Here is a 288,358-nt window from a genome sequence, read left to right on the forward strand (position 1 = left end):
CTGATTGCCAGGAGTGTAAGCTGATTCCTGTTCGTCTGCTAGCAGCTATTCATGAGGTTCCAGTTTGGAGTGCTATTTTGTATCCAGTTCGGGAGTTGGTGTTCTGCAGTAGCTGTGCCTGTCTCTCAGAAAGGTGCTTATCGCCTAAACAAATTTTAACCCCTTGTCTGCTGAAACGGTCCGTTACAGTTGTCTTGATGGGTTCAAGGCACCCAATCATAGTCTGACTTGGTAAGATAACGTCTCGCTTGGTGGTGTTCCAAACCGGGATGGATAGTTTGGAAAACTGTCCATTTTGGAGGGACACTAACGTCTCCCCGATATACACTCCTTCTGGCACATCATGAGTCTCATCAGGTGTAAACAAGAACATCTGATCTTGCAAGGCTGGTTTGGCGTGAGCCCTACATCTAAGATACGTCACAGTATTTACTGGAATTATTTGGCTCTTGGTACCAGTCTTTAGTGCAGTACCACCAGTTTCTCTCAGGCTGGCTTGTAGTTGACTCACCAGGACTTCTGCTTTGGGGGTTGGCAATTCCAAGGCAGTTCCTAGTAGGTCCACGAACCCTTCCCTTGACAGCTGAGAAGAGTTCTTCTATGACATTATATCTGATGATTGGCGTCTCTGCGATGATCAGATGCTGATTATCTATCCAGAAGATAGATCATCAGTTTAAACAAATTGCAGAACCCCTTTAATATCCCAATCTCCTCTCAACTTCGCGTAACCGCTCTTTTTCACTTATTTATCACTTTGCGTCTTTTTCACCCAGTTCCCCGTACGGGCCACCAATTTTGTTGCACATATGCTGAAAGTATGGTCAATAATTCCAATGTGCGAAGGGAGCGGGCTGGGTGAAACCGGAAGTGCTTTTATTGAAATATGTTCTGCAATGTTAAATGTAACACCCCAGAGTTGTGTTACTACACTCCTCTACCCCACTACTATCTCTTAAGCCTTTATACTGTCATCTGATATAATTTACATTATGTCCTCCACAAATGTGCATACAAAACCATGTTAAATGCAATTGTTCATGTAATTTGCCTGGTTACCAGTAGGTGGCAGCAACTCATTGGCAGGTACAAGTCACAGTTTAGTGTATCTGAGCTGGACTGGATTATTCCAGCTTAGCTCCCCCTGTGGATAGGTGGGCTGGTCCTACATCCTGCACCATGGGTGGAGAAGGAAGTTAGGGTCAGTGTAGCCTCCCCCCCTGCTAGGGGAAGGCGGTGTTATAGTGTCCAGGAGAACCCCTTCTTAGTGAGGATAGCAAGGACATAGTCCCGGCTGAGACATGTCCATATATATCCCACCTAGAGCACCTTCAGCTCTGCTGAATGAAGAAAGCAGAAACTACAGTCAAACTCCAGAGTTCCAGGAAGAAAGCATCCCCTGAGAAGCCATCTGTGAAATAAGTTCAGTGCCTAGGAGAAGCCTATTTCTCCTCAGCTAGTCTGTCCCCACACAGCAGAAGTTACATTTAAAGCAGAAGTACTCATTCCTGCCAATCCTTGCAAAAACCTGCTGGGACCAAGAGACCGAAGCTGTATGCTTTTTGGATGCAAGTTACCTCAAGTAAAGCAACGTTTCTCTATTACTCCTACTATCACTACTCTCAAATTTATTGCAAGTGAGCCAGGAGTCTGGCTGTACCCAGGTAGGAGACACCGTGACACAACTACCACAATACTACAGAGACATTACAGGCCATTACCCCACTCTGGCCTTCCTAACCTGGGACGTACATTATAACACCTTGGAAGGGCCCTGGGATAGTACCCTGCGCACGCTGCAATTGGCATCACAACAAATACAGAATATTATCCACCCGTACCTGGCCACTGCACAAGCATGACCTTCAGTCAGGTAGGCAGAAGAGCAACTGTGTATTCTGTCCATACAGATTAATACACATCTATCTACACTGCGTGCAGAATTATTAGGCAAATGAGTATTTTGACCACATCATCCTCTTTATGCATGTTGTCTTACTCCAAGCTGTATAGGCTCGAAAGCCTACTACCAATTAAGCATATTAGGTGATGTGCATCTCTGTAATCAGAAGGGGTGTGGTCTAATGACATCAACACCCTATATTAGGTGTGCATAATTATTAGGCATCCTTTCCTTTGGCAAAATGGGTCAAAAGAAGGACTTGACAGGCTCAGAAAAGTCAAAAATAGTGAGATATCTTGCAGAGGGATGCAGCACTCTTAAAATTGCAAAGCTTCTGAAGCGTGATCATCGAACAATCAAGCGTTTCATTCAAAATAGTCAACAGGGTCGCAAGAAGCGTGTGGAAAAACCAAGGCGGAAAATAACTGCCCATGAACTGAGAAAAGTCAAGCGTGCAGCTGCCAAGATGCCACTTGCCACCAGTTTGGCCATATTTCAGAGCTGCAACATCACTGGAGTGCCCAAAAGCACAAGGTGTGCAATACTCAGAGACATGGCCAAGGTAAGAAAGGCTGAAAGACGACCACCACTGAACAAGACACACAAGCTGAAACGTCAAGACTGGGCCAAGAAATATCTCAAGACTGATTTTTCTAAGGTTTTATGGACTGATGAAATGAGAGTGAGTCTTGATGGGCCAGATGGATGGGCCCGTGGCTGGATTGGTAAAGGGCAGAGAGCTCCAGTCCGACTCAGACGCCAGCAAGGTGGAGGTGGAGTACTGGTTTGGGCTGGTATCATCAAAGATGAGCTTGTGGGGCCTTTTCGGGTTGAGGATGGAGTCAAGCTCAACTCCCAGTCCTACTGCCAGTTTCTGGAAGACACCTTCTTCAAGCAGTGGTACAGGAAGAAGTCTGCATCCTTCAAGAAAAACATGATTTTCATGCAGGACAATGCTCCATCACACGCGTCCAAGTACTCCACAGCGTGGCTGGCAAGAAAGGGTATAAAAGAAGAAAATCTAATGACATGGCCTCCTTGTTCACCTGATCTGAACCCCATTGAGAACCTGTGGTCCATCATCAAATGTGAGATTTACAAGGAGGGAAAACAGTACACCTCTCTGAACAGTGTATGGGAGGCTGTGGTTGCTGCTGCACGCAATGCTGATGGTGAACAGATCAAAACACTGACAGAATCCATGGATGGCAGGCTTTTGAGTGTCCTTGCAAAGAAAGGTGGCTATATTGGTCACTGATTTGTTTTTGTTTTGTTTTTGAATGTCAAAAATGTATATTTGTGAATGTTGAGATGTTATATTGGTTTCACTGGTAAAAATAAATAATTGAAATGGGTATATATTTGTTTTTTGTTAAGTTGCCTAATAATTATGCACAGTAATAGTCACCTGCACACACAGATATCCCCCTAAAATAGCTAAAACTAAAAACAAACTAAAAACTACTTTCAAAAATATTCAGCTTTGATATTAATGAGTTTTTTGGGTTCATTGAGAACATGGTTGTTGTTCAATAATAAAATTAATCCTCAAAAATACAACTTGCCTAATAATTCTGCACTCCCTATATTTAATAATAACATTCTATTATTACTCAATCTGCATCACAGTAGGCAAATAGTGCAGTATAATATCATTTATTAACATAAGATCCTATAACAATCACATTCACCATAAACTGGCGACATGTGACACGTCAGTGTACTCCACTAACATTTGTGCAGTGTGTTATTTACTCACACAGCATCACCAGTAGCCTTTGCTAATTACAGAGATGTGGATTAAATCACTTTTGCCCTGTTTATTGCCCTAAATATGTGTTCTCTTACCTGCAATGACAAGCATGACCTTCAGTCAGGTAGGCAGAAGAGCAACAGCGTATTCTGTCCTCCCAGGAACAAAAGGTCTGTCTTTTAGTTTCCCCTTCCTTTAGCAGTGTTATATGAAACTGTGCTCGTCATTCAGGCTTTAAACACTCTGTTGCCATCTACTGGTGATTTAATAGAAATGCCATGAGTTTGACTTTTCTATTACCACAGCTATACTTCTGGATTGCTGAAGCTGGGAATGTAATATGTATTAGTTTATTTGTATGGGGTACCTGAATTTGACATACCTTACAAAAACAGCACCTTGAAAAGTAGAGGCTGCTGCTCAACACCAGGCTCCACCACCAGCAGGTGACACCACTTCATGGTCTAATAGAATTAAAGGGGTATTTCCCTCTGGGGCATTGATGGCATATCTCTAGGATATGCCACCAATGTCAGATTGGGATGGATTCTTGAGGAGGGACCTGCAAATGTTTCCAGAACGGGACCCCTAAAGTGAAGGAGAGCGTCCGTGCATGCGTGGCCACCCTCCGTTCACTGCTATGGGAGTTCTGAAGTGGTGGCTCGTCTATTTCCAGTAGTCTTATAGCGATGAATGGAGAGGTGGCCGCTCTTCAGACATTTTCTCTGCACATTCAGCTATTTTCAGAACTCCCATAGCAGTAAATGGAGAGCAAGCCGTGCATCCGTCACTACAGAGTCCCCATTTCTGGTTTCAAAGGGAGGACCGCACCTAGCAGTGATGGTGTCACTCGTATAAAGCAGGAGGGCGGGTGGAGCCTGTTGATAGAGCTGCCTCGCCTCTATACCAAGTACTGGAGCCTGGGTTGGTAATTCATGTTTTTTTTACTCCTAATTCCAGCTTCAAGAGTTCAAGAAATTGACCTAGAAACTCAATGGGAGAAGATAAGCGATGCAGAGCAATCATCATGTAACCTGTCCCCTGTACCCTAACAGGGAAATGGCTGAGCATGACACAGAAGCTAAACAGAGTTCTATTCAATGATGAGGAACTTTATTGGTTCCAGCTGAGGAACAGACGTGTGATGGTTACAGCTGAGGTACAGACGTGTGATGGTTACAGCTGAGGTACAGACCTGTGATGGTTACAGCTGAGGTACAGACGTGTGATGGTTACAGCTGAGGAACAGACGTGTGATGGTTACAGCTGAGGTACAGACGTGTGATGGTTACAGCTGAGGTACAGACGTGTGATGGTTACAGCTGAGGTACAGACGTGTGATGGTTACAGCTGAGGTACAGACGTGTGATGGTTACAGCTGAGGTACAGACGTGTGATGGTTACAGCTGAGGTACAGACGTGTGATGGTTACAGCTGAGGTACAGACGTGTGATGGTTACAGCTGAGGTACAGACGTGTGATGGTTACAGCTGAGGAACAGACGTGTGATGGTTACAGCTGAGGTACAGACGTGTGATGGTTACAGCTGAGGTACAGACGTGTGATGGTTACAGCTGAGGTACAGACCTGTGATGGTTACAGCTGAGGTACAGACGTTTGATGGTTACAACTGAGGTACAGAGGTGTGATGGTTACAGCTGAGGTACAGACGTGTGATGGTTACAGCTGAGGTACAGACGTGTGATGGTTACAGCTGAGGTACAGACGTGTGATGGTTACAGCTGAGGTACAGACGTGTGATGGTTACAGCTGAGGTACAGACGTGTGATGGTTACAGCTGAGGTACAGACTTGTGATGGTTACAGCTGAGGTACAGACGTGTGATGGTTACAGCTGAGGTACAGACGTGTGATGGTTACAGCTGAGGTACAGACCTGTGATGGTTACAGCTGAGGTACAGACATGTGATGGTTACAGCTGAGGTACAGACGTGTGATGGTTACAGCTGAGGTACAGACGTGTGATGGTTACAGCTGAGGTACAGACCTGTGATGGTTACAGCTGAGGTACAGACGTTTGATGGTTACAACTGAGGTACATAGGTGTGATGGTTACAGCTGAGGTACAGAGGTGTGATGGTTACAGCTGAGGTACAGACATGTGATGGTTACAGCTGAGGTACAGACGTGTGATGGTTACAGCTGAGGTACAGACGTGTGATGGTTACAGCTGAGGTACAGACGTGTGATGGTTACAGCTGAGGTACAGACGTGTGATGGTTACAGCTGAGGTACAGACGTGTGATGGTTACAGCTGAGGTACAGACGTGTGATGGTTACAGCTGAGGTACAGACGTGTGATGGTTACAGCTGAGGTACAGACCTGTGATGGTTACAGCTGAGGTACAGACATGTGATGGTTACAGCTGAGGTACAGACCTGTGATGGTTACAGCTGAGGTACAGACGTGTGATGGTTACAGCTGAGGTACAGATGTGTGATGGTTACAGCTGAGGTACAGATGTGTGATAGTTACAGCTCAGGTACAGATGTGTGATGGTTACTGCTGAGGTACAGACGTTTGATGGTTACAGCTGAGGTACAGATGTGTGATGGTTACAGCTGAGGTACAGACGTTTGATGGTTACAACTGAGGTACAGAGGTGTGATGGTTACAGCTGAGGTACAGACGTGTGATGGTTACAGCTGAGGTACAGACGTGTGATGGTTACAGCTGAGGTACAGACGTGTGATGGTTACAGCTGAGGTACAGACGTGTGATGGTTACAGCTGAGGTACAGACGTGTGATGGTTACAGCTGAGGTACAGATGTGTGATGGTTACAGCTGAGGTACAGACGTTTGATGGTTACAGCTGAGGTACAGACGTGTGATGGTTACAGCTGAGGTACAGATGTGTGATGATTACAGCTGAGGTACAGACATGTGATAGTTACAGCTAAAGTACAGACGTTTGGTTACAGCTGAGGTACAGATATGTGATGGTTACAGCTGAGGTACAGATGTGTGATGGTTACAGCTGAGGTACAGATGTGTGATGGTTACAGCTGAGGTACAGACGTTTGATGGTTACAGCTGAAGTACAGAGGTGTGATGGTTACAGCTGAGGTACAGACGTGTGATGGTTACAGCTGAGGTACAGATATGTGATGGTTACAGCTGTGAGGTACAGACGTGTGATGGTTACAGCTGAGGTACAGACGTGTGATGGTTACAGTTCAAGTACAGATCTACACTGAACAATAATATAAATGCAACACTTTCAGTTTTGCTCCCATTTTGCATGAGACTCAAAGATCTGAAATATTTTCTACAGACACAAAAGACCCATTACTCTCAGATATTGTTCACAAATCTGTCTGAATCTGTGTCAGTGAGCACTTCTCCTTTGCCGAGATAATCCATCCCACCTCACAGGTGTGGCATATCAAGGTGCTGATTAGACAGCATGAATATTGCACAGGTGTGCCTTAGACTGCCCACAATAAAAGGCCACTCTGAAATGTGCAGTTTGATCACACAGCACAATGACAGAGATGTTGCAACGTTTCAGGGAGCGTGCAATTGGCATGCTGACTGCAGGAATGTCTACCAGAGCAGTTGCCCGTGCAATGAATGTTTATTTCTCTACCATAAGCCGTCTCCAAAGGCGTTTCAGAGAATTTGGCAGTACATCCAACCGGCCTCACAATTGCAGACCACGTGTAACCGCACCAGCCCAGGACCTCCACATCCAGCATGTTCACTTCCATGATCGTCTGAGACCAGCCACCCGGACAGCTGCAGCCGGACAATCGGTTTGCATAACCAAAGAATTTCTGCACAGGTTGGGCGGAGGGGGGGGGGGGGGGAAGTAACTTCTTGAAAAGGATATGCTAAAATTAAACTGCTACAGATAAAATAAGTGGCTAACCACGATATAACTCTACTACAGGCCGGGCATGGGGAATGAGGGGCATTTTTGAGAAAAACTTATATGCTCCTCTAATTCCTGTCCCAAAGAAACGCTGCCGCTGAATTAGCACCAGCCGATGGTTGGTAGGATCACTTTTGGGCACCAAAAAGCCACCATAAAGAAGGATCGGGCAGGTTATCAAAACATGGACCCCCTATATGTGCCAGTACTAGGAGTGTAGGTGCACCAGTATTGTGTCAGGTAAGCCGGAACATCATTCACTAGTGCAGGCTTTCTACATAGGATAGTGCACCATCCATGTGCCAGTACTGGGAGTGTAGGTGCCCCACTGTGTTACTGGGGAGCCTGGAATGCCCCTCAATAGGTTAGTAATAGGCATAGATAGATATAGTAAATATGGTCCCTGATATAGTAACCTAATAAATGCCCAGTTCACTACTATACTAATTCTTATTCATTGCTCGATGCGTTCCTACATCGGGACCAGGCCTGTATTTCCTCAGGAGCAGTCAGAACATAAATCACTTTTTTTTTTTATTATTATATTTTTATTGATTTTCTCAATAAAGAACAGGGGGTAACAGGGTACCAAGGTACTGGCACGCAGGCCATATCATTATACAAAAAGATTCATTGCGAGTACAAATCAGATGCATGGCAATATCAGACAAACATAGTGAAAGAGAGTAGACGGGTGGGTAGATAAGTGAGCGAAGCATCCAGAGATGATGGTGCTGAGAGAATGGGGTAAAAAGCGCCAAGTAATCACATTACAGTTGGACCAGCTTTGTGTTAACATGCAAGATACTATCAGATGTGTAAGTGAGGTGAGGACCTTTGATCCATAAAAAGGTGTTGGTTAGTAAGGGACCGATGTGTAAGGAATTAACAGCGGAACAGGACTGGTCTGATGTCTTCCTTGGTCTAGCTCATAAAGCATTAGGGCTAAGGGTGTTTTTATTTTTGGGAGCTCTATAAGATGACCAGGGTAGCCATTTTTTGAGGAAAGCAATGTGTGTGCGGGTTTCCCAAGAGGACAGTTCCTCGAACCTATGGAGCTGGTCAACCTTTTGTAGCCATTGTTCCATAGGAGGGGTTTGGATTTGCATCCAGTATCTAGGAACCAGAAGGCGAGCGGCTATCAACATCTGTGAGAAGATGAAGGGTGGTTGTAGGTGGCCCTTTTCCTGACTGAAGGACAATAGAGCCATCTGAGGAGATGGGTGGAAAGAGGTGTGACAGATTTTGTTTGCTAGGGAAAATATCTCGGACCACCATTTGGTGATAAGGGGTCAAGTCCACCATATGTGGAGGAAAGTCCCTTTCCCCTGAAGGCACCTCCAGCATGTGTCCAAAGCAGTTTGAGAGAATAATGCGGTCTTATCTGGCGTATTATACCATCTAGTAAGAATTTTATATTCATTCTCTTGGATTCGGACACAGCGGGAGGCCCTGTGAGGAGATTCAAGGAGCTTGTGGAGAGATGTGAAGGGGATGGTAATGTTCAGGTCTAATTCCCATTGCTTTATGAAAGCTGACCTAGTCAGCATAGGTGGGGAGCGTAGTCTGCTATATATTTGTGAGATAAGTCTTCTAGGGGCTTTAGGAAGGGAGATTACTGACTCGAACCATACCAGAGGACGCTGGAGGTCACCCAAATGGACGTGCTGGCTTATGTAAGCTCTGAGGTATAGGACAGAAAAAAGATCACCTGGGCGAGGATCAAGTAAAGCTTTCATGGCTTCCAGATCTAGTATGTTACCAGTATAGTTTGTCAGCGATAATAGGGCTATTGTTGAGGAATTTAGCCCTTTCGAGGTAGCCGTTCTCAGAGCCAAAGGGGCCGTGTCTATTAAGTCTTTTATCGTTAGAAGTGGGGAGGGAAACGGGATGGAACAGTGAGATGTAGACAGACACTTCCAAGCCTCAAGGGTTGCTTTGACAATTGGGTAATGGGATAACGATTCAGAAAGAACGTTTTGGCGCCCTAGTAGAAGTGCTCTAACAGGTGTGTTTAATATGTCGAGTTCCATTTCTACTGTGGAAGATTGTAAAGAGGGGCATAGCCAGGCTACTGCTCGGGAGAGGAGTATAGCCTTGCCGTATAGTTCTGGGTTTGGAAGGCCTATTCCCCCAGTTTGTCTAGGTTTGATGAGGAGGGAGAATGCAAGTCTAGCTTTCTTCCCATTCCATATAAATTATCAATTTTTTTTTTGCATTGAAGCATAGTAATGCTTGGGTATAGGAATCGGAAGAACCTGTTATAGGTAAGTGAGACGGGGGAGGATTAGGGAAGAGAGTAGATTTTTGCGGCCAAACCAGGACAATGCAGGGTTGGATTGGGTGAGGTTATCTATAGTATTAAAGATTGAAGACTTTAGTGGGACATAGTTAAGGGAGAATTGGTCTTTTATTTTGGGGCTAATTTTAACACCCAGGTAGGTGATGGTGGGAGAGGACCAATTGAAGGGTGAGTTCGCCATTAGGCATCGTTTGGTGGTGGGGGAGATACCTGAGCATAGGACTACAGATTTATAAGCATTTATCTTGAAATCTGAAACCGTGCTATAAAGGTCGAGATGGGACTGAATGCAGGGAAGGGAAACTAACGGATTTACTGTCATCATTAGAACATCATCCGCAAATGCTGCAATTTTCTGTTCCTTACCTCCCAAATATAGACCCTCAATTCTCCTATCCGACCTTAAAATAGATAAGAGCGGTTCCAGTGCTAGAATGAATAAAAGTGGGGACAGCCCTGTCGCGTCCCATTATTTATAGCAAATGGAGAGGAAAGATTCCCATTGACCATGACCAGAGCAGTTGCTTGGTCATACATGGCAAAGGTAGCTTGTACAAAGGGATCAGGGAGGCCAAACTTAAGCAAGACATGTTTCAGGTATGTTCAGTTGAATCAAATGCTTTCTCAGCATCAGTGCTGAGAAGGAGCAAAAGGGAAGAGATGTGGTTAGCTTGACAGAGTGCATTAATCACTCTAGATGTGTTGTCTTTGCCCTCTCTATTGTGGATAAAGCCGACCTGATCCCTGTGAACAAGATGGGGGAGAACATTGGCCAACCTGTTGGCTAACATTTTGGCCAGGAGTTTGAGGTCTATATTCAGGAGGGATATGGGCCTATAATTGGAGCACTGCTTGGAGTCTTTCCCTTCTTTAGGGATGAGTGTAATATGGGCCGCTGTCATGTCTCTGGAGAGTGGGACACCTTTAAGCGCTAGGTTACAAACCTCAAGAAGATGGGGAGGAGGATTTCATGGAAGGTTTTATAATATGAGACCGGAAGGCCATCTGGCCCTGGGCTCTTCCCTTTCGGCATTTGACTTAGAGCTTTATTGTGTTCTGTTAATGTGAACAGAGTTTCTAATTTTAGCTTTTGGTCTGGAGATATGGAAGGAATATTGGATGAGTCTAGGAAAGTTGAGATAATGGAAGCCTGACTTTCTGGGGTAATGTTGGTAGGGAGGTTATAGAGGTTCTCATAGAAGGAGCGGAAATGGGCAGCAATCTGGGTGGAAGAAAAAAACGGTTTACCATCAGGTGAGGTAAGTTGATGGATATAGTTTGCGGCTCTCCTTCCTTTTATCCTACTCATAAGGAATTTGGTGGCTTTGTCGCCATGAGCGAAATATTTATGCTGGGAGTTCATGTAGTATTTAGCCGCTTTAGCTTGTAGGAGGATTTTGAGTTCTGCTCTATAATTTGATAATTCCTGAAGGTGGAGATCCGTGGGACTCTTTTTATGGTGGGATTCGAGCCTTTGAATGTTCTTGAGGGCCTCATCTATTGCTTTTTCCCTTAGCTTCTTCTGATAAGATCCAATATTGATAAATTGGCCCCTGACGAAGGGTTTGTGTGCATCCCATAAGGTGGTGGCAGGGAGGTCAGGGCACTCATTTAAGGAGAAGTATTCTTTAATGTGTCTGGAGATCAAATCAATCGTGGATTGGTGTCCCAGTAAGGATTCATTTAGTCTCCAGTTAAAACATGTGGGGATACTATTTGGAGCCATCACAGAGAGGAAGATTGGAGAATGGTTGGAGAGATGCATGGAACCTATTGAGGCCTCCTTACAGAGATGTAGGTGTTCTTTAGAAATCAGTAAGTATGATAGGTACCATGCATTGGGGAGTAGAATGTGTAATCAGATGTGCTGGGATGGTGGGATCGCCACACATCAATCAACTGTAGATTCCAGAGATTATCTCGAATGTTTTTAAGGGATCTATATGAGTGAAATGATTTTTGTGAAGATGTGTCTATTTGTGGGTTTAAGGCCACATTTAAATCTCCTCCCAGGACTACTATCCCTTCTTTGAAAGAGTCAATAAGTGGATAGATGTTTAAGAGCCAGCGGGATTGGTTAGAGTTGGGGGCATATAGATTTATGAAGGTGTACGTTTGTGGGCCTATGGTGCCCTTTACCAAGATATATGTCCCATCAGGGTCCTGTGTGTGGCTTACATATGTAAAGGGAATTTTCCTTTGAAATCCTATGCTAACTCCACCTGAGGCAGAGGAACCTCCCCCACAATGGTACCAATGAGAGTAGTGGGAAAATTGCATATTAGGGTAATGGTTAAATCTAAAGTGGGTCTCCTGGAGGAACACAACATCAGCTCCGGCCTTCCTAAGAAGCCTTTTACATTGTAGGAGGCTATATGTAGGTCAGCCATTGCGAGTTATGTTTGGTAGGGTACCTTGTGGCCAATGGTGTGTCCTCCAGGAGAGTACAGAGATGGGAAGGAGTATCGCCATCTGATTCCGGATGCAGGTCAGGGTGATGGGGATCTCACGATGTGTTGGTGAGGTTGACAAGTACCTTGGGGAAAGAGTTTGAAGGGTAACACATACATAACAGGTTAAAACAACATAACAGAGATAAGCGAGCACACAAGAGTACACTTTGGGAATGTGGGGGATAGGTGGTCAGATGACCAGGTATTAGACCGTATAGCACCCTAATGGGGGCCATAAAGTAGTGTGCAAGGATGGGCCCAGCAATATGCATTCTATAGAGTAGGGAAAGAGAAAACAGGTTAATACTCATAACATTTCAAGACCAGTGGTGACAGCGGATAGCTGTGGTGTAGCACTACCAGGAAGTGGTGGTCGGAACTAGTAGACTGGAGCTTAAGTCCTTTTAAGGTTCCTGGGAGAGGCTCCTGGGTGTAAGCTGATGGCCCCTTTTCTTGGATCGCAATGATTTTGGGGTTCGCTGGACCTCAAATGGTGACACTTTGGGGAGATCTGGCAGGTCTCCTAGGTCGTGGTACAGTTCCCAATTTTCTATCTGCATAGGAGGAATGTCCAGGTCTTCAAGGATAGGCCCGATGTCAGCATGGGGCGAGATGTTGATCCGCTTGCCTGCGACAGAAAAGGAAAGTCCAAACGGGTAGGACCAGCGGTATAGGACTTTGTTGGACCGAAGCCAATTGGTCAGAGGTTTTAGGGCTCTCCATTTCTTGAGAGTGGAGGGGGCTAGATCCTGGTATATCTCCAACCTGTTGTCTTCATAGGAGAGATCAGCATGATTACGTGCAGCATCCAGGATGGCCGCTTTGACTGGGAAGTTTAGGAACTTGCAGATGATATCGCGAGGTGGCTCAGTCGGCTTAGGTTTGGGGCGTAGAGCCCTATGTGCGCGTTCAATGGCGATTTCTTGAGGGTAATCGGGACCTAGCAGGGAGCCGCATATGGAGATGATGGTGGTGGTAATCTCTCCCGGCAACACTGATTCGGGGATCCCTCTAAATCGTAAGTTGTTGCGGTGCCCTCTGTTCTCCTGGTCTTCTAGGGCATTATGCAAATCATTGAGGTGCGCTGTGCAGCGACGGAGTGAGGCTGAGACCGCTGACTGGTGGTTCAGGGATGCGGCCTGGTGGGTTTCAAGTGTTTCCACCCGTTCCCCAATGTGTCTCACCTCTTGTCTAACAGCCGAAAGTTCAGTGAGAATGGGCTCCATAACTCTGCTAAGTGCCTGGTCCAGGTATCGTCTGGTGAGCGGCAGGTCAGAGCTAGGTTGGCGTTCTTCAGAATCGCTGTCACCCTCGGAATGCGCAGGGATGCGCTTCAAGGCTTTGGGCTGCTGGGCCGGCGCCATCTTTGGCTCTCGTGGCGTGATCGTAGCGGCCGCTTTTTTAAGGAATTTCTCCATATTGCCACTCGGAATCTGGTCCTTGGGTATCGCTGGATGTTCTCCGAGCTTGGAGTTCCTGATTTTGACCATCCTCACTCGCTGGGGCTAATTATAGCTGGTGCTAGGGACGGTCGTTTTAGCAGAGCAGGGAACTAAGCGTCTATCTCTGTCCGGCGCTAGCTCCGCCCCCCCCCCCCCTCCCTAAATCACTTTTAAGGTTTACAAAATAACAAAGTAGCAGAACGCTGCGTGCCTCTGATGGCGTGCGTGCAGCTAAAGCCTCCGGCACTGCGATGGCCGTAGCACAGCCGCCTTATGCCGCTCATTAAAGAGGACCTCTCACCACTCCTGTGACACCTGTTTTATTATCTTCATGCATTCCCCATGTAATTACCATTCTGGAGCATCTATCCTTATGGCTCTATGTTCTGCCGTTCCTTTATTACTTCTACTAGAAGTTATGAATGAATTGCTAGCAGTTTGCAGTAAGCGTACAGAGGGGGGGTAACAAGGTGGTGTAATCCATCTTACGTATCCCTCCAATGGAACAATGTGAATTGTCCAGCGGTCTCGCTACGCCCCTTCATCCTCCTCTGCTTGATTCTGACCGAATCCTACTGGGAATCAAGGACAAAGACACCGTGTCGGCACATAAATGATGAGTTTATAATGTAGCCGGTCGGGGGAGAGCGATGGTCCATTTTATGCTTGTGAAAATCTATTGTATTTTATCAAAACGTGCAGCACAAGGTGTCTTTGTCCTTCATCCCCCAGGGGAAATTTGGTCAGAACCAAAGACCTGAGCTTGTGTTGAACCCAGGGAGTTTGGAAGAGCAAAAGAGGAAGAAGTGGAGCAGTGCTTCTAGAGACCACCAGAAAGTTCCTTCCGCTGGATATACACTGCGTGCAGAATTATTAGGCAAATGAGTATTTTGACCACATCATCCTCTTTATGCATGTTGTCTTACTCCAAGCTTTATAGGCTCGAAAGCCTACTACCAATTAAGCATATTAGTTGACGTGCATCTCTGTAATGAGAAGGGGTGTGGTCTAATGACATCAACACCCTATATCAGGTGTGCATAATTATTAGGCAACTTCCTTTCCTTTGGCAAAATGGGTCAAAAGAAGGACTTGACAGGCTCAGAAAAGTCAAAAATAGTGAGATATCTTGCAGAGGGATGCAGCACTCTTAAAATTGCAAAGCTTCTGAAGCGTGATCATCAAACAATCAAGCGTTTAATTCAAAATAGTCAACAGGGTCGCAAGAAGCGTGTGGAAAAACCAAGGCGCAAAATAACTGCCCATGAACTGAGAAAAGTCAAGCGTGCAGCTGCCAAGATGCCGCTTGCCACCAGTTTGGCCATATTTCAGAGCTGCAACATCACTGGAGTGCCCAAAAGCACAAGGTGTGCAATACTCAGAGACATGGCCAAGGTAAGAAAGGCTGAAAGACGACCACCACTGAACAAGACACACAAGCTGAAACGTCAAGACTGGGCCAAGAAATATCTCAAGACTGATTTTTCTAAGGTTTTATGGACTGATGAAATGAGAGTGAGTCTTGATGGGCCAGATGGATGGGCCCGTGGCTGGATTGGTAAAGGGCAGAGAGCTCCAGTCCGACTCAGACGCCAGCAAGGTGGAGGTGGAGTACTGGTTTGGGCTGGTATCATCAAAGATGAGCTTGTGGGGCCTTTTCGGGTTGAGGATGGAGTCAAGCTCAACTCCCAGTCCTACTGCCAGTTTCTGGAAGACACCTTCTTCAAGCAGTGGTACAGGAAGAAGTCTGCATCCTTCAAGAAAAACATGATTTTCATGCAGGACAATGCTCCATCACACGCGTCCAAGTACTCCACAGTGTGGCTGGCAAAAAGGGTATAAAAGAAGAAAATCTAATGACATGGCCTCCTTGTTCACCTGATCTGAACCCCATTGAGAACCTGTGGTCCATCATCAAATGTGAGATTTACAAGGATGGAAAACAGTGCACCTCTCTGAACAGTGTCTGGGAGGCTGTGGTTGCTGCTGCACGCAATGTTGATGGTGAACAGATCAAAACACTGACAGAATCCATGGATGGCAGGCTTTTGAGTGTCCTTGCAAAGAAAGGTGGCTATATTGGTCACTGATTTGTTTTTGTTTTGTTTTTGAATGTCAGAAATGTATATTTGTGAATGTTGAGATGTTATATTGGTTTCACTGGTAAAAATAAATAATTGAAATGGGTATATATTAGTTTTTTGTTAAGTTGCCTAATAATTATGCACAGTAATAGTCACCTGCACACACAGATATCCCCCTAAAATAGCTAAAACTAAAAACAAACTAAAGACTACTTCCAAAAATATTCAGCTTTGATATTAATGAGTTTTTTGGGTTCATTGAGAACATGGTTGTTGTTCAATAATAAAATTTATCCTCAAAAATACAACTTGCCTAATAATTCTGCACTCCCTGTACAGAAGGATGACCACCTGCAGAAAGCACTAGAGTGTGTACTACCTGCGAGACTGCATAGAGTGAAGAGAACAGCCGGCTCTTCTGTCACACCACGTGGCTTCAGCCACAGACTCTGTCATATATATATATAGCTTATGTAATAGTGACACCTAGTGTCAGCAGTGAGCGCTGCAACGTTAACACAACATATAAAGTATATAGTAATACAGCAAAAATAAAGCAGGGTGAATACGGATGGTGCAATACACACAAAAAGTTGTGATGTGGGTGGTTACAGGGTGGGTGTAAAACACACTAAGGCATTAATAGCCAGACACTAAGGGAAGATTATACTTATGGTGTAAACACAAATAGTAGATTATATTTCTTTATATTAAAGAATACTTGTCAGCAGGATCAACCTTATTGAACCCAGCATACTGTCTGGTGGGCGTGATCCTGCTGACTAAAATGATATCTGTCTTGTGAAAATCAGCTGTGGTGTTCCAGTGAGAAAAAAAAACTTGTATTTTCTATGCAAATTAGGGTTAGCACAAGAAGGCTAAGGGGTGAAGGGGGCCTAGGCCCCGACCCTCTGTGCACTGAAGCCTCAGTTTTATAAAGAGCTAAAGTTTTTTTCTCAGGAACGTCGCAGCGGATTTTCTAATCAGAAGGATCAACCCTACCAGACAGCATGTGGGGGTTAATGCCGTTGATCCTGCTGACAGGTGCTCTTCAAAGTAGATGAGTAAATGTGTATTTCTTGTCATTTATTATACTTGGCTACAAGATATGTGTAAAGGAGCACTCTGCATAGCGCAGGGTCTGAGGTAGGTGCCATGACTTGAAGATCTTCGAATCCTCGGGTCATTCCTCCCCATCTCAGGCCCTGCACCAGGCCTACGGCATATACTATATATACCTCCTATTTTTTTTTTTTTTTTTTTATATTGACAATTTTTATTGGTTTTCTTTTAATACAATTACAATTACAATTATACATTAAAGTCGAAAGTCTGTCACGTATCTATGAAACATTTCAAGCAGAATAATATCATAGCTTAAGTATTAGGATTATCTTTCAAGCGTGATATCATGACAGTAAAATATTAATAGTACCAGTGATGATAATAATAATAATAATACGAACGAAACGAAGGGGAGGAAAAAGAGGGAAATAAAATAAAATAAAATAAAATATAAAGGGGACCAATCAGGTCCAGAAAAGACAGGAATTTCTGAAATACATATTACCTAAGTTATTTCATTAGGCACTTCGCAATTACTGTGAGAAAATATGTTTGTAAAAATATTATTGCTGAAAAACACCAACCCAGAAACCAGCAACCAGATCTCTCAGTTTCTCCTAAGTGAGATGCTAAATAGATCGAAATAAATCCTCCTTAATAAGGGCTATCCGATTTTAAGAAAATTTCCTATATTTCTTCCAGGGGGTCCAGATCTGCAGAAAAACATGTCTCGATCTTAACTCCCAATGTGAAATTTCTTCTAGTCTGTAAATTTGGTCAAGTCTATTTGTCCAATGTTCTAGACTAGGGGGATCAGGGGAGAGCCAATGTTTAGGTATCACTAATCTAGCAGCTGCCATCATAAATGAAAAAAGAGTTGACTTGTGAGAGTTTGATCTCCCAATTCCTAATGAGAGTAGTGAGACCTCAGGGTTACACGGGTAGGATGACTGACAGATCTGGTTACTGATTTTGAAAATATTCAACCACCATGGCTTAATCAGTTCACAAGACCACCATATATATGAATAAATGATCCTCTCTCCCTGAGGCATCTCCAACAAACATCTGAGGAGCTGGCACTGTAGAGGCAGGTCTTATCTGGAGTTTTATACCAGCACATCAAGATTTTATAGCTGTTTTCCTGTATTAGTATACATCTGGAAATCTTGTGTGGGGCAATCAGCACTTTCAGAATTTCAGAGGATGTCATTTCACGTTGGAGATCTTTTTCCCAGACGCCAATGATAGCAGGTTTAATTAAAGATGGAGGGGACTTAAGTTGGCTGTAAATTGTCGATATGGGTTTAGGGGGATATGATGAGCTGCCAATCATCTTATCAAACCAAGAAAGTTCTTGTGTGAGAGGGGATTGTTTAGCTATAAGGAGCGATTCCTTTCTAATAAAACTTAACAGAAAGGGGTTCTGAATCTTAATCTTAAGCAATTCATAAATGTCATGATCAGAAAGGATACCTCCATCTTGATTGAACAAGCTTGAAACTGTTAATCCCGAGTTTTTGAGTGACGAAGGGCAGCAGTCTTTCAGTTCTTTAGGGGCTAAGGCAATGACATCTTTTATAAGGATGAAGGGAGAGGGAAGTGTTAGGGCCCCCAAGCTGGTCGAAAACCATCCCCAGACCTTCAAGGTGTTACGTATCATAGAGTTCGGTATGGAGTTAGGAGCTGGAGAAGGTCTATCAACCAGAATCAGGGCCCTAGTAGAAGAAGGCAAAAGGGCATTCTCTAAGACTAAGCAAGATTTATGCGGAGGATTTCTAACCCAATCTACAACTCTTGAAAGCTGAATAGCCTTCATATACATTTCCGGGTCAGGGAGTCCAATGCCTCCTCTAGGTCTAGGTTTAGTAAGAGTTTCAAAAGAGATACGGGATTTTTTCCCTTGCCAGATATATTTGCGTATGTGTTTGTTAATAGAGGAGAAATAAGATTTAGGGATCTCAATGGGGAGTACTTGCATCAAATACGTAAGCCTGGGCAATACTAGTGACATAACAATATTCTTTCTCCCAAACCAGGATAAATAAGGAAAGTCTAAAGTTTCTAGTTGCGTGGTTAAAGAAGCTAAAAGGGGCTTATAATTGAGTTTAAATAAATCTGTAAGATGTGGGGACAATTTTACACCTAAATATGTCAGTTGTTGGGTATTCCAATTAAATGGGGAATCAGTTTGAAGAGTTGTGAGAGTAGTAGAGGAGAGGCCCATATGAATTATTTGGGATTTAGAGGCATTTACTTTAAAATTAGATAGGGAGCCAAACATATCAAGTTTGGACAGTATTACTGGTATGGAAACAAGCGGGTTGGTCGTGAGGATCAATAAATCATCCGCAAAAGCTGATAATTTAAATTCACATCCACCCACTTTCAAACCCATGATATCTGGATCCTGTCTAAGGGATTGCAGTAAGGTCTCCATCACAAGGACAAATATAAGTGGGGAAAGTGGGCAGCCTTGTATTGTCCCATTTTTTATTGGAAAGCTGGGTGATAAGGTATCATTGACCGACAGTGGGTATACATAGAGAAGACAGCGTTTATAAATGTTTCAGGTAACTGAAATTTCAACAGAGCAGAGGAAATAAAGGTCCAATCCACTCTGTCGAAAGCCTTCTCGGCATCCGTGCCAATCAATACCAGGGGGGACTTTCTATGGGAAACATAATATAGGGCATCTAGTACTTTTGTGGTATTATCCTTTCCCTCCCGGCCTTTGACAAAACCCACTTGATCAGGGTGGATCAGACATGGCAAGAGATTTTTTAATCTAGTGGCTAGCATTTTGGATAACAGTTTGAGGTCCACGTTTAATAAAGAGATAGGGCGATAATTAGAGCATGAAGTGGGGTCTTTGCCCTGTTTAGGGATGACTGTAATGGTCGCTCTAGTCATATCTGAGGGAAGTGGGTGTTTTTCCAAGGTGGGATTAAATATTGGGAGCAGAAACGGGATAAGAGTGTCTTTAAATGAAGAATAGTATGTTATAGGTAACCCATCTGGGCCCGGGCATTTGCCTTTAGGGGTTGACTTAATGGCAGTTGCAACCTCATCAAAGGTAAATGATCTGGAGATAGACAGACTCTGAGTAGTGGTGAGAGATGGGAGTTTTAAGGAGGACAGAAAAGAGTCAATGTTAGATCTCCTATCTTGTGTAGGATCTGGAAGCGAAGTAGGAGGGAGATTGTATAAGGTCTCGTAAATTTTTTTAAATTGCTCAGCTATTTCATGCGTTTTAAACAATTGGGTATTTTGAGGGGATTTAATGCTTTGAATAAAGCGGGAGGAACGTCTCTGCTTGATTCTTTGCATAGCAAATTTAGAAGCTTTATTGCCATGAGCAAAGAATTTATGTTGGGCTGATAGATAATACTTAGCTGATCTCTCGTTTAGAAAATTTTTCAATTCCGTTCTGAAGAAGGAAAGTTCAGCAAGCTGTAAGGAAAGTAAGGATTGTTTGTGGGCTTTTTCCAAAGTATGGATTTTAGATAATAAAGTGGACAGTTTTATCTCCGACTCTTTTTTAAGAAATGAGCAGAGACTAATTAATCTGCCTCTGATGTAGGCTTTGTGGGCATCCCAAAGTATCTGGGAGGAAATGTCTGGGGTGTTGTTGGTTTTGAAGTATTCCTCTAGGAAAGATTTTATTTGAGCTTTGTGTTTTTCGCTCCCCAGCAAAGATTCATTAAGTCTCCAGTTCACGTGTTTATTGGATCTGTTAAGTGGGCGTATATCGCAAAAAATAGGGGAGTGGTCTGACAGGGTTATATCACCTATCCGAGATAGTGAACATAAATGTAGATGTTCTTTAGAGATTAGGATATAATTTATCCTGCTATAGGATTTATTTGCTGGGGAATAAAAGGAATAGTCTAGTCCTTGAGGGTTATGACATCTCCATACATCAATGACACCTAGATTTTGGAGTTTAGAGTGTATAAAGTTGAGAGCTTTCAAGGAAACTGACGACTTCTTAGATGTGGTGTCTATTAGGGGGTTAAAAGCAAAATTAAAATCGCCTGCCAAAATTAGTATGCCCTCTCTATGTATCTCGATCAAGGATATTAACGTGGAAAGCCAATTAATCTGATCTTCATTAGGTGCATATATGTTCACAAAGGTATATAATGATCTACCCACTAAGCCTTTAAGAATGAGAAACCTACCATCCGGGTCTTGGATATGGGATTTGTATGTGAAGGGAAAAATTACTGTGGAAACCAACCCTGACACACATTGAGGCTCCTCCTATTTTTTTTTAACATTTTCCCAAATACCCCGGGTAATATGTCGGTGATGATTCCTCCTATTATTGAAGCGGGCTCGTTGTTCTCCTCTCGTAGTCGCTTGATCTCGTCCTCCAGCGATTCACATTTTCTTTTGAAGCGCCCGGCCAGCATCTCTTCTTGTTCCTGCAGAGACAGAACGGAAATGATGACGGATGTAGGTATAGGGAATAATAGGGGGCACCACTGGGGGGCACTACAGAGGGGAGCGCATTATAATTAAAGAGTGCACTGCGGGGGGGACATAAAACAGGGTGCACCACTAGGAGCACTACAGAGGGGAGCGCATTATAAATAAAGAGTGCACTGTGGGGGAACATAAAACAGGGGGCACTACAGAGGGAACAGCATTATAAATAAAGAGTGCACTGCTGGGGGACATAAAATGGGGTGCTCTACTGGGGGCACTACAGAGGGCAGAGCATTATAAATAAAGAGTGCACTGCGGGGGGGAATAAAACAGGGGCCTCTACTGAAGGCATTATAAATAAAAGGGCACTGCTGGGATAGCATTATCACTATTGATGGGACTTCTAGGAACACTTTATGGACCATCTGTATGGCACTGTTATTTCTGCAGTATAGTGGTGGCACTAGGGGCACAGCGGGCACACTATTGGAGGTAGCAGCAGTAAGTAGCACTGTTGGTGCACCAGGAGGAGAAGAATGATAGAAAAGTGAGGAATCTAACATGTCTGTGCGGTAAACACTACAGAGACGAGCTGTGGCTGGAATACTTTGTCATGGTGGTCTGATCCGAATGGAGAAGATGAGGGAAGAGAACGTCTACATCAGAAGAGACATCACTGGATGGAAGAGGGATGTAATGCATATGTAATGCCCAATACGAATAGGCCTTCAGCACTAGGGCTGGGGGTATGGGTTAGACAGAGAATTTGGCACCAGGTGGGGGCGCTATTTCAGTTTTCACCTCAGGCAGTAGAAGAGGTAGAATCGGCCCGGCCCACAACTTTCAACTGAGTCCTAAAGACACAGATACAGTGGTGGACAGAAAGGGAACCACTCCCGGGAATATCGATTCCTGGCTGGCTGTCCTCATTAGGGCCCCAACACATAACTTTGCCTGGGGCCCCAGAAATGCCTAGCCCGCCCCTGAGTAGGTGCCGTACTACACTGTTTTGTGCTTGTCAGTGGTGTACACAGAGCAGAGCGGGCCCCACACCTTAATGGGCCCCTCCATATCATATCAATTTTAGACACAGAAGACAGAAGAGCCCCACCCCGTGTCCATGACCCTTGGGTTAACCCCTCACCTCCTGGTTTGCTGACATTGCCCTTCCTGTGCCAGTAAAAGAAGGACCACCAGGGCCCGGCCCCTGTGGTGTACATAGAGAAGTAAGGGCCCCATATCAAGGCTCAAACCAGGCCCCCCACACAGGACTGAGGGGTTTCCGCCTAAACCATTTTCAATAATCCTTGGGCCATTTTTTCACTGCTTCAGTTGCTAAAATTTGTTCCTTTAGAGCAGGGATGCTCAACCTGCGGCCCTCCAGCTGTTGCAAAACTACAACTCCTAGTATGCCCGGACAGCCTACAGCTATCAGCCTACAGCAGGGCATGATGGGAGTTGTAGTTTTACAACAGCTGGAGGACCAAAGGTTGAGCATCCCTACTTTAGAAGGTAGAGTCCTGACCAAGTTTTCACCTCCAGTAGAAGAGGAGATAATCCCAACTAAGACTGGGCCCCATAGCAGTCGCATAGTCTGCAGCTACGGTAGTTACGCCCCTGCCCGGCCCCTCTCTCCAGGGGCCACATTATGGTTGGTTCACCTCGTGCTGTCCTATTACCTATGTTTATCATGGGTATAATCAGTGACAACTACTTTTCTGTGCTCGGAGCAGTTGTCACCCCCCCATCCCCCACTGACATAGGAACATCATAGAGTGTAGATTACACGGCCTGTAGTGGGCGGCAGAGAGCAGAAGAGTGAACTGCTCCTCATGGAATATGTGGAGGTCGGGCCGTCCCAGGAGGAGGACATGAGATCTGGTACCTTCAGTTTCTCTTTTATCATCCACTCATTCTGTTCCTTCATCTTCTCCCTTTCATCCAGCATTTTCTTCTCCAGCATTTCCATGTGAAGCTTGTAATTCTCCTGCTCCTTCTCTTGGTTCCTCTTCAGCTCCATGTTAGCTTTTTTCAGGATCTCCTTCTCTCTTGCTGCGGCTTCAGTCTGTGATCGCTGCTCTGGAGAAATAAATGGAGACGGCTGATGTTAGAATATTTGGATAAAAGATAACTCTAGACCTAAGTATATAATAAAGGATAACTCTAGACCTCGGGATATATAATAAAGAATAACTCTAGATCTCTGTATATAATAAAGGATAACTCTAGACCTCGGGATATATAATAAAGGATAACTCTAGATCTCGGAATATAATAAAGAATAACTCTAGACCTCTGTATATAATAAAGGATAACTCTAGATCTCTTTATATAATAAAGGATAACTCTAGATCTCAGTATATAATAAAGGATAACTCTAGACCTCGGTATATAATAAAGAATAACTCTAGACCTCTGTATATAATAACATCTCACTAGCGAACCTTTTGGAAGTGTTTCCCTTTGAGTTAGAGTCTGACTTTTTGACAACCTCTCAGGACAAGGGAATAGTCAAGCGGAATATTCATCCGTAGACAGCTGTTTCGGGGCGTTCGCTCCATCAGTGCAATGTTATCCAGGCTTGTTAAACAGTCAGACTTTGACTCACAGGGAGCCACTTCCACAAGATGGCGCTAGTGAGATGGTTCTCCTTCCCTGGGAGATACCTCTTTGCATATTATTTTCCCATGGAGCATTGCCTACAAGTCTCCATACACAGCTGGTCTCTTTAAGGAGAGCCAGGACCCTGCCTAAGCTGCGAGACCACGGGTGACACAAGGTCTTTGGCTTGGTTTAATTTCAGAGGTTACAGGGGTCATTATCTAGATGGCATCTTCAGCAAGGGTGGGAAAGGTGTTCCAGACATCCCCACTCTGCTGCGGGCGGCCTTTGTGTGCGACAGCATCCTCAGGACTCTGATAGTGAAGGACGATGGCTCGCGGGCCGCTCTGTGTCCCGGTTCTTTCTCCTGCCTCTCTGTAGGAGGCTGGGTTGGGACAAATGTGACAGCTCCTACCACTACAACTGGGATATCCCCTGGTATTACCAGGACCTTCTCAAGGGAACACCAGCTGGAGGCAAAGTACTTAATGGAGACTATTCCAGGGCTCCCTGCTGCCACCGCTGAGACTGTTTGGAAGAATGTGGCTTCTAGCAGTTTAGCCAACGGGCACAAAGACCTGGCATGGATGGCCATTGAGGGAGGACTGTCCCTGAGAACTTTTATGCATGCCTGTGGACTATGCAACACCAGGTACTGCCCCAGGTGCCCTTTCCAGGAAGAAACACCTTTGCACCTCTTTTGGCAGTGCCCGTTTGCGCAGGCCCTGTTGGACGCCCTGGAAAATGAACTCATAGACATTATTCCCAGGAGCAGCCTGATGCACACCGCCGTGCTTTACGGACTATTCCATGGGACCCATTCGGTTGAGGCTATCCAGGAGGCTTGGTGCCTTATGAACGGCCTGCCAGGAAACGCCTAGTGGGAGAGGATGTCCTGTGAGATTGTGAGCCAGCTTTCACAGTTACAATCAGTGCACTCTGGTATTTGAATATGGAAAACAGATGATGACTCATGCAGGCTGTTTTTGTGAGGAGAACCAGGAAGTGAAGGTGCTGACATCTTGAGAGGATTGTGTGTGAAGGAGGCCAAGGAGGCCATCCAGTTACATCCTGGCTGCAGGGAGTCTGAAAGTGATCGTAGTCACTCGAGGAGAGACTGATCGCTGCTTACTATTTGATCCTGCTTGTTGGAGAAAGGATTGCTTCCAGGAAGGCTGCTGTGAGCTGTGTAGTGAATCATCTACCTCGGCAAGGCCGCATTTGTGTAAAGGGACTTGTGGCCATCCCGGTCAAAGCCACCCTCTGATACCGAAGGGACTCAGGTCAGTGAACCCGTTTATGCTTTATGTTGCATCAGTGACTCCAGTACCAGAAACCAAGTTTAGGCCTGCAAGTAGTTAGATAGATAGGGTTCTATTTTTTGCTAGACTGCACCGAATTGTTCTGCGGCGCGGTAACGACTTGCAGGCTCTGCTGTGTCCGCCACTGGCTAGGTTTGTCCCCTTTTGCGGCACAGCACGACTTGTAGGCTCTGTTGTGTGCGCCACCGGTCTATGCCTGTCCAGCGGAGAGGGACACTGACTGTGGAAGAGAGTCTGGAATACAAAATATTCTGGGTGTCTTTATATTGTTGTGTTATTACTACGGTTAAAGTAAAGTTTCTGTTCTTGCATAAAAAGCTGGTGTCGGTGTCGCTTTTCTCGTCTGTGACTTCGCTGTATCCTGGGGAGCCCACCCCGGTACACGGCTTACAGTCCGTCCAGGACTGCGGCAGGCTGGTTCTCAGCCTGCTTAGGGACCACTCCATTATGGACGGTCTGGACATCAACGAAGAAGAGGATTAAACCCCCTCTTCTTCCCCCCCCCCCCCCACAGTGTGTCTGTCTTTTAATAAGACAGCCTGCGCTACGTCGCAGTATAATGTATGTTTTGTATTGACGACTGATTGCTAATAAAAGCTATTTTCAATCAAAGATGGCATCTTCTTAAATATGGACATTTCTACCAGACAGGCGGTTGATTGGTTCTCATAGGCGGAGAGATTCCCTGTGACATTGTATCATTACAGGTTCATGCGCAGGATTGTGGACCCTGTATCTCCGGTCCCCGCAGCCGCGCTGACATCTTACCAGCCAACTTCTTTTCTTTTTCTTTTAGACTTTTATCAGCCATCAAGATGGTGGATCCCAAAGTCTCCTTCTCTTTACGGAACTCTTGTAATATTTCCAGAGACTGCGGAGAAATCAGACAATGATACAGATACGTTACAGACAGAATGACTGATCTGCAGAACCCACCAGAAGCTACGGCCTGGAAACTTCTCTCTGACCTTCAGTAAGAATAGCAATGGAGCGGGGCACGGACACAACAAAATGCAGCTTGGCTTAGGGGAAAGTTGGTAGGCAAGAAAGGGTTAAGTGGTTTAAACTGCGAGGTGGATATGGTTTAGTGTCGTAGAGGGGGTGGAGCAGGTTATGGGTTTGGCGGGCAATATTTAACTGGTGTAAAGGGAGTGGCCCCTCACTTGCCAAGGGACCAATGTCAGACGTTGGTACAGTGTCCTCCCTGGATGAGTTGTTGGCATCGGTTAGGGCCGCGGTGGTGCAGCATGGCCCGAGAGTGGCTATAACAGACCTTGCAGACTGCCTTGAGGGGACCAGAGGAGTCTTCAGTGGCCCCCCTTGTGTGGACTGGGGCCAGGAGATCTAGGCCTTCTGAGCACCTGAGTCTTGAATTGACGCCCAGGGTTTGGCATTGTTTAAGAAGCCCCAGTGGGGACCTTTCGTTGCGGTAAGTGGTACCTCAGCGGGACACAGCCGCAGCGGAAGGAAACCTGTACCGCAATGGGAAACCATGGGAGAGATGAGGGGGAGCCCCCGTTCTGGTTCTCCTGGTTGGCGGAGTGGGTCCTAGCAGTTGGAGGGATTATCCCCATGTGAGTCTCTGAGCGGGGAGTGAGCTGCAGGCCACCTGCACAGCGGACGGGTCATCTGGAAGCAGCAGGAGCGGCTTCTCCTTCTACTGGAGGGGTCCTGGTCAGCTGTCCTGTGTCTGGACAAATGCAGCCGGTGCCTGCTGAGGAGGGCTGGTAGCCATTTGGGGATGGAGTGTTCGTAGCCCCACCCCCTTACTGGTGTGCGTGTCCGGGACTAGTCGGGTGCGGGCTGCTGCTGTCCCAGCCCCAGGAAGTCGAGGGAGGATGTGGGGCCTTCCACCTCTGCAGATTCTGTGGCCTACTGCGGCCAAAGAGAAGATGGTTGGCGGCCATCTTTAGGTGGGGCAGAGCTTGTAGCTGCTGCTTGCCCCGCTCCTCCAGTACCACGGTGCAGATCTCTGTGGTCTGGTCGGTTTAAGAAGGAGAATGGAGCCAGAACTCGTGGGGTGCCACGGACAGGTTGGAGGATGTGACTTCTGCTTGAGTCTGTCCTGCTACTGGTACACAGGGGCGGAATGGGAACTTAACGTGGCCCTGAAAAAAATACTAAAAGTGGCCCCGTTTTATTGTCGGGTCCAAATTGATGGAAGGCGGGGCCAGCAATACCATATTATGGTGCATTATACCACCCTAACAGAGCCAAATACCACAGACCATCACAAAATACTGCCACCAGCACAAAATATATCTGTCTTCATGTCATAGCAGAGAATCAGGCTTCACGTCACCCACCACTGGAACAGGCCACTGTCACACATTTAGGCCCCGGCACCCAGACAGAGGAGAGAGGTCGCGTAACAGAGAATCTGGCCTTATGTCAGCACAAAATCAGTCTTCATGTCATAGCAGAGAATCAGGATTCACGTCACCCACCACTGGAACAGGCCACTGTCACACATTTAGGCCCAGGCACCCAGGCAGAGGAGAGAGGTCCCGTAACAGAGAATCTGGCCTTATGTCAGCACAGAATCTGTCTTCATGTCATAGCAGAGAATCAGGCTTCACGTCACACACCACTGGAACAGGCCACTGTCACACATTTAGGCCCAGGCACCCAGGCAGAGGAGAGAGGTCCCGTAACAGAGAATCTGGCCTTATGTCAGCACAGAATCTGTCTTCATGTCATAGCAGAGAATCAGGCTTCACGTCACCCACCACTGGAACAGGCCACTCTCACACATTTAGGCCCAGGCACCCAGGCAGAGGAGAGAGGTCGCGTAACAGAGAATCTGGCCTTATGTTAGCACAGAATCTGTCTTCATGTCATAGCAGAGAATCAGGCTTCACGTCACCCACCACTGGAACAGGCCACTGTCACACATTTAGGCCCAGGCACCCAGGCAGAGGAGAGAGGTCCCGTAACAGAGAATCTGGCCTTATGTCAGCACAGAATCTGTCTTCATGTCATAGCAGAGAATCAGGCTTCACGTCACCCACCACTGGAACAGGCCACTGTCACACATTTAGGCCCCGGCACCCAGACAGAGGAGAGCGGTCCCGTAACAGAGAATCTGGCCTTATGTCAGCGCAGAATCTGTCTTCATGTCATAGCAGAGAATCAAGCTTCACGTCACCCACCACTGGAACAGGCCACTGTCACACATTTAGGCCCAGGCACCCAGGCAGAGGAGAGAGGTCCCGTAACAGAGAATCTGGCCTTATGTCAGCGCAGAATCAGTCTTCATGTCATAGCAGAGAATCAGGCTTCACGTCACCCACCACTGGAACAGGCCACTGTCACACATTTAGGCCCAGGCACCCAGGCAGAGGAGAGAGGTCCCGTAACAGAGAATCTGGCCTTATGTCAGCACAGAATCTGTCTTCATGTCATAGCAGAGAATCAGGCTTCACGTCACCCACCACTGAAACAGGCCACTGTCACACATTTAGGCCCAGGCACCCAGGCAGAGGAGAGAGGTCCCGTAACAGAGAATCTGGCCTTATGTCAGCGCAGAATCAGTCTTCATGTCATAGCAGAGAATCAGGCTTCACGTCACCCACCACTGGAACAGGCCACTGTCACACATTTAGGCCCAGGCACCCAGACAGAGGAGAGCGGTCCCGTAACAGAGAATCTGGCCTTATGTCAGCGCAGAATCTGTCTTCATGTCATAGCAGAGAATCAGGCTTCACGTCACCCACCACTGGAACAGGCCACTGTCACACATTTAGGCCCAGGCACCCAGGCAGAGGAGAGAGGTCCCGTAACAGAGAATCTGGCCTTATGTCAGCACAGAATCTGTCTTCGTGTCATAGCAGAGAATCAGGCTTCACGTCACCCACCACTGGAACAGGCCACTGTCACACATTTAGGCCCCGGCACCCAGACAGAGGAGAGCGGTCCTGTAACAGAGAATCTGGCCTTATGTCAGCACAGAATCTGTCTTCATGTCATAGCAGAGAATCAGGCTTCACGTCACCCACCACTGGAACAGGCCACTGTCACACATTTAGGCCCCGGCACCCAGACAGAGGAGAGCGGTCCTGTAACAGAGAATCTGGCCTTATGTCAGCACAGAATCAGTCTTCATGTCATAGCAGAGAATCAGGCATCACGTCACCCACCACTGGAACAGGCCACTGTCACACATTTAGGCCCAGGCACCCAGGCAGAGGAGAGAGGTCCCGTAACAGAGAATCTGGCCTGATGTCAGCACAGAATCTCTCTTCATGTCATAGCAGAGAATCAGGCTTCACGTCACCCACCACTGGAACAGGCCACTGTCACACATTTAGGCCCCGGCACCCAGACAGAGGAGAGCGGTCCCGTAACAGAGAATCTGGCCTTATGTCAGCGCAGAATCTGTCTTCATGTCATAGCAGAGAATCAAGCTTCACGTCACCCACCACTGGAACAGGCCACTGTCACACATTTAGGCCCAGGCACCCAGGCAGAGGAGAGAGGTCCCGTAACAGAGAATCTGGCCTTATGTCAGCGCTGAATCAGTCTTCATGTCATAGCAGAGAATCAGGCTTCACGTCACCCACCACTGGAACAGGCCACTGTCACACATTTAGGCCCCGGCACCCAGACAGAGGAGAGCGGTCCTGTAACAGAGAATCTGGCCTTATGTCAGCACAGAATCTGTCTTCATGTCATAGCAGAGAATCAGGCTTCACGTCACCCACCACTGGAACAGGCCACTGTCACACATTTAGGCCCCGGCACCCAGACAGAGGAGAGCGGTCCTGTAACAGAGAATCTGGCCTTATGTCAGCACAGAATCAGTCTTCATGTCATAGCAGAGAATCAGGCATCACGTCACCCACCACTGGAACAGGCCACTGTCACACATTTAGGCCCAGGCACCCAGGCAGAGGAGAGAGGTCCCGTAACAGAGAATCTGGCCTGATGTCAGCACAGAATCTCTCTTCATGTCATAGCAGAGAATCAGGCTTCACGTCACCCACCACTGGAACAGGCCACTGTCACACATTTAGGCCCCGGCACCCAGACAGAGGAGAGCGGTCCCGTAACAGAGAATCTGGCCTTATGTCAGCGCAGAATCTGTCTTCATGTCATAGCAGAGAATCAAGCTTCACGTCACCCACCACTGGAACAGGCCACTGTCACACATTTAGGCCCAGGCACCCAGGCAGAGGAGAGAGGTCCCGTAACAGAGAATCTGGCCTTATGTCAGCGCTGAATCAGTCTTCATGTCATAGCAGAGAATCAGGCTTCACGTCACCCACCACTGGAACAGGCCACTGTCACACATTTAGGCCCAGGCACCCAGACAGAGGAGAGCGGCAGTGCAGTTTCTAGGTAAAATTTCTCTCAGGGCGAGTGTCAAAAAAACTCCCCCCCCCCCCCCTCAAAACTGCTCGATGAAATAAGTGTCTCCCCATTGTAAAAAATTGAATGGACGGTCACAGTGACGCACCCAGTGACCCACTGTCCCACAGACTCAGGCTCTCACTCACAGCAGGCTTCTTTCTCAGCACTGCTCCGGGCGGGCGGTAACAGGCAGGCAGTGCGGGCGGCGGTGCTCACCGCACTTACTGTACGTCACGCGGCGCGTGACGTACAGTGAGTGAGCGCCGCCGCCCGCACTGCCTGCCTGTGGGGGAACATTATTTTTAATAAGGATCACTATGGACATTATTTAGAATGGAGGCTGCTGTGGGTGTCATTATAACTGTATAATGTCTGATAGGCCTAGTCCTGAGTTATATTACCCTGCCCTGTATAATAATGTACCCTGATACCCCTTAGTTATATTACTCCAGCCGGGTAATATAACTAAGGGGTATCAGAAATGGGTACATTATTATACAGGGCATAGGCAGGGTGATATAACTCAGCTCAGGACTAGGCCTGACATTATACAGTTATAATGAGTAATGACACCCACAGCAGCCTCCATTCTAAATAATGTCCATACTGATCCTTATTAAACTTAATGTCCCCCACAGTGACAGTGGCCCCCATTTTCATGTCTCCCACAGTGCTCCCCCCCCCATTGTAATTAATGTCCCCTCCATTGTAATTAATTCCCCCCCATTGTAATTAATGCCCCTCCATTGTAATTAATGCCCCCCCCCCCCCATTGTAATTAATGCCCCCCCAGACCATCACTCGCCTCACAGCAGGCATCAGCACTGCTCAGGGGCTCAGGGCGGGCGGTAACAGGCAGGCAGTGCGGCGCTCACTCACTCACTGTATGTCACACGCCTGCGCCGCCTAGTGGGAGGAGCAGGCGCGTGACGTCAGTAAGTGCCGCCCGCACTGTCTGAAGAGTGAGAGGACTCGGCACTCGGGCACAGGTCAGGCGAGATGTCAGAGGGAGGCAGGGCCGGTGCGAGGATTTTTGCCGCCCTAGGCAAGATAAAAATTGCCGCCCCCCCCCTTATCAGACATCACATATGTTCCACCCCTTTCTCAGCTTTTAAATTAAAATAACTGCTATGCTTCCCTTACGGTTAATCCAGCTTCTTGTAGCTGTCTTTTTGCGGAATGGAATTGCGGACTCATACATTTCTATGGGGCCGCAATTCCGATCCTGAAAAAAATAGAACATGTCCTATTCTTGTCCACAATAGCGGACAAGAATAGGCATATTCTCTTAGTGCCGGAAATGTGCGGTCCGCAAAATGCGGAACGCACATTGCCGCTGTCCGTGTTTTGTGGATCCGCAAAACACATACGGACGTGTGAATGGACCCTAAATGTGAGGTAAATTAGTTTCCAATGTAGTATTAATAACTAAACAATTACATAATAAACATATTGCATTGTCTACTTACCACCAGGACAATAAGATGATCTGGTCTCTGGCTGCAGTCTGGCTCTGGGGACTCCCTTGTCACTCTCTTCTCCCCCCCCCCTCCCTTGTCACTCTCATTCTACCCCCCCCCCCCTTGCCACTCATTTCCATTCCCCCCCCCCTTGTCACTCATTTCCATTCCCCCCCCCTTGTCACTCATTTCCATTCCCCCCCCCTTGTCACTCATTTCCATTCCCCCCCCTTGTCACTCATTTCCATCCCCCCCCTTGTCATTCATTTCCATTCCCCCCCCTTGTCACTCATTTCCATTCCCCCCCCCTTGTCACTCATTTCCATCCCCCCCCTTGTCATTCATTTCCATTCCCCCCCCTTGTCATTCATTTCCATTCCCCCCCATGTCACTCATTTCCATTCCCCCCCCCCTTGTCATTCATTTCCATCCGCCGCCCTTGTCATTCATTTCCATTCCCCCCCTTGTCACTCATTTCCATCCCCCCCCCGTCACTCATTTCCATTCCCCCCCCCCTTGTCACTCATTTCCATTCCCCCCCATGTCACTCATTTCCATTCCCCCCCCCCTTGTCATTCATTTCCATCCGCCGCCCTTGTCATTCATTTCCATTCCCCCCCTTGTCACTCATTTCCATCCCCCCCCCGTCACTCATTTCCATTCCCCCCCCCCTTGTCATTCATTTCCATTCCCCCCCCTTGTCACTCATTTCCATTCTCCCCCCCCCTTGTCACTCATTTCCATTCCCCCCCCTGTCACTAATTTCCATTCCCCCCCCCCCCCGTCACTAATTTCCATTCTCCCCCCCCCCTGTCACTAATTTCCATTCTCCCCCCCCTGTCACTAATTTCCATTCTCCCCCCCCCCGTCACTAATTTCCATTCTCCCCCCCTTGTCACTCATTTCCATCCCCCCCCCTTTGTCACTAATTTCCATTCTCCCCCCCCCTGTCACTAATTTCCATTCTCCCCCCCCTGTCACTCATTTCCATTCCCCCCCCCTTTGTCACTAATTTCCATTCTCCCCCCCCTGTCACTAATTTCCATTCTCCCCCCCCTGTCACTAATTTCCATTCTCCCCCCCCCCTGTCACTAATTTCCATTCTCCCCCCCCCGTCACTAATTTCCATTCTCCCCCCCCCGTCACTAATTTCCATTCTCCCCCCCCCCCCCGTCACTAATTTCCATTCTCCCTTCCCCGTCACTAATTTCCATTCTATTGTCACCTCTAATGTAGCGTGGCCGAGCTCTGTTCGGTCCGCGGTACAGGAGCTTTTGTTTCCTGTACCCGGCCGGACTGACAGGAAGTACACACTAAGTGAGCACTTCCTGTCAGTCCGGCCGGGTACAGGAAACAAATGCTCCTGTACCGCGGACCGAACAGAGCTTGGCCACGCTACATTAACATGAGCACAGAGCAGAGACAGCAGGCAGGAGATTCTTTAGAGGAGCGGCAAGCGCTCAGCCGCTCAGGAGGCCCCTGCCGGCGCCCCCCTTCTGACAGCGCCCCGGGCGGCCGCCCGTCCCGCCCGCCCCTAGAAACGGCCCTGGAGAGCGGTCCCGTAACAGAGAATCTGGCCTTATGTCAGCGCAGAATCTGTCTTCATGTCATAGCAAAGAATCAAGCTTCACGTCACCCACCACTGGAACAGGCCACTGTCACACATTTAGGCCCAGGCACCCAGGCAGAGGAGAGAGGTCGCGTAACAGAGAATCTGGCCTTATGTCAGCACAGAATCTGTCTTCGTGTCATAGCAGAGAATCAGGCTTCACGTCACCCACCACTGGAACAGGCCACTGTCACACATTTAGGCCCCGGCACCCAGACAGAGGAGAGCGGTCCCGTAACAGAGAATCTGGCCTTATGTCAGCACAGAATCTGTCTTCGTGTCATAGCAGAGAATCAGGCTTCACGTCACCCACCACTGGAACAGGCCACTGTCACACATTTAGGCCCAGGCACCCAGGCAGAGGAGAGAGGTCCCGTAACAGAGAATCTGGCCTGATGTCAGCACAGAATCTGTCTTCATGTCATAGCAGAGAATCAGGCTTCACGTCACCCACCACTGGAACAGGCCACTGTCACACATTTAGGCCCAGGCACCCAGGCAGAGGAGAGAGGTCCCGTAACAGAGAATCTGGCCTTATGTCAGCACAGAATCTGTCTTCATGTCATAGCAGAGAATCAGGCTTCACGTCACCCACCACTGGAACAGGCCACTGTCACACATTTAGGCCCAGGCACCCAGGCAGAGGAGAGAGGTCCCGTGGAGAGGTCCCGTAACAGAGAATCTGGCCTTATGTCAGCACAGAATCTGTCTTCATGTCATAGCAGAGAATCAGGCTTCACGTCACCCACCACTGGAACAGGCCACTGTCACACATTTAGGCCCAGGCACCCAGGCAGAGGAGAGAGGTCCCGTAACAGAGAATCTGGCCTTATCTCAGCACAGAATCTGTCTTCATGTCATAGCAGAGAATCAGGCTTCACGTCACCCACCACTGGAACAGGCCACTGTCACACATTTAGGCCCAGGCACCCAGGCAGAGGAGAGAGGTCCCGTAACAGAGAATCTGGTCTGATGTCAGCACAGAATCTGTCTTCATGTCATAGCAGAGAATCAGGCTTCACGTCACCCACCACTGGAACAGGCCACTGTCACACATTTAGGCCCTGGCACCCAGACAGAGGAGAGGTTCATTCAACTTTGGGTTGCCCCGCAATATAATGGTAAAATGAAATTAAAAATAGTATTGAATGAGGAAGTGCCCTGGAGTACAATAATATATTGTTAAGGGGAGGTAGTTAATATCTAATCTGCACAAGGGATGGACAGGTCCTGTGGGATCCATGCCTGGTACATTTTTATGAACGTCAGCTTGTCCACATTGGCTGTAGACAGGCGGCTGCGTTTGTCTGTAATGACGCCCCCTGCCGTGCTGAATACACGTTCAGACAAAACGCTGGCCGCCGGGCAGGCCAGAACCTCCAAGGCATAAAAGGCTAGCTCTGGCCACGTGGACAATTTGGAGACCCAGAAGTTGAATGGGGCCGAACCATCAGTCAGTACGTGGAGGGGTGTGCACAGGTACTGTTCCACAATGTTAGTGAAATGTTGCCTCCTGCTAACACGTTCCGTATCAGGTGGTGGTGCAGTTAGCTGTGGCGTGGTGACAAAACTTTTCCACATCTCTGCCATGCTAACCCTGCCCTCAGAGGAGCTGGCCGTGACACAGCTGCATTGGCGACCTCTTGCTCCTCCTCTGCCTTCGCCTTGGGCTTCCACTGGTTCCCCTGTGACATTTGGGAATGGTCTCAGTAGCGCGTCTACCAACGTGCGCTTGTACTCGCGCATCTTCCTATCACGCTGCAGTGTAGGAAGTAAGGTGGGCACATTGTCTTTGTACCGGGGATCCAGCAGGGTGGCAACCCAGTAGTCCGCACACGTTAAAATGTGGGCAACTCTGCTGTCGTTGCGCAGACACTGCAGCATATAGTCGCTCATGTGTGCCAGGCTGCCCAGAGGTAAGGACAAGTTGTCCTCTGTGGGAGGCGTATCGTCATCGTCCTGTGTTTCCCCCCAGCCACGCACCAGTGATGGGCCCTAGGTGCTTTGGGTGCCACCCCGCTGTGAACATGCTTCATCCTCATCCTCCTCCACCTCCTCCTCATCCTCGTCCTCCTCGTCCTCCAGTAGTGGGCCCTGTCTGGCCACATTTGTACCTGGCCTCTGCTGTTGCAAAAAACCTCCCTCTGAGTCACTTTGAAGAGACTGGCCTGAAAGTGCTAAAAATGACCCCTCTTCCTCCTCCTCCTCGGCCACCTCCTCTTCCATCATCGCCCTAAGTGTTTTCTCAAGGAGACATAGAAGTGGTATTGTAACGCTGATAAGGTGTCATCGCCACTGGCCATGTTGGTGGAGTACTCGAAACAACGCAACAGGGCACACAGGTCTCGCATGGAGGCCCAGTCATTGGTGGTGAAGTGTGTCTGATCCGCAGTGCGACTGACCCGTGCGTGCTGCAGCTGAAACTCCACTATGGCCTGCTGCTGCTCGCACAGTCTGTCCAGCATATGCAAGGTGGAGTTCCACCTGGTGGGCACGTCGCATATGAGGCGGTGAGCGGGAAGGCCAAAGTTACGCTGTAGCGCAGACAGGCGAGCAGCGGCAGGGTGTGAACGCCGGAAGCGCGAACAGACGGCCCGCACTTTATGCAGCAGCTCTGACATGTCGGGGTAGTTGCGAATGAACTTCTGCACCACCAAATTCAGCACATGCGCCAGGCAAGGGATGTGCGTCAAACCGGCTAGTCCCAGAGCTGCAACGAGATTTCGCCCATTATCGCACACCACCAGGCCGGGCTTGAGGCTCACCGGCAGCAACCACTCGTCGGTCTGTTGTTCTATACCCCGCCACAACTCCTGTGCGGTGTGGGGCCTGTCCCCCAAACATATGAGTTTCAGAATGGCCTGCTGACGTTTACCCCGTGCTGTGCTGAAGTTGGTGGTGAAGGTGTGTGGCTGACTGGATGAGCAGGTGGAAGAAGAGGAGGAGGAAGCTGAGTAGGAGGAGGAGGAGACAGGAGGCAAAGAATGTTGCCCTGCGATCCTTGGCGGCGGAAGGACGTGCGCCAAAGAGCTCTCCGCCTGGGGCCCAGCCGCCACTACATTTACCCAGTGTGCAGTTAGGGAGATATAGCGTCCCTGGCCGTGCTTACTGGTTCACGTATCTGTGGTTAGGTGGACCTTGCCACAGATGGCGTTGCGCAGTGCACACTTGATTTTTATCGGACACTTGTTTGTGCAGGGAAGGCACGGCTCTCTTGGAGAAGTAGTGGCGGCTGGGAACAACATACTGTGGGACAGCAAGCGACATGAGCTGTTTGAAGCTGTGTGTGTCCACCAGCCTAAATGACAGCATTTCATAGGGCAGTAGTTTAGAAATGCTGGCATTCAGGGCCAGGGATCGAGGGTGGCTAGGTGGGAATTTACGCTTTCTCTCAAATGTTTTTGAGATGGAGAGCTGAACGCTGCCGTGTGACATGGTTGAGATGCTTGGTGACGCAGGTGGTGGTGTTGGTGGTACATCCCATGTTTGCTGGGCGGCAGGTGCCAACGTTCCTCCAGAGGCAGAGGCCGAGGCGGCGGCAGCAGCAGCAGAAGAGGCCGAGGCGGCGGCAGCAGCAGAAGAGGCCGAGGCGGCAGCAGCAGAAGAGGCAGCAGGGGGAGCCTGAGTGACTTCCTTGTTTTTAAGGTGTTTACTCCACTGCAGTTCATGCTTTGCATGCAGGTGCCTGGTCATGCAGGTTGTGCTAAGGTTCAGAACGTTAATGCCTCGCTTCAGGCTCTGATGGCACAGCGTGCAAACCACTCGGGTCTTGTCGTCAGCACATTGTTTGAAGAAGTGCCATGCCAGGGAACTCCTTGAAGCTGCCTTTGGGGTGCTCGGTCCGAGATGGCGGCGGTCAGTAGCAGGCGGAGTCTCTTGGCGGCGGGTGTTCTGATTTTGCCCACTGCTCCCTCTTTTGCTACGCTGTTGGCTCGGTCTCACCACTGCCTCTTCCTCCGAACTCTGAAAGTCAGTGGCACGACCTTCATTCCATGTGGGGACTAGGACCTCATCGTCCCCTGCATCGTCTTCCACCCAGTCTTGATCCCTGACCTCCTGTTCAGTCTGCACACTGCAGAAAGACACAGCAGTTGGCACCTGTGTTTCGTCATCATCAGAGACGTGCTGAGGTGGTATTCCCATGTCCTCATCATCAGGAAAAATAAGTGGTTGTGCGTTAGTGCATTCTATCTCTTCCACCCCTGGGGAAGGGCTAGGTGGATGCCCTTGGGAAACCCTGGCAGCAGAGTCTTCAAACAGCATAAGAGACTGCTGCATAACTTGAGGCTCAGACAGTTTCCCTGATATGCATGGGGGTGATGTGACAGACTGATGGGCTTGGTTTTCATGCGGCATCTGTGCGCTTTCTGCAGAAGACTGGGTGGGAGATAATGTGAACGTGCTGGATCCACTGTCGGCCACCCAATTGACTAATGCCTGTACCTGCTCAGGCCTTACCATCCTTAGAACGGCATTGGGCCCCACCAAATATCGCTGTAAATTCTGCTGGCTACTGGGACCTGAGGTAGTTGGTTCACTAGGACGTGTGGCTGTGGCAGAACGGCCACGTCCTCTCCCAGCACCAGAGGGTCCACTAACACCACCACGACCATGTCCGCGTCCCTTATTAGATGTTTTCCTCAGTTCCCGTTCACCACAATTTTGAGAATGGCAAATTTGGGAATAGTTTTTCACCCCAGAACAAAAAAAGTGCTTTTACGGTCACTACAAATAACTTGACCAGCTAAAACTGTACAAATTTGGTTGAATAGAAATGTCAGGTCTATTTTTTAGGCGCTGGGTGACAGGCTCAACTTGCCCCTGATGTAGTATATGGCCAAAAAATAACCACACTATTGATGGTTAAATGCACTTGGGTGACACAGGCTCAGCCTGCACCAGATGTAGTATATGGCCAAAAAATAACCAGACTGTTGATGGTTAAATGCACTTGGGTGACACAGGCTCAGCCTGCACCAGATGTAGTATATGGCCAAAAAATAACCACACTATTGATGGTTAAATGCACTTGGGTGACACAGGCTCAGCCTGCACCAGATGTAGTATATGGCCAAAAAATAACCAGACTGTTGATGGTTAAATGCACTTCGGTGACACAGGCTCAGCCTGCAGCTGATGTAGTATATGGCCAAAAAATAACCAGACTGTTGATGGTTAAACGCACTTCGGTGACACAGGCTCAGCCTGCAGCTGATGTAGTATATGGCAAAAAAATAACCAGACTGTTGATGGTTAAATGCACTTCGGTGACAAAGGCTCAGCCTGCAGCTGATGTAGTATATGGCAAAAAAATAACCAGACTGTTGATGGTTAAATGCACTTCGGTGACACAGGCTCAGCCTGCAGCTGATGTAGGATATAGCAAAAAATAACCACACTATTGATGGTTAAATACACTTGGTGATAGCTCGTGCTGGCGCACCACAAGCCACAAAATGGCCGCCGATCACCACAGAAAAAAGTGATCTAAAAACGCTCTGGGCAGCCTCAAAAAAGTGAGCAAGTCGATATTAGCACTTCAATGATCCACAGCTGCAGATCGATCACAGAATGAAGTCTTTTGGAGGAGTTAATCACTGCCTAATCTCGCCCTAACGTCGCAGCAGCAACCTCTCCCTATGCTTGAATCAGCAGAGTGACGTGCGGCGCTACGTGACCCAAGCTTATATAGAGGCTGGGTCACATGCTGCACTGGCCAATCACAGCCATGCCAATAGTAGGCAAGGCTGTGATGGCCTCTTGGGGCAAGTAGTATGACGCTTGTTGATTGGCTGCTTTGCAGCCTTTCAAAAAGCGCCAAGAAAGCGCCGAACACCGAACCCGAACCCGGACTTTTACGAAAATGTTCGGGTTCGGGTCCGTGTCACGGACACCCCAAAATTCGGTGCGAACCCGAACTATACAGTTCGGGTTCGCTCATCCCTATCTATGACCAATCCGCCCCTGTTGGTACATCTGCCAGGATGTCGATGGACGGTCTTTGTTGCGGTCTGCGGCTGCTGGGAGTCTTCCCTAGGGATTCCCAGGTGACAGTGGATATGTATAAAAAAAAGGAGGAAAAACAGGGGATGTGGTTACCAAACACTACCAAAGTACACAAGATGTACAGCAGGTGGAAAGGAACCAGAGGCGCCAAAGATAATGGACAGAAGTATAGAGATGGTGGATAGTGAATGATGCTAGTAAAGAAGGCAGCCTGAGATAGTGTTAGCGATGCTATACACTTAATGGAGAGATGGAGAGATGGGTCAAGGATGGGCCGTGTGTGCCTGAAACGTCCACAAAGGGAGTCTCAAGACAGCCTTATCCCCACCCCAAAAAAGAAAACAATAAACAAAATTCGGCGCCACTCTTAGTAAACAATGATATTAATAATGTTAAAGGCCCACAGGTAAATAATAAATGTCACGTGCATATATTGGCGTATTGAACACACAATGCGCCGACAATGTTTAGGAAGATACCAAAGCACGCATGCTCACAATTATTGTTAGTAATATGGGCTTAGTTGCTAATTGAAAATCACAACTGGATTTATTGAAACATAGATCAAAAAATAGAAATTAAAAATTAGAAATTAAAAAAATCAAGATTGTGTACAATCCTGATGCACTCACTTCACAGGGGGGTGTGCCACCAGGATAAAGCTCAAGACACCTGGAGCAGAAACCCCCCAGCCAAGATCGCCTGTAGTATGTAGAAGATCTGACGTCAGCGCTCCAGTTGTACCAAGTTGGATATATACGGCACACGGAACAGCGATTCTTCGTCAATTTTTTATTTCAATAAATTGGCTCAACGCGTTTCGGGGAGAAGTAGTAGTCCCCTTCATCAGGAGCAGAATATATATCCCAGGTGAGACTAGGTTGGTCCAGGCAGGAGGTTTGAGGGCAGGGATTGCGGGCACCATTGTGGGTTTGTGGGTCTGAGGGTTTGATACAGGAGTTGTTTTCAGGGATGTTGGCCTCCTATCTCGTTATGGTCTGGTGCTGGGGGTTCTCCTGCAGCAGTTTGATCCCCTGCTCTTCCGTCAAGGGTTGTTGGGCAGACAGGGTTGCTCGTGGGGGGCCTGGTGGCTGTGGTGAAGGTTCCAGTGTCAGGAGGCTAGTAGTGGAGGGAAAGCCGCTACTTTGAAGCCTGAGGTTAGGGAAAAGATTTGGAAGAATGACTATGGAGATATTTTCGTTGCTTCCCCTGGAAAAGTTTAATTTGAATAGGGTATAGCCGGAAGACAGTGGGAAGGAAGAGGAGGAGAATCAATGGTATTGTTTGATTCCGTGCACTTTCTTGAATTGGCTCCAGGCGTTTGTGGTGGGGGAGAATTCTCCAGAGCACTGCTCCGCCCTCTTGCCATATGGATGCCATTGGGATCACAAAGACAGTCTATGGATGCATTTGATGATGGTGCCGAAGGGAGGGCCTCAGTCCTTTTGCGGGGCAGCCAGGGGCTTCTCAGCAGCAGGGTCGTCAGCTGGTGGGCAAAAAGTGTGCTGCTGGCAATACAACAAAGAGTACTGTAAGTTACTTTCCGATTGCCGGTACAAGCACAAGTGCTCTGGATGTTGTGGCAGTCACAGCCTGTCCTGTTGTCCTGAAGATAGACAAGGAGTTGTGGGTGGGCCTTAGAACAGGCCCTTTTCCAGAGCCTCCTTTGCCAGGTTTGCGGGTTTCTCTACTGGGTTTAGTGCGGAAAAAGGAACCGAACAAGTTTCGGCTCATTCATCACCTCTCGTATTCCGTGGGGAGTTCATTGAATCATGGTATTGATCAGGACTTATGTTTGGTTTCTTACATGTTGACGTGGTGGTTCAGCGAGCATGGCGTTTGCGCAGGGCGCTCTTTTGGCTAAGATGGATATTGAGATGGCATTTTGTTTGTTGCCGATTCATCTGGATAGTTTCCATTTGCTTGGCTTTCATTGGGACAGTCGGCTTTATGTTGTTGTTTGTCTATGGGCTGTGCAAATTCTAGCCGGGTCCCTGGTGTGCTCGGCATTGCTACACACCATGGAGCAAGTGGCTGCGGTTTTATGGGTGCCACTTGTTCCTTAAAAGACGGAGGGGCTGCTACATTGGTTATGTTTTTGGGGATTGTTACTGACACTGTTAACATGGAGTGTCAGTTGCCTGAGTATAAGGTTACCAATCTGCTTTCGGAGGTTGCTTTGCAACGGAGAGCTAAGAAAGTTCAGCTTTGGCGAGGGAAGTGTTAGGAAAGCTTAACTTTGCCTTTCGCATTCTGCCAATGGAACATGTCTTCTGCAGCTAGCTGGCCATGGTAACGTCAGAGGTGGCGTCTCTGTTCCATTTTTTAAGGCTGTTGGTGGATGTGGGGGCTAGAAATCTGGGAACTCTTTTTGTATAATGGTCGAATGGTCTGGATAGAGGTGGCGATTTCTAGCGCGGATTTTGAGCTTTATACAGATGCGTTAGGGGCTTGAGCTTACGGTGCTTTTTGTCAGGGGCAGTGGATGGCTGGCCCTTGGCCTGAGGAGTGGCGAACAGCGGGTTTCCTAACTTGGCCCTGTTGGAACGGTTTCCAATTGTTCTGGCGAGACTGGTTGAGGAACAAATGTATAAGTTTCTGTTGCAACAATTTAGGGGTAGTGCAGGACATTATTGGACAATCGTCTCTCCTCCGCTGCTGTGCTTGCTCCACCATTTGGTCCTTCGGGGTTTGGTGTTGAATGCTTGTTTTGTAGCTGTTCATGTGCCAGGTATGGACGATTCGGTGGCTGATTCCCTTTCTTGTGTTCAGTGGGGCCATTTTTGCCTGACTGGTGCCAGGAGCGGATGAACAGGGACGACGTTGTCCTTAGTGGCTCTGTAGCGTGGCCTTGGGATATCATGGGATTTGATAACACCATCTGTGAGTAGCAGTACGTGGTCGGCTTATGCTTCAGTGTGGTCTCAGTGCAAGCGGTTAGTGAGTTAGTTGGGGGTTGGGTTCTCTGAATGATATTCAGATGTTTTTAGTTATTTTTGTGGGGTCGTCATTTAACACCGGTGTGTCTTTGTTGGCTGTCTCCAAGAGGGTTTCTGCGGTTGGCATTTGGTTGAATTTACGGGGGTTGGCTTATGTGTCTAAATGTTTTTTACTGGTCCAGACATTGAAGGCATAACGGTGGAGGGACACCCCGTTTCCGTTTCGATGTTATGAGGTGGTATGAGGCTTGTCCGGCAGCTTTTCTCTAGCATTTTACAGAGCATTTAGGGTTTCGGAGTTGGTTGTTAGTAGTCATTCACAGGTTCGGGGTTTGCTTCAGGAAGGTGTGGTCGTTGGTCCAGAAGGTTTGCAGTGTTTAGCGCGGAGGTCGAAGACTGATCTGGAGGGTAAATGGATTAGACATCCTTTGGCTGTCACCGTGGTATGTCCGATTCGGTGTGTGGAAGAGTTTTTGTGCAGCATCGCCCAGTGGAGGCTGTGCCTTTGTTAGTACATCGGGATGGCACTGCTCTGTCTTGCTTTCAGTTTGTGGCAGTGTTTCCTAAGTCTTTGGCGGCAGCAGGTGTTCTGGCTGGGGAGTTTGCTTCTAATTCTTTCTAGTGGAGGCAGCTCGGTGGGGTTAGGGTGATGTGGCAATCATGCGCATTGGATGATGGGAGTCCACATGTTTTCATTCTTATATTCATCTTAATTTGCTGTGATGTTTGTTCGGGGTTGTTGCATTAGGGTGTTTTTAGGAGTAATAGGTGGGATCCTTTTTTGCATGATTTGTGATGCCAATATTTTAGTTTTTTTTCTGTTTTCAGGGTCCTCCTCATGTACTGGGGGTCCTTGTTAGCTGATGTTTGGTGGGAATAGCCGACAATTGGTTTTTGACAACAGTGTTTAACAGGTTCGTTGGATTGGCCTGCGTGGTTCCTTATGGGGTGGGTTGCTGCCTGAGTTTCGGATCTATGCCTCTTGGGATAGGCCCAGGGGCGGACTTGGAACATAGAGTGGCCCTGGAAAAAAAAAACTAAAAGTGGCCCCCTGTTGCTGGCAGAGCCAAATTGATGGAAGGTAGGGCAACAGAAGCAGACGGGGACCAGCAGTACCTTAGTGCAAAATACTGTCCCATCAGAAACATATACCACAGTGCAGCCCCATATATTTCCCCAAAAACTTCTGTGGTGGCCATCAATAGATGCCATTTTCTGTCTTCCTCCTCCAGTTCTAATTAAAATAAAGAGCAGGAGGCTTAAAGGGCTTCTGTCACCCCACTAAAGTATATATATTTTTTTGGGGTACTTATAATCCCTATACTGCGATATATCAATACATAATGTTAATAATCATTTTGGTTCAGTAGATAATGCAAAAAACGGACTTTATCATATGCAAATTACCTGTCTACTAGCAAGTAGGGCGGCTACTTGCTGGTAGCAGCCGCATCCTCCTCTCATAAAGACGCCCCCTCCTCATGTTGATTGACAGGGCCAGCGAACGCGCTCATTCTCTGCTGGCCCTGTCTGCATTCAAAATCTGGCGCCTGCGCCGTACCTGTCTTCAGTCGGCGCAGGCGCACTGAGGGGAGGACGCTCGCTCGGCCGCTCCTTCCTCAGTGCGCCTGGTGTAGATGTGACGTCATTGGCGCAGGCGCATTGAGGATGGAGCGGCCTCCCCTCAGTGCGCCTGCGCCGACTGAAGACAGGTACGGCGCGGGCGCCAGATTTTGAATGCAGACAGGGCCAGCAGAGAACGAGCGCGTTCTCTGGCCCTGTCAATCAACATGAGGAGGGGGCGTCTTTATGAGAGGAGGATGCGGCTGCTACCAGCAAGTAGCCGCCCTACTTGCTAGTAGACAGGTAATTTGCATATGATAAAGTCCGTTTTTTGCATTATCTACTGAACCAAAATGATTATTAACATTATGTATTGATATATCGCAGTATAGGGATTATAAGTACCCCCAAAAAAGAAATGACTTTAGTGGGGTGACAGAAGCCCTTTAAGAAGTTAGATGCAGGCCAAAGCAGTTGAATTCAGGAGGGCACCTGCGGTTGCTGGCCTGGTACATGAGTACCTGATTCTCACAGCTTTAATTACCGCTGAGAGTTCATTATGTACCCGGCCAGCAGCAGATAGGAGGGCTTGGGTGGCCCTCTGGGCATCGGCCCATCGGGAAATCTCCCTGTAAGGTCTATGGCCAATCCGCCCCTGGATAGGCCCCCTGATATCTTGTTGATCCACATAGGTGGGAATGATATAGAGGTCCTTCAATCAGGGGATGTCATAAGGGATGTTAAGTTGGACTTTTTGCACTTATGGGTGGACTTTCCGGCTTTGTTACTTATCTGGTCCGATGTGGTGGCTCGGGGGTCATGTCGGTTCTCCAGTTCTGTTGATTGTCTTAATAAGGTTCAGGCAAAGTTGAACAAGGGGATAGGGTGTTTTGTGTGGCGCCATGGGGGGGTTTGTGATACATCACAGGGAGCTGGAAGTGGCTCCAGCTCAATTCTTGTGGGTGGACGGCGAGCACCTTAATGATGTGGGTATGGATTTGTGGTCCTTGGAGCTTCAGGGAGGTTTAGAGATAGCCCTGAGGGTATGGCAGGACGAACATAGGTGAGGTGTCACCGATGTTCGTTTGTTGAAATGGGGGATCCCGGAAGGCAAAACTATTTGGAATAGGTGAGGATTAGGGACATGAGGTTTGATAAGTTGAAGGCTGGGGCTCTTGTTTGGACTGCACGGGTATGTATTTGATGATTTGGTGCCCTTGGGTCAGTAAGTGCGGCCAAGGGTAAGGTTTGGAATACAAGTGGAGGTTGCGAGTGGAGACTGCAATATTTGGTTGGAATCCCTTCTAGGATCCTTCCCCACTATTGTGGGTTATAACATTTGGAAGGTTTGGCGATGTTTGATTGGAATGTTACGGCTCTATCTCTATTATATATAAAAAGGAGTTTCTGTCTGTCTGTCTGTTCTTTATGCGCGACCAAACGACTGGACCGATCTTCACCAAATTTGGCTCACAGGTAAATGAGGTGTCCGAGAAGGTTTTAGACCGGGTCTCAGCTCTCTCGGACGTACCGTTCCTGAGATATTCTCAAAAAATGACCTGCATTAGCCAATAGAAGCCTGCAAGTCTTTCACTCATATCCCAACTGCCATTTACACGGTCACATGACCCTTATCAGCCAATAGAAGCTCGCAGGCCCTTAGTCTCCACATACACACAGTTTTATTCCAGGTTTCCATAACAACCCAGTAATTTTTCTACACTGCTGTAGGTCAGCTTTAGGCTAGGGATACACAACGACAATAAGTCGCATGACACATAGGACACAACTACACTGCTACATGCATCCATCCTGCCATAGCCGATCATTATAAAAACTAGTGTACGACATTGGTACGACAAAATGTCGTGCAACGCATGTCATCATGTAGCCCTACCCTTAAAGGAGAAGGGCGCTGTGGAGGTCACTGTTAAGGGGGCAGGAGCCACTATTAAACGGGCAGCTGCTGTGGAAGTCATTGTTAAGGGGGCAGGGGCCACTATTGAAGGGAAGGGCAATATGGTGGTCACTGTTAAAGGGCTTTCACTGTGGATGTTACTGTTAAGGGAACAGGCCGCAGTGGAGGTCAGTGTTAAAGGGGCAAGCACTGTGGAGGTCACTGTTAAGAAGGCAGGGGCCACTATTAAAGGGGCAGCTGCTGTGGAGGTCACTGTTAAGTCAGCAGGGTACTGTGAGGTCACTTTAAGGGATCTGGGTACTGTGGAGGTCACAGATAAGGGGACGATCCCTTATGGTGGTCAGTGTTAAGGGGCAGGGTGCTGTATAGGTCACTGTTAAGGTGGTGGGCCCCTGAGGAGGTCAATGTTAAGGGAGTGGGGTGCTGGGAAACTCACTATTAAAGGGGCAGGCTGCTGTGAAGGTCAAAGTTAAGGGGATGGGCTAATGTGGAGGTCCCATTTTAAGAAGGCGGGGCACTGTGGGGGGGTCAATGTTAAGGGGTGAGGGGCTGTGGAGTTCATTGTTAAGGGGGCGGGGTGCTGTAGAGGTCACTGTTATGGGGATACTGATGATATCTTTTAACGACACACACAAACATTAAATGAAATATACCTGTGCAAAGCCGCGTCCTTCTGCTAGTATAATATATATACAAGTTGTTGCCATTTAATATATTTCATAATGGTTTACTTTGTTAATAAACTTGGCTGCTACGGCCTTACACCAAAGAAAGAGTCTGTGTGTTTTGTATGGCTGGGGGGTGTAGGGCATCAGCCGGATGGAATCTTCCCCCTAATAAGTCATGCCCAGAGTGACAGAAGTGGGATATTGTCATGTAAATGCGCCCCCTATAGGACATATTAAAGATTACAAAGGTAGTTAGGAGCAGCTTACCTTTACCCCCTTGCCTTTGACCTTTAGATACTCCGTCTCCAGAGATCTCTTCTCCTCAGTGAACATCTTATATCCCCCGAGCACAGAGAACCTTCCTTCCTTGATTCCTTTCTCCAGCCCCGCGCTCAGCTCCTGCAGTATAGCTCTGCACCTCCTCTCAGACGCCTCTTCATTTCTCTGCAGATACTCTGCCTTTCTATTACCCAACGCTTCCTACAAGAGAATAACATTCAGAAATGCTTCCCATAGCAAATTCAGGTCATTCCTTGGAACATTCCAAGTCTTTTCTGTCATTTACCTTCACAGCCATTAGATCTATGGGGACGTTTTTATGCCATGGCATAGCTAAAGACCGACACCCCCCCCCCCCCCCCCCCAATAATTAATTCTAAATGTATCAAACTTGTTACAGATTTCACAAAAATTGTAATTCCAAACTAATCTGAAATTTTGACGATTTGACATGGGCAAATTGGGCAAATGCTGCCCCTCATTTGACATTTCAAGTTAAGAACACAAGTGTGGGAAACTGGGCAGGGGAGATGCAGACATAGGCGAGTTTATGGACAGCATAGGGATTGTGAAGTAGATTTAGTTAGGTGGATTAAATGAAACAATTGAAAGTCAGGTTTTATCATTAGGGACAGGATGGGTCAGTCCGTGTACAGTGTCTGTTACAGGAGCTGTCCATATACAGACTGTTCTCCACTGCACATGAGCTCTTACAGACAGTACTCTTGTTATGTGCAGAAGACAGACTTTTTCTTTCCAAAAACTTCTTGCAATAAGGATATTTTTCTTCCACCTCACTTACTATCAGCTTGGCCTGGTATTCTTGATCTGTATCATTGAAGGAGAGTTTCATAAAGACTTTCACCGCTTCAGAGTGACATTCCTTGTCCAGGTTCAGAAACTCCTCTTGTGTCTCAGTTGGAAATCTGCCGACATGGAGAGCCATCATCTCGTCATACTTAGATAAAGCGTCTTCTACGGCTCGAGAATTCTCAATCTTCGCCAAAGCAATAACTGCATTCTCCATAGAAGGAATAGAACCGCTGCGGATCGCCTCTACATAGGAGACTGCGACGTCCCCAAGACCTAATGATATAGAAGTGTGAGAATAAGACCATCTGCAGAAGATGATGGACAGAAAGTCACACAATAGAGCAAGGACCTACCTCTCCCGGTTATCGTGTACCCGCCTGATAGGGCTTTAACTGGACTCTCCTCATAAATGTACTCACAGAACTTCTTCGTCTGTTGTATAAAGGCAGGGTCCAGCTGAGAGTCCTGCACTTTATCCATGTTCTGGAGATCCAGCTTAGATGCTGGACGATCAAACACAAAACATTTGTGTGAATGGAAGTAATGGTGGATACATTCCCGGGGTAGGTTGTAATTCCGCACTGCGACACTCATTCCTGGAAATAGATTATAGAGATGGATACTTATCAGGGTTGCAGACACTTCATCATCAGGTTCCTTGGCAGGATTTGGTGAAACAAGTCAATGGCCAAGGGATCCTCATCACTATAATGACTCCTACCTACTGTAGGCCTCACAGATTCTGCTTGTCCTTGAGAAATCATATTTAGAGGACATTGCTCTACTCTTGGAACAAGGCTACATCACAGAAGAAGAGTATTATCTTCATTTTTAAAATGACCCCCCCCCCCCCCCATGGCTTACAGTTACTGTAAAAAAAGGCAATAAAAGACAAACAAAGGGCATTTAAAAAATACAAATCTGAGGGGACACCTGGAGCGTTTGAAGTTTACAAAAGGCTTAATAAAATCTGTAAAAGGGAGATAAAATTAGCAAAAATACAAAATGAACAGCAGGTGGCAAAAGAGAGCAAAACAAATCCCAAAAAATTCTTTAAATATATAAATGCTAAAAAACCAAGGTCTGAGCAGGTAGGTCCCCTAAATAATTGTAAAGGTTTGGGGGGGTAGTCACTGAAGATAAGGAAAAGGCAGAGTTACTAAATGTTTTTTTTTAGCTCTGTATATACAAAAGAGAAAGGAGCTGATATCTGTGGTGCTGAGGCTGTTAGTACATCCAGTGATATACTCAATTGGCTAACTGTAGATATAGTCCAAGATAAGTTAAATAAGGTAAATGTGAACAAGGCTCTGGGTCCAGATGGATTACACCCAAGAGTGCTTAAAGAGCTCAGTTCAGTCATTGTTGTGCCCTTGTTTATAATTTTTAAAGATTCTCTAGGTACTGGTACAGGGCCAAGTGATTGGCGCAAGGCAAATGTGGTGCCCATATTCAAAAAAGGATCTAGGTCCTCCACAGGTAATTATAGACCAGTTAGTTTAGCTTCTGTTGTGGGGAAAATGTATGAAGGACTCTTAAGGGACTTAATACAGGAGTATGTGACTGTAAATAATATCATAAGTGATAAACAACATGGGTTTACCAAGGACAGACGTTGTCAGACTAACCTGATGTGTTTTTATGAGGAGGTGAGTAAAAGCCTGGACAGAGGGGCGGCTGTGGATGTAGTGAGGTAAGTAGAAGCCTGGACAGAGGAGCGTCTGTGGATACAGTGAGGTGAGTAGAAGCCTGGACAGAGGAGCGTCTGTGGATGTAGTGAGGTAAGTAGAAGCCTGGACAGAGGGGCATCTGTGGATGTAGTGAGGTAAATAGTAGTCTGGACAGAGGGGCGGCTGTGGGTATAGTGAGGTGAGTAGAAGCCTGGACAGAGGGGCGGCTGTGGATGTAGTGAGGCAAGTAGTAGTCTGGACAGAGGGGCGGCTGTGGGTGTAGTGAGGCGAGTAGAAGCCTGGACAGAGGGGCGACTGTGAATGTAGTGAGGTAAGTAGTAGTGTGGACAGAGGGGCAGCTGTGGATGTAGTGACGTAAGTTGAAGCCTGGACAGAGGGGCGCCTGTGGATGTAGTGAGGTAAGTAGAAGCCTGGACAGAGGGGCGCCTGTGGATGTAGTGAGGTAAGTAGAAGCCTGGACAGAGGGGCGGCTGTGGATATAGTGAGGTAAGCAGAAACCTGGAGAGAGGGGGGCGGCTGTGGATGTAGTGAGGTAAGTAGAAACATGGACAGAGGGGCGCCTGTGGATGTAGTGAGGTAAGTAGAAGCCTGGACAGAGGGGCGCCTGTGGATGTAGTGAGGTAAGTAGAAGCCTGGACAGAGGGGCGGCTATGGATATAGTGAGGTAAGCAGAAACCTGGACAGAGCGGCAGCTTGGATGTAATGAGGTGAGAAGAAGCATGGACAGAGTGGCGGCTGTGGTTGTAGTGAGGTAAGTAGAAGCATGGACAGAGGGGCGGCTGTGGATGTAATGAAGCGAGTAGAAGCCTGGACAGAGGGGCGACTGTGGATGTAATGAGGTGAGTAGAAGCCTGGACAGAGGGGCGGCTGTGGATGTAATGAGGTGAGTAGTAGCCTGGACAGAGGGGCGGCTGTGGATGTAGTGAGGTAAGCAGAAGCCTGGACAGAGGGGCGCCTGTGGACGTAGTGAGATAAGTAGAAGCCTGGACAGAGGGGCGCCTGTGGATGTAGTGAGGTAAGTAGAAGCCTGGACAGAGGGGCGGCTGTGGATATAGTGAGGTAAGCAGAAATCTGGACAGAGCGGCGGCTTGGATGTAATGAGGTGAGAAGAAGCATGGACAGAGTGGCGGCTGTGGTTGTAGTGAGGTAAGCAGAAGCCTGGACAGAGCGGCGCCTGTGGACGTAGTGAGGTAAGTAGAAGCATGGACAGAGGGGTGGCTGTGGATGTAATGAGGTGAGTAGAAGCCTGGACAGAGGGGCGGCTGTGGATGTAATGAGGTGAGTAGTAGCCTGGACAGAGGGGCGGCTGTGGATGTAATGAGGTGAGTAGTAGCCTGAACAGAGGGGCGGCTTGGATGTAATGAGTTGAGAAGAAGCATGGACAGAGTGGCGGCTGTGGTTGTAGTGAGGTAAGTAGAAGCATGGACAGAGGGGCGGCTGTGGATGTAATGAGGTGAGTAGTAGCCTGGAAAGAGGGGCTGCTGTGGATGTAATGAGGTGAGTAGTAGCCTGGACAGAGGGGCGGCTGTGGATGTAGTGAGGTAAGTAGAAGCCTGGACAGAGGGGCTGCTGTGGATGTAATGAGTTCAGTAGAAGCATGGACAGAGGGGCGGCTGTGGATGTAATGAGGTGAGTAGATGCCTGGACAGAGGGGCGGCTGTGGATGTAATGAGGTGAGTAGTAGCCTGGACAGAGGGGCGGCTGTGGATGTAATGAGGTGAGTAGTAGCCTGAACAGAGGGGCGGCTGTGGATGTAGTGAGGTAAGCAGAAGCCTGGACAGAGGGGCGCCTGTGGACGTAGTGAGGTAAGTAGAAGCCTGGACAGAGGGGCGCCTGTGGATGTAGTGAGGTAAGTAGAAGCCTGGACAGAGGGGCGGCTGTGGATATAGTGAGGTAAGCAGAAACCTGGACAGAGCGGCGGCTTGGATGTAATGAGGTGAGAAGAAGCATGGACAGAGTGGCGGCTGTGGTTGTAGTGAGGTAAGTAGAAGCATGAACAGAGGGGCGGCTGTGGATGTAATGAGGTGAGTAGTAGCCTGGACAGAGGGGCGGCTGTGGATGTAGTGAGGTAAGTAGTAGCCTGGACAGAGGGGCGGCTGTAGATGTAGTGATGTAAGCAGAAGCATGGACAGAGGGGCGGCTGTGGATGTAGTGAGGTAAGCAGAAGCATGGACAGAGGGGCGGCTGTGGATGTAGTGAGGTAATCAGAAGCCTAGACAGAGGGGCGGCTGTGGTTGTAGTGAGGTAAGTAGAAGCATGGACAGAGGGGCGGCTGTGGATGTAATGAGGTGAGTAGTAGCCTGGAAAGAGGGGCGGCTGTGGATGTAATGAGGTGAGTAGTAGCCTGGACAGAGAGGCGGCTGTGGATGTAGTGAGGTAAGTAGAAGCCTGGACAGAGGGGCTGCTGTGGATGTAATGAGTTCAGTAGAAGCCTGGACAGAGGGGCGGCTGTGGATGTAATGAGGTGAGCAGTAGCCTGGACAGAGGGGCGGCTGTGGATGTAGTGAGGTAAGTAGTAGCCTGGACAGAGGGGCGGCTGTGGATGTAGTGATGTAAGCAGAAGCATGGACAGAGGGGCAGCTGTGGATGTAGTGAGGTAAGCAGAAGCCTGGACAGAGGAACGGCTGTGGATGTAATGAGGTAAGTAGTAGCCTGGACAGAAGGGTGGCTGTGGATGTAATGAGGTGAGTAGTAGCCTGGACAGAAGGGCTGCTGTGGATGTAATGAGTTCAGTAGAAGCCTGGACAGAGGAACGGCTGTGGATGTAATGAGGTAAGTAGTAGCCTGGACAGAGGGGCGGCTGTGGATGTAGTGAGGTAAATAGAAGCCTGGACAGAGGAACGGCTGTGGATGTAATGAGGTAAGTAGTAGCCTGGACAGAGGGGCGGCTGTGGATGTAGTGAGGTAAATAGAAGCCTGGACAGAGGAACGGCTGTGGAAGTAATGAGGTGAGTAGCATCCTGGACAGAGGGGCGGCTGTGGATGTAGTGAGGTAAATAGAAGCCTGAACAGAGGGGCGGCTGTGGATGTAGTGAGGTCAGTAGTAGCCTGGACAGAGGGGCAGCTGTGGATGTAATGAGTTCAGTAGAAGCCTGGACAGAGGGGCGACTGTGGATGTAGTGAGGTGAGTAGAAGCCTGGACAGAGGGGCGGCTGTGGATGTAGTGATATGAGTAGAAGCCTGGACAGAGGGGCGGCTGTGGATGTAGTGAGGTGAGTAGAAGCCTGGACAGAGGGGCGGCTGTGGATGTATTCAGGTGAGTAGAAGCCTGGACAGAGGGGCGGCTGTGGATGTAGTAAGGTGAGTAGAAGCCTGGACAGAGGGGCGGCTGTGGATGTAGTGTTTCTGGATTTTGCATAGGATTTTGATACTGTCCCTCATAGACGTTTAATAGGTTAAGTAAGGTCTATATGCTTGGAAAGTGTAGTTTGTAATTGGATTGAAAACTGGCTGAAGGACCGTGTCCAGAGAGTTGTGGTCAATGATTCCTATTCAGAATGGTCCTGGGTTATAAGTGGTGACCCCAAGGTTCAGTGCTGGGTCCTCCATTTCATTTATTTATTAATGATATCAAGGACGGGATTAGTAGTACCATTTCTATTTTTGCAGATGACACCGAGCTGTGTAGTACTGTGCAGTCTATGGAAGATATCCACAAACTACAAGCTGACGAACACTCTGAGTGATTGGGCATCAATTGGGCAAATGAGGTTCAATGTGGATAAATGTAAAGTTCTGCATCTTGGTAGTAATAATCTCCGTGCTTAATATGTCCTAGGTGATGTAACACTGGGAGAGTGACTTATAGAGAAGGATTTGGGTGTCCTTGTGGATGGTAGTTCGAATAACAGCATACAATGTCAATCAGCTTCTTCTAAGGCCACCAGGATATTGTCATGCATTAAAGGAGGCATGGACTCGCGGGGCAGGGATGTAATATTACCACTTTACAAAGCGTTGGTGCAGCCTCATCTGGAATATGTAGTTCAGTTCTGGGCACCAGTCCATAGAAAGGACGCCCTGGAGCTGGAGAAAGTACAGAGGAGAGCGACTAAACTGATAAGGGGCCTGGAGGGTCTTAGTTATGAAGAAAGATTAACAGAATAGAATTTATTTAGTCTTGAGAAGAGACGTCTAAGGGGGACATGATTAACCCCTTAAGGACCTAGGACGTACCGGTACACCCTATTTCCCGAGTCCTTAAGGACCCAGGACGTACCGGTACGTCCTGACTTAAAATCGGAATTCCGGCGCCGCAGGGGTTAATCGGAACGGGATTTCGGCTGAAATCATTCAGCCGGCATCCCGTAACAATGCAGGGGGGGGGTCATTTGACCCCCCCGTATCGGCGATAGCAGAAAACCGCAGGTCAATTCAGACCTGCGGTTTTCTGCGTTTCCGGTCCATTCGGGGGTCCTGTGACCCGATGAACCGGAAAAACACTGCGATCAGTGGCGTAATTATACACCACCTATCGCAGTCCGAGGATTTGAAGAGGCGGTGCTGGCTCTGGTGCTGAATGCCGCTGTCCAGGGTGCTGATTGGTGCAGGGGAGAGAGGCGCGAGATTCAAACTTCCTGCGCTCCTCTCTCCCCTCCTCTTCCTGTCCAGCACCCTGACCGTGCAGCATCGTCTAGCACCAGCTCCTGTGTCCCCCTAATCGTTATCCATCACCCTCCTGCACCCATCGCCACCCAGGTAGGTTAGGGTCAGTGAGGGAAAGGTACCGTTAGGCAGGGAAAGAAGGGAAAAGTAAGTTAGGAAAAAAAAAAAGAAAAAGTACTTTTATTCCAAACTTCCATCTATCCATCTAACCCTAACCCAGACCCCCCCCCCCCCCCCCCCCCCCCCCCCCCCCCCACCCCCCCCCCCCCCCCCCCCCCCTCACCACCACTTTTTTTTTTCTGCGCGCGCTGACTGGCCGGCACTTTTTAGCGTCCGTCCACTATTAGCGCATCGCCCGCCCCACCACCCCACCGACCGCTGATCAGCGTTGTACCGCTGATCAGCAAGTTTTAACTTTTTTTTTCCCTAACACTTGCCCATTTTTTTGCCTGGACTTTTTAGTACGCGAACACCCGTTGCCCACACACACACGCACATATAATAAAGTTTGCCACACACGCACACCTACACGCACACACACCCATGGCCCGCCGGATGTTCTCGGCCGAGGAGGCATACGCCCAGATTGCCTCCGACTCTGAGAGCCCCAGTGAGGATGAGGATGACCCCACATTCCTTTTATCATCCGCATCCTCCTCATCATCATCTGATGACGATGAGCCACCAAGGCGGCGGAGACGCCGCCAGGCGGAGCCAGGGGCCCCACATGCTAGGGATCCTGTGGCCCACCCTAGTACGAGCCGCCCTGGGGTTCGTACTGGTTTCCCGGCCCACCAAATAAGTCCACCGGAGCCCCCTGCCGATGAACTTAGCTGGTGTCCCCCAGTGGACTTTGAGCCTGAGATTCCGGATTTTGCTGGCAATCCTGGAATCCAGATTCCCACAGTGGGGTTTACTGAAATAGACTATTTTAGTTTTTTTTTCAGTAACCCACTGGTGAATTTGATGGTGGAGCAGACGAATCTGTACGCCCAACAGTTCGTCGCTCAAAACCCAGGCTCAGTTTTGGCTAGACCCGGTGGCTGGACGCCGGTCAGTGCAGCCGAAATGAGGACATTTTGGGGCCTCGTGCTGCATATGGGTCTAGTCCAAAAACCCAGTGTCAGGCAATACTGGAGTGGGGACGTCCTATACCAGACCCCACTGTACAGTATGGTCATGATACGTCACCGGTTTGAGGCCATCCGGAAATGTCTGCATTATTCCGATAATGCAGAATGTCCCCCCCGAAGTGATCCTGCCTATGACCGGCTGTATAAGATACGGCCGGTCATCGATCACTTTGGGGCCACATTTCAGCAGGCCTACGTACCTGGAAGAGAGGTCGCGGTTGATGAGTCTCTCGTTGCGTTCAAGGGGAGACTCAGTTTCCGCCAATATATTCCCACAAAGCGGGCGAGGTATGGCGTGAAGATATACAAAATTTGTGAGAGTGCCTCAGGGTACACTTACAAATTTCGTGTGTACGAGGGGCGAGATTCCCGTATTGAACCCCCAGAATGTCCCCCCACTCTGGGTGTTAGCGGGAAACTCGTGTGGGACCTTATGTACCCACTGCTGGATAATGGTTACCACTTGTACGTGGATAACTTTTATACCAGCATTCCCTTGTTCAGGTCCCTTGCCGCCAGATCCACGTTCGCTTGTGGGACCGTGCGGAAAAATCAACGCGGCCTCCCTGCCTACCCCCTCCAGGTACCTATCCCCAGGGGTGAGACCCGTGCACTTACCAGTGGAAACCTGTTGCTGGTCAGGTATAAGGACAAGAGGGATGTCCTTATGCTGTCCACAATCCACGGTAACAGCACCACCCCAGTCCCTGTGCGAGGTACCGCGGCAACGGTCCTCAAGCCCGATTGTATCGTCGACTACAATCGGTATATGGGAGGAGTTGATCTCTCTGATTAAGTCCTCACGCCATATAACGCCATGCGCAAAACCCGGGCATGGTACAAAAAAGTTGCTGTCTACTTGGTACAGGTTGCCATGTACAACTCTTTTGTACTATCCCGAAGCGCTGGCAGCACAGGGACATTCCTCCAGTTCTATGAGGCAGTCCTCAAGGACCTGATCTTTTCGGACCGGGAAAGAGCAGGCCGGAGTACCTCGGGAATTGGAGGCGCCCGGATCGTCCCTGGCCAACACTTTCCAGGTGTGGTCCCCCATACTGGAAAAAAGGGACGAACCCAAAAAAAGTGCAGTGTGTCACAAGAGGGGGATACGGAAGGACACCACTACTCAATGTGACACGTGCCCCGATCATCCGGGCCTCTGCGTTATCGATTGCTTCAGGGAGTATCACACTTCCATGGAGTACTAAATTTTTATAATCCCCAACAGTCCACTAGTGAACATAAAACACTATGGCTCTCAGACTTTGGAGACACGGAAACAATTTTTCTTTCCCCAAAAAATATTAGTTTTAGTGCAGGCATCCTCAAACTGCGGCCCTCCAGATGTTGTAAAACTATAACTCCCAGCATGCCCAGACAACCTACAGCCATCAGCAGGGCATGGTGGGAATTGTAGTTTTACAACATCTGGAGGGCCGCAGTTTTAGGATGCCTGCTTAGTGTCTCCAAAGACTGAGAGCCATACATATTGGGCATCGTCGCGTGCGTAAAAGTCGTCGCTATAAAAATAACTTTTGACCAAACGCCTCGGATGAACGGTGTTAAAAATATAAAATAAAAACTGTGCCAAAACACCCATTTTTGGGCAAAATTTCAATTTGAATCCATTTTGCCGGTAATAAAGCAAGGGTTAACAGCCAAACAAAACTAAATATTTATTGCCCCAATTCTGTAGTTTGCAGAAACACCCCATATGTGGTCGTAAATGGTTATATAGCCACACGGCAGGGCATAGAACGAAGGGAACTCCATATGGTTTCTGGAAGGCAGATTTTGATGGACAGTTTTATTTTTGACACCATGTCCCATTAGAAGCCCCCCCTGATGTAGCCTAGACTAGAAACTCCAAAAAAGTGACCCCATCTAAGAAACTACACCCCTCAAGGTATTCAAAAGTTACTTTACAAACTATGTTAACCCTTTAGGTGTTCCACAAAACCAAATAGTGAATGTAGAAACAATTTTAGAATTTAATTTTTTTGTTACATTGCCTCAAAAAAAGAGTAATATAGAGCAACCAAAAATCAAATTTACCCCAAAAATAGTCCCAAAACAACAACCACCTTATCCCGTAGTTTCCTAGATGGGGTCACTTTTATGGAGTTTCTACTCTAGGGGTGCATCAGGGGGCTCGAAAGGGTACATGGTGTAAATAAACCAGTCCAGCAAAATCTGTCTTCCAAAAACCATATGGTGTTCCCCTTCTTCTATGTCATGCCGTTTAGCCAAATAGTAGTTTACGACCACATATGGGGTGTTTTTGCAAACTACAGAATCAGGGCAACCCATTTTGAGTGTTGTTTGGCAGTTAACCCTTGTTTTACTCCTGGAAAAAATTGATTATATTGGAAAATTTTCCAAAAAATAGAAATTTCAAAATTGTTTCTCCATCTGCCATTAACTCTTGTGGAACACCTAAAGGGTTAACAAAGTTTGTAAACCCAGTTTTGAATACCTTGAGGGGTGTACTTTCTTAGATGGAGTCACTTTTTTGAAATTTCTATTCTGGGGTTGCAACAGGGGGCTTCAAATGGGACATGGTATAAACAAAACCAGTCCTGCCAAATCTGCCTTCCAAAACCCATATGGTGTTCCCCTCCTATGTGCTACCGTTCGGCCAAACAGTAGTTTACGACCACATATGGGGTGTTTTTGCAAACTACAGAATCAGGGCAACCCATTTTGAGTGTTTGGCAGTTAACCCTTGTTTTACTCCTGGAAAAAATTGATTATATTGGAAAATTTTCCAAAAAATAGAAATTTCTAAATTGTTTCTCCATCTGCCATTAACTCTTGTGGAACACCTAAAGGGTTAACAAAGTTTGTAAACCCAGTTTTGAATACCTTGAGGGGTGTACTTTCTTAGATGGAGTCACTTTTTTGAAATTTCTATTCTGGGGGTGCAACAGGGGGCTTCAAATGGGACATGGTATAAACAAAACCAGTCCTGCCAAATCTGCCTTCCAAAACCCATATGGTGTTCCCCTCCTTCTATGTGCTACCGTTCGGCCAAACAGTAGTTTACGACCACATATGGGGTGTTTTTGCAAACTACAGAATCAGGGCAACCCATTTTGAGTGTTGTTTGGCAGTTAACCCTTGTTTTACTCCTGGAAAAAATTGATTATATTGGAAAATTTTCCAAAAAATTGAAATTTCAAAATTGTTTCTCCATCTGCCATTAACTCTTGTGGAACACCTAAAGGGTTAACAAAGTTTGTAAACCCAGTTTTGAATACCTTGAGGGGTGTACTTTCTTAGATGGAGTCACTTTTTTGAAATTTCTATTCTAGGGGTGCAACAGGGGGCTTCAAATGGGACATGGTATAAACAAAACCAGTCCTGCCAAATCTGCCTTCCAAAACCCATATGGTGTTCCCCTCCTTCTATGTGCTACCGTTCGGCCAAACAGTAGTTTACGACCACATATGGGGTGTTTTTGCAAACTACAGAATCAGGGCAACCCATTTTGAGTGTTGTTTGGCAGTTAACCCTTGTTTTACTCCTGGAAAAAATTGATTATATTGGAAAATTTTCCAAAAAATAGAAATTTCTAAATTGTTTCTCCATCTGCCATTAACTCTTGTGGAACACCTAAAGGGTTAACAAAGTTTGTAAACCCAGTTTTGAATACCTTGAGGGGTGTACTTTCTTAGATGGAGTCACTTTTTTGAAATTTCTATTCTGGGGGTGCAACAGGGGGCTTCAAATGGGACATGGTATAAACAAAACCAGTCCTGCCAAATCTGCCTTCCAAAACCCATATGGTGTTCCCCTCCTTCTATGTGCTACCGTTCGGCCAAACAGTAGTTTACAACCACATATGGGGTGTTTTTGCAAACTACAGAATTAGGGCAACCCATTTTGAGTGTTGTTTGGCAGTTAACCCTTGTTTTACTCCTGGAAAAAATTGATTATATTGGAAAATTTTCCAAAAAATAGAAATTTCAAAATTGTTTCTCCATCTGCCATTAACTCTTGTGGAAGACCTAAAGGGTTAATAAAGTTTGAAAAAACAGTTTTGAATACCTTGAGGGGTCTAGTTTCTAGAATGGGAGGTTTCTATTATCTAAGCCTCACAATATGACTTCAAACCTGAACTGGTCCATAAAAAGTGGAATTTTGAAGATTTCTGAAAATTTCAAAATTTGCTTCTAAACTTCTAAGCCTTGTAACATCCCCAAAAAATAAAATATCATTCCCAAAATGCTGCAAACATGAAGTAGACATATGTAAAGTCATCACAATTTTTGGGGGTATTGCTATGTATTACAGAAGTAGAGAAACTGAAACTTTGAAATTTGCTAATTTTTCAAAATTTTTGGTTAAAATTGTATTTTTTTATGCAAAAAAATTTACTTTTTTGACCCAATTTTAGCAGTGACATGAAGTACAAGTACAAGTACAGGCAGGTCTGTGCACATAGATCAAATGAAGGTACAGCCGTTTCACGCTAGATGCGCTTCATCATGCCTTTCATGATGGCATGATGAAGCGCATCTAGCGTGAAACGGCTGTACCTTCATTTGATCTATGTGCACAGACCTGCCTGTACCCTATTTTATGGAAGCATAATAAACTGGACGTTTTATCTTGGAATTGGTGAGTGCCGCTGTCTCCTTTCATCTCTTGTATTTATTGATGATGTGACTGCTGACAAAAGCAGCAGGATGAATTCTGAAGTGTTTTGGGCAATATTATCTGCTCATATTCAGCCAAAATGCTTCAGAACTCATTGGACGGCGCTTCACAGTGCAGATGGACAATGACCCAAAGCATACTGCAAAAGCAACCAAAGAGTTTTTTAAGTGAAAGAAGTGGAATGTTATGCAATGGCCAAGTCAATCACCTGACCTGAATCCGATTGAGAATGCATTTCACTTGCTGAAGACAAAACTGAAGGGAAAATGCTCCAAGAACAAGCAGGAACTATAGACAGTTGCAGTAGAGGCCTGGCAGAGCATCACCAGTGATGAAACCCGGCGTCTGGTGATGTCTAATAGTTCCAGACTTCAGGCAGAAATTGCAAAGGATTTGCAACCAAGTATTAAAAAGTGAAAGTTTGATTTATGATTATTATTATGTCCCATTACTTTTGGTCCCTTAACAAGTGGGAGGCACATATGCAAACTGCTGTAATTCCTGCACCGTTCACCTGATTTGGATGTAAATGCCCTCAAATTAAAGCTGACAGTCTGCAGGTAAAGCACATCTTGTTTGTTTCATTTCAAATCCGTTATGGTGGTGTATAGAGCCAAAAATTTTAGAATTGTGTCGATGTCCCGATATTTATGGACCTGACTGTATGTTCGGCTCATTTGTAGTCAGGGCGAGCTGAGGATAGGAAGGGACAGAGAGTGTAGGGAGTCTGATCGCAATCAATTCAGTAGAAAAACGTTTCAAAGACCCAAAAGTCCTTTTAAGGACTATTGTGTGGGGTGGCAGGCTGGCAGTATTTTATAGCTACAGTACAATTTTTTTTTTTCCAGCATTTTCAATACTTTTTATATAGAGGGTGTCTGCAGTGACTAGAGACATCTGTCCAATACCTTCTGTGTGCCTTCATTTGCCAAGCATCTCACTTTATAAATAAGCATAGCATTAGCACTTGAATGTTTTTTGTGACTATAGCATTATTGTACTTTATCTGGTTTGCAGAGTGCTGTTGCATTGTCTTTTATCTCTATGCAGTGACTAGAGACATCTGTCCAATACCTTCTGTGTGTCAGGGACAGAAATTGTAGAAAGATAACTGAAAATTAATATATTTTTTCAATCATTTTCAATACTTTTTATATAGAGGGTGTCTGCAGTGACTACAGACATCTGTCCAATACCTTCTGTGTGTCAGGGCCAGAGATAGGAAAAATATAAGTGAAATCTATTTTCCTTTATCCATACTTTTACATACTTTTTCCATATACTGTGCTTGCTGTTAACTGTGACATCCGTGCCACATCTTGTGTGTCAAGCGTGCATATAACATTTAAAATGCGCAAGGCGAGCAGTAAGGGATGGGGAAGTGGCCGCCATGCACGCAGAGGCAGTGGCCCTGGGCGCGTTGAAACTGTGCCTGCTGCCAGAGCACAAGAAAAACAATCATCCACGATACCTAGCTTCATCTCCCAGTTTTCAGGGCGGTGCAGGACAACGCGCTCGAAGTCAGACCAGTGCGACCAGTGGTTGGTTGGATTGCAGCAGATAATGCTTCCAGTCGGTTAAGCACCACCCTGTCTTCCACCAAATCTAGTCTCCGTAGCCAAGAGTCTGGTCAACAGAATCCTCTCCCTGATCCTCCTTCCTCCCACCATGGAGAGTCTGGCCAATCAAGTGATCCCATACTCAGAAATTCCGAGGAGCTCTTTTCATTGCCATTACTTGATTTGGTCCTCTCGCCAAGAACGCTTGAAGAGGTACATGAGATCTTTTGTCCTGATTCCCAACCTCTTGAGCATCCACAGTCACAAGAACATGACGGTGGGGAATGGCAATTAGTGTTTAATTAGGTGGATGATGATGAGACATAGTTGCCAATGAGTCAACCGCAATTACTGTCTCAAGAGGTTGATGAAGAGGATGAGACACAGTTGTCAATCACTGAGGTTGTGGTTAGGTCAACAAATCAAGAGGATGATCAGAGTGAGGAAGTGAAAGAGGAGGTGGTGGACGATGAGGTCACTGACCCAACCTGGGAAAGTGGAAAGCAGAGCGAGGACAGCAGTACAGAGGGGGAGGGATCTGCAGCACCGCAACAGACTGGAAGAGGCAGTGGGGTGGCAAAAGGGAGAAGGTGGGCCACACCAAACAGGCCCGCAACTGTTCCACGGCGCACCCCCTTGCGTAAATCTCCCTTGCCAAGGGGTAGGTGTTCCGCAGTATGGAGTTTTTTTGAGGAAAGTGAGGACGACAAAAGAATAGTAGTTTGCAACCTGTGCCACACCAAAATGAGCCAGGGTGTGAACACTAGCAACCTCACCACCACCAGCATGATCCGCCACATGGCATCCAAGCACCATGATAAGTGGGACGAACTCCTGGGTCCACAATCAGTGTCTGCGGGTCACACCACTGCTTCCTCTTCCCCTATGGTACATGCTGGCCAATCTCCTGTCGAAGGCGCAGGTGAGGATGCCTCCTGCCCTGCACCTGGACCTTCGCAAGCACCATCAGTGACCACATCCACTTCTGTGTCCCAGCACAGTGTCCAAATGTCCTTACCCCAGGCATTTAAACGCAAGCACAAATACCCAGAACCCACCCACAGGCCATAGCACTAAATACGCACCTTTTAAAATAGCTGGCCCTGTAAATGTTGCCATTTAGGCTTGTGGACACTGAGGCCTTCCGCAGCCTGATGTCGGCGGCCATCCCGTGGTACTCTGTCCCCAGCCGTCCACTATTGTTCGAGGTGTGCCATGCCCGACTTACACCAACATGTGTCCCGAAACGTCACACGTGCCCTGACCAACGCAGTTACTGGGAAGGTCCACTTAACCATGGACACATGGACAAGTGCTTGTGGCCAGGCACGCTACATTTCCATGACTGCACACTAGGTGAACATTGTGGAGGCCGGGAGCGAGTCGTACCCTGGGATGGCACAGGTGCTACCGACGCAGAGGATTGCAGGCCCTAATTCCATCAGTGTTTCCGCCAGCACCTATGTTAGTGGCTCCAACCCCCACTTCTCCTCCACCACTTCCACCTCTGAATTATCCGTGTGCAGCACCAGTCAGCTATCAGCTTGTAGCTGGAAGCAGTGTAGCACTGCAGTGGAGAAGCGTCAACAGGCCGTGCTGAAGCTGATCTGCTTAGGGGACAAACAGCACACCGCCGCAGAGCTATTGCAGGGGATAAGAGACCAGAATGAGTCATAAGTCATCGACATCTTCAGCCGGTCTGTGAACGCTGCAGAAGTGCTGGAAATTGCCAGCTCACCGGCTGTTGTGCGACTTGAGCATGCGCTGGAACTCCACGATCCACATGTTGGCCAGGCTTTGTGAGCAGAAGAGGGCAGTAGTGGAATACCAGCTGCAACATGGTCGTCGCCTTTCCAATCAGCTTCCGCTCTTCACAAGCGAGGAGTGGGCATGTATGTCTGACCTCTGTGAGGTTTCAAGAAACTTTGAGGAATCAACACAGATGGTGAGCGGCGTTAATGCTATTTATTATCAGCGTAACCATCCCACTTCTGTATCTAATTAAACGCTCGCTGCTCACAATTAAGGACGACGCTTTGCATGTGGAAATGGGGGAAGACATTACACAGGGTGATAGCCAGACCACGCTCAGTTCGTCTTCTCAGCGTGAATTGGACGATGAAGAGGAGGAGGAGCAGGAGACGGTTGCCTCCGCTACAGAGGATAGTACCCATGGAAGATTAATTCCATCTGTTCATCGTGGGTGTGCAGAAAAGGAGGAAGAGGATGAGGAGATTGAGAGTGATCCTCCTGATGACGACAACAAAGTCTTGCCTGTTGGTACTCTGGCACAAATGGCTGACTTCATGTTAGGCTGCCTTTCCCGCGATCCGCGCGTTATATGCATTTTAGACAACATGGATTACTGGGTGTTCACCCTTCTCGACCCCCGCTACAAAGAGAACTTCTCATCTCTCATTCCTTGCGGTGGAGAGGACGAGCAAAATGGTGCAATACCAGAAGGTCCTTGTTGAAAAATTGCTCCAAAAATTTCCGTAATTCCTTGGCCAACCGAGGAGGGGAGACAAGGGGAACACACAGCAGTTCCTACAGAGGCAGGGCAACACTCTCCAAGGCCTGGGGCAGTTTTATGACACCCCGCCAGAAACCTCACCCTGATGCGCAGCCTAGTGTCACAAGGAGGGAAAAGTTTTGGAAGATGGTGAAGGAGTACGTAGCAGACCGTGTCTGCGTCCTCAGTGATCCTTAAGTGCCTTACAACTACTGGGTGTCCAAGCTGAACACGTGGCACGAACTGGCGCTCTACGCCTTGGAGGTGCTGGTCTGCCCTGCCGCCAGTGTTTTGTCTGAGCGGGTATTTAGTGCTGCTGGTGGCATTATAACAGATAAGCGTATCCGCCTGTCAACTAAAAATGCTGACGGGTTGACTCTTATAAAAATGAACAAGACCTGGATTTCCCCTGACTTCTTGACTCCACCAGAGGAAAGCGGATGAACAAAGGCACTTTACATGTGTTGTTTAATGTACTGAATACACTGTCTTCCCATACACCCCTTTCACCACAAAAAAGGTATATGGTTAAATCTTCCTTTTCTCATCCTTCTCCTCCTCTTCCATCATATCAACATGTTTATTCGTCACATATTATGCCCTCGCATGTAATGTGTCACAAGGAGGTCAGCTCACCTGCAGGCCCTCACATATAATGTTTTAGATAGTCAGCTCACCTGCAGGCCCTCGCATATAATGTTTTACAGGGTCAGCTCAACTGCAGGCCCTCACATATAATGTTTTACAGGGTCAGCTCACCTGCAGGCCCTCACATATAATGTTTTACAGGGTCAGCTCAACTGCAGGCCCTCGCATATAATGTTTTACAGGGTCAGCTCACCTGCAGGCCCTCGCATATAATGTTTTACAGGGTCAGCTCACCTGTAGTCCCTCGCATATAATGTTTGACAGGGTCAGCTCACCTGCAGGCCCTCGCATATAATGTTTTACAGGGTCAGCTCACCTGCAGGCCCTCGCATATAATGTTTTACAGGGTCAGCTCACCTGTAGGCCCTCGCATATAATGTTTTACAGGGTCAGCTCAACTGCAGGCCCTCGCATATAATGTTTTACAGGGTCAGCTCAACTGCAGGCCCTCGCATATAATGTTTTACAGGGTCAGCTCAACTGCAGGCCCTCGCATATAATGTTTTACAGGGTCAGCTCACCTTCTGATGACGACAGCGAAGTCTTGCCTGTTGGTACTCTTGCACACATAGCTGACTTCATGTTAGGCTGCCTTTCCCATGACTAATGCGTTATACGCATTGTAGACAACACGGATTACTGGTTGTTCACCCTTCTCGACCCACGCTACAAAGAGAACTTCTCATCTCTTATTCCTCTTTTGGAGAGGACAAGCAAAACGGTGCTATACCAGAAGGTCCTTGTTGAAAAATTGCTCCAAAATTGATAGGGCAGACATCCAAATGGATCGTCGCCGTCACAGGGACATGCGATCGCCTAAAAGTTATCTAGAGTCAACAAAGCGGCAGCAGGCCCTCACCTACAAGTCCAGTCTCAGTAGCCAAGAGTCTGGTCAACACAATCCTCATCATGATGGCACACCGGGTGAACGTTGTGCAGGCCGGGAGCAAGTTGGCTGCTGGCACCAAACTTGCCCTCCAATAGATCCTCGTTAATGGAAAGTGTACTTATTCCAATAATAGGGTGGCTTAGGAGTGCTGTATTGTTATTTATCGTCTCTACCTCCCCGACTCGGGAGTGGGTAATTGCCGCGCGCCTGCTGCCTTTCTTGGAATCTTCTGCTTTAATAACTTGACCCACCCTCTCTGGGTGGTTCACAATTAGGAAAAAAAAGGGGCAAGGCAACAACAGCCAATCAGATTTCAGCCATTGACCTCCCTTGGATGTGGAATCCCTTTCTCAGGCTCCCTCTCCGGCATCGAACCCTGATTGCCCGTTACCCGTGATCACCATGGTAGGCGCAGAAAAGAACATCGCAAGTTGATAGGGCAGACATCCGAATGGATCGTCGCTGTCACGGGGCCGTGCAATAGCCCAGAGGTTATCTAGAGTCACAAATGCGGCAGCAGGCCCTCGCCCCTAATGTTTTAGATGGTCAGATCATCAGGCCCTTACTCCAAATTCACAATTAAGGATGACGCTTTGCATGTGGAAATGGGGGAAGACATTACACAGGGTGATAGCCAGACCACGCTCAGTTCGTCTTCTCAGCCTGAATTGGACGATGAAGAGGAGGAGGAGCAGGAGACGGTTGCCTCCGCTACAGAGGATAGTACCCATGGAAGATTAATTCCATCTGTTCAGCGTGGGTGTGCAGAAGAGGAGGAAGAGGATGAGGAGATTGAGAATGATCCTCCTGATGACGACAACAAAGTCTTGCCTGTTGGTACTCTGGCACAAATGGCTGACTTCATGTTAGGCTGCCTTTCCCGCGATCCGCGCGTTATACGCATTTTAGACAACATGGATTACTGGGTGTTCACCCTTCTCGACCCCCGCTACAAAGAGAACTTCTCATCTCTCATTCCTTGCGGTGGAGAGGACGAGCAAAATGGTGCAATACCAGAAGATCCTTGTTGAAAAATTGCTCCAAAAATTTCCATCTGACAACGCTGGCGGCAGAGTCCGTACTTCCTTGGCCAACCAAGGAGGGGAGACAAGGGGAACACACAGCAGTTCCTACAGAGGCAGGGCAACACTCTCCAAGGCCTGGGGCAGTTTTATGACACCCCGCCAGAAACCTCACCCTGATGCGCAGCCTAGTGTCACAAGGAGGGAAAAGTTTTGGAAGATGGTGAAGGAGTACGTAGCAGACCGTGTCTGCGTCCTCAATGATCCTTAAGTGCCTTACAACTACTGGGTGTCCAAGCTGAACACGTGGCACGAACTGGCGCTCTACGCCTTGGAGGTGCTGGCCTGCCCTGCCGCCAGTGTTTTGTCTGAGTGGGTATTTAGTGCTGCTGGTGGCATTATAACAGATAAGCGTATCCGCCTGTCAACTAAAAATGCTGACGGGTTGACTCTTATAAAAATGAACAAGACCTGGATTGCCCCAGACTTCTTGACTCCACCAGAGGAAAGCGGATGAACAAAGGCACTTTACATGTGTTGTTTAATGTACTGAATACACTGTCTTCCCATACACCCCTTTCACCACAAAAAAGGTATATGGTTAAATCTTCCTTTTCTCATCCTTCTCCTCCTCTTCCATCATATCAACATGTTTATTCGTCACATATTATGCCCTCGCATGTATTTTTTTACTGGGTCAGCGCACCTGCAGGCCCTCACATATGTTTTACAGGGTCAGCTCAACTGCAGGCCCTCGCGTATAATGTTTTACAGGGTCAGCTCACCTGCAGGCCCTCGCATATAATGTTTTAGAGGGTCAGCTCACCAGCAGGCATTCGCGTATAATGTTTTACAGGGTCAGCTCAACTGCAGGCCCTCACCTACAATCTTTTAGAGGGTCAGCTAACCTGTAGGCCCTCGCATATAATGTTTTAGAGAGTCAGCTCACCTGCAGGCCCTCGCATATAATGTTTTACAGGGTCAGCTCAACTGCAGGCCATCACATATAATGTTTTACAGGGTCAGCTCACCTGCAGGCCCTCACATATAATGTTTTAGAGAGTCAGCTCACCTGCAGGCCCTCGCATATAATGTTTTACAGGGTCAGCTCAACTGCAGGCCCTCACATATAATGTTTTACAGGGTCAGCTCACCTGCAGGCCCCTTACATATAATGTTTTACAGGGTCAGCTCAACTGCAGGCCCTCGCATATAATGTTTTACAGGGTCAGCTCACCTGCAGGCCCTCGCATATAATGTTTTACAGGGTCAGCTCACCTGTAGGCCCTCGCATATAATGTTTTACAGGGTCAGCTCACCTGCAGGCCCTCGCATATAATGTTTTACAGGGTCAGCTCACCTGCAGGCCTCACATATAATGTTTTACAGGGTCAGCTCACATGCAGGCCCTCGCATATAATGTTTTACAGGGTCAGCTCAACTGCAGGCCCTTGCATATAATGTTTTACAGGGTCAGGTCACCTGCAGGCCCTCGCATATAATGTTTTACAGGGTCAGGTCACCTGCAGGCCCTCACCTAAAATCTTTTACAGGGTCAGCTCACCTTCTGATGACGACAGCGAAGTCTTGCCTGTTGGTACTCTGGCACACATAGCTGACTTCATGTTAGGCTGCCTTTCCCATGACTAATGCGTTATACGCATTTTAGACTACACGGATTACTGGTTGTTCACCCTTCTCGACCCCCGCTACAAAGAGAACTTCTCATCTCTTATTCCTCTTTTGGAGAGGACAAGCAAAACGGTGCTATACCAGAAGGTCCTTGTTGAAAAATTGCTCCAAAATTGATAGGGCAGACATCCAAATGGATCGTCGCCGTCAGGGGGACGTGCGATCGCCTAAAAGTTATCTAGAGTCAACAATGCGGCAGCATGCCTTCACCTACAAGTCCAGTCTCAGTAGCCAAGAGTCTGGTCAACACAATCCTCATCATGATGGCACACCGGGTGAACGTTGTGCAGGCCGGGAGCAAGTTGGTTGCTGGCACCAAACTTGCCCTCCAATAGATCCTCGTTAATGGAAAGTGTACTTATTCCAATAATAGGGTGGCTTAGGAGTGCTGTATTGTTATTTATCGTCTCTACCTCTCCGATTCGGGAGTGGGTAATTGCCACGCGCCTGCTGCCTTTCTTGGAATCTTCTGCTTTAATAACTTGACCCACCCTCTCTGGGTGGTTCACAATTAGGAAAAAAAAGGGGCAAGGCAACAACAGCCAATCAGATTTCAGCCGTGCCTCTTGCTTGTAATTTTTGGCAGCACTTGCACTTTATATACAAGTAAATATACAGGAAAGAATGTTTCCTAACAATTTTTCCTCTAAAATAGATTTTTTTTCCCCGGTTTTATGCGTATTATTGTGGCGTACAACTCGGACAACATGGTTCCCAGCAGCGACCTGGGAGTCCAAGATGCATCCAGACATCCTCTTCATGCTGTTCCTGAACCATTTCGGTGGTGTTTCCATCAATTTCTGACCTTTTCCTATGAACCAGGGAGGGGTAGAGGGAAAAGTGCCAGGGAGGCTAGTCCTGAGCTGGCACGCCCTAGTAAATATGCCTGTGTGGCTGATATTAGGGATTAAAGCCCAGGGCCAGCAACACTGCATCAGGTCGTTTCTCCTAGCAACCAGGAGGATGACTGCTGCAGGAAGGATGGGAAAAGGAGTGCAGCAAAGGTCAGACAGATGCTGGTGGTAGGGGACTCTATTATTAGGCAGACAGACTGGACCATCTGTTGCTGAGACCCTGAATGCCGAACAGTGTGTTGTCTGCCGGGTGCTAGGGTTCGGCATATTGCGGATCGGATTGACAGATTGCTGGGTGGGGCTGGGGAAGACCCGGCGGTCAAGGTACACATTGGCACCAATGACAAAGTCAGTGGGAGATGGAAGGTCCTTAAAAATGATTTTAGGGAGCTAGGTGAGAAGCTCAAGTCCAGGACCTCCAAGGTAGTATTTTCAGAAATACTACCAGTGCCACCAGCGTCACCAGAGAGACAACGGGAGCTTAAGGAGTTAAATAAGTGGCTCAGAAGCTGGTGCAGGAAGGAAGGGTTTGGGTTCATGGAGAACTGGGCCGACTTCGCGGTCGGTTACAGGCTCTACAGTACGGACGGGCAGCACCTCAATGGGGACGGTGCAACTGACCTGGGGGGAAAAATGGTTAGATGGCTGGAGGAGCTTTTAAACTATGATCTTGGGGGGGGGGTCATACTAATAAGGGGGTAGATAGTGTAGGTAGAGAGTGGGATATAGGAGGGGAAAGTGGGGATTTAGTTGGGGGGCGGGGTTAGTGAGGAAAGTAGGGAGAAGAGTGGGAATAACTATACATTTATAAAAAATAGAACTGCTGGTAACAAGAACCTGTTACATACAAAAATTAACCAAGATAACCAAAAAATCCCGGATAATCACTTTACAGGTAATAGTAATTTAAAATGTATTTTCACAAATGCCAGAAGTCTAGCTAGCAAAATGAGGGAGCCTGAGGCTGTGGTATAGAAGAACACATAGATGTCGTTGGTGTGGCTGAGGAGTGATCTGAAGACACATGTGAAAGAGGCAATTGTGGGTGAGGATGTGGAAACCTTATGGGTGGAAGTTCAAAGGGATATAAACACTGAAAAAATAATACTTGGTGTAATCTAAAGACCCCCTAACATCACAGAGGAGATAGAAATGCAACTGTATAACCAAATAGAGCGGCTGCACAGGCGGGTACAGTGGTCATAATGGGAGATTTTAACTTCCCACACATTGACTGGGAAAGTGTCGGACTGGGGTTCCTAGGGCCCACCAGTAACATTTATTTTGGGGGCCCACCATATGGATACATTCAAATATAATAAATACTCTAACAAGTTTTTTATATGAACATAGTCTGGTGGAGGTGCTGTACACTAAATATATGTATGTAGTGCAGTAAGTCTACTGTGTTATGTGCCACTTGTGCAGGGGGTGGGAGACTAGGGGCCCACCTTGCTCAGGGGCCCACCGGGGGATTCCCCTGTACCCCTGTGGGCCAGTCCGAGCCTGGACTGGGGTCATGGTTCCGCCTCAACTGCAAAGGGAAGAAGATTCCTCAACTTGCTGCAGGACCACTTTATGGGCCAGTCTGTAGAAGCCCCCACTAGGGACAATGCTCTGTTGGATCTGGTAATTTCTAATGATGCAGAACTTGTTGGAAATGTTACTGTTCGAGAAACACTAGGTAATAGTGACCACAATATAATTATATTCCCCCTAAACTATAAGAAGCAAACTCTGTCAGGCAGAGCAAAGACACTGAATTTCAAAAAGGCTAATTTCCCCGGGTTGAGGGCAGCATTTCAGGGCATAGACTGGGAGCAGCTGCTGTCACATAATAATACTGAGGATAAATGGGAGAGCTTCAAATCCACATTGAGTAATTACACAAAAAAGTATCCCTTTAGGTAACAAGTATAAACGGCTAAAATTAAACCCCCCCCTCATGGCTTACAGCTACCGTAAAAGGGTCAATAAAAGACAAAAAGAGGGCATTTAAAAAATACAAATCTGAGGGGTCAGCTGGAGCGTTTAAAGATTACAAATGGCTTAATAAATTCTGCAAAAAGGAGATAAAATTAGCAAAGATACAAAACGAACAGCAGGTAGCAAAAGAAAACAAAACAAATCCCAAAAAGTTTCTTCAATATATAAATGCTAAAAAACCTAGGTCTGAGCAGGTATGTCCCCTAAATAATGGTAAAGGGGGGGTAGTCACTGAAGATAAGGAAAAGGCAGAGTTCCTAAATAGGTTTTTTAGCTCTGTATAAACAAAAGAGAAAGGAGCTGATATCTGTGGTGCTGGGGCTGTTAGTACTTCCAGTGATATACTCAATTGGCTAACTGTAGATATGGTCCAAGATAAGTTAAATAAGGTAAATGTAAACAAGGCTCCAGGTCCAGAAGGATTACACCCAAGAGTGCTTAAAGAGCTCAGTTCAGTCATTGTTGTGCCCCTATTTATAATTTTTAAGGATTCTCTAGGTACTGGTACAGGGTCAAGTGATTGGTGCAAAGCAAACGTGGTGCCCATATTCAAAAAAGGATCTAGGTCCTCCGCAGGCAATTATAGACCAGTTAGTTTAACTTCTGTTGTGGGAAAAATGTTTGAAGGAATCTTAAGGGACTATATACAGGAGTATGTGACTGTAAATAATATCATAAGTGATAACCAGCATGGGTTTACCAAGGACAGAAGTTGTCAGACTAACCTGATTTGATTTTATGAGGAGGTGAGTAGTAGCCTGGACAGAGGGGCGGCTGTGGATGTAGTGAGGTAAGTAGTAGCCTAGACAGAGGGGCGGCTGTGGATGTAGTGAGGTCAGTAGTAGCCTGGACAGAGGGTTGGCTGTGGATGTAGTGAGGTAAGTAGAAGCCTGGACAGAGGGGCGGCTGTGGATGTAGTGAGGTGAGTAGTAGCCTGGACAGAGGGGCGGCTATGGATGTAGTGATGTGAGTAGAAGCCTGGACAGAGGGGCGGCTGTGGATGTAGTGAGGTCAGTAGAAGGCTGGACAGAGGGGCGGCTGTGGATGTAGTGAGGTGAGTAGAAGGCTGGACAGAGGGGCGGCTGTGGATGTAGTGATGTGAGTAGAAGCCTGGACAGAGGGGCGGCTGTGGATGTAGTGAGGTCAGTAGAAGGCTGGACAGAGGGGCGGCTGTGGATGTAGTGATGTGAGTAGAAGCCTGGACAGAGGGGCGGCTGTGGATGTAGTGAGGTCAGTAGTAGCCCGGACAGAGGGGCGGCTGTGGATGTAGTGATGTGAGTAGAAGCCTGGACAGAGGGGCGGCTGTGGATGTAGTGAGGTGAGTAGTAGCCTGGACAGAGGGGCGGCTGTGGATGTAGTGAGGTCAGTAGAAGGCTGGACAGAGGGGCGGCTGTGGATGTAGTGAGGTGAGTAGAAGCCTGGACAGAGGGGCGGCTGTAGATGTAGTGAGATAAGTAGTAGCCTAGACAGAGGGGCGTCTGTGGATATAGTGAGGTAAGTAGAAGCCTGGACAGAGGGGCGGCTGTGGATGTAGTGAGGTAAGTAGTAGCCTAGACAGAGGGGCGGCTGTGGATGTAGTGAGGTAAGTAGTAGTCTAGACAGAGGGGTAGCTGTGGGTGTAGTGAGGTGAGTAGTAGCCTGGACAGAGGGGCGGCTGTGGATGTAGGGAGGTAAGTAGAAGCCTGGACATAGGGTTGGCTGTGGATGTAGTGAGGTAAGTAGAAGCCTGGACAGAGGGGTGGCTATGGATGTAGTGAGGTGAGTAGTAGCCTGGACAGAGGGGTGGCTATGGATGTAGTGAGGTGAGTAGTAGCCTGGACAGAGGGGTGGCTATGGATGTAGTGATGTGAGTAGTACCCTGGACAGAGGCACGGATGTGTATGTAGTGATGTGAGTAGGAGCCTGGACAGAGGGGCGGCTGTGGATGTAGTGAGGTAAGTAGAAGCCTGGACAGAGGGGCGGCTGTGGATGTAGTGTTTCTGGATTTGTCAAAGGCTTTTGATCCTGTCCCTCATAGATGCTTAATAGGTAAAGTAAGGTCTATTGGCTTGGAAAGTATAGTCTGTAATTGGATTGAGAACTGGCTGAAGGACCGTGTCCAGAGAGTTGTGGTCATTGATTCCTATTCGGAATGGTCCCGGGTTATAAGTGGTGACCCCAAGGTTCAGTGCTGGGCCCTTTATTATTTACTATATTTATTAATAATATCGAGGACGGGATTAATAGCACCATTTCTATTTTTGCAGATGACACTAAGCTGTGTAGTACTGTGCAGTCTATGGAAGATGTCCATAAACTACAAGCTGACTGGGACACTCTGAGTGATTGGGCATCAACTTGGCAAATGAGGTTCAATGTGGACAAATGTAAAGTTCTGCATCTTGGTAGTAATAATATCCGTGCTTCATATGTCCTAGGTGATGTGACACTGGGAGAATCACTTATAGAGAAGGATTTGGGTGTCCTTGTGGATGGTAGATTAAATTATAGTATACAATGTCAATCAGCTGCTTCTAAGGCCACCAGGATATTGTCATGCATTAAACGAGGCAGGACTCGCGGGGCAGGGATGTAATATTACCACTTCACAAAGTGTTGGTGCGGCCTCATCTGGAATACGCAGTTCAGTTCTGGGCACCAGTCCATAGAAAGGATGCCCTGGAGCTGAAGAGAGTACAGAGAAGAGCGACTAAACTGATAAGAGGCATGGAGGGTCTTAGTAATGAAGAAAGATTAAAAGAATTGAATTTATTTAGTCTTTAGAAGAGACGTCTAAGGGGGACATGATTAACCTATACAAATATATAAATGGGTCATACAAAAAATACAGCAAAAAGCTGTTCCATGTAAAATGTGCTCAAAAGACAAGGGGGCGCTGCCTCCGACTGGAGAAGAAGAAGTTCAGTCTCCAGAAACGTCAAAGCTTCTTTACTGTAAGAACAGTGAATCTGTGGAATAGACTTCCTCAGGACGTCGTCACAGCAGGAGCGGTGGACAGTTTCAAAAAGGGTTTAGACAAATTCTTAAAAGTAAAAAATATAAATGCTTATGAAAACGTGTAGAAATCTGAGTCTCACTTCCTTCTGGGATTCGCGTCCCCACCTATCCCTTGGTTGAACTTGATGGACGTTTGTCTTTTTTCAGCCGTATTAACTATGTAACTATGAACCAGACACCCTCCCCTCTTCAGAGCAGGGGGTGCCTGGTTTAGTGCTCGGGTTCTCCCATTGACTTCCATTATACTCGGGTGCTCGGTAGAGCACCCGAGCTTCCCGATGTGTTCGGCCAGAGCACCCGAGCACTTTGGTGCCTGATCAACACTAATCACCAAATGATTCTACTCTCCAGAGGGGATGGTAAAGCATGGTGCACCCCAATGAGAAATAGGTCCAGAGAGTCAGGGTCTGCAGTGAACCAGTATGCTTCTTACTGGAGGAACTCAACTGCAAAATTATACAGACGAGGCACTGGGCTGGCTTTTCCACTCTCCTCCCGGACAGCAGAAGGTTCTGTGCTGAAGAAAGGCCTGAGCTAGCTGTCCCTCTCTCTCTTAGAAGATTTATACCCTGGCCAAAACATGGTGACCCAAGATCTGTGTCAAAGTATCCCTGTCTCAGTATCCACCTCTAGGTGTACAGTCTGTCAGAGTCTTTCCTATCACTGATACCTCTCTGCAGACCTCTAGGGGTTCTGAATGCTCTAGTTTGTAACTGATCTGAAACCTCCTGGTGGGAGGGATGAAGCTGGAGAATTACAGCCTAAACAGATACAATGTTGCAGTTCACGGCTGCCATGGACTTGTATGGTGCCTCAATACAAGTCAATGGGAATGTAGTTTCCAGACATAAACATGCTTCTAAGGCTACTTTCACACTCGCGTTTATTGCGGATCTGTCATTGATCTGCACAGACGGATCCGTTCAGATAATACAACCGTCTGCATCCGTTCAGAACGGATCCGTTTGTATTATCTTTAACATTGCCAAGACGGATCCGTCATGAACTCCATTGAAAGTCAATGGGGGACGGATCCGTTTTCTATTGTGCCAGATTGTGTCAGTGAAAACTGATCCGTCATGACACACAATGCAAGTCAATGGGGACGGATCCGTTTGGCTCAGTTTCATTAGACAGACACCAAAACGCTGCAAGCAGCGTTTTGGTGTCCGTCTCCAAAGCGGAATGGAGACGGATCAGAGCCAAACTGATGCATTCTGAACGGATCCTTTTCCATTCAGAATGCATTAGGGCAAAACTGATCTGTTTTGGACCGCTGAGCCCTGAACGGATCTCACAAACGGAAAGCCAAAACGCCAGTGTGAAAGTAGCCTTACAGAGTTAAAACAGGCAGTCAAAAGTTCAATGTTTCTGTTTTTTCCCTCCAAAAGTCATCTCTGCATAAATATGTATAGTAACTGTGGGAAATTACTAGCTTCTCAGTGTACAGACTGGAAATTTCCAAAGTCTCTCAGTATTAGGTTTCACACTAGCGTTATAATCTTCCGGCAGGCTGTTCCAGCAGAGCAGTAGCCCGCCCGACTTCATTGTATCAGCATAGCCGGATGCTGCCTTTCCCCGCCGGAGCCCATTGAGTATATTGGGACCCAGCAGGGATCTGGCCTGTTTGTGGCATTCAGCCGGAAAAATAAATACGCAAGCATCGCGTTTTTCATCCGGCTGAATGCCGCCACTAATGCCGGAAACAGGACAGATTTCATTATAGTCAATGGGGCCTGGCAGTGCTTTGCTCCTTTTTGGCTATGCTGGATACAATGGACTCCCATAGGCTGTTACTCTGCTGAATTAGCCTGCCAGAAGATTTTAACGTTAGTGTGAAACTAGCCTTAGCTGGCTGTGAATTAACCCTTTCCACACTGCAGTGTAAATACAGTGTAATACCAATGCAAATGAACAGGATATATAACAATAAACCAATAAACATAAAATGCAGTTCAACAATATAAAACAGTATAGTTATAGACAACAACATAAATCACACTTTAACCCTTAAAGGGGTTGTCCGCTTTTTTCTATTGATGACCTATCCTTTTTCTATTGAGGACTCCTTGCACTGGATCCGCGTCCACTCCGCCGATCAGCTGTTTGAATAGAATAGGAGGAAGCCGTCCCATAGAAGTGATTGGGACGGCTTCTTGTAATGACACCTTCTCACCATGGAGGTTGTGACAACAAGCAGGTAAACAATGAAGAGAAAGCTGAGTTAGCGTTAAGCGTGACCTTCTCTTCAAACAGCTGATCAGTGTGAGTGCTGGGAGTCAGACTCCTGCCGATCTGATATTGATGACCTATCCTAGGACATCAATATAAAAAAGCGGACAACCTCTTTAAGTGTAATAAAGTAGGGAGTTGATAGTTGTGGATGTCCCCAAGCATCCATATTAGAAAGTACCTATGCTCTAGGGCACTACAGTAAAGTATTCCAAAATGCAGTGCAACAGACGGCATTACTATTAGGGGAGTGTCTGTCAGCGCAGTGTCGACTGGTTCCAATAGCAATCCGCAGGATTTGGTTTCATCAGAATGAACATTTTCAGAGTAAGGTTTGTACCTTTCTTCAGCTTCAAGGAATCTTTCAGATACTCGTCCTCGGTGATGTCCTTCCCATCTATTTTCAGCTTAAGGTTGAAATCTCGAACACACCATACGAAGGACGGGAAAAATCTCTTGAACTCTGATGAATCATCTTCTAACTCTGCTTGCTCGGTGGATTTCACTTTTATTTTCTCAGTCAGTTCGGTGACATAACTAGGAGAAGGTAAGGAGTAATATGTGCAGTATCTATGGTTTCTCTAGGAGATCTACTCCCCAGACCCAAAGAGGATGTCCAATGAATGGGCACAAAGCTAAGTACTTTCCCCTCCCTCCATTCTTCCTTTCCTTTGTTTCTCAGTCTGCGTTCACACAGGGCGGCTGTCACATGAGGCCAAAACCGCATTAATAGAGGCCATTATTCAGCAGAGCTAAGCAGCTTACATGTAAATCACTTACAAAGCAGCAGCAGTCTATGTGTCAGCCTCTCTGTCTCCAGAAGACCGTCCCTTCTCTTCCTCCTCACCTCTAATACACTTCCATGTAATCTGTTCCTTCAGTGAGCAGGCAGCCCATCTTCACGGAAGATGCATTTGAGCAGTGAATGGAGGGTTAACGAATAAAAGGGGTCAGGAGAAACACATGCTAACAGGAGTGACAAAAGTCACTCCAACTTTTATTCGTAAAGGCTATGTACACCTTTGGGGGCAATTTTTTTTATTACTGCATTGTACTCATTTTGAGCTAAAAATATAGTTTTTTAAATTGGTCTTTATTAAAAATATGGAATCCTTTTTTTTGTACAGAGCTGAGATGCTCTACTTACACCCTTTGGATTTTCTCTCTTTTCCGTCAGACAAGGGGCTGATGGGCTCCTTATCTCTGCTCTCTGACATTATAAACACTCGTTATAGCTCAGCTCTTATCTTACTGATAAGAATGTGGCTTAGGCTACTTTCACACTTGCAGCAGAGTGATCCGGCAGGCAGTTCCATCGCCGGAACTGCCTGCTGGATCCGGCCAAAGGTATGCCAACTGATGGCGTTTGTAAGACTGATCAGGATCCTGATCAGTCTTAAAAATGCCTGCTCAGTCATAAAAATACATTGAAAAGCCGGATCCGTCTTTCCGGTGTCATCCGGCAAAACGTATCCAGCATTAATTTTTTTCACCGCATGCGCAGACCGGAAGGACGGATCCGGCATTCCGGTATTTTGAATGCCGGATCAGGCACATTCCTATGGGGAAAAAAATGCCGGCATTCAGGCAAGTCTTCAGTTTTTGTCGCCGGAAAAAAAAACGTAGCATGCTGCGGTTTTATCTTTTCCCTGATCAGTCAAAATGATTGAACTGAAGACATCCTGATGCATCCTGAACGGATTACTCTCCATTCAGAATGCATGGGAATATGCCTGATCAGTTATTTTCTGGCATTGAGCCCTTTTGACGGAACTCAGTGCTGGAAAAGAAAAACGCTAGTGTGAAAGTACCCTTAAATAAGTGTTTAGAGATAAGGGTTGTTAGATGGCACAAAGTGAAAGTGAAAGTATCAGTCACACAGCTAGAAAAACAGTTAACCCTTTGTGACCGAACAGCTCAATATTTTTAATAAAAGCCAATTGAAAAATGATTTTTAGCCAAAATGAGTAACATGCAATCATACAAAATAATGCCTCCGAAGGTGTACATAGCCTTTAAGTTAAAGGGGTTATTCGATTTCTGAAACATGCCTTCCATGTGCCGGGCCCCTCACAGGTAATATACTTACCCCGCTCCCGGCGCCGCTTCTCCCTACAAACAGTTGAAAGCATCCTGTGTTGGGTGGGAGGGGGAGCAGCCAATGGCAGGCAGGGATGGGGACGAGCCTCCCTAGCATCACCCGCGATGCTAGGGAGGCTCGTCCCCGCCTGCCATTGGCTGCTCCGCGATGCTAGGGAGGCTCGTCCCCGCCTGCCATTGGCTGCTCCGCGATGCTAGGGAGGGTCGTCCCCATCCCCGCCTGCCATTGGCTGCTCCGCGATGCTAGGGAGGCTCGTCCCCGTCCCCGCCTGCCATTGGCTGCTCTGCGATGCTAGGGAGGTTAGTCCCCATCCCCGCCTGCCATTGGCTGCTCCACGATGCTAGGGAGGTTCGTCCCCATCCCCGCCTGCCATTGGCTGCTCCGCGATGCTAGGGAGGTTCCTCCCCATCCCCGCCTGCCATTGGCTGCTCCATGATGCTAGGGAGCCTTGTCCCCGCCTGCCATTGGCTGCTCCGCGATGCTAGGGAGGTTCGTCCCCATCCCCGCCTGCCATTGGCTGCTCCACGATGCTAGGGAGGTTCGTCCCCATCCCCGCCTGCCATTGGCTGCTCCGCGATGCTAGGGAGGTTCCTCCCCATCCCCGCCTGCCATTGGCTGCTCCACGATGCTAGGGAGCCTTGTCCCCGCCTGCCATTGGCTGCTCCGCGATGCTAGGGAGGTTCGTCCCCATCCCCGCCTGCCATTGGCTGCTCCGCGATGCTAGGGAGGCTTATCCTCGTCCCTGCCTGCCTCTGGCTGCTCCGCGATGCTAGGGAGGCTCGTCTCAGTCCCTGCCTGCCTCTGGCTGCTCCCCCCGACACCGGATGTTTTCATCTGTGTGCAGGGAGAAGCAGCAGTGGCAGTGCGGGCTCCAGGAGCGGGGTAAGTATATTATCTGTGAGGGGCCCGACACATTGGGGGGGATGTTTCAGAAATCGGATAACACCTATAAAGGGGTATTTCCATCTTTAATCTGTATGGCATAGCTACAAGATATGCTATAAACGTCTGATAGTTGCAGGTCCCACTCTCACGGCCTATGGTGTGCGCTGTGACACTGTTGCCACACTTGCGGTTGCCTGCGGCAATGTGTTGCTGTGAGAGCATGCTGTGGCAGTGTCCCGGCCTTCTGGGTGATTGCCGTGACATGGTTGCCACGTATGCTGTTGCCAGTGGTTACGTGGTTTGGTATGCTTGTGTGTGCACTTCCCCTTTAAGTGGCTTCCTTCCCCTGTCTGGTGATGTAAGGGTTAACTACCTTGCTGGGTGTGGTCACTTGTGCTTCTTATACCTGTGGCTTTAGGTCAGGAGTCAGTTGTACTCCAGCCTTGGTGTGTGCTGGAGTTAAGCTCCTTGTCTGGTTGTTCCATCTGTCCAGTGAGAGCCACCCTTGTGGTCATCAATGTCATCCCGGTGTCTCCTTCCCTTCCTGTCCCTATTTGTATGGAGTGGGTTATGTTCAGGGTGTTGTATGTTTAGTTTGGTGTTTCATGTCTGGTGGTGTTTGGTGTATAGTATGTTTGGCTAAACATTCCCCTGACTTATGTTTATTGCAGCTATGGGTGTCCTGGGTCCCTGTGTGGTTTGTGCTGTGTCCTCTAATGTTGGTGTGGACAGCAGCACTAGTGCACGGGTTCAAGTCAGTGTGTCTGTGGCAGGTAAGTGTGTTATGGGTTTCGCTTACCTGCCATCTCCTTAAGCTGTATGTGTTCCCCTCTCCTTGCAGCCTGGCCTCAGATAGAGACTCCTTTTCCTCCATGACTGGGATGAAGAGGTCGTCTCTCCCCTGCTTCTAAGTGAGGGATTTCCAGGGCGACTCAGGATGCGTCAATTTTGACGTAAATTTGTTTTCCCTTAGTCCTAACAGCAGCACAAGTGGGGTATTTGCCCCTGTGAACCTGGTCAAGACAGGCAGAATTTTTGTTGAAATAAAATTCTGCATCATTAGTAATTAATTAGTTAATTAATTCCCCCCTCCTTATATAGGCTGTCCTCCATAGGGCTAGTTGCTTTTTTAACAAGTAATCATAACAGCATAGAGGGAGGGATATTTGTGTGCTGCTGTTAGGACTAAGGGAAAACAAATTTACGTCAAAATTGACGCTTCCCTTTTCGTCCTAACCAGCAGCACAAGTGGGGAAGTAGCAAGGAACCTCACACAAATTTTGGGAGGGCTAAAGGACTTTCTACTAAGTAGTTAAACTATCCCACAGGAGTTGGAGAGCTGACCTATGGACGAGCAGCATTTAACACAGACCGTCCAAAGGCTGTTCCCTTTGAACGCCTACTCTCTAGGCGGTAATGGGAAATAAAGGTGTTTTGCGTACTCCACGAGGCAGCAGCACAAATTTGCTCCAAATGGATTAGTTTCCTTTCCGCATATGATGTAGAAACTGCCCTTGTAGAATGGGCAGATAAGAAGGATGGCGGTGGTAAGTCTTGGGACGTAAATGCCAGCTTAATAGCCTCTTTAATCCATCTGCTCAAGGTAGGCTTGGAAACCTTGAGCCCTCTGTTGTTCCCCGAATAAGCGATCAGCAGATTTTCTGATCTCCTGAACTCTTCAGTTCTGTTCAAGTATATTCTGAGGACCCTTGGGATGTCCAAGGGAAGTAATCTCTCCTCCTCAGGAGTGTTAGAAGTAGGAGAAAACACCGGCAGTGTTATCGTCTGATTGGTATTCACAAACGAAGGAACCTTTGGTAAAAAGGTAGGCAGAAATCTTAACAGGACCTTATCCTGTAGAAAACTTAAATATGGTTCCGCTGCCCCCAAAGCCTGGAGCTCCCCAACCCTCTTGGCTTAGGTTATGGCCAACAGAAAGGTAACTTTGAGGGAAAGGTATTTTAAGTCTACCTGTTCCAAAGGCTCGAAGGGGGGGGGGAGCACAACCCCCTTAAGACCACTGGCAGCTCCCATTCAGGGATTGGTCTCTGGATGCTGGGCCTAAGCCTCTGAGCACCTTTAAGGAACCTCTTGATTAGGGGGTCCTGAGAAATTGGTTTACCAAGGCATGCTGACAAGGCAGCAACGTGAGCTCTCAGTGTAGATGGGCTTAGACCCTTGTCTAGACCATCCTGCAGGAATTGAAGGATATCAGAGAGAGGAGGATCTGAGGAAACTACCTCTCTATTCGTGCACCATTGCATAAATATTTTGAATATGCGGGAATATTTCTGATTCGTAGCATCCGCTCTGGAGTGAGAGATTGTTCTCAGGACCTCCACCGAAAGCCCTCTAGCTTCTAGAAGGGATCGGTCAGTCTCCAGGCTGTCAGACTGAGCCTCCTCAGATCTAGACAGGGACCTGTGTTCTGGTACACTAGGTTCTGTATTAGGGGAAGTCTCCAATAATTTCCCTGACTCATCTGCATGAGCTGAGTGAGCCAAGACCTCTTTGGCCAGAATGGAATGATGGCTATCACTGAGGTCTGGTCTGGTTTGATCTTCATCAATACCCTTGGTATCATGGAAATAGGAGGGAATACATAGGCCAGCCTGAACCTCCATGTTATGGACATAGCATCTATCGCCACCGGATTGTCCTCCTTGTACAAGGAGCAGAATTTGCTTACTTTGGCGTTCAAACGAGTTGCCATCAAATCGATCTCTGGAGTCCCCCAGCGTTGGACTATCCTGGAAAAGATGTTGTCGTTCAGGGACCACTCTCCCGGTACCGGAAGGCCCCGGCTTAGATGATCTGCTACTATATTGAGATCCCCTCTGATGTGGACTGCCACTAGATGAGATAGATTGCTCTCTGCCCAAGATAGAATTAATCCCACCTCCCTCAGGAGGGTCCGGGATCTCGTTCCTCCCTGTCTGTTTAGATAAGCAACAACAGTCGTGTTGTCGGTCCGTACTCTCACGGCTTGACCTTGGATGAGAGGTGAGAAGTGATTGAGGGCTAGCCTGACCGCCCTCAGCTCCCTCAGATTGGACGAGAGGAGTCTCTCCTGAGGATTCCAGGTATTCTGAACTGTATTGTGTCCCAGATGGGCTCCCCAGCCTAGAAGGGAGGCGTCCGTGGTCAGGATCACCCAAGTAGGTTGGGCTAAAGGCATTCCATCCACTAAGTTCTTCCACCACCTGAGGGAGGAACGGACTTCTACAGACAGGGAGTGATTCCGATCTAGGTCTCTGGGTGGGCGACTCCAAACCGCTAAGACTTCCTCTTGCAGTGGCCGAAGATGCCACAAGGCCCAAGGCACTGCCTCTGCAGACGCTGACATGTGGCCTAACATCCTCATGAGAACCCGATTAGACACCCGTCTGGGGGATAGGAGAAACTCTGCAACTTTTATTACTTTGTCTCTCCTCTGTGGAGACAGATATAGGGTCATTAGTTGTGAATCTATCACAAACCCCAGAAACCGCCTTGTGGTAGAGGGAACCAATTCTGATTTGTCCCAATTTACGAGCCATCCCAGGGTCTGCAGAGTGTGGAGAGCTTGTTGAAGCTGGACTTGTAAGATGTCTGCGGACGCGGCTTTTAAAAGCCAGTCGTCTAAATAAGGGACGACTTCTAAGCCCAGGAGCCTTAAGTGGGCGACCCCTGGAGCCACAACCTTTGTGAAGGTGTGTGGTGCAGAGGAGATGCCGAAGGGCAACACAGCAAACTGGTAGTGCTTCACTACCTCTTTTATAAAGACAGCAACTCTGAGATATTTCCTGTGGGCCGGATGGATAGGAACATGAAGGTAAGCATCCTTCAGATCTATCGTCACCATCACGTCTGCCGGGTTCAGGATGTTTAGGACTAAGCAAATGGTTTCCATCCAGAAACGCTTCTTTCTGATAAACCGATTTAGGTAACGCAGATCGATAATCATGCGCCAGTCTCCTGACGGCTTTGGAACAAGAAAAATGGGAGAATACACTCCCTGACCGAGCTCGCGAGGAGGAACCTCCTCTAAGGCCCTCTTGACTATGTACTGGAGTACAGAGTCCTCCAGGACCAACTGTCTGCTGGGTGTTAGACGTCCTGTAAGGACGAACCTCTCCTGAGGTTGGGAAATGAAATCGATCCTGTAACCGGTCATGATGACCTGCAGCACCCAAGGATCTGGAATTATTTGCTTCCAAAAATCTTTGAACAAAAATAAACGACCTCCTACTGGAGGATTCAGGCAGGGAGATTCGTGTGGAAGTGTGGGGGGTGGGGATGGGGAGGTAGTGGGCTGCCGAGAGTCATTGATCAGCCCTGCGGTTCCCGCGACCGCGACCTCTACCTCTCTTGTTACCTTCGGAACGTCTCTGGTTCCTCTCTCTTCCCTGGAATCTTCCACCACTGCCTCTTCCACGTCCTCGAAAGGATTGCTGAGGGAGTGATTTTTCCTTCTTGTCCGCTAGATTTTCCATGAGGCGGTCTAGTTCGGAGCCGAACAACCTGCCAGGCTCATAAGGGAGAGTGCACAGATTAAACTTAGATATATTGACCGATACCCAGGGCTTCAGCCATAAAGGCCGTCTGCTGGCAGCAGACAAAGCCATTGATTTAGCAGCTAGCCTTAGTTGCTGCTGAGACGCATCCGCCATAAAATCTATGCCCAATAGTAGAGTCTTAAATTGGTCCAGGATGTCATTGGATTGGATCTTGAACGTGCGGGCGTGAATGAAGTCAGACACTTCGGTACAGGCTATGGCCACAGAGGCAGAGGCGGACGCCGCAGAATAATTACGCCTAAGCGAACATTCTGCGCGTCTGTCCAGGGGATCCTTCAGATTACTCCCGTCATCGGAAGGCACCAAGGTTCTCCTGGAAAGCTTGGCTATTGCCATATCCACCTTAGGTGGTGGGACCCAATCCAGGGAGTCCCCGTCCTGTAGGGGAAACATAAGTTTGAACCTTTTGGTTAAGACCGCGCCTTTCTCTGGATGTTTCCATTCTGTCGCCATTAATTTTTTAAGCGACTCGTCCACTTTGAAGGCCCTTGGCCCCCTAGCGGTGGAGTGTGGAGCTTCCCCATGCTCAACATCCTGGTCCCTTGACCTGATGGAGCGCAGTAATCTCTGGGTTTTTTCGGCTGGAAAAGAAAAAACCGACTCCTCTTCCTCAGAGGAGGAATTCTCGCCAAGCGAGATCACGTCTTCGGAAGTTTGGAACAGGCCCAGGAGAGGCCTGCCTAGGTCTCTTATTGGAAACCGCCCCCTTGATCTCCGCGATGGAGGTGTCCATGAACTCCTTCATCCACGAGAACATTTCTACGACCGTAGGCTCAGGATTGGCCGGCCTAGGGCGACAGCCTGGACACCGATGGAACTGGTAGGCATCAGGTAACGGGGTGCCACAACCGGAACAAGTCAGGTGTTTTTGCTTGTGAGCAGCTTTTCCTAAGAAAAGAAATAAGCACTATTAAAATAGTTCCAACCAAAAAAAGGGGTCTACACCAGACGTCAATTTTACCGTGACGTCATGACCTTAAGAATTTGAGCACAACCTTGAGCCCTCTGATCAGAGTAGAGGTCAACTGCACACAGAAACTCTGACCTAGCAAGCAGCCTGGCCTTATATAGCAGGAAGGGGATGGAATATGGTAAGTTCCCACCTAAGACCTAGGTACTGCCCTCCTCCCCCCCCCCCCCCCCCCCCCCCCCCGCATATAAGAATAATACTGATTTTCAGGCTGTAACTTGCCGCGGCACTGAATTGAGCTTGCGGACCGGAAGTGCCCAGTGACGCACTTCCGGTTTCGCGTCCGACTCACCGGAGCTGACACGCGATCTCACAGGCCGGACGGAGCGAAGGTACAGAGGGAGGGGAGGGGACGGACAGAAGCGGAGAAAGGATAGGGGGAAGGGAGCTCCGCACGTATCTTGGTCACGTGCGCGCCCCTGTCTAACTTACCGGCTAACACATAGCCAGGATGCTCTCATACTTACGCCCGGCTGACAGGCAAGAGACAGCCGTCCTCTGCCTGGACCTATAAGAGAAGAATTATAGATATAAGAATTAATGCAGAAGTTAGCAATTTCTCCCCAAAACTACAGGGGGAGAGACTCTGGGTAGAGTCATGCCTGTCTGACCAAACCCACAGGACAGAAAAAAAGCAACTAGCCCTATGGAGGACAGCCTATATAAGGAGGGGGGAATTAATTAACTAATTAATTACTAATTATGCAGAATTTTATTTCAACAAAAATTCCGCCTGTCCTGACCAGCTTCACAGGGGCAAATACCCACTTGTGCTGCTGGTTAGGACGAAAGGGAAATTAGGTATCCAGGGTATGAGCCGTCCCACCATCGGGGTCCACTCATACGGTGAGGAGTCAGGGAGAGGATTAGGGATGTTGTAGGAGGTGACCTGCTCCCTTATTACTCCTTTTTGGCCAGGCTGATCCCGTTTACCCTTTGACACCGCACGGTGGCGGGTTTCCCCCACTCCACGCCTTGACACCCATCTGTGGGACTCACACCTGTCTCGAGAATTAGCCCAGGACTCCGTCCTGTACCCTTTTTTACACTCCTGGTGTGAAAGCACCTCATAGGGTTAATCACTTATATGGAGATCTATGACGTTGTATGGCGCCACAATGACACCGCAGTGTGCATGATGCCAAGAGCCAGTCTTCTAGTATTTCTCCAGCTTCCACTGGTAAGATGCTACAACCCCCATCATGCTCATGTAAAGGATACTGGAGCTGATCCATGGCCTGCTGATCGATTGTCCCTATGCTGTTAAATACCAGGGTGCTGCTGAGAAGAACGGCGAGGGCGAAAATCCAGGAATCATTCTCACTGTTCTCCTGAAATACAACAAGAGGCTTCTTTATCCAATCAAACCGGGTCAGAAAAGGAGAAGTGTTTACACGACAGAGCCGAACCCCAAAATGTGTGACCTCTGTGTGACCCCAATAAATGTGTGACCCCTAATGTGTGACCTCCAATAAACATGTGACCTCCAATAAACGTGTGACCTCTAATGTGTGACCACAATAAACGTCTAATCTGTAATAAATGTGTGACCTCTAATAAATGTGTGACCTCTAATAAATGTGTGACCTCTAATATGTGGCCTCTAATGTGTGACCTCTAATGCACATGTGCTCCAATCACACGGTATCAGTGTTAGAAGTGTGGCAGTGTGGTCAGTCTATGGATTCCTCTAGCTCTCCATTGTTGTATCTGGTTTAGGGTCAGAAGCACCAGTCGTCTGCAGCATCTGCTCATAGCGGCCGCTGTAGGGATGATTGCGCTCAGACAGATAGGATGCTGGGAGTTATCCCAGAGATCCAGTACAGATAATAACAGATTATGGATCTAGGCTGGCCAGATGTCTGGTTTTAGGCCAAACAGTCCAGCTTCCTGGCTCCCTGCCCTCCATCTGTAAGTCCTCCTTTTCTGTGGCTCTCACACTTAGTCATTAGAACCTGACTGAGCACGTGAGGAGCATCCAGCACTCAGCCCAATCACTGCAACAGAAGGCCTATGAAAGTGGCCACCCTAGATGGACCTCACACCACTAGCTCTATGCTGTATATACGGCAGCGATGACTCTGGCTTCAGGAATGTTCACACTGACCTTTCTCACATCACCCAGGCCTTCTGTGTCCAGCAGCACCAGAGTGTGCCCATGTTTCACAGGGTGAGGAACGCACCACATCCAGATACCTTTAGTCATGGACTGGACTGTAGAGCCCAAGGAGAAGCCTGAATGGACAAACACACAGAGGTAATAGGAAGGGGTTATACAAGAAGAGACCAAGGGCAGTGCCCATCAGCAACGTGGAGATGACCATGGTCAGCAAAGGAGGGTGGAGGCCAATAGTGGTAGACGCTTCCTCCAACGCTCCATTGTCTCCATGAGGAGATACGTGGCCCAGGACCTGGTCCTATCATTTCATGTCTTTCGACAGAATAGGAATCTCATTTCCGGGGGTCTCCAGCACACATTCCGCCTCTCACCATTTTTACTTCCCGCCAGTCTGTTCATCAGATAGGACTTCCCGGTCCGGTATTTCCCGACTATGGCCACAACAACCACCTTCTGAGGAAAGCGGGATAAGATTTCCAGGGCCTCCTGATTCACCCGAATGGTACCATCTTCGTGGTTCTCTATCAGACACACTGGACGCTCCATTATCGGAAAATCTATGAATGAAAGAAAAAGGAGTTACCTCCAGTATAGCAGAGCCGTGCCTCCGGTATACAGCAGAGCCATGCCTCCGGTATACAGCAGAGCCGTGACTCCGGTATACAGCAGAGCCGTGACTCCGGTATACAGCAGAGCCGTGCCTCCGGTATACAGCAGAGCCGTGCCTCCGATATACAGCAGAGCCGTGCCTCCGGTATACAGCAGAGCCGTGCCTCCGATATACAGCAGAGCCGTGCCTCCGGTATATAGCAGAGCCGTGCCTCCGGTGTATAGCAGAGCGATTAAGACATTGTTTTTGTCATGTATGGAACATCAGATTACCGGATCAAACACATGATTAATAACAGACTGGGGGCTACTATAAGGTAATGCTGGCGGTGTCATATGCGTTTTTAAGGTGACAGGTTCCCTTTAATGAGGCAGTAAAACAACTACATAGCATCCAGCAGCTGCTCTACTACAGCATCCAGCAGCAGCTCCAAGAGTTCCATGACCACCCCCATCCCACAGAGAAGAGACAGTCACAGTGCAGACTCACAGAGAAGAGACGGTCACAGTGCAGACTCATTCACAGAGAAGAGACGGGTGTGTGTCTGCTCTGTTGGAGTGGAGAGGGGGCTTGTCTGCTCTGATGGAGTGAAGAGGGGTGTGTCTACTCTGCTGGAGTGAAGATGGGGCGTGTCTGCTCTGCTGAAGTGAAGAGGGGGCGTGTCTGCTCTGATGGAGTGAAATGGGTGTGTGTCTGCTCTGCTGGAGTGAAGAGGGAGCGTGTCTGCTCTGCTGGAGCGAAGAGGGGGCGTGTCTGCTCTGCTGGAGTGAAGAGGGGCGTGTCTGCTCTACTAGAGTGAAGAGGGGGCGTGTCTGCTCTGCTGGAGAGAAGAGTGGGCGTGTCTGCTCTGTGGAGTGAAGAGGGGGCGTGTCTGCTCTGCTGGAGAGAAGAGGGGCGTGTCTGCTCTGCTGGAGAGAAGAGGGGGCGTGTCTGCTCTGCTGGAGTGAAGAGGGGGCGTGTCTGCTCTGCTGGAGAGAAGAGGGGCGTGTCTGCTCTGCTGGAGAGAAGAGGGGCGTGTCTGCTCTGATGGAGAGAAGAGGGGGCGTGTCTGCTCTGCTGGAGAGAAGAGGGGGCGTGTCTGCTCTGCTGGAGAGAAGAGGGGCGTGTCTGCTCTGCTGGAGCAAAGAGGGGGCGTGTCTGCTCTGCTGGAGTGAAGAGGGGCGTGTCTGCTCTACTAGAGTGAAGAGGGGGCGTGTCTGCTCTGCTGGAGAGAAGAGTGGGCGTGTCTGCTCTGTGGAGTGAAGAGGGGGCGTGTCTGCTCTGCTGGAGAGAAGAGGGGCGTGTCTGCTCTGCTGGAGAGAAGAGGGGGCGTGTCTGCTCTGCTGGAGTGAAGAGGGGGCGTGTCTGCTCTGCTGGAGAGAAGAGGGGCGTGTCTGCTCTGCTGGAGAGAAGAGGGGGCGTGTCTGCTCTGCTGGAGAGAAGAGGGGGCGTGTCTGCTCTGCTGGAGAGAAGAGGGGCGTGTCTGCTCTGCTGGAGCAAAGAGGGGGCGTGTCTGAAGCTTGGAAGGGAGGCAGCGGCAGCCGGAGTCTATATGCTGCTGAAAATGGCTTTTATGTGACTTCGGCCTCTTTCACACGGTGACGTCCAGGATTTGCTCCGGATGCGTCACATGTGCATTGTGAGAAACCCGTGCGAGTGCGCACGCAATTTCAGTCAGTTTTGTGCGTTGTTCAGTTTTTATCGCGCAGGTGCAATGCGTTTTGCACCCAGACACGGACGTCTTCACTGAAGTTCAGGTTTGGGTTCGGTGTTCTGTAGATTTTATTATTTTATAATCCACGTCAGCGCAGGTCCTGCTGAATGAAGATAGAAGATCCTGCGCTGACGTCGCCACGTGGTGAGCGCGATTACGTCATCAAGGGTCCTTTTGGAGGTCCTGAAAGAAGACGATGCCGGCTGCGCCATCAAGGGGGTGAGGTGAGTTAATTTTTTTTATATTTTAACCCCTCAATCCACATTTTACTAAGCGTTCTGTATTGAGAATGCTATTATGTTCCCTGTAACCCTGTTATAGACTTTAATGGGGTCGCTCATCCCGATCGTCTCCTAGCAACCATGCGTGAAAATCACACCGCATCCGCACTTGCTTGCGATTTTCACACATACCCATTAATTTCTATGGGGCCTGCGTTGCGTGAAAAATGCAGAATATAGAACATGATCCAATTTTCACGCAACGCACAAGTGATGCGTGAAAATCACCGCTCAGGTGCACAGCCCCATTGAAGTGAATGGGTCCGGATTCAGTGCGGGTGCATTGCATTCACTTCACGTATTGACCCACGCGGAATTCTCGCCCGTGTAAAAGGGGCCTTAGGGTACTTTCACACTAGCGTTTTTGTATTCCGGCACTGAGTTCCGTCCTAGGGGCTCAATACCGGAAAAAAACGGATCAGTTTTATCCTAATGCATTCTGAATGGAGAGCAGCACGCTGCAGTTTTCTCTCCGGCCACAAATCCTGAACACTTGCCGGATCCGGCATTAATTTCCATTGAAATGTATTAGTGCCGGATCCGGAATTAAAATTGCCAAATTGACGGATCCGTTCTTCCAGTCCGCTCATGCACAGACCTTTAAATCTGTGGGGAAAAAAAATACCGGATCCGTTTTTCTGGATGACACCGTAAAGACGGATCCGGTATTTCAATGCATTTGTCAGATGGATCCACATCCGGATCCGTTTGCATCTGGATTGTGACGGAACTGCCTGCTGGAATCCTCTGACGCAAGTGTGACAGTACCCTCAGTCTACTTTCACACTGGCATTTTTGGCTTTCCGTTTGCGAGATCCGTTCAGGGCTCTCAGACGCGGTCCAAGATGGACCAGTTTGCATCAGTTCCGTCTCCATTCCGCTCTGGAGGCCGCCTTCAGCGTTTTGGTGTCCGTCTGATGAAACTGAGCCAAACGGATCCGTCCTGGCGCACAATGTAAGTCAATGGGGACGGATCCGTTTTCTATGACACAATCTGGCACAATAGAAAACGGATCCGTCCTGGCTATGTTAAAGATAATACAAACGGATCATTCTGAAAGGATGCAAACAGATGTATTATCTGAACGGATCCATCCATGACGGATCCACATGAAACGCGAGTGTGACTGCCTGCGCTCCAGCAATGAGCGATTGCGTCTGTACTGATGGCAGCACTCATAGCAGCGCAGTGCGCCCCGGCACTTGCCCGGGTATGCCGGGTGCTGACCACATTATAAGGACGTCATGTCAGACTTCCTGCACAGTGAACACTGTAAAATCAAAACCCAAAAAACATTGTCAGAATTGTGGGGTTTTTTTTAATTTTCACTCCACAAAGATTTTTTTTTCCATTTTCCAGTACAAGAGACAGTAAATGAAATGGTGCCATAAAAATCTAACTTCTCCCCTCATGTGACTATATGAATGGAAAATTACAAATGCCAAACGTGATTGATCCCACAGAAATACCCGCGTGGCTGCATCGACGGAAAAATAAAAAAGTTATTTCTCTTTGAAGAAATTCCCTCAGTCCTAAAGGGTAAAGTAAGAAGCCCCAGCCCTCAAAGGGTTAAGCGGTGCCTCTGCTGCAGAGTTATGTCTCGTGGCTGAATGCGGTGACTTACGTGACTTTACACGACGCAAATTCTGAAGAGAAAATCCGTCCTCACCGTGCAGGTAGGTCGCCCGCTCCGTGCTCAGCTCTCTGGTCGTCACCCGCCGGCTCGCCCTTATTATATATTCTCAACTGAAAGTGAAAGTAAGACGACTTCATCTGCTTCTCTCCCTCCACATACCTCTGGTCGTGCACTAGACAATTAACCCCTCATAGGAGCTGCACAGGATTACAAAAACATGGCTGCTTTCTCCATAAACAGCGCCACATCTGTCCACAGGCTGTGTGCGGTATTGCAGCTCAGCCCCCCTCACTGGACAGGGGCTGCAGGGCTAAACACAAGCCATGGACGGGGGCGGCCCTGTTTTTGGAAGTCAGAAACCATGTTTTTCCCGTCCCCCACGACAGCACCACAGAGTGAGAGAGGATCGGCCCCCAGGGACAGGAAACCTGCAGAATAAAAAGCTGGAGCCTCTCTCCAACCTCAGTGGTTTCCTGTCCCTGGAGCGGGAGACCTGCAGGTTTCCTTTCAGGTACCGATAGCCTAAGAGATCCCAGAAACGTTCTGGAGGGCTATGTGGTAATACCTGCCAGGGTCTATCGCGCCATGGTTTTGGGCTGACAGGACCCTAGGAACCGGGGGGAAGGGTCCGGGCCAACGTTTAAAGCCCAGATCCATGGGTAAGAGGAAGCAGCCCAGAGGGGTATTGCATTCCACGGCATGCAGCACGGATCCATGGAGGGTCTGCCTCATGGGAACATGTATTCCAGTGCATTCCCCGACATGCGGCTCAGACGAGGAAGAAGGAGCCTACATCATGCAGCTCCCATGGCTGTGAAAGAAGGTACTCCTTATAATGACTCTACTTAAGTTACACAGCAAATATTTGGGTTGTCTGCCTCGTGACTTTGGGGCCTGTCTGCCTGCCTCATGGCTTTGGGGCCTGTCTGCCTCATGGCTTTGGGGCCTGTCTGCCTGCCTCATGGCTTTGGGGCCTGGTTGTCTGCCTCATGGCTTTGGGGCCTGGTTATCTGCCTCATGGCTTTGGGGCCTGGTTGTCTGCCTCGTGGCTTTGGGGCCTGGTTGTCTGCGTCATGGCTTTGGGGCTTGTCTGCCTGCCTTGAGGCTTTGGGGCCTGTCTGCCTGCCTCGTAGCTTTGGGGCCCGTCTGCCTGCCTCGTGGCTTCAGGCTTTCAGTTGGTTTTTCTGATTACTGATGCCTGTATGGCTAAAGGTCTTTCCATATATGCCTGTTTGATGGAAGATCTTGGTTGGCGCCTTTGAGGCTGAGTGGGATGAACGCCTGTTGTGTCTATACTTGTTTGGCTTGCACCTACAGCATCTGACTGGTCGGCTGAATACCTGTAGCTTTTATGCCGGGTCACCTAAACGCCTGTAGAGTCTATGCATGGTCGACTGAATGCTTGTGAGACTGTGCCTGGATAACTGGCTGCCTTTGAGCCGGTGCCTGTCTAGCTGGCTGCTTTTGATTCTGTGCCTGTCTGGCGGGCTGCCTTTGGACCTATGCCTGTCCGGCTGGTTGTTTTTAAGCCTTTACCTGTCTGTCTTGCTGACTGACTTTGAGCCTGTGCCTGTCTGGCTGGTTGACTGCCTTTTTTTGAGTCTTTGACTGTCTGGTGGCCTCATTTACCTAGGGAGCTGTTTGCTTCAGTTTTTATTCTTGCTGGGATGACGGCTCTTGCTGTCTGCTTCAGCGGACAGCTCCACATGGCCGACGGCTTCTACAGCTGTGTCGGCATGAGGGACGGCTACTAGCGGCCGTGTCTGCATGGCTGGTGTCTTCTGTTGCCATGTCTTAATAAGTGGACCACTCAGGCAGCAGTGAGTATCTGTGTCCAGCGGTGCCTGGGATGCCGCCAAGTCTTGGTGGCAGGTCTATCTTGGTGGCTATGCATGCAGGGTGAACCAGTTCTGTGCCTATGTTGGTTGTCAAATTGTAGTTTAATAAGTCTACAATAAGCATAGCACTCCAACAAAGCCCTATAATACTCCTGATGAGGAGTGAGAAAATGGGCTGGACCATATTGCTTGAATGGCCTACAGTATGTATGGAGTATTAACAGAGCCCTATATGGCTCCTGGTGGGGAGTAATAAGATCAACTGGAACATTTAGTCTGGATGGCCTACAGGAGGTATGGCGCACCAGCAAACTCTATAAATACTTGCCGTGGATCTAGAATTCCAAAACTGAAGGGTCCAGTGTGCTCTTTGGACCTCTGGTGGCAGACCAGTAAGCTCCCCCGGGGGATGGAGGCCACGGTAGTTTTCCATCATGGATACCAGATTGCGAGGAAGGAGTTTTGACATCTAAAGTTCTTCTGGTAGATGTAACACAAGGCATCCAGTGGATCTTGGATCAAAGCATCTGTCTCGCTATATATTCTGCACCAAAGGAATTGGTGTTCAGCAATCATCTTCAGTTGGTCATTCCTTGTCAAGATAAGTACTTCTCTAAGATGTTTTGTTAATATCTCTTATGATTATTTTGATAAACACTTGATGAGAAACCCATTTGAGATTTCTTTTATAAGATTATGCTAGATTTAAGTATAATGTCCGGTATTAAAAATTCCTAGAATGTTATTGATCCGACCCCTTTTTTCTCTAGGTTCGGACCTCTAGTTAGCGTTTAGATTCCCTATACTTCCATCTGGGTGTCCTTACCTTTCATTACTTTTCAAGCACATCTGATAAGCCCAGGAATCTAAAGGAACAAGTTGCCACTAACTGGACTTTTTGGAGATGCCTTACACGTTACCCACGGGTAACTAAGGATTGGAGAAGTCCTCCGCGCTTTTGTTTCCTTTTTTGGCATAAATAAGGGTAAGGCGGCCTCGAAGAGTTCACTAGCCAGATAGCTTAGGTCATTCTCTTCTGGAATCGCAGCTAAGACCGTCAGAGGGTCAGTATGGGAAGGCAGTATAAAATCTAGTATGGAGTATTCACAGAGTACCACCCTGATTAAAACGTAGCTTTTATTCAAAGCACTAAAATTACCCAACACAAAATATGCAAAACAAAAAAGGAATATTAAATCAAAAGAAAGGGTGTGTAAACTCAGCAGTCATTCGTATTCCACAATACGGGATAGGGCAGATTTCTAGGCAGGATGGTGATGGTCTGATGGGGGACCTTTCCCTGATTCTCACCGTATGCTATTGATCCCTGCCTATAGAACAGAATGGCCGCCCCGATGGGGGCGATCCTGTATTCAGGAACCTCCTACAAGTCCTCGGATGGCCCTGAAGACAGATATGCAAGGCACCTAAATAAGGTGCCCTAAGGTGGGTCTATTAGATACGAAAAATAATAAACGCTGAGAAAACAATAAAAGAAATGCTAAGTACATCAAAATAGATGCTGAGTACATCAGAGTAAAAAAGTCCTGAATACATTAAGTTGAGTCATTGCTCAATACATAACGAGAATATATAAATATATAAAGTACAGACCAAAAGTTTGGACACACCTTCTCATTCAAAGAGTTTTCTTTATTTTCATGACTATGAAGGCATCAAAACTATGAATTAACATTTCTGAAACCCCAGTCACAATTTTGAGGTAACCTTTGCTCAGGGGATATGGATTAATTAGCTGACTAGAGGTTGACACTTTGATCCTAGAATATTCAACCTTTTCACAAAATTCTAATTTTAAGCTTCATTACTGAAATAAATGGACTTTTGCACGATATTCTAAGTTTTACCTGCTCCACGGCTCCATCCCTTGCTCCTCTATTTCCCCTCTGCTCTGTTCTCTACTGCTGCAGTGTCAACACTTCTGTGGTCCTCACAACATTTGAAAAAATGTCTAAAGTAACACCAGGCTGTACATCCACAAACACTACAGACAATCATGGGCCTCAACAGTGACTGTCAATGTAAACCGACTCAGCAAAAGTTGGTATGCTCCCCCCACAATAATGTATATATCTATATGCAGTAATCTCCTGAGCTCCCTCTAGTGGTGGCTGTATATATCTGCATGTAGTAATCTCCTGAGCTCCCTCTAGTGGTGGCTGTATATATGTGTATGTAGTAATCTCCTGAGCTCCCTCTAGTGGTGGCTGTATATATCTGTATGTAGTAATCTCCTGAGCTCCCTCTAGTGGTGACTGTATATATCTGTATGCAGTAATCTCCTGAGCTCCTTCTAGTGGTGACTGTATATATCTGTATGTAGTAATCTCCTGAACTCCCTCTAGTGGAGGCTGTATATATCTGTATGTAGTAATCTCCTGAGCTCCCTCTAGTGGAGGCTGTATATATCTGTATGTAGTAATCTCCTGAGCTCCCTCTAGTGGTGACTGTATATATCTCTATGCAGTAATCTCCTGAGCTCCTTCTAGTGGTGACTGTATATATCTGTATGTAGTAATCTCCTGAACTCCCTCTAGTGGTAGCTATATATATCTGTATGTAGTAATCTCCTGAGCTCCCTCTAGTGGTGGCTGTATATATCTGTATGTAGTAATCTCCTGAGATCCCTCTAGTGGTGGCTGTATATATCTGTGTGCAGTGATCTCCTAAGCTCCCTCTAGTGGTGGCTGTATATATCTGTATGTAGTAATCTCCTGAGCTCCCTCTAGTGGTGGCTGCATATATCTGTATGTAGTAATCTCCTGAGCTCCATCTAGTGGTGGCTGTATATATCTGTATGTAGTAATCTCCTGAGCTCCCTCTAGTGGTGGCTGTATATATCTGTATGTAGTAATCTCCTGAGCTCCCTCTAGTGGTGGCTGTATATATCTGTATGTAGTAGTCTCCTGATCTCCCTCTAGTGGTGAATGTATATATCTGTATGTAGTAACCTCCTGAGCTCCCTCTAGCGGTGACTGTATATATCTGTATGTAGTAATCTCCTGAGCTCCATCTAGTGGTGGCTGTATATATCTGTATGTAGTAATCTCCTGAGCTCCCTCTAGTGGTGGCTGCATATATCTGTATGTAGTAATCTCCTGAGCTCCATCTAGTGGTGGCTGTATATATCTGTATGTAGTAATCTCCTGAGCTCCCTCTAGTGGTGACTGTATATATCTGTATGTAGTAACCTCCTGAGCTCCCTCTAGTGGTGGCTGTATATATCTGTATGTAGTAATCTCCTGAGCTCCCCCTAGTGGTGGCTGTATATATCTGTATGTAGTAATCTCCTGAGCTCCCTCTAGTGGTGGCTGTATATATCTGTATGTAGTAATCTCCTGAGCTCCCTCTAGTGGTGGCTGTATATATCTGTATGTAGTAATCTCCTGAGCTCCCTCCAGTGGTGGATGTATATATCTGTATGTAGTAATCTCCTGAGCTCCCTCTAGTGGTGACTGTATATATCTGTATGGAGTAATCTCCTGAGCTCCCTCTAGTGGTGGCTGTATATATCTGTATGTAGTAATCTCCTGAGCTCCCTCTAGTGGTGGCTGTATATATCTGTATGTAGTAATCTCCTGAGCTCCCTCTAGTGGTGGCTGTATATATCTGTATGTAGTAATCTCCTGAGCTCCCTCTAGTGGTGGCTGTATATATCTGTATGTAGTAATCTCCTGAGCTCCCGCTAGTGGAGGCTGTATATGTCTGTATGTAGTAATCTCCTGAGCTCCCTCTTGTGGTGGCTGTATATATCTGTATGTAGTAATCTTCTGAGCTCCCTCTAGTGGTGGCTGTATATATCTGTATGTAGTAATCTCCTGAGTTCCCTCTAGTGGTGGCTGTATATATCTGTATGTAGTAATCTCCTGAGCTCCCTCTAGAGGTGACTGTATAAATCTGTATGTAGTGATCTCCTGAGCTCCCTCTAGTGGTGGCTGTATATATCTGTATGTAGTAATCTCCTGAGCTCCCCCTAGTGGTGGCTGTATATATCTGTATGTAGTAATCTCCTGAGCTCCCTCTAGTGGTGTCTGTATATATCTGTATGCAGTAATCTCCTGAGCTCCCTCTAGTGGTGGTTTAATATGTGTAGTAAACTCCTGTGCTCCCATAGGGGTCGCTGAAGGCAATGCTTTAAGATTCAATTCTATGTCTGTGTGAAGTGACCCTAGGCCCCGCTAAGCCACATCCCTCCCACTCCGCAGCCGAAGAGAATTGAAAAAATGAAGGTAAAAATCAACTTCTGTCAGCTGCAGGGGTGGGAGGGAGGGTGACTTTCTCCTTGCAGCTCACGCTCAGACTGCACAGTGCTGCTGTCTGAGAGCGAGCTGTTCAAAAGGACATCCCTGTGTCCGTCCAGGTCCTGCGCAGGACAGAGGACAGACAGTCTGAAAACCGGACTGTCCGGCCTAAAACTGAACCTCTGGCCACCCTAGGGGCAGGCTTCTGTGGAGGTCCGTGTTAAGGGGCAGATCACACTGTTAAGGGGACGGGGTGTTGTGGAAATCACTATTAAGGAGACGGGGTACTGTGGAGGTCACTAATAAAGGGGCTGCAACTTTGGAGGTCACTGTTAAAGGGCGGGCGCTGTGGATGTTACTGTTAAGGGGGCAGGCCGCTGTGGAGGTCACTGTTAAAGGGGCGGGGTACTGTAGAGGTCACTGTTGTAGTGGATACTGTCGATATCTTTTAACGTCACACACAAACATTAAATAAAATAGATGAAATATCCCCGAGTGACGCCGCGTCCTTCTGCTAGTATTAGATATTCGGAAATAACCTCTTCTACTCTATGTAAATGACGGGAAAGGTCACTTTGCACATATAAAGGATGCTGCTGGTGTGGTGCACAGAAGCTGTATCTCTGCGATCACCGTCTCCTGACTGATGTGATTGACAGTGCTCTCCAGTCCTGAGTGTTTAACCCTTTGTCCTGTCTGTGTCAACATCACCATCTCCGGATGACTGGGAAATTGTGACAGCTCGGGCCCTAGGGTTGTCGAGGTATGACCTATGTATCGGAAAAACAAAAACATTCTTTACTTGCAGGGTCATTAAGGGGTTAATCAGCGCTGGATTTCGGATTCACAAACATGAGATCACTTCAGGTCTTGGGTTCCTGTGCAGATGACTCACAATGAAAGTGAAAGTAGTCAGGAGAGGCAGCGTTTCCAGGAAACTCCCTGGAATTTCCTATAAATATCTCAGACATGAAGCAGATGCCACGAGCCTCTCAGGCTACAGCCGGCCATTGTCCACAGGCGACTGACCACCGGGGTGTTAAAGGCAGTCTGTCTCAAGAACAGCATCACCCCTGACCTCAGATTTTTTTGTGGCATTGCAGCTCAACCCCATTCACTTAAAGGGGCTGCAATACCAATCACAACCCATGAACAGGGGAGGTGCTGTTTTTAGAAGTAAGCAGGCTTTTTATTCTAATCCTGGACAACCCCTTTAAGGCTCAGGTCGTGTCCACTCCGGCCGTATGACCTGAGCCTTCAAAGCAGCTGCAACATGAGCGGTAAAGGAAACCACAGCGACCAATAGTCCTAAATTACAACATATTGGGCAGAAATGGGAAATGAAATCAGACGTAAAGAGGTGAAGATCCTCCTCCTGCAGTAAGTGAGCATGTTATACATTACATGTGTTCTATATCGTTCAGGCCGTTTATAGGGAATGTTCCAAAAATGACACAGATTTATAAGTGACAATCCATATAAAAAATTCTTAAATATTCCTATTCTCACACTGGCCATTGAAATAGAGGGGTTGGGAGAATAAAAATAATCCTCGCCTCCTTACAAGTAAAAGGTGTGTATGTGCCTTTAAGAGACGTTTATTATACTGGGGTATACAATGTTACAAAAAAGTGTGTGTTGTATCCATGGCGACCAGTATAAGGGATGGCAGAGCGCTCCAAGCAACAGTAATGTCAGATCCGGGCAGGGTTGTACTGGGGATCCTGGGGCCACCAGAGGAAATTATTCTTGAGGCCCATCCCCCATATCATCAATAAAGCAGCACGGTGGCTCAGTGGGTAGCACTGGTGCTTGCAGCGCTGGGGTCCTGGGTTTGAACCCGACCAAGGACAACATCTGCATGGAGTTTGTATGTTCTCCCCATGTTTGCGGGGGTTTCCTCCGGGTTCTCCAGTTTCCTCCCACACTCCAAAGACATCCTGATAGGGAGCTTATATTGTGAGCCCCATTGGGGACAGCGTGATGCTAATGTCTGTAAAGCGCTGCGGAATATGTCAGCGCCATATAAGTGCATTAAATAAATAAAAATAAGAGAAATAGACCCTGGTGGCAGGTGATTGGCTCCTAAGGTAGCCAAATGTTTATATTTCTCCTGGATCTTTGGGGCCCATTACAGTTTCAGAGCCTGGGCCCGGCGGAGGGGCCTCGGGTGGGCCAATCCGACCCTGGATCCTGGTAGCATGGCTGGAATAGGTTTTCCTGGGAAGCAGCTGACAGGAGGAGTAGGTGAGGACCGAACTGACACCAAGACACTGCACCAAAGGTCACAGAATCTGAATGTGTGTCCTGACTCAGTATCCTGACAATAAGTGTTGTGCTCAATGGCTCCATGTAACAATCACAGTCTGTATGACCTGTGTACTTACTTCAGACTCTCATCAGACAGAGGTCACTCAGCTGCTCAGGTGTGTGTAGAATCCAGATGAATTTATTCCAAGCTAAAAAAGAAATGGATAACTTGACCGAAGTAGTTGTGTCACGGATGGTGTACAGGAAACAAGATGATACAAATAACAAATGATGACTCACTGGATCCACAACTAAGGAACATAAAGGGAGACCCCTGCAATCGACCTGCCGCTCTCCCTTAATGCTCAGCCTATGCGACCACTCTAAAGGTGAATGGGCGCATATCCACGTACCTCGGCTATCTTAACCTGAAGGCCCTACAATAGTGAGGGGACACGACCACCGGCTCCCTACACAGACACGGAGGGAGTCAGGGTCCCCTGGATCCAGACAACAGAAAATCATAAATACAAAACAGCACTTATCTGAAGACGACTGTGAACTGAGAACTGGGAGCTGAAGTCAGCATGCACACTCATTCCAGGAAGTAGTATCAGCCACACCCAACTACCTTATGGGGGAGAATATAAAGGGAGGTAATGAGTCTGACTGCATGACAGCTGAGATAGCCTAACGAGGTGAGGAACAGAAACCAAAACAAAGAAACTCAAGGGGGAGGATCTGAACGGCTCCTGTCAGAGCCTCTCAGCTGTCTGCTTGTGACAGTACCCCTCCCTCTAGGAGTGGACTCCGGACACTCAGGGCCCACCTTCTCAGGATGGGACCTATGGAAAGCCCTGATGAGGCGAGAGGCCTTAATGTCCGTCACTGGGACCCACATCCTCTCCTCAGGACCATAACCCTCCCAATGAACGAGGTACTGGAGGGAACCGCGGACAAGACGAGAATCCACAATCCTAGAGACCTGAAATTCAAGATTCCCATCAACCATAATCGGAGGAGGAGGCAAAGGAGAAGGTACAATAGGTTGAACATAAGGTTTCAATAAGGACTTATGGAAAACATTATGGATCTTCCAAGGCTGAGGAAGATCAAGACGGTAGGCAACAGGATTGATGACAGACAGGATCTTGTAAGGCCCAATAAACCTAGGACCCAACTTCCAGGAGGGAACCTTCAATTTGATATTCTTGGTAGACAGCCACACCAAATCACCAACATTCAGGTCCGGACCAGGCATACGTCTCTTATCCGCCACACGCTTATATCTCTCACTCATATTCTTTAGATTATCCTGAATATTTTGCCAAATAGATGACAAAGACGAGGAGAATCTGTCCTCATCAGGCAAACCAGAAGAGCCCTCTCCAGAGAAAGTCCCAAACTGCGGATGAAACCCATATGCACCAAAAAATGGTGACTTATCAGAGGACTCTTGACGACGGTTATTTAAAGCAAACTCAGCAAGGGACAAAAACGAACACCAATCCTCCTGATTCTCCGCCACAAAACAGCGCAGATATGTCTCCAGATTCTGATTGACACGCTCTGTCTGGCCATTCGACTGCGGATGGAAAGCAGAAGAGAATGACAAGCGAACCCCCAAGCGAGAACAGAAAGCCTTCCAGAATCTGGAAACAAACTGCGTGCCCCTATCAGAGACTATGTCAGAAGGAATCCCATGCAATTTGACAATGTGGTCAACAAATGCCTTCGCCAGCGTCTTAGCATTGGGCAAACCGGGAAAAGGGATAAAGTGCACCATTTTGCTAAAACGGTCCACCACCACCAGAATCACAGACTTCCCCGAGGAACGAGGCAAGTCCGTTATGAAGTCCATGGACAGATGTGTCCAAGGACGGGAAGGAATGGGCAAAGGAAGGAGAGGACCTGATGGCCGTGAGTGAGGGACCTTGGCACGAGCGCAAGTCTCGCAAGCTGCCACAAAACCCTCAACTGACTTACGAAGCGCAGGCCACCAGAATCTCCGAGCAATGAGATCCAGTGTGGCTCTTGTCCCCGGGTGCCCAGCAAGGACCGTATCATGGTGTTCTTTAAAAATCTTGTGTCTCAAAGCGAGAGGCACAAACAACCTCCCAGGAGGACAAAGATCAGGAGCTTCTGACTGGGCTGCCTGCACCTCTGCCTCCAAATCAGGAAAAAGAGCAGAGACCACCACACCTTCAGCTAAAATGGGACCCGGGTCTTCAAAATTCCCACCTCCCGGGAAACAACGTGACAGGGCATCTGCCTTCACATTCTTAACCCCAGGGCGGAACGTAACAACAAAATTAAACCTTGAAAAGAACAAAGACCATCTGGCCTGTCTCGGGTTCAGACGCTTGGCAGACTCCAAGTAGGCCAGATTTTTATGGTCAGTAAACACGGTAATAGGGTGTCTGGCTCCCTCTAGCCAATGGCGCCATTCCTCAAAAGCCAACTTGATGGCCAACAATTCCCTATCTCCCACATCATAATTTCTCTCTGCGGAGGAGAGCTTCTTTGAGAAAAAGGCACACGGTTGCCATTTGGCAGGAGAGGAACCCTGAGACAAGACCGCCCCCACCCCCACCTCAGAAGCATCAACCTCAACTATGAAGGGTAAGGAAACATCAGGTTGTACTAGGATGGGAGCGGAAGCAAAACTCTCCTTGATATCAGAAAAGGCCTTACGCGCCTCTACCGACCAGGAAGAAAAATCTACCCCCTTTCTGGTCATATCCGTGAGTGGTTTAACAACAGAGGAATAATTCAAAATAAATTTCCTGTAATAATTAGCAAAGCCCAAAAAACGCATCAGCGCCTTCTGATTCTCAGGAAGCTCCCACTCAAGCACAGCGCGGACCTTCTCGGGGTCCATGCGAAAACCAGAAGCGGAGACAAGAAACCCCAGAAATTGGATCTCTGGAACCGCAAACACACATTTTTCCAGTTTCGCGTATAATTTATTCTCCCGCAGGATGAGTAAGACCTGACGTAAATGTTCCTTATGAGTTTTGAAATCAGGAGAAAAAATCAAAATGTCATCCAAATACACTAATACAAATTTTCCCATTAAATGATAAAAAATGCTGTTGACGAAATGCTGAAAAACGGCTGGGGCATTCATCAAACCAAAAGGCATAACTAAATTCTCAAAATGGCCCTCAGGGGTATTGAAAGCCGTCTTCCATTCGTCTCCTTCTCTGACCCTAACCAGGTTGTATGCCCCTCTTAGGTCTAATTTGGAAAAGACTTTCGCCCCAACAACCTGGTTAAACAAATCTGGGATTAAAGGAAGCGGATACGGATCACGAATAGTGATACTGTTCAGCTCCCTGAAATCCAGACAAGGTCTTAAAGAACCATCTTTTTTCTTAACAAAGAAAAAACCAGCGGCAACAGGTGACTTTGAGGGTCGTATGTGTCCTTTTCTCAGACTCTCAGAGATATAAGCACGCATAGCGACCCTCTCAGGTTGGGAAAGATTGTATAAACGAGATGTAGGCAGCTTGGCACCTGGGATGAGATCAATAGGGCAATCATACTCCCTGTGCGGAGGCAAATCCTGAACTCCACTCTCAGAGAAAACATCCAAAAATTCAGAGAGGAAAGGTGGTACAGTTTTAGTAGAAACCTCAGAAATAGATGTCATGAGGCAATTCTCTCTGCAAAAGTCACTCCAACCATTTATTTGCCTCGCTGGCCAATCAATGGTGGGGTTATGTTTAGAGAGCCAGGGTAGCCCCAACACTAGAGGAGTAGGCAAACCGCTAAGGACGAAACATGACACATCCTCAACATGAGTATCATTCACAATTAAACGGATATTGTGAACTATGCCCTTTAATGATTTCTGAGAAAGTGGAGCTGAATCAATAGAAAAAACAGGAATATTTTTTCGCAAAGTGCAAACCTGGAAACCATGAGTTATTGCAAATTGGTTATCAATGAGGTTGACAGCTGCTCCACTATCCACAAAAATCTCACAAAAAATGCTCTTGCTCTCTAGCGCCACCCTAGCAGGCAGGACAAAACGGGAACTACAAGCAAAAGACAATTCTTCAATTTCCGCCTCAACCCTGCCAATAGTAACAGACGGAATATTCTTAAAAGATTTCCTCCTTTTTGTCTCTTTATTACTCCCAAAAAACTGCCTGAATCTCCTAGAGGGACAAACATTTGCCAGATGATTTATACCTCCACAACAAAAGCAAATACTCCCCTGCGGGCTGAATCCTCTATTGTCAGAGGCAATCAACCCCAGCTGCATGGGCTCCTGCTCAGAAGGGGCTGACAGCGACTGAGACCCCTGTGCACAGAATGACACCGGTGCACTGTCCCGGGACTGAGTATGACAGGAAGGAGAGATCTCTCCTCTCTCTCTAAGACGCCTGTCAATACGAACAGCCTGAGACATAGCAGAATTCAAGGAGGTAGGTCTTTCATGAAAGGCAAATGCATCTTTCAATCCCTCAGAAAGACCATAGCAAAATTGACTTCGGAGTGCAGCATCATTCCAACCCGTATCTGCTGCCCATCTCCGAAATTCTGAGCAGTATATCTCTGCGGATTGTTTACCCTGGCATAACAGACGTAGTCTAGACTCAGCCAGAGCAATACGATCCGGATCATCATATATCTGACCCAGGGCTAAAAAGAATTCATCCACTGAACGGAGGGGTTGTGCCCCCTCCGGCAGGGAAAAGGCCCAGGACTGAGCATTACCCCTGAGCAGCGATATAATGATCCCCACCCTCCGTTCTTCATCACCGGAAGAATGGGGAAGAAGGCGAAAATGGAGTTTGCAAGCCTCTCTAAAACGTACAAAATTCTCACTACCCCCGGAAAACGTATCCGGGAGCGAAATCTTAGGCTCAGCACAAACTCCATGAACGCAAGCTGAACCGGTCACTTGAAACTGAGAAAAAGTCTTACGGAGATCAGCTACCTCCAATGAAAGACCCTGGAAGCGTTCAGCCAAAAGTGAAACCGGATCCATGCTTGAGACGGTTTTGGTGGCTGATAATGTCACGGATGGTGTACAGGAAACAAGATGATACAAATAACAAATGATGACTCACTGGATCCACAACTAAGGAACATAAAGGGAGACCCCTGCAATCGACCTGCCGCTCTCCCTTAATGCTCAGCCTATGCGACCACTCTAAAGGTGAATGGGCGCATATCCACGTACCTCGGCTATCTTAACCTGAAGGCCCTACAATAGTGAGGGGACACGACCACCGGCTCCCTACACAGACACGGAGGGAGTCAGGGTCCCCTGGATCCAGACAACAGAAAATCATAAATACAAAACAGCACTTATCTGAAGACGACTGTGAACTGAGAACTGGGAGCTGGGAGCTGAAGTCAGCATGCACACTTATTCCAGGAAGTAGTATCAGCCACACCCAACTACCTTATGGGGGAGAATATAAAGGGAGGTAATGAGTCTGACTGCATGACAGCTGAGATAGCCTAACGAGGTGAGGAACAGAAACCAAAACAAAGAAACTCAAGGGGGAGGATCTGAACGGCTCCTGTCAGAGCCTCTCAGCTGTCTGCTTGTGACAAGTTGCCGGTCACAACAATAATATAGATATGGCACCCAAATATGTAGGAGAATATAACAGAATAATGGGATAACCTTAAAAATATCTTTAATTCATCAAATATTAAAATAATAGGCCCAATAATTTAATCAAGCAAGACTACCTAAATAGATAGTCGTCGGCCACCAACCAGCGTGATGTGGTGGAGAGTAAAAGCAGCCACAAGGTATGCTCGCTAGCTTACTCAGAGGGTGAGTAAAGAAACACAGGGATACAATTAGAGGGAGACAGATGCTGGGTCTCTACCCCTAAACCATCCCTTGATCTTCGCTCATAAACAAAACCCTCTGTCTGTCCCTTGGTGTCCCTTATAGGCAATATGGTGATGCCCAGCTTCGTCGGAATGTAAAGACCAATCACACCATGGGACAAACAGACAAACATATAACGTGCACACTGTCCCGACGCGTTTCACTGGCAATAGGCCAGGTCATCAGGGGACCAATAAGTACCATAAAATCAACAAATGCACATAGTGGGCGCTCATCCAGTACAAGACGCTACCAGATATGCCGGCGCCAGCATGTAAAGAACAGTACTGCCATACGCAGGAGAGGAGTACTCTTTATTCACTAGCAGTACTGTTCTTTACATGCTGGCGCCGGCATATCTGGTAGCGTCTTGTACTGGATGAGCGCCCACTATGTGCATTTGTTGATTTTATGGTACTTATTGGTCCCCTGATGACCTGGCCTATTGCCAGTGAAACGCGTCGGGACAGTGTACACATTATATGTTTGTCCCATGGTGTGATTGGTCTTTACATTCCGACGAAGCTGGGCATCACCATATTGCCTATAAGGGACACCAAGGGACAGACAGAGGGTTTTGTTTATGAGCGAAGATCAAGGGATGGTTTAGGGGTAGAGACCCAGCATCTGTCTCCCTCTAATTGTATCCCTGTGTTTCTTTACTCACCCTCTGAGTAAGCTAGCGAGCATACCTTGTGGCTGCTTTTACTCTCCACCACATCACGCTGGTTGGTGGCCGACGACTATCTATTTAGGTAGTCTTGCTTAATTAAATTATTGGGCCTATTATTTTAATGTTTGATGAATTAAAGATATTTTTAAGGAGATCCCATTATTCAGTTATATTCAAGCTACAAAACAGTAGGTGAAAAGATGATAATTTGGCAGAGTTGAGCAGAACATGAGACATCAGTGCAGGTTCATAACCAAAATGGCTGCTACCAACAGTAAGGAGAGAGGAGGCTGCAAACATAGAGTTCACAGGGAGACAAGGGGGACAAACTTAAGAAGCAATACAATGCAATACAGCGATGACATTAATGGCAATGAACCATGAAGACATGGGACATGACACTCCCCGTCAGATCTTAACATTTCACAATGATATATATTAACCCCCTCAGCCCCCTTAGCTAAAACACCCTTAATGACCAGGCCACTTTTTACACTTCTGACCTACCCTACTTTCACCGTTTATTGCTCGGTCATGCAACTTACCACCCAAATGAATTTTACCTCCTTTTCTTCTCACTAATAGAGCTTTCATTTGGTGGTATTTCATTGCTGCTGACATTTTTACTTTTTTTTTTTATTAATCGAAATTTAGCAAAATTTTTGCAAAAAAATGACATTTTTCACTTTCAGTTGTAAAATTTTTCAAAAAAAACGACATCTATATATACATTTTTCTCTAAATTTATTGTTCTACATGTCTTTGATAAAAAAAAAATGTTTGGGTAAAAAAAAAAATGGTTTGGGTAAAAGTTATAGCGTTTACAAACTATGGTACAAAAATGTGAATTTCCGCTTTTTGAAGCAGCTCTGACTTTCTGAGCACCTGTCATGTTTCCTGAGGTTCTACAATGCCCAGACAGTAGAAACCCCCCACAAATGACCCCATTTCGGAAAGTAGACACGCTAAGGTATTCGCTGATGGGCATAGTGAGTTCATAGAACTTTTTATTTTTTGTCACAAGTTAGCGGAAAATGATGATTTTTTATTTATTTTTTCCTTACAAAGTCTCACTCCACTAACTTGTGACAAAAAATAAAAACTTCCATAAACTCACTATGCCCATCACGAAATACCTTGGGGTGTCTTCTTTCCAAAATGGGGTCACTTGTGGGGTAGTTATACTGGCATTTTAGGGGCCCTAATGTGTGAGAAGTAGTTTGAAATCAAAATGTGTAAAAAATGCCCTGTGAAATCCGAAAGGTGCTCTTTGGAATGTGGGCCCCTTTGCCCACCTAGGCTGCAAAAAAGTGTCACACATCTGGTATGGCCGTACTCAGGAGAAGTTGGGGAATGTGTTTTGGGGTGTCATTTTACATATACCCATGCTGGGTGAGATAAATATCTTGGTCAAATGCCAACTTTGTATTAAAAAATGGGAAAAGTTGTCTTTTGCCGAGATATTTCTCTCACCCAGCATGGGTATATGTAAAAAGACAACCCAAAACACATTCCCCAACTTCTCCTGAGTACGGCGATACCAGATGTGTGGCACTTTTTTGCAGCCTAGGTGGGCAAAGGGGCCCACATTCCAAAGAGCACCTTTAGGATTTCACAGAGCATTTTTTACACATTTTGATTTCAAACTACTTCTCACACATTAGGGCCCCTAAAATGCCAGGGCAGTATAACTACCCCACAAGTGACCCCATTTTGGAAAGAAGACACCCCAAGGTATTTCGTGATGGGCATAGTGAGTTCATGGAAGTTTTTAATTTTTGTCACAAGTTAGTGGAATACGAGACTTTGTAAGAAAAAAAAAATAAAAATCATCATTTCCCGCTAACTTGTGACAAAAAATAAAAAATTCTAGGAACTCGCCATGCCCCTCACGGAATACCTTGGGGTGTCTTCTTTACAAAATGGGGTCACTTATGGGGTAGTTATACTGCCCTGGCATTTTAGGGGCCCTAATGCATGAGAAGTAGTTTGAAATCAAAATGTGTAAAAAATGCTCTTTGGAATGTGGGCCCCTTTGCCCACCTAGGCTGCAAAAAAGTGTCACACATGTGGTATCGCCGTACTCAGGAGAAGTTGGGCAATGTGTTTTGGGGTGTCTTTTTACATATACCCATGCTGGGTGAGAGAAATATCTCGGCAAAAGACAACTTTTCCCATTTTTTTTTTTATACAAAGCTGGCATTTGACCGAGATATTTATCTCACCCAGCATGGGTATATGTAAAATGACACCCCAAAAAACATTGCCCAACTTCTCCTGAGTACGGCGATACCACATGTGTGACACTTTTTTGCAGCCTAGATGCGCAAAGGGGCCCAAATTCCTTTTAGGAGGGCATTTTTAGACATTTGGATCCCAGACTTCTTCTCACGCTTTAGGGCCCATAACAGTGGCGTAACTACCGGGGAAGCAGCTGCTTCGGGGCCCCGGCAGCGTGTGTGACAGTTTATTTTCAAGTTAGCTAAATATCGATTCTTAATGTTCAGGGCCCCTTCACAGCAGCGGCATCTTACTGTCTCCTAAAGTCTCCTGATGTGTCCTGATGTGTCTGGGATTCGAACCCACAACCTCCAATGTATCAGTGTATCAGAGGCAAAGCATTTACACACAACCATAAAGGCTGTATTGCAACTGATTGAAAAAAATGAGACTTCTACTGGTATAGCTGGGTAAGTGTAAATCTATACACATGACAGCTGCCCCAACACACCCAGCACTGCTATATCTCTATATGACAGCTGTCCCAGCACACTCAGCTCTGCTATATCTCTATATATGAGCAGCTGTCATGTGTATAGATGTACACTTAGCCAGCTATAACAGTAGAAGTCTCATATTTTTTTTCAGTCAGCAGCAAGGCAGCTCTTATGGTCTTGTGGTTAACTGCTTTGCCTCTGATACAGAAGGTCGTGGGTTCGAATCCCAGCAGAAACTTTTCTGAAATACAAGCACTCTTCCTGTGTCCCACCCTGGACATACAGGGCGGGACACAGGAAGAGGCTGCATCGCTGACATGGAGGTAAGTAGAAGTGTTTATTATTTTCTTTTAATACCCGACTGTTACTGCCATGGGGGGAGCGGGAGGCACTTGATACTGGCACATGGGGGGTGGGGGGTTGGCACCTGATACTGGCACATGAGCGGGGGGGAGAGAGGCACCTTATACTGGCACATGGGGGGAGAGGGGTTGGCACCTGATACTGGCACCTGATACTGGCACATGGGGGGGAGAGAGGCACCTGATACTGGCACATGGGGGGGAGAGAGGCACTTGATACTGACACCTGGGGGGGAGAGAGTCACTTGATACTGACACCTGGGGGGGAGGAGGGGGGTTGGCACTTGATACTGGCACATGGGGGGGGGGGAGAGGCACCTGATACTGGCACCTGGGGGGAGGGGGGTTGGCACCTGATACTGGCACATGGGGGGGGGGAGAGAGGCACCTGATACTGGCACATGGGGGGGGGAGAGGGGTTGGCACCTGATACTAGCACATGGGGGGAGGGAGAGAGGCACTTGATACTGGCACTTTTTTGTGGGGGGGAGATGGCACTATGATACTGGGATATGGGGGGGAGGAGAGAGGCACTTGATACTGGCATGTGGGGGGGTTGGCACTTGATACTGGCACATGGGTGGGTTTGGCACTATGATACTGGCACATGGGGGGAGAGGCACTTGATACTGGCACTTTTTTTGGGGGGGGAGATGGCACTATGATACTGGGACATGGGGGGGTTTGGCACTATGATACTGGCACATGGGGGTGGGAAGGAGAGAGGCACTTGATACTGGCACATTGGGGGGGGAGATGGCACTATGATACTGGGACATGGGGGGGAGAGAGAGGCACTTGATACTGGCATGTGGGGGGGTTGGCACTTGATACTGGCACATGGGAGGGTTTGGCACTATGATACTGGCACATGGGGGGAGAGGCACTTGATACTGGCACATGGGAGGGTTTGGCACTATGATACTGGCACATGGGGGGAGAGGCACTTGATACTGGCACTTTTTTTTGGGGGGGGATGGCATTATGATACTGGGACATGGGGGGGAGAGAGAGGCACTTGATACTAGCACATGGGGGGTTTGGCACTATGATACTGGCACATGGGGGGTGGGAAGGGGAGAGGCACTTGATACTGGCACATTGGGGGGGAGATGGCACTATGATACTGGGACATGTGGGGGGGGGAGAGAGGCACTTGATACTGGCACATTGGGGGGGGAGATGGCACTATGATACTGGGACATGTGGGGGGGAGGAGAGAGGCACTTGATACTAGCACATGATGGGGGGCATTATTGGGGACACTAGGCCGGCAGCCTATCAGAGGCCGGACACTGAGGGGCATCTACTGGGGAACTATATATGGGGCATTTTATACTGGTACATTATGGGGGGCACTAGCAGGAAGGGGGGAGAGGAGCACTATGGGGGAATTTACTGGGGGCACTATATAGGGATATTTTATACTGGGACATTATGGGGGCACTATGGGGACATTAGCTCAACTGGGGGCATTACAAGGGGGTATTTTTGCACTGTCACATTATAAGAAGAATTATTACTACTGGGGGGGCATTATGGTGGGCTTTATTACTCCCCCATGGTATGACCCCCTAGTAGCAGCACCAGCCTCTCCCTGCTCTGCTATCCCTCTGCCCCTTCTCCAAATCCTTATTATGAAATCTTTCTCATTAGGATAAAGCACAACATCAGCTCCACCGAGCCCCCGGCCAAGTGTTGAAGTGGCGTCCGAGATCCCCAGGGGCCAAGTAACTAAGTTTTCATATGAAATATGTTTATGTTGTACACATATAGCATCCACTGTGCCACACAATATAAAGTATACCGCTACACTGTGCCAAAGGAGTGGGGTTTACACAGGAGGAGGGAGGTGCGAAGCGCGCTGGTGGGGCCCTTACAAATATTTGCTGTGGGGCCCAGTCACTTCTAGTTACGCCCCTGGCCCATAAAATGCCAGGGCAGTATAAATGCCCCACATGTGACCCCATTTTGGAAAGAAGACACCCCAAGGTATTCAATGAGAAGCATGGCGAGTTCATAGGAAAAAAAAATTTTGGGCACAAGTTAGCGGAAAAAAAATTTGTTTTTTGTTTTTTCTCACAGTCTCCCTTTCCGCTAACTTGGGACAAAAATTTCAATCTTTCATGGACTCAATATGCCCCTCAGCGAATACCTTGGGGTGTCTTCTTTCCGAAATGGGGTCACATGTGGGGTATTTATACTGCCCTGGCATTTTAGGGGCCCTAAAGCGTGAGAAGAAGTCTGGAATATAAATGTCTAAAAAATTTTATGCATTTGGATTCCGTGAGGGGTATGGTGAGTTCATGTGAGATTTGATTTTTTGTCACAAGTTAGTGGAATATGAGACTTTGTAAGAAAAAACAAAAAAAAATTAAAAAAAAAATCTATTTCCACTAACTTGTGCCAAAAAAATGTCTGGAGCCTTACAGGGGGGTGATCAATGACGGGGGGTGATTAATGACAGGGGGGTGATCAAGGAGTCTATATGGGGTGATCACCCCCCTGTCATTGATCACCCCCCTGTAAGGCTCCATTCAGACGTCCGTATGTGTTTTGCGGATCCGATCCATGGATCCGTGGATCCGTAAAACACATACGGACGTCTGAATGGAGCCTTACAGGGGGGTGATCAATGACAGGGGGGTGATCAGGGAGTCTATATGGGGTGATCAACCCAGTCATTGATCACCCCCCTGTAAGGCTCCATTCAGACGTCCGTATGTGTTTTGCGGATCCGATCCATGTATCCGTGGATCCGTAAAACACATACGGAAATCTGAATGGAGTTTTACAGGGGGGTGATCAATGACAGGGGGGTGATCAGGGAGTCTATATGGGGTGATCAGGGGTTAATAAGGGGTTAATAAGTGACAGGGGGGGTGTAGTGTAGTGTGGGGCTTGGTGCTACTTCTTACAGAGCTGCCTGTGTCCTCTGGTGGTCGATCCCAGCAAAGGGGACCACCAGAGGACCAGGTAGCAGGTATATTAGACGCCGTTATCAAAACAGCGTCTAATATACCTGTTAGGGGTTAAAAAAATCGCATCTACAGCCTGCCAGCGAACGATCGCCGCTGACAGGCTGTAAATCCACTCGCTTACCTGCAGTTCCTGTGAACGCGCGCGCCTGTGTGCGCGCGTTCACAGGAAACCTCGCGTCTCGCGAGAACGCGTATATGCGTGACTCTGCCTGGAGCTGCCGCCTCTGGAACGCGATCCTGCGTTAGGTGGTCTGGAGGCGGTCAATAAAATGTTCTATATAAGTCTCTGTACCTAAAACAGGAGAAATAACAAGTGTAGTCACCCTCTGGAACAGCAGATTCCATGGAATCCAGTAGGGCAACAAGTTTGAAGGAAAACTCATCTTCAGATTGGGGAGCTGCACCATGCCAACACTTCCACCAACCCACATTGTAATCCAGTGGTAAATGTTTGAAGAACAATGAGGCTGGAAGTTCCTTATGGTAGGCTTCCTCCTTCAGGTGACATTCTCCTTATAGTAGGTTTCTTGCTCTACATGTTGGATGATGGCTTCTCCTGCAAGTTTAATATCTGCAACTGAAGAGTGCTCCTTACAGATGTGCCAGCCGTGACAGCCTGATGACGCTTCCTTTGCAAAGGATCGAGCAATGTGGATAAGATGAGCAACAGCTCGTACAAGAGACATCCATCCTGAAAAACGCTCAAAGCGGTGTGTCTTGAGCCTTAATTTGGGAATCCCTGTAGTATACAGCGTAGAGTTTGTACTTCGGATTTCGTTATCAGACTCTGGTTCCACCAATTCATAACTGGCATCAGCAGGTAATGAACAAGAGTCTTCAAAAAAGAAGCTTGTGGGTGAAGGTCGCATGTGGTCAGTGAGGTCTGAAACAGGAGCAGACCTTGTTCCGTGGTCTGCTGGATTGAGGTCAGAGGAGATGTAATGCCACTGTCCAGGGGTGGAGAAGCTTCTGATCTGTTTAACTCTATTGCTAATGTTTACATAAAATTGTCTTGTCTGGTTGTATATGTGTCCGAGTACAACCTTACAGCATAAATTAATCAATCTTAGTGTCCATTTCATCCTCTATCACCTCAGCGATTTTCTACTGCTAGGACGTCTTCACAAAGTTCAAGCCTAGGGACAGAGTGTGCAGGTCTTGGAGTTTGGCCGTTCCCATCCGAAATCCACAATGTGGCTTGCTGTTAACTTCAGACACCCTCAGGTAGGCTACTGCAGCTATGACCTCAATGGATGCATCCGAGAAGATGTGGACTTCTTTCTGAAAGTAGCTGTAAGGGAAATGGGAATATAGAAATGCGGTGCTTAAAGTTGCTCCAACACTTTCAAAGTCTTTTTCCATGCCTCCCACCTGTGATGTTTTCAGTAGGTTGCAGTGGTCCCATTCTACGTTCTCTGCGTTTAACCGTCTCAGCAACATCTTGCCATGAATGGTAATTGGAGCTATGAATCCAAGAGGATTGTAAATACTATTCACCAGGGGCATACATATAAATCATGGGGCCCCATAGCAAAACATTTTGGGTCCCTCCTGTAGCTGGCCAGCTAAAACCTTTCCTAGGTTGCTAATATGGCTTACATGTTTATATGGCTAGACTTGCCAATAATTGTAATACAGTTCCTATGTTTATATATTAGAGACAGACAGAGAGTTATGTGCAGTGACTTCATGTTCTGGACGTCATATAACTGTTATATATTGTGTTCACAGAAGCAGAAAAGATAATATCCCTTTAAGATTCAGTAAGTGAATGTAAGGTAAGCTCAATGACACAGCAGAATTGGCAACAGAAAGCAGAGAGTTAAACTCTTGTTACTGCCCAGGAGTCTTAACCAATCACAGCTAACCTCACACTAAGTATGTGCGGGAAATCCCCTAGCAGAATCTAGTCAGTATAGACCAGAGAAGAGGAGCTGGACAGACATTTCCAGTCAGAGCTATGTTTTATGGGAGCAAGAGGCGAAATAGGTATTTAGAACGGTTATATGATGTTCATATTGTTAATATTGTGATTAGAACTGTATACTGAGATCAGTTATATATGTTTACTAGCTGATGACCCGGCGTTGCTCGGGTATTTATTTATTGCAATTTTAAATTAAATAACAGTGACTTTCACAATGGCTGCCCCTTTAACGGTGACTGCCCCTTTAACAGTGACTTTCCAGGTGGCTGGCCATTTAACAGTGACTGCCCCTTTAACAGTAAACTCCACAGCACCCGTCCATTCAATAGTGGCCCCTTCCCCCATGCATGTAGCAGTGTAGTTGTGCCGTCATACAACTGAATATTTCAGGACCTGCGAACTGCTAAAACCTGTGATCAGTTGTTATGGCAACCTGGAGTAGGACCTGCGAGCTTGTATTGGCTGATAAGGGACATGTGACCGTGTAAATGGCAGTTAGGATTTAAGTGAATGGCTGCAGGCTTGAATTGGCTAATGCAGGTAATTTTTGGGGAATATCTCGGGAATGGTACGTCCTAGAGAGCTGAGACACCACAAGATTTCTTTCCAGGTAGCAAGGGATGTGTATACCAAGTTTCGTTGAAATGAATGGTTGCGTTTTCGACTTTTCGCGGAACATACACACATACATAAATACGTCCTTTTTTATATATATAGATTTACAGTTCCACCAAACTGCGCAAATCATATTGCAAACCGTACAAACCGCTTATCAGAACATTATCGGCATCATACTAACCACCACAGGAGAAGCCACCATTGAGTTACTTTGACCCCTGCACCCAGGAAGAGGAGAGAGGCCCCACAGCACATATTCTGGCATCATATCAGCCACCACAGGAGAAGCCACCATTGAGTTACTTTGACCCCCGCACCCAGGAAGAGGAGAGAGGCACCACAGCACATATTCTGGCATCATATCAGCCACCACAGGAGAAGCCACCATTGAGTTACTTTGACCCCCGCACCCAGGAAGAGGAGAGAGGCACCACAGCACATATTCAGGCATCATATCACACACCACAGGAGAAGGCCTCTTTCAGTGATTTAGGCCTTTGGACCCAGACAGAGGAGAGAGGCACCACAGCACATATTCTGACATCATATCAGCCACCACAGGAGAAGCCACCATTGAGTTACTTTGACCCCTGCACCCAGGAAGAGGAGAGAGGCCCCACAGCACATATTCTGGCATCATATCAGCCACCACAGGAGAAGCCACCATTGAGTTACTTTGACCCCTGCACCCAGGAAGAGGAGAGAGGCCCCACAGCACATATTCTGGCATCATATCAGCCACCACAGGAGAAGCCACCATTTAGTTACTTTGACCCCTGCACCCAGGAAGAGGAGAGAGGCACCACAGCACATATTCTGGCATCATATCAGCCACCACAGGAGAAGCCACCATTAAGTTACTTTGACCCCTTCACCAAAACAGAGGAGAGAGGTTCCACATCAGAGAATCAGGCATCATATCAACCACCACAGGAGTAGGCCACAATTTAGTTTATTTGACCCCTGCACCCAGGAAGAGGAGAGAGGCCCCACAGCACATATTCTGGCATCATATCACACACCACAGGAGAAGGCCTCTTTCAGTGATTTAGGCCTTTGGACCCAGACAGAGGAGAGAGGTCAGAGATTAGCTTCATATCCCCCAGCACAGCAGAAGACCGCTTTATTTGACTTAGGCCTCAGCACCCAGACAGAAGACAGAGGTAGCATGGCAGAGGTTATGGCTTCATGTCACCCGTTAGTTTAACCGGCCACTTTCATCTGGTTAGGCCCCGGCGCCCAGACAGAGAAGAGTTTCATTCAACTGTGGGTTTCATAAAATTTGTATCAAATAAAGAAGTGGCCCGTAGCACAACAAGACATGTTTTAGGCAGTTAATAAGGACTACTCTGCACAAGGGAGGGACAGGTCCTGTGGGATCCATGCCTGGTTCATCTTTATGAAGGTCAGCTTGTCCATGTTGGCTGTGGACAGGCGGCTGCGCTTGTCAGTAATGACGCCCCCTGCCGTGCTGAATACGCGTTCAGATAAAACGCTGGCCGCCGGGCAGGAAAGCACCTCCAAGGCATAACATGCTAACTCTGGCCACGTGGACAATTTCGAAACCCAGTAGTTGAATGGGGCCAAACCATCCGTCAGGATGTGGAGGGGTGTGCAGACATACTGTTCAACCATGTTAGTGAAATGCTGCCTCCTGCTAACACGTTCCGTATCAGGTGTCGGTGCAGATAGCTGTGGCGTGGAGACAAAACTTTTCCACATTTCTGCCATGCTAACCCTGCCCTCAGATGAGCTGGCCGTGACACAGCTGCGTTGGCGACCTCTTGCCACTCCTCTGCCTTCACCTTCCACCTGTTCCCCTGTGACATGTGGGAATGCTCTCAAGAGCGCCTCTATCAGCGTGCGCTTGTACTCGCGCATCTTACGGTCGCGCTCCAGTTCAGGAATTAAAGTGGGCACATTGTCTTTATACCGGGGATCCAGCAGGGTGGCCACCCAGTAGTCTGCACACGTTAAAACGTGGGCAACTCTGCTGTCGTTGCGCAGGCATTGGAGCATATATTCGCTCATGTGGGCCAGGCTACCCATGGGTAAGGACAAGCTGTCCTCTGTGGGAGGCGTATCGTCATCGTCCACCGTATCCCCCCAGCCACGCACCAGTGATGGGCCTGGGCTGCCACCCCGCTGTGAACTTGCGTCATCCTCGTCCCCCTCCACCTCCTCCTCCTCATCCTCCTCGTCCTCCAGTACAGTGCCTTGGCTGGCGACTTGTGAACCTGTCCTCTGCTGCTTAAACAAACCTCCCTCTGAGCCACTTCGAACAGACTGGCCCGAAAGTGTTAGAAACGAGCCCTCATCCTCCTCCTCCTCCTCCACCTGGGCCACCTCCTCTAACATCATTGCCCTAAGTGTTTTCTCAAGGAGACATAGAAGTGGTATTGTAACGCTGATAACAGTGTCATCGCCACTGGCCATGTTGGTGGAGTACTCGAAACAGCGCAGCAGGGCACACAGGTCTCGCATGGAGGCCCAGTCATTGGTGGTGAAGTGGTGCTGTTCGGCAGTACGACTGACGCGAGCGTGCTGCAGCTGAAACTCCACTATGGCCTGCTGCTGCTCGCACAGTCTCTCCAGCATGTGCAAGGTGGAGTTCCACCGGGTGGGCACGTCGCATATGAGGCGGTGAGCGGGAAGGCCGAAGTTCCGCTGTAGCGCAGACAGGCGAGCAGCGGCAGGATGTGAACGGCGGAAGCGCGCACAGACGGCCCGCACTTTATGCAGCAGCTCTGACATGTTGGGGTAGTGGTGAATGAACCTCTGCACCACCAAGTTCAGCACATGCGCCAGGCAAGGGATGTGCGTCAAACCGGCTAGTCCCAGAGCTGCCACGAGATTTCGCCCATTATCGCATACCACCAGGCCTGGCTTGAGGCCCACCGGCAGAAACCACTCGTCGGTCTGTTGTTCAATACCCCGCCACAACTCCTTTGCGCTGTGGGGCCTGTCCCCCAAACATATGAGTTTCAGAATGGCCTGCTGACGTTTACCCCGGGCTGTGCTGAAGTTGGTGGTGAAGGTGTGTGGCTGACCGGATGAGCTGGTGGAAGCAGTGGAGGAGGAAGCCGAGTAGGAGGAGGAGGCTACAGGAGGCAGAGAATGATGCCCTGCGATCCTAGGGGGCGGAAGGACGTGCGCCAAGGAACTGTCCGCCGGGGGCCCAGCCGCCACTACATTCATCCAGTGTGCAGTTAGTGAGATATAGCGTCCCTGGCCGTGCTTACTGGTCCACGTATCTGTGGTTAGGTGGACCTTGCCACAAATGGCGTTGCGCAGTGCACACTTGATTTTATCGGACACTTGCATGTGCAGGGAAGGCACGGCTGTCTTGGAGAAGTAGTGGCGGCTGGGAACCACATACTGCGGGACAGCCATGGCCATCAGCTGTTTGAAGCTGTCTGTGTCCACCAGCCGGAATGACAGCATTTCAAAGGCCAGCAGTTTAGAAATGCTGGCGTTCAGGCCAAGGGCTCGAGGGTGACTCGGGGGGAATTTGCGCTTCCTCTCTAAGGTTTGAGATATTGAGAGCTGAACGCTGCTGTGTGATATAGTGGAGACGCTAGTTGACGGTGGCGGTGGTGGTGGTGTCGGTGGCACATCCTCTGTTTGCTGCTCGGCAGGTGGCAACATTCCTCTCGAGGCGGAAGCCGAGGCAGCAGCGGTAGAGGGAGCAGGGGGAGCCTCAGCGAGTGCCTGGTTTTTAAGGTGTGTACCCCACTGCAGTTCATGCTTTGCATGTAGATGCCTGGTCATGCAGGTTGTGCTGAGGTTCAGAACGTTAATGCCTCGCCTCAGGCTCTGATGGCAGAGCGTGCAAGTCACTCGGGTCTTGTCGGTAGGACATTGTTTAAAGAAGTGCCCTGCCAGGGAACTCTTTGAAGCTGCCTTTGTGGGGCTGGGTCCCTGTTGGCGATGTCCAGTAGCAGGCGAACTCTGGGGGCGGCGGCTCGTCTGCTTTGGCCCCCTGCTCCCTCTTTGGCTTCGCTGTTGTCTCGGTCTCACCACTACCTCTTCCTCTGAACTGTGAAAGTCATCGCCACGACCTTCAGTCCATGTGGGGTCTAAGACCTCATCGTCCTCTGCATCGTCTTCCACCCAGTCTCCCTCCCTGACCTCCTCCTGTTCAGTCTGCACACTGCAAAAAGACGCGGCAGTGGGCACCTGTGTTTCGTCATCATCAGAGAGTCGGTGACTCTGCTGTGGTGGTATTCCCATGTCCTCTTCATCTGGAGACATAAGTGGTTGTGCGTCAGTGCATGGTATGTCTTCCTCCACTGGGGAAGGGCTAGGTGGACGCCCCTGGGAAACCCTGGAAGCAGAGTCTTCAAACAGAAGAAGAGACTGCTGCATAACTTGTGGCTCAGACCGTTTCCCTGATATGCTTGGGGGTGATGTGACAGACTGATGGGCTTGGTTTTCAGGTGCCACCTGTGCGCTTTCCGCAGAAGACTGGGTGGAAGACCATGTGGTGAACGTGCTGGAAGCACTGTCGGCCACCCAATCGATTAATGCCTGTACCGGCTCAGGCCTTACCATCCTAAGAGCGGCATTGGGCCCCACGAGATATTGCGGTACATTCTGCCGGCTAGTTGAGGGAGTTCGTTCCCTACTGTGTGCGCCTGGGGCCGAACGGCCACGTCCTCTACCAGCAACAGAGGCTCCACGGACACCACCACGACCGCGTCCTCGTCCCTTAATAGTATTTTTCTTCATTGTTGCGATTCAACTCGCACCACAATGAAATATATTATTTTTTATAAGCAAAATCCCCTCACTGGAATACTTTCAGTCTTTTGACTGTATGGATTACAGATGGAATGACTGTTATATGTGAGTACCGCTTTCTTTGACAGATTCTAGTATGGGTACATATATGTTTTCCCAACCCCAGCACATTAGTTTGCTAATTCCAGATGTATGAAACGCAGGCCTAACTGTATCTAGTATATTGAACGCCAGATAAACTAACTTGGCCTTTTTTAAATAAAAAAAAAATTCCCTCACTGGAATACTTTATGGCTTTTCACTGTATGGATTACAGGTGGACTGGTATTAGTAGGGGTGACACAAGCACACCCAAGTCCCTGATGTAGGATTTCTATGGCACAGACCACTATTACAAGTGATTAATGGACGTTGGGAGAGATTGTGCTGCAGCACTAGTCCCAAGATGGCCGCCGCCTATCAGCCCAGTAACATGTGCCACAAAATGGTCTGCACAACCTTTAAAAAAAATAGCCTTGGACTGTGCTGCTAAATCGCTATTGGTCTGAATCCCAGGTGTAGATGTCTGACTTGTTTGGAGCTTTGGAATGCACACTGTGGCAGCTTCTGCTGCAGCACTACAAGTCGCAAAATGGCGGCCGGCGGTCAGCCCAGGTACATGTGGATGGAAAAATCACTCTGGCCACTCTAAAAATAGCCAATCCCTATCAAAAAAGGAGCTCAGCTGCAGTTGTTCAGATGAATCACAGGTGGAGGAGAGAAATTTGCTTCCAGTTATTCAATTATCCCTGCCTATTCTCGCCCTAGCATCAGCTGCGTCTATCCCTGTTCTATTCACATCCGGAGTGAGCACGTCCCGACGTGCGCACAAGCTTATAAAGAGGCTGAGTCACATGCTGCACTTGGCCAATCACAGCCTTGCCAATAGTAGGCATGGCTGCGATGGCATCTTAGGGCAAGTAGTATGATGCATGTTGATTGGCTGCTTTGCAGCCTTTCAAAATGCGCCAAAATACATGCCGAACGACGAACCCGAACCCGAACTTTTACGAAAAAGTTCGGGTTCGGGTCCGTGTCACGAACACCCCAAAATTCGGTACGGACCCGAACTATGCTCGAACTGTTCGCTCAACACTAGATACAAAGATGGATAGGATAGAAGGTGAAGAGCAAGAGAACCTGTCTGAGTCAGAAGAGTCTGATGCAGCATTAGTCTTGCCTCAAACCAATATAGCCCAAACAGAACTAAGACGTTCATCACGTGCCAGAAAACTGACCCCAAAAATGCTGGGAAATTTGGTGCAAGAAGCAGCACTGAAAGAGAAAGTTTGCCTGAATGCATGATAAGTAGAAATCATACATTAAAGACATTCGTAGAAAGCTAAAGCAAGAGAGTATAAAAAGGAACTTGAGTGATATGGTAAAGACGGTAGAAGAATCTGAATCGGAGCTTATGGCAGCATATGTCAACCTGCGGTCGTTTATGACAACTTCCCAGGATATTGTAAGGAAAATGGACACATGTACTGCGGTCACTAAAGATCTAGTAAAGCTCATGAGAGAACAATCATCTGCAGCAAACTATGATGAAGTTACAGCAAGAAGGAGAATGAATGAGCTTTTTTTGAGAGACTATGCTAGGTCCTTAGGTGGAACCACAATCTCAAGTGGGACTTCCTTCGCTAGTAGAAGTGCCAGCCCCATATCAAAATCCTCAAGTACTTCAGCCAAAAGAAAGGAATTAGCTGAACAACTTGCTGTCAAGAAAGCAGAAATTGAGATGGTAACTGCCATTGAGGCGCAGCGCCAACTGATAGCTGAGAAGGATTTACAGCGCCATCAAATGGAAGCTGAAAAGTATGCACAGCGCCACAGATGAAAAGTCTGGAAAGGCAGAAAGAAGCTAAGATCATGGAAGCCAGACTCAGAGTACATGAAGAGGATATGAATCAGAGTAGTCTTAGGTTCAAATCTGTACTAAGTGAAAAAACAGACTACTATTTTCCTTCATACGCCTAGGAGAATGGAAGGAAATCTACAGCACTTAGTGAGAAAATAAGTCATTATCCTTCCATCCCTGCTCAGAAAGACAAAGAGAGGCTTAGTCCAGTGTCAGGAAAAAGGTATATGAACTTGCCTTCTATCTCTAATGAAAAAAATGAAGAAGGAAACTCATCTAATTCAGAACTAAGTGAGAAAATAGAACCGGGTGATCCTATCCCTAGATGTCACAGCACAGGTCAAGAAAATGTTACAACTATTGTCCCAGCAAGACAACAGAGAACAGTCCTAGCTAGACTTCCAGTTCCAGAACCCACTGTATTTTCAGGAGACGTACTGAAGTTTATAGAGTCGAAGGCAAGTTTTGAAATGATCATTGAGGTCCATTGCTTCAGTTCAGTCGACAAGTTATTCTACCTTCAGAGATATGTTGTTGGGGAAGCAAAGGAAGTTCTTGAAGGTAACTTCTATAGAAAAGACGAAGAAGCCTACAAGCAAGCTTGGGAAAAATTGAATGCAAGATATGGTCATCCTTTCTTAGTACAAAGAGCTTTTAGAGAGAAATAGAATAACTGTCATAAAATAGGTCCTAAAGAACACTTCAGGCTAAAAAGTATGGAGACTTCCTGCAAGCATGCAGCAATGCCATCCCACATGTTCAAGGACTGGAAGTAATAGACGACTATCTAGAAAACCACAGGATGCTAACTTAGGCCTCTTTCACACTTGCGCTGTCCGGATCCGGCGTGTACTCCACTTGCCGGAATTACACTCCGGATCCGGAAAAACGCAAGTGTACTGAAAGCATTTTAAGACGGAACCGTCTTCCAAATGCGTTCAGTGTTACTATGGCACCCAGGACGCTATTAAAGTCCTGGTTGCCAAAGTAGGAGCTGGGAGCTGGGGAGCGGTATACTTACAGTCCACGCGGCTCCCGGGGCGCTCCAGAATGACGTCAGAGCGCCCCATGCGCATGGATGACGTGATTCATGCGATCACATGATCCATGCGCTTGGGGCGCCCTGACGTCACTCTGGAGCGCCCGGGGAGCCGCACGGACGGTAAGTATGCTGCTCCCCCGCTCCCCACTACACTTTACCATGGCTGCCAGGACTTTAGCGTCCCGGCAGCCATGGTAACCACTCTAAAAAAGCTAAATGTCGGTTCCGGCAATGCGCCGAAACGACGTTTAGCTTAAGGCCGGATCCGGATCAATGCCTTTCAATGGGCATTAATCCCGGATCCGGCCTTGCGGCAAGTGTTCCGGATTTTTGGCCGGAGCAAAAAGCGCAGCATGCTGCGGTATTTTCTCCGGCCAAAAAACGTTCCGTTCCGGAACTGAAGACATCCTGATGCATCCTGAACGGATTTCTCTCCATTCAGAATGCATTAGGATAATCCTGATCAGGATTTTTCCGGCATAGAGCCCCGATGACGGAACTCTATGCCGGAAGACAAGAACGCAGGTGTGAAAGAGCCCTAAGCTACCTGAAGAAGTGGCTTCTAGATGGAATCGCCATGTGACTAAACAGTTAGATCTAGGCAAGACCTTCCCAAGTTTTAAAGAGTTCTCTAAGTTCGTCAAGAAGAAAGCACGAATGGCATGTAATTCAGTAAAAGCATCTTACGTCTTAAAATCCTTCGAACAAAGGCCTGCAAGAGAGATAAGATGTGCAAGAGCAACTAGCTTTCCAACCAATGCAGCAGCTTAAGGTCTAGATACTGTTGTAGAAATATTAATATTTGAAATCCACTCATCAAACTATGTGTAAGGACAGGCAAATCCCTCAACTGCAGTCAGACAAAGGTGTTACCATCTTGGGTTCTTCTGAGCAACTCCCCCTCCTCCACAGTCTTATCACCTTTTTATTTAGTCACAGTAACAATAGAAAAGTGGTTGGCCCATCACCCGACCACTTACTTCATGTAACAAGGATGCAGAAAGTGATGACATACAGGAAGTGATGACATAGGAAGACAAGACACCATCATTTAGAATAACATAGCCAGCTAACAAACACATGTATGCTATAACCACTGGAGCGAACTTTATCCAGCCTTGCTCAGTGATCAATGCCAGATAAAGTTACTATGATCCTCATGCATGTTTATTTACAGGACAGCGTCATTATCTCCAGCGGCTGATCAGGCGCACTAGAGACAAACGCATGTTCCTTTCATATATTGTTCTCTTAACAAATGCATCCATGCTAAGCCAATAAATCCACGTCTTGGGTGGGGGCCCTAGCCGGCGTCCATACATCAGCCAACAAAACACTGCTCTGCTGAACACATCAGTCTCCCCCGGCCCACAGCCCAGCACATAGCACATGGACCATTCGCCGACGGAGACCTCTGTGCCCAGCAGCTGTGACAGGACATACAGAGGAAGATATCCACTCCAATGGTTTACCCTGACACTGAGAGACATGATGACAATACACAATATATTAGAAACACTCCTAATAAAATTTCCAGAACAATACCTACGAGAACAAGTTCAAAGTCACTACTGGGATCAGTAGATAGACAGAACCGATAAATCTTCAGACTACCTTCAAATGCATGTTCTGTGGAGAGAACCACTACATACACAAGTGCCAACAATTGAAGGAGAAGTCCCCAGAAGAAAATAAAAAAATTGTACTTGATAACCAAACTGTGTTTTGGATGCCTAAGAAAAGGCCATGTTACTAAGGAGTGTAAGAAAAAGGCCACATGCAGCATTTGCAAAGGACACCATCCTACACCACAACATGAAGAATGTCCAAAGAAAGATAAATCCTCAATACCTAAAGATACTGAGGAAGAAAAGAAGGTGTCGAAATTCTCTTGCAGAGTGAGGAAAGGTGAAAGCAACGGCACATCAATGGTTGTACCAGTGAGCATTTCAAATCCTAAAAGGAGAAACAAGAAGGTATACGCCTATGCGCTACTGGATGCCCAGAGTGACGTCACCTTCATTGATGAAGAAATCTGTAAGAAATTACAAGTGGCTACAGAACCAGTGAAGCTCAAACTCGCCACAATGACAGGAAGAGACACATTAGTGAACTGTTAAAGGGTCAAAGGACTGAGAGTTAGAGGACTTCATTCAAACTTTACATTAGATCTACGTTCAGCTTATACAAAAGCCAATATACCTCTAGATCGAGATCGCATACCTACCTGTGAAACAGCCAATGAATGGGAGCACCTATCTGTCATATCTCACAAAATGTCCCCGCTGAAGGCGTTTGGTGTTGAACTGTTGATAGGTTACGATTGTCCCGAAGCCTTGGTACCACAAAAGGTAATTATAGGAGGAAAGGGTGAACCCTATGCTGTTCAAACTGATCTAGGATGGAGTGTTGTTGGAGGAAAACAGCAGATTGCAAACTCAAGACAGGTGACAGGATTGTGTCATCGGATATCTGTCCAAGAGTTACCAACCGTAAGTCCAGTGAAAGTAATCAAGATCCTTGAATATGATTCATAAGTACTAAAGAAAAGAGTGTATCCCAACAAGACATAAAGTTCATACACACTCTAGAAGAAAGCATTCAGCAGAATCAATAAGGTCATCCTGAAATGCCCTTACCCTTTAGGAAACGACCTCGTCTGCCAAATAACAGAGATCTTGCCCTAGCAAGATTGAAATGCTTGAAGAAAAGGATAGGAAGTGATCCCAAATTCAAAAGGGATTATTTAAAATTCATGGAAGGCATCCTGAAAGAAGGACATGCAGAGAAAGTTAATAATTAACCTAAAGAAGAAGTGTGGTACATCCCACATCAAGGAGTTTACCACTCAAGATAACCAGATACGATTAGAGAAGTATTTGATTGCTTAGCAAAATACAATGGTGTTGCCTTGAATGATCATCTATTAAAAGGACCAGATCTTACGAACACTCTGCTTGGAGTACTCTGTAGATTCTGAAAGTATCCCGTAGCAGTCATGTGTGACGTTGAAAAGATGTTCCACCAGTTTCATGTGAAGAAGGAAGATAGAGACTTCCTGAGGTTCCTATGGTGGGAGGATGGAGATATAGGTACAGAGCCAGCAGAATACAGAATGAAAGTACACTTATTCGGAGCAGCATCGTCTCCAGGTTGAGCCAATTATGGTATGAAGTACCTGGCCAATCAGAATGAAAAGGATTGCGCATCAGCAGCAAATTTTCTTAAGAAAAACTTTTATGTAGATGATGGTCTTATAAGTCTAAAGTCCACGGAATCTGCAATTAAACTAGTGAAAGAAAGCCAAGAGTTATGCGCAAGAGGAAACCTGCGACTTCACAAATTAATCTCAAACAGAGAAGTACTGGAATCTATCAGTGACTCTGAACATGCATCGACGATGAAGAATGTAAATCTCAATTATGATCATCTTCCAGTTCAGAATGTACTTGGATTGGGATGGAATGTAGAGAATGAAAAGTTCTTCTTTGAAGTATCTACAGACGAGAAAGTTGCAACTAGACGAACCAATCTTTCTGCAGTGGCTTCTATGTTTGATCCATTCGAATTCTTGGCCCCAGTAATCCTCAGAGCAAGAGAAATACTGCAAGAATTATGCAGACAGAAGTTAGGATGGGATGATCCCATACCTGAAAATTTGAGGTCAAGGTAAGAGAGTTGGATAAGAGACTTGCAAAACTTGAGAGAAGTTCGGATACCCAGATGTTTTGTACCTCATGATTTCGGAAAGTACAAGAAAATAGAACTTCATAATTTTTCAGATGCCAGTAGTTAGGGTTATGATCAGTGCTCCTACATCAGAGTGATAGGAGAAGGAAAAATACACTGTGCCCTGGTTATGGGGAAAGCCAGAGTTGCTCCTACCAGTATTCAGACAATACCAAGACTTGAACTGACAGCAGCCGTAGTTTCAGCATCAGTGAGCAAGTTTCTGAGAGAAGAATTGGAATTAAAAATAGAACATTGGCATCACATTGACACCAAGCATAACCCAGCAGATTATGCTTCAAGAAGTCTGAATGTAACAGAATTGAAGAATTCAAATTGGTTCACAGGCCCAGAGTTTCTTTGGGAAGAGGAAATCATGCCCAGTAAAAAAAAAAAAAGGAATCATGAATGTAGAAGAAAGAATGAAAGCTGAAAAAAACAGTCATAAGACACTGTAGAATCTCTGTTGAACGAGAAGAGTTGAAGAGACTTAGTCAAGAACCTAGAAGTCTTCCAAACAACCACCCATTGTACAAGCTTAATCTTGTTCTGCAGGATGGTATACTGAAGGTGGGAAGGAGACTGGAAAATGCATCGTTACCTAGCAGAGTGAAGCATCCAGCAATTCTACCCAAAAATTTTACCTTCACGAGATTGATTATTGATCACTACCACAACAAATCATTGCATCAGGGAAGAAGCTTTACCCAAAGCTGTTTGAGAGAAGGTGGTTACTGGATAGTGTGGATAGTGAAAGGAAGCAAAGTTATAGCAAAGCATATAAGAAAATGTGAAGTCTGTAGAAAGGCACGTAGACCTACCGAAGAGCAAAGAATGGCAGATTTACCGTCAGATCGTGTAAACCCATCGCCACCGTTTTTTTTTTTTTTTTTTTTTTTTTTTTTTATAGAGGAATGGATTATTTTGGCCCATTCATCACCAAGCAAAACTGCAAGGAATAAAAGAGATATGGAGTAATATTTAGATGTCTAAGTTCCAGAGCGATTCACCTGGAAATGTTAGAAGATATATCAACTGACGCATTCATCAACGCCTTAAGATGTTTCATAGCCATTAGAGATATTGTCAGAGAGCTTAGATCTGACTAAGGATCTAATTTTGTCAGAGCGAAGAATGAATTGAAGAAAGCTCTAAAGGAGATTGATAAAGAAAGAGTAACTGAGTATTTGTTAGAGAAACAGTGTGATTTTCACATGAATGCTCCAAATGCAAGCCATACAAGGAGGAGTTTGGGAAAGACAAATCAGAACTATAAGAAATATGTTAAGTTCAGTGTTGAAACGGAATGCTGGAAGAATGGATGATGCTTAGGACCCTATTCTATGAGGTAATGTCTATTGTTAACAGTCGTCCACTTACAGTTAAAAACATTAACGACCCACCAAGTTTGGACCCTTTAACTCCCAACCATCTACTTCACCTTAAGTCTGATTATATACAGCCACCGCCTGGCAAGTTCACCAAAGAGGATCTATATGCTAAAAGGAGATGGCGAAGAGTTCAATATTTATCAGAACCATTTTGGAATAGATGGAGGAAAGAGTACTTAGCCAATCTTATGCTAAGAAGTAAATGGCAAACACCCAGAAGAAATGTCCAAGTTGGTGACATAGTGTTAGTGAAAGAAGATTTACCTAGAAGTCAATGGAAATTAGCCAAAGTTCTGGAAGTTCAAAAGGATGAAGACAGACTAATAAGAAGTGTGTTATTACAAATAGGAGACTCAAAACTTGACAAGAAAGGAAAACGTCTCACTACTCCACTCAAGTTGGAAGTTAGTTGTTCTGCTCGAGAGTGATAAAAGACACTTAGAAAGTTGAGAACCTGAGGGAAAAGTACCCTGAATTCATGTTTAGGTCCTACTACCGAGAACATAGAATTATAGGTAATTTTGGTGGGAGTATAGCTGGCCAGCTAAGACCTGTCCTAGACTGCTAATATGACTTACATGTTTATATGGCTAGACTTTCCAATAATTTTAATACAGTTCCTAAGTTTATATATTAGAGACAGAAAGAGAGTTATGTGCAGTGACTTCATGTTCTGGATGTCATATAACAGTTATATATTGTGTTCACAGAAGCAGAAAAGATAATATACCTTTTAAGATTCTGTAAATGAATGTAAGGTAAGCTCAATGACACAGCAGAATTAGCAACAGAAAGCATAGAGTTAAACTGTTGTTACTGCCCAGAAATCTTTACCCATCACAGCTAACCTCACACTTAGTATGTGTGGGAATTCCCCTAGCAGAATCTAGTCAGTATAGACCAGAGAAGAGGAGCTGGACAGACCTTTCCAGTCAGAGCTATGTTTTATAGGAACAAGAGTTCAAATAGGTATTTAGAACGGTTATATGATGTTCATATTGTTAATACTGTGATCAGAGCGGTATAGTGAGACCAGTTGTATATGTTCATTTACAGTTCCACCAAACTGCGCAAATCATATCGCAAACTGTACAAACCGCTTATCAGAACATTATCGGTTTAATAAAACTACTGATTAAACCTCAGATATGCCTCTCAGTGCGATTACAATCTACTTCAATAACTTGTACAGTGACAGTACAGATACTGAAGAGAGAAATATATCCACCATTTATGTTGAATGACAAGATTGAATATTTAAACCACCATTTTGTGCATACCGCCATTTTGTTATACTTTATGCAACACGTGTTTGTACATGGACTATCTGCTGCGGTGGTGGTGGTGTTATATATGGAAGAAAAGTTGAAGTTAATAAAGAAGTTATTTTAAGCATTTGATGTGCTCTTTAACCCCTTAAGGATCGGGCTCATTTTCATCTTAACCCAGGCCATTTTTTTCAAATCTGACTAGTCACATTATGTGTGAATAACTTTAAAACGCTTTTACTTATCCTGGCCATTCTGAGATATTTTTTTTTGTCACATATTGTACTTCATGAGACTGGTAAAATGGAGTAAAAAAAAAAAAAAATTTATTTATAAAAAAAAATCAAAAATTACCAAAAATTTGGAAAAAAATTTGCAAATTTCCAAGTTTCAATTTCTCTACTTCTATAATACATAGTAATACCTCCAAAAATATTTATTACTTTACATTCCCCATATGTCTACTTCATGTTTGGATCATTTTTTTAATGCAATTTTATTTTTTGAGGATGTTACAAGGCTTAGAAGTTTAGAAGCAAATTTTGAAATTTTTCAGAAATGTTCAAAAACCCACTTTTTAAGGACCAGTTCAGGTCTGAAGTCACTTTGTGAGTCTTACATAATAGAAACCACCCAGAAATGACCCCATTCTAGAAATTACACCCCTCAAGGTATTCAAAACTGATTTTACAAACGTCATTAACCCTTTAGGTGTTCCACAAGAGTTAATGGCAAATGGAGATAAAAATTCAGAATTTAAATTTTTGTGCAAATTTTCCCTTTTTAATCAATTTTTTTCCAGTAACAAAGCAAGGGTTAACAGCCAAACAAAACTTAACCACCTCCGGACCGCCGAACGCAGCGACGCGTCCTGTAGGTGGTTGATTCATTCCTCCTGGATACATATACGCGTCCTCTCGCGAGACGCGAGATTTCCTGTGAACGTGCGTACACAGGCGCGCGTGTTCACAGGATCGGAAGGTAAGCGAGTGGATCTCCAGCCTGCCAGAGTCTGATAGCAGCGTCTAATATACCTGCTACCTGGTCCTCTGGTGGTCCCTTTTGCTTGGATCGACCACCAGAGGACACAGGCAGCTCAGTAATATGTAGCACCAAACACCACTACACTACACCCCCCCTGTCACTTATTAACCCCTTATTAACCCCTGATCACCCCTGATCACCCCATATAGACTCCTTGATCACCCCCCTCTCATTGATCATCCCCCTGTCATTGATCACCCCCTTGTAAGGCTCCATTTAGACGTCCGTATGATTTTTACGGATCCACTGATACATGGATCGGATCCGCAAAACACATACGGACATCTGAATGGAGCCTTACAGGGGGGTGATCAATGATGGGGGTGATCACCCCATATAGACTCCCTGATCACCCCCCTGTCATTGATCACCCCCCTGTAAGGCTGCATTCAGATGTCCGTATGTTTTTTACGGATCCAAGGATACATGGATCGGATCCGCAAAACACATACGGACATCTGAATGCAGCCTTACAGGGGGGTGATCACCCCATATAGACTCCCTGATCACCCCCCCTGTCATTGATCAACCCCCTGTCATTGATCACCCCCCCTGTCATTGATCACCCCCCCTGTCATTGATCACCCCCCTGTAAGGCTCCATTCAGACATTTTTTTGGCCCAAGTTAGCGGAAATTATTATTTTTTTCTTACAAAGTCTCATATTCCACTAACTTGTGTCAAAAAATAAAATCTCACATGAAGTCACCATACCCCTCACGGAATCCAAATGCGTAAAAATTTTTAGACATTTATATTCCAGACTTCTTCTCACGCTTTAGGGCCCCTAGAATGCCAGGGCAGTATAAATACCCCACATGTGACCCCATTTCGGAAAGAAGACACCCCAAGGTATTCGCTGAGGGGCATATTGAGTCCATGAAAGATTGAAATTTTTGTCCCAAGTTAGTGGAAAGGGAGACTTTGTGAGAAAAAAAAAATTAAAATCAATTTCCGCTAACTTGTGCCAAAAAAAAAATAATTTCTATGAACTCGCCATGCCCCTCATTGAATACCTTGGGGTGTCTTCTTTCCAAAATGGGTCACATGTGGGGTATTTATACTGCCCTGGCATTTTAGGGGCGTGAGAAGAAGTCTGGGATCCAAATGTCTAAAAATGCCCTCATAAAAGGAATGTGGGCCCCTTTGCGCATCTAGGCTGCAAAAAAGTATCACACATCTGGTATCGCCGTACTCAGGAGAAGTTGGGCAATGTGTTTTGGGGTGTCATTTTACATATACCCATGCTGGGTGAGAGAAATATCTTGGTCAAATGCCAACTTTGTATAAAAAATGGGAAAAGTTGTCTTTTGCCGAGATATTTCTCTCACCCAGCATGAGTATATGTAAAGACACCCCAAAACACATTGCCCAACTTCTCCTGAGTACGGCGATACCACATGTGTGACACTTTTTTGCAGCCTAGGTGGGCAAAGGGGCCCACATTCCAAAGAGCACCTTTAGGATTTCACCGGCCATTTCTTACAGATTTTGATTTCAAACTACTTCGCACGCATTTGGGCCCCTAAAATGCCAGGGCAGTATAACTACCCCACAAGTGACCCCATTTTGGAAAGAAGACACCCCAAGGTATTTCGTGATGGGCATAGTGAGTTCATGGAAGTTTTTATTTTTTGTCACAAGTTAGTGGAATATGAGACTTTGTAAGGAAAAAAATAAAATAAAATCAGCATTTTCCGCTAACTTGTGACAAAAAATAAAAAGTTCTATGAACTCACTATGCCCATCAGCGAATACCTTAGGGTGTGTACTTTCAGAAATGGGGTCATTTGTGGGGTGTTTGTACTGTTTGGGCATTGTAGAACCTCAGGAAACATGACAGGTGCTCAGAAAGTCATAGCTGCTTCAAAAAGCGGAAATTCACATTTTTGTACCATAGTTTGTAAACGCTATAACTTTTACCCAAACCATTTTTTTTTTTTTACCCAAACATTTTTTTTTATCAAAGACATGTAGAACAATAAATTTAGAGAAAAATTTATATATGGATGTCGTTTTTTTTGCAAAATTTTACAACTGAAAGTGAAAAATGTCATTTTTTTGCAAAAAAATCGTTAAATTTCGATTAATAACAAAAAAAGTAAAAATGTCAGCAGCAATGAAATACCACCAAATGAAGGCTCTATTAGTGAGAAGAAAAGGATGTAAAATTCATTTGGGTGGTAAGTTGCATGACCGAGCAATAAACGGTGAAAGTAGTGTAGTGCAGAAGTGTAAAAAGTGGCCTGGTCATTAAGGGTGTTTAAGCTAGGGGGGCTGAAGTGGTTAATATTTATTGCCCTGATTCTGTATTTTTTAGAAACACCCCATATGTCAGGGATGGCCAACCTGCGGCTCTCCAGCTGTTGCAAAACTACAACTCCCAGTATGCTCAGTCTGCCTACAGCTATCAGCCTACAGCAGGGCATGCTGGAGAGCCGCAGGTTGGCCAGCCCTGCCATATGTGGTCGTAAACTACTCTACGGGCACACGGCATGGCGCAGAGGGAAAGGAGCACCATATGGTTTCTGGAAGGCAGATTTTGCTGGATTGGTTTTTAGACACCATGTCCCATTTGAAGCCCCCTGATGCACCCCTAGAGTAGAAACTCCAAAAAAGTGACCCCATTTTGGAAACTTCGGGATAAGGTGGCAGTTTTGTTGGTACTATTTTAGGGTACATATAATTTTTGGTTGCTCTATATTACACTATTTGTGAGGCAAAGTAACAAAAAATTGAAATTCTGAAATTTCATCTCCATTTGCCATTAACTCTTGTGGAACACTTAAAGCGTTAACAAAGTTTGTAAAATCAGTTTTTAATACCTTGAGGGGTGTAGTTTCTTCTTAAATGGGGTAATTTTTTGGAGTTTCTACTCTAGGGGTGCATCAGGGGGGCTTCAAATGAGACACGGTGTCAAAAAACCAGTCCAGCAAAAACTGCCTTCCAAAAACCATATGGCGTTCCTTTCCTTCTGCGCCCTGCCGTGTGGCCATATAGCAGTTTGCTACCACATATGGTGCATTTCTGTAAACTACAGAATCATGGCAATAAATATGGAGTTTTGTTTGGCTGTTAACCCTTGCTTTGCTACAAACTTGCTTTGTTACACTTTTTGTGATGTAAGGTGACAAAAAATGGCTTTTTTTACACCGTTCTTATTTTAAAAAAAGCAGGTTCTTAGGGACGCGGCGATACCTAATATGTCTACTTTTTTTATGTTTAACATAAAAAAGCATTTTTGAAACAAAAAAATCATGTTTTAGTCTGAGAGCCATAGTTTTTTATTTTTGGGGCCATTGTCACATGTAGGGGCTCATTTTTTGCGGGATGAGGTGACAGTTTGATTGGTACTATTTTGGCGTACTTACGATTTTTTTTTATCACTTTTATTACCTTTTTTGGGAAGTAAGGTGGGCAAAATTTTAATTTCATCTTTTTTTTTTTTTTTTTTTTTAAGGGCGTTCACCGTGCGGGGAAAGTAACATGACCGTTTTATAGATCAGGTCGTTATGGACACGGTGATATCAAACATGTGTAGGGAATTTTATTTATTTAATTGTGATAAATGTGTTTTTTTTATTTTTACTTTTTTTCACTTTTTTCTTAAAAAAAAATTTTGTCACCCAGACCCACTTGGTTCTTGAAGATCCAGTGGGTCTGATGTCTGTATAATACAGTACAGTACACTATATAGTGTACTGTATTTTCACTTTACTTAGTCTGATCAGACTTCTGCCTTTTTTTGTGGACCGCAAAATACATACGGTCGTGTGCATGAGCCCTTAGGCCACTTTCACACTTGCGTTGTTGCTTTCTAGCATTGAGATCCGGCAGAAGATCTCAATATCGGAAAGAAACATTTTGGTTTAGTCCTCATGCTTTCCGAATGGAAAGAGATCCGTTCAGGATGCATCAGGATGTCTTCCGTTTCATCAGCATTCCGTTTTGTGACCGGACACAAAACTGCTACAAGCTATGGTTTTGTGTCTGGGCATAAAAACGAAAAAAAAAAAAAACAGATCCGTTACCCATTGACTTTCAATGTATTTAGTGACGAATCCGTTTTTCAAATTTTGGTTTCACACAACCGCATTCTAACGGTACAGATGCATCCTGATGTACAAAATCAAAATGGATCCGTTTAATTCCGGTATTGAGATCCTCTGCCAGTACGCAAGTGTGAAAGTAGCCTTAGACGGTATCTGGTTACATTCAACAATCCTGACATTGTTGTCAAGTGAAGCTACCATAAGTCCACTGGATTTCTTTCCAGAGACCTCTGTGACGCCACTACAAGTACCCAATGTGTAAGGCTAAGCTTCTCCTTCACGGTTGAACAAATCAAAGAGTTCGGATCTTGCAAGTGATCAGTTACTTTGGTCATCCAGGATGGTCTACACCTTTAAGACTCTCTCTGGTTGATCCTTGGGGTATACTTTGACTAGACATATCTTTGCACAAGACTTGTCACTGAGACCTTCACCTCAAACTTCTGTGCATGAGAATGATACAGTAGTGGAATTTGCTATTGGTTCTAATTTCTCCCTGCCATGCTTTGCCACGGGCGGTGACTGAGAGGGTGGCTCAGTGTTGGGTTGAGATTGTGAAGTGCTTGCACATGGTCAACACTGTCACATTCTATGCACTTAATGACAGCTTTACAGTCCTTAGCAAAATGTTCAGTGGAAGCACAACATTTAAAACATACCCCAGATTTTTTCAGAAGCTGCTTACGTTCCTGAAGAGGTTTCTTTCTGAAGCCGATGCACCTCTTGAGAGGATGTGGCTTCTTATGAATAGGGCATTGACGATTTGGGTTTTCAATTTTCTCACCTTAATTGCTCTTGCCCAGAAATGGTGTGAGCATAGGAAGAACATCACTCTTTTTTGACACTGAACCTATGCAATTCCGTAAATAGATCATGGGCTGTCATACTTAGGAGGAGATGAAGCAGGACCACACTCACTGTAAGAGAAGCTTGAGTCATTCTTGGACTCTGCAATGTGCCTTATGAACTCACAGAAGTATGAAAATGGAGGGAAGGAAACATGATACTCCCTTTTGTATCTTGACCCAAGGGTAATCGGGTAGTCTACCTTTCTTGTATATTGCATGGCAGTAGTGTTGATCGAGCATGCTAGGCGAAACACCTGTTCGGCTCGAGCATCTCAATGCTCGGCAAATGGCGGTATTCGGCCGAATACCGCATGTGCTTGAGCACAATGCTCGAGTCTCCTCCCCGCAGGTTTGTTGGCTGCTATGCAGCCAATAAACGTGCAGGTAAGTACTTCCCTTTACTGTAATGCCGTAGCCATGTTGGTTACTGGCATTACAGTGATTGGCTGGCCGGAACGCATCATTGGGTGCTATATAGCACCCGATGACATGTGTTCGGCTCAGTGTTAGTCAGGGAGAGCTGTGCTGAGGAAGGGACACAGTGTAGGGAGTGATATAGGAATACAGTATGTTTATTAGAAAAACTTTTCAGAGACCCAAGGGTCAGATCACCAGCAGGCCCTCGCCCATAATTTTATTAATGGTTAGCTAAGCAGCAGGCACTCGCCCCTAATGTTTTAGATGGTCAGCTCAGCAGCAGGCCCTCGCCCGTAATGTTTTTGAGGGTCACCAGCAGGGCATCAATCATAATTTTTCAAGGGTGTATGATGCCCTCTTTTGTGTGTAATAAAGGGTGTATTGGAGTGCCGGTTACTTGTAATGTTTGGCAGCCCTTTCACTTAGCTCATAGGCTTTGAGTGTAGGAGTCCCACTTCCTGAACAATTGTACCACAATGTGAATGAGGCCCTCCTTTATGTGATATACAGGTTGTATCGGAGTGCCTCCTCCTTGTAATTTTTGGCAGCACTTGCACTTTATATACAAGTAAATATACAGGAAAGAATGTATCCTAAAATTTTTTCCTCTAAAATCAATTTTATCTTCGGTTTTGTACGTATTATTGTCAGTCTGTAAAACTGGCGTACTACTCGGACAACATTATTCCCGGCAGCGACCTGGGAGTCCAAGATGCATCCAGACATCCTCCCCATGCTATTCCTGAACCATTTTGGTGGTGTTTCCATCAATTTCTGACCTTTTCCTATAAACCAGACACCCTTCCCTCTTCAGAGCAGGAGGTGCCTTTTTAATGCTCTGGTTCTCCCATTTGATTTCCATTGCTCGGTAGAGCACCCCAGCATCCCGAGGTGTTCGGCCCGAGCAACTTTGGTGCTCGATCAACACTCTATGGCAGCTTAGAAACTATTGGATTAACTCCACGAGCAGTGTCCAGGTAACTGAGGCCAGGTAGGTGAGTGTCTGCTTTGGCCAGCTGGGTTGTAGGATGAGATCACTGACCTCTTGGAATTTCTCATTCCCTTCGCCGGATATTGTTGGGAAACTTTGAGGCCGCTTAAACAGAGCGTTTTCTGTGGCCCCTGGACTGCCACATCTCCGTTCTAGTCTCTCCCAAGTAGCAATTAGACTTGTCGCAGAGTTATTAATGTGGACAGATCTGAGTCTCTTGACATGTTCTGTAGACTGCGGCCCAAGCCATCTGACTAGCAGGTCAAGTTCTTCAGCAGCTATAATGCCAGGATCATCAATTGCAGTCCTGAAAGCACATTTTCAGCCTCTGTAGTTCTCGGGCTGGTCAACAAACCGGGTGAGGTCAGTTATAGTAAGATCACGGCGGACTATGTACTGAGCAAAGTCTGAAGTCAGCAGGAGATTGTGGGTTCAGTAGTACTGATCACATTGTTTATTGTAGTCTGATTAAGAGACATAGTAGCTGTGTAGGCATTCAGCCCAAGATCTGGTTTAAAGCCTATAGGTGTCATGCCCCACTCTGACGATGTGCGGAGGTCGGCCAGGATAGCAGCACGAGTTTAGTGTTTGTTTTGGAGCCGTGCTGGATCCGCCTCTCATCAAGTGCACTGGGTGGGGTCATTAGTTTAAATAGTACACCAGCCCAGTGCTCTGGGCGGATTATACTAATCATTGTGGTCTTGGAAGCTAGGAAGGAAGGTTGGCTGTCTGTTCCAGCTCAGGAAGATAAGTGTATTTCAAGTTTGGTTGTTTTGTGTCATCTATCCCATCCAGGTTCTGTGCGAGCAGGCTGCTCCTATTTCCCCACTTCACCATCTCAGGGAATTCAGGGTTTTGTCAGCCCAGGCACGGGGACACCTCATACCTACCATAAAGGTCTGTAGGTGGGCTGAGCAGTGCAGGGAAAGAGGTCAGGTATTAGTTAGGAGGTGACCCTTCCCCTGTCTCTCGCCCAGAGCCTGGTTGGCGCGTTATCTGTTAGACTAAGTGCACGCCCGCCGTGACATTATAATCCGCCATATTGTGACTGCCATCACTCAGCGCTTTTGTGATGGCGTCAATTGCTGCACTGGTTGACCGCATGCAGGATTTATCCCTAGAGGTTGCGGATCTGCGTAGTTCGGTCACACAGTGTCAGAGGGTTCTGGCATCAGGTACAGGTCAAATTGGTGGGGAGCCTAAAGTCGCTCTTCCCGAGAAATTTACAGGGGGTACGGATGATTTTTTCCACTTTAAAGAGTCATGCAAATTGTACCTTCGTCTGCGTCCATTTTCGCCAGGTAATGAAGATCAGAGGGTTGGTATCATCATGTGTTTGCTTAAAGGGGACGCGCAATCCTGGGCTTTTTCTCTGCCGCCCGGTTCTCTGGCTCTCCGGTCGGTGGAGGAATTTTTCAAAGCCCTGGGATTGATTTACGATGACCCAGATCGGGTCTCGATGGCAGAATCGAAATTGCGTAACTTACTACAGGGTAAACATACTGCAGAGGGTTACTGCACAGAGTTTAGGAGGTGGGCTACTGAGTCGGGGTGGAACAACCCCGCGTTACGTAGTCAGTTTTGTCAGGGGTTATCTGAAAGGTTGAAGGATGCCCTGGCTTTTCATGAGTACCCGGATACTTTAGAGAATGCAATGTCTTTGGCTATATGGTTGGATAGACGTATCAGAGAGAGGTGTAAGGGTCCCTCCGTGCAGGGGATCCCTCCTGCGTGTGGTTTTGTTTCTCCTACTGCCCAGGGTGATATTACTTATAGCTCTGGGGTAGGGGAGGAACCCATGCAGTTAGGTCAGATATCTTGCCATTCTGATAGTAGAGACTTTAGAAAAGTGCACAATCTATGTTACTATTGTGGAAAGAGGGGTCATTTTGTTTTTTCTTGTCCTTATGTTAAACCACAGGTGGAAGAGAAAAAGAAAAAAGAAAAAAAAACTTCCCTCACACTTGGTAGTATGAATGGTGTGGTGGAGCAGACAGGTATGCAAGCTCCCTGCAGTTCCCGTTTTCTCCTTTCAGCTATGGTGGCGCTAGAGTCAAAAAATGTGTTTGTTGATGTATTCCTTGATTGTGGTGCTGGGGTAAACCTAATTGACTTTCTTTTTCTTCAAGGCCTGGGACTAAGTACTTGCACGTTAGAGAACGAGATTCGTGTTTTTGCAATTGATTCTTCCCCTCTTTCTCAAAGGAGCCTTACACACATTGTTCATGGCATTCACTTAAGGGTGGGTGATTCACATGCTGAAATTATTTCTTGTTTTGTCATGAAGGATTTGCCAGCTCCTATAGTTTTGGGGTTGCCATGGTTGACTAGACATAACCCAATTATAGACTGGCAAGCGAAGCAAATCATTGGTTGGAGCGAGTTTTGCTCGGATAATTGTCTTGGCACATCTATCTCTGGTGTGTCCATTACGGCTTTACCTCAGTATCTCTCGGATTTTGCGGATGTCTTTTCGGAGGGTGGGGCTCAGGAATTGCCCCCTCATCGAGACTATGATTGTCCAGTTAATCTCATTCCTGGGGCTAAGTTGCCAAAGTCTCGGCTTTACAACCTCTCTCAACCCGAAAGAGAGGTCATGCGAAAGTATGTCGCCGAGAGTTTGGCAAAGGGTCATATTAGACCATCTAAGTCTCCAGTGGCAGTAGGTTTGTTCTTTGTGAAGAAAAAAGATGGATCACTGAGACTGTGTTTGGATTTCCGGGAATTGAACTGTATTACAGTCTGGGATCCATATCCCCTGCCTTTGATCTCTGATCTTTTTGATCAGATTGTTGGAGCCAAGGTGTTCTCCAAGTTGGATTTGAGAGGAGCCTACAATCTGATCCGGATCAAGGAGGGGGATGAGTGGAAAACGGCCTTCAATACGTACGAGGGTCATTTTGAGAACCTGGTGATGCCTTTTGGGTTGACGAACGCGCCAGCAGTATTTCAGCGATTCGTCAATGACATTTTTCATCACTTGGTGGGGAGGTTCGTAGTAGTTTACCTGGATGACATTTTAATTTATTCTCCTGATCTGAAGACCCATCAGGATCATGTGAGACAGGTTTTGACGATCCTTCGGGAGAATAAGTTATATGCCAAATTGGAGAAATGTTTGTTGGCGGTGCAAGAGCTTCCGTTCTTGGGATACATGCTTTCTGATTCCGGTTTTCGTATGGAGCCCGAAAAGGTCCGGGCGGTTCTGGAGTGGGACCTACCAGAGAATCAGAAAGCTTTGATGCGGTTCTTGGGGTTTACGAATTATTATAGAAAATTTATTTCGAATTATTCTACCCTAGTAAAACCTCTTACTGATATGACCAAGAAGGGCGCCGATGTCTTTGTCTGGTCGGATGAGGCATTGCAGGCCTTTTCGGCTGTTAAGGAGCATTTTGCGTCTGCTCCCATTCTGGTGCAGCCGGATGTGTCTCAGCCATTCGTAGTGGAGGTTGATGCATCAGAGGTGGGGGTTGGGGTGGTGCTGTCACAGGGTTCATCTCCTGCAAGTGGGTCCCGTGTGCCTTCTTCTCCAAGAATCTCTCGGTCGCCGAGAGGAATTATGATGTTGGAGATAGAGAGTTGTTGGCTATCAAGTTGGCCTTTGAGGAATGGCGTCACTGGTTAGAGGTGGCATCTCACCCCATTACGGTGTATACTGACCATAAGAATTTGGCTTACCTGCAATCTGCCAAGCTTCTGAACCCTAGGCAGGCCAGATGGTCACTGTTTTTTACCAGGTTCAATTTCGTGGTTACCTTTCGCCCAGGGGTCAAGAACGTCAAGGCAGATGCCTTGTCTCGCAGCTTTCCTGGGGGAGGTGATTCAGAAGATCCGGCGCCGATTTTGGCGGATGGGGTGGTGGTCTCCTCTCTGTACCCTGAATTGGAGATGGAGGTGTTGGGAGCCCAGGAGGGGGCTCCTGGTTCTTGTCCCCCAGGGAGGTTGTTTGTTCCTGAGGGCCTACGATACAAGGTGTTCAAGGAATATCACGATACTGTTCTCGCTGGACATCCTGGTGGTAAGTCCACCTGTGATCTGGTATCCCGGAGGTTCTGGTGGCCAGGGTTACGTAAGAGCATTGAGAATTACGTGACAGCTTGTGAAACCTGCGCTCGGTCAAAGGTTGCTCATACTCGACCGCCTGGTTCACTTCTTCCATTGTCTGTCTATTCCATCTCGTCCTTGGACGCATTTGTCTATGGGCTTTATTACGGATCTGCCGAGTTCCTCCGGGAAAACAGAGATTTTGGTGGTAGTTGACCGTTTCAGTAAAATGGCTCACTTTATACCACTAACGAGTCTGCCTAACGCTAAGACTCTTGCGCAGATTTTTGTGGATAATATTGTGAAGTGCATGGTATTCCTTCGGATGTGGTCTCTGATAGGGGCACGCAGTTTGTCTCCAGGTTTTGGAGGGCGTTCTGCTCTCGGCTTGGCATTCAACTTTCATTCTCTTTGGCTTTTCATCCGCAGTCGAATGGTCAGACGAAGCGTACTAATCAAAACCTGGAGACCTACTTGAGGTGTTTTGTGGCTGAGAATCAGGAGGACTGGTTCTCATTCTTGTCCTTAGCAGAATTTGCGTTGAATAACCGTAGGCAGGAGTCCACGGGTAAGTCGCCATTTTTTGGCGCATACGGTTTCCATCCTGTTTGGTACCTTTTCTGGGTCTGGTTCCTCTGGGATGCCAGAGGAGGAGAGATTCTCTTCTGCCTTATCCTCTATCTGGCGGAGGATTCAAGGGAATTTGGAGAGGATGGGTGAGAGGTATAAACGAATGGCTGACAGGAGACGTATGACTGGTCCGGACCTGTGTGTGGGTGATCTGGTGTGGTTGTCCACTAAGAATATCAAATTGAGAGTGCCATCTTGGAAACTGGGTCCAAGATTTATTGGTCCGAATAAAATTTCTGCGGTGATCAATACTGTGGCGTTTCGGCTGGATCTTACGCAGACTTGGAGGATCCATGATGTGTTCCTCAGGTCTTTTTACTAAAAAAATACGTGAGACCGGTGGAACCATCGCCATTTCCTCCTCCTCCTGTTCTAGTCGAGAGAAACTTGGAGTTTGAGATCTCCAGGATTCTCGACTCGAGAGTTCTTCGGGGTTCCCTTCAGTACCTGGTGCATTGGAGGGGATACGGTCCTGAGGAGAGGATGTGGGTTCCGGCGTCGGATGTCAACGCCGGCCGACTGGTGAGGGCCTTTCATAGGTCCCATCTGGATAAGGTTGGTCCGGGGTGTCCGGAGGTCACCTGTAGAAGGGGGGGTACTGTCATGCCCCACTCTGACGATGTGCGGAGGTCGGCCAGGATAGCAGCACGAGTTTAGTGTTTGTTTTGGACCCGTGCTGGATCCGCTTCTCATCAAGTGCACTGGGTGGGGTCATTAGTTTAAATAGTACACCAGCCCAGTGCTCTGGGCGGATTATACTAATCATTGTGGTCTTGGAAGCTAGGAAGGAAGGTTGGCTGTCTGTTCCAGCTCAGGAAGATAAGTGTATTTCAAGTTTGGTTGTTTTGTGTCATCTATCCCATCCAGGTTCTGTGCGAGCAGGCTGCTTCTATTTCCCCACTTCACCATCTCAGGGAATTCAGGGTTTTGTCAGCCCAGGCACGGGGACACCTCATACCTTCCTTTAAAGGTCTGTAGGTGGGCTGAGCAGTGCAGGGAAAGAGGTCAGGGATTAGTTAGGAGGTGACCCTTCCCCTGTCTCTCGCCCAGAGCCTGGTTGGTGCGTTATCTGTTAGACTGAGTGCACGCCCGCCGTGACAATAGGTCTAGTCACACATGAAGCTGGACCATTGCAGTTGCCAGGGGCTTGATTATTTGCTGGTATATTGGTTTGGACCCAGTAAAACAAAACATGCAATGCAACAGCTCTCTGCAAACCAAATAAAGTACAAAAATGCATAATAATTGCTAGTGCTATACTTATAAATTAGAGATGCTTGGCAAGTCATTTTGTACAAAATTATTTGAGCCCGTCTGCCGCATGTCAAGGCGATCTCTGTAAGACTGGTTCCTAACACTTAATTCTACCTGTTATGTGCCATGACGGCTACCATACAATTCAGGGAGTGTAGGTTCCACATGCATACTGGGCCTGCTTTAATTTCTGTCATATTTGGTGCCAAATTGGCCTCCATTATATCCAAGGAATGGCACATAACAAGCAGAATTTAGTGTTAGGAACCCGTCTTACAGAGATCGCCTTGCCGTGCGGCAGATGGGCTCAAATAATTTTGTACAAAATGACTTGCCAAGCATCTCTAATTTATATAAGTATAGCACTAGCAATTATTATGCATTTTTGTACTTTATTTGGTTTGCAGAGAGCTGTTGCATTGCATGTTTTGTTTTACAGTGTTGTTCTCAGCCATAGCAATGTGCCCCTGTGCATTGGGATGTGATGACTGAGCCCCTTTTTCTTTGACATTGGTTTGGACCCAGGTACCTATGTATTGAGGTTGCAGAGGTCTAGGGTCTTGGTGCACTGTTATGTGTGAAGGAGGTACAGGATGCAGCATGGGGACAGTATTGTAGTGTACTTGAATGCAGGGTTCTGGAGAAGAATATATCAGTATGCAGTAATCCTCTGAGCTCCCTCTAGTGGTGGCTGTATATATCTGTATGTAGTAATCTCCTGAGCTCCCTCTAGTGGTGGCTGTATATATCTGTATGTAGTAATCTCCTGATCTCCCTCTAGTGGTGGCTGTATATATCTGTATGTAGTAATCTCCTGAGCTCCCTCTAGTGGTGGCTGTATATATCTGTATGTAGTAATCTCCTGAGATCCCTCTAGTGGTGACTGTATATATCTGTATGTAGTAATCCTCTGAGCTCCCTCTAGTGGTGGCTGTATATATCTGAATGTAGTAATCTCCTGAGCTCCCTCTGGTGGTGGCTGTATATATCTGTATGTAGTAATCTCCTGAGCTCCTTCTAGTGGTGACTGTATATATCTGTATGTAGTAATCTCCTGAGCTCCCTCTAGTGGTGGCTGTATATATCTGTATGAAGTGATGTCCTGAGCTCCCTCTAGTGGTGGCTGTATATATCTGTATGTAGTTATCTCCTGAGCTCCAAAAACACAGAAATATAGTGGCAATACTGGAGGAGCTGCTCAACCCCTAACACTGTAGCGTGTTTTTCATTGGGGGAGCAGCCCCACCGCATGTGGACCGCAGCGAACGACTATCCCCAGCAAAAAATGCATACGGTGGAGGATGTCGGCGCGGTCCACATGCACCACAAGGGCATCCTACACAAAACGGAGCATTGTGCGGATGTAAATACAATCATATAAATCACAGAAATAATGCACCAAACGGATATGCCACTGACTATACTGGCTAGTCATAAATGCAGATATTAAAAGCTGAGACTTTCGCCAATATATTCCTGTCAGGAAAATATCGGAGCCCTTCATGCACCACGTCACGGTCACTCAGCATGGCAAAGGGTCCTACCACTAGTATTCTCCTGAGCTCCCTCTAGTGGTGACTGTATATATCTGTATGTAGTATTCTCCTGAGCTCCCTCTAGTGGTGGCTGTATATATCTGTATGTAGTAATCTCCTGAGGTCCCTCTAGTGGTGACTGTATATATCTGTATGTAGTAATCTCCTGAGCTCCCTCTAGTGGTGGCTGTATATATCTGTATGTAGTAATCTCCTGAGCTCCCTCTAGTGGTGGCTGTATATATCTGTATGTAGTAATCTCCTGAGCTTCCTCTAGTGGTGGCTGTATATATCTGTATGTAGTAAACTCCTGAGCTCCCCCTAGTGGTGGCTGTATATACCTGTATGTAGTAATCTCCTGGGCTCCCTCTAGTTGTGACTGTATATATCTGTATGTAGTAATCCCCTGAGCTCCCTCTAGTGGTAGCTGTATATATCTGTATGTAGTATTCTCCTGAGCTCCCCCTAGTGGTAGCTGTATATATCTGTATGTAGTAATCTCCTGATCTCCCTCTAGTGGTGGCTGTATATATCTGTATGTTGTTATCTCCTAAGCTCCCTCTAGTGGTGGCTGTATATATCTGTATGTAGTAATCTCCTGAGCTCCCCTAGGGGTGGCTGTATATATCTGTATGTAGTTATCGCCTGAGCTCCCTCTAGTGGTGACTGTATATATCTGCATGTAGTAATCTCCTGAGCTCCCTCTAGTGGTGGCTGTATATATCTGTATGTAGTAATCTCCTGAACTCCCTCTAGTGGTGGCTGTATATATCTGTATGTAGTAATCTCCTGAGCTCCCTCTAGTGGTGGCTGTATATATCTGTATGCAGTAATCTCCTGAGCTCCCTCTAGTGGTGGCTGTATATATCTGTATGTAGCAATCTCCTGAGCTCCCCCTAGTGGTGACTGTATATATCTGTATGTAGTAATCTCCTGAGCTCCCCTAGGGGTGGCTTAAGGCAATGCTTTAAGATGCAATTCTATATCTGTGTGAGGAATTTGGAGCTTTGATATTTATAAAGATATATTCGGAAGTAACCTCTTCTACTCTATGTAAATGACGGGAAAGGTCACTTTGCACATATAATGGATGCTGCTGGTGTGGTGCACAGAAGCTGTATCTCTGCGATCACCTTCTCCTGACTGATGTGATTGACAGTGCTCTCCAGTCCTGAGTGTTTACCCCTTTGTCCTGTCTGTCTCAACATCACCATCTCCGGGATGACTGGGAAATTGTGACAGCTCGGGCCACTAGGGTTGTCGAGGTATGATCTATGTACCCCTAAAAACAAGGCCTCACATAGAAGTTATGGCTGACAGAATGTGAGGCGGAAAAACAAAAACATTCTTTAGTGACGGGGTCATTAAGGGGTTAACCAGCGCTGGATTTCGGATTCACAAACAACATGAGATCACTTCAGGTCTTGGGTTCCTGTGCAGATGACTCACAATGAAAGTGAAAGTAGTCAGGAGAGGCAGCGTTTCCAGTAAACTCCCTGGAATTTCCTATAAATATCTCAGACATGAAGCAGATGCCACGAGCCTCTCAGGCTACAGCCGGCCATTGTCCACAGGCGACTGACCACCGCGGTGTTAAAGGCAATCTGTCTCAAGAACAGCATCACCCCTGTCCACAGATTTTTCGTGGCATTGCAGCTCAACCCCATTCACATAAAGAGGCTGCAATACCAATCACAACCCATGAACAGGGGTGGCGCTGTTTTTAGAAGTAAGCAGGCTTTTCATTCTAATCCTTGACAATCACTTTAGGCCCCTTCACACGAGCGAGTTTTCCGCGTGGGTGCAATGTGTGACGTGAACGCATAGCACCCGCACTGAATCCTGACCCATTCATTTCAATGGGTCTGTGTACATGAGCGTTTTTTTTTTCACGCATCAGTTCTGCGTTGTGTGAAAAACGCAGCATGTTCTATATTCTGTGTTGTTCACGCAGCCCTGGCCCCATAGAAGTGAATGGGGCTGCGTGAGTAACGCATTGCACCGACACAGAAAGAACTGAACAACTGAACGCAATCGCAGACAAAACTGACCGAACTTCCTTGCAAAATGGTGCGAGTTTCACTGAACGCATCCTGAACGCATCCAGAGCCAATCCGTATTGTTCGTGTGAAAGGGGCCTCAAGATTCAAGTTGTGTTTACCCCGACCGTATGACCGGAGCCTTCAAAGCAGCTGAGTATAAGGGATGGCAGAGCGCTCCAAGCAGCAGTAATGTCAGATCCGGGCAGGGTTGGACTGGGGATCCTGGGGCCACCAGAGGAAATTATTCTCAAGGCCCAACCCCTTATTATAAATAAAGTTTAATAATTTTTGAACAAAAGAAACACACCCTAGTGGCAGGTGATTGGCTCCTATAGCAGCCCTTTTGGAAACAAAAATAGTGCCATGGCATCAGTGGGGGCCGCCCTATAAGGTAAGACGATACTTAGATGAGGGCTAAACTGATGACAGCTCCTCTTTAATGATAATGAACCATGAAGACATGGGACATGACGGTGTGCGTGGTGAGAAGGGAGGGCTGCTGTGACAGTGTGCGGCGGTATAGGCCTGAGCCAGTCACTTCAGAATAATGTACCTGTAATGCGGGCAGGCCACGTGACTGCTACTGGGCCCGGCTCCTAATTACATAAAAACACTGCGGTGCAAAGAGATTTTTTTTTTTCAGCTTCCATTCAGACAATGGTAACTGTATAGATTCCTGTGTATTGAGCTCCCTCTAGTGGTGGTTGCAGGCAGACAGTTTAGTAATATGTGAAGGGAGGCAGTGACATGGAGCTGTCTGGTGAATATATTGAGAAATGCGGTGTTCAGAACCAGCGCCATACTTATGAAGCACATGCTCCACTTTTTTTTTTATATAGAAATCACATAAACTGAGGCCGAGGGCGACATTTTTCCTATTTTATTTTTTTAATAATATTTCTTCTGCTTAGTAAAAAATAAATGTAAAATTTGTCAGGAATCAGGTGCGTTGTGATCTGCATTGCCCGGGGTGATTGACGCACACGTACTGGGAATGTAAGTGGGGCTGGGGGCCCATACTAAGATTGTATTTGGGGCCCTATGAGATTTGTGCATGGCCCTGCCTGAGGGGCCAGAGTCCTCAGTACTAACCTGGAGGTCGGTTCCTTTACCCCCTCCTCCAGTTATTCTTTCCATACACCAGGTGCCCATTACCTTATGTAAGGTTGGGAGGTTGCCACACTCAGTAGCCCCCCATAGTGTCTCCCCGTGGCCTTCTCTCTGGTGGCACAGATATCGCACCCGAGCAGGGAATTTTCTCCAGGCCTGAAACACGCTGTCCACCTGACCCTGACCTCCATCCTAAGGGGTCTGCAGTTCTGGTTCCAGTGCTCCCAGCAGTCTGCTGTTCTTGGCCTTACACTGGGGGCAGGAGACTGAGCAGGAAGAGCCGGTTAGGAATTTCTATTTGATTATACAGAATGTCCGATAATCCGGCATCTATAGGATTCCATTCAATGACTTTGAACTGGACGGGTCGGCGTCACCCCGGTGCACTGCCCCTTGAGTATTCTCAGCCTCTGTCATTCCTGGAAGCTTCTTATTACAGATACTGTGTGTGTGCAATGCAAGAAATCTATATGGAAACAGTAGGTTTAAAGAGCACACCAAATGCTTGAAATAACTTCTTTATTAACTTCAACTTTTCTTCACATATAACACTGCCGCCTCCGCAGCAGATAGTCCATGTACATAACACGGGTTGAAAAGTTATCACAAAATGGCGGTATGCATAAGATGGTGGTTCAACTGTTCAATCTTGTCATTCAACATAAAATGGTGGACATATTTCTCTCTTCAGTATCTGTACTCTCACTTTAAGTTATTTAAGCACTTTATGATCTCTCTGAGAGGTGTATCTGAGGTTTAATAGTTCTCTTGCTGAATTTGGTCACCATTTGCAGTATGCAGTTAGCAGTAACTATTTGCAGATTGGTTGAGTATGATCTGGTATGGTTGTATGCAATTTGGATTGCAATATGGAATTAGTATGTGAACTTTGTAGTTTGCAATTGTTTGTATGGTATTTGTAGTTTGCAATTGGTGGAACTGTAAGTAAACACACATATAACTAGTTCAGTATACAGTTCTAATCACTATGCTAACAGTAGGAACATTATATAACTGCTTTAAATAACTATTTTGGCCTCTCTGCTTCCATAAAACACAGCTCTTAGTGGAGTGAATGTCTGTTCAGCTCCCCTCTCTGGTGAATAATAGTTTCTAGCAGCTCCTTCTAGGGGAATTTCCCACACAGGCTGTGTGTGAGGCTGGCTGTGATTGGTCAAAACTACTGGGCTGTGTGAGGCTGGCTGTGATTGGCCAAGTCTCCTGTTGTGTGTAAGGCTGGATGTGATTGGTCTAGACTCCTGCCCAGCAACAACAGTTTAACTCTATGCTTTCTGTTGTTTCTGCTGTGTCATTGAGCTTACCACACATCCATATAATGAATCTTAAAGGCATATTATCTTTTCTGCTTCTGTGAACACAATATATATAACAGGGTCTCTTTACTGGGGGCTGATCTGGGGTCTCTTTACTGGGGGCTGATCTGGGGTCTGTACAAAAGTCTGCTCTGTAGTCTGTATAAATGGTTGGCTTTTTGAGGGACTGGTGTGTATCCTGTATATATTTATGGCGTCTGCATTTATTTATCTGTATTTTGGGGGGCTCTATTTGGTAACGGTTAGGTCTGTATATGTTTAGGGGTCTGGTCTGGGGTCTGTATTTATATAGGGGTTGTTCTTGAATCTGAAATTATTTAGAGGTCTGGTATGAGGTCTGTATATATTTGGGGTCTGGTCTGGGATCTGTATATGTTTAGCGCTCTGGTCTGAGGTCTGTATATGTTTTGGGGTCTGGTCTGGGGTCTGTATATATTTGGGGTCTGGTGTGAGGTCTGTATATATTTGGGGTCTGGTGTGAGGTCTGTATATGTTTTGGGGTCTGGTCTGAGGTCTGTATATGTTTTGGGGTCTGGTCTGGGGTCTGTATATGTTTTGGGGTCTGGTCTGGGGTCTGTATATGTTTTGGGGTCTGGTCTGGGGTCTGTATATGTTTTGGGGTCTGGTCTGAGGTCTGTATATGTTTTGGGGTCTGGTCTGAGGTTTGTATATGTTTTGGGGTCTGGTCTGAGGTCTGTATATGTTTTGGGGTCTGGTCTGGGATCTGTATATGTTTAGCACTCTGGTCTGAGGTCTGTATATGTTTAGCGCTCTGATCTGAGGTCTGTATATGTTTTGGGGTCTGGTCTGAGGTCTGTATATGTTTTGGGGTCTGGTCTGGGGTCTGTATATGTTTTGGGGTCTGGTCTGGGGTCTGTATATGTTTTGGGGTCTGGTCTGAGGTCTGTATATGTTTTGGGGTCTGGTCTGAGGTTTGTATATGTTTTGGGGTCTGGTCTGAGGTCTGTATATGTTTTGGGGTCTGGTCTGAGGTCTGTATATGTTTTGGGGTCTGGTCTGAGGTCTGTATATGTTTTGGGGTCTGGTCTGGGGTCTGTATATGTTTTGGGGTCTGGTCTGGGGTCTGTATATGTTTTGGGGTCTGGTCTGAGGTCTGTATATGTTTTGGGGTCTGGTCTGAGGTCTGTATATGTTTTGGGGTCTGGTCTGGGGTCTGTATATGTTTTGGGGTCTGGTCTGAGGTCTGTATATGTTTTGGGGTCTGGTCTGAGGTCTGTATATGTTTTGGGGTCTGGTCTGAGGTCTGTATATGTTTTGGGGTCTGGTCTGGGGTCTGTATATGTTTTGGGGTCTGGTCTGAGGTCTGTATATGTTTTGGGGTCTGGTCTGAGGTCTGTATATGTTTTGGGGGCTGGTCTGAGGTCTCTATGTTTTGGGGGCTGGTCTGAGGTCTGTATATGTTTTGGGGTCTGGTCTGAGGTCTGTATATGTTTTGGGGTCTGGTCTGAGGTCTCTATATGTTTTGGGGTCTGGTCTGGGGTCTGTATATGTTTTGGGGTCTGGTCTGAGGTCTCTATGTTTTGGGGGCTGGTCTGAGGTCTGTATATGTTTTGGGGTCTGGTCTGAGGTCTGTATATGTTTTGGGGTCTGGTCTGATGTATGTATATGTTTTGGGGTCTATATATTTAGGGTGTCTATTTTTCTTTTTCTTATTAAAGACTGCAGTTTAGAAAACATGAATTGTGTTCAATGACAAACTCAGACCTGCTACATCAGTCTACTTGAACGAATGGGCAAGGATTCGGCTCTGCTACATCAGTATATTTTTATTGTCAGGCAGTGAGTTTGCTTTGTTGGTCTTGCTGGTCATGAAATAGTTAATAAGTATGACCACCGTGGAATTTCCATACTTTAGAAATCTCCTTTCACTTTCGGTCTCTGCAGAGATATTCACCCTGAGTGAAGAGAGGACCGGAGAAGGGCGACAGAGACGAGAGAGCAGAGGACTCTGGCAGGTAACTTACCGTATGTGCAGAGACCTGGTGTCCAGAGGGCGGGGGAGGGGCAGACATAACGGTTCATGGAGAGCCTTATGGATGATGGGAATCCGTCCTGTGGGGTGATGGGCGCACAGCTTCTTACAGGACCGTACAGTAATGGGAGCGCCTATCACCCCACAGGACAGGTCTACTTCCCCGCCTTGTAAACCATGAAGGCAATGCTGACAACCATTGTCAACCACTACTTTATTGCACTCTGAAGGGTTAACTTGCGCTGTCATTGTTTGCACTTATACGGTTTTATACTATTGGATGGAATTTATCTGATGGATCCGGTTCATTTGCAATGAATTCTGGAAAGCAAACCCCATAGTAAGAACCTACATTGCGCCCCCGCGCCCCATTCACAGCCCCTCTCACTCCCCGTACCTGGCCAATATATACAGCAGTGCACTGATCTGTGAGGTACGAGGTATAAATTACAGCTTGTACCTCACATATCAGCAGGGCCGGCGTTAGGGGGGGGCAAACTGGGCAATTGCCCTGGGCCCCCATCACCAGAGGGGCCCCTTCAGGTGGTCTTCCTCCTATCTTTACAGAAAACAATGCTGTGAGGCTCTGGAGTCGGGAGCAGAGGAGATCCGGAGTCAGTCCGCACCATCAATAAGCCGGACAGCAGCGAAAGCCTCTTTCACACGAGCGTGACAGATCAGGTCCGGATGCCTTCAGTGAAACTCGCACCATTTTGCAAGCAAGTTCAGTCCGTTTTGTCTGCGATTGCGTTCAGTTGTTTTGTTTTTTCCGCGCGGGTGCAATGTGTTTTGATGCGTTTTTAACGCGTGTGATAAAAAACGGAAGGTTTATAAACAACATCTCCTATCAACCATTAGTGAAAAACGCATTGTAGCCGCACTTGCTTTCGGATGCTTGCGTTTTTCACTGAGGTCCCGTTCACTTCTATGGGGCCAGGGCTGCGTGAAAAACGCAGAATATAGGACGTGCTGCGATTTTCATGCAACGCAGAAATGATGCGTGAAAATACAGCGCTCATGTACACAGACCCACTGAAATGAGTGGGTCAGGATTCAGTGGGGGTGCTATGCGTTCATTTCGCGCATCGCACCCGCACAGAAAACTCTCTCGTGTGAATGGGCCTAACTCCTTCCTTCTAGCAGCTGATTACGGCCTGTGCTCCGTCATACTCCCCCCTCCCCCCCACACACAGACCTCAGCACCCTATCATGACCAGCAGCGTCCAGACGGAGGGGGGGGGGGGGGGGGTGATCCACTCTGGATCCTGCCAGATAACGCTCCCCCAGCTCTGCTGCATGAAAAGTGAGTGTATGTGTAATCACAGTATGGCCGTACCTGAGGGTAAAGTTGTGAATGTGTCTATTGTGTGTGTTTATGTGGTGTGGTAATGTGAACAGTGCTGGAAGGCGGTTGTCCCACTTCAGGTACCTCAGATGGGTGAGACCAGTACAATCCAGACAGTGGCAGTGGTCTCAGGAAAGCATAGTTTGCTGAGACATTTCTGTACACATTTTCTGGGCTGGATTTTACTTGGACTGGTGGCTAGGCTTGGTAGAGGGAGTTCCCAGTCCACCCCCTTCCAGTACGGGTTTTCCCTTCTACCTGAGGTGATCGCAGGTGAGGCCTTCTGCAATCAGGCTGGCATGAAGCACCTCAGAGTAGGGAGAGAGAGACTCTGTGTGTGGTCTCAGTCAGGAGGACTGAGGGGCCACAAGGCTTTGGAGGACCTAGCGACACCTAGAGAACGAGGGTTGCACGCCCAGCGTCTGGAGGACTACTGGGCCACACTCCCCCAAAAGGTACTGGAGTTGCCACAGCCTGGAGGCTGCAGTATAGATGTTGGCTGAGGAAAGCCGCATATAATGTCCATGTGTGAACTGAGCTCTATGAGTGCGGTAAGGACGTATTGTGTTTATGCAGTACGCAGCCCTGCAAGGTATTGCGATAGTGAGGTCACGGTTACTAGGCAAACGAGGGTTGCTCTTGGTTACTCACAGTTTTTAGGATGACCCTGGGCAGGCGTACAGCAGTGATGGAGAGGCTGGCACAGGGGTCCTCTGGGGCACTCTCTGATATAGGGACCAGGCCGGTGGTAGGTGAGGTGCCCTGGGTGTTGCAGGTTTTAATGTGCCAGTGGCAATATCCCTTTAAGATTCGTGACGCCAGTGCCGGTAACGGTGGCACACCGATTTATAGTAGTAAGAATTGAAAAACTTTTGTTTACTGAAGCAGTTAACTATTTACAGTTCTTTTAGGTTCAGTTCCATATGACAGTAGCAAATCACAAGCAGGCTTTTATAAATGGCAGGCAACAATGTTCTTGCAAGATACTCAGAGGGTTAAATACACTCACAGATCAGGCTGCACCTTTTCCTCAGAAATCCTGTGCACTATTCCTCAGAACTCCTGTCTGTCTTGATCCCAAGGCCCGTATGCCCTATTGGTGGCTTTATCCTTGGTAAAGAAACTTCCTCTAGTATATATCTCCTTGCATTAAATAGACTTTTCTGCCCTTCAGCTCTCTTGTCTGGCTGGAAATACTTCTGCTCTGCTCTGCTCTGCTCTGTACTTTGTAGGAACTGCAGGATTCTCAGGAGGTAACTCTTCCCCTGGTAACAAACTTCTGAGCTAACTCTGACTCAAGAACCTCAGGCAGGCTAGACTGCACTCACTAGCCTCCTGGACTACACTGCCCTTTTCCTGTCTGGGCCTAACTATATATATTAGGGGCTCCCTAGCGCCCTCTACTGTCTTGGAGGAGGAATTACACCCTAACATGCCTGATACTCAGATAAACAGGAAACATAGAGAGTGCTGCTGGAGATGTTGCCAAGTGGGAAGGTCTGCACCTGGTTGTCCTATGACCAGGAATCCAAGATCGGAGGTTCCCAACATCCCGGAAAAGGATGATGTCTACTGTGGAGATGGACGTATCGCACGTGAGAAGGACGAACCCGAGGCGACAATGGGTAAGACCATTCCTGTAATTGCTGGTGTAGCAGACCACGTGACAGTGAGCACGGCTCTGGAGGTTGGGCATGTGACTGACCGGGGCCCTGGTACCTCAGAGACCGTGAACTGTGGTGTGAGCCGGCGGCAGTTGCTATATGCTGGGCCAGGAGGTGTTGAGACACTGGGACTAGAGACTGCGCCAAAAATGTGCAACATTGTGGTGAATGGCAGTTCAGTCCAGGCGTTGTTGGACGCAAGGTGCCAGATGAGCCTGGTACATGCCAGCTTGGTAGCTGGGGACTATGTGCGGAACAATCATGCAGATAGTAAGGACTATCCGGTGGCTCTCACTGAGTGTGAGACTCCAGTGGGAACTGGGACTTATACGTTTGGGGTTGCAAACAAGCTTGTGCATGATGTCGTTTTGGGCCGTGATTTCCCCTTGTTTTGGGAGTTGTGGAATAATGGAGACACTTCTGCAGAGAGTTCAAAAACTCCTGCAGAACTTGTACCTGTCCCTTTAAGTGAACGTGTAAGGGAAATGACCATTGAAAACAGTGATGTAGATGAAGTGAAAAATGAAAATGTGAGTCCATGTGAAGTATATGATGATGACATGCCTTTTCCCTTTCAGGATGTGATCAGGAGAGAAGTGCCCCCCTCCTGCTAAAAATATATGTGATACAAAAATGCTGGTTAATGTTGTGAGCCCAGAGGGTGTACCACACGTACCAGAGGTGGATGTGCAGTACCCACGGGGTTTTATGGTTGCTGGGGAAGTGTCCAATGTGGGGATTAGCGCATCGGCGCCCCTAGAGGTCAGAACTGATAATGATGACGCAAGTAATATAGGTGACGCATGTGCCGTGGCCGATAGCAACTCAGAGAAAAGAAGCTACCCGGTCAAGGTCTGGCAAAATTAAATTCAAGTAGTTGCTAGTAGTGACCAGACAACAGTTATACCTGACGTGACGAGAGTTAAGTGGGGAGACGTCAGCCTAGTGACTGAGACCTATACCCAGGCAGTGGTAGATGACCGGACGTGTCAGTACAGCTGCAAATGTGACCCCATTTTGGAAAGAAGACACCCCAAGGTATTTAATGAGGGGCATGGCGAGTTCATAGAATTTTTTTTTTTTTTGGCACAAGTTAGCGGAAATTTATTTTTATTTTTTTTGTTTTTTCTCACAAAGTCTCCCTTTCCGCTAACTTGGGACAAAAATTTCAATCTTTGATGGACTCAATATGCCCCTCAGCGAATACCTTGGGGTGTCTACTTTCCGAAATGGGGTCACATGTGGGGTATTTATACTGCCCTGGCATTTTAGGGGCCCTAAAGCGTGAGAAGAAGTCTGGAATATAAATGTCTAAAAAATTTTACGCATTTGGATTCCGTGAGGGGTATGGTGAGTTCATGTGAGATTTCATTTTTTGTCACAAGTTAGTGGAATATGAGACTTTGTAAGAAAAAAATAAATAAATAAAAAACAATTTCCGCTAACTTGGGCCTTACAGGGGGGTGATCAATGACAGGGGGCTGATCAGGGAGTCTATATGGGGTTATCACCCCCCTGTCATTGATCACCCCCCTGTAAGGCTCCATTCAGACGTCCGTATGTGTTTTGTGGATCCGATACATGTATCCGTGGATCCGTAAAAAACATACGGACGTCTGAATGGAGCCTTACAGGGGGGTGATCAATGACAGGGGGGTGATCAGGGAGTCTATATGGGGTGATCACCCCCGTCATTGATCACCCCCCTGTAAGGCTCCATTCAGACGTCCGTATGTGTTTTGCGGATCCGATCCATGTATCAGTGGATCCGTAAAAATCATACGGACGTCTGAATGGAGCTTTACAGGGGGGTGATCAATGACAGGGGGGTGATCAATGACAGGGGGGTGATCAGGGAGTCTATATGGGGTGATCAGGGGTTAATAAGGGGTTAATAAGTGTCGGGGGGGTGTAGTGTAGTTGTGTTTGGGGCTACTTATTACAGAGCTGCCTGTGTCCTCTGGTGGTCGATCCAAGCAAAAGGGACCACCAGAGGACCAGGTAGCAGGTATATGACACCTGTTAGGGGTTAAAAAAATCGCATCTCCAGCCTGCCAGCGAACGATCGCCGCTGGCAGGCTGGAGATCCACTCGCTTACCTTCCGATCCTGTGAACGCGCGCGCCTGCGTGCGCGCGTTAACAGGAAATCTCGCGTCTCGCGAGATGACGCATATATGCGTGACTCTGCCTGCAGCTGCCGCCTCCGGAACGCGATCCTGCGTTAGGCGGTCTGGAGGCGGTTAAAGAGACTCTGGGTAGAACCCTCACAGGGTGTCCAAAAGAGAAGATGGAAGAAGTTTCTTCGGAACAAGTTGATGAAGCTGATGTGGAGGCAGAAGTCAAGAGACTCATGGCAATGAGTAGCCAGGACCGGGTCATGAAAGATGTCCCCTCTACCGTCAATGCCTTCCAGAAAGCCAGCGGTCTGCTGGGGAAAGATTATGAGGAGACAGACGGCCACCATACAGATGTTGTCTACTACTGTGAGATGGCTCTCCTAGAGCCTGCCTGAAAGGAGAACAATGTCCTGGGTGACCCTCTGGAGGGAATGCCAGAAGATGAAGAGTCTGATGAGGACCCCGGTGTCTCCAGTACCTCCAACCTTGATGAGAAAGAGGAGGGGTTAAGAATGCAAGTATATGATGCCGTGTCCGAGGAGGATGAGAAGGCTAACAAACTGAATAAAGACTCAAAGGCTGAAGAAGCTAAGGCCGATGAGTTGGAGTGGGAGAGATTCTTGGATGCTCCAGAGACCAAAGATAAGGCGGAAGAAGTGTCGGCCGAAGTGGGCAGAGCTAATGAAGAAGCAGAAGACTCTGAAACTGAAGCCAAACCGGAGCTAAACCCTGTGGGGAGTAAAGAAAAAAGAGAAGTGCTATCTGTTGATAGAAGAAAGAAACAAAGCGAGTGTGAACACCAGGTGACACCAGAGCGGCTAAAGGGTGGTATAAAACTGACCAGCTGGATCTCCAACAAAAGGAGGAGGCGAGAGCTCCACGTGGAAAACATGGCTGTAAAGATTGAGGAAGTTAGAGGTCGTGGACCTAAGAAGAAATGTGGAAAAGAAGCAAGCCAGAAAGCTAAGGAAAAGTTCTCCAGCAAAGAGGAGAAGGAGGACTCCCTTAGACACTGTCTGCTAGGTAGAAAGTCAGTGTTTATAAAATACCAAGCTCTGCTTGCCTGGGGGTGGCAGAATAGAGAGAAATATGGGACACTGACCACATCTTCCATGGTACGATGTGGGAAAATCCCCAGACCTCCGGTCTGAAGAAGAGGGGGGGGAGGGAATATGTGGTAATGTGAACAGTGCTGGAAGGTGTGTTGTCCCACTTCAGGTACCTCAGATGGGTGAGACAGGTACAACCCAGAGAGTGGCAGTGGTCTCAGGAAAGCATAGTTTGCTGAGACATTTCTGTACACATTTTCTGGGCTGGATTTTACTTGGCCAGTGGCTAGGCTTGGTAGAGGGAGTTCCCAGTCCACACCCTTCCAGTATGGGTTTTCCCTTCTACCTGAGGTGATCGCAGGTGAGGCCTGCTGTAATCAGGCTGGCATGAAGCACCTCAGAGTAGGGAGAGAGAGACTCTGTGTGTGGTCTCAGTCAGGGGGACTGAGGGGCCACAAGGCTTTGGAGGACCTAGCGACACCTAGAGAACGAGGGTTGCACGCCCAGCGTCTGGAGGACTACAAAAGGTGACAGGGGCTGTTATGCTAATATACTGTAAGCTACTGTATACTGTGGGGGGGGGCTGTATACTGCTCTACTGTACACTGTGGGGTGCTGTATACTATAGGGTGCTATACTGCATACTGTGGGGTGCTGTATACTATAGGGTGCTATACTGTACACTGTGGGGTGCTGTTTACTATAGGGTGCTATACTGCATACTGTGGGGTGCTATATACTTTAGGGTGCTATACTGCATACTGTGGGGTGCTGTATACTATAGGGTGCTATACTGTACACTGTGGGGTGCTGTTTACTATAGGGTGCTATACTGCATACTGTGGGGTGCTGTTTACTAGGCCTGCATGATATATTGCCAAGGCAATCGTATCGCGATAATCAACTATTGCGATATGGCGATTTGGCCGATCCAAAAATGCTGCGATTATTTTTCACTTTATAAGACACACTGTGCGTCTCATAAAGCGATGGTTGAATTTTTACGTGGCTGACACTGTTGTATCGCCGGCCACTATGCTGCACAGCGCGGCCGACGATACATCAGTTACAGTGCGGGGAGGGGCTGGAGGCAAGTCGCGGCGGGCCCCGCGCACATAACTGTCTTTGCATGAAAAGTCTTTCTTTACTGCTGAAACAATCGCTCTCCTATTGATAAAATCACCAGCCTCTGTGCTCACTATGAATGCACTGCAGCGAGCGGGCCGGCGGCGCATGACTTCAGTCATTCGCGCTCCTGCTTCATTAATGAAGTGGGAGGAGCCTGACTGAGTGACGTTAGTCATGCGCCGCCGGCCCGCTCGCTGCAGTGCATTCATAGTGAGCACAGAGGCTGGTGATTTTATCAATAGGAGAGCGTTAACAAAGTAATGCTGTAAAACACAGGGCCATGAGTTAAACCAGCATAATATCCCCCATAACAGTGCATCATCCACAGATCCCCTCCATAACAGTGCCAACCACAGATCCCCTCCATAACAGTGCATCATCCACAGATCCCCTCCATAACAGTGCCAACCACAGATCCCCTCCATAACAGTGCATCATCCACAGATCCCCTCCATAACAGTGCCAACCACAGATCCCCTCCATAACAGTGCATCATCCACAGATCCCCTCCATAACAGTGCATCATCCACAGATCCCCTCCATAACAGTGCCAACCACAGATCCCCTCCATAACAGTGCCATCCACAGATCCCCTCCATAACAGTGCCAACCACAGATCCCCTCCATAACAGTGCGTCATCCACAGATCCCCTCCATAACAGTGCCAACCACAGATCCCCTCCATAACAGTGCATCATCCACAGATCCCCTCCATAACAGTGCCAACCACAGATCCCCTCCATAACAGTGCCAACCACAGATCCCCTCCATAACAGTGCGTCATGCACAGATCCCCTTCATAACAGTGCGTCATGCACAGATCCCCTCCATAACAGTGCCAACCACAGATCCCCTCCATAACAGTGCGTCATGCACAGATCCCCTCCATAACAGTGCGTCATGCACAGATCCCCTCCATAACAGTGCGTCATGCACAGATCCCCTCCATAACAGTGCCAACCACAGATCCCCTCCATAACAGTGCATCATCCACAGATCCCCTCCATAACAGTGCCAACCACAGATCCCCTCCATAACCGTGCATCATCCACAGATCCCCTCCATAACAGTGCCAACCACAGATCCCCTCCATAACAGTGCCAACCACAGATCCCCTCCATAACAGTGCCAACCACAGATCCCCTCCATAACAGTGCGTCATGCACAGATCCCCTCCATAACAGTGCGTCATGCACAGATCCCCTCCATAACAGTGCCAACCACAGATCCCCTCCATAACAGTGCGTCATGCACAGATCCCCTCCATAACAGTGCGTCATGCACAGATCCCCTCCATAACAGTGCGTCATGCACAGATCCCCTCCATAACAGTGCGTCATGCACACGGACGTTTTTTTGGTCCGCACCAGAGATGCCGTTTTTGCGGCTGGGATGCGGACACATTCACTTCAATGGGGCCGCAAAAGATGCGGACAGCACTCCGTGTGCTGTACGCATCCATTGCTCCATTCCGTGGCCCCACAAAAATAATAGACCATGTCCTATTCTAGTCCGTTTTGCTGACAAGAATAGGCATTTCTACAATGGGCTGCCCGTTCTGTTCCGCAAATTGCGGAAGGCACATGGACGGCTTCTGTTTTTTGCGGATCTGCGGTTTGCGGACCGCAAAAAACAGAATGGTCATGTGCATGAGGCCTAACAATGTCATCCACAGATCCCACTCCATAACAGTGCAAATAGACCTCTAGCACAATTCCCTTAAAATATTGCATCGCATATCGTTATCACAATTTTTAGGGCCCTAATCGCAATCGCATAAAATTCCCATATCGTGCAGTCCTACTGTATACTATAGGGTGCTATACTGCATACTGTGGGGTGCTGTATACTATAGGGTGCTATACTGCATACTGTGGGGTGCTGTATACTATAGGGTGCTATACTGCATACTGTGGGGTGCTGTATACTATAGGGTGCTATACTGCATACTGTGGGGTGCTGTATACTATAGGGTGCTATGCTGCACACTGTGGGGTGCTGTATACTATAGGGTGCTATACTGCATACTGTGGGGTGCTGTATATTATAGGGTGCTATACTGCATACTGTGGGGTGCTATATTGCATACTGTGGGGTACTGTATATTATAAGGTGCTATACTGCATACTGTGGGGTGCTGTATATTATAAGGTGCTATACTGCATACTGTGGGGTGCTGTATACTATAAGGTGCTATACTGTGGGGTACTGTATAGTGTGGGGTGCTATATTGCATACTGTGGGGTACTGTATATTATAAGGTGCTATACTGCATACTGTGGGGTGCTGTATACTATAAGGTGCTATACTGCATACTGTGGGGTGCTGTATACTATAAGGTGCTATACTGTGGGGTGCTGGGGTGCACTGTAACGCTAGGGTGAGCCGAGCCCCGGTCTCCTTCCTGCAGAGCGGTGCCCACTTCCAGCCTGGGCCCAGCTGCCCAGAGCACTGATCTTGACCCGCTGGAGTCTTCAGACCTGGAAGTATTTACAGTCATTCACTGGACTCTACCAGGTGTGTGGATTATTTTTTTTTGTGTGTGTGTTGTGGTGGAGGGTGTGATTGCCTGCTAGGGTGTGGGAAGGCGGGATCCAGGGGGCCCAAGTACATTTTTGCCCAGGGTCCAATCATTATTAAAGACGGCCCTGGGTGCAGCATGCAAAATGCTGTTCTTTAATCCCTGACTGAGCAGTGACTCTGTGTGTCCACTAGAGGGCGCTGTGCTTCTCCACATTTCCAACAGCTCACACGGGATCAGGCCTCTTGCAAGCAAATTTTTTTTTATTTTTTTTTATTTTATTTCCGTTCCGTTTTTTGCGTACCGTATACGGAACCATTCATTTCAATGGACTCGCTAAAAAAATGTAAGGTACTCCTTATGCCTTTCATTTCTGTATTTCCGTGTTTCCGTTCCGTTCAAAGATAGAACATGTCCTATTATTGCCCGCAAATCACATTCTGTGGCTCCATTCAAGTCAAGGGGTCCACAAAAAAAACGGAATGCATATGGAATGCATCCGTATGTCTTCCGTATCCGTTCTGTTTTTGCTGAACCATCTGTTGAAAATTTTATGCCCATTTTTATGTACTTACTGTTTAAACATTATTGTATGCTTCCGTTTCCGATCTGCAAAAAATGGATCACAAACGGAAACGAAACGGAAACACTACTGAACAAAAAAACAGATCTGTTTAAAATGAACCGCAAAACCATATGGTCATGTGCAAGAGGCCTCAGGTTTATCATTCCAATAGATGGCGCTGTGACCGTTTATGAGAAGCTTAAAAAGTCGCAAATTATGGTACACGCGTTATGCGTCATAATCGGTGACTTTTTTACATCACTATAGTGGCATAAAACAAATAGTGATGAGCGGCACAGGCAATATTCGAATTCGCGATATTTCGCAAATTTTGGGCCGAATATTCGCCATAAATTCGCAAATTCGAGCATTCATGATCTCCAGTCATTGTTTACTTGTTTGCGAAAATTGGCAATGTAATATAGTCACAAAAATGTTGTTATTATAATATTCAACACTATTCGCGAATTCTCGAAGTGGCGATATTCACAATTAAAATTTGCAATTCGAATATTCGCTCTCAACACTAAACTATTTAGTAAATGTCCTCCATTGTGTCTGTGTGACCAAAAATTAGGGTGCGTGGCTTGCAGAAACGCGGAGCGTCCTTGGCGTCACTGTGCTGATTGGTGGGAAAGTCCAGACCCCCAGGATCAGTATTGATGGCCTACAATAGCGCTCAGCAGCCTTCGGCCAGGAACGCAGCTATAGCGCGGCTATGTCCTGTTCTTGTCCATGTTGCAGACAAGGACAGGCATTGTTACAATGGATCCGCAAAAAAAGACGTCATCTGTATTTTTTGCAGACCGTAAAATACATACATTTGTGTGCATGAGCTCTTAGGGTAAGGCCTCATACACACAACTGTATGTATTTTGCGGTCCGCAAAAAATATGGATGACGTCCGTGTGCATTCCGTATTTTGTGGAACGGAACAGCCGGCCCCTAATAGAACAGTCCTATCCTTGTCCGTAATGCGGACAATAATAGGACATAGTGGATTTAGGATCTGGGAGGCCCTCAGAATATCTAGGGTCGTGTGTATTAACCACAAAGTGAGGGATGCTGTGAGCAGGTTATTATATTAACAATCCAGACAACTTTGTGAGAGAAGGAAAAAACACGAGAAGATAATTTAATGATTATCTAAGATAGATAGTGCTGGCGGTGATTGTTGGAGCGGTGGTGCTGGCGGTGATTGTTGGAGCGGTGGTGCTGGCGGTGATTGTTGGGGTTGTGATTGTTGGAGCGGTGGTGCTGGCGGTGATTGTTGGGGTTGTGATTGTTGGAGCAGTGGTGCTGGCGGTGATTGTTGGAGCGGTGGTGCTGGCGGTGATTGTTGGAGCGGTGGTGCTGGCGGTGATTGTTGGAGCGGTGGTGCTGGCGGTGATTGTTGGAGCGGTGATTGTCGGAGCGGTGGTGCTGGCGGTGATTGTTGGAGCGGTAGTGCTGGTGGTGATTGTTGGAGCGGTGGTGCTGGCGGTGATTGTTGGAGTGGTGGTGCTGGCGGTGATTGTTGGAGTGGTGGTGCTGGTGGTGATTGTTGGAGCGGTGGTGCTGGCGGTGATTGTTGGAGTGGTGGTGCTGGTGGTGATTGTTGGAGCGGTGGTGCTGGCGGTGATTGTTGGAGCGGTGGTGCTGGCGGTGATTGTTGGAGCGGTGGTGCTGGCGGTGATTGTTGGAGCGGTGATTGTCGGAGCGGTAGTGCTGGCGGTGATTGTTGGAGCGGTAGTGCTGGTGGTGATTGTTGGAGCGGTGGTGCTGGCGGTGATTGTTGGAGTGGTGGTGCTGGCGGTGATTGTTGGAGTGGTGGTGCTGGTGGTGATTGTTGGAGCGGTGGTGCTGGCGGTGATTGTTGGAGTGGTGGTGCTGGTGGTGATTGTTGGAGCGGTATTGTTGGAGCGGTGATTGTTGGAGCGGTAGTGCTGGCGGTGATTGTTGGAGCGGTAGTGCTGGCGGTGATTGTTGGAGCGGTAGTGCTGGCGGTGATTGTTGGAGCGGTAGTGCTGGCGGTGATTGTTGGAGTGGTGGTGATTGTAGGAGAGGTAGTGCTGGTGGTGATTGTTGGAGCGGTGATTGTTGGAGCGGTGGTGATTGTAGGAGAGGTAGTGCTGGTGGTGATTGTTGGAGCGGTGATTGTTGGAGCGGTAGTGCTGGCGGTGATTGTTGGATCGGTGGTGCTGGCGGTGATTGTTGGAGCGGTGGTGCTGGCGGTGATTGTTGGAGTGGTGGTGCTGATTGTTGGAGCGGTGCTGCTGGCGGTGATTGTTGGAGCGGTGGTGCTGGCGGTGATTGTTGGAGCGGTGGTGCTGGCGGTGATTGTTGGGGTTGTGATTGTTGGAGCGGTGGTGCTGGAGGTGATTGTTGGAGCAGTAGTGCTGGCGGTGATTGTTGGAGCAGTAGTGCTGGCGGTGATTGTTGGAGCGGTGGTGCTGGCGGTGATTGTTGGAGCGGTAGTGCTGGTGATTGTTGGAGCGGTAGTGCTGGTGATTGTTGGAGAGGTGATTGTTGGAGCGGTAGTGCTGGCGGTGATTGTTGGAGCGGTAGTGCTGGCGGTGATTGTTGGAGCGGTAGTGCTGGCGGTGATTGTTGGAGCGGTGGTGATTGTAGGAGAGGTAGAGCTGGTGGTGATTGTTGGAGCGGTAGTGCTGGCAGTGATTGTTGGAGCGGTAGTGCTGGCGGTGATTGTTGGAGCGGTAGTGCTGGCGGTGATTGTTGGAGCGGTAGTGCTGGCGGTGATTGTTGGAGCGGTGGTGATTGTAGGAGAGGTAGAGCTGGTGGTGATTGTTGGAGCGGTGATTGTTGGAGCGGTGGTGCTGGCGGTGATTGTTGGAGTGGTGGTGATTGTAGGAGAGGTAGTGCTGGTAGTGATTGTTGGAGCGGTAGTGCTGGCGGTGATTGTTGGAGTGGTGGTGATTGTAGGAGAGGTAGTGCTGGTAGTGATTGTTGGAGCGGTAGTGCTGGCGGTGATTGTTGGAGTGGTGGTGATTGTAGGAGAGGTAGTGCTGGTGGTGATTGTTGGAGCGGTGATTGTTGGAGCGGTGGTGATTGTAGGAGAGGTAGTGCTGGTGGTGATTGTTGGAGTGGTAGTGCTGGCGGTGATTGTTGGAGTGGTGGTGATTGTAGGAGAGGTAGTGCTGGTGGTGATTGTTGGAGCGGTGATTGTTGGAGCGGTAGTGCTGGCGGTGATTGTTGGAGCGGTAGTGCTGGCGGTGATTGTTGGAGTGGTGGTGATTGTAGGAGAGGTAGTGCTGGTGGTGATTGTTGGAGCGGTGATTGTTGGAGCGGTGGTGCTGGCGGTGATTGTTGGAGCGGTGGTGCTGGCGGTGATTGTTGGGGTTGTGATTGTTGGAGCGGTAGTGCTGGCGGTGATTGTTGGAGCGGTGGTGCTGGCGGTGATTGTTGGAGCGGTGATTGTCGGAGCGGTAGTGCTGGTGGTGATTGTTGGAGTGGTGGTGCTGGCGGTGATTGTTGGAGCGGTAGTGCTGGCGGTGATTGTTGGAGCGGTGGTGCTGGCGGTGATTGTTGGAGCGGTGATTGTCGGAGCGGTAGTGCTGGCGGTGATTGTTGGAGCGGTAGTGCTGGTGGTGATTGTTGGAGTGGTGGTGCTGGCGGTGATTGTTGGAGTGGTGGTGCTGGTGGTGATTGTTGGGGTTGTGATTGTTGGAGCGGTAGTGCTGGCGGTGATTGTTGGAGCGGTAGTGCTGGCGGTGATTGTTGGAGCGGTGGTGCTGGCGGTGATTGTTGGAGCGGTAGTGCTGGTGGTGATTGTTGGAGCGGTGGTGCTGGCGGTGATTGTTGGAGCGGTAGTGCTGGCGGTGATTGTTGGAGCGGTAGTGCTGGTGGTGATTGTTGGAGTGGTGGTGCTGGCGGTGATTGTTGGAGTGGTGGTGCTGGTGGTGATTGTTGGAGCGGTAGTGCTGGTGATGATTGTTGGAGCGGTGGTGCTGGCGGTGATTGTTGGAGCGGTGGTGCTGGTGATTGTTGGAGCGGTGGTGCTGGCGGTGATTGTTGGAGCGGTGGTGCTGGCGGTGATTGTTGGAGCGGTGGTGCTGGCGGTGATTGTTGGAGCGGTGGTGCTGGCGGTGATTGTTGGAGCGGTGGTGCTGGTGATTGTTGGAGCGGTGGTGCTGGTGGTGATTGTTGGAGCGGTGGTGCTGGCGGTGATTGTTGGAGCGGTGGTGCTGGCGGTGATTGTTGGAGCGGTGGTGCTGGTGATTGTTGGAGCGGTGGTGCTGGCGGTGATTGTTGGAGCGGTAGTGCTGGTGATTGTTGGAGCGGTAGTGCTGGTGATTGTTGGAGCGGTGATTGTTGGAGCGGTAGTGCTGGTGGTGATTGTTGGAGCGGTGATTGTTGGAGCGGTGGGGCTGGCGGTGATTGTGGATTGGTGTTGGGTTTGTTATATCGTTCTTTGGTTGAAGTGTCGTTGTCTTAGGTCGTATCGGTGTGTTTGCTGTTGTGTCCTTATATCTTGTTGATATGACTGTTGTCTCGTCCTCCGGTGACTCCTCTCTGGGGTTGGTGAGTGTTCCTGTCTTATTCTGTGATGTGGGGGGGGGGGGGGGTCACATCTAAAAAATGAGGAGAGGCCAAAGTGTCAAATCTGTTCGATGTTGAAATGTAATGATTATGATTTCTATTATTGTTAGTTGTATTTTCATCCCGTGTTCTATTTGATGTGGGTGATGAACTGATGTGCATTTCGGCATTTTTCCAATGTGTCTGGGAAGGATATCTTGATTTCTTTGCTGGGCTCCGTCCCTACCTTCTCCATCAGTTTCCATACCACTGTATACGCCAGCTCTCCATTTGAATCGGGACAGCGAGACATAAAAATTAATAAGAAAATCAATATGGGCATCAAAAAAATATTGTACTTATTGTGAAATATATTGATCTCCTAGGACTGATAGGAACAGATCCACCCGCAACTTATACAACCCCGTACACTGCCCATGATGAAGAACACAGCAAATATAAGAAGTAAATGAAAAGCAGTAAATTCATCAATACTGGACAATTTCCCTCAGTCCCCGCACAGTAGACTGGCGCACATCAGGCGGTCACACATCACCTCACTAACGCACCGGTGGGATCACCACTTCACACATCTCAGTCTTAGGTCCTCATTTATTCCACTTATCTAAATGCACATTACAAGCACCAATCTATTGGACGTTCTCTCTCTAACATACGGAGGGACACACGGTCACTGAGGTCGTCAAAGCTAAAGGGAAGCTCCGACTCCTGCAGCTCCTTGTGATGCTGTTACTGCTTCTCACTGGAATAGGGTGAAGGAACTTTGATGTAACTGCTCCCCCTGCTGGACATTCATAAATTTTCTTTATATACTGTGGGGATTCGCTCTGGTAGGCAGGGTAAGCGGACGCAGTACAGAGGCAAAAACAAGGTTGTAAATCAAAGTTCAGTGTTTATTCTCACACAGAAAGAAAACAAGTCAAAAGTAAGTGTTCATTTTTTTTGGTTCCTGTTCACACCACACAAAGTTCACAGTGCAAAAAGACTTCACCTGGTCAGCAGATGATTTTCACCCACCGTCCGCAGCAGGCTTTAGAGGCCTGTTTCCCCAGCCTATGGCTCTCACAAATAAATGCCTCAGTGTCTCAAACCACAGACTCCTCAGCTCCTCTGCCATGGAGGATAATCCACACCCAGCTGAGCTGCTGGCTGGGTTTTTAAACCCCAGCCGAAAACCTGGCCTGGACGTGGGGAACAGCCACCCACCCTGCTCTTTGGCTGCTCCCAATAAGAACCGGCCCGGATCGGCTTTTCAGCCACACTAAGAATAAACAGTGTCAGCGAGCACTAGCTGCGGCTGACACATAAAATAACCGGTTCTTATCCAGGAACCTCGGTGACACGTACCTTCCGTCAATGACGGTCCCTTGCGCCTTCCTACATACCTCCCCCCTTTGTTCAACCCTGAGGGGGTGAACACACGCCAGACAGTGTACTCGGGACAGGGCATCCGCGTTTCCATGTAACCGGCCTGCCCTGTGTTCTACTGTGAACTTAAAGTTTTGCAGCGATAAGAACCACCTGGTGACCCGAGCATTCCTCTCTTTGGCCTGGCTCATCCACTTGAGAGGGGAGTGATCGGTCACCAGACGGAATTTCCTCCCCAACAGATAATAGCGGAGAGACTCGAGTGCCCACTTGATGGCCAGGCACTCTCTCTCCACTATACTGTACCGGGTCTCTGCTGGAGTGAGCTTACGGCTGAGGAAGACAACGGGATGCTCCTCCCCGTTGACTTCCTGAGACAGTACCGCACCGAGGCCCACTTCGGAGGCATCAGTCTGTACCACAAATTCCCTCTTGAAGTCGGGCGTCACCAAAACCGGGGACCCACACAGTGCCGACTTCAAAGCGGAGAAAGCCTCTTCCGCCTGGTCATTCCAGCGGACTATCACGGACTTACGTCCCTTTAAGAGCCCTGTCAACGGAGCCGCTAAAGTGGCAAAATGGGGGACAAACCTCATGTAATAGCCCACCATTCCCAGGAACGACTTTATTTGTCTAGAGGTGGCAGGTCGGGGCCAATTCCGTATCGCCTCTATCTTGCTCACTTGGGGTTTGATGACTCCGCGCCCAATGACATACCCAAGGTATTTAGTCTCCTCTAACCCTATCGCACATTTCTTTGGGTTAGCCGTTAGCCCCGCCTTTCGAAGGGAGTCTACTACGGCCTGTACTTTGGGCAGGTGACTTTCCCAGTCTGTACTGTGGATGATAATATCGTCCAGGTAAGCCGAGGCGTACCGCCGATGTGGACGAAGTACAATGTCCATTAGACGTTGGAAAGTGGCGGGGGCGCCAAGCAGGCCAAAGGGTAACACTTTATACTGGTACAGCCCCTCTGGTGTAATGAAGGCAGTTTTCTCTTTGGCAGCCTCCGTCAAGGGTACCTGCCAGTACCCTTTGGTGAGGTCCAGAACAGAAAAATACCTGGCTTGACCTAATTTCTCAATTAGTTCATCCACCCGAGGCATTGGATATGCATCGAACTTTGATATCTCGTTTAATTTCCGAAAATCGTTACAAAATCGTAACGACCCGTCTGGCTTGGGAATTAAGACTATAGGACTAGCCCACTCACTTTTAGACTCCTCAATGACATCCAGCCGCAACATGAGTTGCACTTCCTCCGAGATGGCTTTTCGCCGAGCCTCGGGTACTCGGTATGGCTTTAACCGGATTTTTGCCTGAGGCTCAGTGACAATGTCATGTTGGATTACGGAAGTGCGTCCAGGGAGGTCTGAGAACACATCTGTGTTCCGACTAACGAACTCCCTGGTTTCCTGAGCCTGTTTAGAGGAGAGGCTGTCAGCAATTTTTATGTTGGCAACCGCTTCCCTCGCATCAGACCTAGGAGCCGGAATCTCTTGTCCAAGAAAGCCCGGCCGCGGACTGTCTTCCGTACAGGTTTCCCTATCCTTCCAAGGTTTTAGCAAATTAACATGGTAAACCTGCTCCGGTTTTCGCCTCCCCGGCTGGTGTACTTTGTAATTTACTTCTCCTATTTTTTCACGTACCTCGTAGGGCCCCTGCCACCTGGCTAGGAACTTACTGTCCACTGTCGGCACCAGAACCAAAACACGATCACCTGGGTTAAAGTTCCGGACCCGAGCCTGCCGATTATAGATCCGACTCTGGGCTCGCTGAGCGGCCTCCATATGTTCCTTGACAAGAGGCAAAACGGTCTCTATCCGCTGTTGCATCTTAGTAACATATTCCAGGACGCTTTTATGCGGAGTGGGTTGTTGTTCCCACGCCTCTTTGGCTACATCCAACAAGCCACGAGGATGTCTGCCATATAGCAATTCGAAGGGCGAGAACCCAGTAGAGGCCTGGGGCACCTCTCGCACTGCGAACATGAGATAGGGCAGAAGAAGGTCCCAATCCTTCCCATCTTTGGTCACCACCCTTTTTAACATGGTTTTTAGAGTTTTATTAAACCTTTCCACCAGTCCGTCCGTTTGTGGATGATACACTGACGTCCTTAACTGTTTTATACACAGCAACTTGCAGAGTTCCCTCATGACCTTGGACATAAAAGGGGTCCCCTGATCAGTCAGGACCTCTTTAGGTAGCCCCACTCGGTAGAACATCTCAATTAGCTCTTTAGCTATAAGTTTTGCTGAAGTATGTCGCAGTGGCACTGCCTCCGGGTACCGAGTAGCGTAATCAAGGACAACCAAGATGTGTTGGTGTCCCCTAGCAGACTTTGGTACAGGACCTACTAGGTCCATAGCGATTCGCTCAAACGGTACCTCAATGATCGGGAGGGGTACCAAGGGACTGCGGAAAAGGTGCTGGGGGCTAGTTGCCTGGCAGGTCGGGCAAGACTTACAGAACTCGTCCACCTCTTTAAACACACTGGGCCAGTAAAACCGTTGTAGTATCCGGTCCTGTGTTTTCTGCATTCCCAGATGACCCCCAAGAACATGCTGGTGGGCTAACTCTAACACGAGTTTGCGATAAGCCTGGGGCACCACCAACTGTTCAACGGATTCACCTCGCAGCTGATTTACCCGATACAACATATCCTGATGAACCACAAAACGGGGAAACACTGATTCTGCCCCTGGTTGTTGTGGTTCACCATCTATTATTAGTACATTTTCCCAGGCTCTGGATAAGGTTGGATCCCGGTGTTGTGCGGTACCAAAATTATCCCCTGAGACATTGAGGTCTGCCAGCTCAGGCCCCGGTGGCGAGTCCTCCATGTCTCCCACCATTACACTTAGCGGGGTTGTTTCCCCCTCTTCCACCGAAGTGGCGGTCACCCCTACCGCGGGACCTTCGGACTCAGGTTCCCAGGGTTCTGGTCTCCCCCCTGAGCCGGGCCATTCTGCTAGGGTTACACCTGTATCATGCGTATCAGTCACTCTCGGAACCGGCCACAGTGCCGTGAAACCCGGGAAGTCTCTCCCTACTATAAGTTCATAGTGGAGGTGGGTTGCAACAGCCACCTCGTGGATCCACCTGCCGGAAATCGTAGACAGAGACACTATAGCAGTAGGATAGTCTTTTAAGTCCCCATGGATACACATGACTCCAACCTTACGGCCGGTGTACTCAGTGGAGCGTACTAGGGAAGCCCTAACCAGGGTCACCAGACTTCCTGAGTCCAACAGAGCCTCCGCTGGAGTGTCTCCCACCTCAACCTGGCACAGGTGGTTCAGAGACTCCGGAGCACCCACTGCACACAGTTTCCTGGCATATAATGACTGACGGAAGCCACAGTTTGTGTCCATGGGTTCCCCCTGATGTGGACAGTCCGCTCGAACATGGCCTGGCTCTCGACACCGCCAGCAGATTATTGGAGCGGGGTCCACAGGGGTTATATCCCGGGCAGGTTTGATGGGCACCGGTTGTTGGGTCCGGGGTGGTGAGTTACGGGATCTGACTGCCCCCCTCCCAACAGAACCCCCCTGTAAGTTCCGGGTAGCCTCATAGCCCTCCACCAGGTCGACCATCTCCAGCGCATTCCCTGGGGAGACCTGGCCAATCCATTGCTGGAGAGGGGGTGGCAGAGCCCTCCAGAACCTGTCTGCTAATAACCGGTCCAACATAGCCGTGGGGCTCAACATGTCAGGTTGTAGCCACTTTTGTAACAGGTTAAGCAGGTCATAATACTGGGGTCTCACGGGCTCCGCCGGGTTGAACCCCCACTGATGCACCCGCTGGGCCCGGACCAGCACATTCACCCCCAGTCTTGCCAAAATCTCCCCCTTTACCTTTGGGTAGTCGGCCGCTTGATCATCAGGCAAGTCGAAAAACACCCGCTGGGACTCTGATGTCAGAAAAGGAGCGACGATCTCAGCCCACTGGTCTTGGGGCAGCTTTTCCCTGGTGGCCACTTTTTCATACATCGCCAGGTAGGTCTCGATGTCGTCTGCGGAGGTCATTTTAGGGATCGCTGCACGTACTGCTTTCCAGGCATCGTGTACGCTTGGGGTTGCTCCTGCTGACTGTAACGCCATTACATGTTGTAGCAGCAACTGGTTGGTCTCCTGCTGCTGCTTATTAGCCTCACGTTGTTGCAGGTTAGCCTCCACAAGGGCCTTCATAACAGCCTCTATTTCGTCTCTTGACACCGGTTTGAATCTAGCCGGTTTGACAAATGACATACAACCGTGAGAGAAAAAATAAAATTTCGGCGTTCACGCCAGCCTCACTGCGCTTGCCCGCATCCTCCACCAATTGTGGGGATTCGCTCTGGTAGGCAGGGTAAGCGGACGCAGTACAGAGGCAAAAACAAGGTTGTAAATCAAAGTTCAGTGTTTATTCTCACACAGAAAGAAAACAAGTCAAAAGTAAGTGTTCATTTTTTGGTGCCTGTTCACACCACACAAAGTTCACAGTGCAAAAAGACTTCACCTGGTCAGCAGATGATTTTCACCCACCGTCCGCAGCAGGCTTTAGAGGCCTGTTTCCCCAGCCTATGGCTCTCACAAATAAATGTCTCAGTGTCTCAAACCACAGACTCCTCAGCTCCTCTGCCATGGAGGATAAGCCACACTCAGCTGAGCTGCTGGCTGGGTTTTTAAACCCCAGCCCAAAACCTGGCCTGGACGTGGGGAACAGCCACCCACCCTGCTCTTTGGCTGCTCCCAATAAGAACCGGCCCGGATCGGCTTTTCAGCCACACTAAGAATAAACAGTGTCAGCGAGTACTAGCTGCGGCTGACACATAAAATAACCGGTTCTTATCTCACCGAGGCCAGGAACCTCGGTGACACGTACCTTCCGTCAATGACGGACCCTTGCGCCTTCCTACAATACATTTTATATGAACAACGTTTTTATATTTTTCTTATTTTTCTATTTTTTTCAAAATTTTCTTAATTTTTTTTCTATCTATCTTAGATAATCAATCATTAAATTTTCTTCTCATGTTTTTTCCTTCTCACACAAAGTTGTCCGGATTGTTAATATAATAACCTGTTCCCTCACATAGGAGTCAATACACACGACCCTACATATTCTGAGGGCCTCCCAGATCCAAAATCTACTATGTCCGATCTTCTCTTATGACACTTGGGTGAGTCGCCGGGTAGAGCGCCTAGCCGTAGGTTTTCCGGTTTGGTGCAGCCGCTGATTCTTTTTTAAAATAATAGGATATATTATTTTTTTTGCAGAACAGACGTACGGAAACAGAATGCACATGGAGAAACTTCAGTTTTTTTTGAGGTCCCATTGAAATGAGTGGTTCCGTAAAAAAAAAAAACGAACACGGACTGGTGTGCCCAGGGCCAGTGTCGGACTGGTGTGCCCGGGGCCAGTGTCGGACTGGTGTGCCCGGAGCCAGTGTCGGACTGGTGTGCCCGGGGCCAGTGTCGGACTGGTGTGCCCGGGGCCAGTGTCGGACTGGTGTGCCCGGAGCCAGTGTCGGACTGGTGTGCCCGGGGCCAGTGTCGGACTGGTGTGCCCGGAGCCAGTGTCGGACTGGTGTGCCCGGGGCCAGTGTCGGACTGGTGTGCCCGGGGCCAGTGTCGGACTGGGGTGCCCGGGGCCAGTGTCGGACTGGGGTGCCTGGGGCCCACCAGAAGAACTGATTCTGAGTAGATGGAAATATTAGGGTACATGTCACGCTGGAGATTTGCCGCACACAAGTATGTGGTGGCCGGTTCACAGCGTTTACTTGCCGGCAAAGTGTATTCGATTTGAGGGGTCTCAGCCTCATGTTACGCACAACATTCACTGCGCAGATTGGACCGCGGGCGAGTGTGAATTCAGTGCGTGATTTGCTGTGGATTTTTCTGCTGCAGATTTCCAATATGGCGGACCCTCCCCTGTCCTTTTGTCAGGACTTCACACACGTGAAGACGGCACCGCACAGACCCCGGAACTCCAACTGTTCTGAAACTACAACTCCCAGAATCCTTCTTTCACATCTATGGGAGTTACAGGAACAACTGAGTAAATGTGCATGCTGGGAGTTGTAGTTTCACAGCAGCTGGAGTGCCAAAGGCAGTGGCGTATCTAAAGGCTCATGGGCCCCGATGCAAGAGTTCAGCTTGGGCCCCCTCACCTCAGTGCTCTGTGGCCAGGGGCAGGGGAGCACATAGCCTTTGCGGTGACTGAGGCAAAAATTGAAATGGCAACACCTACCCCCCTTCCCCCATGCCAAATTTTTGACCTCACCCCTTCTCCTCAGCCAGAACAGTGACTGGACCTGCAGGCACTTTCTAGAATACCGGTGTCGTCTTAAGCGGCGCAGGAGTCTTTGGGCCCCTCAGGCTCCTGGGCCCGGAAGCACCTGCTGTCTCTGCACTAGGGTTGCCACCTTTTCTTCAAGCCAAACCCGAACAGAAGGGAGGGAGGGCCCCCTTCCCAGCCCCACCCATGTCCCGCCTCCAGCCACGCCCATGTCCCACCTCCAGCCACGCCCATGTCCCGCCTCGACCCCTGGTCGCTGTCGCACCACGATCGTTACGCCCCTGATCCCGTCACTACAGAAATACAGCGCCCCCCCTTCCCTTATATGTGCCAGTATCAAGCGCCTCATTTCTCTCCCCACCCCCCAATATGTGCCAGTATAAGGTGCCTCTCCCCCCCTTCCCCCCCCCATATGTGGCAGTTTCAAGTGCCTCATTTCTCCTCCTCCCCAATATGTGCCAGTATAAGGTGCCTCTTTCCACCCCTTCCCCCATATGTGCCAATTTCAGGTGCCTCTCTTCTCTAAAAAAAAACAAAACAAAAAAAACAATGCAAAAAACTTACCTCCAACGATGCAATGCAGGCCTCTTCCCGGCCTGTGTACCGTGCTGTACGGCTCAGGCGGCGTGATGATGTCATCGCGCCGCCTGCACCGGCCTCTGATAGGAACAGAAGAACAGGGGAGGGAGACGCCTCTCCCTCCCCCGCCGCAGCACAGCCGTCTGTATCACTGTCCTGAGGACGGCGATACAGATGACTATGGAGATGAGCTCTTCCACAATGGAAACGCTCATCTCCCTGTGCCCAGCCGCCGCCATCATTCACAGCTGATCCTGTGCCCGGTTCTGAGAAAAGCTTGTACCCGGGCACAGGATTGCAAACCCGGACTGTCCGGGTCCTTCCCGTATGGGTGGCAACCCTACTCTGCACCTCCTATAGTACTACCCCTGGCCGAAGGCTGCTGAGCGCCATTGTAGGCCATCAATACTGATCCTGGGGGTCTGACCTCTCCCACCAATCAGCACAGTGACGCCAAGGACGCTCCGCGGTTCTGCAGGTCGCGCCCCCTGATTTCTGGTCAGACACAATGGAGGACTAATCGTCTTATGCCGCTATACCGATGTAAAGAAGTCACTGATTATGGCGCATGACACGTGTGTACCATAATTTGCAACTTTTTAAGCTTCTTGGCACTTCTCTGGAGCAACGTCCACCACGTCCTCACTCAAGTATGGCAGAGCGGATTAACCCCATAGATGCTGTAGGCGATTAGGCACCACAGCATCTAGGGGGTTAACAGGGCTGCAGAGTTGATGATATAATCATAATCCTAGTATAATTCACTCCTCATCTATTAGACTGATGATCTTATCCTATGCACTCAGCACAGCACTAGGGTCTCACTGTCACAGCGCCATCTAGTGGATCCTGTGTAAGCTGCTGGAAATGTGGAGAAGCACAGCGCCCTCTAGTGGATCCTGTGTGAGCTGCTGGAAATGTGGAGAAGCACAGCGCCCTCTAGTGGATCCTGTGTGAGCTGCTGGAAATGTGGAGAAGCACAGCGCCCTCTAGTGGATCCTGTGTGAGCTGCTGGAAATGTGGAGAACCACAGCGCCCTCTAGTGGATTCTGTGTGAGCTGCTGGAAATGTGGAGAACCACAGCGCCCTCTAGTGGATCCTGTGTGAGCTGCTGGAAATGTGGAAAAGCACAGCGTCCTCTAGTGGATCCTGTGTGAGCTGCTGGAAATGTGGAGAAGCACAGCGCCCTCTAGTGGATCCTGTGTGAGCTGCTGGAAATGTGGAGAACCACAGCGCCCTCTAGTGGATCCTGTGTGAGCTGCTGGAAATGTGGAGAAGCACAGCGCCCTCTAGTGGATCCTGTGTGAGCTGCTGGAAATGTGGAGAAGCACAGCGCCCTCTAGTGGATCCTGTGTGAGCTGCTGGAAATGTGGAGAAGCACAGCGCCCTCTAGTGGATCCTGTGTGAGCTGCTGGAAATGTGGAGAAGCACAGCGCCCTCTAGTGGATCCTGTGTGAGCTGCTGGAAATGTGGAGAAGCACAGCGCCCTCTAGTGGATCCTGTGTGAGCTGCTGGAAATGTGGAGAAGCACAGCGCCCTCTAGTGGATCCTGTGTAAGCTGCTGGAAATGTGGAGAAGCACAGCGCCCTCTAGTGGATCCTGTGTGAGCTGCTGGAAATGTGGAGAAGCACAGCGTCCTCTAGTGGATCCTGTGTAAGCTGCTGGAAATGTGGAGAACCACAGCGCCCTCTAGTGGATCCTGTGTGAGCTGCTGGAAATGTGGAAAAGCACAGCGTCCTCTAGTGGATCCTGTGTGAGCTGCTGGAAATGTGGAGAAGCACAGCGCCCTCTAGTGGATCCTGTGTGAGCTGCTGGAAATGTGGAGAAGCACAGCGCCCTCTAGTGGATCCTGTGTGAGCTGCTGGAAATGTGGAGAAGCACAGCGCCCTCTAGTGGATCCTGTGTGAGCTGCTGGAAATGTGGAGAAGCACAGCGCCCTCTAGTGGATCCTGTGTGAGCTGCTGGAAATGTGGAGAAGCACAGCGCCCTCTAGTGGATCCTGTGTGAGCTGCTGGAAATGTGGAGAACCACAGCGCCCTCTAGTGGATCCTGTGTGAGCTGCTGGAAATGTGGAGAAGCACAGCGCCCTCTAGTGGATCCTGTGTAAGCTGCTGGAAATGTGGAGAAGCACAGCGCCCTCTAGTGGATCCTGTGTGAGCTGCTGGAAATGTGGAGAAGCACAGCGTCCTCTAGTGGATCCTGTGTAAGCTGCTGGAAATGTGGAGAACCACAGCGCCCTCTAGTGGATCCTGTGTGAGCTGCTGGAAATGTGGAAAAGCACAGCGTCCTCTAGTGGATCCTGTGTGAGCTGCTGGAAATGTGGAGAAGCACAGCGCCCTCTAGTGGATCCTGTGTGAGCTGCTGGAAATGTGGAGAAGCACAGCGCCCTCTAGTGGATCCTGTGTGAGCTGCTGGAAATGTGGAAAAGCACAGCGCCCTCTAGTGGATCCTGTGTGAGCTGCTGGAAATGTGGAGAAGCACAGCGCCCTCTAGTGGATCCTGTGTGAGCTGCTGGAAATGTGGAGAAGCACAGCGCCCTCTAGTGGATCCTGTGTGAGCTGCTGGAAATGTGGAGAACCACAGCGCCCTCTAGTGGATCCTGTGTGAGCTGCTGGAAATGTGGAGAAGCACAGCGCCCTCTAGTGGATCCTGTGTGAGCTGCTGGAAATGTGGAAAAGCACAGCGTCCTCTAGTGGATCCTGTGTGAGCTGCTGGAAATGTGGAAAAGCACAGCGTCCTCTAGTGGATCCTGTGTGAGCTGCTGGAAATGTGGAGAAGCACAGCGCCCTCTAGTGGATCCTGTGTGAGCTGCTGGAAATGTGGAGAAGCACAGCGCCCTCTAGTGGATCCTGTGTGAGCTGCTGGAAATGTGGAGAAGCACAGCGCCCTCTAGTGGATCCTGTGTGAGCTGCTGGAAATGTGGAGAAGCACAGCGCCCTCTAGTGGATCCTGTGTGAGCTGCTGGAAATGTGGAGAAGCACAGCGCCCTCTAGTATATACAGTCACTGTCTGCTCAGTCAGGGATTAAAGGGGTTCTGTCACCAGATTTAACCCTATTAAGCTGGCTGACATTAGCGATGTGACCCTAACTGTGCTGGTCTTACTGATAGCTCCCTAAGGCTACTTTCACACTTGCGTTCGGAGCGGATCCGTCTGCATTAAAACGTAGAAAATTTTCTAAGTGTGAAAGTTGTCTGAGCGGATCCGTTCAGACTTTACATTGAAAGTCAATGGGGAACGGATCCGCTTGAAGATTGAGCCATATAGTGTCATCTTCAAGCGGATCCGTCCCCATTGACTTAGGCTACTTTCACACTAGCGTTCGGGTGTCCGCTCGTGCGCTCCGTTTGAAGGGGCTCACGAGCGGCCCCGAACGCATCCGTCTGGCCCCATTGCATTCTCAGTGGAGGCGGATCCGCTCAGAATGCATCCGCCTGCCAGCGTTCAGCCTCCGCTCCGCTCAGTGAGCGGACACCTGAACGCTGCTTGCAGCGTTCGGGTGTCCGCCTGGCCGTGCGGAGGCGAGCGGATCCGTCCACACTAGCGGACACCCTAACGCTAGTGTGAAAGTAGCCTAAGTCAATGGGGACGGATCCGCTTGAAGATGACACTATATGGCTCAATCTTCAAGCGGATCCGTTCCCCATTGACTTTCAATGTAAAGTCTGAACGGATCCGCTCAGACAACTTTCACACTTAGAAAATTTTCTAAGTTTTAATGCAGACGGATCCGCTCCGAACGCAAGTGTGAAAGTAGCCTTAGGGAGCTATCAGTAAGACCAGCACAGTTAGGGTCACATCGCTAATGTCAGCCAGCTTAATAGGGTTAAATCTGGTGACAGAACCCCTTTAATCCCTGACTGAGCAGACAGTGACTGTATATACTAGAGGGCGCTGTGCTTCTCCACATTTCCAGCAGCTCACACAGGATCCACTAGAGGGCGCTGTGCTTCTCCACATTTCCAGCAGCTCACACAGGATCCACTAGAGGGCGCTGTGCTTCTCCACATTTCCAGCAGCTCACACAGGATCCACTAGAGGGCGCTGTGCTTCTCCACATTTCCAGAGGCTCACACAGGATCCACTAGAGGGCGCTGTGCTTCTCCACATTTCCAGCAGCTTACACAGGATCCACTAGAGGACGCTGTGCTTCTCCACATTTCCAGCAGCTTACACAGGATCCACTAGAGGACGCTGTGCTTCTCCACATTTCCAGCAGCTCACACAGGATCCACTAGAGGGCGCTGTGCTTCTCCACATTTCCAGCAGCTCACACAGGATCCACTAGAGGGCGCTGTGCTTCTCCACATTTCCAGCAGCTCACACAGGATCCACTAGAGGGCGCTGTGCTTCTCCACATTTCCAGCAGCTCACACAGGATCCACTAGAGGGCGCTGTGCTTCTCCACATTTCCAGCAGCTTACACAGGATCCACTAGAGGACGCTGTGCTTCTCCACATTTCCAGCAGCTCACACAGGATCCACTAGAGGGCGCTGTGCTTCTCCACATTTCCAGCAGCTCACACAGGATCCACTAGAGGGCGCTGTGCTTCTCCACATTTCCAGCAGCTCACACAGGATCCACTAGAGGGCGCTGTGCTTCTCCACATTTCCAGCAGCTTACACAGGATCCACTAGAGGACGCTGTGCTTCTCCACATTTCCAGCAGCTCACACAGGATCCACTAGAGGGCGCTGTGCTTCTCCACATTTCCAGCAGCTCACACAGGATCCACTAGAGGGCGCTGTGCTTCTCCACATTTCCAGCAGCTCACACAGGATCCACTAGAGGGCGCTGTGCTTCTCCACATTTCCAGCAGCTCACACAGGATCCACTAGAGGGCGCTGTGCTTCTCCACATTTCCAGCAGCTCACACAGGATCCACTAGAGGACGCTGTGCTTTTCCACATTTCCAGCAGCTCACACAGGATCCACTAGAGGACGCTGTGCTTTTCCACATTTCCAGCAGCTCACACAGGATCCACTAGAGGGCGCTGTGCTTCTCCACATTTCCAGCAGCTCACACAGGATCCACTAGAGGGCGCTGTGCTTCTCCACATTTCCAGTAGCTCACACAGGATCCACTAGAGGGCGCTGTGCTTCTCCACATTTCCAGCAGCTCACACAGGATCCACTAGAGGGCGCTGTGCTTCTCCACATTTCCAGCAGCTCACACAGGATTAAGCTGGCTGACATTAGCGATGTGACCCTAACTGTGCTGGTCTTACTGATAGCTCCCTAAGGCTACTTTCACACTTGCGTTCGGAGCGGATCCGTCTGCATTAAAACTTAGAAAATTTTCTAAGTGTGAAAGTTGTCTGAGCGGATCCGTTCAGACTTTACATTGAAAGTCAATGGGGAACGGATCCGCTTGAAGATTGAGCCATATAGTGTCATCTTCAAGCGGATCCGTCCCCATTGACTTAGGCTACTTTCACACTAGCGTTAGGGTGTCCGCTCGTGCGCTCCGTTTGAAGGGGCTCACGAGCGGCCCCGAACGCATCCGTCTGGCCCCAATGCATTCTCAGGGGAGGCGGATCCGCTCAGAATGCATCCGCCTGCCAGCGTTCAGCCTCCGCTCCGCTCAGTGAGCGGACACCTGAACGCTGCTTGCAGCCTGGCCGTGCGGAGGCGAGCGGATCCGTCCACACTAGCGGACACCCTAACGCTAGTGTGAAAGTAGCCTAAGTCAATGGGGACGGATCCGCTTGAAGATGACACTATATGGCTCAATCTTCAAGCGGATCCGTTCCCCATTGACTTTCAATGTAAAGTCTGAACGGATCCGCTCAGACAACTTTCAGACTTAGAAAATTTTCTAAGTTATAATGCAGACGGATCCGTTCTGAACGGATGCGAACGTCTGCATTATCGGAGCGGATCCGTCTGATGAAACATCAGACGAATCCGCTCCGAACGCAAGTGTGAAAGTAGCCTTACATTGTAAGTCTGGACGGATCCGTTCACCTCCGCACGGCCAGGCGGACACCTGAACGCTGCAAGCAGCGTTCAGGTGTCCGCTCACTGAGCGGAGCGGAGGCTGAACGCTGGCAGGCGGATGCATTCTCCGTGGATCCGCGTCCACTCAGAATGCATTGGGGCCAGACGGATGCGTTCGGGGACGCTCGTGAGCCCCTTCAAACGGTGCACACGAGCGGACACCCGAACGATAGTGTGAAAGTAGCCTAACTGATGCACAATTTTAACTTTTATGATATGCAAGTTATCCTCTAGGAGCAGCGGGGGGTAGGGGGGGTAGGGGGGGGAGGGGGGGCGCCGCTCCTGCACCTACAGGCTCCGTTCTCCTACCGCAGGTCACGCCCTGCCATCTTCTGAAATGGCACTGTGCAGGCGCGAAATTTATCCAGCACACAGATGAATGACCCCGTCAATCAAGGATGGCAGGGCGTGACCTGAGGTAGGAGAACGGAGCCTGTAGGTGCAGGAGCGACCCCCCCCCCCCCCCCGCTGCTCCTAGAGGATAACTTGCATATCATAAAAGTTAAAATTGTGCATCAGTAAGGGGGCGATCAGTAAGACCAGTACAGTTAGGGTCACATGGGTAATGTCAGCCAGCTTAATAGGGTTAAATCTGGTGACAGAACCCCTTTAAAGAACAGCATTTTGCATGCCGCGCCGCGCCCACCGCTGCTCATTTACAGGAATCTGAATGGACTTTCTTTCTCATTTGACTTTTGGCAGAGAAAACGCTGCAAGAGATGAAATGGAAATCTCAGTCCGCCGTCTTTAGCTTCTACTCGGTGTTCTTCTCATTTCATTTATGATTTTGACATGAAAAACTCCAATAAAGGATCCTCTTCCTTTATTGGAGTTTTTCATGTCAAAATTTAAAAAGAAAAAGGTGATTTTATTTTTACATATATGTTTGACACTTCTGACCCGCACTGGAGTTGGGAAAAAAAATTCTAATGCTGGAATTACATTTTATTTTTATTTTTGGCATGGATTTTGCAGACACTAAATGAAATAAAAATGTTAAAACGTTATTTTAATTATAATTTTAGGTTTTTCAAGTTCATTTTAATTTTGGCAGGTTTTACCTCACATATCAGTACACTGCTGTATATACTATATATCTGTACACACTGCATCTATTATACCTCGTACCTCACATATCAGTGCACTGCTGTATATACTATATATCTGTACACACTGCATCTATTATACCTCGTACCTCACATATCAGTACACTGCTGTATATACTATATACCTGTGCACACTGCATATATTATACCCCGTACCTCACATATCAGTACCCTGCTGTATATACTATATATCTGTACACACTGCATCTATTATACCTCGTACCTCACATATCAGTACACTGCTGTATATACTATATATCTGTACACACTGCATCTATTATACCTCGTACCTCACATATCACTACACTGCTGTATATACTATATACCTGTACACACTGCATCTACTATACCTCATACCTCAGATATCAGTACACTGCTGTATATATTATATATCTGTACACTGCATCTATTATACCTCATACCTCACATATCACTACACTGCTGTATATACTATATATCTGTACACACTGCATCTATTATACCTCGTACCTCACATATCAGTACACTGCTGTATATATTATATATCTGTACACTGCATCTATTATACCTCGTACCTCACATATCAGTACACTGCTGTATATACTATATATCTGTACACACTGCATCTATTATACCTCGTACCTCACATATCAGTACACTGCTGTATATATTATATACCTGTACACACTGCATCTATTATACCTCGTACCTCACATATCAGTACACTGCTGTATATACTATATATCTGTACACACTGCATCTATTATACCTCGTACCTCACATACCAGTACACTGCTGTATATACTATATATCTGTACACACTGCATCTATTATACCTCGTACCTCACATATCAGTACACTGCTGTATATACTATATACCTGTACACACTGCATCTATTATACCTCGTACCTCACATATCAGTACACTGCTGTATATATTATATATCTGTACACTGCATCTATTATACCCCGTACCTCCCATATCAGTACACTGCTGTATATACTATATATCTGTACACACTGCATCTATTATACCTCGTACCTCACATATCAGTACACTGCTGTATATACTATATATCTGTACACACTGCATCTATTATACCTCGTACCTCACATATCAGTACACTGCTGTATATACTATATATCTGTACACACTGCATCTATTATACCTCGTACCTCACATATCAGTACACTGCTGTATATACTATATATCTGTACACACTGCATCTATTATACCTCATACCTCACATATCAGTACACTGCTGTATATACTATATATCTGTACACACTGCATCTATTATACCTCGTACCTCACATATCAGTGCACTGCTGTATATACTATATATCTGTACACACTGCATCTATTATACCTCGTACCTCACATATCAGTACACTGCTGTATATACTATATACCTGTGCACACTGCATATATTATACCCCGTACCTCACATATCAGTACCCTGCTGTATATACTATATATCTGTACACACTGCATCTATTATACCTCGTACCTCACATATCAGTACACTGCTGTATATACTATATATCTGTACACACTGCATCTATTATACCTCGTACCTCACATATCACTACACTGCTGTATATACTATATACCTGTACACACTGCATCTACTATACCTCATACCTCAGATATCAGTACACTGCTGTATATATTATATATCTGTACACTGCATCTATTATACCTCATACCTCACATATCACTACACTGCTGTATATACTATATATCTGTACACACTGCATCTATTATACCTCGTACCTCACATATCAGTACACTGCTGTATATATTATATATCTGTACACTGCATCTATTATACCTCGTACCTCACATATCAGTACACTGCTGTATATACTATATATCTGTACACACTGCATCTATTATACCTCGTACCTCACATATCAGTACACTGCTGTATATATTATATACCTGTACACACTGCATCTATTATACCTCGTACCTCACATATCAGTACACTGCTGTATATACTATATATCTGTACACACTGCATCTATTATACCTCGTACCTCACATACCAGTACACTGCTGTATATACTATATATCTGTACACACTGCATCTATTATACCTCGTACCTCACATATCAGTACACTGCTGTATATACTATATACCTGTACACACTGCATCTATTATACCTCGTACCTCACATATCAGTACACTGCTGTATATATTATATATCTGTACACTGCATCTATTATACCCCGTACCTCCCATATCAGTACACTGCTGTATATACTATATATCTGTACACACTGCATCTATTATACCTCGTACCTCACATATCAGTACACTGCTGTATATACTATATATCTGTACACACTGCATCTATTATACCTCGTACCTCACATATCAGTACACTGCTGTATATACTATATATCTGTACACACTGCATCTATTATACCTCGTACCTCACATATCAGTACACTGCTGTATATACTATATATCTGTACACACTGCATCTATTATACCTCCCACCTCACATATCAGTACACTGCTGTATATACTATATATCTGTACACACTGCATCTATTATACCTCATACCTCACATATCAGTGCACTGCTGTATATACAATATATCTGTACACACTGCATCTATTATACCTCGTACCTCACATATCAGTACACTGCTGTATATACTATATATCTGTACACTGCATCTATTATACCTCATACCTCACATATCAGTACACTGCTGTATATACTATATATCTGTACACACTGCATCTATTATACCTCGTACCTCACATATCAGTACACTGCTGTATATACTATATATCTGTACACACTGCATCTATTATACCTCGTACCTCACATATCAGTACACTGCTGTATATATTATATATCTGTACACTGCATCTATTATACCCCGTACCTCCCATATCAGTACACTGCTGTATATACTATATATCTGTACACACTGCATCTATTATACCTCGTACCTCACATATCAGTACACTGCTGTATATACTATATATCTGTACACACTGCATCTATTATACCTCGTACCTCACATATCAGTACACTGCTGTATATACTATATATCTGTACACACTGCATCTATTATACCTCGTACCTCACATATCAGTACACTGCTGTATATACTATATATCTGTACACACTGCATCTATTATACCTCCCACCTCACATATCAGTACACTGCTGTATATACAATATACCTGTACACACTGCATCTATTATACCTCATACCTCACATATCAGTACACTGCTGTATATACTATATATCTGTACACACTGCATCTATTATACCTCGTACCTCACATATCAGTACACTGCTGTATATACTATTTACCTGTACACACTGCATCTATTATACCTCGTACCTCACATATCAGTACACTGCTGTATATACTATATATCTGTACACTGCATCTATTATACCTCATACCTCACATATCAGTACACTGCTGTATATACTATATATCTGTACACACTGCATCTATTATACCTCGTACCTCACATATCAGTACACTGCTGTATATACTATATACCTGTACACACTGCATCTATTATACCTCGTACCTCACATATCAGTACACTGCTGTATATACTATATATCTGTACACAATGCATATATTATACCTCGTACCTCGCATATCAGTACACTGCTGTATATACTATATACCTGTACACACTGCATCTATTATACCTCATACCTCACATATCAGTACACTGCTGTATATACAATATACCTGTACACACTGCATCTATTATACCTCGTACCTCACATATCAGTGCACTGCTGTATATACTATATATCTGTACACACTGCATCTATTATACCTCGTACCTCACATATCAGTACACTGCTGTATATACTATATACCTGTGCACACTGCATATATTATACCCCGTACCTCACATATCAGTACCCTGCTGTATATACTATATATCTGTACACACTGCATCTATTATACCTCGTACCTCACATATCAGTACACTGCTGTATATACTATATATCTGTACACACTGCATCTATTATACCTCGTACCTCACATATCACTACACTGCTGTATATACTATATACCTGTACACACTGCATCTACTATACCTCATACCTCAGATATCAGTACACTGCTGTATATATTATATATCTGTACACTGCATCTATTATACCTCATACCTCACATATCACTACACTGCTGTATATACTATATATCTGTACACACTGCATCTATTATACCTCGTACCTCACATATCAGTACACTGCTGTATATATTATATACCTGTACACACTGCATCTATTATACCTCGTACCTCACATATCAGTACACTGCTGTATATACTATATATCTGTACACACTGCATCTATTATACCTCGTACCTCACATACCAGTACACTGCTGTATATACTATATATCTGTACACACTGCATCTATTATACCTCGTACCTCACATATCAGTACACTGCTGTATATACTATATACCTGTACACACTGCATCTATTATACCTCGTACCTCACATATCAGTACACTGCTGTATATATTATATATCTGTACACTGCATCTATTATACCCCGTACCTCCCATATCAGTACACTGCTGTATATACTATATATCTGTACACACTGCATCTATTATACCTCGTACCTCACATATCAGTACACTGCTGTATATACTATATATCTGTACACACTGCATCTATTATACCTCGTACCTCACATATCAGTACACTGCTGTATATACTATATATCTGTACACACTGCATCTATTATACCTCGTACCTCACATATCAGTACACTGCTGTATATACTATATATCTGTACACACTGCATCTATTATACCTCCCACCTCACATATCAGTACACTGCTGTATATACTATATATCTGTACACACTGCATCTATTATACCTCATACCTCACATATCAGTACACTGCTGTATATACTATATATCTGTACACACTGCATCTATTATACCTCGTACCTCACATATCAGTACACTGCTGTATATACTATATATCTGTACACTGCATCTATTATACCTCATACCTCACATATCAGTACACTGCTGTATATACTATATATCTGTACACACTGCATCTATTATACCTCGTACCTCACATATCAGTACACTGCTGTATATACTATATATCTGTACACACTGCATCTATTATACCTCGTACCTCACATATCAGTACACTGCTGTATATATTATATATCTGTACACTGCATCTATTATACCCCGTACCTCCCATATCAGTACACTGCTGTATATACTATATATCTGTACACACTGCATCTATTATACCTCGTACCTCACATATCAGTACACTGCTGTATATACTATATATCTGTACACACTGCATCTATTATACCTCGTACCTCACATATCAGTACACTGCTGTATATACTATATATCTGTACACACTGCATCTATTATACCTCGTACCTCACATATCAGTACACTGCTGTATATACTATATATCTGTACACACTGCATCTATTATACCTCCCACCTCACATATCAGTACACTGCTGTATATACAATATACCTGTACACACTGCATCTATTATACCTCATACCTCACATATCAGTACACTGCTGTATATACTATATATCTGTACACACTGCATCTATTATACCTCGTACCTCACATATCAGTACACTGCTGTATATACTATTTACCTGTACACACTGCATCTATTATACCTCGTACCTCACATATCAGTACACTGCTGTATATACTATATATCTGTACACTGCATCTATTATACCTCATACCTCACATATCAGTACACTGCTGTATATACTATATATCTGTACACACTGCATCTATTATACCTCGTACCTCACATATCAGTACACTGCTGTATATACTATATACCTGTACACACTGCATCTATTATACCTCGTACCTCACATATCAGTACACTGCTGTATATACTATATATCTGTACACAATGCATATATTATACCTCGTACCTCGCATATCAGTACACTGCTGTATATACTATATACCTGTACACACTGCATCTATTATACCTCATACCTCACATATCAGTACACTGCTGTATATACAATATACCTGTACACACTGCATCTATTATACCTCATACCTCACATATCAGTACACTGCTATATATACTATATATCTGTATACACTGCATCTATTATACCTCGTACCTCACATATCAGTACACTGCTGTATATACTATTTACCTGTACACACTGCATCTATTATACCTCGTACCTCACATATCATTACACTGCTGTATATACTATATATCTGTACACTGCATCTATTATACCTCGTACCTCACATATCAGTACACTGCTGTATATACTATATATCTGTACACACTGCATCTATTATACCTCGTACCTCACATATCAGTACACTGCTGTATATACTATATATCTGTACACACTGCATCTATTATACCTCGTACCTCACATATCAGTACACTGCTGTATATACAATATACCTGTACACACTGCATCTATTATACCTCGTACCTCACATATCAGTGCACTGCTGTATATACTATATATCTGTACACACTGCATCTATTATACCTCGTACCTCACATATCAGTACACTGCTGTATATACTATATATCTGTACACTGCATCTATTATACCTCGTACCTCACATATCAGTACACTGCTGTATATACTATATATCTGTACACACTGCATCTATTATACCTCATACCTCAGATATCAGTACACTGCTGTATATACTATATATCTGTACACACTGCATCTATTATACCTCGTACCTCACATATCACTACACTGCTGTATATACTATATATCTGTACACACTGCATCTATTATACCTCGTACCTCACATATCAGTACACTGCTGTATATACTATATATCTGTACACACTGCATCTATTATACCTCGTACCTCACATATCAGTACACTGCTGTATATACAATATACCTGTACACACTGCATCTATTATACCTCGTACCTCACATATCAGTACACTGCTGTATATACTATATATCTGTACACACTGCATCTATTATACCTCGTACCTCACATATCAGTACACTGCTGTATATACTATATATCTGTACACTGCATCTATTATACCTCGTACCTCACATATCAGTACACTGCTGTATATACTATATATCTGTACACTGCATCTATTATACCTCATACCTCACATATCAGTACACTGCTGTATATACTATTTACCTGTACACACTGCATCTATTATACCTCGTACCTCACATATCAGTACACTGCTGTATATACTATATATCTGTACACACTGCATCTATTATACCTCCTACCTCACATATCAGTACACTGCTGTATATACTGTATATCTGTACACACTGCATCTATTATACCTCCTACCTCACATATCAGTACACTGCTGTATATACTATATATCTGTACACACTGCATCTATTATACCTCCCACCTCACATATCAGTACACTGCTGTATATACAATATACCTGTACACACTGCATCTATTATACCTCATACCTCACATATCAGTACACTGCTGTATACTATATATCTGTACACACTGCATCTATTATACCTCGTACCTCACATATCAGTACACTGCTGTATATATTATATACCTGTACACACTGCATCTATTATACCTCGTACCTCACATATCAGTACACTGCTGTATATACTATATATCTGTACACACTGCATCTATTATACCTCGTACCTCACATATCAGTACACTGCTGTATATACTATTTACCTGTACACACTGCATCTATTATACCTCGTACCTCACATATCAGTACACTGCTGTATATACTATATACCTGTACACACTGCATCTATTATACCTCATACCTCACATATCAGTACACTGCTGTATACTATATATCTGTACACACTGCATCTATTATACCTCGTACCTCACATATCAGTACACTGCTGTATATACTATATATCTGTACACACTGCATCTATTATACCTCGTACCTCACATACCAGTACACTGCTGTATATACTATATATCTGTACACACTGCATCTATTATACCTCGTACCTCACATATCAGTACACTGCTGTATATACTATATACCTGTACACACTGCATCTATTATACCTCGTACCTCACATATCAGTACACTGCTGTATATATTATATATCTGTACACTGCATCTATTATACCCCGTACCTCCCATATCAGTACACTGCTGTATATACTATATATCTGTACACACTGCATCTATTATACCTCGTACCTCACATATCAGTACACTGCTGTATATACTATATATCTGTACACTGCATCTATTATACCTCATACATCAGTACACTGCTGTATATACTATATATCTGTACACACTGCATCTATTATACCTCGTACCTCACATATCAGTACACTGCTGTATATACTATATATCTGTACACACTGCATCTATTATACCTCGTACCTCACATATCAGTATACTGCTGTATATACTATATATCTGTACACACTGCATCTATTATACCTCGTACCTCACATATCAGTACACTGCTGTATATACTATATACCTGTACACACTGCATCTATTATACCTCATACCTCACATATCAGTACACTGCTGTATATACTATATACCTGTACACACTGCATCTATTATACCTCGTACCTCACATATCAGTACACTGCTGTATATACTATATATCTGTACACACTGCATCTATTATACCTCGTACCTCACATATCAGTACACTCATGTATATACTATATACCTGTACACACTGCATCTATTATACCTCGTACCTCACATATCAGTACACTGCTGTATATACTATATATCTGTACACAATGCATATATTATACCTCGTACCTCACATATCAGTACACTGCTGTATATACTATATACCTGTACACACTGCATCTATTATACCTCATACCTCACATATCAGTACACTGCTGTATATACTATATACCTGTACACACTGCATCTATTATACCTCGTACCTCACATATCAGTACACTGCTGTATATACTATATATCTGTACACACTGCATCTATTATACCTCGTACCTCACATATCAGTACACTCATGTATATACTATATACCTGTACACACTGCATCTATTATACCTCGTACCTCACATATCAGTACACTGCTGTATATACTATATATCTGTACACAATGCATATATTATACCTCGTACCTCACATATCAGTACACTGCTGTATATACAATATACCTGTACACACTGCATCTATTATACCTCATACCTCACATATCAGTACACTGCTGTATATACTATATATCTGTATACACTGCATCTATTATACCTCGTACCTCACATATCAGTACACTGCTGTATATACTATTTACCTGTACACACTGCATCTATTATACCTCGTACCCCACATATCAGTACACTGCTGTATATACTATATATCTGTACACTGCATCTATTATACCTCGTACCTCACATATCAGTACACTGCTGTATATACTATATATCTGTACACACTGCATCTATTATACCTCGTACCTCACATATCAGTACACTGCTGTATATACTATATATCTGTACACACTGCATCTATTATACCTCGTACCTCACATATCAGTACACTGCTGTATATACTATATATCTGTACACAATGCATATATTATACCTCGTACCTCACATATCAGTACACTGCTGTATATACAATATACCTGTACACACTGCATCTATTATACCTCGTACCTCACATATCAGTACACTGCTGTATATACTATATATCTGTACACTGCATCTATTATACCTCGTACCTCACATATCAGTACACTGCTGTATATACTATTTACCTGTACACACTGCATCTATTATACCTCGTACCTCACATATCAGTACACTGCTGTATATACTATATATCTGTACACACTGCATCTATTATACCTCCTACCTCACATATCAGTACACTGCTGTATATACTGTATATCTGTACACACTGCATCTATTATACCTCATACCTCACATATCAGTACACTGCTGTATATACTATATATCTGTACACTGCATCTATTATACCTCCTACCTCACATATCAGTACACTGCTGTATATACTATATATCTGTACACTGCATCTATTATACCTCATACCTCACATATCAGTACACTGCTGTATATACTATATATCTGTACACTGCATCTATTATACCTCATACCTCACATATCAGTACACTGCTGTATATACTATATATCTGTACACACTGCATCTATTATACCTCATACCTCACATATCAGTACACTGCTGTATATACTATATATCTGTACACACTGCATCTATTATACCTCATACCTCACATATCAGTACACTGCTGTATATACTATATACCTGTACACTGCATCTATTATACCTCGTACCTCACATATCAGTACACTGCTGTATATACTATTTACCTGTACACACTGCATCTATTATACCTCATACCTCACATATCAGTACACTGCTGTATATACTATATATCTGTACACACTGCATCTATTATACCTCCTACCTCACATATCAGTACACTGCTGTATATACTGTATATCTGTACACACTGCATCTATTATACCTCATACCTCACATATCAGTACACTGCTGTATATACTATATATCTGTACACTGCATCTATTATACCTCCTACCTCACATATCAGTACACTGCTGTATATACTATATATCTGTACACTGCATCTATTATACCTCATACCTCACATATCAGTACACTGCTGTATATACTATATACCTGTACACACTGCATCTATTATACCTCGTACCTCACATATCAGTACACTGCTGTATATACTATATACCTGTACACACTGCATCTATTATACCTCGTACCTCACATATCAGTACACTGCTGTATATACTATATATCTGTACACTGCATCTATTATACCTCGTACCTCACATATCAGTACACTGCTGTATATACTATATATCTGTACACACTGCATCTATTATACCTCGTACCTCACATATCAGTACACTGCTGTATATACTATATATCTGTACACACTGCATCTATTATACCTCGTACCTCACATATCAGTACACTGCTGTATATACTATATACCTGTACACACTGCATCTATTATACCTCGTACCTCACATATCAGTACACTGCTGTATATACTATATATCTGTACACACTGCATCTATTATACCTCGTACCTCACATATCAGTACACTGCTGTATATACTATATATCTGTACACTGCATCTATTATACCTCGTACCTCACATATCAGTACACTGCTATATATACACTGCTCAAAAAAATAAAGGGAACACTTAAACAACACAATGTAACTCCAAGTCAATCCCACTTCTGTGAAATCAAACTGTCCACTTAGGAAGCAACACTGAGTGACAATCAATTTCACATGCTGTTGTGCAAATGGGATAGACAACAGGTGGAAATTATAGGCAATTAGCAAGACACCCCCAATAAAGGAGTGGTTCTTCAGGTGGTGAACACAGACCACTTCTCAGTTGCTATGCTTCCTGGCTGATGTTTTGGTCACTTTTGAATGCTGGCGGTGCTTTCACTCTAGTGGTAGCATGAGACGGAGTCTACAACCCACACAAGTGGCTCAGGTAGTGCAGCTTATCCAGGATGGCACATCAATGCGAGCTGTGGCAAGAAGGTTTGCTGTGTCTGTCAGCGTAGTGTCCAGAGCATGGAGGCGCTACCAGGAGACAGGCCAGTACATCAGGAGACGTGGAGGAGGCCGTAGGAGGGCAACAACCCAGCAGCAAGACCGCTACCTCCGCCTTTGTGCAAGGAGGAACAGGAGGAGCACTGCCAGAGCCCTGCAAAATGACCTCCAGCAGGCCACAAATGTGCATGTGTCTGCTCAAACGGTCAGAAACAGACTCCATGAGGGTGATATGAGGGCCCGACGTCCACAGGTGGGGGTTGTGCTTACAGCCCAACACCGTGCAGGACGTTTGGCATTTGCCAGAGAACACCAAGATTGGCAAATTCGCCACTGGCGCCCTGTGCTCTTCACAGATGAAAGCAGGTTCACACTGAGCACATGTGACAGACGTGACAGAGTCTTGAGACGCCATGGAGAACGTACTGCTGCCTGCAACATCCTCCAGCATGACAAGTTTGGCATTGGGTCAGTAATGGTGTGGGGTGGCATTTATTTGGAGGGCCGCACAGCCCTCCATGAGCTCACCAGAGGTAGCCTGACTGCCATTAGGTACCGACATGAGATCCTCAGACCCCTTGTGAGACCATATGCTGGTGCGGTTGGCCCTGGGTTCCTCCTCATGCAAGACAATGCTAGACCTCATGTGGCTGGAGTGTGTCAGCAGTTCCTGCAAGAGGAAGGCATTGATGCTATGGACTGGCCCGCCCGTTCCCCAGACCCGAATCCAATTGAGCACATCTGGGACATCATGTCTCGCTCTATCCACCAACGTCACGTTGCACCACAGACTGTCCAGGAGTGGGCAGATGCTTTAGTCCAGGTCTGGGAGGAGATCCCTCAGGAGACCGTCCGCCACCTCATCAGGAGCATGCACAGGCGTTGTAGGGAGGTCATACAGGCATGTGGAGGCCACACACACTACCGAGCCTCATTTTGACTTGTTTTAAGGACATTACATCAAAGTTGGATCAGCCTGTAGTGTGTTTTTCCACTTTAATTTTGAGTGTGACTCCAAATCCAGACCTCCATGGGTTGAAAAATTTGATTTCCATTTTTTAATTTTTGTGTGATTTTGTTGTCAGCACATTCAACTATGTAAAGAACAAAGTATTTCAGAAGAATATTTAATTAACTCAGATCTAGGATGTGTTATTTTTGTGTTCCCTTTATTTTTTTGAGCAGTGTAGTATATATCTGTACACACTGCATCTGTTATACCTCACATATCAGTACACTGCTGTATATACTATTTATCTGTACATACTGTATCTATTATACCTCGTACCTCACATATCAGTACACTGCTGTATATACTATATATCTGTATACACTACATCTATTATACCTCGTACCTCACATATCAGTACACTGCTGTATATACTATATATCTGTACACACTGCATCTATTATACCTCATACCTCACATATCAGTACACTGCTGTATATACTATATATCTGTACACACTGCATCTATTATACCTCGTACCTCACATATCAGTACACTGCTGTATATACTATATATCTGTACACTGCATCTATTATACCTCGTACCTCACATATCAGTACACTGCTGTATATACTATATATCTGTACACACTGCATCTACTATACCTCATACCTCAGATATCAGTACACTGCTGTATATACTATATATCTGTACACACTGCATCTATTATACCTCGTACCTCACATATCAGTACACTGCTGTATATACTATATACCTGTACACACTGCATCTATTATACCTCATACCTCACATATCACTACACTGCTGTATATACTATATATCTGTACACACTGCATCTATTATACCTCGTACCTCACATATCAGTACACTGCTGTATATACTATATATCTGTACACTCTGCATCTATAATACCTCGTACCTCACATATCAGTACACTGCTGTATATACTATATACCTGTACACACTACATCTATTATACCTCACATATCAGTACACTGCTGTATATACTATATATCTGTACACTGCATCTATTATACCTCGTACCTCACCTATCAGTACACTGCTGTATATACTATATATATGTACACACTGCATCTATTATACCTCCTACCTCACATATCAGTACACTGCTGTATATACTATATATCTGTACACACTGCATCTATTATACCTCGTACCTCACATATCAGTACACTGCTGTATATACTATATATCTGTACACACTGCATCTATTATACCTCATACCTCACATATCAGTACACTGCTGTATATACTATATATCTGTACACACTGCATCTATTATACCTCGTACCTCACATATCAGTACACTGCTGTATATACTATATATCTGTACACACTGCATCTATTATACCTCGTACCTCACATATCAGTACACTGCTGTATATACTATATATCTGTACACACTGCATCTATTATACCTCGTACCTCACATATCAGTACACTGCTGTATATACAATATATCTGTACACACTGCATCTATTATACCTCATACCTCACATATCAGTACACTGCTGTATATACTATATATCTGTACACTGCATCTATTATACCTCCTACCTCACATATCAGTACACTGCTGTATATACTATATATCTGTACACACTGCATCTATTACACCTCATACCTCTCATATCAGTACACTGCTGTATATACTATATATCTGTACACACTGCATCTATTATACCTCATACCTCACATATCAGTACACTGCTGTGCATTGCACAAGAACAGGGGGGAGATCCTGTGTGTATCAGCAATGTCATTGTATTGTACAGCTGGGACTTTTCTTCATCCCTTTGGAAAGGCAGGCTTTGACACCCACAAACATTCATGAGGAAAACCTCAGAAACTGTTACAAACTTTTGACTGTCTGGTTAATTTATTTGTGTACCTGTCTGAATTTTTTTGTGTTGAATCGCTTTAAAAAAACAGCTATTTCCTGGCTGCAGAGATCCTGTATAGTGGTGTAGAACACAGCGAAACAGGTGCGGGTACCAATAGCGCCTGCAAGAAGAGGGCGGTTTGAAGATGTGTTGGTCACTTCGGATATGAGATCATTCTTGCAGCCGACCCATCGACGGCCGCCCTCCGGATCCAGCCTCAGGGAACGCCTAGACCGACAGGTGTCCGACTGCATCGGGTTAATGGCCGATGTGGACGCTCTGAGAAGCAAGAAACCCCTGGACTACTGGGTGTGCAGGCTTGACCTGTGGCCAGAGCTGGCACAATTTGCCATGGAACTCTCGGCTTGCCCCTCGTCAAGTGTCTTGTCCGAAAGGACGTTCAGCGCAGCAGGGGGGATCGTGACCAATAAGCGCACTCGCCTAACTCGCGACAGGGTGGACTACCTCACATTTCTAAAAATTAATGAGGCATGGATTTCGGAGGAATTTAATGTGACAACCACGTGTAATTAAATTTCCTCATGCCAGCCCCCACATATCCGCCACCACCCGGAACAAAGGATGGTCCTTGTCTTATGTATATACAGCGGCATAAAAGGCCTTTTTTGTCAGGTGAATGCCTAATTTTTGGGGCCTGTGCTCCCGTGGCCTAAAATAATTTTTTTCTAGGCTCCAGCAGGGAACATTTTTGAGAGTTTCCCTTTAAGACGCATAAAAATGGCCCCTGATTAAAATACATATTTTTTGTGGGAATTTTTCCATTGATCCCCTCTGGTATGTCACTGTCCATGTTGTGGGACTATTTTTGCACTTCTAGTAAGTATTTGGTGGCTGCAAATATGACCTAAAGGTTTTTCAGGTTCGCCTGCCATTAAAGTGAATTGGGCCCGCCACGAAGGCGCGGTTCGCGAACATTTGATTGTGAACTCACGTTCGCGAAACGTCACGGCCGATGTTCGTCCATCACTAGTAAACAAGTCTGGCTTTTTCCATCCAAAACATGCTCTTCTTTAAACTCAAGTCCCAAAAGTCTCTCAGTATTCATTAACCCTTTCCACAGAGCCTGGCAAACAGAGTGCAAATAAAAAAGATATATATCACAACATATAAAATGCAGTTACACAGTATTAAACAGTGCAGGTTAACCCTTTCAAGTGAACCCTTTGCATAGGGGAAACAGGGGAAAATGTCCACGAATGTCCAGACTTCCCAGTACCCCTGCTCCAGGGCACTTCATCAATACAAGTCTATGCCAGTCATGAACTGCAACATTGTTTCTGTTAGGCTGTGTTTCTCCACTCCACCCCTCCCACTAGAAGGTTCTGAATAAGTTAGAAACTGTATATAAGGAGACCAGTCATAGCCCCTAGTGGATAGGAACCACTGCTTAGTAGGAGAGACTCTGCCTGGCCACCCAAGTGACCAGAAGAAGACACTGAGACGGGAATACCCTGCTCGATGAGCTGCAGACCCTGGGTCACCAGCCCTTTGACCAGGATACCAGAAGAGAGAGACAGACAGCTAGCTCAGTCCTTTCCATAGCATAGAACCTTCTTCTGTCGGGAGGAAGAAATTGCCAGGCCCTTAGGGCACAAATAGGTAGTTTAACCACCTCCCGTCTCGCTAACGCTGATCGGCGTCAATGCGTCGGCTCTGCCAGGTCACACTAACGCCGATTGGCGTCATCTCGCGAGACGCAAGATTTCCTGTGAACGCGCGCACACAGGAACCGGAGGTAAACGAGCTGATCTACAGCCTGCCAGCGGCGATCATTCGCTGGCAGGCTGGAGATGCGATTTTTTTGATAACAGCGTCTAATATACCTGCTACTTGGTCCTCTGGTGGTCCCTTTTGTTTGGTTCGACCACCAGAGGACACAGGTAGCTCTGTAATATGTAGCACCAAACACCACTACACTACACTACACCCCCCCCCTGTCACTTATTAACCCCTTATTAACCCCTGAACACCCCTGATCACCCCCCTGTCATTGATCACCCCCCTGTAAGGCTCCATTCAGACGTCCGTATGTTTTTTACGGATCCACGGATACATGGATCGGATCCGCAAAACACATACGGACGTCTGAATGGAGCCTTACAGTGGGATGATCAATGACAGGGGGGTGATCACCCCATATAGACTCCCTGATCACCCCCCTGTCATTGATCACCCCCCTGTCATTGATCACCCCCCTGTCATTGATCACCCCACTGTAAGGCTCCATTCAGACGTCCGTATGTGTTTTGCGGATCCGATCCATGGATCCGCAAAACACATACGGACCTCTGAATGGAGCCTTACAGGGGGGTGATCACCCCATATAGACTCCCTGATCACCCCCCTGTCATTGATCACCCCCCTGTAAGGCTCCATTCAGCCATTTTTTTGGCAAAGTTAGCGGAAATTGATATTTTTTATATATATTTTTTTTTCTTACAAAATCTCATATTCCACTAACTTGTGACAAAAAATAAAATCTCACATGAACTCACCAAACCCCTCACGGAATCCAAATGCGTAAAATTTTTTAGACATTTATATTCCAGACTTCTTCTCACGCTTTAGGGCCCCTAAAATGCCAGGGCAGTATAAATACCCCACATGTGACCCCATTTTGGAAAGAAGACACCTCAAGGTATTTTGTGAAGGGCATGGCGAGTTCATGTAAAATTTTATTTTTTGTCACAAGTTAGCGGAATGGGAGACTTTGTGAGAAAAAAACTAAAAAAAAACAATTTCCGCTAACTTGTGCCAAAAAAAAAAATTCTATGAACTCGCCATGCCCCTCATTGAACACCTTGGGGTGTCTTCTTTCCAAAATGGGGTCACATGTGGGGTATTTATACTGCCCTGGCATTTTAGGGGCCCTAAAGCGTGAGAAGAAGTCTGGGATCCAAATGTCTAAAAATGCCCTCATAAAAGGAATTTGGGCCCCTTTGCGCATCTAGGCTGCAAAAAAGTGTCACACATCTGGTATCGCCGTACTCAAGAGAAGTTGGGCAATGTGTTTTGGGGTGTCATTTTACATATACCCATGCTGGGTGAGAGAAATACCTCGGCAAAAGACAACTTTTCCCATTTTTTTAATACAAAGTTGGCATTTGACCGAGATATTTCTCTCACCCAGCATGGGTATATGTAAAATGACACCGCAAAACACATTGCCCAACTTCTCCTGAGTACGGCAATACCAGATGTGTGACACTTTTTTGCCGCCTAGGTGGGCAAAGTGGCCCATATTCCAAAGAGCACCTTTAGGATTTCACAGGGCATTTTTTACACATTTTGATTTCAAACTACTTCTCACACATTAGGGCCCCTAGAATGCCAGGGCAGTATAACTACCCCACAAGTGACCCCATTTTAGAAAGAAGACACCCCAAGGTATTTTTTTATGGGCATAGTGAGTTCATGGAAGTTTTCATTTTTTGTCACAAGTTAGTGGAATATGAGACTTTGTAAGAAAAAATAAATAAAATTAAAAATCATCATTTTCTGCTAACTTGTGACAAAAAATAAAAAGTTCTATGAACTCACTATGCCCATCAGCGAATACCTTAGGGTGTCTACTTTCCGAAATGGAGTCATTTGTGGGGTGTTTGTACTGTCTGGCCATTGTAGAACCTCAGGAAACATGACAGGTGCTCAGAAAGTCAGAGCTGCTTCAAAAAGCGGAAATTCACATTTTTGTACCATAGTTTGTAAACGCTATAACTTTTACCCAAACCATTTTTTTTTTACCTAAACATTTTTTTTTATCAAAGACATGTAGAACAATAAATTTAGAGAAAAATTTATATATGGATGTCGTTTTTTTTAAAAAAAATTACAACTGAAAGTGAAAAATATCATTTTTTTGCAAAAAAAATTGTTAAATTTCGATTAATAACAAAAAAAGTAAAAATGTCAGCAGCAATGAAATACCACCAAATGAAAGCTCTATTAGTGAGAAGAAAAGGAGGTAAAATTCATTTGGGTGGTAAGTTGCATGACCAAGCAATAAACGGTGAAAGTAGTGGAGTGCCGATTTGTAAAAAAGGGCCTGGTCACTGGGGGGGTATAAACCTGTGGTCCTTAAGTGGTTAAGGGGTTAAATGTTCAATAATATTAGTGATATGACTGTTGGTTGGACAGCCAGGTGACAAGGAGGTAATGGTGGACAGATATTTTATGGTGTTGCATCATCCTCCTCCTTCTCCTCTCTGCAGCCCTTATTTCATCAATATGGCACCATTAATGCCGCTCCCGGTGTGTCTGATAGAAAATGATGGGAGTAATCTGGTGGTCAACCAAGAGGCTGAGAAAATACTCTCCAGAATCTCTGAACCAGTAATCGTCGTGTCCATTGTAGGAAAATACAGGACAGGAAAATCCTTCTTGATGAACCGGCTGGTGGGACGCAATAATGGTGAGTAACCAACTGGAATGGGGCTGAACTGCAATACCAAACACAGCATGCGGGGAAGAGTGGCGCTGTTCCTGAAGGAAGGCGGCCATGTTGTCTCTTTTTTCCATTTTCTACAGAAGCGTTTTCTCATTTTAATCAGCTGTCTTCCGACTTATAGAGTGGAGGGTGGGAACAAGGTTGTCAGCCTCACTTTCACCTGTCCTGGATGCCCACCGATAATCCTGTGGACATTACTGGACTAGGTGGACTAATGTATGACAACCATCATCCCATACACTATCTATGAGGGTGACCACCACCACCCCAGCTCTATTGTGGGAGAAAATCACACAGCTCATTGGAATAATTGCCACTTCTATGTTTTATGACTCCTTCCAGGTTTTCCGCTAGGATCCAGTATCCAGTCCAAGACTAAAGGGATCTGGATGTGGTGCGTTCCTCACCCTTGGATACCTGGACATGTTCTGGTTCTGCTGGACACAGAGGGACTAGGAGACGTGGAGAAGGTGAGGTCCAGAATCTGCTTGATTTTAGAGGGGTTCCCCAGGATGGTGTGGATATTGTAGATCAACAGGTTTATTTTCGGCAAATTCATGTGGCCCAACTTCTTAGCCTTCATTGGCCAAGATGGGAATAAACAGAGTAACACCGTCTGGCATTTCTTCATCTCTGGCCACCCCAGAGGCACTGCTTACTCTGGTTATACCTATCGTGGCCATGGAAGGTTGAGATGGGAATAACTCTTTAACCAGGTTTTGGGAATCTCAACCTCTAGAGGAGTCCCACAAGGTTGAGTTGCCCCAAAATGACTGTAATCTATGCAGGGGTCTCTGAGGGGCTACCCCCTGCCACAAACTGACCTTCATATACGTCCCTCACAGGCGTGCACCAACTACTTTCAGGGAATTATGCAACGTGCCAGTCCGCAGGGGTAGAACACGCGAGGTTCACGGTGGGCCGGAATGTACAAACAGTTCATCGGTTACTCACGGTTTAGCAGACGCCTCCCTGGGCCAGCAGTACAGTGAAGGGGACAACAGCACTGGATTCCCCGGGGCACAGTCTATTACAGGGGACACCGGCCAGGTGGTGATTGAGGTGCCCTTGATGGTGATTGGGTTTCTGAGTGCTTGTGCGGCTGGGCCCCTGACTTATGTAGTGTCGTGACGCCAGCACCTCGATGGTGCAAAATGTTGAGAGTGGTAGTAGTATGGAGTTAGAAGAATGAGGCAGGTTTAAATCCAACTGAGAACTTTACTCTAACCAGGTACTTGATAACAGTTTACATCCAGTAATATAGCAGTCTCTGATACACATGCAGGTTGGATGTGGTGAATCCCAGTATCAGGCTGTACATGTAGTTATGTCTCAGGCTATAGTAGGTAGTTGTGTACTCACTGATATTCAGCTCTTTGCCTCGCTTCAGTCTCAGTAGAGGTAGTTCAAGTCTTAGTCTTCTACACAAGTGATGCAACAGAAATCTTATATGTCCTTAGAATAACGGTGAGGCTGCCGGAAGCTAATAGATCCTTCACCCAAATATAATGGCATTGTCCTTCCTTTGTCTTTATCCAAAATAAACTTGACAAAATCCACTTGCTACTCCGGAAGAGTAGACGGTAGAATGCAGACTTCACCTCGGCCTATCTTCCTGGTTTGATACTGAGATACGCGTTGGCTCCTCTGGGCCGTGGAGCTCCAGAGAGAGCTGAGAGGAGAGTGGACCTCTCCTTCCCCCTTGCTCCTCACTCCATCTCCTTCTTCCTCCACACTCTAAACTCAAATCCGTAGCTAGGCCTGAACTGTGCTATATATACTGTGGTGCTATCCCCATCTAGTGGTGGAATGTATGTAGTGCACCTGACAGCCTGGTAACAGGGATTTTACACAAGGATGAAATGCAGCATGATATGACATGTGACACAATAAGCTTTTGCAGTGCCCATGTACACTAGTAGGACGCTGCAATTATTTTGTGCCCCAACCACCCAGACTCTCTGAGGGGTAGCCTCACAGTCCATCCCCAAAACAGATGTCCTCTGTGATCGATGATCCAGGAGATCATCCTCCACTCCCCAACTGATGTCCCCCCTGCCTGCTGACATTAGGAGTCCTGCTTTCTGGCTCTTTGGCTGAGTTGGGCCTGCTGCTGGAGGTGCCTATGTATGGACATGCGGTCAGCGTTGCACCCTCACGTACACCTCCTGCTACCTCCTATCTTTATAACCTCCTATTAACTAATCCCCACAGCAGTCCCTGCACCGCAACACCGTCCCTGAGTCACCCTGACGCTGTGTCCGGGCTACTGCCTGACAACCAGTGACACAGAAAGTGTTCGATGACGCCCCCTATAGCAGCGCACTGAACCCACTACTGGGTAATGAGAACGTCTGCAGGACTCCCTTCTCCAGAAGAACTGAATTGTAGGCAGACGAGGGGCGGGAAATCGGGAGCAGCAGGCCCTCAGGTCCATGGCGGTAAAGACATGATACATTGCTATGGGGTCCTGAGTGCCCTAACACTGCCCCATTAGGGTATATGGATGTCAGAGGGATGGTCATCTGATTAGGACTTCCCGCTATCAGCCATAGTGGATCGGTGCTGACACGTGGCAGCTCTCATTCTCGCGGACTCGGACCATTGGTCTTTATCTGACTGTCGCCATGTAATACGACATTCCACTGCAGTAACTGGTATGTAATACGACATTCCACTGCAGTAACTGGTATGTAATATGACATTGCACTGCAGTAACTGGTATGTAATACGACATTGCACTGCAGTAACTGGTATGTAATACGACATTGCACTGCAGTAACTGGTATGTAATATGACATTCTACTGCAGTAACTGGTATGTAATACAACATTGCATTGCAGTAACTGGTATGTAATACAACATTGCATTGCAGTAACTGGTATGTAATACGACATTGCACTGCAGTAACTGGTATGTAATATGACATTCCACTGTAGTAACTGGTATGTAATATGACATTGCACTGCAGTAACTGGTATGTAATATGACATTCCACTGCAGTAACTGGTATGTAATACAACATTGCACTGCAGTAACTGGTATGTAATACGACATTGCACTGCAGTAACTGGTATGTAATATGATATTCTACTGCAGTAACTGGTATGTAATATGACATTGCACTGTAGTAACTGGTATGTAATATGACATTGCACTGCAGTAACTGGTATGTAATATGATATTCTACTGCAGTAACTGGTATGTAATACGACATTGCACTGCAGTAACTGGTATGTAATATGACATTCTACTGCAGTAACTGGTATGTAATACGACATTGCACTGCAGTAACTGGTATGTAATATGACATTGCACTGCAGTAACTGGTATGTAATACGATATTGCACTGCAGTAACTGGTATGTAATATGACATTGCACTGCAGTAACTGGTATGTAATATGACATTCTACTGCAGTAACTGGTATGTAATATGACATTCTACTGCAGTAACTGGTATGTAATACGATATTGCACTGCAGTAACTGGTATGTAATATGACATTGCACTGCAGTAACTGGTATGTAATACGACATTCCACTGCAGTAACTGGTATGTAATATGACATTCCACTGCAGTAACTGGTATGTAATATGACATTGCACTGCAGTAACTGGTATGTAATATGACATTGCACTGCAGTAACTGGTATGTAATATGACATTCCACTGCAGTAACTGGTATGTAATAACCTCAATACTTTCTCTACTGCAGGGAGACTCCAAAAATGACACCTGGGTCTTCTGCCTGTCTGTGCTGCTGAGCAGCGCTCTGGTATATAACAGTATCGGGACCATCGACCAGCAGGCGATCGAGCAGTTACAGTATCCTTCACCACACGGGGAGATGTGGACGCCTGCAATGGGGACTTCCAGATACCGGCTACAGATGACCAGAGATTACATACGGTGCAGAGCGCCCCCATCACAGAGCTGAAGAGCAGCCCCACAAAAAAAATAGAACATGTCCTATTGTCCGCAGCCACGGACAAGAAAAGGCATTTCTATTAAAGTGCCGGCCATGTGTGGTCCTCAAAATGCGGAACGCACATGGCCGGTGTCCGTGCACTGAGGAGTGATGATGGGAGGGGGGTTGGCAGGGCAGACACCTGGGGACTTCCTTTAGAGGGTTCTCTGCTATGGACAACCCCAAGGCTGCCTTGACAAAAGCCTCTTTGTGCCCCAGGAATCAGCTGTAATCTGTGTAGAAAGCTGGCAGTAAGTGTTGTCGTTTCCTGCAGCGCCCCTACAGGAGAAATGAAGCATTACACAGCATCCACTCACTTCAATGGTTTGCCTGCTCTTTATATCCACCCTCCACTCTGGGGGACGGAGGACCCCCCAATATCATATATATCCTTATCCAGATAATCTTCCAGCTACGTAACTGAACTAACAGAGGTGATAAAGCTGAAGTCCACCGATACCACAGATGAGACCGCGGAACACGAGAGGTTCCTTCCATCATTTACCTGGTGCGTCCGAGACTTCACCCTATCGCTGGAGCGAGACGGCAAGGAGATAACGGAAGATGAATATCTGATGATGGGTCTAGAGCTCAAAACCGGTAATCACTACGGAGCAGGGCCGGCTCCAGGTTCATGTGGGCCCTTGGGCGATAAAGTCTCAGTGGCCCCCGGGGTGGCATTTTCCACGGCGTTTACAGCAATGAAACTGCATGTATTATAGATGAAATACCGTACACAGAGCGGATATACGCCCTTATGTGCCTACGTTATTTTCTACCCAGTGTTTCAGTCCCTCAGGTCTACTCACAGATATGTGCCCCCTTCACAGTAGATATGCCAAGATGTGTGCCCTCTTACGATGGATATGCCAAGATATGTGCCCAGTTCCCCCTTCACAGGAAGTGAAAATAATAATAATAATCATCCTCCTGGCCTCAGTCACCTGGCTCCTCCGGGAGCAAATAGTTCCCTGCTTCAGTGGCGTGCTTCACCCGGGCGGGTCCTTTCTCTGCCCCCCCCTCCCCCATGCTTTACCCTCACAGTAGTATTGCCCTCATTGTGCCCCCTTCACAGTAGTTATGCCCACATTGTGCCCCCTCACAGTAGTTATGCCCACATTGTGCCCCTCACAGTAGTTATGCCCACATTGTGCCCCCTCACAGTAGTTATGCCCACATTGTGCCCTCTCACAGTAGTTATGCCCTCTCTGTGCCCCTTTCTCAATTGTAATGCCCTATCTGTGCCCCTTCACAGTAATAATCCCCATTGTGCCCCCTTCATAGTAGAAATCCCTATTGTGCCCTTTTCACAGTAATAATGCCCACTGTGCCCCCTTTGTTGTAGTAATGCCCTCTGTCTCTGTGCCCCTTCACATCCGTAATGCCCTCTGTGCCCCCTCCATAGTAATAAAGTCCTCTGTGCCCCCTCCATACTAATAAAGCCCTCTGTGCCTCCTCCATAGTAATAAAGTCCTCTGTGCCCCCTCCATAGTAATAAAGCCCTCTGTGCCTCCTCCATAGTAATAAAGACCTCTGTGCCCCCTCCATAGTAATAAAGTCCTCTGTGCCTCCTCCATAGTAATAAAGACCTCTGTGCCCCCTCCATAGTAATAAAGCCCTCTGTGCCTCCTCCATAGTAATAAAGACCTCTGTGCCCCCTCCATAGTAATAAAGTCCTCTGTGCCCCCTCCATAGTAATAAAGCCCTCTGTGCCTCCTCCATAGTAATAAAGACCTCTGTGCCCCCTCCATAGTAATAAAGTCCTCTGTGACCCCTCCATAGTAATAAAGCCCTCTGTGCCTCCTCCATAGTAATAAAGTACTCTGTGCCCCCTCCATAGTAATAAAGACCTCTGTGCCCCCTCCATAGTAATAAAGCCCTCTGTGCCTCCTCCATAGTAATAAAGTCCTCTGTGCCTCCTCCATAGTAATAAAGTACTCTGTGCCCCCTCCATAGTAATAAAGCCCTCTGTGCCTCCTCCATAGTAATAAAGTCCTCTGTGCCCCCTCCATAGTAATAAAGTCCTCTGTGCCTCCTCCATAGTAATAAAGTACTCTGTGCCCCCTCCATAGTAATAAAGCCCTCTGTGCCTCCTCCATAGTAATAAAGTACTCTGTGCCCCCTCCATAGTAATAAAGACCTCTGTGCCCCCTCCATAGTAATAAAGCCCTCTGTGCCTCCTCCATAGTAATAAAGTCCTCTGTGCCTCCTCCATAGTAATAAAGTACTCTGTGCCCCCTCCATAGTAATAAAGCCCTCTGTGCCTCCTCCATAGTAATAAAGTCCTCTGTGCCCCCTCCATAGTAATAAAGCCCTCTGTGCCCCCTCCATAGTAATAAAGTCCTCTGTGCCCCCTCCTTAGTAATAAAGACCTCTGTGCCTCCTCCATAGTAATAAAGTCCTCTGTGCCTCCTCCATAGTAATAAAGTCCTCTGTGCCCCCTCCATAGTAATAAAGTCCTCTGTGCCTCCTCCATAGTAATAAAGACCTCTGTGCCCCCTCCATAGTAATAAAGTCCGCTGTGCCCCCTCCATAGTAATAAAGCCCTCTGTGCCTCCTCCATAGTAATAAAGACCTCTGTGCCCCCTCCATAGTAATAAAGTCCTCTGTGCCCCCTCCATAGTAATAAAGCCCTCTGTGCCTCCTCCATAGTAATAAAGTCCTCTGTGCCCCCTCCATAGTAATAAAGTCCTCTGTGCCCCCTCCATAGTAATAAAGTCCTCTGTGCCTCCTCCATAGTAATAAAGTCCTCTGTGCCTCCTCCATAGTAATAAAGTCCGCTGTGCCTCCTCCATAGTAATCAAGTCCTCTGTGCCCCCTCCATAGTAATAAAGCCCTCTGTGCCTCCTCCATAGTAATAAAGTACTCTGTGCCCCCTCCATAGTAATAAAGACCTCTGTGCCCCCTCCATAGTAATAAAGCCCTCTGTGCCTCCTCCATAGTAATAAAGTCCTCTGTGCCTCCTCCATAGTAATAAAGTACTCTGTGCCCCCTCCATAGTAATAAAGCCCTCTGTGCCTCCTCCATAGTAATAAAGTCCTCTGTGCCCCCTCCATAGTAATAAAGCCCTCTGTGCCCCCTCCATAGTAATAAAGTCCTCTGTGCCCCCTCCTTAGTAATAAAGACCTCTGTGCCTCCTCCATAGTAATAAAGTCCTCTGTGCCTCCTCCATAGTAATAAAGTCCTCTGTGCCCCCTCCATAGTAATAAAGTCCTCTGTGCCTCCTCCATAGTAATAAAGACCTCTGTGCCCCCTCCATAGTAATAAAGTCCGCTGTGCCCCCTCCATAGTAATAAAGCCCTCTGTGCCTCCTCCATAGTAATAAAGACCTCTGTGCCCCCTCCATAGTAATAAAGTCCTCTGTGCCCCCTCCATAGTAATAAAGCCCTCTGTGCCTCCTCCATAGTAATAAAGTCCTCTGTGCCCCCTCCATAGTAATAAAGTCCTCTGTGCCCCCTCCATAGTAATAAAGTCCTCTGTGCCTCCTCCATAGTAATAAAGTCCTCTGTGCCTCCTCCATAGTAATAAAGTCCGCTGTGCCTCCTCCATAGTAATAAAGTCCTCTGTGCCTCCTCCATAGTAATAAAGTCCTCTGTGCCCCCTCTATAGTAATAAAGTCCTCTGTGCCCCCTCCATAGTAATAAAGACCTCTGTGCCCCCTCCATAGTAATAAAGTCCGCTGTGCCTCCTCCATAGTAATAAAGTCCTCTGTGCCTCCTCCATAGTAATAAAGTCCTCTGTGCCCCCTCTATAGTAATAAAGTCCTCTGTGACCCCTCCAGAGTAATAAAGTCCTCTGTGCCTCCTCCATAGTAATAAAGTCCTCTGTGACCCCTCCAGAGTAATAAAGTCCTCTGTGCCTCCTCCATAGTAATAAAGTCCGCTGTGCCTCCTCCATAGTAATAAAGTCCTCTGTGCCTCCTCCATAGTAATAAAGTCCTCTGTGCCCCCTCTATAGTAATAAAGTCCTCTGTGCCCCCTCCATAGTAATAAAGACCTCTGTGCCCCCTCCATAGTAATAAAGTCCGCTGTGCCTCCTCCATAGTAATAAAGTCCTCTGTGCCTCCTCCATAGTAATAAAGTCCTCTGTGCCCCCTCTATAGTAATAAAGTCCTCTGTGACCCCTCCAGAGTAATAAAGTCCTCTGTGCCTCCTCCATAGTAATAAAGTCCTCTGTGACCCCTCCAGAGTAATAAAGTCCTCTGTGCCTCCTCCATAGTAATAAAGTCCGCTGTGCCTCCTCCATAGTAATAAAGTCCTCTGTGCCTCCTCCATAGTAATAAAGTCCTCTGTGCCCCCTCTATAGTAATAAAGTCCTCTGTGCCTCCTCCATAGTAATAAAGTCCTCTGTGCCCCCTCCATAGTAATAAAGCCCTCTGTGCCTCCTCCATAGTAATAAAGTCCTCTGTGACCCCTCCAGAATAATAAAGTCCTCTGTGCCTCCTCCATAGTAATAAAGTCCTCTGTGCCTCCTCCATAGTAATAAAGTCCTCTGTGCCCCCTCCATAGTAATAAAGTCCTCTGTGCCCCCTCCATTGTAATAAAGTCCTCTGTGCCCCCTCCATAGTAATAAAGTCCTCTGTGCCCCTCCATAGTAATAATGTCCTCTGTGCCCCTCCATAGTAATAAAGTCCTCTGTGCCCCTCCATAGTAATAATGTCCTCTGTGCCCCTCCATAGTAATAAAGTCCTCTGTGACCCCTCCATAGTAATAAAGCCCTCTGTTCCCCCTCCATAGTAATAAAGTCCTCTGTTCCCCCTCCATAGTAATAAAGTCCTCTGTGACCCCTCCATAGTAATAAAGCCCTCTGTTCCCCCTCCATAGTAATAAAGTCCTCTGTGACCCCTCCATAGTAATAAAGACCATGGTGCCCCCTCCATAGTAATAAAGTCCTCTGTGCCCCCTCCATAGTAATAAAGTCCTCTGTGCCTCCTCCATAGTAATAAAGACCTCTGTGCCCCCTCCATAGTAATAAAGACCTCTGTGCCCCCTCCATAGTAATAAAGACCTCTGTGCCCCCTCCATAGTAATAAAGTCCTCTGTGCCCCCTCCATAGTAATAAAGACCTCTGTGCCCCCTCCATAGTAATAAAGTCCTCTGTGCCCCCTCCATAGTAATAAAGTTCTCTGTGCCTCCTCCATAGTAATAAAGTCCTCTGTGCCCCTCCATAGTAATAATGTCCTCTGTGCCCCTCCATAGTAATAAAGTCCTCTGTGACCCCTCCATAGTAATAAAGTCCTCTGTGCCCCCTCCATAGTAATAAAGCCCTCTGTTCCCCCTCCATAGTAATAAAGTCCTCTGTGACCCCTCCATAGTAATAAAGACCATGGTGCCCCCTCCATAGTAATAAAGTCCTCTGTGCCCCCTCCATAGTAATAAAGTCCTCTGTGCCTCCTCCATAGTAATAAAGACCTCTGTGCCCCCTCCATAGTAATAAAGACCTCTGTGCCCCCTCCATAGTAATAAAGACCTCTGTGCCCCCTCCATAGTAATAAAGTCCTCTGTGCCCCCTCCATAGTAATAAAGACCTCTGTGCCCCCTCCATAGTAATAAAGTCCTCTGTGCCCCCTCCATAGTAATAAAGTTCTCTGTGCCTCCTCCATAGTAATAAAGTCCTCTGTGCCCCTCCATAGTAATAATGTCCTCTGTGCCCCTCCATAGTAATAAAGTCCTCTGTGACCCCTCCATAGTAATAAAGCCCTCTGTTCCCCCTCCATAGTAATAAAGTCCTCTGTGACCCCTCCATAGTAATAAAGTCCTCTGTGCCCCTCCATTGTAATAAAGTCCTCTGTGACCCCTCCATAGTAATAAAGACCATGGTGCCCCCTCTGTATTAAAAAAAAAAAAAAAAACACAGAAACTACTCCCCTTGTCCCATTCCTGAAGCTCACAGTCCTTTCTTCCCTGCAGGCACAGATCGCTCTGCAGCCCTGTGTGGGCGGAGCTTATGCAGATTTCTGGGATTTAGGCTCCGCCCACACATGGCGGCAGCACAATCTGTGCCTGCAGGCTGAATGGTGGAGCGGGGAGAAGTCTTCCTTCTTCACGATTCTGTGCGCCGCCGGCCTGAAGGAGGGGAGGAGCGCGGGGAGCAGAGCGGTGAGTGACAGAACCACAGCTCCCAGGGCTCCAGCAATGAGCGCTTCCATCTGTATTGATGGAGGGGCTCATTGCTTCTGACCTCTGGTGCTGCTGATGCCGGCCTTGCAATGGAGGCTCACAACCTAGAGGTAGAGGTTACCTATGGGTGCAGACTGAGGTTACCTATGTGTACACGGTTCAAGGGTGCAGGGGTCAAGGTAGAGGTTGTCTATGGGTGCAGGGGTCAAGGTAGAGGTTGTCTATGGGTGCAGGGGTCAAGGTAGAGGTTAGCTATGGGTGCAGGGGTCAAGGTAGAGGTTAGCTATGGGTGCAGGGGTCAAGGTAGTGGTTGCCTATGGGTGCAGGGGTCAAGGTAGTGGTTGCCTATGGGTGCAGGGGTCAAGGTAGAGGTTAGCTATGGGTGCAGGGGTCAAGGTAGAGGTTAGCTATGGGTGCAGGGGTCAAGGTAGTGGTTGCCTATGGGTGCAGGGGTCAAGGTAGTGGTTGCCTATGGGTGCAGGGGTCAAGGTAGAGGTTACCTATAGGTACAGGGGTCAAGGTAGAGGTTACCTATAGGTACAGGGGTCAAGGCAGAGGTTACCTATAGGTGCAGGGGTCATACTATAAGAGAAGATATCTAGAAATATGGCTTCTTATATGTTTGTATACATTTTTTGGCCAATAATTCCAAATTTCTGATGTAGCAGAGCCAAAAGGGAAGCTCAGCCTTTGAAATACGTACTCCAGCTTGTGTAGATACGCATGCTGTTGACGGATCTTATGATGATCATGTCCATCACAGAGGTCATTCATGTCTGTAGTACTGGAGTGGAATAACAGAGACAATTACACTCCGAACATTTCTGTATGTAGTAAATACTTGTATTCCCCATAAACCAACAATTTTGGAGCATCTTTTATCTGCATTATGGCATTCCTCTATTATTCATCCTGGAAATCTGGAAATAAATTGACTGGGTGCTATTAATCCCCTTGTTAAAGAGTTATGTCCCTATATAATCTACAGTACTGATTGGACAGTGTGAAACCCCTAACTAGTAACATTCATTTGTAGGAGGAATAATAGAGGAGCGGCAAAAAAAAAAAAAAAAAAAAAAAGATGCACCAGAATTTTTATGCTGTTGAAATACTGCTATTTGCTGATATAGACCGGTCCGGAGAGCGGGGGTCTTCTGTAACCTTTTATTTTATATTATAGGAGAAAACCTCCAGCAGTACAATCTCCCTCGTGAGTGCATCCGAAGCTTCTTCCACTCTCACAAATGCTTCGTATTTGACCGACCAACCTCTACGAGGAACCTACATCGTCTGGACGAGCTGAAGGAGAGTGAACTAGAGGAGGAGTTTATGGAGCAAGCGGCGAAATTCTATGAGCATATAATGAGGAACAGCAGGGTGAAAGCTCTGACCAGGGGAATAACAGTCACCGGGAAAAGTAAGTGCACCCCCAAAGTTATAAGGCTGAAAAAAGCCTCTGTCCATCCAGTTCGGCCTGTTATCCTGCAAGCTGATCCAGCTGACCTGTGAGGTAGAAGCCAATTTTCCTCAGTTTAAGGGAAAAAAAATCCTTCCTGACTCCAATCAGACATCAGAATAACTACCTGGACCAACGACCCCTCTCTAGTAGCTATAGCCTGTAATATTATTACACTCCAGAAATACATCCAGGCCCCTCCTGAACTCCTTTATTGTACTCACCATCACCACCTCCTCAGGCAGAGAGCTCCATAGTCTCACTGCTCTTACAGTAAAGAGTCCATAGTCTCACTGCTCTTACAGTAAAGAGTCCATAGTCTCACTGCTCTTACAGTGAAGAGTCCATAGTCTCACTGCTCTTACAGTATATAGTCCATAGTCTCACTGCTCTTACAGTAAAGAGTCCATAGTCTCACTGCTCTTACAGTAAAGAGTCCATAGTCTCACTGCTCTTACAGTAAAGAGTCCATAGTCTCACTGCTCTTACAGTAAAGAGTCCATAGTCTCACTGCTCTTACAGTAAAGAGTCCATAGTCTCACTGCTCTTACAGTAAAGAGTCCATAGTCTCACTGCTCTTACAGTAAAGAGTCCATAGTCTCACCGCTCTTACAGTATAGAGTCCATAGTCTCACTGCTCTTACAGTAAAGAGTCCATAGTCTCACTGCTCTTACAGTAAAGAGTCCATAGTCTCACTGCTCTTACAGTATAGAGTCCATAGTCTCACTGCTCTTACAGTAAAGAGTCCATAGTCTCACTGCTCTTACAGTAAAGAGTCCATAGTCTTACTGCTCTTACAGTAAAGAGTCCATAGTCTCACTGCTCTTACAGTATAGAGTCCATAGTCTCACTGCTCTTACAGTATAGAGTCCATAGTCTCACTGCTCTTACAGTAAAGAGTCCATAGTCTCACTGCTCTTACAGTAAAGAGTCCATAGTCTCACTGCTCTTACAGTAAAGACTCCATAGTCTCACTGCTCTTACAGTATAGAGTCCATAGTCTCACTGCTCTTACAGTAAAGAGTCCATAGTCTCACTGCTCTTACAGTAAAGAGTCCATAGTCTCACTGCTCTTACAGTAAAGAGTCCATAGTCTCACTGCTCTTACAGTATAGAGTCCATAGTCTCACTGCTCCTACAGTAAAGAGTCCATAGTCTCACTGCTCTTACAGTGAAGAGTCCATAGTCTCACTGCTCTTACAGTAAAGAGTCCATAGTCTCACTGCTCTTACAGTGAAGAGTCCATAGTCTCACTGCTCTTACAGTATATAGTCCATAGTCTCACTGCTCTTACAGTAAAGAGTCCATAGTCTCACTGCTCTTACAGTAAAGAGTCCATAGTCTCACTGCTCTTACAGTAAAGAGTCCATAGTCTCACTGCTCTTACAGTATAGAGTCCATAGTCTCACCGCTCTTACAGTATAGAGTCCATAGTCTCACTGCTCTTACAGTAAAGAGTCCATAGTCTCACTGCTCTTACAGTAAAGAGTCCATAGTCTCACTGCTCTTACAGTATAGAGTCCATAGTCTCACTGCTCTTACAGTAAAGAGTCCATAGTCTCACTGCTCTTACAGTAAAGAGTCCATAGTCTTACTGCTCTTACAGTAAAGAGTCCATAGTCTCACTGCTCTTACAGTATAGAGTCCATAGTCTCACTGCTCTTACAGTATAGAGTCCATAGTCTCACTGATCTTACAGTAAATAGTCCATAGTCTCACTGCTCTTACAGTAAAGAGTCCATAGTCTCACTGCTCTTACAGTAAAGAGTCCATAGTCTCACTGCTCTTACAGTAAAGACTCCATAGTCTCACTGCTCTTACAGTATAGAGTCCATAGTCTCACTGCTCTTACAGTAAAGAGTCCATAGTCTCACTGCTCTTACAGTAAAGAGTCCATAGTCTCACTGCTCTTACAGTAAAGAGTCCATAGTCTCACTGCTCTTACAGTAAAGAGTCCATAGTCTCACTGCTCTTACAGTAAAGAGTCCATAGTCTCACTGCTCTTACTGTAAAGAGCCCACAGTCTCACTGCTCTTACAGTAAAGAGTCCATAGTCTCACTGCTCCTACAGTAAAGAGTCCATAGTCTCACTGCTCTTACAGTAAAGAGTCCATAGTCTCACTGCTCATACAGTAAAGAGTCCATAGTCTCACTGCTCTTACAGTAAAGAGTCCATAGTCTCACTGCTCTTACAGTATAGAGTCCATAGTCTCACTGCTCTTACAGTAAAGAGTCCATAGTCTCACTGCTCTTACAGTATAGAGTCCACAGTCTCACTGCTCTTACAGTAATAGTCCATAGTCTCACTGCTCTTACAGTATAGAGTCCATAGTCTCACTGCTCTTACAGTATAGAGTCCATAGTCTCACTGCTCTTACAGTAAAGAGTCCATAGTCTCACTGCTCCTACAGTAAAGAGTCCATAGTCTCACTGCTCTTACAGTAAAGAGTCCATAGTCTCACTGCTCTTACAGTAAAGAGTCCATAGTCTCACTGCTCTTACAGTAAAGAGTCCATAGTCTCACTGCTCATACAGTAAAGAGTCCATAGTCTCACTGCTCTTACAGTAAAGAGTACATAGTCTCACTGCTCTTACAGTATAGAGTCCACAGTCTCACTGCTCCTACAGTAAAGAGTCCATAGTCTCACTGCTCCTACAGTAAAGAGTCCATAGTCTCACTGCTCCTACAGTAAAGAGTCCATAGTCTCACTGCTCCTACAGTAAAGAGTCCATAGTCTCACTGCTCCTACAGTAAAGAGTCCATAGTCTCACTGCTCCTACAGTAAAGAGTCCATAGTCTCACTGCTCCTACAGTAAAGAGTCCATAGTCTCACTGCTCTTAGAGTAAAGAGTCCATAGTCTCACTGCTCTTACAGTAAAGAGTCCATAGTCTCACTGCTCTTACAGTAAAGAGTCCATAGTCTCACTGCTCTTACAGTAAAGAGTCCATAGTCTCACTGCTCTTACAGTAAAGAGTCCATAGTCTCACTGCTCTTACAGTAAAGAGTCCATAGTCTCACTGCTCTTACAGTAAAGAGTCCACAGTCTCACTGCTCTTACAGTAAAGAGTCCACAGTCTCACTGCTCTTACAGTAAAGAGTCCATAGTCTCACTGCTCTTACCGTAAAGAGCCCACAGTCTCACTGCTCTTACCGTAAAGAGTCCACAGTCTCACTGCTCTTACCGTAAAGAGTCCACAGTCTCACTGCTCTTACCGTAAAGAGTCCACTGCTACGTCTGTGTACAAACCTTCGTTCCCCTAGATATAGAGGATGTCACTACATACAGATTATTAGACTGTCTGCCCCATAGGGTGATTTTAATTAGTCTCAGTATAAAGCTCTCACTACATTCATTGGAAGCCGTCTGGCACAAGGAAAGGTATAGAGTGGGTTCGGCATGCATGTTAGTACCTGCATCCCTTGTAATGGAGGCCATTATGGCACCAAAAATGGTAAAAGGCAGAGTGGACCCAACACTCCCTGAACTTTATGGCGACCATTATGGCGCACAACAGGTAGTATTTAGTGTTAGGACCCGTCTAACAGAGATCACCTTGACTTCGGCTGACGGGCTCAGGTGGTTTTGTACAAAATGCATTGGCCAAGCATCTCACGTTATAAATAAGCGTAACATTAGGACTATAATTTTTTACATTATTGTACTTTATCTGATTTGCAGGGTGCTGCTGCATTGTCTTTTTTCCTCTAGGTCTTTGCCATGGCAGCGTGCACCACTAAAGAGAGCTCACTACATACAGATTATACAGCCACCACTAGAGAGAGCTCAATACATACAGATTATACAGCCACCACTAGAGGGAGCTCACTACATACCGAGTATATAGCCACCACTAGAGGGAGCTCACTACATACAGATTATACAGCCACCACTAGAGAGAGCTCACTACATACAGATTATACAGCCACCACTAGAGAAAGCTCAATACATACAGATTATACAGCCACCACTAGAGGGAGCTCACTACATACAGATTATACAGCCACCACTAGAGGGAGCTCACTACATACAGATTATACAGTCACCACTAGAGGGAGCTCACTACATACAGATTATACAGTCATCACTAGAGGGAGCTCACTACATACAGATTATACAGTCATCACTAGAGGGAGCTCACTACATACAGATTATACAGCCACCACTAGAGAGAGCTCACTACATACAGATTATACAGTCATCACTAGAGGGAGCTCACTACATACAGATTATACAGTCATCACTAGAGGGAGCTCACTACATACAGATTATACAGCCACCACTAGAGAGAGCTCACTACATACAGATTATACAGCCACCACTAGCGGGAGCTCACTACATATAGATCATACAGCCACCACTAGAGGGAGCTCACTACATACAGATTATACAGCCACCACTAGAGAGAGCTCACTACATACAGATTATACAGCCACCACTAGAGGGAGCTCACTACATACAGATTATACAGCCACCACTAGGGGGAGCTCACTACATGCAGATTATACAGCCACCACTAGAGGGAGCTCACTACATACAGATTATACAGCCACCACTAGAGAGAGCTCACTACATACAGATTATACAGCCACCACTAGAGGGAGCTCACTACATACAGATTATACAGCCACCACTAGAGAGAGCTCACTACATACAGATTATACAGCCACCACTAGAGAGAGCTCAATACATACAGATTATACAGCCACCACTAGAGGGAACTCACTACATACAGATTATACAGCCACCACTAGAGGGAGCTCACTACATACAGATCATACAGCCACCACTAGAGGGAGCTCACTACATACAGATCATACAGCCACCACTAGGGGGAGCTCACTACATACAGATTATACAGTCACCACTAGAGGGAGCTCACTTCATACAGGTTATACAGCCACCACTAGAGGGAGCTCACTTCATACAGGTTATACAGCCACCACTAGGGGGAGCTCACTACATACAGATTATACAGCCACCACTAGAGGGAGCTCACTTCATACAGGTTATACAGCCACCACTAGAGAGAGCTCACTACATACAGATTATACAGCCACCACTAGAGAGAGCTCCCTACATACAGATTATACAGTCACCACTAGAGGGAGCTCACTACATACAGATTAAACAGCCACCACTAGAGATAGCTCACTACATACAGATTATACAGCCACCACTAGGGGGAGCTCACTACATACAGATTATACAGAGCAATAATGCTCTGTTTCTTCTCTGCTGGGGTCATCCCCACATTAATGCTCTGTTCCTCCTTTATCTCCACATTAAAGGGATATTCCCATCTCAGACAATAGGGGCATATCGCTAGGATATGCACCCATTGTCTGATAAGTGCGGGTCCCACCATTGGGACCCGCACCTACAACAAGAATGGAGCCGGGAGAGCTGTGACTGGAGGACCCCGGATTTCCCAGTGTCCGTCCACCACCAAGCGCTGCTCCCATAGAAGTGAATGAGAGCACACGCACGGCCCCTGCTCCCATTAGTTTCTATGGAAACAATAGCTGATCTTAGGGAGACCAGCTACAGAAAACACTGTGGAGCCTCATTTAAGAGTCTCGACACAGCAATCCAAAGTGCAAAGCTCCCTGGGAAACAGTGATATGCAAAATAACCGTGGAGCCCCAGTTATGGGTCTTCAACACAGTGAAAGCCAGATATCCCTCAAAGGAAGGAAAACTGAGCAAAGGGGTGTCCCCATTACAGAGATCACAAAATCCACCATATTAAGTGGCCCCATAGCGCTGGGCTATTTTCGGCGGCCCCATAGAAATGAACGGAGGGCGGCTGCACATGCGCAGTGCGCCCTCCGTTCATTTCCCCACTCCGTTCAGACAATGGGGGCATATCCTAGTGATATGACCCCATTGTCTGAGATGGCAAAACCCCTTTAATACTCTGTCCCTCCTCTTCAGGGGTCATCACCATACTAATGCTCTTTTCCTCCTCTGCCGGGAGTCATCTCCACATTAATGCTCTGTCTCTTCTCTGCCAGGGGTCATCTCCACTTTAATGCTCTGTTCCTCCTCTGCTGGGGACATCTTCACAGTAATGCTCTGCTCCTCCTCTGCCGGGAGTCATCTCCACATTAATGCTTACTTCATCTTCTGCTGGGGTTACCTCCACATTAATGCTGTTCCTCCTCTGCCAGGGTTCATCTCTACATTCATTAATGCTCTGTTCCTCCTCTGCTGGGTCATCTCCACCTTAATGCTCTGTTCCTCCTCTGCTGGGTCATCTCCACGTTAATGCTCTGTTCTTCCCTGCCAGGAGTCATCTTCACACCGATGCTCTGTTTCTTCTCTGCCGGGGGTCATCTCCACACTAATGCTCTGTTCTTCCTATTCCATGGTTATCTCCACACTAATGCTCTGTTCCTCTTCTGCCGGGGGTCCTCTCCACATTGATGCTCTGTTCCTCCTCTACCAGGGGTCATCTCCACACTAATGCTCTGTTCCTCCTCTACCAGGGGTCATCTCCACACTAATGCTCTGTTCCTCCTCTGCAGTGCTCGGTAATCTTACATCCTTGTATGTGGATACCATTCGGAGCGGAGAGATTCCCAGCATGGAGAATGCGGTTCTGACTCTGGCCAAAATTGAAAATGCAGGAGCTTTACAAGACGCAATATCCAAATATGAACATGAGATGGAGAGACATCTTCCGAAGTACCCTAAAGAAACAGAGTTTGACTTCCTGATCCTGCACATGAAATGTACGAGGAAAGCCATTAAAGTCTTCATGGAACGATCAGTGAATGACCAGGACCAGACATATCTACAAGAGCTGAAGGTCAGATGTCCGGCCTAAAGAATTTATCTACCAATCATCAGAATATGCGCCCTTTGGCTCCATCCATTGTCTATGGCACTAGCCGATAACGGGAATCTAGGCCTCGAGAACCTGCAGGAACATTGAGAGCCTAGTAACCACTACCTAAGGGCCTATGTCCTATTACTTCTCCAGGAGATAATTAGAGGTGTTCTCTAAAATTGTACTTTGAAGGGGTTGTCCAATCCCAATGCAATTCTACCAGCACTCCGTTCCTGTGCTTAGGGTCCTGCCCCTGCTGCTTCTGGGCTCCTGCGGACTGGAAGTGTGACATCCCATTCATTGTCACATGCAGCCACTCACTGGCCTCAGAGGTCATGTGGCCTGTGACCCCAGAGGCCACAGGGGACCAGAAGAAGCCAGGAGGCAACCCTCTGCGCCGGACCGGTTAAATGTGAACTGGTGACTTTTTTGTCTTCAAGCTGAGCACTTTTAGGGCCAAACTTGAAATTGCTGTGGAGGTCAGACAACCCCCCAGCATTTAGTAGAGAAGAGCTAAAGACTGAACCGTCAGGGAGCTCCGAGAATGGGAGAGAGCCTCAATGTCAAAGCCTAAAAAAGCAGAACATGACATGGTCGATCCTTGTGTCCTCCAAAAGGCAGGGACCCACATGCCATGGATACCATCAGATACCGTACCAACCACTCCTCGACTTGTTCTGTTGCACATAAGGGGGTTGTTTCTCATGGACGTTCCCATCACAACTATAATTTACTTCTTATTGTTCCCACAGAATCAAATTGTCAAGAAAAAGAAAGAATTTATAAAAATCAATGAAGATTTATCCAGGGAGGTCTGTAAGAATCTTCTCCAGACGCTCAGCCAGACCATGCAGATTAGGCTCCAGCAGGGATGTTACTCCAGACCTGGAGGACACAAGGCTTTCTTGATGGATAAGCACATATTCCTAGAGAATTATCAGACAATATCTGGAAAGGGAGTAAAGGTAACTACAACAATATCAGGGGAGGGTTGTGTGTCCATGTCAGGGTTGTCAGAGAACTTGTTCAGATGTGGCTACAGAATCCACAGTAAATACACACTAGGTGGACCCTGTGGTCTTCTTCTGCTGGTCATCCTTTATGCTCCTATGTGCTGCCTGTACTGACTTGGTAGAACAGCTTGCCTGCTTCCTGTCCAACCTACATCTGGAGTGTAAATACTTACCTTTCAGTCCTGGTGCAGTGGTGCCAGTAGGACATTAAGGATTGTCTACATCCCTGGTAGTCTAGGGCAACGAGGTGGTTGTATGCCTAGTGGCCTGTTGTAGTAAGGGCATTAGTTACAGCATCCCTGGTGAGGCTGGGCAGCTATGTGGTTATTGTCAGTATCCCTAGTGGTCTAGGACAGTGAGAGTTAATTCCAGTATCCCTGGTGGTCTTGGGCAGTAAAGGGGTTGTCGGTATACCTGGTGGTCTAGGACAGTAAGGATTTTAATTCCTTCATACCTGCAGATCTAAGGTATTAAAGGGGTAACTGTATGGATCTCTGGTGATCAATGGCAGAGCAACCCCAGCAGCCAGACCCACCGGGAAGGGGAGAGGAGAAGGTGGGATACAGAAACCCAGGACCAGTGACTGTAGCGGTGGCAGCCGCCTCTGTAAGAGGTCACTGTAGCAATCTATTTATGCATCTTGTTATGTATCACTGTGTCTATTACTTTCTACTTACAGATTAGTAACATTCATGTTTTTTATGTTTTTTTCCCCTTATGAAGTCTCTGGAGGTTCTGGAAGATTTCATACATGAAAACCAAAACATTGAAGCTGCCATCCTCCAGGCAGAGGAGAAGATCACTCAGGCAGATCAGCAGTTAGCAGGTAGACTGGGGGCTGTGGTAATATCAAATGGCGTATGATGAGGAGGGGTCACCGCTTGGGACCCCACGTTACTCAACTTTATATGGAGATTTAAGCTGGGCACTTTTGCAAGATGCAGAAATGACTTTATAATTCTTCTGTCTGATTATCCAGAGTCCCATAACCAGGCCCTGCGGGCAGAGCGGCGAAGGCAATCTGCGGAGCAGCAGAACAGGGACCTGCAGCAGTCCATGATCACGCAGAGCGCCAATCATCAGCAGTTTATAAACTCCCTCACAGAAAGGATGGAGCAGGACAGATGGAGGATGGCTCAGGAAAACGACTCCCTGATAACTCGGCAACTTCAGGTACAAAGAAGAAGCATCAGAACTGAGCTTACGGACCCCGGTCAGATGGTAAAGCTTTGCTGTCCTCTGCCAGTATAGCTTAAAGGAAACATGTCTTGAGGAATTAGCCTCCAAACTATCCAACAGAGCAGGTTCTCAATGATGTCCTTCTACTTTTTGGTAGGCCATTCAGAAAAACCACTTTGCATGTTTTTAATCCCATGCCTGCATAAAGGTCACAGGGTGGAGTCGCTCCTCGGAGAAGTCATATTGGACGGTCCCCCTCCTGACATTCTCAGGCCAGGTACGTCATCACGACTCCTGGATTGTGATGAGATACTTGACCTGTGGGATGTCAGTCAGGCCAGGAGGGTGACCGACCAAGGTGACTTCTTCAGAGAGCAGCTGCACCCTTCAAGCATCATAGAGAAGCTGCCACCGCCCTGAATAACACGTAGGTGACAGTTTGGGTACTTAATTCCTAATGACAGGTTTGTTTAAACAAATAGAAAATAGGACCGCCCAACTCCACAAAAGTGTGTTTAAGCCACACTGGAAATGTATAAAAAATGTCTACGGCGTGTGAGAAGCCTACTGAGACTGCGGTGCTTCACTGTTTTGGGTGCCTCGCAATTTTTCTTAATATAAGGATTGTGGAACGGCTGTACCAGAAGGAAGGAGAAGCAGATGAGATCCACTGTGGTTGGATTTAGCAGTGGAGAGCCTTGTTCACACAGAGTCTACCAGTGGAGGTTACTTCAATCTGCAAGTTTTTTTTATCCATTTCTAGTGTGGTCTAAATACACTTCTGTGGAGTTGCGTGGTCCGATTTCCTGTTAGTTTGGATTTCAGAGACCCATCTCATTTAAGGACAAGCTGCACTTGCTTTCTGATATCTGGGGATTGTTTTTATTTGTAGGTTCGTTTAACCATTGCAAACTGCAAAGCATAAACGGAATGGAAAGGAATGGAAAGGAATGGAAAGGAAGGGAAAGGAAGGGAAAGGAAGGGAAAGGAAGGGAAAGGAAGGAAGGACTTGCCCTTTTGTTAAACCACATGTTGATGAGAAATAATCACAAAGAGGTTTACTTAAAGAAAAAGAAAAAACATCCCTGACTCTTGGTAGTGTGAATGGGGTGGTGGAGCAAGCGGGTATGCAAGCTCCCTGTAATACTCGTTTTCTCCTTCCAGCTATGGTGGTGCTAGACTCAAGAAAATGTATTGTTGAAGTATTCATTGACTGGTGCTGGGGTATTGCCTGGGATGTCTTTTCGGAGGGTGGGGCTCAGGAATTGCCCCCTCATCGTGACTATGATTGTCCAGTTAATCTGATCCCAGGGGCTAAATTGCCAAAGTCTCGGCTTTACAATCTTTCTCAACCTGAAAGAGAGGTCATGCGGAAGTATATTGCCAAGAGTTTGGCAAAAGGTCATATTAGGCCATCTAAGTCTCGGGTTGCAGTTGGTTTATTTTTTGTAAAGAAAAAGGATGGATCGCTGAGACCTTGTTTGGATTTCCGGGAATTGAACCGTATTACGGTCCGTGATCCGTATCCCCTTCCTTTGATCTCCGATCTTTTTGATCAAATTGTTGGAGCCAAGGTGTTCTCTAAGTTGGATTTAAGAGGGGCCTACAATCTGATCAGAATCAAGGAAGGGGATGAGTGGGAAACGGCCTTCAATACGCACAAGGGTCATTTCGAGAATCTGGTTATGCCTTTTGGGTTAACTACCGCGCCAGCGGTGTTTCAGCGATTCGTCAATGACATTTTCCATCATTTTGTGGGGAGGTTCGTGGTAGCTTACTTGGATGACATTCTAATTTACTCTCCTGATCTGAAGACCCATCAGGATCACGTGAGACAGGTTTTGTCAATCCTTCGGAAGAATAAATTATATGCCAAATTGGAGAAATGTGTGTTTTCTGTGCAGGAGCTTCCGTTTCTGGGATATCTGCTTTCTGACTCTAGTTTTCGTATGGACCCCGAAAAGGTCCGAGCGGTTCTGGAATGGGACCGACCGGAGAATCAGAAAACTTTGATGCGGTTTTTGGGGTTTACTAATTATTATAGAAAATGTATCTTGAACTATTCCACCATTGTAAAACCTCTGACTGATATGACTAAGAAGGGCGTCGACGTCTCTGTCTGGTCGGATGAGGCATTGCAGGCCTTTTCCGGCTATTAAGGAGTGTTTTGCGTCTGCTCCTATTCTGGTGCAGCCCGATGTGTCTCAGCCATGGAGGTTGATGCATCAGAAGTGGGGGTTGGAGCAGTGCTGTCGCAGGGTTCATCACCTGGCAAATGGGTTCCATGCGCTTTTTTTTCCAAGAAGCTCTCGGTCACCGAGAGGAATTATGATGTAGGAGATAGGGAATTGCTGGCCATCAAATTGGCCTTTGAGGAATGGCGTCACTGGTTGGAGGGGGCGTCTCAACCCGTTACGGTATATACTGATCATAAGAATTTGGCTTACCTGCAATCTGCCAAGCGTCTGAATCCTAGACAGGCCAGATGCTCACTGTTCTTTACCAGGTTCAATTTTGTGGTTACTTTTCTCCCGGGGGTTAAAAACGTCAAGGCAGATGCGTTGTCTCGCAGTTTTCCTGGGGGATGTGATTCAGAGGATCCTGCTCTGATTTTGGCTAATGGGGTGGTGGTCTCCGCCCTGTACCCTGAATTGGAGATGGAGGTGTTGGGAGCCCAGGAGGGAGCTCCTGGGTCTTGTCCCCAAGGGAGGTTGTTTGTTCCTGATGGACTGCGATACAAGGTATTCAAGGAACATCACGATACTGTCCTTGCTGGACATCCCGGTGGTAAGTCCACCTTTGATCTGGTGTCCCGGAGGTTCTGGTGGCCCGGGTTACTTAATAGTGTTGAGGATTACGTAGCAGCCTGTGAAACCTGTGCACGGTCAAAGGTTGCTCACACTCGACCTTCTGGTTCACTTCTTCCTTTGTCTATTCCGTCTCGTCCTTGGACACACTTGTCTATGGACTTTATTACGGATCTGCCGAGTTCCTCCAGGAAAACAGTAATTTTGGTGGTTGTTGACCGTTTTAGTAAAATGGCTCACTTTGTATCGTTGGCTAGTCTGCCCAATGCCAAGACTCTTGCTCAGATTTTTGTTGATAATATCGTGAAATTACATGGTATTCCTTCGGATGTGGTCTCTGATAGGGGCATGCAGTTTGTCTCCAGGTTTTGGAGGGCGTTCTGCTCTCTTCCGCAGTCGAATGGACAGACAGAGCGTACTAATCAAAACCTGGAGACCTACTTGACGTGCTTTGTGGCTGAGAATCAGGAGGACTGGTCCTCATTCTTATCCCTAGCAGAGTTTGCTTTGAATAACCATAGGCAGGAGTCCACGGGTAAGTCGCCATTTTTTGGCGCATACGGTTTTCATCCTAAGTTTGGCACCTTTTCTGGGACTAGTTCCTCTGGGATGCCAGAGGAGGAGAGATTTTCTTCTGCCTTGTCTTCTATCTGGCGGAGGATCCAAGTGAACTTGGAGAAGATGGGTGAGTGGTATAAGCGAATGGCTGACAAAAGACGTATGACTGGTTCGCACCTGTGTGTGGGTGATCTGGTGTGGTTATCTACTAAAAATATTAAACTGAGAGTACCATCTTGGAAACTGGGTCCAAGATTTATTGGACCTTACAAAATATCTGCGGTGGTCAATCCAGTAGCGTTTCGTCTGGATCTTCCGCAGACTTGGAGGATCCATGATGTGTTCCACAGGTCTTTACTCAAGAAATTTGTGAAACCGGTGGAACCATCGCCATTGCCTCCTCCCCCTGTTCTGGTTGATGGAAATTTAGAGTTCGAGATCTCTAGGGTTCTCGACCCAAGAGTTCTTCGGGGTTCCCTTCAGTACCTGGTACACTGGAAGGGATACGGCCCTGAGGAGAGGATGTGGGTTCCGGCTGTGGATGTTAGTGCCAGCCGACTGGTGAGGGCTTTTCACAGATCCCACCCGGATGAAGTTGAGCCGGGGTGTTCGGAGGTCACCCGTGGAGGAAGGGGTACTGTCATGCCCTGCTCAGGTTATGTGCGGAGGTCTGCCAGGTTAGCAGCACGTGTGTAGCCTTTTGTTTTTGTTTTGGAGTGAGCTGTATCCGCCTCCCTTCAGGTGCACTGGGTGGGGTCGTTGGTATCAGTTTAAATTACGCCCACTCCCAGTGTCCTGTGCGGGTTATAGCTTCTGTCTTGCTGAGAGGAAGGAAGGAAGGATTTGCTGTTTGTCATGGTCTTACCTGCTTGCTGCTCTCCTTCGTTTGACATGTGCTGGCGGCCATCTTGGTTTCTGGGTTTCTTGTAGCCTTCCACCCTGCGGCTCCTCCTTCCCCTGGGAGGAGCTGGATGCCTAGCTCATATATATAGGAGGTCTGTGGCTTCAGTTCCTTGCTTGGTCCTCTTGTGTTCACATGCTTCTAAGACTGCTGCTGCTTCTGGTTCCTGATCCTGGCTTCGTCTGACTACCCTGCTGGTTCCTGATCCTGGCTTCGTCTGACTACCCTGCTGGTTCCTGATCCTGGCTTCGTCTGACTACCCTGCTGGTTCCTGATCCTGGCTTCGTCTGACTACCCTTCTGGTTCCTGACCTCTGGCTTCGCAAAGACTCTGCTCGGTTTCACCATCCGTTTGGACTTTTGCTTTACAGCTTTATTTTCAATAAAGCCTTCTTATTTTCACTTATCTCTTGTTGTACGTCTGGTTCATGGTTCCGTGACATTAGGACCAAGCCATGAATTCTGACGGTACAGGGCCATCCTCGCTACCCACGCTGGTTGCCAGACTTGATCAGCAGGATCACCTGTTGGGTCGGTTCGCTGTGGCGTTGCAAACCCTGCTTGAACGCACGGCTCATTTCGCTCCCGTTGCCGATGGGTCGGTTGTCGCTCCTGGGCTCGCTCCTACTGCCGCTCCGGTTGTTGCGCCAGAGTCTACCCCGACACCTGTTGTTGCGCCTGCGGTGTTTCGGGGTATGACCGGTTCTGCCCCTCTTCCACAGCGCTTTGGGGGAGAGCCAACTCAGTGCCGAGGTTTCCTTAACCAGGTGGGCATTTATTTCGAGTTGCTGCCACATGCCTTTCCTACTGAGAGATCAAAGGTGGGCTTCTTGATCTCGCTGCTCTCGGACAAGGCCTTGGCCTGGGCCAGCCCTTTATGGGAGAACAACAATCCGGTGGTTGCCGAGTTTTCCGGTTTTGTTGCTTCTCTTCGGAAGGTATTCGATGTGCCGGCTCGTGCTGCCTCTGCTGCGAAGCTCCTTATGTCTATCAGACAGGGTTCACGATCCGTAGCTGAATACGCCATTGAGTTTCGTACCCTGGCAGCAGAGGTGGGCTGGAATAATGAGGCTCTGGTCGCTGCTTTCTCTCATGGTCTCTCGGATGCCTTGAAGGATGAGGTTGCAGCTAAGGACCTACCAGTTGAGCTCGAGTCTCTTATTTCTTTCCTGATTTTGATTGACACCAGACTCAGGGAGAGACCTTCCTTTAAGGAGAACCTGCGGAGGTCTTCTAACAGATTGGTGCCTACGTTTGCTGTCCCACCCGTGCCTCCCTCTCCTCCCACGCCTCCTGGGGATGACTTGTCTGGGGGTGAACCCATGCAGCTGGGGTTTGCTCGCCTGTCCGAGGGGGAGAGGGCACTCCGGAGACGCGAGGGCCGATGCATGTACTGTGGTCTCGGTGGGCATTTTCGGTTGGCATGTCCGAACCGTCCGGGAAACGCTCGTACCCTGAGATCCTGTCGGGGGCAGATCTTGGGTGGAGTCTCCTCGTCCCCGGTTTCCCGTGTTGACAAACCACTGATCACTGTTGTCCTCTCCTGGGTCGGGGGCTCGGTGACGACCCAGGCGTTGGTGGACTCTGGTGCTGGTGGTTTGTTCATTGATAGTGTGTTCGCTGCCGCCAATTCCATTCCTCTGCAGGCTCGAGGTTCCCCACTGGCTCTTGAGGCGATAGACGGCAGACCCCTTCTGCCGCCACACGTGACTCATGAGACCCTTCCAGTGGGGATAGCCATTGGTGCCGTTCACAGAGAGTCGGTCTGCCTCCAGGTTATTTCGTCTCCACACTACTCGGTGGTCTTGGGGTACCCCTGGCTCCAGAAGCATAATCCGACTTTCGATTGGAGATCGGTCGAGATCCTCTCGTGGTCACCGCAGTGTGGGGCTAGTTGCATCCATGGGTCTGTCAAGTTGCTGTGTACTTCCTCGGACTCTCTGTTGCCTCCTGAATACGAGGAGTACCGGGATGTATTCGATAAGGTGCGCGCGGTTGCCCTACCTCCGCACCGCCCATACGATTGTGCCATAGAGTTACAATCTGGTGCCGTTCCTCCTCGTGGCAAAGTCTATCCACTGTCGGTAGCGGAGAATGAGGCCATGGAGGAGTACGTGAGGGAGGCGCTTTCACGCGGACACATTCGCAAATCTTCGTCCCCGGCAGGGGCTGGATTTTTCTTTGTGAAAAAGAAGGGCGGTGAGTTGAGGCCTTGCATCGATTACAGGGGGCTCAATCGCATCACGATCAAGAACGCTTACCCGATACCCTTGATTTCCGAGCTGTTCGATCGCCTTAAAGGGGCCACGGTCTTTACCAAACTCGACCTGAGGGCGGCATATAACCTGGTAAGGATCAAGGCGGGCGATGAGTGGAAGACCGCGTTTAACACCAGGACCGGTCATTACGAATCCTTGGTTATGCCCTTTGGGTTGTGCAATGCGCCCGCAGTCTTTCAGGAATTCATCAACAATGTTTTCCGTGACCTGTTGCAGCAGTGTGTGGTAGTCTATTTGGATGACATCTTGGTATATTCTGAATCTATGGAGGCCCACATTCTGGATGTCAGACGAGTGTTGCAACGGTTACGAGAGAACAAGCTGTTCGGTAAGCTTGAGAAATGCGAATTTCACCGATCCCAGGTAACCTTCTTAGGTTACATCATTTCCGCTGAGGGGTTCTCCATGGATCCTGAGAAGGTTTCGGCTGTCTTACAGTGGCCCCAGCCCAGTGGTCTTCGTTCCCTGCAGCGCTTTTTGGGCTTCGCCAATTATTATCGGAAGTTCATCAGGGACTTTTCCATGCTGGCCAAGCCTCTCACGGATCTGACCAGGAAGGGCAGTAATTCCCAGGTCTGGCCGCTCGAGGCCATCCGAGCTTTTGAGGCCCTAAACTCCGCCTTTGTGTCGGCTCCGATTCTGTCGCATCCCAACCCTGGGTTGCCCTTTGTCCTCGAGGTGGACGCGTCTGAGACGGGAGTAGGCGCCCTTCTGTCTCAGCGTAGAACACCAGAGGGTCCTCTGCTTCCTTGTGGGTTTTACTCCCGGAAACTGTCTTCCGCGGAGTGCAACTATCAGATTGGTGACAGGGAGTTATTGGCCATCGTGCAGGCCCTTAAAGAATGGAGGCACTTGCTCGAGGGTTCGGTGGTTCCGGTTCTCATCCTGACGGACCACAAGAATCTGACCTACCTTTCTGAGGCCAAGAGATTGACACCACGTCAGGCCAGATGGGCTCTGTTCTTGTCACGTTTTAATTACGTGGTCTCCTACCTACCCGGTTCCAAGAACATCAGGGCGGATGCCTTATCACGGCAGTACTCCGAGCTGTCCAGGGAGGAGTCGATTCCGACTTCGGTCATACCTCCGAATCAGATCCTGGCCGCCATTCGCACCAGCCTGACCTCTCCCCTGGGTGAGCAGATTTTGGCGGCTCAATCTGGTGCTCCCTCTGGGAGACCCAACGGCAGATGTTTTGTGCCTGAGGAGTTGCGCACTCGGTTGTTGCGAACTTACCATAACTCCAAGACCGCGGGGCATCCTGGAAAGAATCAGCTGTCCTGGGCTGTTTCACGTCTGTTCTGGTGGCCTTCCCTACGTTCCGACATCGCCGCATATGTAGCGGCATGCTCCGTTTGTGCCCAGAGTAAGTCCCCTCGGCACCTTCCGTTGGGCCTTCTGCAACCCATAGCCACCGGGGAGCGCCCATGGTCACACCTGGGGATGGATTTCATTGTGGACCTCCCTGCATCCCGAGGCCATACGGTCATTCTCATGATTGTGGATCGGTTTTCCAAAATGTGCCACTGTGTTCCTCTCAAGAAGTTACCCTCTGCACAAGAGTTGGCCACGATTTTTGCCAGGGAGGTCTTCCGGTTGCACGGTTTGCCTAAGGAGATTGTGTCGGATCGGGGGAGTCAGTTTGTGTCCAGGTTCTGGCGCGCCTTTTGCTCCCAGTTGGGGATTCATCTCTCCTTCTCCTCGGCCTACCACCCTCAGTCCAATGGGGCCGCAGAACGATCCAATCAGGCCTTGGAGCAATTCCTTCGTTGCTATGTCTCCGACCACCAAGACAATTGGGTTGACCTCCTGCCTTGGGCTGAGTTTGCCAGGAACACGGCGGTGAACTCTTCCTCTGGGACGTCTCCCTTCATGGCCAATTATGGGTTCCAACCTGCCGTGTTACCGGAGGTATTCTCTCCCCAGGATATTCCGGCTGTGGAGGATCACCTTTCCGTCCTACGTGCTTCTTGGGTACAGATCCAGAAGTCCCTTGAGGTCTCTGCGCAGCGCCAGAGACTCCAGGCTGATCGCAGACGAGCGCCTGCTCCTTCCTACCAGGTCGGAGACCGTGTATGGTTGTCCACCCGCAACCTCAACCTTCGAGTGCCCACTCCCAAGCTGGCGCCTCGCTTTGTTGGTCCCTTCCGAGTGCTTCGCAGGGTAAACCCGGTAGCCTATGCCCTTGCGCTTCCTCCTGGCATGCGGATCTCCAACGTGTTTCATGTCTCCCTGTTGAAGCCACTGGTGTGTAATCGTTTCACTTCCTCGGTTCCTCGGCCTCGTCCGGTCCAAGTGGGCAATCGTGAGGAATATGAGGTGAGCAATATCCTGGACTCACGCCTGGTCCGCGGTCGGTTGCAGTTTTTGGTCCATTGGCGTGGTTATGGTCCAGAGGAGCGTTCCTGGGTTCCCTCCGCAGATGTCCATGCTCCTGCCTTGCTCCGAGCCTTCCACGCACGCTTCCCTCAGAAACCGTTTTGTGCTCCGCGGAGGAGGGGCCCTTGAGGGGGAGGTACTGTCATGGTCTTACCTGCTTGCTGCTCTCCTTCGTTTGACATGTGCTGGCGGCCATCTTGGTTTCTGGGTTTCTTGTAGCCTTCCACCCTGCGGCTCCTCCTTCCCCTGGGAGGAGCTGGATGCCTAGCTCATATATATAGGAGGTCTGTGGCTTCAGTTCCTTGCTTGGTCCTCTTGTGTTCACATGCTTCTAAGACTGCTGCTGCTTCTGGTTCCTGATCCTGGCTTCGTCTGACTACCCTGCTGGTTCCTGATCCTGGCTTCGTCTGACTACCCTGCTGGTTCCTGATCCTGGCTTCGTCTGACTACCCTGCTGGTTCCTGATCCTGGCTTCGTCTGACTACCCTTCTGGTTCCTGACCTCTGGCTTCGCAAAGACTCTGCTCGGTTTCACCATCCGTTTGGACTTTTGCTTTACAGCTTTATTTTCAATAAAGCCTTCTTATTTTCACTTATCTCTTGTTGTACGTCTGGTTCATGGTTCCGTGACACTGTTCCTGCTCACTAACAAGATAAGTTGGTTTTGTGTTTCTTGTTATTGTCTGTCTGGGCTGTTAGAGAGACACCTGCCCCCTCCAGGTCCTGAGGGAGCAGTCTGCCTCTTTCCCCCTCACCATCTTAGGGATTTTAGGGTATCTTCTGCCCAGGCACGGGGACACGTTCATTCCCACCTTCAGGGTCTGAACGTGGGCATAGAAGTCTAGGGAGAGCTGGTAGGGATTTGTCAGGAGGTGACCTTTATCCCCAGCTTCTTGGCTAGACACTGGTTTGGTTGTTTTCTGTGTATCTTGTATCCTGTCCAGCGTGACAATAATACTGCCATACAGTGACCATATAATTGTCTGCTAACAGGTCCATACAGGTGCTGTGCAGATTATCGCACCGCTGCCTATACGAGAGAATACAGGGCTGATCAGATACCAGCAGGATACATAACAATCAAGTGGCTCACATACAAGGGCTTTTCTCATTGTAGTCATTCTTTTTTTCTTTCTATCTGTCCCACACCACCATGCCAAGTTCTCCTAAAGATTGCAGAGTTTGATGCTGAGACGTCTTTGAGCCTTCACTTCACAAATAAACTCAGACCCCAGACCAGGCCTCTAAATAAATACAGACCCCAGACCAGAACCCTAAATAAATACAGACCAGAACCATAACTTGATATAGATGGATATGTGGAGAGAATCTCTAAATCGCACATCCTCATACCTATGCTTCTGATACACAACTGTTTTCAATTATCAGCATTTCTTATGATAAAACATGGCTATACAGCGATGCTATCAATCATTTGCTGTGCACTATAGAGAGGCAATTAGTATACAGTTTGATCAAAGCGCATAGGCCCACTTACCGCGACAAGGATGCCTCTTAGCCTTAGAAGTCTGCAAAGGGTTTATATATTCCTACCACATCTCAGTTGGAGTTCCTGAGAGGCTGTGAACAGGTGAGCCATTTGCACCAGCTCACATGCGGCGCTGGACGGCGGCCGTCTCTGCTTCTGTGCCGTGCTGGTGGAGTGATGGGACCCGGGGCCCATGTGGCCTCACTGTACAGTGGGGCCGCTGTGCGGCTGCTGGATCCCATTGCCTGCTGGAGCGGTGTGGAGGCGTGTCGGTCGCCGCACGGCTCTGCGCCATGGTTAGAGTAGGTTCCCACTTAAACAAGAGGCATCCTTGTCGCGGTAAGTGGGCCTATGCGCTTTGATCAAACTGTATACTAATTGCCTCTCTATAGTGCACAGCAAATGATTGATAGCATCGCTGTATAGCCATGTTTTATCATAAGAAATGCTGATAATTGAAAACAGTTGTATATCAGAAGCACAGGTATGAGGATGTGCGATTTAGAGATTCTCTCCACATATCCATAACTTGATATAGACCCCAGGCCAGAACCCTAAATAAATACAGACCCCAGACCAGAACCCTAAATAAATACAGACCAGAACTATAACTAGATATAGACCCCAGGCCAAAACTCTATAAATAGACACCAGACCAGAACCCTAAAAATATATAGACCTCAGACCAGAACCCTAAATAAATACAGACCCCAGACCAGAACCCTAAATAAATATGGACCTCAGACCAGAACCCTAAATAAATATAGGCCCCAGACCAGAACCCTAAATAAATACAGACCCCAGACCAGAACCCTAAATAAATACAGACCCCAGACCAGAACCCTAAATAAATACAGACCCCAGACCAGAACCCTAAATAGATACAGACTCCAGACCAGTCCCCCTAAATTAATACAGATCCCAGAGAAGACTATTATTGAAGACCAGACCACTAAGGTAATTCAGATCAAGCCCTAAAATTAATTCGGACCCCCAGAAGCGACCTCTAAATTAATTCAGACTCCAGACCAAACTCCTAAATATATTCTGACCACAGACCAGACCCTAAAAAAAACAGACCCCAGACCAGACCCCCTCCTTTAAACTCCCAGACCAGCTTAGACAGCCCAGATCAGATAAAGGAAATACACCTAGCCTCCTTGATGCTGAGGTCTGTAGCCCTGGGCACTGCTGCACACAGGGGCCTAACCCCAACATCTTTAGGACATTATGCCATGATTTGATTGGTTGCTTACTGTGTGTTCTGATTTTTGCGGTTCAGGCTCAACAATCCAGAATGAGTTCATCACATCAACAATCCTTGGATGAAATGCAAAGGAATATCGAGGAATTAAGAAGACAGAACAGCCAGAGACAGTCGAGCAGTGGAGGAGGAGGATGTATACTCTCCTAAAACCTGCTATTATGTCATAACATATTCAGCTACCACTAAGGGGAGCTCCTTAGATATGATTGTGTAGAGTCACCACTAGGGGGAGCTCACTATATGCGATTGTGTTCAGTCACCACTAGGGGCAGCTCACTAGATATGATTGTGTACAGTCACCACTAGGGGGCGCTCACTAGATATGATTGTGTACAGTCACCTCTAGGGGATCTCATTAGATATGATTGTGTACAGTCACCACTAGGGGAGCTCACTAGATACGATTGTGTACAGTCACCACTAGGGGGAGCTCACTAGATACGATTGTGTACAGTCACCACTAGGGGGAGCTCACTAGATACGATTGTGTACAGTCACCACTAGGGGGAGCTCACTAGATACGATTGTGTACAGTCACCACTAGGGGGAGCTCACTATATGCGATTGTGTACAGTCACCACTAGGGGGAGCTCACTAGATATGATTGTGTACAGTCACCACTAGGGGGCGCTCACTAGATATGATTGTGTACAGTCACCTCTAGGGGATCTCATTAGATATTATTGTGTACAGTCACCACTAGGGGAGCTCACTAGATACGATTGTGTACAGTCACCACTAGGGGGAGCTCACTAGATACGATTGTGTACAGTCACCACTAGGGGGATCTCACTAGATACGATTGTGTACAGTCACCACTAGGGGGAGCTCACTAGATACGATTGTGTACAGTCACCACTAGGGGGATCTCACTAGATACGATTGTGTACAGTCACCACTAGGGGGAGCTCACTAGATACGATTGTGTACAGTCACCACTAGGGGGAGCTCACTAGATACGATTGTGTACAGTCACCACTAGGGGGAGCTCACTAGATACGATTGTGTACAGTCACCACTAGGGGATCTCACTAGATATGATTGTGTACAGTCACCTCTAGGGGATCTCATTAGATATTATTGTGTACAGTCACCACTAGGGGATCTCATTAGATACGATTGTGTACAGTCACCACTAGGGGGAGCTCACTAGATACGATTGTGTACAGTCACCACTAGGGGGATCTCACTAGATACGATTGTGTACAGTCACCACTAGGGGGATCTAACTAGATACGATTGTGTACAGTCACCACTAGGGGGAGCTCACTATATACGATTGTGTACAGTCACCACTAGGGGGAGCTCACTAGATACGATTGTGTACAGTCACCACTAGGGGATCTCACTAGATACGATTGTGTACAGTCACCACTAGGGGATCTCACTAGATACGATTGTGTACAGTCACCACTAGGGGGAGCTCACTATATACGATTGTGTACAGTCACCACTAGGGGGAGCTCACTAGATACGATTGTGTACAGTCACCACTAGGGGATCTCACTAGATATGATTGTGTACAGTCACCTCTAGGGGATCTCATTAGATATGATTGTGTACAGTCACCACTAGGGGGATCTCACTAGATACGATTGTGTACAGTCACCACTAGGGGGAGCTCACTATATACGATTGTGTACAGTCACCACTAGGGGGAGCTCACTAGATACGATTGTGTACAGTCACCACTAGGGGATCTCACTAGATACGATTGTGTACAGTCACCACTAGGGGGAGCTCACTATATACGATTGTGTACAGTCACCACTAGGGGGAGCTCACTAGATACGATTGTGTACAGTCACCACTAGGGGATCTCACTAGATATGATTGTGTACAGTCACCACTAGGGGATCTCACTAGATATGATTGTGTACAGTCACCTCTAGGGGATCTCATTAGATATGATTGTGTACAGTCACCACTAGGGGGATCTAACTAGATACGATTGTGTACAGTCACCACTAGGGGGAGCTCACTATATACGATTGTGTACAGTCACCACTAGGGGGAGCTCACTAGATACGATTGTGTACAGTCACCACTAGGGGATCTCACTATATACGATTGTGTACAGTCACCACTAGGGGGAGCTCACTAGATACGATTGTGTACAGTCACCACTAGGGGGAGCTCACTAGATACGATTGTGTACAGTCACCACTAGGGGGAGCTCACTATATGCGATTGTGTACAGTCACCACTAGGGGGAGCTCACTAGATATGATTGTGTACAGTCACCACTAGGGGGCGCTCACTAGATATGATTGTGTACAGTCACCTCTAGGGGATCTCATTAGATATTATTGTGTACAGTCACCACTAGGGGAGCTCACTAGATACGATTGTGTACAGTCACCACTAGGGGGAGCTCACTAGATACGATTGTGTACAGTCACCACTAGGGGGATCTCACTAGATACGATTGTGTACAGTCACCACTAGGGGGAGCTCACTAGATACGATTGTGTACAGTCACCACTAGGGGGATCTCACTAGATACGATTGTGTACAGTCACCACTAGGGGGAGCTCACTAGATACGATTGTGTACAGTCACCACTAGGGGGATCTCACTAGATACGATTGTGTACAGTCACCACTAGGGGGAGCTCACTAGATACGATTGTGTACAGTCACCACTAGGGGATCTCACTAGATATGATTGTGTACAGTCACCTCTAGGGGATCTCATTAGATATTATTGTGTACAGTCACCACTAGGGGATCTCATTAGATACGATTGTGTACAGTCACCACTAGGGGGAGCTCACTAGATACGATTGTGTACAGTCACCACTAGGGGGATCTCACTAGATACGATTGTGTACAGTCACCACTAGGGGGATCTAACTAGATACGATTGTGTACAGTCACCACTAGGGGGAGCTCACTATATACGATTGTGTACAGTCACCACTAGGGGGAGCTCACTAGATACGATTGTGTACAGTCACCACTAGGGGATCTCACTAGATACGATTGTGTACAGTCACCACTAGGGGATCTCACTAGATACGATTGTGTACAGTCACCACTAGGGGGAGCTCACTATATACGATTGTGTACAGTCACCACTAGGGGGAGCTCACTAGATACGATTGTGTACAGTCACCACTAGGGGATCTCACTAGATATGATTGTGTACAGTCACCTCTAGGGGATCTCATTAGATATGATTGTGTACAGTCACCACTAGGGGGATCTCACTAGATACGATTGTGTACAGTCACCACTAGGGGATCTCACTAGATACGATTGTGTACAGTCACCACTAGGGGGAGCTCACTATATACGATTGTGTACAGTCACCACTAGGGGGAGCTCACTAGATACGATTGTGTACAGTCACCACTAGGGGGAGCTCACTAGATACGATTGTGTACAGTCACCTCTAGGGGGAGCTCACTAGATATGATTGTGTACAGTCACCACTAGGGGATCTCACTAGATATGATTGTGTACAGTCACCTCTAGGGGATCTCATTAGATATGATTGTGTACAGTCACCACTAGGGGGATCTAACTAGATACGATTGTGTACAGTCACCACTAGGGGGAGCTCACTATATACGATTGTGTACAGTCACCACTAGGGGGAGCTCACTAGATACGATTGTGTACAGTCACCACTAGGGGATCTCACTAGATATGATTGTGTACAGTCACCACTAGGGGATCTCACTAGATATGATTGTGTACAGTCACCTCTAGGGGATCTCATTAGATATGATTGTGTACAGTCACCACTAGGGGGATCTAACTAGATACGATTGTGTACAGTCACCACTAGGGGGAGCTCACTATATACGATTGTGTACAGTCACCACTAGGGGGAGCTCACTAGATATGATTGTGTACAGTCACCTCTAGGGGATCTCACTAGATATGATTGTGTACAGTCACCACTAGGGGATCTCACTAGATATGATTGTGTACAGTCACCTCTAGGGGATCTCATTAGATATGATTGTGTACAGTCACCACTAGGGGGATCTCACTAGATACGATTGTGTACAGTCACCACTAGGGGATCTCACTAGATATGATTGTGTACAGTCACCACTAGGGGGATCTCACTAGATATGATTGTGTACAGTCACCTCTAGGGGATCTTATTAGATATGATTGTGTACAGTCACCACTAGGGGGAGCTCACTAGATACGATTGTGTACAGTCACCATTAGAGGGAGCTCACTAGATATGATTGTGTACAGTCACCACTAGGGGGATCTCACTAGATATGATTGTGTACAGTCACCACTAGGGGGAGCTCACTAGATACGATTGTGTACAGTCACCACTAGGGGGATCTCACTAGATACGATTGTGTACAGTCACCACTAGGGGGAGCTCACTAGATACAATTGTGTACAGTCACCACTAGGGGGAGCTCACTAGATACAATTGTGTACAGTCACCACTAGGGGGAGCTCACTAGATACAATTGTGTACAGTCACCATTAGAGGGAGCTGTACACACTACATATAGATTTATCCAGCCACCACTACTAGTAGTGTACTCAATGCTATAGAAATCTGTATACAGTGAACTCCTCCTTGTAGTGGGTACAGGATCACGGGCTCCATAGCAATCATGTGATTTATAGAAAGTACATTAGAGTTTGAGGCGATTACTTTAAACCGATCCCCTCTCATGACCGATCAAAGCGTGAACTTATGGGAACCCTGTGACCCATACGTCGGGGCATTGTGACTGTCATGTATAGGGACACTATGGCTGCTATTTATGTGGTCACTGTAGTTGCTGTGGCTGCACTTATGGGAGCGCTCTGGCTAACACGGAACTACAAATATAAGGTCAATTTGGCTGACAGGTTGGTAATTATGGAGGCACTGTGGTTATTATGGGGTAAATGTAACTGGTGCTGTTATGAGGTCACTGAGTGCATCTGACATGTATGGGGGGGTTCTAAAATAAATTATTTTTCAGAAAGATGAGTCTCTATTTTACTTTTCGTGGTCGTTCCAGACATTCCTTAGTTACACGGGAATTCTGGTTTGCAGCTCATATCCCATCCCAGATTACCGGGGGCAGTTATAGCAGCTGGGTGCAGTCATATTACAGCAGCCATTCCTCCCAGACTCCTGCGGAGTCTCTACTTATATAGTTTCCCTATTTACTGAGTGTTAAATGTGTTACAGAAGTAAAGGGTTAACTCTCCACCTCTCCCATCTATATCAGTATCCACACGTGGTCGATGCTCTACATGGACTTCTTTATATTAATACCCCCCAGCAGGACTTCTGAAGAAATACAGACTGTATGTACCTGCTCTGTTCCGGGTCTTTGGCTCCTGGACCATCTTCTTTTTTTTTTTATATAAATATATATTTTTATTTTCCAGATCATAGTATTAATACATAAAAACAATATTAATCACAGAGGAGTGTCCAGCATGGCAATCATAGACATCCTTACAAGAAAAGTTCTACACCACATCCTAATAACACCCTCAAGATAATATATAATAATAACTATATCAACCCCCCCCCCCCCCCCCCCATTGGCTGCCGTCCACTCCATTCATTGTTGTATAGAATAGTATCAGTATTAATTATAGCTATGCAGTTCTGCGTGCGGCTCTCCGTTTCCTTTCAATGTCCTCATATACCCTAATTTTTTGGAGGTATGAACCCCACTCCCTTATTGAGGGCGGGGAGACAGAGCCCCAATACTTTATCAATATAGCTTTAGCGACCATCAATCCCCGCATCCAAATCCGTCTGACCTGGGGCGGGACTTCCACATCTGACCCATAATCTCCAAAGATCACTACCAAAATTCCCGGGTTATAATTCATTGAACTCTCCCTTTGTAGGGTAGCGAAAACCTCATCCCAATAACTTCTTATTTTGCTGCAGCTCCAAAGCAAATGGACATAGTTGGCATTAATATATCCACATTTAGAGCAGCAGCAATCCCGGTCTTTATTTTGGAGAAATTTTCCTTGGGTTTTAGGCGTATAATATAGTCTATGGAGTATCTTAAATTGAATTAACCTGTGCGCACTGGAAACTGTCGCCCTTCTCACATTCCTATAAATAGTAGACCACTGTAGTGGGGGGCAATTCAACTCTTGCTCCCACTTATCTATGCTTTTGAAAGGTGTTACAGTTGCCAGTGCCATTCGGGCGTCACAAAAATCAAAAAATATATTCTCTCGTGGAAAAATAAACCCCCTATTCCTAGAGGTTTCAAATATATGTTTCAAACGTGAATACATAAATAAGTCTAATGGTGAACTATCTGAAAAACCAAATTCCAAAAATGATTTAAAGCGACCCATAAAAAAAAGGTCGGACACTCTGTTGATACCTTTACGTAACCAATAACCAAAATCTGTGATTTTGAAGAACTCCTCCAGCCCCCTGTTCTCCCACAGAGGGGTGAAAACAAACGGACCGGAAGATTTAAGGATCTTCTTCAGTCTGTTCCACACCCTCTGCAGTGAGCACGGGATCAGCAAGGACCTCCCCATTCCCATAAACCCAGTCTCCAAACATGCAAAAATATTATCAAGTGGTTTATCAAAAACTTTAGTCAAATATCGTGAAAGTAAACTCTCTTTTGAAAAACAACAACGCTGAATCTGTGCACATAGAAAATAACCTTGAAAAAAAGGTAATGACAGCCCCCCATCTGCCTCCGACAGCCATAGATATCTCTGTTTTATACGAACCCTCTTCCTTCCCCAAATTAAATCGTTGATCATAGTCTCCAACCTATGAAAGAAGATTTCATCTATCCAGATGGGGGAGGCACACAACGGAAACAAAACTATCGGTAAGATAATCATTTTAATCAAAGCTATTCGGTCCGTCTGTGCCAGTATCAATTTCCGCCAAGCGTTGATTTTGTCCCTAACTTTATTCAACACCGGAGCCAGATTAAGATCATAAAACCTATTTATAGGGACCCCAATCTTAACCCCCAAATAATCTAAAGTATCATTAGGGGCCAAAACACGAACTCGCCTCCCCTCGTCTACAGCTTTGCGGTTCAGCGGGAGGAGAGATGACTTTGACCAATTGATTCTATAACCTGATAGTCTACCATAATCTTCTATTACCTCTATGACATACGGGAGAATTTTCCATCCCTGATCCAGGAACAGGATCACGTCATCGGCATATAAGCTTATTTTATCGCCCACTCCCGCCACCCCAAAACCGTCTATACGACTATCTAAGCGAATCCGGGAAGCCAATGGTTCAATAAAAAGAGCGAAGAGGAGAGGAGACAGGGGACAGCCCTGTCTCATCCCTCTCCGCATCGTAACGGGAGAAGAGCTAACACCGTTGACACTGATACATGCAACTGGCTGTGCATATAGCATTTGAGTCATTTCCAGAAACGGATTCCCAAGGCCAAAATGGGACATTGTAGCCCACAAAAAGGACCACTCCATCCTGTCAAACGCCTTTGCGGCGTCTAAAGACAGAATGGAGTGGTCTATACTGCCCCCAATAGACAAATTCAAATATACCCTATATAGACTCGTATGTATTTGACGTCCCGGGATAAAGCCCGTCTGATTGGGGTGTACCAAATCCGCTATAACCCTCTTTAGACGATTGGCCAAAATTTTTGCAAAAATCTTATAGTCCGTATTTAAAAGTGATATGGGTCTATATGACCCCATATCACACGGATCCTTCTCCTTTTTTAAGACCAAGATAATCACTGCCTCTCTAAATGATAGAGGTAAAGAGCAGCATGCACGGGATTCATTCAGGACTAAAAGCAGGATCGGCAAAAGTACTTTAGCATGGTACCTATATAGATCAAACGGCAATCCATCTGAACCAGGGGCTGATTTATATTTTAGAGAGGGAAGAGTCGCCTGGAGTTCCTCTAAAAGGATGGGGGAGTCCAAGCGCTCTCTATCTTGAGAACATAACTGGGGGAGCTCTAATCTTTGAAGATATAGATCCATATCGGTGCGACTAGACATAGACTCAGATTTATAAAGGGTAGAATAATATCTCGCAAATTCCTCCCTTATCTCCTCTGCAGAACTCACCCCAACACCCTGTAAGTTTCTGATTTCTCTTATACTGGTAGACTCTCTCTGGTTGGCCACCAGACGAGCCAAAAACCTGCCCGTTTTACCAGATTCGCAAAAACGATTCTGGCCTTGAAATAAGAGCTTATGTTGTGCTTTTTTATATAGGAGCGTCTTAAGCTGTAAGTTGGCCTCTTTTAGCTGATTAATGGATTGCTCCGTATAGGAGTTAATTAATGCGGCGCGTAAACTCCTTATTAAGTCTGTCAATTGTTGTTCCCTGCGCCGTACTACCTTTCTAAACCCATTAATTTTGCTAAAGTATAAGCCCCTTATATGGGCTTTCAGAGCGTCCCACACGTAGTGAATATGTGCCGATCCTACATTAAGGTCCCAAAATTCCTGAATATCCTGGTCTATTCGGGATTGCTCCCCTATCACATCAAACCAGTGCGGGTTCAGTTTAAAGATTCTACCTGTATTTGGGGCTTCCGCAAATATAACAAGAACTGGGGAGTGATCCGAGATTCCATGAGGTTCATACCTCATTCTCAGGACGCGACCGCACAGATCCCGACTTGCAAACGCCAGATCTATACGGGACATTGACCCGAATGACTGGCTAAAACATGAGAAGATTTTTTTATTGCCATAGAGGTGGCGCCAGATATCGACCAGCGCCAACTCCTGGCACACAACAGTCAAAGGGGATCCCGCGCGACCGCGCCCAGAGAACGACGAGAACCGATCCAACTCAGGATCAGGTACTGCATTAAAATCACCTGCCACTAATAGCGCACATTGATTTTTTGTGGATATATATTGGACCAGCTGTGAAAACACCGTTGCATTAAATGGTGCGGGGATATAAATAAAAGCCAATATGACCTCCTGCCCTTTCCAATACCCGTGGAGGAATACAAATCTCCCTTCTTTATCAATCAGGCTATCTAGCGGCTGATACTCCATCCCATGATGAATATATACGCTAACCCCTCTTGCATAAGAGGAGTAGCAAGCGTGGTACTCAAGAGAAGCCCATTTCCTTTTCAGTATATAAATCCTATCTAAGGTAGCATGGGTCTCCAGTAGTACCACAATCGCCGGCAGATGGCGGACCACAAGGTCGAATACCACCGTCCTCTTCACCCTGTCTCCCAGCCCTCTCACATTCCAAAATAGAATGTTACACGGCATATCCTATGAATAAAGGGAATTTCTAACCCCCCTTTCTTAACGGAGCGGCACGCAAATCTGCACAGCAAACGACGGCAGCCAATCCCTCCCTTAAACCCACCCCCAGAATGGTTGACAGGGCATTTCACAATACCCATCAACCTCTCTCCTTCCACCAAACCTCCCCCCTGCCACCTCCCCTCATTAACCTCCCTCCTCACCCACCTTCCGTACTTTTCATAGGCCCTTTAGGTCCAACCATTGCGCAGCCTCCGACTGTGTGGAAAAGAACCGCACAGAGTCATTGTATACCACTCTCAATTTAGCGGGATATAACATTGAATAGGCAATCTTAGCTGCAATCAATCTTTTTTTCACATCAAAAAAAGATCTTCTTTTATTTTGTGTCTCTCGCGAAAAATCGGGAAAGATTGATATCAGATTACCATTAAATTGTATGTTTTCTACATCTCTTTTGCGTCTAAGGACCCAGTCCCGATCCTTTGAGCAAACAAATTTTGCCAGGATTGCCCTGGGAGGGGCCCCTGGAGGAGGTTTTTTGAAGGGGATTCTATGGGCTCTTTCCACACAGAAGGTAGATACATCATAATCAGGTCCCAGACTTTCTACCAACCACTTCTGAATAAAATTCGGCGGGTTATCCTTTTCTGCCCCTTCTGGAAACCCTACTAACCGCAGATTATATCTACGAGACCTATCCTCCAGCTCTACCACTTTTCTCCTTAACCAAGAGCGATCTTCATCTACCTCTTCTAGTCTGTTCTTTAATAGATCATTCTCTACGGTGACAGAGTTGACTGCAGTCTCCAATTCCTTCACCTTTAGTCTCAACTTCGACATTTCGTCTCTTATTATGGTAATGTCGCCTTGAACCACTGCAAGGGAAGAAGTCAACTCTGTCACCGAAGTGTTAGTAGCATTCACTACTCAGTATATCCTGGAGTTTTTTATTGATACTGTCAAAACCTTCACCATGGGAGGAACTGACCTTTGATAAACCCCGTTCTAACTGATCCGTATTATCTAATCCTGGCTCAATCTGAGAAGCAGATCTATGTACACCTCCCCTAGTTTTAGGTGGTGGTGACTTCAGAAATTTATCTAACCGGGCCTGTGGGCTCCCCCCTGATCCTCCTTTTGGGGAGGTCACTCCTCCTGATTTGCGAAATTTTGGCGGCATTTTTGTCTAAGTAAGTAAACTGCAATTATAAACACACTTATAAACACCCCTACCCACAAAATAGTTGCCAACTAATTGGATAGTTACATCCCCCAAATAAAAACCTATAAACAGTTACAAGTAATTATATAACAATCGTCACCTAAGGAGAAGAAAAGTACAGGTAATTATATAACAATCGTCACCTAAGGAGAAGAAAAGTACAGAGCCACTAACAAACAAAATATATAGTTGGAAATCATATACATGAACGTGTGGCGAAACCACTAAATAACTAAGTATCTTATTGAAATTAGGATTAGTGTGTAAGACCAGTTTACTTAATACGACAGCAAAATACCCAGTAATGACGCCGTTCTTGCATTTCTGGTTAAAACCCCAAAAATACAATTTTTCAGGCACCCCACTATAATAACAAAAAGCGCCCAAGTCAGTTTCCCATTGACGACTGCAATTTTCAAAGGGTCAGCCCATCCACATAGAGTAGATAAAGGGAGGCCTAACGTCCATCCGTGGAAAGAGATCCTCTTGGGCCTTGTCGCTTCATCTATAGCAAAAAAATAAATAAAAAAAAATTAAAAAAAAGGGGGGGGGGGGGAACCGTTCCTTAAGTTCCTTCAGTTCCCAGGGCCCAGCTCCAATGCCCACAGCGAGGCATACAGCTACCAGCACCCACGGAAATCCAACAAGGGCCACAGAAAATCCGTGGATTATAGTACACCCCGTCCTCACAAGGCCCCCCGCTAACAACACCAGACCACTGCCATCTCCCCAAGAATATTAGTGTGTTAATGAAACGAGAGATATCTATTCACCCACCGGACACCAAACCCAGGCTCTCTACTCCACCCACGGACACCGCAGCTCAGCAACCCAGCAGGCTCACCAGCTCCAGCGCCCCCAATACCTCGCAGGCAGCAGACCACATGCAGGCAAACACAGGGATACCACCGATCAGAGGCAAAAAACAGCGTATGGCGGGTCACAGCCGGCAGTGAACAAGGGGCAGAGCAGATACCATACAGCGGGCCGCAGGCAGGCAGTGGATCAAGGCAGGTACCGTAAGGCAGCGGCGGGCGGCAGGATGAAGCGGCAGGCAGCAGGTCACTTTGAGCCGCGGGAGACCGCTCAGGGAAAGTAACAGACAGCACTGTTAATCCTGCATCAAAGCAGATCGCGGCAGACGGCAGGACGAAGCAGCCAAGGGCAGGTCACATCAGGGAGGTCACGTCTGGAGGTTGCTCTCGGTCCCATCTAGGCTCGATTAGCCAGGGCTGGTCTGGTCTGGGATCGGCGTTCCTTCACATCCAGGAGCGAGGTGGGGAGAGAGAGGAGAGGGCAGCCAGAGGAGGAGCGCGGCACCCCTACGTCATGCCGCTACGTGCACCCTCCTGGACCATCTTCACTGCAACTTCCAGTATGAAGGGATCACTCATCGGTGAAGTGTCCTCAACCTGACCTGGTTACTGAAAGGAGGGTGAAGGAACCAGAGGTTGTATCACAAGTAGGTGCCGTTTCCTTTGCGGAAAAGCAGGCCAAAGAGAACCCAACTGCTATCCCCATATCTATAACCCTATAACTCCACAGACTCACAGCTCTTACAGTAAAGAACCAGTTGCTGAGGTGACTACTCCACAGACTCTTACAGTGAAGAACCAGAGTCCCACCTCTGAGACCTGCTCTTATGTCCAGGACAGGGCACTATCGTGAATGAAGAGCATGCGCAGCATCACCTCCATTGACTGCTAGTGGATTTCAAAAATAGCCAAGCCAGCACTTGGCTATTTTTGGAACTTCCATCCCAATCAATGGAGAAATCTGCACATGCGAGGCATGCACTCCATTCACAGCGGGGCCCTGTTCCTGAGAGCAGGTCTCAGAGGTGGGAGTCTCAGCTATCTGACATGTAAGGCGTTTCCTATCAATATGCTATAAATGTCCAGATGGGAATACCCCTTTAAGGTGGCAGTCCCACCATAAGAACTTGTCAGGTTATATCTGATTAGTGGGGGTTCTACCGTTGTGTTTCCCACCGATCAGCAGAATAGGGTCCTGGAGTCTACAGGGTGAATGCTGCTCCAGTCTTCTCTATGGGACGTCCAGAGATATGGGAGTGCTGTATTTGGCGTGTCTTCAGTGGTCCGATAGAGATGATATGGAGTTTAGTACCATCTAGTGGACAGAATGATATGACACTTTAACAGGTTGATAGTGGACTGAAGGACCATGAACAGCTAATTGACCACGAGCATCAAATATCCCAAAGTTCAGGTTATCCAATCTTCACATGATGTCTTGGAGATACCCGGACCTAAAATATCTCTGGGCCTTGTCCAGTCTTACATATTTGTTTTAGCAGTTCATGGACTGAAGTGAGACTCTCTGTATGGTCACCTGAGCTGAGGGCAGTTTGTGTAGTACGAACCAGAGAAAAACTCAATATAAACGACGAAGAGGCTGCATAAACCTTTCAGACAGCTGATAAGTGGTGTCCCTAGAGTTGTGCCATTCCTTTCTTCAGCTCTACCCACAAGTGTTCGATTGGGTTGAGGTCTGAGGGCTGTGGTGTCCAATCCAGCACCTCTACTTCATTGAACAATTTCTTCAATCTCGACGTATGCTTCGGGTCGTTGTCCTGCTGGAACACTATGTCGTCCTTCTCATACCCATAGTGCTCGAGTGTATGAAGTAACTCGTCTTATAGGATACTCACATATGGCTCAGCATTGAGACCACCATCGATCCTGGTCAAGTATCCAACGACGTTGGCTGTGAAACAACCCCATATCATCAGGCTTCCTCCAACGAACTTGACAGTTTCTACAATTTCTCGATCCATTATCCCCCTTTTCCCTTCCAGGCCCATTTGCACCTATCAGAGCCCAGTCTATTGACTTTCATCTCATCTCTCAAAATCCAATCTTCTAGTGTCCGTACTTTTTTTCAAACTCTTGCCGACGCTTCTTATGATGATATTGAAGTCGAGGGTTCTTCACCTTTTTTCGGGCCATCATTCCAGACTTGTGTAATGCACGTCGCACGGTACTTACATTGACGTCTGTGATCCCACTATTACGAAGCATACGAGCCGCCTCCACTGCTGTGTTTGTGTAACATCCCAGAGTTATGTTACCAAACTCTTTTACCCCGCTACAACCTGTTAAGTGTATCTGCATTGTTATCCTGTGTAATTTAACATCACATTCTCACAAATGTGCATTTTCTAAGCCTGTTACATGTATTTGCTGTAATTTCCATGTACACCAGCAGGTGGCAGCAATTTTTAGCAAGGCCTTAGTGTCAGTTTAGTGTTTCTAAACTGGAATAGTACATTCCAGTTTAGCTCCCCCCTCTTTGAGCAGAGTGGGCTGGCCCATGTCCTGCCTCATGGGGATGAAAGGAAGTTCAATTAGTGTGCCAGCTACCCCTGCTAGGGGGAAGGCTGTGCTGGTAGGAGCTCCCAGTTCTAGGGATCCAACCCAGGATCTTGTCTCGGTTGAGACCAAAGATCTTCATACCCAGTCTGAGCCTTCAGCCTCGGCTGGTTGACAAGCAAGCAGCCACCTCCAGAACGAACCATTGCCTGTGAGCATAACTGTGAGTACTATCCAGAGACCAGGAGAAGCCAAATTCCTCCTCAGCTAGTCAGTCCCCTACACAGCAGAAGATAGACAGAGCAGAAGGTATAGATTCCTGCCACATACTACAGAGCCATAAGCAGACGACTAATCCTGCAAGAGAGCTCCAGGCACATGATAGAAGCAGAAGAGATATTGATCCCTGCCACACATTGCCAATACCTGCTGGGACCCAAGGACTATTGCTGTATCTCATATGGATTAATGCTGCCTCCAGTAAAGACAAGTTGAAATATATTCCAAGTCTGGATCTCATTCATTGCTACCAAGTTCCTCAATTACTCCTACTAGCAACTCACTCATTTATTGCAAGTGAGCCAGGATCCAGGAGTCCAGCCGTACCCAGGTAGGAGACACTGTTGACACTATTGCTACTACTACACAGAAACATTACACCACTCTGGCATTCCTCACCTGGTACGTGAGTTGCAACACCTTAAAGGGCCCTGAGACTGTACCCTGCGCATGCTGCAATTGGCGTCACGAACAAAAACTATAGACTTATATATCCATAATCTGACCCACTGCATAATTTTGGCGTCCGCCTAACCGTACCACGGTCCTGCTCATTGCATTTGTTGCACCAGAACTGATAGACCTAGTGATGAGCCGACTTCTTGACTAGCTTGGCCGAACACCAATTCGGTTAGAGCATCTCGATGCTCGGCACATGACTGAATTCGGCCGAATTCTGCATGTGCTCGAGTGTAATGCTAGAGTCTCCTCCCCGCACGTTTGTTGGCTGCTACGCAGCCAATAACTGTGCGGGTGAGTATTGCCCTCACTGTAATGCCGTAGCCATGTTGGTTATTGGCATTACAGTGATTGGCTGGCCCGAAACGCGTCATCGGGTGCGATATAGCACCCGATGACAAGTGTTCAGCTCAGTGTTAGTCAGGGAGAGCTGTGCTGAGGAAGGGACAGACAGTGTAGGGAGTGAAATTAGTTTTTTTTTTTCTGTAGAAAAACTTGGCAGAGACCCAGAAGTGCTTTTAAGGACTATTGTTGTGTGTGGCAGCAGCAACAAATATTGTTAGCGCAACCTGCGCTCAATCGCTAAAACTTTACAGATCCAAAAGTCCTTTTAAGGACTATTGTGTGTGGCAGCAATATATATTGTTAGCGCATCCTGCGCTAAATAGCGTGCAATAGTTAACGCAAATTATCTGCGTTACATCTCCTGTGTAACGTGTGCGCATCCCACAAATATCTGTGACATCCAGTGTACTTTTTCCGTAGACTGTGTCCACTGCAGACAGTGACCTTACCAGCGCCACATCTCCAGTGTAACGTGTGCGCATCCAAAATACCTGTGACATTCCCTGTAATTTTATATTTGCCGCTTCTATCAGCGACATTATCTGCGGTATTTCTCCTGTGTAACGTGTGCGCATCCGAAATACCTTTTTTAATTTTTTTGCGCATACACTTCCAAATCCTACACTACTTGTACGTGTGACAGACTTTCAATCATATATAACATTTAATATGAAGAAGGCGAGCAGTAAGGGACAGGGAAGTGGCCGTGATGCTGATGGTGCACGCAGAGCCCGTGGCCCTGGGCGCGGTGAAACTGTGCCTGCTGCCAGAGCACAAGAAAAACCTATCATCCACGATACCTAGCTTCATGTCCCAGTTTGCAGGGCGGCACAAGACAACGTTCTCGAAGTCAGACCAGTGCGAGCAGGAGGTCGGTTGGATTGCAGCAGATAATGCTTCCAATATTAATTAATCAGCAGGCGCTCACCTATCGGAATTTCACATATATAACACATTTATTAATTAGATAAAATTAGTTGATTTGATAAAATATACTATAATCAATACTATAAAATATACCTTAAAACTAGTCTATACATATAACATCTAAAATTGTGACCATATAACCAATTACAAATCTATAAGAATATCAAGAATAGAATATATTAAAATCGAATAAAAATCGAATATTTATCACATAGAATTATTTTGATGTGACTTTTTTTGAATGTAATTCGAACAAAATTTCAAACATCCATTAATCTTCCAAAGTATGTTCGTCTCTATGTCTTTGTTGAGGATTTTAAATGAGTCAATATAAAGTTCCTTACAGAATGTATATAATTGCAATGAACAAAGATCGGATCAGTCTTTGATATCTTTAGTTTTTGCCCTGCAGTGTCTGGTGTTTTCAGTTGGGACACTAAGGCTGCGCAGTTGTAATTGATGAGTAACTTTCGAATTAACACGATTTATCTTGCATAATATAGTCAATTGTTCGTATAAAATTCAATTATGCTTACTGTAGAGGCGTCCCTCTCACAGTGCTGGTTACTCACCCAAACCCAGAACTGTTGTCTTTGCTTTTCATATGGCGTAGTTATAGCGCTCAGCTGTCGGCGTCCCACGTGTTGGTGTGTAGAAACGTGGTATTCCTCTATGGGTATACAGCTTGAAGAAAAGACGAAGTTATAGGGTTTGTTTTAAATAATTCCAGCTTTTTAGAATATTTCTTGATCCTGCAGGATATGTGGATTTAGTAGTTTGGTTCCTTTAGTCCGCCAGACGCGTTTCGAGGTGACCTCACCTCTTCCTCAGTGGCTTAAATGGAAACCAAACTATTTTCTTCCTTATATATAGTGTCGATAGTTGCTTCAAAAACCTGGATTTTCGGGATGTTGGAAACTCTGGCAAGGATATATCTCTTTATATATATATATAAAAATATAAAAATAACTTGCCAAATGTACAATCTATAACCTAAATGACATTCAACTCTATATTCAATAATTATTTCAAGGAGAATTGAGGAGGAATGAAAATAACCAAAAAACGCATATGCGTTTATATTGCGTTTTTCTTGCGGTTTTTCTTCAAATTGCGTTTTTGGGCTTATCTCACTCCTAAGTATACCATAACTCTGTTCCATGCATTTCTACATTGTTTTATGTATAAAATATACACTGCGTGCAGAATTATTAGGCAAATGAGTATTTTGACCACATCATCCTCTTTATGCATGTTGTCTTACTCCAAGCTGTATAGGCTCGAAAGCCTACTACCAATTAAGCATATTAGGTGATGTGCATCTCTGTAATGAGAAGGGGTGTGGTCTAATGACATCAACACCCTGAATTAGGTGTGCATAATTATTAGGCAACTTCCTTTCCTTTGGCAAAATGGGTCAAAAGAAGGACTTGACAGGCTCAGAAAAGTCAAAAATAGTGAGATATCTTGCAGAGGGATGCAGCACTCTTAAAATTGCAAAGCTTCTGAAGCGTGATCATCGAACAATCAAGCGTTTCATTCAAAATAGTCAACAGGGTCGCAAGAAGCGTGTGGAAAAACCAAGGCGCAAAATAACTGCCCATGAACTGAGAAAAGTCAAGCGTGCAGCTGCCAAGATGCCACTTGCCACCAGTTTGGCCATATTTCAGAGCTGCAACATCACTGGAGTGCCCAAAAGCACAAGGTGTGCAATACTCAGAGACATGGCCAAGGTAAGAAAGGCTGAAAGACGACCACCACTGAACAAGACACACAAGCTGAAACGTCAAGACTGGGCCAAGAAATATCTCAAGACTGATTTTTCTAAGGTTTTATGGACTGATGAAATGAGAGTGAGTCTTGATGGGCCAGATGGATGGGCCCGTGGCTGGATTGGTAAAGGGCAGAGAGCTCCAGCCGACTCAGACGCCAGCAAGGTGGAGGTGGAGTACTGGTTTGGGCTGGTATCATCAAAGATGAGCTTGTGGGGCCTTTTCGGGTTGAGGATGGAGTCAAGCTCAACTCCCAGTCCTACTGCCAGTTTCTGGAAGACACCTTCTTCAAGCAGTGGTACAGGGAGAAGTCTGCATCCTTCAAGAAAAACATGATTTTCATGCAGGACAATGCTACATCACACGCGTCTAAGTACTCCACAGCGTGGCTGGCAAGAAAGGGTATAAAAGAAGAAAATCTAATGACATGGCCTCCTTGTTCACCTGATCTGAACCCCATTGAGAACCTGTGGTCCACCATCAAATGTGAGATTTACAAGGAGGAAAAACAGTACACCTCTCTGAACAGTGTCTGGGAGGCTGTGGTTGCTGCTGCACGCAATGTTGATGGTGAACAGATCAAAACACTGACAGAATCCATGGATGGCAGGCTTTTGAGTGTCCTTGCAAAGAAAGGTGGCTATATTGGTCACTGATTTGTTTTTGTTTTGTTTTTGAATGTCAGAAATGTATATTTGTGAATGTTGAGATGTTATATTGGTTTCACTGGTAAAAATAAATAATTGAAATGGGTATATATTTGTTTTTTGTTAAGTTGCCTAATAATTATGCACAGTAATAGTCACCTGCACACACAGATATCCCCCTAAAATAGCTAAAACTAAAACAAACTAAAAACTACTTCCAAAAATATTCAGCTTTGATATTAATGGGTTTTTTGGGTTCATTGAGAACATGGTTGTTGTTCAATAATAAAATTAATCCTCAAAAATACAACTTGCCTAATAATTCTGCACTCCCTGTACAATATATAGCTTGAATGACATGTAACTCTATACTCAATAATAGTTTCAAGAAGAGTGAAATTACCCAAAAAACACATATGAGTTTATAATGCGTTTTTCGTGCGGTTTTTCTTCAAATTACGTTTTTTGGCATATCTTACTCCTCAATATACCTTAATTCCATTCCATACACTTCTACATTGTTCCACATACAAAATGTACAATATATAGCTTAAATATCATTCAACTTTATACTCAATGGTTGTTTCAAAGAAGAGAATGGAAATACCCAAAAACGCATATGCATTTATATTGCGTTTTCTTGCAGTTTTTCTCCAAATTGTATTTTTTTGGCATATCTCATTCTTAAATATGCAATAACTCTATTCTATGCATTTCTATATTGTTTTGTATATGCATGTCGATTTCATATCAATTATAATATGGTCACTTTTTATAGTGATATAATCTAAACATATATTAAATAAGATAAGATAAAAAAAACTACTTTATTATTAAAAATATATTAAACTTACAAGTGTTGTTATATAATGTGCTAAAAATGTTTTTAAAAAGTTCGTTAAAAACATTTGCAATTAGTATCTTCCTGTATATAAATATTCTTATAGATTTTTTTTCTTCAAGCTGTATACCCATAGAGGAATACCACGTTTCTACACACCAACACGTGGGACGCCGACAGCTGAGCGCTATAACTACGCCATATGAAAAGCAAAGACAACAGTTCTGGGTTTGGGTGAGTAACGAGCACTGTGAGAGGGACGCCTCTACAGTAAGCATAATTGAATTTTATACGAACAATTGACTATATTATGCAAGATAAATCGTATTAATTCGAAAGTTACTCATCAATTACAACTGCGCAGCCTTAGTGTCCCAACTGAAAACACCAGACACTGCAGGGCAAAAACTAAAGATATCAAAGACTGATCCGATCTTTGTTCATTGCAATTATATACATTCTGTAAGGAACTTTATATTGACTCATTTAAAATCCTCAACAAAGACATAGAGACGAACATACTTTGGAAGATTAATGGATGTTTGAAATTTTGTTCGAATTACATTCGAAAAAAGTCACATCAAAATAATTCTATGTGATAAATATTCGATTTTTATTCGATTTTAATATATTCTATTCTTGATATTCTTATCGATTTGTAATTGGTTATATGGTCACAATTTTAGATGTTATATGTATAGACTAGTTTTAAGGTATATTTTATAGTATTGATTATAGTATATTTTATCAAATCAACTAATTTTATCTAATTAATAAATGTGTTATATATGTGAAATTCCGATGGTGAGTGCTTGCTGATTAATTAATATTTGTTTAAACTAAGAGAGGAGGTGAATCACTTACAGCAGGGCACCATTACCACGGTGATATGTGGGGTGAGCTACTATAACTTACAATTTTAGTAGATAATGCTTCCAGTCGGTTAAGCACCACCCTGTCTTCCACCAAGTCCAGTCTCTGTAGCCAAGAGTCTGGTCAACAGAATCCTCACCCTGATCCTTCTTCCTCCCACCATGGAGAGTCTTGCCAAACAAGTGATCCCACACTCGGATATTCCGAGGAGCTCTTTTCAGCGCCATTCCTTGATTTGGTCCTCTCGCCAAGCCCGCTTGAAGAGGGACATGAGATCTTGTGCCCTGATTCCCAAACTCTTGAGCATCCACAGTCACAAGAAAATGACGGTGGGGAACGGCAATTAGTGTTTTACGAGGTGGATAATGATGATGAGACACAGTTGACAATAAGTCAACGGCAATTAGTGTCTCAAGAGCTTGATGATGAGGATGAGACACAGTTGTCAATCACTGAGGTTGTGTTTAGGTCAACAAGTCAGGAGGATGAGCAGAGTGAGGAAGTGGAAGAGGAGGTGGTGGACGATGAAATCACCCAACCTGGGAAGGTAGCAAGCCAAGCGAGGACAGCAGTACAGAGGGGGAGGGATCCGCATCACCGCAACAGGCTGGAAGAGGCAGTAGGGTGGTAAAAGGGAGAAGGCGGGCCACACCAAACAGGCCCGAAACTGTTCCCCAGAGCACACCCTTGCGGAAATCTCCCTTGCTAAGGGGTAGGCTTTCCGCAGTCTGGCGCTTTATTAACCACCTCAGCTCCCCTAGCTTAAACCCCCTTAATGACCAGACCACTTTTTACAATTCTGCACTACACTACTTTCACGGGTCTATTGCTTGGTCATACAACTTACCACCCAAATGAATTTTACCTCCTTTTCTTCTCACTAATAGAGCTTTCATTTGGTGGTATTTCATTGCTGCTGACATTTTTACATTTTTTGTTATTAATCGAAATTTACCAAAATTTTTCCAAAAAAATGACATTTTTCACTTTCAGTTGTAAAACTTTTTAAAAAAAACTACATTTCTATATAAATTTTTCTCTAAATTTATTGTTCTACATGTCTTTGATAAAAAAAAAATGTTTGGGTAAAAAAAAATGGTTTGGGTAAAAGTTATAGCGTTTACAAACTATGGTACAAAAATGTGAATTTCCGCTTTTTGAAGCAGCTCTGACTTTCTGAGCACCTGTCATGTTTCCTGAGGTTCTACAATGCCCGGATGCGTAACATTTTTTAGACATTTATATTCCAGACTTCTTCTCATGCTTTAGGGCCCCTAAAATGCCAGGGCAGTACAAACACCCCACAAATGACCCCATTTCGGAAAGTAGACACCCTAAGGTATTCGCTGATGGGCATAGTGAGTTCATCGAACTTTTTATTTTTTGTCACAAGTTAGTGGAAAATGATGATTTTTTAAAAAAAAAAAATTTCCTTACAAAGTCTCATATTCCACTAACTTGTGACAAAAAATAAAAACTTCCATGAACTCACTATGCCCATTACGAAATACCTTGAGGTGTCTTCTTTCCAAAATAGGGTCAATTGTGGGGTAGTTATACTGCCCTGGCATTCTAGGGGCCCTAATGCGTGTGAAGTAGTTTGAAATCAAAATGTGTAAAAAATGCCCTGTGAAATCCGAAAGGTGCTCTTTGGAATGTGGGCCCCTTTGCCCACCTAGGCTGCAAAAAAGTGTCACACATGTGGTATCGCCGTACTCAGGAGAAGTTGGGCAATGTGTTTTGGGGTGTCTTTTTACATATACCCATGCTGGGTGAGAGAAATATCTCTCTAAAAGACAACTTTTCCCATTTTTTTATACAAAGTTGGCATTTGACCGAGATATTTATCTCACCCAGCATGGGTATATGTAAAATGACACCCCAAAACACATTGCCCAACTTCTCCTGAGTACGGCGATACCACATGTGTGACACTTTTTTGCAGCCTAGATGCGCAAAGGGGCCCAAATTCCTTTTAGGAGGGCATTTTTAGACATTTGGATCCCAGACTTCTTCTCACACTTTAGGGCCCCTAAAATGCCAGGGCAGTATAAATACCCCACATGTGACCCCATTTTGGAAAGAAGACACCCCAAGGTATTCAATGAGGGGCATGGCGAGTTCATAGAAGATTTTTTTTTTTTTTTGCACAAGTTAGCGGAAATTGATTTTTTATTTTTTTTTTCTCAGAAATTGATATATATATATTTTTTCTCACAAATTCTCCCTTTCCGCTAACTTGGGACAAAAAGTTCAATCTTTCATGGACTCAATATGCCCCTCAGCGAATACCTTGGGGTGTCTTCTTTCCGAAATGGGGTCACTTGTGGGGTATTTATACTGCCCTGGCATTTTAGGGGCCCTAAAGCATGAGAAGAAGTCTGGAATATAAATGTCTAAAAAATGTTACGCATTTGGATTCCGTGAGGGGTATGGTGAGTTCATGTGAGATTTTATTTTTTGTCACAAGTTAGTGGAATATGAGACTTTGTAAGGAAAAAAAAATATAAAAAATCAATTTCCGCTAACTTGTGCCAAAAAAATGTCTGAATGGAGCCTTACAGGGGGTGATCAATGACAGGGGGGTGATCAGGGAGTCTATATGGGGTGATCACCACACTGTTATTGATCACCCCCCTGTAAGGCTCCATTCAGACGACCGTATGTGTTTTGCGGATCCACGGTGTCCGTGTTTTGCGGATCCACGGATCCGCGGATCCGTAAAACACATACGGATGTCTGAATGGAGCCTTACAGGGGGGTGATCAATGACGGGGGGGTGATCACCCCATATAGGCTCCCTGATCACCCCCCTGTCATTGATCACCCCCCTGTAAGGCTCCATTCAGAGGTCCGTAAGTGTTTGCGGATCCACGGATCCATGGATCCGTGGATCCGCAAAACACATACGGACCTCTGAATGGAGCCTTACAGGGGGGGTGATCAATGACAGGGGGGTGATCAATGACAGGAGGGGTGATCAATGACAGGGGGGTGATCAGGGAGTCTATATGGGGTGATCACCCCCCTGTCATTGATCACCCCCCTGTAAGGCTCCATTCAGACGTCCGTATGTGTTTTGCGGATCCGATCCATGGATCCGTAAAACACATACGGACGTCTGAATGGAGCCTTACAGGGGGTGATCAATTACAGGGGGTGATCAATGACACGGGGATGATCAGGGAGCCTATATGGGGTGATCAGGGGTTAATAAGGGGTTAATAAGTGACAGGGGGGGTGTAGTGTAGTGTGGGGCTTGGTGCTACTTATTACTGAGCTGCCTGTGTCCTCTGGTGGTCGATCCAAGCAAAAAGGACCACCAGAGGACCAGGTAGCAGGTATATTAGATGCTGTTATCAAAACAGCGTCTAATATACCTGTTAGGGGTTAAAAAAAATCGCATCTACAGCCTGCCATCGAACGATTGCCGCTGGCAGGCTGTAGATCCACTCGCTTACCTGCCATTCCTGTGAACGCGCGCGCCTGTGTGCGCGCGTTCACAGGAAATCTCGTGTCTCGCGAGATGACGCGCCGGCGCGTCCAGGAGGAATGAATCGACCGCCTCCGGAACGCAATCCTGCGTTAGGCGGTCCGGAGGCGGTTAAGGAAAGTGCGGACAACCAAATAATTTTAATTTTCAACCTGTGCCATACAAAAATGAGCAGGGGCGTGTGGCAGGCGCAGCACTATGAAGTGCCTTTTGCGCTGTGGCATTAGAAGAATTCTGTTATCTCTGACTTTTAGTCTAACCAGACTGTCTATTACTCTAATTCCTCTAGCGCCGTTCTATGGAAGCAGTAGGTTTAAAGAGCACACCAAATGCTTGAAATAACTTCTTTATTAACTTCAACTTTTCTTCATATATAACACTGCCGCCTCCGCAGCAGATAGTCCATGTACATAACACGTGTTGCATAAAGATTCATAAAATGGCGGTATGCATAAGATGGTGGTTCAACTGTTCAATCTTGTCATTCAACATATAATGGTGGATATATTTCTCTCTTCAGTATCTGTACTCTCAATTTAAGGTATTTAAGCACTTTTTATGATCTCTCTGAGAAGTATATCTGAGGTCTAACTAATAGTTCACTTGCTGAATTTGGTCGCAATTTGCAGTTAGCAGTAACTATTTGCAGATTAGTTAAGCATGATCTGGTATGGTTGTATGCAATTTGGATTGCAATATGGAATTGGAATTTTCAATTGCAATTTGGTTTGGATTGTATGATTGTATGGCTCAGTAGTTCGTTTGTATGGTGGAACTATAAGTAAACATACATATAACCAGTTCAGTATACAGTTCTAATCACTATATTAACAGTAAGAACATTACACTCGCCTAAAGAATTATTAGGAACACCATACTAATACGGTGTTGGACCCCTTTTGCCTTCAGAACTGCCTTAATTCTACGTGGCATTGATTCCACAAGGTGCTGATAGCATTCTTTAGAAATGTTGGCCCATATTGATAGGATAGCATCTTGCAGTTGATGGAGATTTGAGGGATGCACATCCAGGGCACGAAGCTCCCGTTCCACCACATCCCAAAGATGCTCTATTGGGTTGAGATCTGGTGACTGTGGGGCCATTTTAGTACAGTGAACTCATTGTCATGTTCAAGAAACCAATGTGAAATGATTGGAGCTTTGTGACATGGTGCATTATCCTGCTGGAAGTAGCCATCAGAGGATGGATATATGTTCTCATTCTGTTTACACCAAATTCGGACTCTACCATTTGAATGTCTCAACAGAAATCGAGACTCATCAGACCAGGCAACATTTTTCCAGTCTTCAACAGTCCAATTTTGGTGAGCTCATGCAAATTGTAGCCTCTTTTTCCTATTTGTAGTGGAGATGAGTGGTACCCGGTGGGGTCTTCTGCTGTTGTAGCCCATCCGCCTCAAGGTTGTGCGTGTTGTGGCTTCACAAATGCTTTGCTGCATACCTCTGTTGTAACGAGTGGTTATTTCAGTCAACGTTGCTCTTCTATCAGCTTGAATCAGTCGGCCCATTCTCCTCTGACCTCCAGCATCCACAAGGCATTTTTGCCCACAGGACGGCCGCATACTGGATCTTTTTCCCTTTTCACACCATTCTTTGTAAACCCTAGAAATGGTTCTGCGTGAAAATCCCAGTAACTGAGCAGATTGTGAAATACTCAGACCGGCCCGTCTGGCACCAACAACCATGCCACGCTCAAAATTGCTTAAATCACCTTTCTTTCCCATTCTGACATTCAGTTTGGAGATCAGGAGATTGTCTTGACCAGGACCACATCCCTAAATGCATTGAAGCAACTGCCATGTAATTGGTTGACTAGATAATTGCATTAATGAGAAATAGAACAGGTGTTCCTAATAATTCTTTAGGTGAGTGTATATAACTGTTGAAATACCTATGTTGGCCTCTCTGCTTCCATAAAACACAGCTCTTAGTGGAGTGAATTTCTGTTAATCTCCTCTCTCTGGTGAATGATTTCAGCAGCTCCTGCTAGGGGAATTTCCCACACAGGCTGTGTGTGAGGCTGGCTATAATTGATCAAAACTCCTGGGCTGTGTGAGGCTGGCTGTGATTGGTCAACACTCCTGCCCAGCAACAACAGTTTAACTCTATGCTTTCTGTTGTGTATGCTGTGTCATTGAGCTTACCTTATATTATATAATGAATCTTAAAGGCATATTATCTTTTTCTGCTTCTGTGGACACAAAATATAACTATTACATGACATCCAAAAATGAAGTCACTGTAAATAACTCTGCGTTTGTCTTTAACACACAAACATAGCAACTGTAATAAGGTTATTGGCAGGTCTAGCTGTATAAACATATAAGCTATGTTAGCAACCTAGGACAGGTCTTAGCTGGCCAGCTACAGGGCGTGTAACCTCACCACCACCAGCATGATCCGCCACATGGCATCAAAGCACCGTAATAGGTGGGCCGAACGCCTGGGTCCACAATCTGTGTCTGCGGGTCACACCACTGCCTCCTCTTCCCCTGTGTTACGTGCTGGCCAATCCCCTGTCGAAGGCACAGGTCCTGATGCCTCCCGCCCTGCACCTGGACCTTTGCAAGCACCATCAGCGACCACATCCACTTCCCTGTCCCAGCGCAGCGTACAAATGTCCTTACCCCAGGCATTTGAACGCAAGCGCAAATACCCAGCCACTCACCCACAGGCCATAGCACTAAATGCGCAACTTTCCAAATTACTGGCCCTGAAAATGTTGCCATTTAGGCTTGTGGACACTGAGGCCTTCCACAGCCTGATGTCGGCGGCCATCCCTCGTTACGCAGTCCCCAGCCGCCAATATTTTTCACGGTGTGCCGTGCCAGCCTTACAGCAACATGTGTCCCGTAACATCAACTGTGCCCTGACCAACGCAGTTACTGGAAAGGTCCACTTAACCACGGACACATGGACAAGTGCTTTCGGCCAGGGACGCTACGTTTCCCTGAACGCACACTGGGTGAATGTTGTGGAGGCCGGGAGCGAGTCGTACCCTGGGATGGCACAGTTGCCACCAACGCCAAGGATTGCGGGCCCTAATTCCATCAGGGTTTCCACCACCACGTAGGTTAGTGGCTCGAACCCCCACTTCTCCTCCTCCACCTCCTTCTCCACTTCCACCTCCGAATTATCCTCTTGCAGCACCAGTCAGACGTCAGTCAGTAGCTGGAAGCAGTGTAGCACTGCAGTGGGGAAGTGTCAACAGGCCGTGCTGAAGCTGATCTGCTTAGGGGACAAATAGCATACCGCCGCAGCGCTGTGGCAGGGTATAAGGGACCAGACTGAGCTGTGGCTCTCGCCACTCAACCTACTACCGGGCATGGTGGTGTCTGATAATGGCCGTAACTTGGTGGCGGCTTTGGAGCTTGGCAAGCTCACACACATCCCATGCCTAGCCCACGTCTTCAATTTAGTGGTTCAGCGGTTTCTCAAAACCTACCCCAATTTGCCTGAGCTACTGGTGAAGGTGTGCCACGTGTGTGCCCATTTCCGCAAGTCATCGACAGCTTCAGCCTGTCTGGCAACGCTGCAGCTGCGCTTACAATTGCCAGCTCACTGACTGTTGTGAGACATGAGTACGCGCTGTAACTCCACGTTTCAAATGTTGGCCAGGCTTTGTGAGCAGCAGAGGGCAGTAGTGAAATACCAGCTGCAACATGGTCGTCACCTTTCCAGTCAGCTTCCGCTTATCACAAGCGAGGAGTGGGCATGGATGTCTGACCTCTGTGAGGTTTTAAGAAACTTTGAGGAATCAACACAAATGGTGAGCGGCGATAACGCTATTATCAGCGTCACTTCTGTGTCTACTCAAACACTCGCTGCTCGCAATTAAGTCCGACGCTTTGCATGTGGAAGAGGTTGAAATGGGGGAAGACATTACACAGGGTGATAGCCAGACCACCCTCAGTTCGTCTTCTCAGCACGAATTGGATGAGGTGGAGGAGGATGAGGAGGAGACAGTTACCTCCGCTACAGAGGGTAGTACCCATGGAAGTTTAATTCGATCTGTTCAGCGTGGATGGGCAGATGAGGAGATTGAGAGTCATGCTCATGATGAGGACAGCGAAGTCTTGCCTGTTGGGACTCTGGCACACATGGCTGACTTCATGTTATGCTGCCTTTCCCATGACTCACGTGTTTTACGCATTTTGGACAATACCGATTACTGGTTGTTCACCCTTCTCGACCCCCGCTACAAAGACAACTTCTCATTCCTGTGGTGGAGAGGACGATCAAAACGGTGTAATATCAGAAGGTCCTTGTGGAAAAATTGCTCCAAAAATTTCCAGCTAACAACGCTGGCGGCAGAGTACGTAGTTCCTTGGCCAACCGAGCAGGGGAGACGAGGGGAACACACAGCAGTTCCAACAGAGGCAAGGCAACACTCTCCAAGGCCTGGGACAGTTTCATGACACCCCGCCAGCACCCTCATCCTGATGTGCGGCCTAGTGTCACAAGGAGGGAAAAGTTTTGGAAGATGGTGAAGGAGTACGTAGCAGACCGTGTCAGTGTCCTCAATGATCCCTCTGTGCCTTGCAACTACTGGGTGTCCAAGCTGGACACGTGGCACGAACTGGCTCTCTACGCCTTGGAGGTGCTGGCCTGCCCTGCCGCCAGCGTTTTGTCAGAATATGTTTGGAAGGAGGAAAAAGGAAAGTGGTGGAGCGCCAAAGGTAAAATTGCTATATTGGAACAGAATATATCAGATGGAGAGCTTCCAATGGTGAAGACCTCAAAGTTCCCCAGTTAGGAGAATAGACGGCTGTTCAGCACCAATTTTTCACCACTAAATAAACACCTATTATAAAGTGATAGATGCAAGATGCCCAAGTGCTGTCAGAATTAGGATTACAAATAAACATATATAGATGTAATATAGTAAAATATCTTATAAGTAAAATATCTCACATGGAATAGTCAAATAAAATCAAAAGTGTGTCCATGTGTACACACTGTGATGAGTACTCACTTCACCAGGGAGGGGGGCGCAAGATAAGCATAAAACACTTGTCGCCGTACCCTCCCTCGCCGAGTTCGCACGTAGATTTTACTCCTTGGTGTCTTCCAAACAGATGACCCGGTGGACTCACACGATACAGCAAGGAGATTCTTTATTCAAAAAGCTCAACGTGTTTCGGGGTATCAAACCCCCTTCATCAGGAGCAGAGTATAAAGGCAACAGTACACTAACAGGTTTATAAATACCTTGAGTAATTAAAGGGAAAACAATCAGTGGCTCATGGTCAGGATTGCACTTCCGGTGGTAAAAAAACCGGAACCGGAAGTGCACCTGCTCATCTGGACCTCTATAAAACATTGAATTCGTTCTACCCCCCTCTCTGGGGGTAAATTAAGAATGAAACCTTTAACATCGTATGGTCCTTTCTTGTTACGATGCAGTCTAATCTGGGGAATGTACAGACTGTGGATCTCGTCCTCTGGTCACATGACCGGAGGTCCGGACACACCCCCTACTTGTGGCCTCCCAACAGGAAGCTAGGGCTTGCGTTTCAGCTGTGGAACGCAAAGAACCGGGAGTCTGGCCAGGCATTCCACCACAAGGAAGTTTGAACATGCGTTCCAGTTGTGGAACGCAAAACCGGAAATTCGGCCATGCGCTCCACCTGTCAAAATCCACCCGGTCGGACGGCCAGTTGATAAAGACTAGAAGGGTAGGGTTGGTGTTAAAACTATCTAATGGTTGTTGGATAAGATGATGTAATAGTTAAAAACAATATTTAGATATAAATATTAAAATATAGGAGAATTCTCTCATTTTGACCAATTTAAACCATATAGTGTGGGCGTTAATATATTAATAAATCGAGCAACTAGAAGAATCAACACTAATAGATAGACCCGCCCAAAACACAAAGCAGATCGATGAGTGGGTGGATCAATACATAAACATGTATACAAATAAATAAATAGAAAATGTATACATATATATACCTATTGATTAGACAAACATGTGTATCTACATGTGTACATACCAATACACTGCGTGCAGAATTATTAGGCAAATGAGTATTTTGACCACATCATCCTCTTTATGCATGTTGTCTTACTCCAAGCTGTATAGGCTCGAAAGCCTACTACCAATTAAGCATATTAGGTGATGTGCATCTCTGTAATGAGAAGGGGTGTGGTCTAATGACATCAACACCCTATATCAGGTGTGCATAATTATTAGGCAACTTCCTTTCCTTTGGCAAAATGGGTCAAAAGAAGGACTTGACAGGCTCAGAAAAGTCAAAAATAGTGAGATATCTTGCAGAGGGATGCAGCACTCTTAAAATTGCAAAGCTTCTGAAGCGTGATCATCGAACAATCAAGCGTTTCATTCAAAATAGTCAACAGGGTCGCAAGAAGCGTGTGGAAAAACCAAGGCGCAAAATAACTGCCCATGAACTGAGAAAAGTCAAGCGTGCAGCTGCCAAGATGCCACTTGCCACCAGTTTGGCCATATTTCAGAGCTGCAACATCACTGGAGTGCCCAAAAGCACAAGGTGTGCAATACTCAGAGACATGGCCAAGGTAAGAAAGGCTGAAAGACGACCACCACTGAACAAGACACACAAGCTGAAACGTCAAGACTGGGCCAAGAAATATCTCAAGACTGATTTTTCTAAGGTTTTATGGACTGATGAAATGAGAGTGAGTCTTGATGGGCCAGATGGATGGGCCCGTGGCTGGATTGGTAAAGGGCAGAGAGCTCCAGTCCGACTCAGACGCCAGCAAGGTGGAGGTGGAGTACTGGTTTGGGCTGGTATCATCAAAGATGAGCTTGTGGGGCCTTTTCGGGTTGAGGATGGAGTCAAGCTCAACTCCCAGTCCTACTGCCAGTTTCTGGAAGACACCTTCTTCAAGCAGTGGTACAGGAAGAAGTCTGCATCCTTCAAGAAAAACATGATTTTCATGCAGGACAATGCTCCATCACACGCGTCCAAGTACTCCACAGCGTGGCTGGCAAGAAAGGGTATAAAAGAAGAAAATCTAATGACATGGCCTCCTTGTTCACCTGATCTGAACCCCATTGAGAACCTGTGGTCCATCATCAAATGTGAGATTTACAAGGAGGGAAAACAGTACACCTCTCTGAACAGTGTCTGGGAGGCTGTGGTTGCTGCTGCACGCAATGTTGATGGTGAACAGATCAAAACACTGACAGAATCCATGGATGGCAGGCTTTTGAGTGTCCTTGCAAAGAAAGGTGGCTATATTGGTCACTGATTTGTTTTTGTTTTGTTTTTGAATGTCAGAAATGTATATTTGTGAATGTTGAGATGTTATATTGGTTTCACTGGTAAAAATAAATAATTGAAATGGGTATATATTTGTTTTTTGTTAAGTTGCCTAATAATTATGCACAGTAATAGTCACCTGCACACACAGATATCCCCCTAAAATAGCTAAAACTAAAAACAAACTAAAAACTACTTCCAAAAATATTCAGCTTTGATATTAATGAGTTTTTTGGGTTCATTGAGAACATGGTTGTTGTTCAATAATAAAATTAATCCTCAAAAATACAACTTGCATAATAATTCTGCACTCCCTGTACATAGACCGCCAGTATTAAATAGTCAATAAGATTAAAACTACAAAATTAATAAAATTCTGTTATACTTGATGATAATAATAATAATAATAATAAAAAATATATATTAATATTTTAGGTATGTTTATCGTATCTAATTAGCTTTTTTCTATCAGATATAAGTAAAGTTAACAGTGACTGTACTCTAGGGTTTTAAATATGGCCGTTGAATATTGGAGCGGTGTTGATTTACTCGCTCCCTTACTGTCTGGGTTGTGCGGCCAATGTACCGCAGGCCACAAGGGCATTCCAACATATAAATTGCATTCTTTGTGGTGCAATTCATATGGTATTATAATTTTATCGTTTCACCAGTATTTTGGATAGTAATAGTGTCAACATTATTAGAAATACTAAGGCAACACATACATCGTTTAGAACCACAGCAAAAAGACCCTTTTATTAGAGAGTCAGGGTCTTTGTTTGGGACCTTGGGGTCTGCTGCGGTGAGTTTGGGGCAGGAGGGGGCTATCATACTTTTTAAAGTTTGTGCTCGTCTAAAAGTGATCATGGGTTTAATGGGAAGGGTTTTGTCAGAGCGGGTATTTAGTGCTGCTGGGGGCATAATAACTGATAAGCGCATCCGCCTGTTAACTGAAAATGCTGACAGGTTTGCCGTGTCCTGAAACGCACTGCTTAATGTTGTGATTGTGTTTCATGTAAACTGTGCTGGTGAATGTGTTCTCATAAAGCTGCACAGGGAGGGGGGGTTCTGACAGGCCTCCCAGGGCTGAATGGAAAATCCCAGCAGACGTGACTTGATGCTCATAGAATTTTATTATCCTAAATCAATGTGTCCCATCATCTAGGACGCGTTTCGGCTAGACTGCCTTTTTCAACAAGTAGATGTACATTGTGAGTAGCAGATATATATATACACATCAATGATTGAGGATAGGGAACCTCCCAGTGACGTCAACGCCCATAAGGCCTCCCAGGGCGGACTCTGCAGGAAGAAGAAGGTCAGTGTGTGCGATGTCTGAGGACAAGAGGAACCTCAGCAGCCATTCTGGAGAGTTCTCCAAACTCCATGCTTAGTTCCATGCACCAGCCCATAGAAGGGAAAAGATTATAGAAGAACCAGGCAACTCAGAGAGGGGATGAGGATATTGACGAAGGAAGGTAACTGTCATTTATCAGACTCCAGACTCCTTTGCATCAGGTGGAGAGATTCTAAGCTACAAGCTACCCACCAACATCTGGCTGGTGTTCCCTGCAGCAGAGAGTGCCCCGGAGGATTTTGTGCTGTCTTCCCATCCACTGCACGCCGGCCCCAAGGGACAACTTAACCATGAGTACTACTATCCTCGGCATCTTATCACTAGTACGCTCACGCACATCACCTCTAGGGTGTCCGGTCGTTGCAGGTTGACTCTTATAAAAATGAACAAAATATAAAAATGAACAAAATCTGGTTTGCCCCTGACTTCTCGACTCCACCAGAGGAAAGCGGCTGAACATAAAGGCACTTCAAATGTGTTGTTTATAATGTACTGAATACACTGTATTCCCTGCACCCCTTCCACCACAAACAGGGTTATATGGTTCAATCTTTCTTTTCTCGTCCTCCTCTTCCATCATATCAACATGCTTATTAGTCGGCCCTCACATATAATGTTTTAGAGGGTCAGCTCACCAGCAGGCCCTCACATATAATGTTTTAGAAGGTCAGCTCACCTGCAGGCCCTCACAGATAATGTTTTAGAACAAGCATGTCAAACTCAAAGGCTAACATGGGCCAAAAAAACAAAATTTTTGTTTATGTGGGCCGCATCAAAAAAAATAATAATAATTTTTACAATATAAACGGATCTGAACGGATCCACCGTCTGCATTATATGAGCGGATCCGTCTCAGACGGATCCGCTCTGAACGCAAGTGTGAAAGTAGCCTTAGGGGCGAGAACCTGGGATCTTTCATCCCTTGTCCTATTCAGCTCTATCAGGGTGAATAGGACTTCACACTGTCCCTGCTGCTCTGTGCCTTGTGCACACAGCATCAGGGATGTTACCATGGCAACCAGGGCTTCTGTAGCGTCCTGGCTGCCATGGTAACTGATCGGAGCCCCAGGCTTACACAGCTGGGGCTCCGATCAGAAGCTGCCACTGCACCACCAATGAGGGGGAGGGGAGAGGTCCCTGTGGCCACCAATGATTTTAATACTGGGGGGGTTGAGAGGGGCTGGCGCACTGTGCCACCAATGATTTTAATGGGATGGGGGGTTGAGGGGGGGGGGCACACTGCACCACCAATGATAAATTACCCCTTTATACAGGAGGCTGGTACTGGCAGATCAGCAGTTAACCGCAGCACCTAAGGGGTTAACTGCCTCTGATCGCAGCTCCCTGTCAGCGGCAGGGTGCCGGCAATGCGATTCTGCTGCCGGCACCCGCCTCCTGTATTGTGTTAAAGACTGACTTTCACTATCAGGCCACACAGAGCGGCGCCCAGCGATGTCTCAGCACTCACCATTAGTCCTGGGCGCCGCTCCGTTCGCCCGCAGTGCTCCATTACTGTCTCCTCTCCTGCTCCACATGCTGCTGATTACTATCGGAGCGATGGGAGGAGACATCAGCTTCACTAGTGGGCGTTCCTTCTTCCTGGCTGTAGCGCTGTCCAATCGCAGCGCAGGGAGAAGGAACGCCCACTAGTGAAGCTGATGTCTCCTCCCATCGCTCCGATAGTAATCAGCAGCATGTGGAGCAGGAGAGGAGACAGTAATGGGGCACTGCAGGCGAACGGAGCGGAGCGGCGCCCAGGACTAATGGTGAGTGCTGAGACATCGCTGGGCGCCGCTCTGTGTGGGAAATGGGAATAGTCCTATCATTGGTGGCTCAGTGCGCCCGCCCCTCCTCCGCCCCTCTCTCCTCATTGGTGGCGCGGTGCACCCGCCCCTCCTCCCCCCTCTCTTCTCATTGGTGGCAGCGGCAGCAGCACAGGGGGAGGGAGGACAGCTTCCTTCTCCCCGTGCTGCTGAGAGAGAACATGAGCGCGCCGACAGCAGCGCGCTCATGTTCAGAGATACTAGACTGCCGGGCCGCAAAGATATTCATTGCGGGCCGCATGTTTGACACCCATGTTTTAGAAGGTCAGCTCACCAGCAGGCCCTCGCCCATAATTTTTTCAATGGTCAGATCAGCAGCAGGCCCTTGCCCATAATGTTTTAGAGGGTCACCAGCAGTCCCTTGCACCTAATGTTTTTGAGGGTCACCAGCAGGCCATCAATCATAATTTTTCAAGGGTGTATGATGCCCTCCTTTATGTGTAATAAAGGGTGTATTGGAGCGCCGGTTCCTTGTAATGTTTGGCAGCCCTTTCACTTAGCTCATAGGCTTTATGAATGTAGAAGTCCCACTACCTGAACACTTGTACCACAATGTGAATGAGGCCCTCCATTATGTGATATACAGGTTGTATCGGAGTGCCTCTTCCTGGTAATTTTTGGCAGCACTTGCACTTTATATACAAGTAAATATACAGGAAAGAATGTTTCCTAACAATTTTTCCTCTAAAATCGATTTTATCTTCGGTTTTGTGCGTATTATTGTCATTCTGTAAAAGTGGCGTACTACTCGGACAACATGGTTCCCAGCAGCGACCTGGGAGTCCAAGATGCTTCCAGACATCGTCCCCATGCTGTTCCCGAACCATTTCGATGGTGTTTTTATCAATTTCTGACCTTTTCCTGTGATGGGTTCTCCCATTGACTTCCATTGTGCTCAGTAGAGCACCCGAGCATCCCAAGGTGTTTGACCCGAGCACCCAAGCACTTTGGTGCTCGATCAACACTAACCGTTATCGATGAGCTGGATGAGGCTGTTTCTCTTTTCTTGGGAAATCTTCTTCATGGCGGCTCCTGGATTTGAACCCGTGACCTTTCCCTTAGGAATCAACCTAATAACACACTGAGCTATTAGGGAATGTGAGACCAGGTTGTAATTTGTAGTTTACAAGAAGAAAAAGATTGTTCCACCACCAGGAGCAGAACAGTAACAATGCAGTGACAGGAGCAGAATCTGCAGAACTAATCAGATGCTAAATAGCTGCAAGTCCAATGTATGTATGAGATAGCCGAGATGAGTGTCTATGAAATGAGGGGAGTCTCACGTCTGAAGCTGTAGTGGATGGTGAGATATGGAACCTGAAAGTCAGAAGTTCTAAACATTGTTACCCTTTTGCTCGTCAGTGTACGTCACACCTGTAACCTTGTTACCTGGGGTGTCAGCGGGTGCCTCCGTTTATTAGGCAGCTCTCCTTAAAGGGAACCTGTCATCTGGATTTTGTGTATAGAGCTGAGGACATGGGTTGTTAGATGGCCGCTAGCACATCCGCAATACCCAGTCCCCATAGCTCTGTGTGCTTTTATTGTGTAAAAAAAAAAGATTTGATACATATGCAAATGAACCTGAGATGAGTCCTGTTTGTGAGATGAGTCGGGGACAGGACTCATCTCAGGTTAATTTGCATATGTATCGGTTTTTATACACAATAAAAGCACACAGAGCTATGGGGACTGGGTATTGCGGATGTGCTAGCGGCCATCTAGCAGCCCATGTCCCCAGCTCTATACACAAAATCCCAGTGACAGGTTCCCTTTAATATACAGAGAAATATATAGAGAAAAGTATTGGGCCCATCCACATTCCACCTGAGGAGCTTTTATTACATCTCATTCTACATTGATAGTCATTAACATGGAGTTGTTCCCCTACAGCAGGGGTCTCCAAACTTTTCAACAGGAGGGCCACATTGAAGATTTTACAAGTATTCGGGGGCCGGAAAAAAAAATCAGTTATGTATTAAATTAAATGTATATATTTTACATGGATCGTTTTTGTAATCAGCATGATATGACTGAGAACAAAAGAGAAAAAACTTTAGCAAAACAACGCAAAGACACCCGTGTCCCTATCAGCACAGCAATGTCCCCATCAGCACAGCAATGTCCCCATCAGCACAAAAATGTCCCCATCAGCACAGCAATGTCCCCATCAGCACAGCAATGTCCCCATCAGCACAGCAATGTCCCCATCAGCACAGCAATGTCAGCATCAGCACAGCAATGTCCCCATCAGCACAGCAATGTCCCCATCAGCACAGCAATGTCCCCATCAGCACAGCAATGTCCCCATCAGCACAACAATGTCCCCATCAGCACAGCAATGTCAGCATCAGCACAGCAATGTCCCCATCAGCACAGCAATGTCCCCATCAGCACAGCAATGTCCCCATCAGCACAGCAATGTCAGCATCAGCACAGCAATGTCCCCATCAGCACAGCAATGTCCCCATCAGCACAGCAATGTCAGCATCAGCACAGCAATGTCCCCATCAGCACAGCAATGTCAGCATCAGCACAGCAATGTCCCCATCAGCACAGCAATGTCCCCATCAGCACAGCAATGTCCCCATCAGCACAGCAATGTCAGCATCAGCACAGCAATGTCCCCATCAGCACAGCAATGTCCCCATCAGCACAGCAATGTCCCCATCAGCACAGCAATGTCAGCATCAGCACAGCAATGTCCCCATCAGCACAGCAATGTCCCCATCAGCACAGCAATGTCAGCATCAGCACAGCAATGTCCCCATCAGCACAGCAATGTCCCCATCAGCACAGCAATGTCCCCATCAGCACAGCAATGTCAGCATCAGCACAACAATGTCCCCATCAGCACAGCAATGTCCCCATCAGCACAGCAATGTCAGCATCAGCACAGCAATGTCCCCATCAGCACAGCAATGTCCCCATCAGCACAGCAATGTCCCCATCAGCACAGCAATGTCCCCATCAGCACAGCAATGTCCCCATCAGCACAGCAATGTCAGCATCAGCACAGCAATGTCCCCATCAGCACAGCAATGTCCCCATCAGCACAACAATGTCCCCATCAGCACAGCAATGTCCCCATCAGCACAGCAATGTCAGCATCAGCACAGCAATGTCCCCATCAGCACAGCAATGTCCCCATCAGCACAGCAATGTCCCCATCAGCACAGCAATGTCCCCATCAGCACAGCAATGTCCCCATCAGCACAGCAATGTCAGCATCAGCACAGCAATGTCCCCATCAGCACAGCAATGTCAGCATCAGCACAGCAATGTCCCCATCAGCACAGCAATGTCCCCATCAGCACAGCAATGTCAGCATCAGCACAGCAATGTCCCCATCAGCACAGCAATGTCCCCATCAGCACAGCAATGTCCCCATCAGCACAGCAATGTCCCCATCAGCACAGCAATGTCAGCATCAGCACAGCAATGTCAGCATCAGCACAACAATGTCCCCATCAGCACAGCAATGTCCCCATCAGCACAGCAATGTCCCCATCAGCACAGCAATGTCCCCATCAGCACAGCAATGTCCCCATCAGCACAGCAATGTCCCCATCAGCACAGCAATGTCCCCATCAGCACAGCAATGTCAGCATCAGCACAGCAATGTCCCCATCAGCACAGCAATGTCCCCATCAGCACAGCAATGTCCCCATCAGCACAGCAATGTCCCCATCAGCACAGCAATGTCCCCATCAGCACAGCAATGTCCCCATCAGCACAGCAATGTCAGCATCAGCACAGCAATGTCCCCATCAGCACAGCAATGTCCCCATCAGCACAGCAATGTCCCCATCAGCACAGCAATGTCCCCATCAGCACAGCAATGTCCCCATCAGCACAGCAATGTCCCCATCAGCACAGCAATGTCCCCATCAGCACAGCAATGTCAGCATCAGCACAGCAATGTCCCCATCAGCACAGCAATGTCCCCATCAGCACAGCAATGTCAGCATCAGCACAGCAATGTCCCCATCAGCCGTGTCACCCTTAAGCACAGCAATGTCCCCATCAACGATGTCCCCATCAGAACAGCAATGTCCCCATCAGCGGAGTCCCCATTAGCAGCTGATAGGGGCCACCACTGATGGGGACACTGCTGTTGGGGACGCGGCTGATGGGGACACCATTGATGGGGACACCCGTGTCCCTATCAGCGGTGTCCCCATCAGAACAGCAATGGCCAAATCAGAACAGCAATGTCCCCATCAGAAAAGCAATATTCCCATAAAAAAAAAAATATTCCCATAAAAAAAACAATATTCCCATCATGGGGACACCCACTGATGGGGACGCTGCTGTTGGGGACATTGCTGTGCTGATGGGGACACCACTGATGGGGACGCTGCTGTTGGGGACATTGCTGTGCTGATGGGGACACCACTGATGGGGACACCATTGATGGGGACACCCGTGTCCCTATCAGCGTTGTCCCCATCAGCACAGCAATGTCCCCATTATCTGTGTCCCCATCAGCACAGCAATGTCCCCATCAGCGGTGTCCCCATCAGCACAGCAATGTCCCCATCAGAACAGCAATGTCAGCATCAGCACAGCAATGTCCCCATTAATGATGTCCCCATCAGAACAGCAATGTCCCCATCAGCGGAGTCCCCATTAGCAGCTGATGGGGACACCACTGATGGGGACACTGCCTTTGGGGACGCGGTTGATGGGGACACCCGTGTCCCTATCAGTGGTGTCCCCATCAGAACAGCAATGTCCCCATCAGAATGGGGACGCTGATGGGGACATTGCTGTACTGATGGGGACACCATTGATGGGGACACCTTTGTCCCCATCAGCAGTGTGCCAATCAGCGGTGTCCTCAGCAATGTCCCCATCAGCACAGCAATGTTCACATCAGCAGTTTCCACATTAGCAGCGTCCCCATCATTGCTGATGGGGACGCCGCTGTGCTGATGTGGAAACCGATGATGGGTCACCGCTGATGGGGATACCCATGTCCCCATCAGCGGTGTCCCCAGCAATGTCCCATCAGAACAGCAATGTCCCCATCAGCAGTGTCCACCGCAACATCCCCATCAGCACAGCAATGTCCCTGTCAGCGGTGTCCCCAGCAGCATGTGTCCCCATCACCGCTGATGCGGACACCTCTGATGGGGACATTGCTGTGCTGATGGGGACATCGATTATGGGGTTACCGCTGATGGGGACATTGCTATCCTGATGGGGACACCATTGATGTGGACACCCATGTCCCCATCAGCAGTGTGCCAAACAGCGGTGTCCCCAGCAATGTCCCCATCAGAACAGAATTGTCCCCATCAGCAGTGTGCCCATCATCGCTGATGGGGACACCTCTGATGGGGACATTGCTGTGCTGATGGGGACACCATTGATGGGGACACCCGTGTCCTCATCAACGGTGTCCCCATCAGAACAGCAATGTCCCCATCAGCACAGCAAAGTCCCCATCAGCAGTGTCCCCAGCAGCACAGCAATATCCCCATCAGTATGTGTCCTCAGCAGCTTGTGTCCCCATCAGCGCAGCACAGCAATGTCAGCGTTCCCCATTGTGTCCCCATCAGCGTTGTGCAACACTTGCCTCCGCTGTAGCCGGCTTCTGCTCCTCTTCTTTTTTTTTTCTTCTTGGACTCCTGAGTCCCGACTCCCGCCCGCTGCTACACACGTGGATTTGTTATTTCAAACAGCGGGCGGGAAGAGGGGAGGTGCCGCACCTGTGACGTCACTGGTTGCCGGGACATCGGCGGTCCCAGCAGCCAATCAAAAAGCACAGCGTGACAGCATGGGCGGTTGTGCGGCTTTCGTTCCTGCAACCTGTCAGCTGCGGGCGGGCGCGGAATCGAACACACAACACAAGCGTGACAGCATGGGCGGTTGTGCGGATTTGGTTCCTGCAACCTGCCAGCTGCGGGCGGGCCGGATCGAACGCACAAGCGGGCCGGTTGTGGCCCGCGGGCCGGGGTTTGGAGACCCCTGCCCTACAGTAAAGAACCAGCTCCTGAGGTGACTACTCCACAGATTCACTGCTCTTACAGTAAGTAACCTCAAGTCTGCGCTCACCTTTTCTGCACAGGAATACTCACTACTCTTATATGACCTCTTTCCTGCAACCCCAAACAGTTGTTTAATACCTTTACCTCTCCGCTCCATCCCCCTTTGTCCAGGGTACCAGCCTTCTGAGAGAGAGAGGGACAGCTAGCTCAGGCCTTTCCTCAGCATCAAACTCTTCTTCTGCCTGGGAAGAGACTGGAGAAGCCGGCCCTATGCCTCGTCTCAGGGAAGAGACTGGAGAAGCCAGCCCTATGCTTCGTCTCAGGGAGGAGACTGGAGAAGCCGGCCCTATGCCTCGTCTCAGGGAGGAGACTGGAGAAGCCAGCCCTATGCCTCGTCTCAGGGAGGAGACTGGAGAAGCCGGCCCTATGCCTCGTCTCAGGGAGGAGACTGGAGAAGCCGGCCCTATGCCTCGTCTCAGGGAGGAGACTGGAGAAGCCGGCCCTATGCCTCGTCTCAGGGAGGAGACTGGAGAAGCCGGCCCTATGCCTCGTCTCAGGGAGGAGACTGGAGAAGCCGGCCCTATGCCTCGTCTCAGGGAGGAGACTGGAGAAGCCGGCCCTATGCCTCGTCTCAGGGAGGAGACTGGAGAAGCCAGCCCTATGCCTCGTCTCAGGGAGGAGACTGGAGAAGCCAGCCCTATGCCTCGTCTCAGGGAGGAGACTGGAGAAGCCAGCCCTATGCCTCGTCTCAGGGAGGAGACTGGAGAAGCCAGCCCTATGCTTCGTCTCAGGGAGGAGACTGCAGAAGCCAGCCCTATGCCTCGCCTGTATTGTTTTGCACCTGAATTTCTCCAGTAAAGAAGCCCCCTGGTTTACTGCAGACTCTGACTCTCTGAACTTCTTTCCCATTGGGGTGCACCACGCCTTACCATCCCTTCTGGAGAGCAGCAACACGTGGTGACGCCTCGACGGTGTCCGGTGGACCTAGCGTAGTGTTGGGGCCACCTCAAACCTGGCCACTGCACTCACCTTCCCCGTTCTGCGTAACAGCCTGCACCCACTGCTACTCCTTTCCCTCAACTAAAGGGGTCCTCACCCAGTCTCGTTCTTCTCCTGCAGGCCGCACCCTGCGCTTCTCTGTTCAGCCTGTTCTCCCCGCGCATAGAGCATGTGCTTATTGGCTCTTAAAAGGCCAGCGCTCTCCCACCCTAATTCTTCCCCACCGTGGACTTATTTCACAGATTCGCATTAACTCTGCCTGGCCTGACCTCTGCCTGTTTCCTGACTATGAGTATTGCCTGACCTCTTGGTGCTTCACACCAATGTTTCTGCAGCAAAGTTCAGATCCCTGTACAGGGATTAAAGGGTGAAAACCAGGGGAATGACAGGATAACACCCTCAGGACTATCCCAAAGTCAAACTGGTTGGTTGGAACAGTCCTCAGGAAGACCTTGGTGGTCTGGCACAGACAGGCGCGATGTAGTGACATCATCATCTAGGTGCCAAACAGACAGAAGCAGAACTGCTTTGCTCTGTTTATCATGTGAACATGGGATGAATGAGTATTCTATTTGGAATTACCAAGGGGGCATCACTCTGTTTGGGGGATACTTATAGGGGCGTCATACTGTATGTGTGCTCTTATTGGCTACTCAATGCATGGGGGTCACTTAAGTAGCATCACTCTGTGCGGCTCATTGTAACATGTTCATCTCCAGTGTCCAGTATCACCTATCCCAGGATAGGAGATGAGTGTCTCATCCCTGGGGGGCCCACCGCTGGTAGCCCGCCATTCCGAAGAATGGGGGTCTCATGTCTCCAGCTCCTCCTCAGTGCAGAAGAGTTTAAGCTCTGCTGTGGTCAAACATGCCATCCAAGTCTATCGATGGAGCTAGGCAAGTACAACCGAGGACTTCGAAAACCTCAAAAAAAGGCCTGCGAAAAACAAAAAAAAATCCACCAAAAACGAGAAAAAAATGGCATGAAAAAATATGAGACTTCACTGTATTTTATTACAAGCATTTAAAAATGCTGCAGAAATACTCCCAGGTGGATTCACTAATCCTATCTCACTATTCTCCACAAAAAAAGAGACTTCTTCAGTTTCACGCCGCACTCGCTACTTTAAAAAAATGCTGCGGCTTAGTGGGAGGAAGCGAGGTCTCCCACCAACTGACTAATTATAATTTATGCAAGAAACTAGCATAAATGACACCAGATTTTGGTTTCTCGGACTGCCAGAAGATGGTGGATATTAGAAAAGGTCTGTGCTCCTTACATTTGGTGCCTCTTACTCCAGCACAATTCTTATTAGGGGGAATAAAGAAAATGAAAATACTTAAACATTACTTTATTATAAATATATTCCCAAATAACGTTCATCAGTTATAATGGTCCCGGAAACAATCATGAGGAGAAATAAAATGGCTGCCGTCCTATCAGTACACATAGAACCTGTCCTAATCACACAGGAGGACAAGTTACTTCAGAACACTGAGGTAAAGAGCTGCCTCATCCTCCTCTCTGCTCTGCTTGTCAGGGATATTGATCCTGAATACAGATGATAAGATCTTCAGCTGAATCTCTGTAGGAAAGGAGCTCATGAGGAGACATGAAGTACAGAGAGGACGGACAGGACAGACTGTGCTAATGGAGACTGCATACAAGTGCTGCTGCTCTATACCCTCACCTCCTCTCTGTACTTCATGTCTCCTCATAACCTCCATTCCTACAGAGATTCAGCTGAAGATCTTATCATCTGTATTCAGGATCATAATCCCTGACAAGCAGAGAGGAGGATTTGGCAGCTCTTCAGATCAGTGCTCTGCTGTGTGATTGGGACAGGTTTTGTGTGTACTAATAGGACGGCGGCCAGTTTTTTCCCCCTGATGATTGCTCCCCAGAAAAAACGAGCCATTATAACTAATGAAAGGTATTTGAGAATATATTTATAATAAAGTAATGTTTAAGTATTTTTTTTTTCTTAATTCCCACAGAACCTCTTTAAGGGGGAAGGGGGGACATGAGCCAGAAGTTTTACATTTTTAAAACCACTCCAGTTGGTGATAAAAGTGGGCGTGGTTAGGTATTTAAATTAGATACACTCCTGATTTATCAACTGATATCTCTGTGACATCACAATGTGTAACGTCCCCAGATCCTTATATGAGTGACATCACCAGATTTTTATGTGACATAATCAAATCTCTATTTGAGTGACATAATCAAATGTCTATGTGAGATTGCCAGATTTCTATGTGAGTGACACCCCCAGATCTATATTGTGACACCACCAGATCTCTATGTGACATCAGCAGATCTGTATGTGACATTGGCAGCTCGGTATTAATGACATCACTAGATCTCTGTGACATCACCTGAGTGTATAGATCCAGCTGATCTCTTGTTCTTATACAATAAGGGCGCCTTCAGTCTCTGAATGGAGGATGTTTGTGAAGTATCCTTAGATTGAAGCTGATGTCTGCAGGTCCGGCTGCTCGACCCCCGGGAGGTGAAGATGGTGGAGCAGTAACTAAATTCTCCTGTCGGCTAATGTAGTATTACATCAGGCTCCCAGGGCAGGTGGAAAGTTGTTCAGTCGCCCCCCTCACACACACCAGAACCCAGCAAATCAATCGACAACCCTGGAACACTAATCGGACAAAAAAACTGAGACAAGCTTCCATAGTCGCAGAACGGCACTGGAAGTAAACCCAGACCAAGGAGGACTTCATCTCATACAAAGAAGCTGTTCTCAAATTCAGGTCTGCACTCGCCTCTTCTAAACAGGACTACTTCACTACTCTCATATCATCTTTCTCCTGTAACCCCAAACAACTGTTTAATACCTTTAACTCTCTACTCTGTCTCCCTGTGCCCCCTCCCAAACCCCTCATCTCAGCTGAAGACTTTGCCTCATATTTCAGAGATAAAATCTGTAAAAGCTTTAAACACCCCCCCCCCACTACACCCCTACACAGCCACCCAAAGCTCTTTCCACATAACCCAGTTTACCACCATCACAGAAGAAAAGCTTTCCAAGTTAGTCTCCAAGTCACACCTCACCACCCAATCCCATCCCACCTCATCCCTAACCTCACACTATAGCTATCCCTGCCCTAACCCACCTCTACAACCTATCGCTAACCACTGGCATCTTTCCTTCTGCCACTGTCACAACCATACTCAAGAACCCCTCCCAGGACCCCTCCTCTTCATCCAACTATCGTCCTATTTCACTGCTTCCATTTGCATCCAAACTCCTAGAAGAACATGTCCACCTCAAATTGTCCTCTCACCTCTTATCCAACTCACTTTTTGATCAGATGCAATCCGGCTTCAGACCAAATCACTGCACTGAAACTGCCCTAACCAAAGTCGGCAATGATCTGATAGCTGCCTAAGCTAAACGTCACTACTCTGTGCTCCTCCTTCTTGACCAACTGTCGACCACTCTCTCCACCTACAAATCCTCTCTTCCCTTGGCATCAAAGACCTAGCCATCTACTGGATTTCATACCTCATCAGCGTTTCCCATTCATACACCACCTCCTCCTCATGCCCTCTCTCTGTTGGTGTCCCTCAAGGCTCTGTCCTGGTTCTTTGGACAGCTCATAGAGTCCCATGGCTTTCAATACCACTTCTATGGTGACAACACTCAAATCTACCTCTCCGGCCCAGATGTTGCTTCCCTCCTATCCAGAATCCCAGCGTGTAAAACTCAACATGGAGAAAACTGAGTTCAGTGTCTTACCCCCATGTCACTCAGCCCCCCTACCTGACCTGTCCATCACAGTTAATAGCACCACCATTTCTCCAGTCTCGCAGGACCACTGTCTGGGGGTAACATTGGATTCTGCCCTGTCCACACATCCAAACCCTCACCTCCAAGTTTTCAACTGAAGAACATCTCTCGTATTCGCACCTTCCTCACCCCTGAGTCAACTAAGAAACTTGTACATGCCCTCATTATCTTCCGCCTAGACTACTGCAACATTCTCCTCTGTGGCCTTCCATCTAGCACTCTCGGACCCCTCCAATATATTCTCAACTCTGCTGCCCGGTTAATCCACCTCTCCCCTCGTTACTCCTCTGCCTCTCCCCTCTGCCAATCTCTTCACTGGTTCCCCACTGAACAGCAAACTCAGTTTAAAATACTTACAACTACACATAAGGCCATCCACAACCTGTCCCCTCCTTACATCCAGGGGTGGACTGGGAACTTAAAGTGTCCCTGGAAAAAATACTAAAAGTGGCCTTGTTTTGTAGTTGGGTCCAAATTGATCGAAGGCCATATTGTGGCACATTATACCCCCCAAACAGGGCCAAATACCAGTCCATCATAAAGTACAACCAGCAGAACAAAATACATCCCCAAAAACTTCCACTGACCGGCCATGAGGAGGGCTCAGGTGGCCCACCGTGAAATTTCCCTGTAAGGTCTATGGCCAATCCGCCCCTGCTTACATCTCTGACCTGCTTTCCTGATACATCCCCACACATAATCTCAGATCCTCACAAGACCTCCTCCTCTGTTCTTCACACAATCGTCTACAAGATTTCTCCCGTGCCTCTCCACTACTATGGAACTCACTAGCCCAACACATCAGGCTCTCCCCAACATCCAAACCTTCAAGAGTAACCAGAAAACCCACCTCCTCGGGTAAGTCTACCATCTGCAATGAGCATGCTGCCACCGCAGCCAGATGTGCAGCCTATACCCTCACCTACTGTGTTCTCCCCTTCCCTCATTGATTGTAAGCTCTTGCGGGCAGGGTCCTCTACCCCTCTGTACCAGTCTGTTCAATGTTTTTTGTTTATTATATTTGTGTAACCCCGTCTGGATGTACAGCGCCATCGAATTAATAGCGCTTTAAAATAAATAATAATAATAATATCATGATGGAACAACCCCTTTAAGATGAGCCTAACAAAATCCACCTTTTCCATTTACTGATAGCAAGCAGAGAACTTGATCAAATTAAAACACAAAGTATGTTAAAAAGTTGCAGAACTTTTCATTGTATGGCGATTACATGTTTTTTACATAAACTGGAGAATCCCTTTAAGCATTTCCTATAGGAGATCAGGCCTGCCCGGCGCATTGTGTGAAGACATTGTGTGAAGACATGGGTTAACCCTTATAGATCCCATACAGTGTAATATAATGTACAGTATGACTCTGGGGTGATGAGATATTTCTTCTATGGGTAGAAGTTACAGGTAACTGCAGTATGTGCCTAGTCGATAGATCCACATTCCTCCACCTTCAGAATTGTGACTACAGTCATTCGGACCCTCCACTATATGGTCACACCCTTGTTACCAGCTGATGAGCCTCATCATATATCTGTACAGCGGCCGGAGCTCCTTTCTTCTCTGACACTTCTCTAAACCTGCCACTAGGGGGAGCTTCCACTGAACTCACTACTAAATGTGCCTTCAGTCAGCTCCCCCTAGTGGTGGCAGTTAGCAGCCAGTTACTGCCAAAAGACAGGAGCCAATTCTGACTTGCCGCTGGGCCTGTTTTGTTCATATCTTGCACCAAAGCAAGGTAGAAAAGAAAAAAAAGGTCTCTAGACAGACCTATGGAAAGTGTACCTACCTGCCCAATGTGTGCTAATGCAATCTACTGTATCTCAATTGTATTGTAACTTTGGTTGTCAGTAACGAGCCCATGGCCATTACTGCCCAGGGTCCCAGAGATCTATCATCTGTTCTTGCTTTTAGCCATTGACACTGAAAACCAAGTTGTACATTTTTATACTTGCCTGGAATTGTTCTTAAAGGGGTTCTCCACTTTGGACAATCCCTATGTGTTAGAAGGTTACTTTCACAATAAGCAGATCTCAAAATGTCTCCCTTCTGGGATCCTCAGGGGTCAGCTGTGATCTGCAGGGAAACCTGATCGTAAGTGTTTAACTTTCCTGCAGCGCCACCACAGGGGAAATGAAGCATTACACTGTGTCCATTCATATAAATGGGTTGTCTGTGTAATGCAGGTCAGGACCTGTCCTTCTGAGGCTCTTTATAACCATTGTCCACTCTCACCTGAAATGAGGATCTTGGGCGGAGGACCTCTGTCTAACTGGGATTTTCAAAACTGGACAAACCCTTTAAGTTACTATTTTGGGTAATTCCATCAATATGATTACATGGGCGTTGTTGCCCTTTACAAATATGGCAAACAAGACATAATATAAGAGCAAAGAGCAAGACGATCGATGCAAAGACAAGGTGAAGAACTGTCATTTGTGGTGGTTGTGCACCACGAGGTAATCTTGCAGACAAGAGATAGAAACACAACTGATCTAATGGTTTCTGATGATCCACTTTTTTCCCATGTGACACGGATTCCTCTGATTTCTGATATCAGGAGTCAAGGTTTCTCCAAATGAATGTCCCCTGCCCTGAAGGTGCCCACATCTTCATAGGTGGCCTGTAGACCACGGGAGATGTCTTCATACATTGAGCAGTCCTCCAAGTTTAGTCCCTTTAAAAAGTCAGAGAAATCTTTATTAATAACATTCCAGTTAAGAATTCAGCATAGAAAGAAATTCCATCCCCTCAGACACATCCATAACATGACCTTCTAATGTCCCTGGTGGGAAAATAGCAAATAAGAGCATGAATATGGAACTCCGCTGCAACAAGCGACCAGGAGGCAGCTTTCTGCATCAGGAAGCTTCCCACATTGTTATTCCTGTAATGTGAGACCAGGAGCAGTTTCCTTCTCTTGGGGTCGTTGTATAGGGGCTCTTGGCAAACAGGTACAGTTGAACCCCTACCTACACCATTTCCAAGCCTGGTGGGCTCTGGCATTGGATGTTGATGCTGACCCTCTCGGCTCTCACCCCAAAATTACAGTAATTGAACTCTGGGCAGAGGTGAACACATGTTTAGGCTAGGAGACATTGTGATGCGTCATCTTGAAGCAAAGCATCATGGTCCCAACACTTGGGGAATGCATATGGTGGTTAGGTAGATGGTTCATTTTTGGTTCTTGGTCTTGATGTCTACATGCAGCTATAATTTCTACTTGTCAAGATCTTACCTCATAAAGGTTCTCTCCTTCTACTTCTTTCAGAGACAAGGAGTTGAGGTTTTCCATACGTTTCTGTTGGCAGAACATGAAAGACAATGAGTGGAGGAAGAAAACACTGGAGCAGGTGCTACTTCGAGGGACCCCCGGTTGTAGATGGAGCGAATAGTAGATATTAAATAGAGGTCACAAAGAGCAAGAAAACTGAAATATTTAACCCAGGGCTGGGTCAAGGTCTGTGGAGGCCCCTCCTTACAATATCAAGCCTTGTTTAATAGCACAGTGCAGACATAATACAGCCATAGTGTGCACTGCAATGGCCCAACACAGTGCCCAAATAAAAGGGCCATGCAGACCCTAGATGACTGCACTGCTAGTGCCAGACATATAAAGCTGTTCTCATGTGGTGGTAGTGATGTGGCAGTGAAGACCACTACCACCAAATGCCTCCGCTGAAGGCCCAGGAAAAATTACCTCCTTTTTAACCCATGGTATAAACCATACCGATGGTATATTGTGACGGGCTGGAGGACCATGGAGACTACGTCGGTGTGACATATACCTTCTAAAGCTCCTTCTAGTCGTTCATTCACACATGACTTGTTTATGATTGTGCATCTCCTAATGCTACAAGGTTTTTCTATGCTTGTTTTAGATTTAAAGGGACACTTCCTTGAGAAAGAATTTTTGGAAAATCTATAGTAGAAAAAACTCTTATTTTTAGAATGTTTGGCTGTTTTTCATTTTAGTAGTAAATTAAATACAGACTCTCGTCCTTCTGCAACACAAATGATAAGACCTCCTCCAGAGATAGGCGATCCATGGCTAGTTTACTCCTGCTGTGAGGGAATGTTATCTGGAAGGTAATTCCTTTGCTTATAGTAGGTGTAGAATGGGAATGATAGTATGACAGCTCCTTTGTTCTCTTGATAGGCCTAGAACAAGATGCCCACAGAAGAGCACTGCATGGGTTAGTGTAGCGTATGATGCTCTAATGAATACACTACAGGGAGCGCTCTCTGGTCACAGTCAGTGGCGTAACTACCGGGGAAGCAGCTGCTGGGGCCCGGCACCCCAGCAGCATGTGTGACAGTTTATTTTCAAGTTAGTTAAATATCGATTCTTGTCTTAATGTTCAGGGCCCCTTCACAGCAGCAGCGGCTGACCAGGCCCCCTCGCTAATGTGATCTAATCTTACTGTCTCCTAAAGTGTCTGGGATTCAAACCCACAACCTCCAATGTATCAGTGTATCAGAGGCAAAGCATTTACCCACACAGCCATAAAGGCTGCATTGCAACTGATTGAAAAAATATGAGACTTCTACTGTTATAGCTAGTGTACATCTATACACATGACAGCTGCCCCAACACACCCAGCACTGCTATATCTCTATATGACAGCTGTCCCAGCACACTCAGCTCTGCAATATCTCTATATATGAGCAGCTGTTATGTGTATAGATGTACACTTAGCCAGCTATAACAGTAGAAGTCTCATATTTTTTCAGTCAGCAGCAAGGCAGCTCTTATGGTCTTGTGGTTAAGTGCTTTGCCTCTGATACAGAAGGTCGTGGGTTCGAATCCCAGCAGAAACTTTTTTGAAATACAAGCACTGACTCCATATATGGACATACAGGGCGGGACACAGGAAGAGGCTGCATCGCATTGCTGACATGGAGGTAAGTAGAAGTGTTTATTATTATTTTTTAATATTCGACTGTTACTGCCATGGGGGGAGCGGGAGGCACTTGATACTGGCACATGGGGGGAGGGGGGTTGGCACCTGATACTGGCACCTGGAGGGGGGGGGTTGGCACCTGATACTGGCACATGGGGGGGGGGAGAGAGGCACCTGATACTGGCACATGGGGGGGGAGAGGGGTTGGCACCTGATACTGGCACCTGGGGGGGGGAGTTGGCACCTGATACTGGCACATGGGGGGGGGGAGAGGCACCTGATACTGGCACTTTTTTTGTGGGGGGGAGGAGAGAGGCACTTGATACTGACACCTGGGGGGGGGAGGGGGGGTTGGCACCTGATACTGGCACATGGGGGGGAGAGGCACCTGATACTGGCACCTGGGGGGGGAGTTGGCACCTGATACTGGCACATGGGGGGGGAGAGAGACACCTGATACTGGCACATGGGGGGGGAGAGGGGTTGGCACCTGATACTGGCACATGGGGGGGAGGGAGAGAGGCACTTGATACTGGCACTTATTTGTGGGGGGGGGAGATGGCACTATGATACTGTGACATGGGGGAGAGGAGAGAGGCACGATACTGGCACATGGGGGGGTTTGGCACTATGATACTGGCACATGGGGGTGGAAAGGAGAGAGGCACTTGATACTGGCACATTGGGAGGGAGATGGCACTATGATACTGGGACATGGGGGGGAGGAGAGAGGCACTTGATACTGGCATGTGGGGGGGGTTTGGCATTGATACTGGCACATGGGTGGGTTTGGCACTATGATACTGGCACATGGGGGGGGGGAGGCACTTGAAACTGCCACTTTTTGGGGGAGATGGCACTATGATACTGGGACATGGGGGGGGGAGAGGCACTTGATACTGGCACATGGTGGGTGGGAGGAGAGAGGCACTAAATACTGGCAAGTGGGGGGTGGCACTATGATACTGGGACATGTAGGGGGGAGGAGAGAGGCACTTTATACTGGCACATGATGGGGGGGCATCTATGGGGACACTTACTGGCACATTATTGGGGGGCATTATGGGGGACACTAGGCCGGCAGCCTATCAGAGGCCGGACACTGAGGGGCATCTACTGGGGCACTATATATGGGGCATTTTATACTGGTACATTATGGGGGGCACTAGCAGAAAGGGGAGAGAGGAGCACTATGGGGGAATTTACTGGGGGCACTATATAGGGGTATTTTATACTGGGACATTATGGGGGCACTATGGGGGCATTAGCTCAACTGGGGGCATTACAATGGGGTATTTTTGCACTGTCACATTATAAGGAGAATTATTACTACTGGGGGGGCATTATGGTGGGCTTTATTACTCCCCCATGGTATGACCCCCTAGTATCAGCACCAGCCTCTCCCTGCTCTGCTATCCCTCTGCCCCTTCTCCAAATCCTTATTATGAAATCTTTCTCATTAGGATAAAGCACAACATCAGCTCCGCCGAGCCCCCGGCCAAGTGTTGAAGTGGTGTCCGAGATCCCCAAGGGTCAAGTAACTGTAAGTTTTCATATGAAATATGTTTATGTTATACATATATAGCATCCACTGTGCCACACAATATACAGTATACCGCTACACTGTGCCCCACAATATACAGTATACTGCTACACTGTGCCAAAGGAGTGGGGTTTACACAGGAGGAGGGAGGTGCGAAGCGCGCTGGAGGGGCCCTTACAAATATTTGCTGTGGGGCCCAGTCACTTCTAGTTACGCCCCTGGTCACAGTGATGGGTTAAGCGAGACTGTTTGCTGTGATAAAAATCTAAACAAAGGAGGAAGTTGAAGAGTCGGGACAGGAAGTAGAAAACATGAAGTAACTTCAAACAATTTTATCCAGAAAATCAAAAAAGAAATACACATATAGGCTATGTGATAATTGATATGTGATAATGATGGAAGGGTCCCTTTAAAGGTGACCTGTTACCGGAATACGTCATGTGGTTTCACACACTATAGGCGAATAGCATGCACCATGTGTAACCAAGTCTTCTCGGCCAAAAGATGCTCCAAGGGGCGTCAGATAGAGGTGCCTAAACTGACCATAAAGACTTGTTGACACTTCTAACGGCCCTTGAGAACATCTTCAGTGGTGGTGGAAGTGGTCTCCAAGTGACTGATGTTTGTGGGCTAAAGGGGTAACAAGACCTCCACAGTCGGAACAGAGATTTTGGGAGATATACATTATTCCTGGAGCATAAGATGAAAACCCATAAAATATCCTGTCTGTAAACAGCTCTCATGTGAGAACCTCGAACTCGGTGGAAGAATAATCTATGCTGAAGACATAGCGAGGTATCATCATCGTACATAGCCACCAAAATCAGTTTCTGAGACATCACTTTGGATACACAACTAATCTAGAACTTAAAGAGACTGGTTACAAAGGGTGGAAGAGAAGACAGTAGAGATGGTTGCTCAAAGCCCTCTGAGATGAATGTCTTCAAGCTCTGCCCAATAGTCTTGTCCCACCCCTTAGTCCTGGTCAGATTTACTATGGAAGAGACCAGGATTTATGGTTAGCTTTCTTCTAAACAAATGAATTCACAAAAAACACTCAAAACAAGAAATTTTTATTCCTTTGTCATTGGTACAAGGATAGGTATCTAAAGTTAGAAATGGCAAGCAATATATACACATATAAGTCAGAAACCATTTAAAGGGGCATTCCCATCTCAGCCATTCATAGAATACCATCATATGAGGTGGCTGGAGAGGGGCTGGGGTTACAGAGGCTTTTTAGCTGGCTCCCATCCACTCCGATGGATAGTGTAGCACAGCCCATTGTTTCTCTAAGCATGGCCACCTCTGTCTGCCTCATATGATGGGCATTCCAATCTCAACCATAAGTGGGTTAGATAAAAATGCCCCTTTAACTATGGAAGAGGAGGGTTCCATACATCGTAAGTACACCCACTGGTTGAATACATGATGGTAATAATGAGGTGGGTTGCCCCTTAGAAGAATCCCTCAATGATAAGCTAATGATACGGCTGGACTTACACTAATCAGTTCTGATCTAGGCGGTAATCTTGCATTAAGTGTTCAATTTCCCTACAGCACCACTGCAGGGCGAATAAAGTATTACACATTTCCAATGGACTGGCTGTGTGATGCATGGACATGTCGGGTCCTCCAGAGAGAAATACTTTTGGTAAATATCCCCTGATGAGATGAGGGTCTTGAATATTGATCCCCCGAAGCAATAGTCTTAGTAGAGAGATGTTGCTGCCTATTTTTGTGTGTTCGTCAGTCCGTAAGAGGCCACATGACTGATGGCATGGAGTGCGGTTCTGACTGAGTAATTTTCTTGTAAGAAGAACCCTCCACCAAAAAGATGATCCCTATAGCACCACCAAAAGACTGAAACATTACACAGCTACCATTAAACTCAATGTGCTGTTGACGTAATGCACAAACATGTTGGATTCTCCAGAGTGAGAGACGCTCTTTGTGGTTGCTCTACGTTATGACTTGTAGATGAGGGAGCCCCTCAACCAATTCCTTAATAGAAAATCTTACAATGGGTTTTCTAAACCAGACAACCCTTTAAAGACCTTTCAGAGGTTCCTGACTTTTGACTCAATCTTGAAAGCACCTAGGTCTGAGAGAGGAAGCCAATAAAGAAGATTGCTGAGCAGAAAGCCGATGCGCCAACAGCTCTACGCCAGTCAGGGATGTGTAATCATTGAAGGCTTTGCCTGCCGTGGAATAAGCCTCCCTCATACGCTTGTACGCTTCAGCATGATGACATCGCTATAAGACAGGAATGGGGAGAATTAATTATCTTCTTCTAGACGGTAACGTAGAATTTTAGGTATTTCTGGGAAAAAGGGGGGGACAACCAATATGGTGGCACTGTATGGCTGGGGAAATGGACTATTAGGGTATGTTCACACTTACTGGATTCACATATTGCCAGTCCGATGTGCATTCTACTAAAAGATCTGCAGCAAAATCAGAGGCTTAAAGAGGTATTACCATCTGGGACATTGATGGCATACCGATAGGTGCAGGTTCCACCTCTGAGAGACCCTCCTGTCTGAAGAACAAAGCCCCAAACTGAATAGAGATCATACCGTGCATGTGCAGCCACCCTCCATTTACTACTATGGGACCTTAAAGAGTGAATGTAGAGGACACCGAGCAAGCGCAATGTTCTCTCCATGAATGGCGGGGCTATGTTCTTAAGATAGGAGCAGGTCCCAGGAGTGGGACCAGCATCTATCAGACATTTGTGGTGTATCCTAATGATATGCCATAAATGTCCCAATTGGCCATACACATTCAATGTATATCTACCGATTTCAGTTATCATTCCATTGGGGCTAATCTTTGGATTTGCCGTACTACTTATTTTCAGAGCTGATTTTTTGCTGCTCTTGCATCAAAATCTGCCAGGAAACTTATTGCTGCATGTGAATCGGGTTCATTTGCATGCACTGGATGTCTATTATCATCCGCTTTCAGCTTGTGTGAACAGATCCTTATAAGGCGGCAATTCAGATGCATATATGGATTGCACGGATGGCACAGAGTGGGGGCTTCTGTCAGAGAGAGGGTCTCGCGTGTGAGATTCTCTACGATGGCAGCCATATTGGTTGTTACATACCTTTCACAGGAACAGATAGAATTTGGCACGTAAGGACATGGCTGGTACAATTAGTAATATTTTCAAATTAATGGAAAAGCTCATAAGACAATAATTCTCTGTTATCAGCCATTAGGCTACGATTAACTTTAGCATTCTTCAGTGGGATGAAGTCCAGATAAAATGACTCAGGCATGGAACTTCCAGTTCCAAAAACTTGGTTGGCATGTACAGTCTAGCAAGTTTTCACTATGGACCAGTCATAGAAATTTGACTGTGCACATGGGGCAAACCACAAAAAAAATCGATCTTCAAGTTAAAGACAAATCAAGGTCTAAAGGCGTAGTATCCAAGTGAATGATCAAGTCAAAGGACGGGAGCTGAAGAAACTCAAGGAATGCCGGAGCACCGCAAGGGCAAGATGTAACTGGGGCCACTATGGTAATGCATATGGACACACCAGATGGCTTTAAATGATGAATAATTCTGGCTTTAACTATCAGATCAGTGGAGTTTCTAAATCTCGGACCCCAACCAATCATGTACCATTTAGAGCCCAACCGAAATGTGCGGAGTGGCAGTTCAGAAAAGATAACCACCGCTCTATTCATTTCTATGAAAGTACTGTACTCAGCTATCTCCGCCACTCCTATTGAAATGAATGGAGTGAGTTAACAAAACATTTGTTTTAATGTGTGCTAACAATAAGCTCATTAAGGAAATCATAAATTCTTAATCCAACCTCTTCTAAATAAGTACACAATCTATATAATATTTCCAAAATAAGAAAAAAAATATTCCCAAAGAGCCATGGAAAGATTGGCTGAAATGGGGGTGCATTCTGTTCCCATTGCGGTTCCCTTTAACCGTAAATAAAATTCTCCATTAGACAAAAAATAGGAAAATTTTAAAAGCTGTAATAAAAATTTATTATGAATTTTGTTGTTATTTTTTCAAAACGATGTAATCTCTTTGTTGAGGGAAGTTTGGATTTAAATATATATGTATATATGCCCTTACATATATGCATGTATATTGGCCCTTTTGCATGGGCCGGTCCAGGTGGTATGGGTGTATACATGGAGATGTATGTATGCCCCCTTGTCAGCATACATCTCTATGTATAATATATCCATATGCAGGTGGGCTTATTAATGCCCATTTATGATATTGTGTATATGGACATGCATGTAGATGTGCCCCAAACATCTATATGGATGTATATACCTAAGTATCCCCAGGTTGTGTAGTGTGTATATGTGTACATATATATATATATATATATATATATATGTATATATATATATATTGATCAGCCTGGTTCGTTTATGACGTGGGAGTGGGTGATGTTATGTTGTAGCAGCTGGGGGGAGGCTTACAGCTTGTGCAGGAAGTCCTTTGTTTCAGCTCTAGCATTCCGTCACACGACCCCACGATGATGTCATCACCCTCCTGTTGAAAAAGGAGGAGGGGGGCTGCTTTTGTGCTATAAAGCCCCCAGCAGGCCAGACATGCTTTCTCTTGGATTCCTGGACTGCAATGACAAACATGGGAACTGCACCCTGAAGAGAGGCCACATGGCCCTGAAAAATGGCTGAGTACCAACCATCCCCTAACCCCTGGCTGCTGACTTCATGTCTCAGCATTAATCCTTGATGAGCCTGTACCCCGGAAGCAGCCCAGTCACCCCCTGTATAACCCTTGGTTACCCTTAACCTCTCCTGCCCTGAGTCCCCCTATAATCATATATCCCCTGTGTTCCCCCAGGATTATAGATCCCTCATATCCCCTGTTCCGTAATAACCCCTGGTTATTCCCCGTAGGGATAGTATATTGTCAGGATTGGGTGGGCTGCTGGTAAAGTGTATGCATGTGTATTAGTACAATTGTAGTTAGATGTTGGGGAGGACTTGGGACCGAAATAGTGTATTGTTACTTATATTGTTGTGTGCTGCTATAAATATATATATCTATTCCATTGATATAGATATATATATAATTATAAGCAAATATTAGACTGTGACATATAGTGGGTGAATAAATCCCTGCAGAACATTAACCTCTGCATTGCCCTGTCCCTGCAGAGTCCTGACCATTAACCTCTTCAATGCCTGATCCCTGCTACCACTGTCCTGATAACTCATAACCCTGTGTCCCTTGGCCTGCAGGTATTAACCCCTGCAGAGCCACCATTGTGTTTAACTCCTTGTACCCCATAGGGACAGTGATTAGTCAGGCGGGTGTGTTACTGATATTTGTGTGTATACAAATGTATTATTGTATTATATAGATAGTGTGTGGGGTGGAATTTGGGATTGTGCTGTGTAGAGTAGTTAGGCTTGTATTGTGTTTATTGTAGTACCATTTCTATACTGCGGTATGTACTTCTGTATGTATATATATTCATATCCATTGATCTATGAATATATATAGATATAGCATATTGTTAGACTTGTATAATTGTATTGTGTAATAAATATTCCTTATTGTTCATAATACAGTGTATGGTGTTTTTACTAGTCGCCGCCGTAGTATAGTGATAGTAAGTCGCACGTAGTGTAGTTCAGTGTAGTGTATAGGCAATCAGAGGTAATCA

General features: G+C 46.8%; 4 protein-coding genes and 1 long non-coding RNA gene across 7 annotated transcripts in view; 1 reads left to right on the forward strand and 4 right to left on the reverse strand.

The window, feature by feature from the left end:
- Positions 1-8,089: 8,089 nt before the first annotated feature.
- LOC120991127 lies at positions 8,090-26,202 on the reverse strand. 2 transcript variants are annotated; one of them, XM_040420032.1, is made up of 3 exons: positions 26,188-26,202; positions 12,810-14,155; positions 8,090-11,054 (listed from the first exon to the last, which is right to left on the reverse strand). In XM_040420032.1, the coding sequence occupies exons 2-3, from the start codon at positions 13,795-13,797 to the stop codon at positions 10,786-10,788; spliced, it is 1,257 nt and encodes a 418-aa protein (XP_040275966.1). In that variant the 5' UTR covers positions 13,798-14,155; positions 26,188-26,202; the 3' UTR covers positions 8,090-10,785. The 2 variants fall into 2 exon arrangements, with proteins under 2 accessions (XP_040275966.1, XP_040275957.1); XM_040420023.1 differs by lacking the exon at positions 26,188-26,202 and having other exon boundaries at positions 12,810-14,576.
- LOC120991073 (guanylate-binding protein 4-like) lies at positions 16,542-91,269 on the reverse strand. The gene is made up of 12 exons (XM_040419966.1): positions 91,188-91,269; positions 87,350-87,535; positions 86,967-87,094; positions 86,081-86,190; positions 76,685-76,881; positions 48,216-48,458; positions 47,852-48,135; positions 47,038-47,250; positions 26,024-26,126; positions 23,218-23,411; positions 21,160-21,328; positions 16,542-17,069 (listed from the first exon to the last, which is right to left on the reverse strand). The coding sequence occupies exons 2-12, from the start codon at positions 87,522-87,524 to the stop codon at positions 17,062-17,064; spliced, it is 1,824 nt and encodes a 607-aa protein (XP_040275900.1). The 5' UTR covers positions 87,525-87,535; positions 91,188-91,269; the 3' UTR covers positions 16,542-17,061.
- A 7,330-nt stretch (positions 91,270-98,599) lies between these two features.
- Positions 98,600-232,625, forward strand: LOC120991065 (guanylate-binding protein 1-like). The gene is made up of 12 exons (XM_040419962.1): positions 98,600-98,679; positions 199,063-199,262; positions 199,641-199,768; positions 203,014-203,123; positions 203,678-203,865; positions 210,565-210,801; positions 217,371-217,654; positions 218,428-218,640; positions 219,412-219,514; positions 219,668-219,861; positions 231,561-231,722; positions 232,519-232,625. The coding sequence occupies exons 1-11, from the start codon at positions 98,633-98,635 to the stop codon at positions 231,690-231,692; spliced, it is 1,836 nt and encodes a 611-aa protein (XP_040275896.1). The 5' UTR covers positions 98,600-98,632; the 3' UTR covers positions 231,693-231,722; positions 232,519-232,625.
- A 2,251-nt stretch (positions 232,626-234,876) lies between these two features.
- LOC120991166 lies at positions 234,877-236,521 on the reverse strand. The gene is made up of 3 exons (XR_005776509.1): positions 235,810-236,521; positions 235,098-235,414; positions 234,877-234,939 (listed from the first exon to the last, which is right to left on the reverse strand). It is a non-coding gene; the product is annotated as an uncharacterized LOC120991166 (long non-coding RNA).
- A 40,889-nt stretch (positions 236,522-277,410) lies between these two features.
- CD79A (CD79a molecule) overlaps positions 277,411-288,358 on the reverse strand; it is a 29,448-nt gene continuing 18,500 nt past the window's right edge. The window contains exons 4-5 of one of the 2 annotated variants that reach the window (XM_040420045.1): positions 279,463-279,525; positions 277,411-278,901 (exon numbers count right to left, since the gene is read on the reverse strand). In XM_040420045.1, coding sequence (XP_040275979.1) covers positions 278,788-278,901; positions 279,463-279,525 — 177 coding nt within the window. In that variant the 3' untranslated portion in view covers positions 277,411-278,787. Of the gene's footprint in view, positions 278,902-279,462; positions 279,526-284,549; positions 284,928-288,358 lie in introns of those variants that run through there. The other variant, XM_040420053.1, reaches the window with a different exon arrangement.

The sequence above is a fragment of the Bufo bufo genome, chromosome 1, assembly GCF_905171765.1.
Source record: "Bufo bufo chromosome 1, aBufBuf1.1, whole genome shotgun sequence".
NCBI lineage: Eukaryota > Metazoa > Chordata > Amphibia > Anura > Bufonidae > Bufo > Bufo bufo.

Excerpts from the sequence above, each read along its gene's own strand:
- LOC120991065 (XM_040419962.1), top strand. The coding sequence starts at position 98,633 with ATGGGAAATGAAATCAGACGTAAAGAGGTGAAGATCCTCCTCCTGCA. Across the intron at positions 203,866-210,564 it reads GGGTCTAGAGCTCAAAACCG|GAGAAAACCTCCAGCAGTAC; the intron begins GTAATCACTACG and ends TTTATATTATAG. Across the intron at positions 210,802-217,370 it reads AATAACAGTCACCGGGAAAA|TGCTCGGTAATCTTACATCC; the intron begins GTAAGTGCACCC and ends CCTCCTCTGCAG.
- LOC120991127 (XM_040420032.1), bottom strand. The coding sequence starts at position 13,797 with ATGGTCAAAATCAGGAACTCCAAGCTCGGAGAACATCCAGCGATACCC. Across the intron at positions 11,055-12,809 it reads AGACCTGCCAGATCTCCCCA|TCTATGAGAACCTCTATAAC; the intron begins AAGTGTCACCAT and ends ATTTCCGCTCCT.
- LOC120991073 (XM_040419966.1), bottom strand. The coding sequence starts at position 87,524 with ATGGAGCGTCCAGTGTGTCTGATAGAGAACCACGAAGATGGTACCATT. Across the intron at positions 48,136-48,215 it reads GTACACGATAACCGGGAGAG|GTCTTGGGGACGTCGCAGTC; the intron begins GTAGGTCCTTGC and ends CTATATCATTAG. Across the intron at positions 23,412-26,023 it reads AAAAGAAAAGAAGTTGGCTG|AGCAGCGATCACAGACTGAA; the intron begins GTAAGATGTCAG and ends TTATTTCTCCAG.